Source organism: Pseudophryne corroboree, chromosome 11, assembly GCF_028390025.1.
Source record: "Pseudophryne corroboree isolate aPseCor3 chromosome 11, aPseCor3.hap2, whole genome shotgun sequence".
Classification (NCBI taxonomy): domain Eukaryota; kingdom Metazoa; phylum Chordata; class Amphibia; order Anura; family Myobatrachidae; genus Pseudophryne; species Pseudophryne corroboree.
In genome coordinates this window covers 80,260,779-80,549,136 of record NC_086454.1, presented here as the reverse complement: position 1 = coordinate 80,549,136, position 288,358 = coordinate 80,260,779, and the positions used below count along the sequence as shown (strand labels likewise).

Here is a 288,358-nt window from a genome sequence, read left to right as displayed (position 1 = left end):
AGGACACAGTCGTGAAACCCAAACCTGCGTCCCTCTAGTAGGTGAGAACTGCGTAGCCACCACAGGAGCGAAATCCTGGCTTTTGACGACAGGATTATCTTCCAGTGCAAGTGAAGGAATCACTTGTCCAACAGGTCCCACTGGAATACCCTGGCATGGAACCTGCCAAACTGTATGGCCTCGTAGGTCACCACCATCTGCCCCAACAACCGAATTCACTGATGGATCGACACACTTGATGGTTTCAATATTTGTTTTACCATTTTCTGGATTTCCAGAGCCTTTTCCACTGGAAGAAATACTCTCTGAACTTCTGTGTCCAGAATCATCCCGAGAAAAGACAATCTTGTCGTCGGTTCCAACTGTGACTTTGGATAATTTATGATCCAACCGTGTTATTGGAGTATTGACAGGGAGAGTGTGATGTTTTGTAACAACTGCTCCCTGGATCTCGCCTTTATAAGGAGATCGTCTAGATAAAGAATTATATTGACTCCTTTTTGACGCAGGAGAACCATCATCTCCGCCATCACCTTGGTGAATACCCTCGGCGCTGTGGAGAGACCGAAAGGTAACGTCTTGAATTGGTAATGGCAATCCTGAACCGCAAATCTCAGATAAGCCTGGTGAGGAGGATAAATGGGAACATGCAGGTAAGCATCTTTTATGTCTTCAGACACCATGTAGTCCCCCTCCTCCAGACTGGAAATCACTGCCCTCAGTGATTCCATTTTGAACTTGAATCGTTTCAAGTAGAGATTCAGATTTTTCAGGTTTAGGATCGGTCTGACCGAGCCGTCCGGCTTCGGAACTACAAAAAGGCTTGAATAAAACCCCTCCCCTTGTTGTGACAAAGGTACCATGACTATGACCTGATCCTGACATAATTTTTGGATTGCCGCCGTTACTGCTTCCCTTTCTGGAAGAGAAGCTGGCAAGGTCGATTTGAAAAATCGACATGGGGGAACGTCTTGAAACTCCAGCTTGTATCCCTGGGACACTATTTGCAACACCCAGGGATCCAGGCCAGACAAAATCCAACCTTGGCTGAACAGTTTGAGACATGCCCCCACCCGAGCGGCCTCCCGCAAGGGAGCCCCAGCGTCATGCTGAAGATTTGGCAGAAGTAGGGGTAGACTTCTGCTCCTGGGAACCTGAAGCTGCTGTGGACTTCTCTCCCTTTCCCCTTCCCCTACCCGTAAAGAAGGGGGAACCTCTCACCTTTTTGTATTTATTGGGCTGAAAGGACTGCATGTGCGGGTGATATGTCTTTTTTGCCGGTGCAGGCGCAGAGGGCAAAAATGTCGACTTACCTGCGGTAGCCGCCGAGACTAACGCATCCAGTCCATCGCCAAATAAGGCCTCACCTTTATATGGGAGAGCCTCCATATTTCTTTTGGAATCTGTATCCGCGTTCCACTGGCGAATCCAAAATGCCCGCCGAGCCGATACTGCCATGGTAGAGGCTTGTGAACTCAAGAGTCCAATATCTTTCATCGCTTCTAGCATGTATGCGGCAGCGTCTTTGATATTCCCTAACTTAAGGAGACTCTCATCTTTATCAATCGTGTAAATTTCTGATGACACGCTTTCTGACCATTTTTTAATAGCGCGACTCACCCACGCGCAAGCAATTGTGGGCCTGAGCAGCGTACCATTGGCAACATTAATGGATTTCAATGTAGTTTCCATCTTTCGGTCTGCCGGCTCTTTTAGTGAAGCCGTGCCAGGTGCAGGGAGAATTACCTTCTTTGTCAACCTGGACAGTGCACTGTCTAACACAGGTGGTGACTCCCATTTTTTCCTGTCCTCCACCGGGAAAGGATAAGCTATCTGAATTCTCTTGGGAATACAAAATTTATTTTCGGGATTCACCCACATCCCTTCAAAGAGTGTATTAAGCTTGTGGGAAGGAGGGAAAGTGACCTTAGATTTCTTTTCTTTATAGAAATAAGTCTTCTCCTGAGGTACAGGAGTGGCTTCCGTGACTTCCAGAACTTCCCTTAAAGCCACAATCATATATTGTATATTTTTTGCCAATTTATGATCTATTTCTCTGGAGTCACTATCGTCGACACAAGAATCAGTGTCCGTGTCGGTATCAGTATTCAAAATATTTGAAAATGGTCTCTTATGTGACCCAGAGGGGTCGCCTGCGGATGGAAGAACAGAACCCTGAAAAATCACATCCTCCACAGATTTTCTCCAGCACCCAGCATGAGATTCAGACTTATCTAATCTCCTATTGATATGATGCATACTATCACGTATTTCTTTCACCCATGCAGGCTCTTGGTGTGCCGGCAGCGCCACCACATTACACTTCTTTGTCCCTAAAATGGTTTCCTCCGGGGAGGAACTCCCTGCCTCTGACATGTCTTACACACGTGTACAACACACACACAGACAAACAGGGACTTATAGGGGACAGACCCACAGTAAAATCTGTCAGAGGGACACAGCTTAGGAGCAGCCAGCGCACAACCCCAGCGCCAGTATCTAATGCCTGTGAACACAGAATGCCCACTGACATGCAGCGCTTTTTACACAGTTAAACACACTTGTAAAGCACCAAATTCGCTTGTGCCCCCCCTGTTTTGCACCCTGATACTTGAAGTCAGAAGTGAAGGAGGACCAGCGATGTCTCTGCAGCCTGAGGAGAGAGAAAATGGCACTGAGCAGTGTGCTGGCTGCCTGAGGAAGAAGCTCCGCCCTTTTTACCTCAGAAACTTTTCATAATATTTATACTGGCGGGGGTAGGGCTGTGACTGGGCATCTTATGCCCCCTTTTTGCCAGTTTATAGAGGTGTTTTTTGCTGCCCAGGGTTCCCCGCCCGCGCCCTGCACCCTGCAGTGCCTGTGTGTGTGGGCAGCAATGGCGCGCTGCGCTCCCGCCAGCCGCGCTGTACCTCAGCCGTCACTTTTCTTGATAGAAGATCTGTCTTCTTCTACTCACCTGTCTTCTGACTTCTGGCTCTGTGAGGGGGGTGACGGCGTGCTGTGGGAGTGAGCATCTAGACACGGCTAGCGTTCAGTACCCTTCAGGAGCTAATGGTGTCCTGTCAGTCAGAAGCAGAGCCATGAAACTCTTCAGGAAGTTGGTTACTACTTCTGCCCCCTCAGTCCCACAAAGCAGGGAGTCTGTTGCCAGCAGTTCTCCCTGAAAATAAAAATCTAACATAAGTCTTTTCAGAGAAACTCAGTAGAGCTCCTCAGAGTGCATCCAGTCTGCCTGGGCACATTTCTAAAACTGAGGTCTGGAGGAGGGGCATAGAGGGAGGAGCCAGTTTACACCCATTAAAAAGTCTTAAGAGTGCCCATGGCTCCTGCGGAACCGTCTATACCCCATGGTCATGAAGTGGACCCCAGCATCCTCTAGGACGTATGAGAAATAATAAAATCAGGCAATGGTTGAAACACAAATAGTCGACACAATTTTTTTTGTATTTTTTGCATGTTTTTCCAACTTTTGCTTGCCTTACTGTCCACATGGGCAGTAACTTTGCCTAAAGTATGGTGAGCATAGCAAGCCTGCGAGTACACGTTTCCACTAATTGTGCTTGCATATGGTTAAACATACAAACTGACACCCAAAAAACTAAAAACGTATGTCGATTTTTTTTTGTGTCGACCTCTTGACCCTATCGATCTACAGTTACCATGCATGTTACCTAATGCATGTTACCATATTGGGTTGACCTAATGACTGTCTATCTAGACAGTGTAGATCAGAGGTTCTCAAACTCGGTCCTCGGGGGCACACACAGTGCATGTTTTGCAGGTAACCCAGCAGGTGCACAGGTGTATTAATTACTCACTGACACATTTTAAAAGGTCCACAGGTGGAGCTAATTATTTCACTTGCGATTCTGTGAGGAGACCTGCAAAACATGCACTGTGTGTGCCCCCGAGGACCGAGTTTGAGAACCTCTGGTGTAGATCTTCTATATCCCACCCACCATCTGGACAATATCATATTCTATATATAAATAGAAAATAAACTGTATTCCATGCTCTTTTAGATTATGTACTAAATTTTTAAGGGAATTCACCATGCCTGTTTTGTTAACTGTTAAATCTAGGTTTTTTGCCTCACCCTGTATTTATATTGGTAGCATTAGCCAGATGCCTATCAGCCTCTCATCATCGTCATCATTATCATCATCATCATCTACTTCTTATTTCCTTTTCATCTTATGCAAACCATAAAGGTTACTTCTTCTACACATCATGTATATACGTAACAATTATAATTTCTCTTACGTCCTAGAGGATGCTGGGGTCCACATTAGTACCACAGGGGTTATAGATAGGTCCACTAGAAGCCATTGGCACTTTAAGAGTTTAACAGTTTGGGCTGGATCCTCCCTCTATGCCCCTCCTACCAGACTCAGTTTAGAAAATGTGCCCGGAGGAGCCGGTCACAGCTAGGGGAGCTCCATAGGAGTTTTCTAGTTTTATTGTTTTATTTAGAGGTAGGCACAGGGAGGCTGCTGGCAACAGCCTCCCTGCTTCGTGGGACTTAGGGGAGGGGGGAGTAGTGTCCAACCCTGTGAGGTTAATGGCCACTATCTCCGCTGACAGGACACTGAGCTCCTGAGGGTGATGATCGTTAGCCGCCCCAGGCGACTGCTTACTCCCACAGCATGCCGCCACCCCCTAACAGAGCCAGAAGATTCCAGTGGCGAGTGAGTCACCAGCGCCCCAGCAAGCGGGGAGCCGGTGTGAAGATGGTGGCAACAGGGTGCGAGCGCAGTACTAACTGCGCTCCGGAGGCTCAACGGTACACTGTGCGGTACTATGAGGGCACCCTGAGCCAGCGCCTATACCCTAAACTGGTCACCAAGGCTGTCAGGGACCTCGGAAATGCTGCCAGCATCATTCCTCAGGCCAGTATAAAGATGTGAAGCGCGGGAAGCAGCACCATGTTCGAGTGGTGGAGCTTCTCCTCAGAGCAGACCCAGCAGCTTTCAGTGCCATTTTCCTGCCTGCAGATCCAATTACAGAGACGCTGACAGGGAGTGCTGTCCCTCCAGGCACCTCCAGCTATCCTGTGCAGTACCAGGGGGTTGTAAAAGGGGGGGGGGGGGGGGGGGCTGTGTAATTACTGTGTAGTCTATTAAGGTACACAGTCAGCGCCAGGTACTGGTATTATATCCACCTAGGGAAGTGCTCTGTGTGTGCTGGATCCAAGCTCTGTGTTTCTCTGTGGCATAGTTGGGGGAAAACTGTGTCTGACATTTACCGGTGTGTGTGGGTGTATGTTTTCTCACACAGCCATGTCAAGGGATTCGGTGTCTTATGCTGCAGAGGACATTTCCTCTCCAGATGAATCAATTCCATGTACACAGGAATGTAATGTCTTATCTCAGATTCCCATTACTGAGCCGGAATGGCTAACTTCTATTAAGGGAATGATCTCTCAGATATCTACTAGGGTAGCTCATACTGAGACTGAAACTCAAGTTTTAAAGAATTCTATGGCTGTTTAGTCAGGTTCTGTTCCTATTTCTTCCAAATCCTCTAATATATACCCACAGAAACGTGCTCTTGCCCAGATTATGCAAGATGACACGGATACCGACTCTGACACAGTAGACGGTGATGGGGATGTGCTGAGGGCGGCAGCATCCCTGGCAAAGGAGGTGCAGCTCATGATTGATGCCATGAGAGAGGTGTTAAACATTGCGGACACACCACCTGAGCAGGTTGAGGAGGCTTACTTCACAGATAAGAAAGCCTCGCTAACCTTCCCTGCATCAAAAGAATTAAACATTTTATTTGAAAAAGCCTGGGAAACCCCAGAGAAAAAAATCCAGATCCCCAAAAGGCTTCTGGTTGCTTTTCCCTTCCCTGAGGAGGACAGGAAAAAATGGGAAAACCCACCCATAGTTGACGCATCTGTGTCCAGACTGTCAAAAAAGGTGGTTTTACCTGTCCCTGGATCTACCGCGTTAAAAGAACCGGCTGATCGTAAGATTGACACTACGCTTAAATCCATATACACTGCTTCAGGAGTGACATTAAGGCCTACTATTGCCTGTGCATGGATCTCAAAAGGTACTAAAGTGGTCGGGCACGTTACTAGAAGACTTAGATACAATGGATAGAAGTGACATTGAACTGTTTTTCCGTAACATACAGGATTCTGCGGGGTTCATGGTGGAATCCATGAAGGACCTGGGTACACTGAATGCACGTATGTCTTCCATGTCTGTCTCAGCTCGCAGGGGACTCTGGCTATGCCAATGGTCGGCAGATGCGGAATCCAGGAGAAGTGTGGAGAACCTACCATACACAGGTCAGGCTCTGTTTGGGGAAGCGTTGGATGCGTGGATTTCCATGGCAACCGCGGGTAAATCACCGTTTCTTCTCTCAGCTACGCCTTCTACAAAGAAACCCTTTTCTTCATCAGCATCGCAGTCCTTTCGGACCGCTAAGACAAAAAAGTCCAAGCCCCCTACCACTTTCTTTAGAGGTGGGCGTGCAAAATCCAAAAAGCCTGCTGGTTCCTCAAAATCCTCAGCATGACGGTGGACTGCACAGCCTGGAGGATGGTCTGGTGGGTGTGAGGCTCTGACGTTTCGGCCACATCTGGATGTCGTCCGGCCTGGACCCCTGGGTACAGGATATTGTGTCTGAGGGGTACAGACTGGAGTTTCAAGAACTCCCGCTTCACCAATTCTTCAAATCAGGCTTGCTAGCGTTTCTGGCAGACAGGGCTGTCCTACAGGAAGCCATTCAAAAATTGGAAAGGTCAGAGATCATCGTTACAGTTCCACTGCATATGCAAAACAAGGGTTACTATTCAAACCTATTCGTGGTACTGAAACCGGATGGTTCGGTCAGACCGATTTTGAACTTGAAATCGTTAAACCCTTATCTGAGGGAGTTCAAATTCAAAATGGAGTCTCTGAGAGTGGTGATCTCAGGTCTAGAGGAGGGGGAGTTTCTGGTATCCCCGGATATCAAGGATGCGTACCTCCACATTCCGATTTGGCCACCACACCAGGCTTATCTCAGGTTTGCACTGTTAGACAGTCACTATCAGTTTCAGGCACTGCCATTCGGTCTCTCCACGGCACCGAGGGTGTTCACCAAGGTGATGGCAGAGATGATAGTTCTCCTCCGCAGACAGGGAGTAAACATAATTCCATATCTGGACGATCTGCTGATAAAGGAGTCGACCAGGGAGGCCTTGTTGCAGTCCATTGCTCTCACGACTCGTCTGCTCAGGGAACATGATTGGATCCTGAGCCTGCCGAAGTCACATTTGGAGACGACAAAGAGATTGTCTTTCCTGGGGTTGATCCTCGACACGGAAGTGCAGATGGTGTTTCTACCGGAGGAAAAAGCGTTGGTGATTTAAACAATTGTCCCGGATGTCCTGACGCCAGCCCGGGTATCGGTTCATCAGTGCATTCGCCTTCTGGGGAAGATGGTTGCCTCCTACGAGGCTCTGCAGCACAGAAGATTTTATGTTCGATCCTTCCAACTGGATCTCCTAGACAAGTGGTCGGGGGCTCATCTCATATGCACCTGAGGATATGTCTGTCGCCGAAAGCAAGGATTTCTCTCCTCTGGTGGCTGCAAATGTCTCACCTTCTGGAGGGCCGCAGGTTCGGGATTCAGACTGGGTCCTTCTAACCACGGACGCAAGTCTCAGGGGTTGGGGTGCAGTCATTCAAGGGGAAACCTTTCAAGGAAGGTGGTCAAGCCTGGAATCCAGTCTTCAAATAAACATTCTGGAATTAAGAGCCATGTATAACGGTCTTCTCCAAGCGGCACATCTTCTGCGAGATCGTGCCATTCAAGTACAGTCGGACAATGTAACGACGGTGGTCTACATAAACCAACAGGGCGGAACGAAGAGCAGAGCTGCAATGTCAGAGGTAAAAAGGATCCTCCTCTGGGCAGAAAGGCACGCATTGGAACTGTCAGCAATCTTCATTCCAGGAGTAGACAACTGGGAAGCGGACTTCCTCAGCAGATACGATCTCCATCCAGGAGAGTGGGGCCTCCATCCGGAGGTGTTCACGGAGGTGACAAATCTTTGGGGTGTTCCTCAAATAGACATGATGGCCTCACGTCTCAACAAGAAGCTTTGGAGGTATTGTTCCAGGACCGGAAGACCCGCAAGCAGTGGCGGTGGACGTCCGTGGGTGTTCCAGTCAGTGTACGTGTTTCCTCCACTTCCACTCATTCCAAGGGTTCTAAAAACCATAAAGATAACAAGAGTTCAGGCAATCCTCATTGCTCCGGACTTACCAAGAAGGGCTTGGTACGCGGATCTTCTGGAGTTACTGCTGGAAGATCCGAGGCCTCTTCCTCTTCGAGAGGACCTTCTGCAACAGGGGCCGTTCTCCTATCAAGACTTACCACGGCTACGTTTGATGGCATGGAGGTTGAGCACCAGATATTAGCTCGGAAGGGCATTCCGAACAAGGTTATTCCTACCCTTATACAGGCTAGGAAAGGAGTAACGTCTAAAAATTACCATCACATTTGGAAAAAGTATGTATCTTGGTGTGAATCCAAGAAGTTTCCTACGGTGGCGTTTCAACTGGGCTGGTTTCTCCTCTTCCTACAAGCAGGTGTGGATATGGGCCTGAGATTGGGTTCCGTAAAGGTCCAGATTTCGGCCTTATCCATTTTCTTCCAGAAACAGCTGGCTTCCCTCCCTGAGGTTCAGACTTTCTTGAAAGGGGTTCTGTACATCCAACCTCCCTTTGTGCCGCCTACAGCACCCTGGGATCTTAACATGGTGTTGCAGTTCCTCCAATCGGATTGGTTCAAGCCTCTACAGGAGGTTGAGGTCAAGTTTCTCACGTGGAAGGCTGTCACTTTGTTGGCCTTAGCTTCTGCTAGACGGGTGTTGGAGTTGGGTGCTTTGTCTTGTAAATGCCCCAACTTGATCTTCCATGAGTATAGAGCTGAGCTCCGGACATGTCAGCAGTTCCTTCCAAAGGCTGCGTCGGCTTTTCATATCAATCAACCTATTGTGGTGCCAGCTGCTACTAACTCCTCAATTCCATCGAAGTCCTTGGATGTTGTAAGGGCTCTGAAAATTTATGTGAAGAGGACTGCTCATCACAGAAAATCGGACTCTCTGTTTGTCCTGTATGATCCCAAGAAACTTGAGTGTCCTGCTTCTAAGCAGACGATCTCTCACTGGATCAGATGCACTATCCAGCATGCATATTCTACGGCAGGATTGGCGTGTCCAAAATCTGTTAAGGCCCACTCTACTCGTAAAGTGGGTTCTTCCTGGGCGGCTGCCCGGGGTGTCTCGGCTTTACAGCTTTGCCGAGCGGCTACTTGGTCTGGGTCGAACACGTTTGCTAAATTCTACAAGTTCGATACTTTGGCCTCTGAGGACCTAAAATTTGGTCAATCAGTTCTCCAGGACCCCCTGTGCTCTCCCTCCCGATATGGGAGCTTTGGTACATCCCCATGGTACTAATGTGGACCCCAGCATCCTCTAGGACGTAAGAGAAAATAGGATTTTAATTACCTACCCGTAAATCCTTTTCTCATAGTCCGTAGAGGATGCTGGGCGCCCACCCAGCGCTTCGTGATCCTGCAGTGGTTATTCAGTTCAGTACTGCTTGGTTCTTGGTTAAGTACTGTTTTGTTACTTGGTTAAGTAATTTGCTCAGCCGTTGCTGAATTTTCAATCTGGTTAGCTTGGTTTGCTTTGTATGTGTGAGCTGGTATGAATCTCACCACTATCTGTGTAAAATGCTACTCTCTAAGTTGTCCGTCTCCTCAGGCACAGTTTCTAGACTGAGTCTGGTAGGAGCGGTATTGAGGGAGAAGCCGACCCACACTGTTAAACTCTTAAAGTGCCAGTGGCTCCTAGTGGACCCGTCTATACCCCTATGGTACTAATGTGGACCCCAGCATCCTCTACAGACTACGAGAAAAGGATTTACTGGTAGGTAATTAAAATCCTTTTGTCGTATCTTATAAAAGTAAATTCTTATATTTTGCCCACATCTAAACCAGCAATTACAAAGTAAGAGAAACAGACCAAACAAATTGCCAGTATGACTAAAATCTGAGGGTGAGCACTACAAAAGAAAAATATCTGGCATTTTCACATTTTCAGACACACTCTTCCTTTGTAGTTACCCGTAAGTCAAGGCAACTTCCTTCTTAAATTTTCCTTACTTTGTAATTAATCGTTTAGATATTGGAAAATCATTTAATACATAACGAGGGACCAGTATTGGCAGAAGTGAGGCTTTGTGCCCAACTTCACTCACAGTTTCCGCATAATTTCAGAAATGAAAATTTGATAAAATCATGGACTCTAACTGACCTGGGTATAAGAATGGACATCGATTTCCAGCGATCCACACCCCCTGAGGAAGTCTCCTGGGTCAGGTGAAACATGTTGAAGCACTTACTGCTGGTACTTACCACTGGACACCATCCTGGATAAATACTATAGTGGACTATCTGGGGACTAAGAAAACTCAAGTTTCGCTGTTTTGTTGAGGCAATTTACTATGTCTTTTATGAAACGCCCCCCTTCCTGAATTCTGGCATTGGTATGCTGAACGCTGGGATCCAGGCCGCCGGTCACCCATACCCACCCGTCTCTCCCACCCATCTTTTTTCTGTCCCGTGCCTCCCTCCTCTACCTGTTGCTTTCCCCTTTACTTCTTTCCCGCCCCCACCCCCCACCCCCCACCTCCTTTTCTCTTCCCCTCTTTTTGTCTCTAACCTTTTTCTCTCCTCCTCTTTACTTTGTCCGGCTTTTTCATTCTCTTACCCTGTTTTCTCTATCTCCCTCTTTACTACCTTTTCCATTCTTTTATTTCTTCCATCAATATACTTGTAGATTTCCTGTAACTGTGTGTTTTAGTCTCTTCATTTCTTTCTTGCTAAGTTTGCTTTCTCTGTTTAGGTTCCACCTATTTTACTTTCTTTTTTTAATTAACCCTTTACACCATCACCCCCTTCTCCTCCCCATCCCCCCTTCTTTTTATCTACCACCATCACTGTGTTATTACTTTTTTTCTGGGGAGGAATTCATCATGTGTCATGCAGGCCCAGCACTAATGATGGAGGCATGGAAGTTTGTCTAGTGACAGAAGCTCACTGCTGTATCTATGGTGCTTGGGTGGGGGAGTAGGGGTGGACTGGACATTAGGGTTTATTTGCAGGTGGCCAGTTGTATGTTATAGAGATGAGCGGGTTCGGTTTCTCTGAATCCGAACCCGCACGAACTTCATGTTTTTTTTCACGGGTCCGAGCGACTCGGATCTTCCCGCCTTGCTCGGTTAACCCGAACGCGCCCGAACGTCATCATGACGCTGTCGGATTCTCGCGAGACTCGGATTCTATATAAGGAGCCGCGCGTCGCCGCCATTTTCACACGTGCATTGAGATTGATAGGGAGAGGACGTGGCTGGCGTCCTCTCCATTTAGATTAGAAGAGAGAGAGAGAGAGAGAGAGATTGACCTGATTTACTGGAGCTTAGGAGTACTGTAGAAGTGTAGAGAGTGCAGAGTTTACTAGTGACTGACCACAGTGACCACCAGACAGTGCAGTTTTATTTAATATATCCGTTCTCTGCCTGAAAAAAACGATACACACAGTGACTCAGTCACATACCATATCTGTGTGCACTGCTCAGCCCAGTGTGCTGCATCATCTATGTATATATATCTGACTGTGCTCAGCTCACACAGCTTATAATTGTGGGGGAGACTGGGGAGCACTGCAGTGCCAGTTAATAGTTATAGGTTATAGCAGGAGCCAGGAGTACATATTATATTAAAATTAAACAGTGCACACTTTTGTTGCAGGAGTGCCACTGCCAGTGTGACTGACCAGTGACCTGACCACACTGACCACCAGTATAGTTAGTAGTATACTATATTGTGTGATTGCCTGAAAAATTTAAACACTCGTCGTGTGACTTCACTTGTGTGGTGTTTTTTTTTTTATTCTATAAAAAACTCATTCTGCTGACAGACAGTGTCCAGCAGGTCCGTCATTATATAATATATACCTGTCCGGCTGCAGTAGTGATATATATATATTTTTTATATCATTATTTATCATCCAGTCGCAGCAGACACAGTACGGTAGTTCACGGCTGTAGCTACCTCTGTGTCGGCACTCGGCAGTCCGTCCATAATTGTATACCACCTACCCGAGGTTTTTTTTTCTTTCTTCTTTATACATACATACTACTACATCTCTTTATCAACCAGTCTATATTAGCAGCAGACACAGTACGGTAGTTCACGGCTGTAGCTACCTCTGTGTCGGCACTCGGCAGTCCGTCCATAATTGTATACCACCTACCCGTGGTTTTTTTTTCTTTCTTCTTTATACATACATACTACTACATCTCTTTATCAACCAGTCTATATTAGCAGCAGACACAGTACAGTACGGTAGTTCACGGCTGTAGCTACCTCTGTGTCGGCACTCGGCAGTCCGTCCATAATTGTATACCACCTACCCGTGGTTTTTTTTTCTTTCTTCTTTATACATACATACTACTACATCTCTTTATCAACCAGTCTATATTAGCAGCAGACACAGTACGGTAGTTCACGGCTGTAGCTACCTCTGTGTCGGCACTCGGCAGTCCGTCCATAATTGTATACCACCTACCCGTGGTTTTTTTTTCTTTCTTCTTTATACATACATACTACTACATCTCTTTATCAACCAGTCTATATTAGCAGCAGACACAGTACAGTACGGTAGTTCACGGCTGTAGCTACCTCTGTGTCGGCACTCGGCAGTCCGTCCATAATTGTATACCACCTACCCGTGGTTTTTTTTTCTTTCTTCTTTATACATACATACTACTACATCTCTTTATCAACCAGTCTATATTAGCAGCAGACACAGTACAGTACGGTAGTTCACGGCTGTAGCTACCTCTGTGTCGGCACTCGGCAGTCCGTCCATAATTGTATACTAGTATCCATCCATCTCCATTGTTTACCTGAGGTGCCTTTTAGTTGTGCCTATTAAAATATGGAGAACAAAAATGTTGAGGTTCCAAAATTAGGGAAAGATCAAGATCCACTTCCACCTCGTGCTGAAGCTGCTGCCACTAGTCATGGCCGAGACGATGAAATGCCAGCAACGTCGTCTGCCAAGGCCGATGCCCAATGTCATAGTACAGAGCATGTCAAATCCAAAACACCAAATATCAGTAAAAAAAGGACTCCAAAACCTAAAATAAAATTGTCGGAGGAGAAGCGTAAACTTGCCAATATGCCATTTACCACACGGAGTGGCAAGGAACGGCTGAGGCCCTGGCCTATGTTCATGGCTAGTGGTTCAGCTTCACATGAGGATGGAGGCACTCAGCCTCTCGCTAGAAAAATGAAAAGACTCAAGCTGGCAAAAGCAGTAGCACCGCAAAGAACTGTGCGTTCTTCGAAATCCCAAATCCACAAGGAGAGTCCAATTGTGTCGGTTGCGATGCCTGACCTTCCCAACACTGGACGTGAAGAGCATGCGCCTTCCACCATTTGCACGCCCCCTGCAAGTGCTGGAAGGAGCACCCGCAGTCCAGTTCCTGATAGTCAGATTGAAGATGTCAGTGTTGAAGTACACCAGGATGAGGAGGATATGGGTGTTGCTGGCGCTGGGGAGGAAATTGACCAGGAGGATTCTGATGGTGAGGTGGTTTGTTTAAGTCAGGCACCCGGGGAGACACCTGTTGTCCGTGGGAGGAATATGGCCGTTGACATGCCTGGTGAAAATACCAAAAAAATCAGCTCTTCGGTGTGGAACTATTTCAACAGAAATGCGGACAACAGGTGTCAAGCCGTGTGTTCCCTTTGTCAAGCTGTAATAAGTAGGGGTAAGGACGTTAACCACCTCGGAACATCCTCCCTTATACGTCACCTGCAGCGCATTCATAATAAGTCAGTGACAAGTTCAAAAACTTTGGGTGACAGCGGAAGCAGTCCACTGACCAGTAAATCCCTTCCTCTTGTAACCAAGCTCACGCAAACCACCCCACCAACTCCCTCAGTGTCAATTTCCTCCTTCCCCAGGAATGCCAATAGTCCTGCAGGCCATGTCACTGGCAATTCTGATGAGTCCTCTCCTGCCTGGGATTCCTCCGATGCATCCTTGCGTGTAACGCCTACTGCTGCTGGCGCTGCTGTTGTTGCTGCTGGGAGTCGATGGTCATCCCAGAGGGGAAGTCGTAAGACCACTTTTACTACTTCCACCAAGCAATTGACTGTCCAACAGTCCTTTGCGAGGAAGATGAAATATCACAGCAGTCATCCTACTGCAAAGCGGATAACTGAGGCCTTGGCATCCTGGGTGGTGAGAACCGTGGTTCCGGTATCCATCATTACTGCAGAGCCAACTAGAGACTTGTTGGATGTACTGTGTCCCCGGTACCAAATACCATCTAGGTTCCATTTCTCTAGGCAGGCGATACCGAAAATTTACACAGACCTCAGAAAAAGAGTCACCAGTGTCCTAAAAAATGCAGCTGTACCCAATGTCCACTTAACCACGGACATGTGGACAAGTGGAGCAGGGCAGGGTCAGGACTATATGACTGTGACAGCCCACTGGGTAGATGTATGGACTCCCGCCGCAAGAACAGCAGCGGCGGCACCAGTAGCAGCATCTCGCAAACGCCAACTCTTTCCTAGGCAGGCTACGCTTTGTATCACCGGTTTCCAGAATACGCACACAGCTGAAAACCTCTTACGGCAACTGAGGAAGATTATCGCGGAATGGCTTACCCCAATTGGACTCTCCTGTGGATTTGTGGCATCGGACAACGCCAGCAATATTGTGTGTGCATTAAATATGGGCAAATTCCAGCACGTCCCATGTTTTGCACATACCTTGAATTTGGTGGTGCAGAATTATTTAAAAAACGACAGGGGCGTGCAAGAGATGCTGTCGGTGGCCAGAAGAATTGCGGGACACTTTCGGCGTACAGGCACCACGTACAGAAGACTGGAGCACCACCAAAAACTACTGAACCTGCCCTGCCATCATCTGAAGCAAGAAGTGGTAACGAGGTGGAATTCAACCCTCTATATGCTTCAGAGGTTGGAGGAGCAGCAAAAGGCCATTCAAGCCTATACAATTGAGCACGATATAGGAGGTGGAATGCACCTGTCTCAAGCGCAGTGGAGAATGATTTCAACGTTGTGCAAGGTTCTGCTGCCCTTTGAACTTGCCACACGTGAAGTCAGTTCAGACACTGCCAGCCTGAGTCAGGTCATTCCCCTCATCAGGCTTTTGCAGAAGAAGCTGGAGACATTGAAGGAGGAGCTAACACGGAGCGATTCCGCTAGGCATGTGGGACTTGTGGATGGAGCCCTTAATTCGCTTAACAAGGATTCACGGGTGGTCAATCTGTTGAAATCAGAGCACTACATTTTGGCCACCGTGCTCGATCCTAGATTTAAAGCCTACCTTGGATCTCTCTTTCCGGCAGACACAAGTCTGCTGGGGTTGAAAGACCTGCTGGTGAGAAAATTGTCAAGTCAAGCGGAACGCGACCTGTCAACATCTCCTCCTTCACATTCTCCCGCAACTGGGGGTGCGAGGAAAAGGCTCAGAATTCCGAGCCCACCCGCTGGCGGTGATGCAGGGCAGTCTGGAGCGACTGCTGATGCTGACATCTGGTCCGGACTGAAGGACCTGACAACGATTACGGACATGTCGTCTACTGTCACTGCATATGATTCTCTCACCATTGAAAGAATGGTGGAGGATTATATGAGTGACCGCATCCAAGTAGGCACGTCACACAGTCCATACTTATACTGGCAGGAAAATGAGGCAATTTGGAGGCCATTGCACAAACTGGCTTTATTCTACCTAAGTTGCCCTCCCACAAGTGTGTACTCCGAAAGAGTGTTTAGTGCTGCCGCTCACCTTGTCAGCAATCGGCGTACGAGGTTACATCCAGAAAATGTGGAGAAGATGATGTTCATTAAAATGAATTATAATCAATTCCTCCGCGGAGACATTGACCAGCAGCAATTGCCTCCACAAAGTACACAGGGAGCTGAGATGGTGGATTCCAGTGGGGACGAATTGATAATCTGTGAGGAGGGGGATGTACACGGTGATATATCGGAGGATGATGATGAGGTGGACATCTTGCCTCTGTAGAGCCAGTTTGTGCAAGGAGAGATTAATTGCTTCTTTTTTGGGGGGGGTCCAAACCAACCCGTCATATCAGTCACAGTCGTGTGGCAGACCCTGTCACTGAAATGATGGGTTGGTTAAAGTGTGCATGTCCTGTTTTGTTTATACAACATAAGGGTGGGTGGGAGGGCCCAAGGACAATTCCATCTTGCACCTCTTTTTTCTTTTATTTTTCTTTGCGTCATGTGCTGTTTGGGGAGGGTTTTTTGGAAGGGCCATCCTGCGTGACACTGCAGTGCCACTCCTAGATGGGCCCGGTGTTTGTGTCGGCCACTAGGGTCGCTAATCTTACTCACACAGCTACCTCATTGCGCCTCTTATTTTCTTTGCGTCATGTGCTGTTTGGGGAGGGTTTTTTGGAAGGGACATCCTGCGTGACACTGCAGTGACACTCCTAAATGGGCCCGGTGTTTGTGTCGGCCACTAGGGTCGCTTATCTTACTCACACAGTCAGCTACCTCATTGCGCCTCTTTTTTTCTTTGCGTCATGTGCTGTTTGGGGAGGGTTTTTTGGAAGGGCCATCCTGCGTGACACTGCAGTGCCACTCCTAGATGGGCCCGGTGTTTGTGTTGGCCACTAGGGTCGCTTATCTTACTCACACAGTCAGCTACCTCATTGCGCCTCTTATTTTCTTTGCGTCATGTGCTGTTTAGGGAGGGTTTTTTGGAAGGGACATCCTGCGTGACACTGCAGTGACACTCCTAAATGGGCCCGGTGTTTGTGTCGGCCACTAGGGTCGCTAATCTTACTCACACAGCTACCTCATTGCGCCTCTTATTTTCTTTGCGTCATGTGCTGTTTGGGGAGGGTTTTTTGGAAGGGACATCCTGCATGACACTGCAGTGACACTCCTAAATGGGCCCGGTGTTTGTGTCGGCCACTAGGGTCGCTAATCTTACTCACACAGCTACCTCATTGCGCCTCTTTTTTTCTTTGCGTCATGTGCTGTTTGGGGAGGGTTTTTTGGAAGGGACATCCTGCGTGACACTGCAGTGCCACTCCTAGATGGGCCCGGTGTTTGTGTCGGCCACTAGGGTCGCTAATCTTACTCACACAGCTACCTCATTGCGCCTCTTATTTTCTTTGCGTCATGTGCTGTTTGGGGAGGGTTTTTTGGAAGGGACATCCTGCGTGACACTGCAGTGACACTCCTAAATGGGCCCGGTGTTTGTGTCGGCCACTAGGGTCGCTTATCTTACTCACACAGTCAGCTACCTCATTGCGCCTCTTTTTTTCTTTGCGTCATGTGCTGTTTGGGGAGGGTTTTTTGGAAGGGCCATCCTGCGTGACACTGCAGTGCCACTCCTAGATGGGCCCGGTGTTTGTGTCGGCCACTAGGGTCGCTTATCTTACTCACACAGTCAGCTACCTCATTGCGCCTCTTTTTTTCTTTGCGTCATGTGCTGTTTGGGGAGGGTTTTTTGGAAGGGACATCCTGCGTGACACTGCAGTGCCACTCCTAGATGGGCCAGGTGTTTGTGTCGGCCACTAGGGTCGCTTAGCTTAGTCATCCAGCGACCTCGGTGCAAATTTTAGGACTAAAAATAATATTGTGAGGTGTGAGGTATTCAGAATAGACTGAAAATGAGTGGAAATTATGGTTTTTGAGGTTAATAATAATATGGGATCAAAATGACCCCCAAATTCTATGATTTAAGCTGTTTTTTAGGGTTTTTTGAAAAAAACACCCGAATCCAAAACACACCCGAATCCGACAAAAAAAATTCGGTGAGGTTTTGCCAAAACGCGGTCGAACCCAAAACACGGCCGCGGAACCGAACCCAAAACCAAAACACAAAACCCGAAAAATTTCAGGCGCTCATCTCTAGTATGTTATCACACTATTGAACCCTGTTTATTTAAGATACATGGGAAGTGATAAACTAGTGATATGTGCAATGCGATAAAGGCACCAGCCAATCAGCTCCAATATGTAAATTAACAGTCAGAATCTGATTGGCTGGTGCCTTTATCACCTTGCACATATCACTGGTTTATCACTTTCTTATGCCTTCTCCAGGTTAATACATCTGCCCCCATGGATTGCTATGAGTATTGGATGAGACCCATGTTGCTGTCTTGTGGATCACACAGGAAATTACGTTCCGATTTATTCAATGTAAGGTACAAGGCTACTCATTGTCATTTCAACATACTGCCCTATTTTGTATATTCTCTCTGTTCAGAGGTTACTTTGGTCTTACTACAGATGAGAAGTCCATCTAAAGACTACACCTTTACAGCTTGATCTGGTGAGCACATGATTGATCACCTTTTGGTACACACAAAAACCAAATACTATTATTTATTATTTAATTGTATTACCTGTAATACACCATGGGTGGAGCCCTTCTTGTTCTTCTTTTGCAGTTTCCTAGATTGTCTATACTGAACAGGTGTATTTAAAGTAGGGGAATGTAGTTATGTGATTGGCAGACCGACAGCTACATACCGCACCCCTGTAAATCCCGACAGTCGGCACGTCGACTAGCAGAACTAGGAGGCAGCCAATAACTCTTATTGGTAACATACACACTTTTTTTTTCTTAATCTGTGTAATCAAGATTATACACACACTAAGCACTGATTCCTCTCGATTCCTCTCCCCTTTTGTCAATTCCATATTTAAAACACGGGAAGAAATAACTCTGTACATATTATATTGCAGAGAAAGTAAAAAAGAGCCTTTGCAGGCTACAGCGTGGCTGTCCATCTCAACTTGTACACCCAATGCCACCTATTTAAAAACAGTCCAGGCGATAAGGACCATACAGCTCAGCATACGGAAACACCTTTAGTAAGCTGGATATGATTTATAAAAATAAAGCCAAGGCATGCTCTGTGTGCAGAGAACAGCTTGCCGCTAAGGCCTCTGGGGGTCTGTTTTAGTCTGGTAGAAGAAAATGTGAAAATCCCTCACTCTTCCGCAATGACTTTGCAACTAAAGTGACCATTTTGGCCTATTCCACGGGTGCCCCTCCTTTGTTTACATTTGTGGTACATCTGATGTCCCATTTATTCACCGCTGTGTGAAGTGAGCGGCCCCCCGTCCATCCCCTCGCTCAGCACACATCGCACTGTGCTGAGCGGGGGGAGAGATGTGTGCTGAGCGGTCTGTGTTAAGATCGCTCAGCACACATCTTTCCAGTCAGTACCCCCCTTAAGCCACAAACTTGGCACTGTAAAGTAGATCTGTGCACAGTCCAGAAAGTCACCGCGATAGCACCCACAGAGAGAGAGACAGACAGAACGATGCTTATTAGATTGTAGGAACAAAAATGTAATTCCTCCCCTATTTGTTTATCTAGTGATATGAAAAGATGAAACCTGGCAGTCCCTGTTCTGTTTCTATGTACTGTAAGCTCGTCATATAGTTTCGTATACTGACTGTCCAGCGCTGCAGTTTCATTGCACATATTAATAAATGATGATAGTTTATTGGGGTGTAGTAGGGTATGCCGGTGGCCGGGCTCCCGGCGACCAGCATACCGGCACCGGAATCCCGACCGCCGGCACACCGACAGCTAAGCGAGCGCAAATGAGCCCCTTGCGGGAACGGTGGCGCGTTACGCGCGCCACGTTATCTATTCTCCCAGAGGGGTCGTGGACCCCCAAGAGGGAGAAAAAGTGTCGGTATGCCGGGTGTCGGGATTCCGACTCCGGTATACTGTGCGCTGGGATCCCGACAGCCGGCAAACTGAAGACCACCCGTTTATGGATTTTGTTTTTTAACTGCACACCTATATACCACAACTGCTCACTAATTTCCAGGGACAAACATACATTTTAAAACTTTATCTCTGGCACCGTTCCTGTTGTTCTTTATACTGGTTACAGTTTCACCTAACCATTCAACGCCAGGAATACATTAGACGATATATTGGCCAATATATCATTCCAACGCCAGGCTGGAACGATATATCGGCCATATCACTCAGTGTGTGGTATCCGGACTCCAGGTCGACAACAAAAAGGTCGACACACCTTAGGTCGATGCCAATTGGTCGACACACCTTAGGTCGACATGGACAAAAGGTCGACATGGAAAAAGGTCGACATGAGTTTTTCACAATTTTTTTCTTTTTTGGAACCTTTTCATACTTAACGATCCACGTGGACTACGATTGGCACGGTAATCTGTGCCGAGCGAAGGCACCATGCGAGGGGACGCGGTGCACTAATTGGGGTTCCCAGTCACTCTACGAAGAAAACGACACCAAAAAAACTCATGTCGACCTTTTTCCATGTCGACCTTGTTCCTGTCGACCCTTTGTCCATGGCGACCTTTTGCCCATGTCGACATAAGATGTGTCGACCTAAGGTGTGTCGACATTTTTGTTGTCGACCTGGAGTCCCAGACCCCAGTGTGTACCCCAGCCGTGTTGTCCCATCTGATGTGCTGCAGGTCAGATGGTCTGACCCCCTTGAAGACAGCATGCAGGTGAACGTATGCCGAATGCATGGATGCCGGCAACGGCACTCTAAGCAGTGTCGAGATTCCGGCGTCTGTATTTCGACTGCTGGGATCCTGACCGATCCAGTTTTAAGACATTGCATTTACTCTTGTGGCTTGTCCTTTATATTGCCAGCTTACCGTATGCTCTATCTCCCCACTGTACAGTGCTGTGTAATCTTGTGCTACCATATAAACAAACAGTAACAGAATGAGGATTTAGAGTCCTTTCAATTGGGTACTTTCTCTAACGACTATAGCCCTTCATTGCGTAACCCCCACTACATTCATCAGATGCATACCTACAATCCTTTTTTTTAAAAATAGTGGGAGCAAATATCAACAACAGTTAAGGGGTATATTCAATAAGAGTCGGGCCCATTCCAACATGCAGTTGTCGGAATGGACCCGACAACCCCAATTTAAAAGAGCGCCCAAATCCGACTGTCGAAATTTGGCCGCTCCAGTATCCTGCTGCTGCCAGCAGTGGGGGGAGCTGCCCCCGGCGCCGCTGACAGCAGCAGGGGCAGCTGTCAGAGGCGCCGGGGGATGAGAGCTGTCAGCGGCGCTGGCCGCCTGGAAGCAGAGATGTCTTCGGCGCCGGGAGCAGGTGACGTCTGTGGTGCCGGGGGGGGGGGGGGGGGGAGCGGGGGGGAATTTGGGAGAGCAGCGGAGGAGACTTTTTTTAAAGTCGGATTGAGATTGTCGGAAACGGGGCTAAAACCTGTCGGGTTTCCCGACTTGTCGGAATAAATGGGGCTGTAATGAATAGGTCTGAACCCCTTCCGACCTAAAACTGTCGGAAACTGCCGTCTTTCCGACAAGACGGCAGCTTCCGACAGTTATTGAATATACTTCTATATCTTTGAAATAACTTTACAAGGAAGGATTAAGTTACAGAAGGAGAAAAAGCTTTCCTTACACAGGATCCAATGAAAAGACAACATTCACAATTTGGATTGATTATTGTGGATCAGGGTTTGTCAACTCCAGTCCTCAGGGACCCCTAACAGTGAATGTTTTCCAGATGTCCCAGTTGGCGCACAGGTGTATTCATTACTGGCTGATACATTTCCAGATATTCACAGGAAGTTCTAATTATGTCACTTGTGATTAGGGATGTGCACCTGAAATTTTTCGGGTTTTGGGTTCGGTTCCGTGGCCGTGTTTTGGGTTCGAACGAGTTTTGGCAAAACCTCACCGAATTTTTTTTGTCGGATTCGGGTGTGTTTTGGATTCAGGTGTTTTTTACAAAAAACCCTAAAAAACAGCTTAAATCATAGAATTTGGGGGTCATTTTGATCCCATAGTATTATTAACCTCAATAACCATAATTTCCACTCATTTTCAGTCTATTCTGAACACCTCACAATATTATTTTTAGTCCTAAAATTTGCACCGAGGTCGCTGGATGGCTAAGCTAAGCGACACAAGTGGCCGACACAAACACCTGGCCCATCTAGGAGTGGCACTGCAGTGTCAGGCAGGATGGCCCTTCCAAAAAATACTCCCCAAACAGCACATGACGCAAAGAAGAAAAAAAAGAAAAAAAAGAGGCGCAATGAGGTAGCTGTGTGAGTAAGATAAGCGACCCAAGTGGCCGACACAAACACCTGGCCCATCTAGGAGTGGCACTGCAGTGTCAGGCAGGATGGCCCTTCCAAAAACTACTCCCCAAACAGCACATGGCGCAAAGAAGAAAAAAAAGAGGCGCAATGAGGTAGCTGTGTGAGTAAGATAAGCAACCAAAGTGGCCGACACAAACACCTGGCCCATCTAGGAGTGGCACTGCAGTGTCACGCAGGATGGCCCTTCCAAAAACTACTCCCCAAACAGCACATGACGCAAAGAAGAAAAAAAAGAGGCGCAATGAGGTAGCTGTGCGAGTAAGATAAGCGACCCAAGTGGCCGACACAAACACCTGGCCCATCTAGGAGTGGCACTGCAGTGTCAGGCAGGATGGCCCTTCTAAAAAATACTCCCCAAACAACACATGACGCAAAGAAAAATGAAAGAAAAAAGAGGTGCAAGATGGAATTGTCCTTGGGCCCTCCCACCCACCCTTATGTTGTATAAACAGGACATGCACACTTTAACCAACCCATCATTTCAGCGACAGGGTCTGCCACACGACTGTGACTGAAATGACTGGTTGGTTTGGGCCCCCACCAAAAAAGAAGCAATCAATCTCTCCTTGCACAAACTGGCTCTACAGAGGCAAGATGTCCACCTCATCATCATCGTCCGATTCATCACCCCTTTCACTGTGTACATCCCCCTCCTCACAGATTATTAATTCGTCCCCACTGGAATCCACCATCTCAGATCCCCGTGTACTTTCTGGAGGCAATTGCTGCTGGTGAATGTCTCCATGGAGTAATTGATTAGAATTCATTTTAATGAACATCATCTTCTCCACATTTTCTGGAAGTAACCTCGTATGCCGATTGCTGACAAGGTGAGCGGCGGCACTAAACACTCTTTCGGAGTACACACTGGAGGGAGGGCAACTTAGGTAGAATAAAGCCAGTTTGTGCAAGGGCTCCAAATTGCCTCTTTTCCCTGCCAGTATACGTACGGACTGTCTGACGTGCCTACTTGGATGCGGTCACTCATATAATCCTCCACCATTCTTTCAATGGTGAGAGAATCATATGCATGACAGTAGACGACATGTCAGTAATCGTTGGCAGGTCCTTCAGTCCGGACCAGATGTCAGCATCAGCAGTCGCTCCAGACTGCCCTGCATCACTGCCAGCGGGTGGGCTCGGAATTCGTAGCCTTTTCCTCGCACCCCCAGTTGCGGGAGAATGTGAAGGAGGAGATGTTGACAGGTCGCGTTCCGCTTGACTTGACAATTTTCTCACCAGCAGGTCTTTGAACCCCTGCAGACTTGTGTCTGCCGGAAAGAGAGATCCAACGTAGGTTTTAAATCTAGGATCGAGCACGGTGGCCAAAATGTAGTGCTCTGATTTCAACAGATTGACCACACGTGAATCCTGGTTAAGCGAATGAAGGGCTCCATCCACAAGTCCCACATGCCTAGCGGAATCGCTCTGTTTTAGCTCCTCCTTCAATGCCTCCAGCTTCTTCTGCAAAAGCCTGATGAGGGGAATGACCTGACTCAGGCTGGCAGTGTCTGAACTGACTTCACGTGTGGCAGCTGCACAACGTTGAAATCATTCTCCACTGCGCTTGAGACAGGTGCATTCCACTTCCTTTGCCTATATCGTGGCCAGATGTATAGGCTTGAATGGCCTTTTGCTGCTCCTCCATCCTCTGAAGCATATAGAGGGTTGAATTCCACCTCGTTACCACCTCTTGCTTCAGATGATGGCAGGGCAGGTTCAGGTTTTTTTGGTGGTGCTCCAGTCTTCTGTACGCGGTGCCTGCACGCCGAAAGTGGCCCGCAATTCTTCTGGCCACCGACAGCATCTCTTGCACGCCCCTGTCGTTTTTTAAATAATTCTGCACCACCAAGTTCAAGGTATGTGCAAAACATGGGACGTGCTGGAATTTGCCCAGATGTAATGCGCACACAATATTGCTGCCGTTGTCCGATGTCACAAATCCCCAGGAGAGTCCAATTGGGGTAAGCCATTCTGCGATGATCTTCCTCAGTTGCCGTAAGAGGTTTTCAGCTGTGTGCGTATTCTGGAAAGCGGTGATACAAAGAGTAGCCTGCCTAGGAACGAGTTGGCGTTTGCGAGATCCTGCTACTGGTGCCGCCGCTGCTGTTCTTGCAGCGGGAGGCAATACATCTACCCAGTGGGCTGTCACAGTCATGTAGTCCTGAGTCTGCCCTGCTCCACTTGTCCACATGTCCGTGGTTAAGTGGACATTGGGTACAACTGCATTTTTTACGACACTGGTGAGTCTTTTTCTGACGTCCGTGTACATTCTCGGTATCGCCTGCCTAGAGAAGTGGAACCTAGATGGTATTTGGTAACGGGGGCACACTGCCTCAATAAATTGTCTCGTTCCCTGTGAACTAACGGCGGATACCGGACGCACGTCTAACACCAACATAGTTGTCAAGGCCTCAGTTATCCGCTTTGCAGCAGGATGACTGCTGTGATATTTCATCTTCCTCGCAAAGGACTGTTGGACAGTCAATTGCTTACTGAAAGTAGTACAAGTGGTCTTCGGACTTCCCCTCTGGGATGACGATCGACTCCCAGCAGCAGCGCCAGCAGCAGTAGGCATTACACTCAAGGATGCATCGGAGGAATCCCAGGCAGGAGAGGACTCGTCAGACTTGCCAGTGACATGGCCTGCAGGACTATTGGCTTTCCTGGGTAAGGAGGAAATTGACACTGAGGGAGTTGGTGGTGTGGTTTGCGCGAGCTTGGTTACAAGAGGAAGGGATTTACTGGTCAGTGGACTACTTCCGCTGTCGCCCAAAGTTTTTGAACTTGTCACTGACTTATTATGAATGCGCTGCAGGTGACGTATAAGGGAGGATGTTCCGAGGTGGTTAACGTCCTTACCCCTACTTATTACAGCTTGACAAAGGCAACACACGGCTTGACACCTGTTGTCCGCATTTCTGTTGAAATAGTTCCACACTGAAGAGCTGATTTTTTTTGTATTTTCACCAGGCATGTCAATGGCCATATTCCTCCCACGGACAACAGGTGTCTCCCCGGGTGCCTGACTTAAACAAACCACCTCACCATCAGAATCCTCCTTGTCAATTTCCTCCCCAGCCCAAGCAACACCCATATCCTCATCCTGGTGTACTTCAACACTGACATCTTAAATTTCACTATCAGGAACTGGACTGCGGGTGCTCCTTTCAACACTTGCAGGGGGCGTGAAAATGGTGGAAGGCGCAAGCTCTTCCCGTCCAGTGTTGGGAAGGTCAGGCATCGCAACCGACACAATTGGACTCTCCTTTGGGATTTGTGATTTCGAAGAACGCACAGTTGTTTGCTGTGCTTTTGCCGCAAGTCTTTTCTTTTTTCTAGCGAGAGGATGAGTGCTTCCATCCTCATGTGAAGCTGAACCACTAGCCATGAACATAGGCCAGGGCCTCAGCCGTTCCTTGCCACTCCGTGTCGTAAATGGCATATTGGCAAGTTTACGCTTCTCCTCAGACGCTTTTAATTTTGATTTTTGGGTCATTTTTTTACTGATCTTTTGTGTTTTGGATTTTACATGCTCTGTACTATGACATTGGGCATCGGCCTTGGCAGACGACGTTGATGGCATTTCATCGTCTCGGCCATGACTAGTGGCAGCAGCTTCAGCACGAGGTGGAAGTGGATCTTGATCTTTCCCTATTTTTTTAACCTCCACATTTTTGTTCTCCATATTTTGCGCACAACTAAAAGCCACCACAGGTATACAATGTAGATGGATGGATAGTATAGTATTACTTATACTTATGGACGACGAGTGACGACACAGAGGTAGGTACAGCCGTGGCCTACCGTACTGCTGCTTAGTGCTTATATATATGATATTATACTGTATAACGGACCTGGTGGACACTGTCAGCAGACTGCTAAACAAACTAGTATGAAGAAAGAAAAAAAAAACACCACAGGTATACAATGTAGATGGATGGATAGTATAGTATTACTTATGGACGACGAGTGACGACACAGAGGTAGGTACAGCCGTGGCCTACCGTACTGCTGCTTAGTGCTTATATATACGATATACTGTATAACGGACCTGGTGGACACTGTCAGCAGACTGCTAAACAAACTAGTATGACTATGAAGAAAGAAAGAAAAAACACCACAGGTATACAATGTAGATGGATGGATAGTATAATATTACTTATACTTATGGACGACGAGTGCACTGACAACACAGAGGTAGGTACAGCCGTGGCCTACCGTACTGCTGCTTAGTGCTTAATTATATATATAATATACTGTATAACGGACCTGGTGGACACTGTCAGCAGACTGCTAAACAAACTAGCATGAAGAAAGAAAAAAAAAAACACCACAGTGTTTTTCAGGCAGACAAACGTATACTGGACTGGTGGTCACTGTCAGCAAAACTGTGCACTGTACTCCTGCTATAACTGCTCCCCAGTCCCCACAATTAGGCAGTGTGAGCAGTGCACTCAGCACAGATATATCATGCAGCAGTGCAGCACACTGAGTGAGCACAGATATGGTGGAGCGTTTTCTTTCAGGCAGAGAAACAACGGATTAAACTCAAAACCCCGCACTGTACTCCCTAACAGCTGCTCCCCATCCCCAATCCTCCCCACAATTAAAACTAAGTCACTCAGTTTTTTTCTTTTCTTCTAATACAACGGAGAGGACGCCAGCCACGTCCTCTCCCTATCAATCTCAATGCACGTGTGAAAAATGGCGGCGACGCGCAGCTCCTTATATAGAATCCGAGTCTCGCGAGAATCCGACAGCGGGATGATGACGTTCGGGCGCGCTCGGGTTAACCGAGCAAGGCGGGAGGATCCGAGTCGCTCGGACCCGTGTAAAAAAAAGGTGAAGTTCGGGCGGGTTCGGATTCCGAGGAACCGAACCTGCTCATCACTACTTGTGATACTGAGGTCTGAAAACATGCACTGCTATGGGTCCCTGAGGACTGGAGATGGAAAACACTGTTGTAAACTATGGGGTTTATTTATGAAGTGTCAAGTTTGCTTCCAATCATGTTTATGCCCAAAATTTTAAATGGCAATGAGTTCGGGTATGGTGTAGTTTAAAAAGCTAAAAATAATGACTATCAAGTTCCATAAAAGTGGTGTTACAGCTTCTCAACCCTATCTTATTCCATCTGTCTCGTCTTCCCCATCCTTTCCATTGTCTATCACTACTCCTCTTTTCATACCTTCACTGGGGAGGCATTCAATTTGTCGGTTGTGTCCACCTCCTGCTCGGAGTACTGCTCTTTCTTAAAAGTTTAGATTGCATGAGGTAGACCATGGGTTATTTTGCTCATCCAGCTTAGAACCTCCTTATCATATTCTGAAAACATAAAGGGTAGTTTGAGGGGGTCTGGGACTCAAGGTCGACAGCAATTAGGTTGACACCAATTGGTCGACACACATTAGGTCGACACATGAAATAGGTTGACATGGACAAAAGGTCGACATGGAATAAGGTTGACATGAGTTTGTCAATTTATTTTGGTGTCATTTTCTCCGTAATGTGACCGGGAACCCCAATTAGTGCACCGTGTCCCCTCGCATGGCGAGCGAAGCACAGGTTACCGTTCCCAATTGTAGTCCACGTGGATCGTAAAGTATGGAGAAAAAAAAGGTGATCAACGCATGTCGACCTTTTTCATGCCGACCTTTTGTCTATGTCAACCTATTTCAGGTGTCGACCTTATTGGCGTCGACCTTTTGTCCGGATACCGTTTGAGGACCATACGGGCTCATCACACCAGGGCATAGGGGGCTGGTAATATAATAAGAATTTACTTACCGATAATTCTATTTCTCGTAGTCCGTAGTGGATGCTGGGAACTCCGTAAGGACCATGGGGAATAGCGGCTCCGCAGGAGACTGGGCACAAAAGTAAAGCTTTAGGACTACCTGGTGTGCACTGGCTCCTCCCCCTATGACCCTCCTCCAAGCCTCAGTTAGGATACTGTGCCCGGACGAGCGTACACAATAAGGAAGGATTTTGAATCCCGGGTAAGACTCATACCAGCCAAACCAATCACACCGTACAACCTGTGATCTGAACCCAGTTAACAGCATGATAACAGAGGAGCCTCTGAAAAGATGGCTCACAACAATAATAACCCGATTTTTGTAACAATAACTATGTACAAATATTGCAGACAATCCGCACTTGGGATGGGCGCCCAGCATCCACTACGGACTACGAGAAATAGAATTATCGGTAAGTAAATTCTTATTTTCTGACGTCCTAGTGGATGCTGGGAACTCCGTAAGGACCATGGGGATTATACCAAAGCTCCCAAACGGGCGGGAGAGTGCGGATGACTCTGCAGCACCGAATGAGAGAACTCCAGGTCCTCCTCAGCCAGGGTATCAAATTTGTAGAATTTAGCAAACGTGTTTGCCCCTGACCAAGTAGCTGCTCGGCAAAGTTGTAACGCCGAGACCCCTCGGGCAGCCGCCCAAGATGAGCCCACCTTCCTTGTGGAATGGGCTTTTACAGATTTTGGCTGTGGCAGGCCTGCCACAGAATGTGCAAGCTGAATTGTACTACAAATCCAACGAGCAATAGTCTGCTTAGAAGCAGGAGCACCCAGCTTGTTGGGTGCATACAGGATAACAGCGAGTCAGATTTCCTGACTCCAGCCGTCCTGGAAACATATATTTTCAAGGCCCTGACTACGTCCAACAACTTGGAGTCCTCCAAGTCACTAGTAGCCGTAGGTACCACAATAGGTTGGTTCAGATGAAACACTGAAACCACCTTAGGGAGAAAATGAGGACGAGTCCTCAATTCCGCCCTGTCTGAATGGAAGATCAGATAAGGGCTTTTACAGGATAAAGCCCCCAATTCTGACACGTGCCTGGCCGAGGCCAGGGCCAACAACATGACCACTTTCCATGTGAGATATTTTAACTCCACAGATTCAAGTGGTTCAAACCAATGTGACTTTAGGAACCCCAAAACTACATTGAGATCCCAAAGTGCCACTGGAGGCACAAAAGGAGGCTGTATATGCAGTACCCCTTTTACAGACGTCTGAACTTCAGGTAGTGAAGCTAGTTCTTTCTGGAAGAAAATTGACAGGGCCGAAATTTGAACCTTAATGGACCCCAATTTTAGGCCCATAGACACTCCTGTTTACAGGAAATGCAGGAATCGACCTAGTTGAAATTCCTCCATCGGGGCCTTACTGGCCTCGCACCACGCAACATATTTTCGCCAAATGCGGTGATAATGCTTTGCGGTTACATCCTTCCTGGCTTGACCAGGGTAGGGATGACTTCCTCCGGAATGCCTTTTTCCTTCAGGATCCGGCGTTCAACCGCCCTGCCGTCAAACGCAGCCGTGGTAAATCTTGGAATAGACAGGGTCCTTGCTGGAGCAGGTCCCTTCTTAGAGGTAGAGGCCACGGGTCCTCCGTGAGCATCTCTTGAAGTTCCGGGTACCAAGTCATTCTTGGCCAATCCGGAGCCACGAGTATAGTTCTTACTCCCCTCCGTCTTATAATTCTCAGTACTTTTGGTATGAGAGGAAGAGGAGGGAACACATACACTGACTGGTACACCCACGGTGTTACCAGAGCGTCCACAGCTATTGCCTGAGGGTCCCTTGACCTGGCGCAATACCTGTCCAATTTTTTGTTTAGGCGGGACGCCATCATGTCCACCTTTGGTTTTTCCCAATGGTTTACAATCATGTGGAAGACTTCTGGGTGAAGTCCCCACTCTCCCGGGTGGAGGTCGTGCCTGCTGAGGAAGTCTGCTTCCCAGTTGTCCACTCCCGGAATGAACACTGCTGACAGTGCTATCACATGATTTTCCGCCCAGCGAAAAATCCTTGCAGCTTCTGCCATTGCCCTCCTGCTTCTTGTGCCGCCCTGTCTGTTTACGTGGGCGACTGCCGTGATATTGTCCGACTGGATCAGCACCGGCTGACCTTGAAGCAGAGGTCTTGCTTGGCTTAGGGCATTGTAAATGGCCCTTAGCTCCAAAATATTTCTGTGAAGTGATGTCTCCAGGCTTGACCACAAGCCCTGGAAATTTTTTCCCTGTGTGACTGCTCCCCAGCCTCTCAGGCTGGCATCCGTGGTCACCAGGACCCAGTCCTGAATGCCGAATCTGCGGCCCTCTAGAAGATGAGCACTCTGCAACCACCACAGGAGAGACACCCTTGTCTTTGGTGACAGGGTTATCCGCTGATGCATCTGAAGATGCGATCCGGACCATTTGTCCAGCAGGTCCCACTGGAAAGTTCTTGCGTGGAATCTGCCGAATGGAATTGCTTCGTAGGAAGCCACCATTTTTCCCAGGACCCTTGTGCACTGATGCACTGACACTTGGCCTGGTTTTAGGAGGTTTCTGACTAGTTTGGATAACTCCCTGGCTTTCTCCTCCGGGAGAAAACACCTTTTTCCGGACTGTGTCCAGGATCATCCCTAGGAATAGAAGGCGTGTCGTCGGGATCAGCTGCGATTTTGGAATATTGAGAATCCAACCGTGCTGCCGCAGCACTATCTGAGATAGTGCTACCCCGACTTCCAACTGTTCCCTGGATCTTGCCCTTATCAGGAGATCGTCCAAGTAAGGGATAACTAAAACTCCCTTCTTTCGAAGGAGTATCATCATTTCGGCCATTACCTTGGTAAAGACCCGGGGTGCCGTGGACAATCCAATCGGCAGCGTCTGAAACTGATAGTGACAGTTCTGTACCACAAACCTGAGGTACCCTTGGAGAAGGGTAAATTGGGACATGTAGGTAAGCATCTTTGATGTCCAGAGAGACCATATAGTCCCCTTCTTCCAGGTTTGCAATCACTGCTCTGAGTGACTCCATCTTGAATTTGAACCTTTGTATGTAAGTGTTCAAGGATTTTAGATTTAAAATTGGTCTCACCGAGCCGTCCGGCTTCGGTACCACAAATAGTGTGGAATAGTACCCCTTTCCCTGTTGCAGGAGGGGTACCTTGATTATCACCTGCTGGGAATACAGCCTGTGAATGGCTTGCAATACTGTCTCCCTGTCTGAGGGAGACGTCGGTAAAGCAGACTTTATGAAACGGCGAGGGGGAGACGTCTCGAATTTCTTGAGACGGGCCCCCACCGTGCCTGAGACCGCTTGTAAAGCCCCAGCGTCATGCTGAGGACTTTGCGGAGGCGGGAGAGGGCTTTTGTTCCTGGGAATTGGCTGTTTCCAGTGGCCACCAGGTCTGTTAGACCTACCCCAAATAACTCCTCCCTTTTATAAGGCGATACTTCCATATTTTGGAATCATCATCACCTGACCACTGTCTTGTCCATAACCCTCTTCTGGCAGAAATGGACAGCGCACTTACTCTTGATGCCAGTCGGCAAATATCCCTCTGTGCATCACGCATATATAGAAATGCATCTTTTAAATGCTCTATAGTTAGTAATATACTGTCCCTATCTAGGGTATCAATATTATCAGTCAGGGAATCCGACCAAGCCACCCCAGCACTGCACATCCAGGCTGAGGCGATTGCTGGTCGCAGTATCACACCCGTGTGAGTGTATATACATTTTAGGATATTTTACTGCTTTCTGTCAGCAGGTTCCTTAAGGGCGGCCGTATCCGGGGACGGTAGTGCCACCTGTTTAGACAAGCGTGTGAGCGCTTTATTCACCCTAAGGGGTGTTTCCCAACGTGCCCTATCCTCTGGCGGGAAGGGGTATGATGCCAATAACTTTTTAGGAATTAACAGTTTTTATCGGGGGAAACCCACGCATCATCACACACTTCATTTAATTCCTCAGATGCAGGAAAAACTACAGGCAGTTTTTTCTCACCCAACCTAATACCCTTTTTAGTGGTACTGGTATTATCAGAAATGTGTAAAAACATTTTCCATAGCCTCAATCATGTAACGTGTGGCCCTACTGGAAGTCACATTCGTCTCTTAATCGTCGACACTGGAGTCAGTATCCGTGTCGGCGTCTGTATCTGCCATCTGCGGTAACGGGCGTTTTAGAGCCCCAGATGGCTTTTGAGACACCTGGACAGGCACAGGCTGAGTCGCCGGCTGTCTCATGTCATCAATCTTTTGTAAAGAGCTGACACGGTCACATAATTCCTTCCATAAGCTCATCCACTCAGGTGTCTACTCCCTAGGGGGTGACATCTCTGTTACAGGCAATTGCTCCGCCTCCACCTCATTTTCCTCCTCATACATGTCGACACAACGTACCGACACACAGCACACACCCAGGGAATGCTCTGATAGAGGACAGGACCCCACTAGCCCTTTGGGGAGACAGAGGGAGAGTATGCCAGCACACACCAGAGCGCTATATATATATATATATATATATATATATACAGGGATAACCTTATATAAGTGTTTTTCCCCTTATAGCTGCTGTATTGTTATACTGCGCCTAATTAGTGCCCCTCTCTCTTTTTTAACCCCTTTCTGTAGTGTAGTAACTGCAGGGGAGAGCCAGGGAGCTTCCCTCCAACGGAGCTGTGAGAGAAAATGGCGCCAGTGTGCTGAGGAGATAGGCTCCGCCCCCTTCTCGGCGGCCTTTTCTCCCGTTTTTCTGTGGAATCTGGCAGGGGTTAAAATTCATCCATATAGCCCTGGGGGCTATATGTGATGTATTTTCGCCAGCCAAGGTGTTTTTATTGCTGCTCAGGGCGCCCCCCCCTAGCGCCCTGCACCCTCAGTGACCGAAGTGTGAAGTGTGCTGAGGAGCAATGGCGCACAGCTGCAGTGCTGTGCGCTACCTTGGTGAAGACAGGATGTCTTCTGCCGCCGATTTTTCCGGACCTCTTCTTGCTTCTGGCTCTGTAAGGGGGCTGGCGGCGCGGCTCTGGGACCGAGCTCCGAGGCTGGGCCTGTGTTCGGTCCCTCTGGAGCTAATGGTGTCCAGTAGCCTAAGAAGCCCAATCCACTCTGCACGCAGGTGAGTTCGCTTCTTCTCCCCTTAGTCCCTCGATGCAGTGAGCCTGTTGCCAGCAGGTCTCACTGAAAATAAAAAACCTAAAACTAAACTTTCACTAAGAAGCTCAGGAGAGCCCCTAGTGTGCACCCTTCTCGGCCGGGCACAAAAATCTAACTGAGGCTTGGAGGAGGGTCATAGGGGGAGGAGCCAGTGCACACCAGGTAGTCCTAAAGCTTTACTTTTGTGCCCAGTCTCCTGCGGAGCCGCTATTCCCCATGGTCCTTACGGAGTTCCCAGCATCCACTAGGACGTCAGAGAAAGCATTTTTTTACCCTAATCAATAGTGGCAGTGATGCCTTTCAGCCAATGGCATGCACGCCACTGCGCATGTCATAGACACGCAGTCTTGTAGGATTATATAGTAGATTTTAAATCAATCCCACCTCATACAGAATAAAAAATAAGATTTTAAACCTACCGGTAAATCTTTTTGGGGATAGACGGGCTCCGCAGGAGACATGGGCACTTTAAGAAAGACTTTAGGTATGGTTGTGCACTGGCACCTCCCTCTATGCCCCTCCTCCAGACCTCAGTTAGAGAAACTGTGCCCAGAAGAGACGGACAGTACGAGGAAAGGATTTTTGTTAAACCAAGGGCAAGATTCATTCCAGCACACACCATTCACACCGTATAACTTGTGATAAACTAACCAGTTAACAGTATGAAAAAACAACATAGCATCATTCGGAGACCGATGAAAACTATAACATAACGCTTATGTAAGCAAAACTATATACAAGTCTTGCAGAAGTAGTCCGCACTTGGGACGGGCGCCAAGCATCCTCTACGGACTACGAGAAAAAGATTTACCGGTAGGTTTAAAATCTTATTTTCTCTTACGTGCTGGGGACTCCGTAAGGACCATGGGGATTATACCAAAGCTCCCAAACGGGCGGGAGAGTGCGGATGACTCTGCAGCACTGATTGAGCAAACAGGAGGTCCTCCTCAGCCAGGGTATCAAACTTATAGAACTTTGCAAAGGTGTTTGAACCCGACCAAGTAGCAGCTCGGCACAGCTGTAGTGCCGAGACCCCTCGGGCAGCCGCCCAAGACGAGCCCACCTTCCTAGTGGAATGGGCCTTGACCGATTTTGGTAACGGCAATCCAGCCGTCGCATGTGCCTGCTGAATCGTGTTACAGATCCAGCGAGCAATAGTCTGCTTTGAAGCAGGAGCGCCAACCTTGTTGGCTCCATACAGGACAAACAGTGCTTCTGTTTTTCTGACTCTAGCTGTTCTGGCCACGTAAATTTTCAAAGCCCTGACCACATCAAGGGACTCGGAATCCTCCAAGTCTCGTGTAGCCACAGGCACCACAATATGCAGCACTCCCTTCACAAAAGTCTGTACTTCTGGGAGAGAAGCCAATTCTTTTTGAAAGAAAATGGATAAGGCCGAAATCTGAACCTTAATGGAGCCTAATTTTAGGCCCAAATTCACTCCAGTCTGTAGGAAGTGAAGGAAACGGCCCAGATGGAATTCTTCCATAGGAGCATTCCTGGTCTCACACCAAGAAACATTTTCGCCACATACGGTGATAATGTTTAGCTGTCACGTCCTTCCTAGCCTTTATCAGCGTAGGAATGACCTCATCTGAATGCCCTTTTCCGCTAGGATCCGGCCATCAAACGCAGCCACGGTAAGTCTTGGAACAGACAGGGCCCCTGTTGCAACAGGTCCTGTCTTAGAGGAAGAGGCCACGGATCTTCTGTGAGCATCTCCTGCAGATCTGGATACCAGGCCCTTCGTGGCTAATCTGGAACAATGAGAATTGTCTGTACTCCTCTTTTTCTTATTATTCTCAACACCTTTGGGATGAGAGGAAGAGGAGGAAACACATAGACCGACTGGAACACCCACGGTGTCACTAGGGCGTCCACAGCTACCGCCTGAGTGTCTCTTGACCTGGCGCAATACCTCTGCAGCTTTTTGTTGAGGCGGGACGCCATCATGTCTATCTGGGGCAGTCCCCACTGACTTGCAATCTGTGCGAAGACTTCCTGATGAAGTTCCCACTCTCCTGGATGCAGGTCGTGTCTGCTGAGGAAGTCTGCTTCCCAGTTGTCCACTCCCGGAATGAACACTGCTGACAGTGCGCTTACATGATTTTCCGCCCAGCGAAGAATACTGGTGGCTTCCGCCATTGCCACTCTGCTCCTTGTGCCGTCCTGGCGGTTTACATGAGCCACTGCGGTGATGTTGTCTGACTGGATCAGAACTGGTAAGGCACGAAGCAAGGTCTCCGCTTGACGAAGGGCGTTGTATATGGCCCTCAGCTCCAGGACGTTGATGTGAAGACAAGTTTCTTGACTTGACCAAAGACCCTGGAAGTTTCTTCCTTGTGTGACTGCTCCCCACCCTCGGAGGCTCGCGTCCGTGGTCACCAGAACCCAGTCCTGAATGCCGAACCTGCGGTCCTCTAGAAGGTGAGCACTCCGCAGCCACCACAAGAGAGATACCCTGGCCCTGGGGGACAGTGTGATCAACCGATGAATCTGTAGATGTGACCCGGACCACTTGTCCAGTAGGTCCCATTGGAAGGTCCTCGCATGGAACCTGCCGAACGGAATGGCCTCGTAAGATGCCACCATCTTTCCCAGGACTCGAGTGCAGTGATGCACTGACACCTGTTTTGGTTTCAATAGGTTCCTGACCAGAGTCATGAGTTCTTGAGCCTTTTCCATTGGAAGATCAACCCTTTTCTGGTCCGTATCCAGAATCATGCCCAAGAAGGTCAGACGAGTCGTAGGAACCAGCTGCGACTTCGGGATATTGAGAATCCAGCCGTGTTACTGTAACACGCTCAGCGAAAGTGACACGCTGCTCAGCAACTGCTCTCTTGATCTCGCTTTTATGAGGAGTGTGAGGATACGGATTCTCTGATCACTCAGGTAAACAGTTTAGTAAAGTGGCAAATGCCTTTTATTGTAAAAATACACACACAGTACACAAAACAGTAACTATTACATGCCAGGATGGTATCTTACTTACTAAGTCCCCACAGTAGTTTAGAATTACAGTCTCCTGATGTCACATACCAGCAGTAGTTCTGTGTCCCCTGGTCTGGGATACCAGCTCACACAGTGCCCTTTGCCACTGACGGCACCGCAATGCCTAGTCAGTGTCTCCACTACAGAGGTACATCCACTTCTCTGTCCTTCTGTGTAGATCCTCCCCCTCAGTGCACGTCCAGTAGCCTCTTGAAACCAGCGGATCCCAACAATGCTTCTAGGCCTCAGCACACTGGCAGCACTACCTTACCAGTAGCTATCAGAAGCCAAACACATCACTCCTCTCAGGCCAGGAACTTCCGTGCACTCTCTGTTTCAATAGCCTCTGTTATCCTCAAACCTTTCTATGTCCTACCATAAGGCGACACCTTCTGGCTCTGTATTGGGTGGGTTACATTAAAGGGGCTGACTACAGAACACTTTCAGATAGACCTACTTTAACATGCCCAGGCATGTCCTCTAGCACACAATAGATGTTAATTAAATGAACCTTAATTAATCTGATTGTGTGGCCTGGAATCCATTGTCTGGGGAAGAATGAGGGGGGTGTATGGACTGACATCTGAGACTGGCTGTATCTCCAACAGCAAACAAACAGGTTATCAAAGCAGTCACATTGGGGGGGACACACATTATTTTACAAACTATAATACAATAACCAGTACATTCATATATATACATCTTCATATGCATTCTGTACAAAATATCAGGCTAGACATATTATTCCCTGATAAGCACAAACACATATAACAGGGGGATAATGTTTCACAATAATATGTGATGTCCAGTTCTATTGTGAATCCAGGCAGCATGCTGTATAGGTGATACCCAAGTTCTGTCCTGTCTCTTTACACTAACGCACTGAATCCAGAAACAGGCTGGCAAAAAGTACTCCTCATGAGCCAGCTGGGCTGCGTCCGTTACAGACCTCCCCTACTTTTTCCAGCCGCTGCGATTCAGTGACAAGAGTAACCCATTTGGGATGGGCAGACATCACATCTGGACCGCCTGGGTCAAACAAGTGTGGGCTTACGTTTCCATCTGGCGGTAGAGGGTCTGGGCTCAGCAGTTCACAGTTTTTAAGACCCCCTCCAGTATCCCAGGCACTGTGTTTAAACAGCCTGATTGGTGGTGGGTAACCCCTATCATCAGAGGTGCTTCCCTCGCCACCCTTCTTTTTGGGTGACAACACTCCCTTTATCTTTGGTGCATCAGAGAGGAGAGTGAGCTGCATCAACAAAATCTGGTCTCTGGGGTCCTCACTCTCCCTCCCCAACACTATATTCCCTGGGAACTCCACCTCCATCACCTCTGGTGCATCTGGACAGTGGTTTGCCTCCCCCTCCCCCATTTTGAGTGACGTTACTCCCTCTACTTCTGAGGTATCACAGGGTAGCACAATCTGCATCACCAGCCTTGCATCAGGAAACCTGTCAGGGATAGTCAGTGGCTGGGGCCCTTCTTCTGTACTTAACCACTGGGATGAATTTGGCTGCAGGGGAGCAGCGAGTATCTGTAATTCTTCTCCACGTGCTCCCCCCTCAAAAGCCTCTACCCCCTCCCTTGGGTCTGAAATGTCTTCTACACCCTCAATTGATAATTTCTGGGCCTCCACTAGCATAGTAAACTGGGCAGCTGGTTCAGGTGCCACTGGCAGACTAGACCTCACCTGCAGCAGTGAGTCCTCGACCCTTATCAGGTCCTTGGTGCCGTTGACACCAACATCTTCTTGGAACTGGCATTCATTCACCATTTCCTCATCTTCCATCTCTGAAAATGGAAAGCTTGGAAGCTGCACTTCTCCCAGGTCTATTGCTGTATCAAGCAGATCATGACTCTGGGTCTTGTCCTCTGTGTGTGGTGCATTGAGCCCTCCCACAGCTGACTGGTTAGTCCTTTGTATAGGAATGCTATAACTCAGCTGTTCCTGATATATTCCTTGCATAGGGTAGCACAGGGTAGCATTCACTGCACTTACCCGCACTGTATGGTCCAGACTCCATGTACGCCTTTCTGGGGATAACTGGCTCCTGGAGTGATCCAACACACGTTGCTCCCTGGTCTGTTCGTGTTCACGCCACCTTAGAGTGGATTCCATCAGCCGACTGCTCGAGCACTCCATCCTCTGACCCAGTCGATGGCTTGGCAAATCTCCTCCATGCAAAATTTCAGACACCAGGTTGCATTGCTGGCCCATTTCCTGGGGCACATCCTGATGGGACAGGGGAGTCTGTAGAGTATTGGACACTGTAGGACTGTTGTCTGGTAATCCCAGCATCTCCTTTATTACCCGCATCCGATCCTCGGGTGTCGCGCCATCTCCCAGCGCTTCTAGACGGGCCTGTAATACCTCCGGTGTCCTTTCAAATGTTTCTCCAACCTTCCCCTCTCCAAGGGCTTTCAGACGGGGTTGTACTAACCCTCGGGATCCCACCTCCGATCCTCCGCTCTTCCTGCGGTTACTGGCATCGAATGTCCCGGCTGTAGGTCTCAACCACTCCGTCACTTGTTCCTCCTCATCGGACTCCTCAGAATCCTCCTCCTCATCACAAGGGTGTTCTTGATCCTATTTCAGCAATTTCGCAATTAGGGATTCCTTTCCATCTGTTGCGGTCACCTTAATACCTCGTGCTCGACAGACCATATGCAGGAATCTCTTGTTGAGGTTTATGTACACTTCTGTTTCTGCCTCCATGCTGCTGACTTTCCAAACGTGCCACCAACTTTTCAGCAAGATACCTGGCTACTGTGTGCCAAACTGTTTACAAGGCTCTTAGGTGTACTCCGCCGACACCTCTCGCAGCCTTACCCAGGGTAAACCGGGACTGAGTGATCCCACTGCTGCCACCAATTGTGAGGATACGGATTCTCTGATCACTCAGGTAAACAGTTTAGTAAAGTGGCAAATGCCTTTTATTGTAAAAATACACACACAGTACACAAAACACTAACTATTACATGCCAGGATGGTATCTTACTTACTAAGTCCCCACAGTAGTTTAGAATAGAGATGAGCGGATTCGGTTTTACTCGGTTCTCAAAACCGAATCTTATTGGCTATCCAAAACACGTGACATCCGTGAGCCAATAAGATTCGGTTTTGAGAACCGAGTAAAACCGAATCCGCTCATCTCTAGTTTAGAATTACAGTCTCCTGATGTCACATACCAGCAGTAGTTCTGTGTTCCCTGGTCTGGGATACCAGCTCACACAGTGCCCTTTGCCACTGACGGCACCGCAATGCCTAGTCAGTGTCTCCACTACAGAGGTACATCCACTTCTCTGTCCTTCTGTGTAGATCCTCCCCCTCAGTGCACGTCCAGTAGCCTCTTGAAACCAGCGGATCCCAACAATGCTTCTAGGCCTCAGCACACTGGCAGCACTACCTTACCAGTAGCTTTCAGAAGCCAAACACATCATTCCTCTCAGGCCAGGAACTTCCGTGCACTCTCTGTTTCAATAGCCTCTGTTATCCTCAAACCTTTCTATGTCCTACCATAAGGCGACACCTTCTGGCTCTGTATTGGGTGGGTTACATTAAAGGGGCTGACTACAGAACACTTTCAGATAGACCTACTTTAACATGCCCAGGCATGTCCTCTAGCACACAATAGATGTTAATTAAATGAACCTTAATTAATCTGATTGTGTGGCCTGGAATCCATTGTCTGGGGAAGAATGAGGGGGGTGTATGGACTGACATCTGAGACTGGCTGTATCTCCAACAGCAAACAAACAGGTTATCAAAGCAGTCACATTGGGGGGGGGACATTATTTTACAAACTATAATACAATAACCAGTACATTCATATATATACATCTTCATATGCATTCTGTACAAAATATCAGGCTAGACATATTATTCCCTGATAAGCACAAACACATATAACAGGGGGATAATGTTTCACAATAATATGTGATGTCCAGTTCTATTGTGAATCCAGGCAGCATGCTGTATAGGTGATACCCAAGTTCTGTCCTGTCTCTTTACACTAACGCACTGAATCCAGAAACATGCTGGCAAAAAGTACTCCTCATGAGCCAGCTGGGCTGCGTCCGTTACAAGGAGATCGTCCAAGTACGGGATAATTGTGACCCCCTGCTTGCGCAGGAGCACCATCATTTCCGCCATTACCTTGGTGAAAATCCTCGGTGCCGTGGAAAGCCCAAACGGCAACGTCTGAAATTGGTAATGACAATCCTGTACCGCAAATCTCAGGTACGCCTGATGAGGTGGATATATTGGAACATGAAGGTATGCATCCTTTATGTCTAGGGATACCATAAAATCCCCCCCTTCCAGGCTGGCGATGAACGCTCTGAGTGATTCCATCTTGAACTTGAACCTTTTCAAGTATAGGGTCAGGGATTTTAAATTTAAAATGGGTCTGACCGAACCGTCCGGTTTCGGGACTACAAACAGGGTTGAGTAATATCCCCTCCCTTGTTGCAGTAGGGGAACCTTGACCACCACCTGTTGAAGATCCAATTTGTGAATTGCATTTAACACTAACTCCCTTTCTGAAGGAGAAGCTGGCAGGGCCGATTTGAAAAACCGGCGAGGAGGCACCTCTTCGAATTCCAGCTTGTAACCCTGAGAAACAATTTCTCTTGCCCAGGGATCCACCTGTGAGTGAACCCAGATGTGGCTGAAAAGTCGAAGACGTGCCTCCACTGGGGCGAACTCCCGTAGCGGAGCCCCAGCGTCATGCGGTGGATTTTGTAGAGGCTGGGGAGGACTTCTGTTCCTGGGAACTAGCTGTGTTTTGCAGCTTCTTTCCTCTGCCCTTACCTCTGGCAAGAAAGGACGCACCTCGTTCTTTCTTGTTTCTCTGTGACCGAAAGGACTGCATCTGATAATGTGGCGCTTTCTTAGGCTGTGAGGGAATATAAGGCAAAAAATTGGATTTACCAGCTGTAGCTGTGGAGACCAGGTCTGAGAGACCTTCTCCAAACAATTCCTCACCCTTGTAAGGTAAAACCTCCATATGCCTTTTTGAGTCGGCATCACCTGTCCATTGCCGGGTCCATAGCTAGCAGAAATCGACATAACGTTGATTCTAGAACCCAATAGACCAATGTCTCTCTGAGCATCTCTCATATATAAGACAGCATCTTTTATATGTCCTAGGGTCAATAAGATGGTATCCTTATCCAGGGTTTCAATTTCCGCTGATAAGGTATCCGTCCATGCTGCTACAGCGCTACACACCCAGGCCGATGCAATAGCCGGTCTGAGTAAGGTACCCGAATGCGTGTAAATGGACTTCAAGGTAACCTCCTGCTTGCGATCAGCAGGATCCCTGAGGGTAGCCGTATCCTGGGATGGCAGCGCTACCTTCTTGGATAAGCGTGTCAATGCTTTGTCCACCCTAGGGGAGGATTCCCACCGTATCCTGTCCTTTGGCGGGAAAGGATACGCCATAAGAATCCTTTTGGGAATCTGCAGATTTTGTCTGGAGATTCCCAAGCTTTTTCACATAACTCGTTCAGCTCATGTGAGGGAGGAAAGGTTACCTCAGGTTTCTTTTCCTTATACATGTGTACCCTCGTGTCAGGGACTGGGGGTTCCTCTGTGATATGCAAAACATCTTTTATTGCAATAATCATATATCGAATACATTTAGCCAATTTTGGCTGTAACTTTGCATCATCGTAGTCGACACTGGAGTCAGAATCCGTGTCGGTATCTGTGTCTACTATTTGGGATAGTGGGCGCTTTTGAGACCCCGAAGGACCCTGCGACATAGAGACAGACATGGGTTGATTCCCTGGCTGTTCCCTAACTTCCGCTTTGTCTAATCTTTCGTGCAATAAATTTACATTAGCACTTAAAACATTCCACAAATCCATCCAGTCAGGTGTCGGCGTTGTCAACGGAGACACCACATTCATTTTCTCCTCCTCCTCCCCCCCCCCCCCCCCGGAAAGCCTTCTACCTCAGACATGTCGACACACGCATACCGACACACCACACACTCAGGGAATCCTCTTATCTGAAGACAATTCCCCCACAAGGCCCTTTGGAGAGACAGAGAGAGAGTATGCCAGCACACACCCAGCGCTATATGACCCAGGAAAAAATAAGAATTTACTCAACGGTAATTCTATTTCTCGTAGTCCGTAGTGGATGCTGGGTACTCCGTAAGGACCATGGGGAATAGACGGGCTCCGCAGGAGACTGGGCACTCTTTAAAGAAAGATTAGGTACTACATCTGGTGTGCACTGGCTCCTCCCTCTATGCCCCTCCTCCAGACCTCAGTTAGGGAAACTGTGCCTGGAAGAGCGGACATTACTAGGAAAGGATTTGGAATCCAGGGTAAGACTCATACCAGCCACACCCATCACACCGTACAACTTGTGATAACTATAACCAGTTAACAGTATGAACAAAAACTGAGCCTCATTCAACAGATGGCTCAGAACAATAACCCTATAGTTAAGCAATAACTATATACAAGTATTGCAGAAGTCCACACTTGGGACGGGCTCCCAGCATCCACTACGGACTACGAGAAATAGAATTACCGGTGAGTAAATTCTTATTTTCTCTGACGTCCTAGTGGATGCTGGGTACTCCGTAAGGACCATGGGGATTATACCAAAGCTCCCAAACGGGCGGGAGAGTGCGGATGACTCTGCAGCACCGAATGAGCAAACTCAAGGTCCTCCTCAGCCAGGATATCAAACTTGTAGAATTTTGCAAACGTGTTTGATCCCAACCAGGTAGCAGCTCGGCAAAGTTGTAAAGCCGAGACCACTCGGGCAGCCGCCCAAGAAGAGCCCACCTTCCTCGTGGAATGGGCTTTTACCGATTTAGGATGCGGCAGTCCAGCCGCAGAATGTGCAAGTTGAATCGTGCTACAGATCCAGCGAGCAATAGTCTGCTTAGAAGCAGGAGCACCCAGCTTGTAGGGTGCATGCAGGATAAACAGCGAGTCAGTTTTTCTGACTCTAGCCATCCTGGAAACATAGATTTTTAGGGCCCGGACTACGTCCAGCAACTTGGAATCCTCCAAGTCCCGAGTAGCCGCAGGCACCACAATAGGTTGGTTCAAATGAAATGCTGATACCACCTTAGGGAGAAATTGGGGACGAGTCCTCAATTCTGCCCTGTCCATATGGAAGATCAGATAAGGGCTTTTACATGACAAAGCCGCCAATTCTGACACACACCTAGCCGAAGCCAAGGCCAAAAGCATAACCACTTTCCACGTGAGATACTTCAACTCCACGGTCAGAAGTGGCTCAAACCAATGTGATTTTAGGAAATCCAACACTATGTTGAGATCCCACGGTGCCACTGGAGGCACAAAAGGGGGCTGAATATGCAGCACTCCCTTAACAAACGTCTGAACTTCAGGCAGTGAAGCCAGTTCTTTTTGAAAGAAAATAGACAGGGCCGAAATCTGGACTTTTATGGATCCCAATTTTAGGCCCATAGTCACTCCTGACTGTAGGAAGTGCAGAAATCGACCCAGCTGAAATTCCTCTGTTGGGGCCTTCTTAGCCTCACACCAAGCAACATATTTTCGCCATATGCGGTGATAATGTTTTGCTGTCACATCCTTCCTAGCTTTTATCAGCGTAGGAATGACTTCAACCGGAATGCCCTTTTCCATCAGGATCCGGCGTTCAACCGCCATGCCGTCAAACGCAGCCGCGGTAAGTCTTGGAACAGACAGGGCCCCTGCTGTAGCAGGTCCTGTCGGAGCGGCAGAGGCCAAGGGTCCTCTGAGATCATTTCTTGTAGTTCCGGGTACCAAGTTCTTCTTGGCCAATCCGGAACGATGAGTATAGTTCTTACTCCTCTCTTTCTTATTATCCTCAGTACCTTTGGTATGAGAGGAAGAGGAGGGAACACATAAACCGACTGGTACACCCACGGTGTCACTAGAGCGTCCACAGCTATCGCCTGAGGGTCCCTTGACCTGGCGCAATATCTTTTTAGCTTTTTGTTGAGGCGGGACGCCATCATGTCCACCTGTGGCCTTTCCCAACGATTTACAATCAGCTGGAAGACTTCTGCATGAAGTCCCCACTCTCCCGGGTGGAGGTCGTGCCTGCTGAGGAAGTCTGCTTCCCAGTTGTCCACTCCCGGAATGAACACTGCTGACAGTGCTATCACGTGATTTTCCGCCCATCGGAGAATCCTTGTGGCTTCTTCCATCGCCATCCTGCTTCTTTTGCCGCCCTGTCTGTTTACATGGGCGACCGCCGTGATGTTGTCTGACTGAATCAGCACCGGCTGGTTTTGAAGCAGGGGTTTTGCTCGACTTTTAGGGCATTGTAAATGGCCCTCAGTTCCAGAATATTTATGTGTAGGGAAGTCTCCTGACTCGACCATTGTCCTTGGAAGTTTCTTCCCTGAGTGACTGCCCCCCAACCTCGAAGGCTTGCATCCGTGGTCACCAGGACCCTGTCCTGAATGCCGAATCTGCGGCCCTCGAGAAGATGAGCACTCTGCAGCCACCACAACAGAGACACCCTGGCCCTTGGGGACAGGGTGATCAACCGATGCATCTGAAGATGCGATCCGGACCACTTGTCTAACAGATCCCACTGAAAGATCCTTGCATGGAACCTGCCGAAGGGAATTGCTTCGCAAGAAGCTACCATCTTTCCCAGGACTCGCGTGCAGTGATGCACCGACACCTGTTTTGGTTTCAGGAGGTCTCTGACCAGAGATGACAACTCCTTGGCCTTCTCCTCCGGGAGAAACACCTTTTTCTGTTCTGTGTCCAGAATCATACCCAAGAACAGCAGACGCGTCGTTGGAACCAGCTGCGACTTTGGGATATTCAGAATCCAGCCGTGCTGTTGTAGCACTTCCTGAGATAGTGCTACTCCGACCAACAACTGCTCCATGGACCTCGCCTTTATAAGGAGATCGTCCAAGTATGGGATAATTATAACTCCCTTCCTTCGAAGGAGTATCATCATTTCGGCCATTACCTTGGTAAATACCCTCGGTGCCGTGGACAGACCAAACGGCAACGTCTGGAATTGGTAATGGCAGTCCTGTACCACAAATCGGAGGTACTCCTGGTGAGGTGGGTAAATGGGGACATGTAGGTAAGCATCCTTGATGTCCAGTGATACCATAAAATCCCCCTCTTCCAGGCTTGCAATAACCGCCCTGAGTGATTCCATTTTGAACTTGAACTTCCTTATATAAGTGTTCAAGGATTTCAATTTAGAATGGGTCTCACCGAACCGTCTGGTTTCGGTACCACAAACATTGTGGAATAGTAACCCCGTCCCTGTTGAAGGAGGGGAACTTTGATTATCACCTGCTGGAGGTACAGCTTGTGAATTGCCGCCAGTACTACCTCCCTTTCCTTGGGAGTGGCTAGCAAGGCTGATTTGAGGTAACGGCGAGGGGGAGACGTCTCGAACTCCAGCTTGTATCCCTGAGATACCACTTGTAGAACCCAGAGATCCACCTGTGAGCGAACCCACTGGTCGCTGAAGTTCCGGAGACGGGCCCCCACCGCACCTGGCTCCACCTGTGGAGCCCCAGCGTCATGCGGTGGACTTAGTGGAAGCAGGGGAGGATTTTTGTTCCTGGGAACTGGCTGTCTGGTGCAGCTTTTTCCCTCTACCCCTGCCTCTGGGCAGAAAGGACGCGCCTCTGACCGCTTGCCTTTCTGGGGCCGAAAGGACTGTACTTGATAATACGGTGCTTTCTTAGGCTGTGAGGGAACCTGGGGTAAAAAAGTCGACTTCCCAGCTGTTGCTGTGGACACGAGGTCCGAGAGACCGTCCCCAAATAATTCCTCACCCTTATAAGGCAAAACTTCCATGTGCCTTTTAGAATCAGCATCACCTGTCCACTGCCGAGTCTATAATACTCTCCTGGCAGAAATGGACATTGCATTAATTCTAGATGCCAGCCGGCAAATGTCCCTCTGTGCATCCCTCATATATAAGACTATGTCTTTAATATGCTCTATGGTTAGCAAAATAGTATCCCTGTCAAGGGAATCAATGTTATCTGACAGGGAATCAGACCATGCTGCTGCAGCACTACACATCCATGCCGAAGCAATAGCAGGTCGCAGTAAAGTACCCGAGTGTGTATACACAGACTTCAGGATAGCCTCCTGCTTTCTATCTGCAGGCTCCTTTAAGGCGGCCGTATCCTGAGACGGCAGTGCCACCTTTTTTGATAAGCGTGTGAGCGCCTTGTCCACCCTAGGGGATGTCTCCCAGCGTAACCTATCCGTTGGCGGGAAAGGGTACGCCATTAGTAACCGCTTAGAAATCACTAATTTCTTATCCGGGGAACACCACGCTTCTTCACATAATTCATTTAACTCATCAGATGGGGGAAAAGTTACTGGCTGCTTTTTCTCCCCAAACATAATACCCTTTTTTGTGGTAACCGGGTTAATGTCAGAAATGTGCAACACATTTTTCATTGCCGTAATCATGCATCGGATGGCCCTTGTGGATTGTACATTTGTCTCATCCTCGTCGACACTGGAGTCAGACTCCGTGTCGACATCTGTGTCTGCCATCTGAGGTAGCGGGCGTTTTTGAGCCCCTGATGGCCTCTGAGACGCTTGGGCAGGCGCGGGCTGAGACGCCGGCTGTCCCAAAGCTGTTACGTCATCGAACCTTTTATGCAAGGGGTTGACACTGTCTGTTAATACCTTCCACATATCCATCCACTCTGGTGTCGGCCCCGCAGGGGGCGACATCACAACTAACGGCTCCTGCTCCGCCTCCACCTAAGCGTCCTCATCAAACATGTCGACACAGCCGTACCGACAAACCGCACACACACACAGGGAATGCTCTGACTGAGGACAGGACCCCACAAAGTCCTTTGGGGAGAGAGAGTATGCCAGCACACACCAGAGCGCTATATAACAGAGGGATTTACACTATACTAAGTGAATTTTTCCCCCAATAGCAGCTTATTATCACAATTCTGCGCCTAAATTTATGTGCCCCCCCTCTCTTTTTTACCCTTTCCGTAGTGTATACTGCAGGGGAGAGCCTGGGGAGTGTCCCTCCAGCGGAGCTGTGAAGAAAAAATGGCGCTGGCTGTGCTCAGCAAGATAGCCCCGCCCCTTCAGCGGCGGGCTTCTCCCGCTTTTTTAATAAAAATTATGGCGGGGGATTGGGCACATATACAGTTTAAAACTGTATTATGTGCTTTTTGCCAAGAAGGTATACTAATTGCAGCCCAGGGCGCCCCCCTCCCCCCAGCGCCCTGCACCCACCAGTGACCGGAACGTGTGGTGTGCTGTGGGAGCAATGGCACACAGCTGCAGTGCTGTGCGCTACCTTATTGAAGACCGGAGTCTTCAGCCGCCGATTTTCTCCCGGAATCTTCCGTCTTCTGGCTCTGCAAGGGGGACGGCGGCGCGGCTCCGGGAACGGACGATCGAGGTCGGGCCCTGTGTTCAATCCCTCTGGAGCTAATGGTGTCCAGTAGCCTTAGAAGCAGAAGCTAGCTGCAAGCAGGTAGGTTTGCTTCTCTCCCCTAAGTCCCACATAGCAGTGAGTCTGTTGCCAGCAGATCTCACTGAAAATAAAAAACCTAACAAATACTTTCTTTATAGTGAACTCAGGAGAGCCCACTAAGTGCATCCAGCTCTGGCCGGGCACAGATTCTAACGGAGGTCTGGAGGAGGGGCATAGAGGGAGGAGCCAGTGCACACCAGATGTAGTACCTAATCTTTCTTTAAAGAGTGCCCAGTCTCCTGCGGAGCCCGTCTATTCCCCATGGTCCTTACGGAGTACCCAGCATCCACTAGGACGTCAGAGAAAACACAATATGTTTACCTAGAAAGCGCTGTAATCTCTATATTGCGCCAAATATGTGCCCCCCCCCCCCCCCCCCTTCTTTAAAACCCTCTTTCACCGCGGATAAGCAGGGGAGAGTCCGGGGAGCTTCCTCTCAGCGCTGTGCTGTGAAGAAAATGTCGCTGGTGAGTGCTGAGGAAGAAGCCCCGCCCCCTCAGCGGCGGGCTTCTGTCCCGCTCAAATATGTAAAAAACCTGGCTGGGGCTCTTTATATATACAGTGCCCAGCTGTATATATATACTTTAGCCAGAAAACGAGGTTTATTGCTGCCCAGGGCGCCCCCCCCCCCCCCCCCCCTGCACCCTTACAGTGTCTGCCTGTGTGTACTGTGTGGGAGCAATGTCGCACAGCTTTACTGCTGTGCGTTACCTCAGTGAAGATCTGAAGTCTTCTGCTGCCTCTGAAGTCTTCTTACTTCTCATACTCACCCGGCTTCTATCTTCCGGCTCTGCGAGGAGGACGGCAGCGCGGCTCTGGGACGGACGGCGAGGGTGAGACCTGCGTACCGATCCCTCTGGAGCTAATGGTGTCCAGTAGCCTAAGAAGCAGAGCCTTGAAACTCACAGAAGTAGGTCTGCTTCTCTCTGCTCAGTCCCACGATGCAGCAGGCTGTTGCCAGCTGGCTGTTGCCAGCAGGCTCCCTGAAATAAAAAACCTAACAAAATACTATCTTTCAGGAAACTCAGGAGAGCTCCCTGTAATACACCCAGTCTCCTCTGGGCACAGTAGTAAACTGAGGTCTGGAGGAGGGGCAGAGGGAGGAGCCAGTGCACACCGATACCTAAAGTCTTTCTTAAAGTGCCCATCTCTCCTGCGGAGCCCGTCTATCCCCATGGTCCTTACGGAGTCCCCAGCATCCTCTAGGACGTAAGAGAAACAGGTAATGAGATTTGTATGGATGGTGTAATGGTTAGCATTACTGCCTCACAGCACTGAGGTCATGGGTTAGATTCCCACCATGGCTCTACGTGTGCAGAGTTTGTATATTCTCCCCGTACTTGCCTGGGTTTCCTCCGGGTACTCCGGTTTCCTCCCACAATCCAAAAATATACTGGAAGGTTAATTGGTTTCCAACAAAATTAACCCTGGTGTGAATGTGTCTGTGTGTACATGTGATAGGGAATATAGAGTGTAAGCTGCACTGGGACAGGGACTGGTGTGAATGGGCAAATATTCTCTGTAAAGCACTGCGGAATGTGTGCGCGCTATATAAATAACTGGTAGTAATAATAATAATAATAATAATAATAATAATAATAATAATAATAATAGCTAGTATACATAGCCAAAATATAATACAATGACTGGGTGCCCTGCTAAAATTACAAATAATAACATTATGTAACCAAAACATAATTATTATTCAACGTTAATGATCAGAATGAAGATACGTTATATTAGAGTGGATTCAAATTATTAAAACGACTAAAAACACAGATCTTTGTACAAACAGGGAAGGACACAGACATTCTTGGAAAAAAAATAAAAAATAAAGTATATTTAGCTTTCGATAAGTATTCATGAAAAATGTATGGCTTCAAATTTTCAGTCACATTCAATTAGTTCCACATCGTTTAACATTTTGCTCTTTCAGTATTCAGGATTCTAAAATCAACTTAGTGAAATATGCAGATAGTACACATTGTAAGAGCACAGCCATCCGAAAACCATTGCACTGGTGTCTCCGAAAATTCTGTGCAATATAATATTCCAGCTGTGGCAATACACTATGCCGAATCATTAGGATGCATACACACAGTTTGAGGTTTACAAATGCCTTCTATCTACGCTATTTAAAACACACAACTGAATAAACTGCTGGAATGTCTAGGTGACTCCTGAATTTCAGGGAGTTTGTTCACAGAGGAAACTAGCCAGTGAAGTAGGTTGTATATACATTTGCATCATCACAGCCCCCAGCCATGCTGCATATGCCTCAAATAGCACCACTGTACAGCATTAAGGCTTGATGAGGATTTTACAGTGGGAAGTAAACAGGAAATTTTCGTTTTCATGTGGAAGCACTACTTATAATGTGCTGCTGTTGATAAAAACTTTGTTTTCAACTACGCAGCAGATGCACTGAAAAGGAAATAAAATCATATAAATAAAAAAAACTTACAGCATAATAAGTTAAATGCATTTAAAACACACATACAATAGTCCGATTTATTAAAATGTTTATTTATTTCACCCTTCCTTACCTTGGATTAGAATTGCATCTTCGACACCAGCGCATACGTAGCCTACAATAATGGATTTTACATATCTTCTCACCTACAAGTTCATCTAAACTAGACAGTATAGGTCACCAGTAGATGATATAGGATTCACAATAGCCAGATCTAGATGTCAAAAATCAGACACAGACAGCACATCTTCTCTCTGGATGAAAATGGAATCCATTCACTCACACCCGCGTAGTTAATTAAAATTAGACCGTTTATCAGAGCATTAATGTTTTCCCAATTATTCTTCCTTTATCTTGCTTCTCAGACTGACTTAATTTTTATGTATGCAATTTACAAGTGATATAGGAGAGACATAAATTGTGCTACAACCATGGCATAATTAAATTCACTCTGGCTGGGTGACCTGATATTTACCTGCAAGCAACCAACGCAGTATTTTATCACAAAATGTTTTATTGTACTCCTAGTTGCGTGGAAAATAAGATTTAATAATTAAAAGGACATTGAAAAGGACATTGAATATCTTTATTAAGAAATAATGTTGCACACTGCGGTAGAGGTAGATTGTAAGAATACCAGTAAGTTTTTGTATTTTTAAAAAAATATATAATAATAATAAGAATAATATTATTATTATTATTGTGTTTATATATAAATGTGTGTTTAGGTTTGTTTGTTTTTTCTCTTTTTTTGTACCAAGTGTAGCCTATGGAGCAATGACTGCTAGATATGTGTTAAAATTTGAAATTGGTTAATACTATTTTATAGGAAAAATTGCAAACATAGTTTGGTAGGCATTGTCTAAAAAATTCTTGAGTCAAAAATTTCATACATCAATAGCTGTTAGCATTCTAAAACAATTCTATTTACCACTGTATATACAAGTTCTTCATTAAAAAGGCCACGTATGATTTACAATTATGCAGTGAAATATATTTTTCTTTGTCCACAAATTTTTAGACTTTACGCAAGATCTGTCCCACACCTCACTCAAGATTCCCTTATGAGACAATATATATACAGAAACCAGGTGGCCAGCAGTGTCATAAGTAGTGACACTGTTGGGTTCCTGAGCCGCAGCTGCTATGTTTAGATTATACTAGACCATGTCTTCATACAACAGGTTCTCCTTAAATCTGGTGTAAGTGTTGGTAGAATCCGCAAAATTAAAATCACCTTTGTCTTTTTCACTGTAAGTGGTCATGAAAATTACGTTATGAAAACAGAGATTTTTAAAAAATAAATAAATAAATACAAACATAACATTTTTATTATTCATCTCCATTGAAATATGGGACCCACTTTTTTAATGAAATAGAAAACGTAAAAATAAATACGAATTCTAATAACAATTTATAATGTTATGCACATCCTTAAGCTACTGTAAAGGATATGTTGAGTACCAGAGATTTCCAAAAAGATAGGAATAATGTGTTCTCTGAAAATAAAAAAAATATAAGGTCGTAAAATAATAAAAGGAATGAAAACCTGCAAATTTTCTTACAAAAAGTTTTATTAAAATACTGACATTATTAATGTAGACCTTGTTATCTGTATACAGAAAACAAAAATCAGTACTTAGGCAAAACATTTCCATCCCCAATATACAGTAAAGAAAAATTCTTATGTGTACATGGCAGAAGTTATTAAAATAAACAACCTACTTTAACATTCAAAAAATTAGTTTACACAATCCACTGCTGCTTTACTACATATTACAGTTGAAACAAAAAAACGCTATACAAAATAATAAAAAATCTAAATAACCGTTTTCCCAACCACATAAAAATCTGTTCATAGCTCTTTCAAACACTAAATTTTGGGCAATTATACCCGTTTTGAGGTAATAAATATAGTATAGTTTGTGATGGTGCAAATACTATGATAAAGTAAAAGTCAAGTGAATGGAATAACAAAAAAAAAAAAAAAGTCACAGTTGCCTTTCATCTCATTACAATTCATCATGGTTCCTGGTGAGGTCTTCTCCGTAGTTTGTGGCCTGGCTACCCACAAACATGTTCCAATTCTCTAAAATCTCATCTTTGGTCAACAGTTTATCCTAGATGGAAAAAGGTTGATATTAAAGATTAAATTTGAAGAAAAGCAAACCCCGATACACACAAGAAGCATTTTATTACAGTTTTATGGTGTTAATTTAAACCTTAACTGTGACGGACCGAGAACTGGTCCATGATTACACCAAAGCATGAAGAGGAATAATAGCATATATTAAAGCATCAGTGATTAGAAGCCTTAAAAATTCCATAACTGCAACAAAAGGTTTTACACCCATTACAAGTATATTTTTGCTCTAGTTTAGTAGATAACTCCATCGAATACAGGATTGTTGCTAATGTGGTTTTGGCGGCTCTCCAGACAGCCTCTGTCCAGTGAAGCACTCTCCTAATAAAAGCTAGCTTCATTGAAAAGCACACCGATATTATCTACCAATAAGAAATTTGCATTCTCACGAACAGGAAGTTAATGGAGAGGAAACAAACAAGCAGCAAGAGCAAACAATCTGGACTTTTCATAGCACCCTGAGGACATGCTGAATCAGGAACTGGGGGGGAAGGGGCAGTGCATCTCCCATATAAGTAAATATGTGTAATATACCGTTAAATGGTACCGTTTTCTTTTTTTGCGCTCTCTCTCTCTTTTCTTTTTTTTAACTTTATTGGTTAACATAGAACAAACAGAAGACATATCCAATACCTTTCCATACTTGTCAGATGCTTTGATAATAATCTGTTTACACTGTACAAGTACACTGTAATAAAATGGTTATGGATCAATGTGTCAATATGGATTAGGTCATCAGTCAATAGGTCAACCACTGTTGGTCTACATATTAAAAGGTAGATATGCCATTTTTAAACTTTTTTGGTGTCCTTTTTTTGCATCCCCTTGCATGGCTCTCGAAAGGTTACTATTCCACTACCGCTGCGTTCGGCACAGGTTACTATTCCCAATCGTAGTCCACGTAGATGTAAGGTACTGTATGTAAAAGTAAAAAAATTCCAATAAAATAGCTCTTCTTTTAATTCTGCAATAAACCCACTTCATCCCAAATTGCTCATTCATAAGCATCCCATTGCTGTATCTCTCACTTTTGATGTTCCAGGACTCCTGCTGATGCAGATTGCCGACACAGCCTGCAGGCATTGGAGAAGCAACACTGAGATCTTCTATCTCCTGCAGTTTATATTCAAAGACCAGGCTGTGAGCTCCAGGGCTTCTTAACAACCGACCTCTGGCCATGGGATCTTTGTATGTCTACTAAATGCATATATGAATAAAATTCCTATGTAGGTGCAACAGAGACTAACTTCAGCTTGTGACTTCTTGATTGCCTCCATTCCCCTACTCCCCATTTAACACTGCCCTAATCAGTGGAATTCCCACAATTTTCCATTAACCAGCACTAGCGTTTGCCAGCTTTGGCTTGTGGAATTATAGAGAGGAGAGCTGCAGTGTGCACATCCAACCAGGCCCAGGCTAGTTGGCACCAAGACTGGCTTTCGCTGTTGAAACTTGGAGAATCACAACTGCCAGCTGGGACCTCTAACTCACCAGGGAAAAATGTACACAGAGACAGTACACTGGATGTAGAGAAAGGAAAAAACACATATAATAGGTCTTTTGGTATATAGATGTTACAGCAGTGGTTCCCAAACTTTTTTGGAATCATGGAGTACTAGAGTATCAGAAATTTTTTTCACGGCAACCCTAAGCAAGACGTTTCTTACAAAGAAAATCAGAAAAAAATATTAAATTAAGTAATTTGTATTACAGGTTGAGTATCCCTTATCCAAAATGCTTGGGACCAGAGGTATTTTGGATATCGTATTTTTCCGTATTTTGGAATAATTGCATACCATAATGAGATATCATGGTGATGGGACCTAAATCTAAGCACAGAATGCATTTATGTTTCATATACACCTTATACACACAGCCTGAAGGTAATTTTAGCCAATATTTTTTATAACTTTGTGCATTAAACAAAGTGTGTGTACATTCACACAATTCATTTATGTTTCATATACACCTTATACTCACAGCCTAAAGGTCATTTAATACAATATTTTAATACAATATTTTTAATAACTTTGTGTATTAAACAAAGTTTGTGTACATTGAGCCATCAAAAAACAAAGGTTTCACTCTCACTCAAAAAAGTCCGTATTTCGGAATATTCGGATATGGGATACTCAACCTGTACTTAATTACTAAAAGCATGACCACTTTCCAATTGAGAAATTTCAACTCAACCTTTCGCAAAGGTTCAAACCAGTGAGACATAAGAAATTGTAACACCACGTCAAGATCCCACGGTGCCACGGGTGGCACAAACTGAGGATGGATATGCAGCACTCCCTTCACGAAAGTCTGAACTTCAGGAAGGACGGCCAATTCTTTTTGAAAGAAAATAGATAAAGCCGAAATCTGCACTTTGATGGAAACCAATTTCAGGCCTGCATCCACGCCTGCCTGCAAAAAATGGAGGAAACGACCCAGCTGAAACTCCTCCGCAGGAGCTTTCTTGGCTTCACACCACGACACATATTTTCTCCAAATATGGTGATAATGCTTCGCCGTGACCTCCTTTCTAGCCTTAAGGAGAGTGGGGATGACTTCCCCAGTAATACCCTTTCGAGTTAGGATTTGGCATTCAACCTCCACGCCGTCAAACGCAGCCGCGGTAAGTCTTGAAATACGCATGGCCCCTGTAGTAACAGGTCCTCTCTGAGAGGAAGCGGCCAAGGATCTTCTATGACCAATTCCTGAAGATCCGGATACCAAGCCCTCTGTGGCCAATCTGGAACGACAAGAACTGCCGGAACACTTGTTCGTCTTATGATCCTCAACACTTTTAGAATGAGAGGAAGTGGAGGGAACACATATACCGACTGAAACACCCACGGAGTTACCAGGGCGTCCACTGCACTGGCTTGGGGGTCCCTTGACCTGGAACAATACCTCGGAAGCTTCTTGTTGAGGTGAGACGCCATCATGTCTATTTAAGGAATTCCCCAACGCCTTGTCACTTCTGCAAATACCTCTTGATGAAGAGCCCACTCTCCTGGATGGAGATCGTGTCTGCTGAGGAAGTCTGCTTCCCAGTTGTCCACGCCCGGAAGGCAGACTGCTGACAGAGCGCTCACGTGCTTTTCCGCCCAGCGGAGAACTTTTGTGGCCTCCGCTATCGCCGCTCTTTGTTCCGCCCTGGCGGTTTACGCACGCTACCGCTGTTACGTTGTCTGACTGAATCAGGACAGGAAGACCTCGAAGAAGGTGTTCCGCTTGCAGAAGGTCGTTTTAAATGGCTCCTAACTCCAGAACGTTTATGTGGAGACAAGTTTCCTGGCTTGACCATTTTCCCTGGAAACTTCTTCCTTGTGTGACTGCTCCCCAGCCTCGGAGACTTGCATCCGTGGTCAGCAGGATCCAATCCTGGATTCCGAACCTGCGTCCCTCTAGAAGGTGAGAACTTTGCAGCCACCACAGGAGAGAAATTCCGGTCCTTCCGGTGCATGTGTAGGTGAGACCCGGACCATTTGTCCAGCAGGTCCCACTGAAACACCCGGGCATGAAACCTGCCAAACGGAATGGCTTCGTAAGCCGCAACCATCTTCCCTAGCACTCGAGTGCATCGATGAATCGACACTCTTGCCAGTTTCAGAATCTCCTTGACTATGCATTGGATTTCCAGAGCTTTTTCCGCTGGAAGAAACACTTTTTGCAGTTCCGTGTCCAGGATCATGGCCAAGAAAGGCAGCCGAGTTGTCGGAATCAACTGAGACTTTGGCAAATTTAGAATCCAACCATGATGCTGCAGAACTCTCAGGGAGAGTTCCACATTTCTTAGCAACTGCTCCTTCGATCTCGCCTTTATCAGGAGATCGTCCAAGTACGGGATAATTGTGACACCTTGCTTGCGTAGGAGTACCATAATTTCCGCCATCACTTTGGTGAAGACCCTCGGGGCCGTGGAAAGCCCAAACAGCAAAGTCTGAAATTGGTAATGATAATCCTGCACCGCAAATCTCAGGAAAGCTTGATGTGGAGGATATATCGGGACGTGTAAGTAGGCATCTTTTATGTCGACTGACGCCATAAAATCCCCCCCTTCTAGACTGGAGATCACAGCTCGAAGAGATTCCATCTTGCACTTGAAAGTTTTCAAATACAGATTGAGGGATTTTAGGTTCAGGATCGGTCTGACCGAGCCGTCCGGCTTTGGTACGACAAAGAGGCTCGAATAAAACCCTTCTCTCTGTTGGGACGGGGGTACCGGGACAATGACACTCTGTTGACACAGCTTTTGTATCGCAGCACTCACTACTTCCCTTTCTGGGATAGAAACTGGCAAGGCTGATTTGAAAAATCGGTGGGGGGGGGTGGGGGGGGGGGGGGACACACCACCTGAAACTCCAGTTTGTACCCTTGGGACACTATGTTTAACACCCAAGGATCTAGGTCCGAATGAAACCAGACCTGACTGAAAAGTCTGAGACGCGCCCCCACCGGCACGGACTCCCGTAGGGGAGCCCCAGCGTCATGCGGTGGACTTGGCAGAGGCCGGGGAGGACTTTTGGTCCTGGGAGCCTGACACAGCAGGCGACCTTTTTCCCCTTCCTCTACCTTTTGAAGCAAGGAAGGATGAGCCTCTTCCTTTTTTGTATTTATTAGGCCGAAAGTTGTGCAGGAACATACGGAAGAAAAGATGACTTACCCGCTGTAGCAGTAGACACCAGGTCAGTGAGGCCGTCACCAAACAAGACACTACCTTTATAAGGGAGAGCTTCCATAGCTTTCTTGGAGTCGGCATCAGCATTCCATTGATGAATCCACAGCGCTCTCCTGGCCGAGACTGCCATGGCATTGGCCCTTGATCCCAAAATGCCAATATCCCTCGCCGCATCCTTTAGGTAAGCTGCAGCGTCCCTGATATAACCGAGAGTCAACAGAATGTTATCCCTATCCAGGGTATCCATGTCAGATGCCAAATTATCAGCCCACTTAGCAATAGCACAACTCACCCATGCCGACGCCACGGCCGGTCTGAGGAGTGTACCCGTAGTGACATAAATGGCCTTTAAAGTCGATTCCTGCTTACGATCCGCAGGATCCTTGAGGGCAGCAGTGTCGGGAGACGGAAGCGCTACCTTCTTGGACAGCCGTGACAGAGCTTTGTCCACATTGGGAGATGACTCCCACTTTTCCCTGTCGTCAGAGGGGAAATGATATGCCATAAAAATTCTCTTGGGAATCTGCCACCTTTTATCAGGCGATTCCCAAGCCTTTTCACAAAGAGCGTTCAGTTCATGATAGGGGGGAAACGTCACCACGGGCTTCTTTCCCTTATACAAACAAACCCTTGTATCAGGAACAGCAGGCACTTCAGAAATATGTAAAACATCTTTAATAGCCACAATCATGTACTGAATACTCTTAACCAATTTTGGATGTAAACTGGCCTCACTATAGTCGACACTGGAGTCAGAGTCCGTGTCGGTATCCGTATCAGCTATTTGTGTAAATGAACGCTTTTGTGACCCTGAGGGGGCCTGTACCTGGGATAAGGCGTCCTCCATGGATTTTCTCCACATTTGTGTCTGAGAATCAGATTTATCCAGCCTTTTAGATAATAACGCCACATTTGCATTCAATGTACTCAACATATTCACCCAATCAGCAGTCGGCGGTGCCGACAGAGTCACTCCCAAATCGTTCTCTGCGCCCCCATTAACTTCCTCCGGGGAGGAGCACCCAGCCTCAGACATGTCAACACACCATACCGACAGACACCGGCTATAGGGGACAGACCCACAGGGAAGCCTGTTAGAGAAAACACAGAGGGAGTATACCAACTCACACCCCAGCGCCCATATAATACTGAATTATACTGTATAAATACTGTATTATAATATAATACTGAGTGCGCTGTTATATAGCACCAAATTTCTGTGCCCCCCCCCCCCCGTTTTGCTCCCTGTACTTGATCAGGAGAGTGGAGGTCCGGCCCAGCGTCTCTGCAAGTCTGTGAAGAGAGAAAATGGCGCTGGTAAGCTGTGAGGACTATGCCACGCCTCCACCTCGGCGTGCTGTAGTCCCGCTCAATTTTAAATATTTATACTGGCGGGGGCTTATATTTAGTGCCTAGGCACTTATAATATGTCTCTTTGGCAGTTATATTGCCTCAGTAACATGCTGCCCGCACCCTGTAAGTGCCGTTGGAAGTGTGTGTGGGAGCATGGCGCGCAGCGCGACCACTGCGCTCTACCTAGTTACTGAAGTCTTCTGCCATCACTGAAGTCTCTTTTCTTCTATATACACACCCGGGTTCTTTCTTCTGGCTTCTGTGAGGGGGTTGACGGCGCGGCTCCGGGAACAAGCAGCTAGGCGCACCAAGTGATCAAACCCTCTGGAGCTAATGGTGTCCAGTAGCCTAAGAAGCAGAGCCTTTAACTCAGAAGTAGGTCTGACTTCTCTCCCCTCACTCCCACGAAGCAGGGAGCCTGTAGCCAGCAGGTCTCCCTGAAAATAAAAAAACCTAACAAAGTCTTTTAAGAGAAACTCAGGAGAGCTCCCCTAGTGTGTGTCCAGTCTCTCTGGGCACAGAATCTGAGTTCTGGAGGAGGGGCATAGAGGGAGGAGCCAGTTCACACCCATTCAAAGTCTTATAGTGTGCCCATGTCTCCTGCGGATCCCGTCTATACCCCACGGTCCTTTTTGAGTCCCCAGCATCCTCTAGGACGTAAGAGAAAATCTGAATTGGTCCTGGCTCATCAACACGGGGCACCCTTGCAAGTGCCCCAAGGCACCGCAGGATGCCACAGCACTCAGGTTGGAAACCACTGCATTAAAGTATGTCAACATTTAGAATGTTGTTTTAGTAGGCAAGTTGGATAATACAGCAATGTATGGCCAGCTTTACAGGGACTATAAAGAGAAAGAGTTTGAAATGTGATCACTGAATGTTTAAAGGTGTTTTCTAGCATCAGATACAGTATTTATCCAGACTAGATAATTGCACTCAGTGGACCATTTTCTCACAACTATTCATTAACTATTGGAAGGAACAAGCTTTAAATGTTAAATTGACAAAGCAATTCTAACCGCATACAACATGGCTTATGCAAATTATAATATACAGTAGAACACTTCAGAAATACAGACAGGACTACTTACACTTTTAAATACGGTGCAGCACAGAAGGTGTAATGGTTAGTATTACTTTCCCACCATGGTCCTAACTGTGTGCTTTTGTATATTCTCTCAGTGCTTTCATGGGTTTCCAAAAAAACTGAAACTTTGAGTCAAGATAACCTGCCTGATTAGTGATTATATATAATCTGATTTTCATGTGAAATTGATCTTGTATATCTATATACAAGGGCAGTATGGATGGTGTAATGGTTAGCATTACTGCCTCACGGCACTGAGGTCATGGGTTCAATTCCCACCACAACGCTGTGTGGAGTTTGTATATTCTCCCTGTACTTGCGTGGGTTTCCTCCGGGTACTCTGGTTTCCTACCACAATCCAAAAAATAAGATTTCTCTAACGTCCTAGTGGATGCTGGGGACTCCGTCAGGACCATGGGGAATAGCGGCTCCGCAGGAGACAGGGCACAAAAGCAAGCTTTTAGGATCACATGGTGTGTACTGGCTCCTCCCCCTATGACCCTCCCTCCAAGCCTCAGTTAGGTTTTTGTGCCCGTCCGAGAGGGTGCAATCTAGGTGGCTCTCCTAAAGAGCTGTTTAGAAAAGTTTTTTTTTAGGTTTCAATCTCAGTGATTCCTGCTGGCAACAGGATCACTGCATCGAGGGACTTAGGGGAGAGATTTCCAACTCACCTGCGTGCAGGATGGATTGGAGTCTTAGGCTACTGGACACTTAGCTCCAGAGGGAGTCGGAACACAGGTCAGCCTGGGGTTCGTCCCGGAGCCGCGCCGCCGATCCCCCTTACAGACGCTGAAGAGACGGCAGAACGGAGGTCCGGAAAACAGGCGGCAGAAGACTCCACAGTCTTCATGAAGGTAGCGCACAGCACTGCAGCTGTGCGCCATTGTTGTCACACGGCTCACTGACTCAGTCACGGAGGGTGCAGGGCGCTGCTGGGGGCGCCCTGGGCAGCAATATAATTACCTTTAGTGGCAAAATAAATACATCACATATAGCCATTAAGGCTATATGTATGTATTTTAACCCAGGCCAGTTTATTAAAAACCGGGAGAAGAAGCCCGCCGGAAAAGGGGCGGAGCTTATTCTCCTCAGCACTCAGCGCCATTTTCCTGCTCAGCTCCGCTGGTGAGGAAGGCTCCCAGGACTCTCCCCTGCACTGCACTACAGAAACAGGGTAACAAAGAGAAGGGGGGCATAAATTGGCGATATTTATATATTAAGAGCGCATATATAGTAAACAACACCTTCTAGGGTTGTTTATATACATTTATAGCGCTTTTGGTGTGTGCTGGCAAACTCTCCCTCTGTCTCCCCAAAGGGCTAGTGGGTCCTGTCCTCTATCAGAGCATTCCCTATGTGTGTGCTGTATGTCGGTACGTGTGTGTCGACATGTATGAGGAAAATATTGGTGAGGAGGCGGAGCAAATTGCCTGTAATGGTGATGTCACTCTCTAGGGAGTCGACACCGGAATGGATGGCTTATTTATGGAAATTACGTGACAATGTCAACACGCTGCAAGCCGGTTGACGACATGAGAGGGCCGGCGAACAAATTAGTATCTGTCCAGGCGTCTCAAACACCGTCAGGGGCTGTAAAATGCCCATTTACCTCAGTCGGTCGACACAGACCCAGACACGGACACTGATTTCAGTGTCGACGGTGAAGAAACAAACGTATTTTCTTTTAGGGCCACACGTTAAGGGCAATGAAGGAGGTGTTACATATTTCTGATACTCCAAGTACCACAAAAAAGGGTATTATGTGTGAGGTGAAAAAACTACCTGTAGTTTTCCTGAATCAGATAAATTAAATGAAGTGTGTGATGATGCGTGGGTTTTCCCCGATAGAAAATTATTGGCGGTATACCCTTTCCCGCCAGAAGTTAAGGCGCGGTGGGAAACACCCCTCAGGGTGGATAAGGCGCTCACACGCTTATCAGAACAAGTGGCGGTACCATCTACGGATAGGGCCGTACTTAAGGAGCCAGCTGATAGGAGGCTGAAAAATATCCTAAAAAGTATACACACACATGCTGGTGTTATACTGCGACCAGCGATCGCCTCAGCCTGGATGTGCAGAGCTGAGGTGGCTTGGTCGGATTCCCTGACTAAAAATATTGATACCTTTGACAGGGACAGTATTTTATTGACTATAGAGCATTTAAAGGATGCATTTCTATATATGCGAGATGCGCAGAGGGATATTTGCACTCTGGCATCAAGAGTAAATGCGATGTCCATATCTGCAAGAAGATGTTTATGGACACGACAGTGGTCAGGTGATGCAGATTCCAAACGGCACAAAGATGTATTGCCGTATAAAGGGGAGGAGTTATTTGGGGTCGGTCCATGGGACCTGGTGGCCAGGGCAACTGCTGGAAAATCCACCGTTTTTTACCCTAAGTCACATCTCTGCAGAAAAAGACACCGTCTTTTCAGCCTCAGTCCTTTCGTCCCTATAAGAGTCATATCTGCCCAGGGATAGAGGAAAGGGAAGAAGACTGCAGCAGGCAGCCCATTCCCAGGAACAGAAGCCCTCCACCGCTTCTACCAAGTTCTCAGCATGACGCTGGGACCGTACAGGACCCCTGGATCCTACAAGTAGTATCCAAGGGGTACAGATTGGAATGTCGAGAGGTTTCCCCCCTCGCAGGTTCCTGTAGTCTGCTGTACCAATGTCTCCCTCCGACAGGGAGGCAGTATTGAAAACAATTCACAAGCTGTATTCCCAGCAGGTGATAATAAAATTACCCCTCCGACAACAAGGAAAGGGGTATTACTCCACACTATATGGTGGTACTGAAGGCTAGGTGAGACCTATTCTAAATCTGAAAAATTTGAACACTTACAAGGGTTCAAATCCAGATAGAGTCACTCAGAGCAGTGATAGCAAAGAACAAGGGGACTATATGGTGTCCCGGGACATCAGGGATGCTTACCTCCATGTCCCAAAATTTGCCTTTTCTCACCAAGGGTACCTCAAGTTCGTGGTACAGAACTGTCACTATCAGTTTCAAGACGATGCCGTTGGATTGTCCAAGGCACCCCGGGGTCCTTACCAAGGTAATGACCGAAAGGAGGATTCGTCTTCAAAGAAAATGGACGACCTCCTGATAAGAACTAGGTCCAGAGAATAGTTGGAGGTCGGAGTAGCACTATCTCAAGTAGTTCTACGACAGCACGGGTGGATTCTAAATATTCCAAAACCGCAGTTGTTCCGACGACACGTCTGCTGGTCCTAGGGATGATTTTGGACACAGTCCAGGAAAAGGTGTTTCTCCCAGAGGAGAAAGCCAGGGAGTTATCCGAGCTAATCGGGATCCTCCTAAAACCAGGAAAAGTGTCAGTGCATCATTGCACAAGAGTCCTGGTAAAAAATGGTGGCTTATTACGAAGCGCTTCCATTCGGCAGATTTCACGCAAGAACTCTTCAGTGGGATCTGCTGGACAAATGGTCCGGATCGCATCTTCAGATGCATCAGCGGATAACCCTATATCCAAGGACAAGGGTGTCTCTCCTGTGGTGATTACAGAGTGCTCATCTTCTAGAGGGCCGCAGATTCGGCATTCAGGATTGGATGCTCGTGACCACGGAGGCCAGCCTGAGAGGCTGGGGAGCAGTCACACAAGGAGTGCGATCAAGTCTGGAGAATTCTCTCCACATAAATATACTGGAGCTAAGAGCAAATTTATAATGCTCTAAGCTTAGCAAGACCTCTGCTTCAAGGTCAGCCGGTATTGATCCAGTGGGATAACATCACGGCAGTCGCCCACGTAAACAGAAAGGGCGGCACAAGAAGCAGGAGGGCAGTGGCAAAACTGCAAGGATTTTTCGCTAGGCGGAAAATCATGTGATAGCACTGTCAGCAGTGTTCATTCCGGGAGTGGACGACTGGGAAGCAGACTTCCTCAGCAGGCACGACCTCCACCCGGGAGAGTGGGAACTTCATCGGGAAGTTTTCCGCATGATTGGGAACCGTTGGGAAAGACCAAAGGTGGACATGATGGCGTCCCGCCCGAACAAAAAATGGGACAGGTATTGCGCCAGGTCACGAGACCTTCAGGCGATAGCTGTGGACGTCCTGGTAACACCGTGGGTGTAACAGTCGGTGTATGTGTTCCCTCCTCTGCTTCTCATAACCAAGGTATTGAGAATTAAAAGACATAGAGGAGTAAGAACTATACTCGTGGCTCCGGATTGGCCAAGAGGGACTTGGTAACCGGAACTTCAAGAGATGCTCACAGAGGACTAATGGCCTCGGGAGCTAAGAAGGGATTTGCTTTCAGCAAGTACCATGTCTGTTCCAAGAGGAACCGTGGCATCGGCCTTTAAGAAAGGACCTGCTCCAGCAGGGACCTTGTCTGTTCCAAGACTTACCGCGACTGCGTTTGACGGCATGGCGGTTTGAACGCCGGATCCTAAGGGAAAAGGCATTCCGGAAGAGGTCATACCTACCCTGGTCAAAGCCAGGAAGGAGGTGACCGCACAACGTTATCACCACATGTGGTAAAAATATGTTGCGTGGGTGAGGCCAGGAAGGCCCCACGAAAAAATTTCAACTAGGTCGATTTCTGCACTTCCTGCAAACAGGAGTGTCTATGAGCCTCAAATTGGGGTCCATTAAGGTTCAAGTTTCGGCCCTATAGATTTTCTTCCAAAAAGAATTGGCTTCAGTTCCTGAAGTCCAGACGTTTGTCAAGGGAGTATTGCATATACAGCCCTTGTGTGCCTCCAGTGGCACCGTGGGATCTCAACGTAGTGTTGGGATTCCTCAAATCATATTGGTTTGAACCACTCAAATCTGTGGATTTGAAATATCTCACATGGAAAGTGACCATGCTGTTGGCCCTGGCCTCGGCCAGGCGATTGTCAAAATTGGCGGCTTTGTCTTACAAAAGCCCATAATTGATTTTCCATTCGGACAGGGCAGAACTGCGGACTCGTCCCCAGTTTCTTCCTAAGGTGGTGTCAGCGTTTCACCTGAAACAACCTATTGTGGTGCCTGCGGCTACTAGGGACTTGGAGGACTCAAAGTTGCTAGACGTTGTCAGGGCCCTGAAAATATATATATATATATATATATATATATATATATATATATATATATATATATATAATTCCAGGACGGCTGGAGTCAGAAAGTCTGACTTGCTGTTTATATTGTAGGCACCCAAAAAGCTGGGTGCTCCTGCTTCTAAGCAGACTATTGCTCGTTGGATTTGTAGTACAATTCAGCTTGCACATTCTGTGGCAGGCCTGCCACAGCCAAAATATGTAAATGCCCATTCCACAAGGAAGGTGGGCTCATCTTGGGCGGCTGCCCGAGGGGTCTCGGCTTTACAACTTTGCCGAGCAGCTACTTGGTCAGGGGCAAACACGTTTGCTAAATTCTACAAATTTGATACCCTGGCTGAGGAGGACCTGGAGTTCTCTCATTCGGTGCTGCAGAGTCATCCGCACTCTCCCGCCCGTTTGGGAGCTTTGGTATAATCCCCATGGTCCTGACGGAGTCCCCAGCATCCACTAGGACGTTAGAGAAAATAAGATTTTACTTACCGATAAATCTATTTCTCATAGTCCGTAGTGGATGCTGGGCGCCCATCCCAAGTGCGGATTGTCTGCATTACTTGTACATAGTTATTGTTACAAAAAAATCGGGTTATTATTGTTGTGAGCCATCTTTTTTAGAGGCTACTTCATTGTTATCATACTGTTAACTGGGTTCAAATCACAAGTTGTACGGTGTGATTGGTGTGGCTGGTATGAGTCTTACCCGGGATTCAAGATCCTTCCTTATTGTGTACGCTCGTCCGGGCACAGTACCTAACTGAGGCTTGGAGGAGGGTCATAGGGGGAGGAGCCAGTACACACCATGTGATCCTAAAAGCTTGCTTTTGTGCCCTGTCTCCTGCGGAGCCGCTATTCCCCATGGTCCTGACGGAGTCCCCAGCATCCACTACGGACTATGAGAAATAGATTTATCGGTAAGTAAAATCTTATTTTTACTCACCGGTAAATCTATTTCTCGTAGTCCGTAGTGGATGCTGGGGACTCCGTAAGGACCATGGGGAATAGACGGGCTCCGCAGGAGACTGGGCACTCTATAAGAAAGATTTGGTACTATCTGGTGTGCACTGGCTCCTCCCTCTATGCCCCTTCTCCAGACCTCAGTTAGGATACTGTGCCCGGAAGAGCTGACACAATAAGGAAGGATTTTGAATCCCGGGTAAGACTCATACCAGCCACACCAATCACACCGTATAACTCGTGATACTATACCCAGTTAACAGTATGAAATATAACTGAGCCTCTCAACAGATGGCTCAACAATAACCCTTTAGGTTAGGCAATAACTATATACAAGTATTGCAGACAATCCGCACTTGGGATGGGCGCCCAGCATCCACTACGGACTACGAGAAATAGATTTACCGGTGAGTAAAATCTTATTCTCTGACGTCCTAGTGGATGCTGGGGACTCCGTAAGGACCATGGGGATTATACCAAAGCTCCCAAACGGGCAGAAGAGTGCGGATGACTCTGCAGCACCGAATGAGAGAACTCAAGGTCCTCCTCAGCCAGGGTATCAAATTTGTAGAATTTAGCAAACGTGTTTGCCCCTGACCAAGTTGCAGCTCGGCAAAGTTGTAAAGCCGAGACCCCTCGGGCAGCCGTCTAAGATGAGCCCACTTTCCTCGTGGAATGGGCTTTCACTGATTTAGGATGCGGCAATCCAGCCGCAGAATGCGCCAGCTGAATTGTGCTACAAATCCAGAGAGCAATAGTCTGCTTAGAAGCAGGAGCACCTATCTTGTTGGGTGCATACAGGACAAAAAGCGAGTCAGTCTTCCTGGCTCCAGCCGTCCTGGAAACAAAGTTTCAAGGCCCTGACTACATCCAGTAACTTGGAATCCTCCAAGTCCCTAGTAGCCGCAGGCACCACAATAGGTTGGTTCAAGTGAAAAGCAGATACCACCTTAGGGAGAAACTGGGGACGAGTCCTCAATTCTGCCCTATCCATATGAAAAATCAGATAAGGGCTTTTACAAGACAAAGCCGCCAATTCTGACACACGCCTGGCCGAAGCCAAGGCCAATAACATGACCACTTTCCACGTGAGATATTTCAGATCCACAGTTTTAAGTGGTTCAAACCAATGTGATTTTAGGAAACTCAACACCACATTGAGATCCCAAGGTGCCACGGGAGGCACAAAAGGGGGCTGAATATGAAGCACTCCCTTTACAAAAGTCTGAACTTCAGGCAGTGAAGCCAGTTCTTTCTGGAAGAAAATCGACAGGGCCGAAATCTGGACCTTAATGGAACCCAATTTTAGGCCCATAGTCACTCCCGACTGTAGGAAGTGTAGAAAGCGACCCAGCTGAAATTCCTCTGTTGGTGCCTTCCTGGCCTCACACCACGCAACATATTTTCGCCAAATACTGTGATAATGGTTCGCGGTTACTTCTTTCCTGGCTTTTATCAGCGTAGGAATGACTTCCTCTGGAATGCCCTTTTCCTTTAGGATCCGGAATTCAACCGCCATGCCGTCAAACGCAGCCGCGGTAAGTCTTGGAACAGACAGGGCCCCTGCTGCAGCAGATCCTGTCTGAGCGGTAGAGGCCATGGGTCCTCTGATATCATTTCTTGAAGTTCTGGGTACCAAGCCCTTCTTGGCAAATACGGAACCACGAGTATCGTTCTTACTCCTCGCCTTCTTATTATTCTCAGTACCTTTGGTATGAGAGGCAGAGGAGGGAACACATAAACCGACTGGTACACCCACGGTGTCACTAGAGCGTCCACAGCTATCGCCTGAGGGTCCCTTGACCTGGCGCAATATCTCTTTAGCTTTTTGTTGAGGCGGGACGCCATCATGTCCACCTGTGGCCTTTCCCAACGGTTTACCAACAGTAGGAAGACTTCTGGATGAAGTCCCCACTCTCCCGGGTGTAGGTCGTGTCTGCTGAGGAAGTCTGCTTCCCAGTTGTCCACTCCCGGAATGAACACTGCTGACAGTGCTAGTACGTGATTTTCCGCCCATCGGAGAATCCTTGTGGCTTCTGCCATTGCCATCCTGCTTCTTGTGCCGCCCTGTCGGTTCACATGGGCGACTGCCGTGATGTTGTCTGACTGGATCAGTACCGGCTGGTTTTGAAGCAGGGGTCTTGCCTGACTTAGGGCATTGTAAATGGCCCTCAGTTCCAGAATATTTATGTGTAGGGAAGTCTCCTGACTTGACCATAGTCCTTGGAAGTTTCTTCCCTGTGTGACTGCTCCCCAGCCTCGAAGGCTGGCATCCGTGGTCACCAGGACCCAGTCCTGTATGCCGAATCTGCGGCCCTCTAGAAGATGAGCACTCTGCAGCCACCACAGTAGAGACACCCTGGTCCTTGGAGACAGGGTTATCAGTTGATGCATCTGAAGATGCGATCCCGACCACTTGTCCAAGAGGTCCCACTGGAAGGTCCTCGCATGGAACCTGCCGAATGGAATTGCTTCGTATGAAGCCACCATTTTTCCCAGGACTCGTGTGCAGTGATGCACCGATACCCGTTTTGGTTTTAGGAGGTCTCTGACTAGAGATGACAGCTCCTTAGCTTTCTCCTGCGGGAGAAACACTTTTTTCAGTTCTGTGTCCAAAATCATCCCCAGGAACAGTAAGCGAGTGGAAGGAACCAGTTGTGACTTTGGAATGTTTAGAATCCAGCCATGCTGTTGTAGCACTTCCCGAGATAGTGCTACTCCGACCAGTAACTGCTCCCTGGATCTCACCTTTATAAGGAGATCGTCCAAGTACGGGATAATTAAAACTCCCTTTTTTCGAAGGAGTATCATTATTTCTGCCATTACTTTGGTAAACACCCTCGGTGCCGTGGACAGTCCAAACGGTAGTGTCCGGAATTGGTAATGGCAATCCTGTACCACAAATCTGAGGTACTCCTGGTGAGGAAGGTAAATAGGGACATGCAGGTAAGCATCCTTGATGTCCAGGGATACCATGTAATCCCCCTCGTCCAGGCTTGCAATAACCGCCCTGAGCGATTCCATCTTGAACTTGAATTTTGTTATGTAAGTGTTCAAGGATTTCAAATTTAAAATGGGTCTCACCGAACCGTCTGGTTTCGGTACCACAAACAGTGTGGAATAGTAGCCCCGGCCTTGTTGAAGTAGGGGTACCTTGACTATCACCTGCTGGGAATACAGCTTGTGAATGGCCTCTAGCACAGCCTCCCTGCCCGATGGAGTCGTTGGTAAGGCTGATTTGAGGAAACGGCGGGGGGGGAGGCGCCTCGAATTCCAGCTTGTACCCCTGAGATACTACTTGAAGGATCCAGGGATCAACCCGTGAGCGAGCCCACTGATCGCTGAAATTCTTGAGGCGGCCCCCCACCGTACCTGGCTCCGCCTGTGGAGCCCCACCGTCATGCGGTGGATTTGGAAGAAGCGGGGGAGGACTTTTGGTCCTGGGAACCTGCTGTGTGTTGCAGCTTTTTCCCCCTTCCTCTGCCTCTAGACAGAAAGGACCCGCCTTTTCCCCGCCTATTTTTCTGGGGTCGAAAGGACTGTACTTGGTAATACGGTGCTTTCTTAGGCTGTGAGGGGACATGGGGCAAAAATGCAGACTTCCCAGCTGTTGCTGTGGAAACAAGGTCTGAGAGACCGTCCCCGAATAACTCCTCACCCTTATAAGGCAAAACTTCCATGTGCCTTTTAGAATCTGCATCTCCTGTCCACTGCCGAGTCCATAAGCCTCTCCTAGCAGAAATGGACAAAGCACTTATTCTAGATGCCAGCCGGCAGATCTCCCTCTGTGCATCTCTCATGTATAAGACCAAGTCTTTTATATGCTCTGTGGTTAGCAATATAGTGTCTCTGTCTAGGGTGTCAATATTTTCCGACAGGGAATCTGACCAAGCAGCAGCAGCACTGCACATCCAGGCTGAAGCAATAGCTGGTCTCAGTATAACACCAGTGTGTGTGTATATAGATTTTAGGATAGCCTCCTGCTTTCTATCAGCAGGTTCCTTTAGGGCGGCCGTATCCGTGTGAGCGCTTTATCCACCCTAGGGGGAGTTTCCCAACGTGACCTATCCTCTGGCGAGAAAGGGAACGCCATTAGTAATTTTTTTGAAATCACCAATTTTTTATCGGGGAAAGCCCACGCTTCTTCACACACCTCATTCAATTCCTCAGATGGGGGAAAAACTATTGGTAGTTTTTTCTCCCCAAACAGAATACCCTTTTTTGAGGTACCTGGGTTTATATCAGCAAGGTGTAACACCTCTTTCATTGCCTCAATCATGCCACAAATGGCCCTAGTGGACATTAAATTTGACTCATCGTCGTCGACACTTGCATCAGTATCCGTGTCGACATCTGTGTCTGCCATCTGAGGTAGTGGTCGTTTCAGGGCCCCTGACGGCCTTTGAATCGTCTGGGCAGGCACGAGCTGAGAAGCTGGCTGTCCCGCATTTGGCATGTCGTCAAATTTTTTATGTAAGGAGTCGACACTTGCACGTAATTCCTTCCATAAATCCATCCACTCAGGTGTCTGCCCCGCAGGGGGTGACATCACATTTATAGGCATCTGCTCCGCCTCCACATAAGTCTCCTCATCAAACATGTCGACACAGCCGTACCGACACACCGCACACACACAGGGAATGCTCTTAAAGGAGACAGGACCCCACAAAAGCCCTTTGGGGAGACAGAGAGAGAGTATGCCAGCACACACCAGAGCGCTATAATAATACAGGGACTAACTGAATTATGACCCTTTATAGCTGCTTATTGTATTAAACTGCGCCCAAATTTAGTGCCCCCCTCTCTTTTTTACCCTTTCTGTAGTGTAGACTGCAGGGGAGAGTCAGGGAGCTTCCTTCCAGCGGAACTGTGAGGGAATAATGGCGCCAGTGTGCTGAGGGAGATGGCTCCGCCCCTTTTTCGGTGGCCTTTTCTCCCGCTTTTTTATGTATTCTGGCAGGGGTAATTACCACATATATAGCCTCTGGGGCTATATATTGTGGATATTTTGCCAGCCAAGGTGATATTATTGCTGCTCAGGGCGCCCCCCCCCAGCGCCCTGCACCCTCAGTGACCGGAGTGTGAAGTGTGTATGAGGAGCAATGGCGCACAGCTGCAGTGCTGTGCGCTACCTTGGTGAAGACTGAAGTCTTCTGCCGCCGATTTTCCGGACCATCTTCATGCTTCTGGCTCTGTAAGGGGGACGGCGGCGCGGCTCCGGGAACGAACACCAAGGACGAGTCCTGCGGTCGATCCCTCTGGAGCTAATGGTGTCCAGTAGCCTAAGAAGCCCAAGCTAGCTGCAAGCAGGTAGGTTCGCTTCTTCTCCCCATAGTCCCTCGTTGCAGTGAGCCTGTTGCCAGCAGGTCTCACTGTAAAATAAAAAACCTAATTTAAACTTTCTTTCTAGAAGCTCAGGAGAGCTCCTAGTGTGCAACCAGCTCGGGCCGGGCACAGAAATCTAACTGAGGTCTGGAGGAGGGGCATAGAGGGAGGAGCCAGTGCACACCAGATAGTACCAAATCTTTCTTATAGAGTGCCCAGTCTCCTGCGGAGCCCGTCTATTCCCCATGGTCCTTACGGAGTCCCCAGCATCCACTAGGACGCCAGAGAAATATACTGGTAGGTTAATTGGCTCCCAACAAAATGAACCCTAGTGTGAATGTGTGTGCATTGCATGTACATATGGTATGGAATATAGAATAACACTAAAAAGACGGTTATTGAGTTGGGCGCACTCACTTGTATACAAGATAACTATTATAAACCTTATAAGTGTGCAGATGCATTTCTTTTGTTTCTTTTGAGGGAATATAGAATGTAAGCTCCACTGGGGCAGGGACTGATGTGAATGCCAAATATTCTCTGTAAAACTTTGCGGAATATGTTTGCGCTATATAAATAACTGGTAATAAAAAAAAATACTAAACACTTCTAAGTTTTAACCCCTAGGGATCATTGGAAGAGCGCACACTTATCACACTTATGTAGAGATTGCCGGTCACCTTCATTACTTTTGCTAGCTGTATTTGCTGGTAATTAAATAACGCACCATGTAACTGCTGAAGTGAGCATATATGAATGCTGCGTTAATGACTGTGAGATTAGCAACCACCCTATATAGTTCTTGGTTTCACTACCATGATCCTCAGAGGAGTACGCCACTGCCAGTTTGAAAAGCCGTATTTTATATGGCACTAGAAAATAAGATACACCCAGACAAATACACACGCATGCGTGAAATTGCAGTCTGCAATAGATATAGCTACTGCAGGACATTCTCTAGCAGAGTCCATTACAAATAGAATATTCTTCCTAAACAGGAAGAGCAAGAACGGAACAAAGCAAGGCAGTGAAAAGTTCAGTCGACTAAAGAAGGCAAATACCTTGTTCAAGTCTGATTCATAGAGCAGATGTCTGGCTTCTGCCTGTGCGTGATCATAATCCTGAGGAAGAATCCAGTGGCGGATTTCATCTTTGTCCATTTTGCCATCCTTGTTAAGGTCACGGAAATCTGAAAACTGTTCCCTTTCCGTGGCTACCCAGTCAGGTTCTGGGACCCCCTCCTCATGGGAAAACATGTCCTCTGCAGAGAAAAAGGCCACATTTTCATTTAATGAATCATTTTCAAAAAGTTTGATTTCTTGGTTTTCTTTTAAAAACATCTGATTTCATTTTGAAACAATGAAGTTACATAAATAGGAGAAGGAGGTGGAAACTCCAATCATACAGCAATACTCAGAGATCGGCAGATAGAAAAACATACAGCTCACATACATTTAGCACTTAACATAAGAGTATATCTGGTACAGAATACAAAAGACAATCTCAATGTGGGGATGGGGATCTGTAGGAGTTGATAGAGGAGAAATTATATGTAAGTTCTACATTTGGGACTGAGATACAGACTCATTTTGCGAAGTCCTCTTTAAAAAAAAAAAAAAAAAAACCCAAAAACCAGAAATCATAGATATGGCGTGAGAGTTCAAAGAGGCTCTAGAATGTGATCCAGGGGCTATGTACAGTAGTCATTATGTCGACATAAGTCAACATGGCATTTACGTATAACTCCAGCTGTATTACCATATGAAAGCATATGCTTTCAAATACCGAACCTGAATCAGGTGCAATACTTGACAGAACATAGAAGATTCCAAAGAAGCCATCTAGGTCCATAGATACTTCTGCCTAGAAGGAATATTCTTAAGCTATCTGTTAGCATAATGTTTGGTACTTGTCAGAAGATGATTTTGCTGTTCTTGATACCGGGGCAGGTGGAAAATTCTGTAGCGTAAAGTTTAAGTATTTCCATCATTGCTTTATATCCTTCAAATTAAAATGTTACATTAATTTCCTTTGAATGAGGGAGATAATGGTTACAAAGCACGTAATATAAAGCGCTAAGGTCTGTACTCTGTATAAGAAAAAGATTGAATTATTTTTGGCCACTCCTCCTCTACTTGGGGTAGGGTATTCTATCGCTGCCAAAACCCTTTATCCATTGGAATCTAGGAATGTCGGTCCAGTGGAGTGGTAACTGTTCTACGCAACGTCTACGTTTGCCTATATGCTTTGAATCTAATTCCTTTTGATGCCTCTTCAGGGCCGAATTTAAAATTTTTGAAAAATATATAATTTAAATAATTTTTACACATGTATTTTATTGAAAAAAGATCATAAATTTCAAGTTGAGAAAAAAATGTTTTATATATTGACAATTTAGTTATAAATATATATTCAAACTTCAAAAAGTTTTGCAATGAAAAATAATCGTTAAGTAAACGTATACATATGTGCCAGTATCCCTTAAAGGCAATGTTAATGCTTGCACTTGCAGGACGTGGATGACGACACAAATGTAAGTGTACAGAAAGAGTTTTTAAAACCTCTCAAGCAACCAGTTAGTTCAAAGTTCTTAATTTCCAAGATCTTGCAATTGCTGCAGTGGGGTTTGAGAATCCGAATGCCTTAGAGACTTCAGCAACGGGAAGCAGTTAGCTTCCAGACAGACAGGATTCTGGCGGTCGATATGCTAATGCCGAGATCCCAAAGTAGGAGGCAATGCCGGCGTCGCGATACAGACGGTGCGCGAGATGCTGGCATCACATTAATGACAGCCGGCATCCCGATAGTCCGGACGGCGGGACGCGCTGGCGTCCTGCCACGGCTGGGGGGGGGGTAGGGGTTAGGTTTAGGCAGAAGAAGAGGGGTTAGGCACACAGAAGGGGAGTTTGGGGTTAGGCATCAAGTGGGGAGGGGTTAGGTTTAGGCAGCGAGGAAGGGAGGATTAGAATTAGTCACAAAGCGGGGAGGGTAAGGCACCACCGGGGAGGGTAAGGCACTCACAAACTCACAAGGAAGGGTGAGGGTAGGGTTCCTGGGCTTACTGGGGTGCTGTCGCGATTTTGATGGACGGGATGTCACTGTCGTTATTCTAACCGCCGGCATCCCGTCCATCGGCAAATCATACTGATCCCTTCAGCAACAACTATACTCCTTTACACTGCCCTCTGCTATATTGCCATTAAGGAACCATAGGGGAGACAGTTGAAGTGGTTAATTTAAGGTGGTGTGCCAGAGAACAAAGGTTACAGGGGGCTACCTGAAGCTGACAATACATAGAACTACTAGCAGTCACCTAGTCCATCTTCTCCTTATTTTATTTTACATTTTATGGTCCTTTTTCTCTTTATTTCATTTTACATTTTACCTGCACGTATAAGTATAAGTGAAGGTAAAATGTAAAATAAAATAAAATAAAATAAAGAGAAAAAGGACTATAAAAGGACTAAAAAAAATCAGTTGAGGAAGAGAAGTAGTGGAGAAGTTGTTTTTACAGTCCACCAACCCCTACATGTGCAAAATAAGCCACTCATCTGTATCCCCTTACTGGAGGAGGAAAAAATAAGATTTTACTCACCGATAAATCTATTTCTCGTAGTCCGTAGTGGATGCTGGGACTCCGTAAGGACCATGGGGAATAGCGGCTCCGCAGGAGACAGGGCACAAGAATAAAAGCTTTAGGATCAGGTGGTGTGCACTGGCTCCTCCCCCTATGACCCTCCTCCAAGCCTCAGTTAGGATACTGTGCCCGGACGAGCGTACATAATAAGGAAGGATATTGAATCCCGGGTAAGACTCATACCAGCCACACCAATCACACCGTACAACTCGTGATCTGAACCCAGTTAACAGTATGATAAACGAAAGGAGCCTCTGAAAAGATGGCTCACAACAATAATAACCCGAATTTTTGTAACAATAACTATATACAAGTATTGCAGACAATCCGCACTTGGGATGGGCGCCCAGCATCCACTACGGACTACGAGAAATAGATTTATCGGTGAGTAAAATCTTATTTTCTCTGACGTCCTAGTGGATGCTGGGACTCCGTAAGGACCATGGGGATTATACCAAAGCTCCCAAACGGGCGGGAGAGTGCGGATGACTCTGCAGCACCGAATGAGAGAACTCCAGGTCCTCCTCAGCCAGGGTATCAAATTTGTAGAATTTAGCAAACGTGTTTGCCCCTGACCAAGTAGCTGCTCGGCAAAGTTGTAAAGCCGAGACCCCTCGGGCAGCCGCCCAAGATGAGCCCACTTTCCTTGTGGAATGGGCTTTTACAGATTTTGGCTGTGGCAGGCCTGCCACAGAATGTGCAAGCTGAATTGTACTACAAATCCAACGAGCAATCGTCTGCTTAGAAGCAGGAGCACCCAGCTTGTTGGGTGCATACAGGATAAACAGCGAGTCAGATTTTCTGACTCCAGCCGTCCTGGAAACATATATTTTCAGGGCCCTGACAACGTCAAGCAACTTGGAGTCCTCCAAGTCCCTAGTAGCCGCAGGTACCACAATAGGTTGGTTCATGTGAAATGCAGAAACCACCTTAGGGAGAAATTGAGGACGAGTCCTCAATTCTGCCCTGTCAGAATGAAAAATTAAGTAAGGGCTTTTATATGATAAAGCCGCCAATTCTGACACACGCCTGGCTGAAGCCAGGGCTAACAGCATCGACACCTTCCATGTGAGATATTTTAAGTCCACAGTGGTGAGTGGTTCAAACCAATGTGACTTTAGGAAACTCAAAACAACATTGAGATCCCAAGGTGCCACTGGAGGCACAAAAGGAGGCTGTATATGCAGTACCCCTTTTACAAATGTCTGAACTTCAGGCACGGAAGCCAGTTCTTTCTGGAAGAAAATCGACAGGGCCGAAATTTGAACCTTAATGGACCCTAATTTTAGGCCCATAGACAGTCCTGTTTGCAGGAAATGGAGGAAACGACCCAGTTGAAATTCCTCTGTAGGGGCCTTCTTGGCCTCACACCACGCAACATATTTTCGCCAAATGCGGTGATAATGTTTTGCGGTTACATCCTTCCTGGCTTTGATCAGGGTAGGGATGACTTCATCTGGAATGCCTTTTTCCTTCAGGATCCGGCGTTCAACCGCCATGCCGTCAAACGCAGCCGCGGTAAGTCTTGGAACAGACAAGGCCCCTGCTGGAGCAGGTCCTTTCTTAGAGGTAGAGGCCACGGGTCTTCCGTGAGCATCTCTTGAAGTTCCGGGTACCAAGTCCTTCTTGGCCAATCCGGAACCACGAGTATAGTTCTTACTCCTCTCCTTCTTATGATTCTCAGTACTTTTGGTATGAGAGGCAGAGGAGGGAACACATACACTGACTGGTACACCCACGGTGTTACCAGAGCGTCCACCGCTATTGCCTGAGGGTCCCTTGACCTGGCGCAATACCTGTCTAGTTTTTTGTTTAGACGGGACGCCATCATGAACACTGCTGACAGTGCTATCACATGATTTTCCGCCCAGCGAAGAATCCTTGCAGCTTCTGCCATTGCCCTCCTGCTTCTCGTGCCGCCCTGTCTGTTTACGTGGGCGACTGACGTGATGTTGTCCGATTGGATCAATACCGCCTGACCCTGAAGCAGGGGTTTCGCTTGACTTAGGGCATTGTAAATGGCCCTTAGTTCCAGAATGTTTATATGAAGAGATGTTTCCATGCTTGACCACAAGCCCTGGAAATTTCTTCCCTGTGTGACTGCTCCCCAGCCTCTCAGGCTGGCATCCGTGGTCACCAGGATCCAATCCTGAATGCCAAATCTGCGGCCCTCTAGTAGATGAGCACTCTGCAGCCACCACAGAAGAGACACCCTTGTCCTTGGCGACAGGGTTATCCGCTGATGCATCTGAAGATGCGATCCGGACCATTTGTCCAGTAGATCCCACTGAAACGTTCTTGCATGGAATCTTCCGAATGTAATCGCTTCGTAAGAAGCCACCATTTTTCCCAGGACCCTCGTGCACTGACACCTGGCCTGGTTTTAGGAGGTTCCTGACTAGCTCGGATAACTCCCTGGCCTTCTCCTCCGGGAGAAACACCTTCTTCTGGACTGTGTCCAGAATCATTCCTAGGAACAGTAGACGTGTCGTTGGAATCAGCTGCGATTTTGGAATATTTAGGATCCACCCGTGCTGACGTAACACTACCTGAGATAGTGCTACTCCGACTTCTAACTGTTTCCTGGACCTTGCCCTTATCAGGAGATCGTCCAAGTAAGGGATAATTAAGATGCCTTTTCTTAGAAGAAGAATCATCATTTCGGCCATTACCTTGGTAAAGACCCGAGGTGCCGTGGACAACCCAAACGGCAGCGTCTGAAACTGATAATGACAGTTTTGTACTACAAACCTGAGGTACCCTTGGTGAGAAGGGTAGATTGGGACGTGGAGATAAGCATCTTTGATGTCCAGAGACACCATATAGTCCCCTTCTTCCAGGTTCGCTATCACTGCTCTGAGTGACTCCATCTTGAATTTGAACCTTTTTATGTAAGTGTTCAAGGATTTCAGATTTAAAATTGGTCTCACCGAGCCGTCCGGCTTCGGTACCACAAACAGCGTGGAATAATACCCCTTTCCTTGTTGTAGGAGGGGTACCTTGATTATCACCTGCTGGGAATACAGCTTGTGAATGGCTTCCAAAACTGCCTCCCTGTCGGAGGGAGACTTTGGTAGAGCAGACTTCAGGAACCGGCGAGGGGGAAACGCCTCGAATTCCAGTTTGTACCCCTGCGATACTACCTGTAGAATCCAGGGGTCCACTTGCGAGTGAGCCCACTGCGCGTTGAAATTCTTGAGACGGGCCCCCACCGTCTCTGAGTCTGCTTGTAAAGCCCCAGCGTCATGCTGAAGACTTGGCAGAAGCAGGGGAGGGCTTCTGCTCCTGGGAAGCGGCTGCATGGTGCAGTCTTTTTCCTCTTCCTCTGCCCCGGGGCAGAAATGAGTGGCCTTTTGCTCGCTTGTACTTATGGGAACGAAAGGACTGAGTTTGAAAAGACGGTGTCTTGTTCTGCTGATGTGAGGTGACCTGGGGTAAAAAGGTGGACTTTCCAGCCGTTGCCGTGGCCACCAGGTCCGATAGACCAGCCCCAAATAACTCCTCCCCTTTATACGGCAATACTTCCATATGTCGTTTGGAATCCGCATCCCCTGACCACTGTCGCGTCCATAATGCTCTTCTGGCAGAAATGGACATAGCACTTACTCTTGATGCCAGGGTGCAAATATCCCTCTGTGCATCACGCATATATAGTAATGCATCCTTCAAATGCTCTATAGTTAACAATATATTGTCCCTGTCCAGGGTATCAATATTTTCAGTCAGGGAATCCGACCACGCGACTCCAGCACTGCACATCCAGGCTGAAGCGATAGCTGGTCGCAGTATAACACCAGTATGTGTGTATATACTTTTTAGGATATTTTCCAGCCTTCTATCAGCTGGTTCTTTGAGGGTGGCCGTATCAGGAGACGGTAACGCTACTTGTTTAGATAAACGTGTGAGCGCTTTATCTACCCTAGGTGGTGTTTCCCAACGCGCCCTAACCTCTGGCGGGAAAGGGTATAGTGCCAATAATTTATTAGAAATTAGCAGTTTTTTGTCGGGGGAAACCCACGCTTTATCACACACCTCATTTAATTCATCTGACTCAGGGAAAAACTATTGGTAGTTTTTTCACACCCCACATAATACCCTTCTTTGTGGTACTTGTAGTGTCAGAAATGTTCAATGCCTCCTTCATTGCCGTGATCATGTAACGTGTAGTCCTACTGGACATTACGTTTGTCTCCTCACCGTCGACACTAGACTCAGTATCTGTGTCTGGGTCTGTGTCGACCCACTGAGGTAACGGGCGTTTTAGGGCCCCTGACGGTGTCTGAGACGCCTGGACAGGCACTAATTGATTTGCCGGCTGTCTCATGTCGTCAACAGTTTTTTGCAAAGTGCTGACATTGTCACGTAATTCTTTAAATACGATCATCCAGTCAGGTGTCGACTCCCTAGGGGGTGACATCACTAACCCAGGCAATTGCTCCGCCTCCACATCATTTTCCTCCTCATACATGTCGACACACACGTACCGACACACAGCACACACACCGGGAATGCTCTGATAGAGGACAGGACCCCACCAGCCCTTTGGAGAGACAGAGGGAGAGTTTGCCAGCACACACCAAGCGCTATATATATATATATATACAGGGATAACCTTATATAAGTGTTACTCCCTTTTATAGCTGCTGTTTTTATTATTAGCTGCCAATAGTGCCCCCCCCTTCTCTTTTTTACCCTGATTCTGTAGCAGGTCTGCAGGGGAGAGTCAGGGAGCCGTCCTTCCAGCGAAGCTGTGAGGGAAAATGGCGCTTGTGTGCTGAGGAGATAGGCTCCGCCCCTTCACGACGTCCTTATCTCCCGCTCTTCTGGAAAAATGGCAGGGGTTAAATACATCCATATAGCCCAGGAGCTATATGTGATGTATTTCTTTTTGCCAACCTAAGGTATATCTGTTATATTGCGTCTCAGGGCGCTCCCCCCCCAGCGCCCTGCACCCTCAGTGACCGGAGTGTGAAGTGTGCTGAGAGCAATGGCGCACAGCTGCAGTGCTGTGCGCTACCTTAGTTGAAGACAGGACCGTCTTCTGCCGCCGATTTCACCGGACCTCTTCGCTCTTCTGGCTCTGTAAGGGGGCCGGCGGCGCGGCTCCGGGACCCATCCAGGCTGAACCTGTGATCGTCCCTCTGGAGCTAATGTCCAGTAGCCTAAGAAGCCCAATCCACTCTGCACGCAGGTGAGTTCGCTTCTTCTCCCCTTAGTCCCACGATGCAGTGAGCCTGTTGCCAGCAGGACTCACTGAAAATAAAAAACCTAAAATAAACTTTTATTCTAAGCAGCTCAGGAGAGCCACCTAGCCTGCACCCTTCTCGTTCGGGCACAAAAATCTAACTGAGGCTTGGAGGAGGGTCATAGGGGGAGGAGCCAGTGCACACCACCTGATCCTAAAGCTTTTATTCTTGTGCCCTGTCTCCTGCGGAGCCGCTATTCCCCATGGTCCTTACGGAGTCCCAGCATCCACTAGGACGTCAGAGAAAAATATTTTTGCAAACGTTTCATGAAAGTTCCAGTTCGCCGTTTGATAAATATCCCACAGAATCCAATTCTCAAGAAACCTGTACGTGTTGAATATGGTGTATAAACTACATTTATAGTGCCCAAAAATAGGACTGACCCGGGAAAACTGAAGACACCATGGAGAGATGTAGAAGCTCTGTGAAGCGAGTGATGGAAAGAGACTGTTGGAGAGCACAGAGGGAGTGCAGAAAGATCGCCTTGAGTATGTAATGTGTCTTATGGTATTCATATACTCAATGATTGATGGCAAGTTCGGTAGATTTAAAAGTGTAGGTGCCTGATAAAAATTTTTAAAAAATAGGATTTTAATTACCTACCGGTAATATCCTTTTCTCGTAGTCCGTAGGGGATACTGGGAATCCATTTAGTACCATGGGGTATAGACAGGTCCACTAGAAGCCTTGGGCATTTTAAGAATTTGATAGTGTGCGCTGGCTCCTTCCTCTATGCCTCTCCTACCAGACTCAGTCTAGGTAACTGTGCCCGAGGAGACGGACATACTTTGACAGAAGGATAGAAAAGGAAAGTGGTGAGATTACGAACCAGCACACACAGAACAAGAGGAAAGCCATGCTAACCAAACTTGAACAGGAACAGCAACAGCTGAACAAACCAGAATACTTAACCAAGTAACAGTGCAGGAAGAACGAAGCACCGGGTGGGCACCCCTAGTATCCCCTACAGACTACGAGAAAAGGATTTACCGGTAGGTACAGTGGGGCAGAAAAGTATTTGGACAGCCATCGATTGTGCAAGCTGACCCACTTACAAAGATGAGAGAGGTCTGTAATTTCCATCATATGTACACTTCTGTGAGAGACAGAATCTGAAAAAAAAAAACCTAGGAACTCACATTGTATGAGTTTTAAACAATTTATTTGTATATTCTTGCGGAAAATAAATATTTGGACAACTCAATACTTTGTATTATAACCTCGGTTGGCAATTACAGAGGTCAAACGTTTCCTGTAGTTAATAAAAAGCCAAAAAACACCTGGCGCTGTGATTAACTACAGAAGAATGCAGCGATCCCAAAGGGTCTTTGGTTTTAACCCTTAATATAGAGCTCCAAAAAAACAAAACAAAACTGGGACTGCGCAATTCACTCTGATATGGATATTTATTATCACATAAAATTAATCTCTAAAAATACATACAAACACAAATACTAGATGCCGGCCAGCATCACATAAAAATTTTTTATAATATAAAAAAACAATTATTATATTACTAATGGGTCTAATAATAGAGGATATATTTCTTGATTCCAGTATATATGCCTAATACACTTTGTATCCTGAATTTATACGCTTTAAATGAACCATTAATATCTTTCTCTTGCAATATTTGTTATATCACTTCCAATAGATTTAAACCAAAATAGCTTGTCCAGCGCTTTTTTGGTTGGTGACATGCAACTATGCAGAGTATTTCTCCTTTTAGGTAATGATATTTTATCTCAGCATATATTCATATAATAGCTCAGTCCAGATCAGAAAGTCTCTCTCCTCAATTAAAAGACATCCACACTCAATTGTGCACTTGAGAACCGCATTATCCGCATTTCGGGCTTCTGCCGTTTAGCTAGGCAGATCATACATGATTAAAAGCCTCTTATAAAGCAATTATAGCATTCCACTTGTTCAGGGTATAATACTATGCCTGTGCAGTGTTCTTGGATAAACCCCTCCCGGCTGGTTAGTGCCTTATCTGGAGTGTCCGGGTTCTCTCTGCGGCGTGTTTCTCCTTCCAACCTCAGTGGGGTTTGCTTGTGCCTGCGGCCGGCCGGCCCGTCGATGTCTCCGCTACTAACTCCTGTAATGACAGACGCGTTTCCCCGCCTTCTATTGCATTGGCGGCTTCCTCTTTATTTGGTTACGTGTGACGTGGAGTCACTGTATTCAAATATTCCACATGAAAAGGGGATTTTGGCAGTGGAAAGTTATCTGAGACAGGGAAATACCTCGGACCCTCTACGTGTCTTCTTATTAGATGCTATCAAGTTTATTTTGAGAGACAATTATTTTATGTTTGATGCACATTATTATTTACAGACACGGGGTGCGGCCATGGGGGCCAGATTCGCTCCGAGTTTCGCCAACCTATATATGGGTACCTTTGAGGAGGAACATGTGTGGGGAGGCGAACTCGGGGCGGATCTGGTATACTATGGTCAGTATATAGATGATTTATTTATAATTTGGGGGGGACTTTAGAAGCACTTCAGAAGTTCACTAATGGTTTAAATAATAACAACTTTGGTTTAAAATTCACATCAAGTTATAGCACTAATAAGTTATGTTTCCTAGATATAGAGCTATCAGTAGAGGATGAAGGGTTAATAACAACAACATATATTAAACCAGTAGATAATAGTCGATATCTGGATTACAAGAGTGCACATAAACGTAGTTGGAAAGATAATATCCCTAGGGGCCAGTTTGGTCAGGCTACGTCGTAATTGTAGTTCGCTTCCTATGTTTCATACACAGGCAAGGACACTGTTGGGAGTCCTTTCAGGAACAGGGATATCCACAGGGCATTCTGGAGAAAGCTTACCGTGAGGTGGAGGTTATGGATAGGGAAACTTTATTAAGACCCAAGTATATTAATAATAAAAATAAAAATGAGATGGTAAGTGAGGGGAAGAGAAGTGAAGTTTTTGTCACAAAGTATAACTGTTGTGCGTATAAGATTAGTCAGATAATTAAGAAGAATACATCTCTGTTACTTTTAGATGAAGTGTTAAAAACATGTATAGACCCTAGAGGTCACACTGTCTTCAGGAAAGCAGACAATCTAAGGAAGAAATTGGTGCCAAGTCATTTTCAGAAAGAAAAAGGGGGTAAAGGGGTTATACCTAGTACATGGCTGCCCGTGAGACCGATAGGATTTCATAAATGTGGGAAAATGGATCGTCTTTCATGTGGTAATATTCCAAGAAAGAGTATGACTTTTCGGTCATTTATCACTGGTGAGGTGTTTCCTATTAAAGAATTTATAAATTGCATGTCTACCTACATCATTTATCTCATTACATGTAAGTGTGGGAAACAGTATGTGGGACGAACCACGAGAACTCTACATATTCGCTATATGGAGCATCGGAGGAACATAATTAAAGGGGCGAAACACCCATTTTCTGATCATGTAATTCATTGTCAAAAAGCGAATGTGAATAACATTATAATGGTTGGAATAGAGCTAATAAACTCCACCAACCGAGGGGGGGATAGATTCAGTAGGCTTCGAAGACGAGAGGCCTACTGGATCTATAGATTAGATACATTGGTACCATCGGGTCTTAATGACATGGTGGAACTAAATGGGGTATAGATGGGTCTTTATGTTATAGAAAGTGGTGTGGAGGGTTCTCGTGGTTTTCTTTCTTTCTCTCTCTATATATAATGTAGAACATCTGTTCCATAGTAAGAGGTGGTAGGGAGTATTTGTATCCAAAAAACAGTGGGATATACTTGTATATTTAATGTGTTAAAATAAGTGAAGTAAGATAGAAATTTACACATAGGATTGACTACCTAAACGGGCAAAAATAAGAATTTACTCACCGGTAATTCTGTTTCTCGTAGTCCGTAGTGGATGCTGGGAACTCCGTAAGGACCATGGGGAATAGCGGGCTCCGAAGGAGGCTGGGCACTCTAGAAAGATCTTAGACTACCTGGTGTGCACTGGCTCCTCCCACTATGACCCTCCTCCAAGCCTCAGTTAGGTACTGTGCCCGGACGAGCGTACACAATAAGGAAGGATTTTGAATCCCGGGTAAGACTCATACCAGCCACACCAATCACACCGAACAACTCGTGATATGAAACACAGTTAACAGTATGAAACGATAGAGCCTCTCAACAGATGGCTCAACAATAACCCGATTTAGTTAACAATAACTATGTACAAGTATTGCAGATAGACCGCACTTGGGATGGGCGCCCAGCATCCACTACGGACTACGAGAAACAGAATTACCGGTGAGTAAATTCTTATTTTCTCTAACGTCCTAGTGGATGCTGGGAACTCCGTAAGGACCATGGGGATTATACCAAAGCTCCCAAACGGGCGGGAGAGTGCGGATGACTCTGCAGCACCGAATGAGAGAACTCCAGGTCCTCCTCAGCCAGGGTATCAAATTTATAGAATTTTGCAAACGTGTTTGCCCCTGACCAAGTAGCTGCTCGGCAAAGTTGTAAAGCCGAGACCCCTCGGGCAGCCGCCCAAGATGAGCCCACCTTCCTTGTGGAATGGGCATTGACAGATTTAGGCTGTGGCAGGCCTGCCACAGTATGTGCAAGCTGAATTGTACTACAAATCCAACGAGCAATAGTCTGCTTAGAAGCAGGAGCACCCAGCTTGTTGGGTGCATATAGGATAAACAGCGAGTCAGATTTTCTGACTCCAGCCGTCCTGGAAACATATTTTCAGGGCCCTGACAACGTCTAGCAACTTGGAGTCCTCCAAATCCTTAGTAGCCGCAGGCACCACAATAGGCTGGTTCAGGTGAAACGCTGACACCACCTTAGGGAGAAACTGGGGACGAGTCCTCAATTCTGCCCTATCCATATGAAAAATCAGATAAGGGCTTTTACATGATAAAGCCGCCAATTCTGACACTCGCCTGGCTGATGCCAGGGCCAATAACATGACCACTTTCCACGTGAGATATTTCAGATCCACGGTTTTTAGTGGCTCAAACCAATGTGATTTCAAGAAATTCAACATCACGTTGAGATCCCACGGTGCCACAGGAGGCACAAATGGGGGCTGAATATGCAGCACTCCTTTCACAAATGTCTGAACTTCAGGTACTGAAGCTAGTTCCTTTTGAAAGAAAATCGACAGAGCCGAGATCTGTACTTTAATGGAGCCTAGTTTTAGGCCCATATTCACTCCTGCTTGCAGGAAATGCAGAAATCGACCCAGTTGAAATTCCTCTGTTGGGGCCTTTTTGGCCTCGCACCATGCAACATATTTCCGCCATATGCGGTGATAATGTTTTGCCGTAACATCTTTCCTGGCTTTAATAAGCGTAGGAATGACTTCCTCCGGAATGCCCTTTTCCTTCAGGATCCGGCGTTCAACCGCCATGCCGTCAAACGCAGCCGCGGTAAGTCTTGGAACAGACAGGGGCCCTGCTGTAGCAGGTCCTGTCTGAGCGGCAGGGACCAAGGGTCCTCTGAGATCATCTCTTGAAGTTCCGGGTACCACGCTCTTCTTGGCCAATCCGGAACCACGAGAATTGTGTTTACTCCTCGCTTTCTTATTATTCTCAGTACCTTTGGTATGAGAGGTAGAGGAGGGAACACATACACTGACCGGTACACCCACGGTGTCACTAGGGCGTCCACCGCTATCGCCTGAGGGTCTCTTGACCTGGCGCAATACTTCTCTAGTTTTTTGTTTATGCGGGACGCCATCATGTCCACCTGTGGACGACCCCATTGATTTACAATCATTTGGAAGACTTCTGGATGAAGTCCCCACTCTCCCGGGTGGAGGTCGTGCCTGCTGAGAAAGTCTGCTTCCCAGTTGTCCACTCCCGGGATGAACACTGCTGACAGTGCTAGTACATGATTCTCCGCCCATCGGAGAATTTTTGTGGCTTCTGCCATCGCCGTCCTGCTTCTTGTGCCGCCCTGTCGATTCACATGGGCGACTGCCGTGATGTTGTCTGACTGGATCAGCACCGGCTGGTGTAGGAGCAGGGATTTTGCTTGACTTAGGGCATTGTAAATGGCCCTTAGTTCCAGAATATTTATGTGAAGGGCAGTCTCCTGACTTGACCATAGTCCCTGGAAATTTCTTCCCTTTGTGACTGCCCCCCAGCCTCGTAGGCTGGCATCCGTGGTCACCAGGACCCAGTCCTGTATGCCGAATCTGCGGCCCTCCAGAAGATGAGCACTGTTCAGCCACCACAGAAGAGACACCCTGGTTCGTGGAGACAGGGTTATTAAACGATGCATCTGAAGATGCGATCCGGACCACTTGTCCAACAGGTTCCACTGAAAGATTCTGGCATGGAACCTGCCGAATGGAATTGCTTCGTAAGAAGCTACCATCTTTCCCAGGACCCGCGTGCAGTGATGCACCGATACCTGTTTTGGTTTTAGGAGGTCTCTGACTAGAGAAGACAACTCCCTGGCTTTCTCCTCCGGGAGAAACACTTTTTTCTGGGCCGTGTCCAGAATCATTCCCAGGAACATTAGACGTGTCGTGGGGACCAGCTGTGACTTTGGGATATTCAGAATCCAACCGTGCTGGCTCAGCACTTCCTGAGATAGTGCTACTCCCACTAACAACTGTTATTTGGATCGTGCCTTTATTAGGAGATCGTCCAAGTATGGGATAATTAAAACTCCCTTTTTTCGAAGGAGTATCATCATTTCCGCCATAACCTTGGTAAATACCCTCGGTGCCGTGGAGAGTCCAAACGGCAGCGTCTGGAATTGGTAATGGCAATCCTGTACCACAAATCTGAGGTACTCCTGGTGAGAATTGTAAATGGGGACATGCAGGTAAGCATCCTTGATGTCCAGGGATACCATGTAATCCCCCTCATCCAGGCTTGCAATAACCGCCCTGAGCGATTCCATCTTGAACTTGAATTTTTTTATGTATGTGTTCAAGGACTTCAAATTTAGAATGGGTCTCACCGAACCGTCCGGTTTCGGTACCACAAATAGTGTGGAATAGTAACCCCGGCCTTGTTGAAGTAGGGGTACCTTGATTATCACCTGCTGGGAATACAGCTTGTGAATTGCCGCTAGCACTGCCTCCCTGTCTGAGGGAGCAATCGGCAAGGCGGATTTTAGGAAACGGCGGGGTGGAATCGCCTCGAATTCCAGCCTGTATCCCTGAGATACTATTTGAAGGATCCAGGGATCCACCTGTGAGCGAACCCACTGATCGCTGAAATTCCTGAGGCGGGCCCCCACCGTACCTGGCTCCGCTTGTGAAGCCCCACCGTCATGCGGCGGACTTGGAAGAGGAAGCGGGGGAGGACTTTTGTTCCTGGGAACCTGCTGTTTGCTGCAGCCTTTTTCCCCTGCCTCTGCCTCTTGACAGAAAAGACCCTCCTTTTCCCCGCTTGTTTTTCTGGGATCGAAAGGACTGAACCTGATAAAATGGCGCCTTCTTAGGCTGTGAGGGGACATGGGGTAAAAATGCTGACTTCCCAGACGTTGCTGTGGAAACTAGGTCGGAGAGACCATCCCCAAATAATTCCTCCTCTTTATAAGGCAAAACTTCCATGTGCCTTTTGGAATCTGCATCTCCAGTCCACTGGCGAGTCCATAAGCATCTCCTAGCAGAGATAGATAGTGCACTTACTTTAGATGCCAGCCGGCAGATTTCCCTCTGTGCATCTCTCATGTATAAGACTGAGTCTTTTATATGGTCAATTGTTAACAGGATCGTGTCTCTGTCTAGTGTGTCAATATTTTCTGACAGGTTATCTGACCATGCAGCGGCAGCACTGCACATCCAAGCTGACGCAATTGCTGGTCTGAGTATAATGCCTGAGTGTGTATATACAGACTTCAGGATCGCCTCCTGCCTTCTATCAGCAGGTTCCTTAAGGGCGGCCGTATCCTGGGACGGTAGTGCCACCTTTTTTGACAAACGTGTGAGCGCTTTATCCACCCTCGGGGGTGTTTCCCAACGTAACCTATCCTCTGGCGGGAAAGGGAACGCCATTAGTAATTTCTTAGGAATCACCAATTTCTTATCAGGGGAAGCCCACGCTTCTTCACACACTTCATTTAATTCATCTGACGGGGGAAAAACTACAGGTAGTTTTTTCTCCCCAAACATAATACCCTTTTTTGTGGTACCTGGATATAAATCAGAAATATTTAACACCTCTTTCATTGCCTCAATCATGCAGCGAATGGCCTTAACGGGCATTAAATTTGACTCATCGTCGTCGACACTGGCGTCAGTATCCGTGTCGACATCTACTTGTGCCACCTGAGATAACGGGCGTTTTAGAGCCCCTGATGACTTTTGAGACCCTTGGACAGGCACGAGCTGAAGACTCGGCTGTCCCACAGTCGGCATGTCGTCAAATTTTTTATGTAAGGAGTCTATACGTGCACTCATTTCTTGCCATAATACCATCCACTCAGGTGTCTGCCCCGCAGGGGGTGACATCTCTGCTAAAGGCATCTGCTCCCCCTCCACATCATTATCCTCCTCAAACATGTCGACACAGCCGTACCGACACACTCCACACACACAGGGAATGCTCAAATAGAGGACAGGACCCACAAAAGCCCTTTGGGGGGACAGAGTAAGAGTATGCCAGCACACACCAGAGCGCTATATATATACAGGGACTAACTGAGTTATGTCCCTAATAGCTGCTTATACTGTATACAGTGCCAATTTAGTGCCCCCCCTCTCTTTTCCCTCTTACTGTACTGTAGAAATGCAGGGAAGAGCCAGGGAGCTTCCTTCCAGCCGAGCTGTGAGGGAAAAATGGCGCCAGTGTGCTGAGGAGATAGGCTCCGCCCCTTTTTCGCGGCCTATTCTCCCGCTTTTTTGGGGGGGGATTCTGGCAGGGGTATTTACCTCATATATAGCCCCAGGGGCTATATATTGAGGTATTTTAGCCAGCCAAGGTGTTTTTATTGCTGCCTCAGGGCGCCCCCCCCCCCAACGCCCTGCACCCTCAGTGACCGGAGTGTGAAGTGTGTATGAGGAGCAATGGCGCACAGCTGCAGTGCTGTGCGCTACCTTGGTGAAGACAGGATGTCTTCATGCCGCCGATTTTCCGGACCATCTTCCTGCTTCTGGCTCTGTAAGGGGGACGGCGGCGCGGCTCCGGGACCGAACATCAAGGCTGGGCCTGCGGTCGATCCCTCTGGAGCTAATGGTGTCCAGTAGCCTAAGAAGCCCAATCCGGCTGCAAGCAGGCGAGTTCGCTTCTTCTCCCCTTAGTCCCTCGCTGCAGTGAGCCTGTTGCCAGCAGGTCTCACTGAAAAAAACAAATTCTAAGACTATAACTTTCTAAGAGCTCAGGAGAGCCCCTAGTGTGCATCCAACCTCGGCCGGGCACGAAATCTAACTGAGGCTTGGAGGAGGGTCATAGTGGGAGGAGCCAGTGCACACCAGGTAGTCTAAGATCTTTCTAGAGTGCCCAGCCTCCTTCGGAGCCCGCTATTCCCCATGGTCCTTACGGAGTTCCCAGCATCCACTAGGACGTTAGAGAAATGCCTATTATTGTATAAGCAGAGAAATATACAATCGCATATATATACAGACAATACCAAAGTAGTGTAGTTGTTGAATATAATGTTACTATGCACTACCAATGGGTGGTGAAAATGGAAAATCCAAAATAAATTAATTCTTGAGCGATACCAATGATGAATTTAAGATATGAAAAGTTATTGTTTAGTAATAAACTATCGACAATCGATTATTTATATTTAATTATTTTTATGTTTGAATTAATTGTATGCTCCAAAAATAGTAATAATATAAATGGGATCATAGGTATGACCTTATATTATATTATATAACACATATATGAACCATTATTAAGATTTGGAATATAAAGAAATTAAGATACGCACTGGAAGTCAAAATGATAACGAGGCGTGATCCGCAGCGATAACACGCACGCGCGATTGGCGCGGGTGAGTATTTAAACCAGATGAATGAAGGAGTGAGTATCTGACACTGAGGAAGCCGCCGATGCAATAGAAGGCGGGGAAACGCGTCTGTCATTACAGGAATTAGTAGCGGAGACATCGACGGGCCGGCCGGCCGCAGGCACAAGCAAACCCCACTGAGGTTGGGACGAGAAACACGCCGCAGAGAGAACCCGGAGGCTCCAGATAAGGCTCTAACCAGCCGGGAGGGGTTTATCCAAGAACACTGCACAGGCATAGTATTATACCCTGAACAAGTGGAATGCTATAATTGCTTTATAAGAGGCTTTTAATCATGTATGATCTGCCTAGCTAAACGGCAGAAGCCCAAAATGCGGATAATGCGGTTCTAAGTGCACAATTGAGTGTGGATGTCTTTTAATTGAGGAGAGAGACTTTCTGATCTGGACTGAGCTATTATATGAATATATGCTGAGATAAAATATCATTACCTAAAAGGAGAAATACTCTGCATAGTTGCATGTCACCAACCAAAAAAGCGCTGGACAATCTATTTTGGTTTAAATCTATTGGAAGTGATATAACAAATATTGCAAGAGAAAGATATTAATGGTTCATTTAAAGTGTATAAATTCAGGATACAAAGTGTATTAGGCATATATACTGGAATCAAGAAATATATCCTCTATTATTAGACCCATTAGTAATATAATAATTTTTTTTTATATTATAAAAAAATTTTATGTGATGCTGGCCGGCATCTAGTATTATATGTGTTTGTATGTATTTTTAGAGATTCATTTTATGTGATAATAAATATCCATATCAGAGTGAATTGCGCAGTCCCAGTTTTGTTTTGTTTCCTGTAGTTCTTGACCAGGTTTGCACACACTGTAGCAGGTATTTTGGCTCACTCTTCCATGCAGATCTTCTCTGGATCTGTCATGTTTTGGGGCTTGCCGACCATCGTGAGCATAGTGAGCCGTCGGGATGGTGGAGGAGGTCATGTGACTGTCGGTCAGCTGACCGCCGGTCACATGAATACCACCCAAACTTTAGACGGGCCTGGACATGTGCTGGCTTAAGCAGGGAGACCTTTTGGGCGCTGCAGGATTTCAATCCATGACGACGTAGTGTGTTACTAATGGTAACCTTTGTGACTGTGGTCCCAGCTCTCTTGAGGTCATTGACAAGGTCCCCCCCGTGTAGTTCTGGGCTGATTCCTTACCGTTCTCAAGATAATTGATACCCCACGAGGTGAGATCTTGCATGGAGCCCCAGGTCGATGGAGATTGTCAGTGATCTCGTATTTATTCCATTTCTTAATAATTGCGCCAACAGTTGATCTCTTCTCACCAAACTGCTTGCCTATTGTCGAGTAGCTCATCCCAGCCTTGTGCAGCTCTACAATTTTGTCCCTGGTGTCCTTAGACAGCTCTCTGGACTTGGCCATGGTGGAGAGGTAGCAGTCTGACTGTTTGAGGGTGTGGACAGGTGTCTTTATACAGATAACCAGTTCAAACAGGTGCCATTAATACAGGTAACGAGTGGAGGATAGAACAGCTTCTTAAAGAAGTAACAGGTCTGTGAGAGCCAGAAATCGTGCTGCTTGGTAGGTGTCCAAATATTTATTTTCCACAAGAATATACAAGTAAATTGTTTAAAAATCATACAATGTGATTTCCTGGTTTTTTTTCCTCCAGATTCTGTCTCTCACAGTTGAAGTGTAGCTATGATGGAAATTACAGACCTCTCATCTTTTTAAGTGGGTTAACTTGCACAATCGGTGGCTGTCCAAACTTTTTTGACCCTCTGTAATTAAAATCCTATTTTCTCTTACGTCCTAGGGGATACTGGGAATACATTTAGTACCATGGGGATATACCAAAGCTCCCAAACTGGGTGGGAGAGTGCTGAGGTTATTGCAGAACTGATTGGCCTCTGAGGATCTTTAGTTTGGTCAAAGTATCGAACTTATAAAACTTGGCAAACGTGTTCAAACCTGACCAAGTAGCTGCTCGGCAGAGCTGTAAAGCCGGGAAACCCCAGGCAGCCGCCCAAGAAGAACCCACTGACCTAGTAGAGTGGGCCTCAACAGATTTTGGAACCGGCAAGCCTGCCGTGGAATAAGCATGCTGGATAGTAAGCCTGAACCAGCGTGCAATTGACTGCTTTGAAGCAGGACACCCAATTTTATTGGGATCATAGAGAAGGAACAGCGAGTCAGATTTCCTGTGACAAGCTGTTCTCTGTCTTTACATACACCTTCAAAGCCCTTACAACATCCAAAGACTTTAAAAGTAGCAGAGGTGTCCGTAACAACCGGAACCACACTAGGTTGGTTGATGTGAAACGCAGACACCACCTTAGGAAGAAATTGCTGACGAGTTCTGAGTTCAGCTCTGTCCTCCTGGAAAATTAAATAGGGGCTCTTGTGAGACAACGCCCCTAGCTCCGACATACATCTTGCTGAAGCCAAGCCTAACAGTGTGACGGTCTTCCACGTAAGGTACTTTACGTCAACCTCCTGTAATGGTTCAAATCAGTCCGATTTGAGGAACTGCAGCACCAAATTGAGATCCCAAGGTGCCGTGGGAGGCACAAAGGGAAGTTGGATGTGCAGAACACCCTTCAAGAACGTCTGGACCTCAGGGAGAGAAGCCAATAGTTTCGGAAAGAAAAAAGACATGGCCGAAATCTGGACCTTTATGGAGCCTAGACGTAGGCCCACATTCACTCCCAACTGCAGAAAAAGCAGGAAACGTCCCAGATGAAATTCCACTGCAGAATATCGTCTGCTCTCACACCAAGAGACATATTTCCTCCATATACGGTGGTAATGTTTAGACGTTACCCCCTTCCTGGCTTGGATCATAGTCGGCATGACCTTGTCAGGAATCCCTCTCCTGGATAGAATCAGTTGTTCAACTTACATGCCGTTAAACGTAGCCGCGGTAAGTCATGATAGATGAACGGGCCCTGTTGCAGAAGATCCTTGCGAAGAGGTATAGGCCACGGCTCTTCGAGCAGCATCTCGAGAAGATCTGCATACCAGGCCCTTCGTGGCCAGTCCGGAGAAATGAGGATTGATTGAACCTTTTCCCTTTTTATTCATTTTAGAATTCTTGGGATGAGAGGAAGTGGAGAAAACCACTGGTAGACCCACGGAGTTGTCAGAGCGTCTACAGCCACTGGTTGTGGGTCCCTCGACCTGGATCAATACCGCTTGAGCTTCTTGTAGAGTCGAGGCCATCATGTCGATTTGTGGATATCCCTACCGACGTGACAACTGCAGGAACACCTCTTTCCCCCGGGTGCAGGTCGTGTCTGCTGAGGAAGCCTGCTTCCGAGCTGTCTACTCCCGGAATTAAGACCGCCGACAATGCCACGGTGTGTTTTTCCGCTCAGAGGAGAATTCTTGACACCTTTGACATTACTGCTCTGCTTTTTGTTCCGCCCTGGCGGTTTATGTACGTTACCGCCGTCACATTGTCCGACTGGACTTGAATGGCCCGATTCTGAAGTAGAGATAAGGCCTGCAGAAGGGCGTTGTAGATAGCCCTGAGTTCCAGGATATTTATTGGAAGGATGACTTCCTGACTTGACCATCTTCCCTGAAACTGCACCCCCTCGGTGACTGCTCCCCAACCTCTGAGGCTTGCATCTGTGGTTAGCAGAATCCAATTCTGAATCCCGAACTTCCGACCCTCGACAAGATGAGAAGTCTGTAGCCACCACAGAAGGGAGATCCTGGTTCTTGGCGACAGACGAATCCTCTGGTGCATGTGAAGACTATTTGTCCAATAGATCTAGTTGGAAGGGCCTCGCATGAAACCTTCCGTACTGAAGCACCTTGTAAGAGGCCACCATTTTCCCCAGAAGGGAAATGCATAGATGCACTGAGATACGGGTTGGCTTCAGGACAGCCCTAACCATCGACTGGAGTAACATAGCCTTTTCCAAGGGAAGGAACACTCTCCGTGTCCAGTATCATTCCCAGGAAAGGAAGCCTCTGTGTCTGTTCCAGGTGAGATTTTGGTAGGTTCAGAATCCACCCATGATCCAGGAGTAGACTGGTCGAGAGGCCAATGCTGTCCAACAACCGCTCCCTGGACGGTGCCTTTATCAGAAGATCGTCCAGGTACGGAATTATGTTCACTCCCTGTTTGCGGAGTAGAAACATCATCTCTGCCATCACTTTGGTAAACACTCCTGGTGCCGTGGAGAGACCAAATGGCAGGGCCTGGAACTGGTAGTGACAGTTCTGCAGTGCAAATCGTAGATAAGCCTGATGAGGCGGCTAGATCGGAATGTGAAGGTATGCATCCTTGATATCCAGAGACACTAGGAATTCCCCCAACCTCCAAACCAGAGATCACCGTTCTCAGAGACTCCATCTTGAATTTGAACACTCGTAAGTACTGGTTCAACGACTTGAGGTTCAGAATCGGCCTCACCGAACCGTCCGGATTCGGTACTACAAACAAGTTGGAATAGTATCCCTTGTTTTGCAGATGAGGTGGAACTGGAACAATGACCTGGGTCTTTACCAGTTTTGAATGGCGTTCTGTAAAGTTATACTTGCCTCTTGTGAAACTGGTAAGCCTGATTAGAAGAATCTGTGAGGTGGGAGCTCTTGGAACTCTAGTCTGTAGCCCTGGGAAATAAAATCTATGACCCAGGGATCCTGGCACGATGTTGTCCAGGTGTGACTGAAGAATTTTAGTCGGGCTCCCACCTGACGGTCTACCAGGCATCTCGGTCCACCGTCATGCTGAAGGTTTTGAGGAAGCAGAGCTTGAGCCCTGTACCTGTGAACCGGCAGTTGCTGGTTTGCGTGGTTTACCTCTAGCGTTTCTGGTGGCGGTAGAAGAACCCCCCTGGGCTTGCCCCTAAACTTGGCCGTCCAATAGGATTGTAAATTGGGTCCTGAGTAGGCCCTTCCTAGCTGGGAGAGCTGCAGAAGGAAGGTATGTGGACTTACCTGCAGGTATGTCCTAGCTGGGAGAGCTGCAGAAGGAAGGTATGTGGACTTACCCGCAGTAGCTTTGGAAATCCATTTGTCTAGTTCATCTCCAAATAAGGACTCTCCTGTGAAGGGTAGGCCTTTCACGCCTTTCCTGGAGTCCGCGTCAGCAGTCCACTGGCGTAGACATATGCCCCTGCGTGCTGACACTGCCATAGCAGTGGTGCATGCATTAAGCAAGCCTATTGCTTTTATGGCTTCCACCATAAAGTTCAGAGTCCTGTATATGTTGCAGCAGTAAAATAATCTCCCCTTCAGGCAAGGTATCTAACCCCTCAATTAGGTTACCTGACCATTTGGCAATGGCTCTTGTAATCCACCCACATGCTATAGTGGGTCTCTGGGCCACCCCAACAGCTGTATACAAGGATTTGAGTGTGGTTTCAATTTTTAAGACCAGCCGCCTCTTTTAGGGAGGCTGCACCCATGACAGGCAATACAATTTTTCGTGACAGCCTGGATACTGATGCATCCACTATCGGTGGATTTTCCAATTTTTTCCTATCCTAAGGAGGACCTTTTAGGGATTTGAAATGTCCTATCAGGATTAGTGATGAGCGGGTTCGGTTCCTCGGAATCCGAACCCCCCCCCGAACTTCACCCATTTTACACGGGTCCGAGGCAGACTCGGATCCTCCAGCCTTGCTCGGTTAACCCGAGCGCGCCCGAACGTCATCATCCCGCTGTCGGATTCTTGCGAGATTCGTATTCTATATAAGGAGCCGCGCGTCGCCGCCATTTTCACTCGTGCATTGGAGATGATAGGGAGAGGATGTGTGTAGCATTCTCTCAGTTGTGCTCAGTGTGCTGCAAATATCTGTGCTCAGTGTGCTGCAAATATCTGTGCTCAGTGTGCTTGCAAATATCTGTGCTCAGTGTGCTGAAAATATCTACGTTCGCTGCCTGAAAAACGCTCCATATCTGTGCTGCATTGTAGTATATAGTAGGAGGACAGTGCAGAATTTTGCTGACCAGTGACCACCAGTATTATATCAGTACGGTACAGTAGTCCACTGCTCTACCTACCTCTGTGTCGTCAAGTATACTATCCATCCATACCTGTGGTGCATTTAAGTTTTGCGCAGTAGTAGGAGAACAGTGCATAAATTTGCTGACCACCAGTATATAATATATTGCAGTACGGTACAGTAGTCCACTGCTCTACCTACCTCTGTGTCGTCAAGTATACTATCCATCCATACCTGTGGTGCATTTTAGTTGTAGTGCGCAGAAGTAGGACGACAGTGCATAATTTTGCTGACCACCAGTATATAATATATAGCAGTACGGTACAGTAGTCCACTGCTCTACCTACCTCTGTGTCGTCAAGTATACTATCCATCCATACCTGTGGTGCATTTTAGTTGTAGTGCGCAGTAGTAGGAGGACAGTGCATAATTTTGCTGACCACCAGTATATAATATATAGCAGTACAGTACAGTAGTCCACTGCTCTACCTACCTCTGTGTCGTCAAGTATGCTATCCATCCATAACTGTGGTGCATTTTAGTTATTGTGCGCAGTAGTAGGAGGACAGTGCATAATTTTGCTGACCACCAGTATATAATATATAGCAGTACGGTACAGTAGGCCATTGCTATTGATATACTACTGGCATATAATTCCACACATTAAAAAATGGAGAACAAAAATGTTGAGGGTAAAATAGGGAAAGATCAAGATCCACTTCCACCTCGTGCTGAAGCTGCTGCCACTAGTCATGGCCGAGATGATGAAATGCCATCAATGTCGTCTGCCAAGGCCGATGCCCAATGTCATAGTAGAGAGCATGTAAAATCCAGAAAACAAAAGTTCAGTAAAATGACCCAAAAATCTAAATTAAAAGCGTCTGAGGAGAAGCGTAAACTTGCCAATATGCCATTTACGACACGGAGTGGCAAGGAACGGCTGAGACCCTGGCCTATGTTCATGGCTAGTGGTTCAGATTCACATGAGGATGGAAGCACTCATCCTCTCGCTAGAAAAATGAAAAGACTTAAGCAGGCAAAAGCACAACAAAAGAACTGTGCGTTTTTCTAAATCACAAATCCCCAAGGAGAGTCCAATTGTGTCGGTTGCGATGCCTGACCTTCCCAACACTGGACGGGAAGAGGTGGCGCCTTCCACCATTTGCACGCCCCCTGCAAGTGCTGGAAGGAGCACCCGCAGTCCAGTTCCTGATAATCAAATTGAAGATGTCAGTGTTGAAGTACACCAGGATGAGGATATGGGTGTTGCTGGCACTAAGGAGGAAATCGACAAGGAGGATTCTGATGGTGAGGTGGTTTGTTTAAGTCAGGCACCCGGGGAGACACCTGTTGTCCGTGGGACGAATATGGCCATTGACATGCCTGGTCAAATTACAAAAAAAAAAAAATCACCTCTTCGGTGTGGAATTATTTCAACAGAAATGCGGACAACTGGTGTCAAGCCGTGTGTTGCCTTTGTCAAGCTGTAATAAGTAGGGGTAAGGACGTTAACAACCTAGGAACATCCTCCCTTATACGTCACCTGGAGCGCATTCATCAGAAGTCATTGACAAGTTCAAAAACTTTGGGTGACAGCGGAAGCAGTACACTGCCAACTAAATGCCTTCCTCTTGTAACCAAGCTCCTGCAAACCACACCACCAACTCCCTCAGTGTCAATTTCCTCCTTAGACAGGAAAGCCAATAGTCCTGCAGGCCATGTCACTGTCAAGTCTGACGAGTCCTCTCCTGCCTGGGATTCCTCCGATGCATCCTTGAGTGTAACGCCTACTGCTGCTGGCGCTGCTGTTGTTGCTGCTGGGAGTCGATCGTCATCCCAGAGGGGAAGTCGGAAGACCGCTTGTACTACTTCCAGTAAGCAATTGACTGTCCAACAGTCCTTTGCGAGGAAGATGAAATATCACAGCAGTCACCCTGCTGCAAAGCGGGTAACTCAGGCCTTGGCAGCCTGGGTGGTGAGAAACGTGTTTCCGGTATCCACCGTTAATTCACAGGAAACTAGAGATTTGCTTGAGGTACTGTGTCCCCGGTACCAAATACCATCTAGGTTCCCTTTCTCTAGGCAGGCGATACCGAGAATGTACAAAGACCTCAGAAAAAGAGTCACCAGTGTCCTAAAAAATGCAGTTGTACCCAATGTCCACTTAACCACGGACATGTGGACAAGTGGAGCAGGGCAGACTAAGGACTATATGACTGTGACAGCCCACTGGGTAGCTGTATTGCCTCCCGCAGCAAGAACAGCAGCAGCATCTCGCAAACGCCAACTCGTTCCTAGGCAGGCTACGCTTTGTATCACCGCTTTCCATAAGAGGCACACAGCTGACAACCTCTTACGGAAACTGAGGAACATCATCGCAGAATGGCTTACCCCAGTTGGACTCTCCTGGGGATTTGTGACATCGAACAACGCCACCAATATTGTGCGTGCATTACAGGTGGGCAAATTCCAGCATGTCCCATGTTTTGCACATACATTGAATTTGGTGGTGCAGAATTATTTAAAAAACGACAGGGGCGTGCAAGAGATGCTGTCGGTGGCCCGAAGAATTGCGGGCCACTTTCGGCATTCAGCCACCGCGTGCCGAAGACTGGAGCACCAGCAAACACTCCTGAACCTGCCCCGCCATCATCTGAAGCAAGAGGTGGTAACGAGGTGGCATTCAACCCTCTATATGCTTCAGAGGATGGAGGAGCAGCAAAAGGCCATTCAAGCCTATACAGCTACCTACGATATAGGCAAAGGAGGGGGAATGCACCTGACTCAAGCGCAGTGGAGAATGATTTCAACGTTATGCAAGGTTCTGCAACCCTTTGAACTTGCCACACGTGAAGTCAGTTCAGACACTGCCAGCCTGAGTCAGGTCATTCCCCTCATCAGGCTTTTGCAGAAGAAGCTGGAGAGATTGAAGGAGGAGCTAAAACAGCGATTCCGCTAGGCATGTGGGATTTGTGGATGGAGCCGTTAATTCGCTTAACCAGGATTCATAGGTGGTCAATCTGTTGAAATCAGAGCACTACATTTTGGCCACCGTGCTCGATCCTAGATTTAAAACCTACGTTGGATCTCTCTTTCCGGCAGACACAAGTCTGCAGAGGTTCAAAGACCTGCTGGTGAGAAAATTGTCAAGTCAAGCGGAACGTGACCCGTCAAAGCTCCTCCTTCACATTCTCCCGCAACTGGGGCTGCGAGGAAAAGGCTAAGAATTCCGAGCCCACCCGCTGGCGGTGATGCAGGGCAGTCTGGAGCGAGTGCTGACATCTGGTCCGGACTGAAGGACCTGCCAATGATTACTGACATGTCGTCTACTGTCACTGCATATGATTCTGTCACCATTGAAAGAAAGGTGGAGGATTATATGAGTGACCGCATCCAAGTAGGCACGTCAGACAGTCCGTACGTATACTGGCAGGAAAAAGAGGCAATGTGGAGGCCCTTGCACAAACTGGCTTTATTTTACCTAAGTTGCCCCCCCTCCAGTGTGTACTCCGAAAGAGTGTTCAGTGCAGCCGCTCACCTTGTCAGCAATCGGCGTACGAGGTTACTTCCAGAAAATGTGGAGAAGATGATGTTCATCAAAATGAATTATAATCAATTCCTCCGTGGAGACATTCACCAGCAACTGCCTTCAGAAAGTACACAGGGACCTGAGATGGTGGATTCCAGTGGGGACGAATTAATAATCTGTGAGGGAGGGATGTACACAGTGAAAGGGGTGAGGAATCGGACGATGAGGAGGAGGTGGACATCTTGCCTCTGTAGAGCCAGTTTGTGCAAGTAGAGATTGATTGCTTCTTTTTTGGTGGGGGCCCAAACCAACCAGTCATTTCAGTCACAGTCGTGTGGCAGACCCTGTCGCTGAAATTATGGGTTTGTTAAAGTGTGCATGTCCTGTTTATACAACATAAGGGTGGGTGGGAGGGCCCAAGGACAATTCCATCTTGCACCTCTTTTTTTCTTTAATTTATCTTTGCATCATGTGCTGTTTGGGGACCACTTTTTAAATCTGCCATCCTGTCTGACACTGCAGTGCCACTCCTAGATGGGCCAGGTGTTTGTGTCGGCCACTTGGGTCGCTTAGCTTAGTCATTCAGCGGCCTCGGTGCAAATTTTAGGACTAAAACTAATATTGTGAGGTATTCAGAATAGACTGGAAATGAGTGGAAATTATGGTTATTGAGGTTAATAATACAATGGGATCAAAATGACCCCCAAATTCTATGATTTAAGCTGTTTTTGAGGGTTTTTTGTAAAAAAAAAAACACCCAAATCCAAAACACACCCGAATCAGATGAAAAATTTTCAGGGAGGTTTTGCCAAAACGCGTCCGAATCCAAAACACGGCCGCGGAACCGAATCCAAAACCAAAACATAAAACCCGAAAAATGTCCGGTGCACATTACTAATCAGGATTAACCCACGGTTTTTCAAACAGGGTATATAGTTCCTTTGATACAGAAAAAGTGGCTGAAGATTCCTTTTTTATATTAAAATAAGATTCCTCACTCTCCGCTGTCACCTTATCAGGGATATGCAGAACTTCTCTGATAGCCTCTATGAGTGCCTCTATTCCATATGACAGAGTACCCTCCCCCACCTCTGAGTCCATCTCCTCCTTCTCTATGTCTGACTCCTCATCATCAGAGCCAGACTACAGGATATGGGCCAAAGTATGTTTTTGCAGACAAATGGCAGGGGACAGAGACGCTGGTTTGGGTACATAGTCTCTTTTCATAAACTCAGTTATCGATTGTCTTAAGTATTGCGTCTCTTTCTCACTGTGGGACAATTTAGGAGAAATGTTGGAAATCATTCCCCTAATGGAGTCCAGCCACGCTGGTTCTGCCCCGCTAGCCTGGGAAGGGACACTACACTGAGTACACAATATTGAACCCTCTGGAGAAGAGGAACACTGTACCTTATATGAAACACACTCTTTGCCTGACATACTGTAACAGTGACAGCACACAGACACAGGAAAAGGTTTAACCCACAAAGAGCCCTTTCAGGGAGACACAGAGTATGGAGCCAGCACACGGTGCCCTTACCGCTAATGCCAAGCTTAGCTGGGTCGCAGACTAAGTACCTAGATTAGGGGACTTAGTACACTAATAACAGCTCCCCCCCCTGCTATGACCCCCTGGTACCGCTGAGGTAATCTGGAGTCTCTCCGGAGGAGCTGCGCGTCTCTGTCAGTCAGTGTCAGCTGCAGAGGGAAAATGGCGCTGGTGAGCTGTTGGATCCGCTCATAGTGAAGCCCCGCCCCTTCAATGGAGCGCGGTCTTCCTGCTCTTTTTTATACTGGCTGTTTGTGTCTGAGTGCATTAAATGGAGACAGACTCCTTTTATGGGTTTGTTGCCAGTCTGGGTACTGTGTCCGCTGTTCAGCGTCTGTGTCCTTACACAGCAGGAGACGCAGTCCGCCCCGTTCAGAAGCCGTGCGTACCCTCATGCCGTCATAATGGCTGGTGACCCGCTAACGGGGACGCAGGCTTAGTACTCACCACTCTTCTTTCTTCTGGCTCTGTATGCTCACCGTGGTGGGGCTTGCGAATAGTTCCCTCAGGAGCTAGTATCCTGTCAGCGGGGAATGGGACCATTAACCCTGAGAGAGGTTGGGTCATTCCCCCCTTTAAGTCCCACGAAACAGGCAGGCTGGTGCCATCCAGTCCTGCCTGAAAACAACAAACACCGAAAATAAATGCAGAAAACTCTTCAGGAGCTTCCAGAGACGTGACCGGCTCCTCCAGGCACATTTTCTAATCTGAGTCTGGTAGGAGGGGCATAGAGGGAGGAGCCAGCGCGCACTATCAAATTCTTAAAGTGCCCAAGACTCCTAGTGGACCTGTCTATACCCCATGGTACTAAATGGATTCCCAGTATCCCCTAGGACGTAAGTGAAAAAATGTCTAGAGAATCTTGATGAGGACCAGAAGCTAAACCCTCTCTTGGGCAGGTACACCATCAGCCTGTGAGTACAGTCACTGGTCTACTAGAAAAGTCTAAGAGGCAACAATGGAGAACCACTTTAGAGAAAATCAGATAGTGATAAGAACTGCAGTTTATTAACTTCTCTGCTGTATAATAAAAATGAGCTTGCTGAAGCCTTTGAAGATACTGTACATGTTGCGGGAAGCAAATTAATTCTGGCAAGTGATAACGCATTGAACACCGCCCTCAGCTCTAGGATGTTTATTGAGAGGAGAGATTCTTCCTTGGTCCACCGACCCTGAAAAGAGTGTTACTCCAACACAGCTCCCCATCCCCTCAGACTGGCGTCTGTCGTCAGGAGGACCCAGTCGGGGATCCAGAAGGGACGGCCCCTGCTCAATTGCTGGTGCTGTAGCCAACAGGTCACCGACAAACGAACCTCTGGAGTCAACAAGATCATTTGGGATCTGATCCGATGAGCCAGGCCATCCGACTTGGCAAGAATTAATCGTTGCAGAGGGCAAGAATGAAATTGAGCGTACTTCACCATGTCGAACGCCGACACCATCAGGCCAAGTACTTGAATCGCCGAGTGTATCGACATTCTTGGGTGACGGATGAAGTGTCTTATCCTGTCCTAGATTTTCAGGACCTTGTCTGGAGATGGGAACAGTCTCTGACTGTGTGTGTCCAGAAGCGCCCCTAGGTGCACATGCTCTGAGCTGGGACCAGCAAGGACTTCTTCCATTGATCAGCCATCAGTGGGCTTGCAAGCAACTCACCGTCAATTGTAGATGACTGAGGAGGACATTGTGGGAACTCACCAAAATCAGCAGGTCGTCCAAGTATGGCAGGATTCTGACACCCTGGTGACGGAGGTGCCCAGTCATCACAGCCATAACCTTGGTGAAGATCCGAGGAGCCATGGCCAGTCCGAACGGCAGACACTGGAATTGGTAGTGACTGTCGCCAATAGCAAACCGCAGAACCTGCTGATGCGATATGTCAATAGGAATATGCAGATAAGCATCCTGTATATCCAGGGATACCACGTAATCTCCAGGATCCATAGCTAGCACGATTGAGCGCAACGTTTCCATACGAAACTTGGCTACCCTCACAAAGTATAGGCCGAAAAGACCCATTGGGTTTCTGTACTAGGAATAGGGTCGAATAATAGCCTCTGCCACGCTGGGACTGAGGTACCGGCACAACCACTCCTGTACTCAAGAGGGAACCTACCACCTGTGCCTTCAATGGATCCAACGGGAGTACCGTAGTGCAGAACTGGTGAGGGGCACATCTCTTGAAGGAGACAGCGTACCCGTGAGAGACAACTTCCAGTACTCAAGCATCTGAAGTGGTCTATAACCAGACCTGGGCGACCTGTACAAGTCGGCCTCCCACCCTGGGATCCCCCAGGGGGAGGCCCACCCAGTCATGCAGCAGGCTTATTTTGAAGCAGGCTGCCGGGCTGCCCAGGGCTGTTTTGTCTTGGGCTTGGTGGTCTTGGGAGCACGAGATTGTCTCAGGTAAGTCTGACCCTTGGCTTTCCCTTGAAGTCGAAAGGAACGAAAAGTGGTAGTCTTCGCCTTCTGTGTAGGAGGATGAAAAGCAGTCTTAGCAGCTGCTAATTCAGACACTATTTTATTTAGGTCCTCTCCAAATAAAATGTCCCCAGTGAAGGGGAGTATCTCCAAGGTCTTCTTGGAGTCTAAATCCACTTTCCACGACCTTAACCACAGTATGCGGCGAGCCAGGACAGACGTGAATGATGCTTTCGCTGCAAATACCCCCGCCTCAGAGGACGCCTCCTGAATGTAATAGGTGGCAGTGCATATGCGAGACAGGTATTGTCTGGCATTGTCAGAAATATCCTCGGGCAGCTCTTCCTCTAACGACTGAACCCACGCCTCAATACCTTTTTGCGGACCAAGAGGCAGCTTGCGTGGGTCTATGAATGGCCCCTGTGAGGGAATATATAGATTTCAGGCATCCCACCACACATCTGTCAGTTCCTTAAGTAAGGCGACAGTGGTGACAGGCAAAGTAGACAACACCACAAGACGGGTGACGTGAGAATCCACCGGCGGCGGATTCTCCCATTTATTACATAACTCTGCAGTGAGAGGATATCGAACCAAAGCCCGGGAGTGACCTGAAATAGATTTCTGTATAACCAAAGACTGATTTTACTGCTGCGGTTGGCTAGACAAACTGTCCTCCCAAGGCGGATTTACCATAGGGACAATTTGTGGTGGCAGTGGCACCAGAGGTCCCATAGGGAGGGCTAAAAGGTCCACCAGAGTCCCCAGGAAGGTAGTGAACATAGCCCAGGGTGGCTCCATTGTAATCACAGGAGCTGCAGGCTGACTGGGTGGCGTATGACATTTAGTACACAGACCATCACACAATACTTCCCCCTCAGGTAAACCTCTGGAGCATACCTTGCAAATTACAGGAGCCTCCAGAGTTTTGCTGCCCAAAGTATACAACCTGCGGACAAAGGGGGTCATTCCGATTTGAACGTAGCTGTGCTAAAGTTAGCACAGCTACGATCATGAACTCAGACATGCGGGGGGACACCCAGCACAGGGCTAGTCCGCCCCGCATGTCAGTGCCGCCTACCCCCCGCAGAAGTGCAAAGGCATCGCATAGCGGCGATGCCTTTGCACTTCAAGAGTAGCTCCCGGCAAGCACAGCTTTAGTGTGCTGGCCGGGAGCTACTCTTCGCTCCCCGGCCCGCAGTGGCTGTGTGTGACGTCATGCAGCCGCTGCGGGCCACTCCCCGCACGGTCCGGCCACGCCTGCGTTGCCAGACCGTGCCCACGAAACGGTGGCCGAACGCCACCGTTTCGCCCCCTCACGCCCATCGACCGCATCTGCCTGTCAATCAGGCAGAGGCGTTCGTAGCGCAGCGATGGGCGGGCATGCGCCAGCGCACTGCGGCGCATGCGCATTTCTGACCCGATCGCTATGCTGTGAAAAACTGCAGCGTGCGATCGGGTCAGAATGACCCCCAAAGTACACAAACTTGTGAACTAAATCCCGGTTGTACGTGACTAACACAATAAAATATCCATATAACGATAAGTACTGTTGACACTATATTAGAGGAACCGGACGCACCTAGTCCCTTCGGGTACAGAATATAGTGATACTTTTAGATAGGATACACATGAGAGTGAAACCATACAGCAGATACAGGCACACGCAGAGATTATTATAAGCACAATAAAACTGCACTGGACTAGTGCATATACGCCGGTACTATGGAGCCTTATCAATAGGGGCATTAGTACAACCGACCTGTACTCCTATGACCTGGCAGATATAGTGGGGTCCCTGCTCGGTGACCGTGTCCACGCCAGCATGGCAGTCTGTCTCCCTAGACTGTGATCAGGAACGCGATGTAGTGGAGAGTCCGGCCAGGGGGACCCTTTTACTTCCTCCCTTTGTAGCAGCCACATGAACCAGGAGAGCGTCTGCGACTGTGTGCCTAAGCCGGAGAGTCTCTGCTGCAAGTACCCGGGAAATAAGCCGCGGGAGTATGCCACGCCACTTGGGAGGTGACGGAGACGCAGCACTGAATGTCACCCTGACATATCAGTGCTGCGGCACTTGAAGTCTTAGCTTTTTCAGGGCTGCCCAGTGCAGCCCGCCTATTAGGTGGCCTGCTGCTGCAGGCACCACTCGAAACGGAGTTCTCAGTGCCTGGAGGCCGGGTTATAGAGGAGGCCCCAATGCATCCTGGGACAGTCAAAGCTTGCCTGATGGTGCCTCTGGATCAAGATCCCGCTCTACACCCCGATGTTTCCCTGTGGAAACCAATGTACCCTACTGCTGAAAGTGTTCCAGTGCACGAGAGGAGAGAGAGATGGAGCTTTCTAGTGCTGTGCACCTGGTGCAGAGGGAGCGTTCTATGGCAGAAAGGAGTTCTGCAAACTGACAAGCTGAGAGAGAATGCAAGCTACAAATGGCACCACGACAAGAAAGTGATTGCTTGCGATACCATGAGACCAGGGAGGTCACTGTTAAACCTTGCCTGAAACAAGTCCCTAGTATGACTGACTATGGGAATTTGGACAGTACTGCAAATACCCAGCGGAGGTCGGGCACCTCTTACAATGACAGTGAAGGTGCCGACATGCTTAGTTATTTACAGTGTGTGCTTAAATATGTGAAGACATATCCAGATATAGCAACCCTTATGCAGCTGGTGCAACAGTTCCATGCCAAATGCCAAGCAGCTCTTGAACGTGAGGCTGCCAGGGAGGAAAGGCAGGCTGACCGCCTATACCAGCTAAAGCTGGCCAGGCTCAAAAGCCAGTTCGCAGGCAGAGACTCTCCTGTTAGCAAGCCCTGGTCAGAAGATTCCCCTGTGTTGCAACTGGACGGAGGCAGCCAAGCAAATGCCAGCTGTGTTTTGGAGAATCAGCTGGCTTTGAACAGTACAACAGATACCAGACTTAGGTCTGACAACTCTGCCAGCCCCAGGGAGACAGCAGAACATGAGTCGGCCAGGGAGGCTGCAGAGCGGTAATACAATACTGTACATCGCCAGAGAACCAAAGTTGGGACGATGACCCAACATGGATGAACTAGTTACCATGATGAGTATGGAGGAATTAACTAAAGAGTGTCAGCTGCCAGGCCTGGCGTGCAGTGATGATACCCCGTTCTGGCAAGATCAGTGTCGCCGTGTGGAAGCAGAGCGACAAACCTTACTGCAGCTTCTTTCAGCAGCTGAAGAAGCAACATCCCAGCCTGCCAAGGTGACCAAGGAGGAAAGTGTACCCCCACAAGCTACAGTCAGTGTGGACTATTTTCTCCTGAGGAAGCAGCTGATTTCACAGGCGGAGAAACGCGTTGAGAGGTCCACAGCATATGGACCTGGCTGTATTTCTGGACATATATACCAAACGGACCTGAGGTGTGGCGGGATTCAAAGAAGGAGTTGGCTGTGGAGACTCTGATCCAGTATACAATCAGCTGGTTGGTGAGAATTCCTATTAAATAAGCCCGCTCAGTAACCAGTGTCCAGGACAGATCATGAGAGCCCTAGCTAGAGGGCAGTATATAAATATGGTTGCATGCCCATGTTGATTGTGGTGGATTATAGTGACTTATTTACCAAACGTGGATTAACCTAGGTTATGAACATTGCTGCTACACTAATCAACTAACCCAAATATCTGGATGCACATGTGCTTAAAGTCTTTTCATCTGTTTATATGGACACAACTGTGACTGAACATCGGATGTCACATATTGTGGACGATTATAGTCCAGTTGCATTTTATACTGCAAAGCAATTGAGGGTTAAGTTATAGCCATAAGGGGCCCCTCAGTTAAATTATATGCATGTTATCAATTGATTAACATACCAGTGATGCATCATTGATAGGTCTTAATTGTAATGAAGGGTATGTTGTGAAGTTGGGTATTGATGGGTTAATGAGTATTATTAATTAATTTAAGGGAATTTTAATACTGGCCGGGTCTATGTGTGTGTGTTATATGTATGTCATTTGTCTTAATATTGTGTGAATAAAAAAACACAAAGTGATTCCGGTTATGCAGCGCTTTATTTAATATTTATTATAGTGTGGACTATGCTACTGAGATGTTGTCTCCCGTGGCGCAGATTACCCTGCTAGGAGCAGCTAAGGGTGCGAGCAGCATACTACCACAAGACGTGCAGAGTTTGCTGCTAGAAGAGGCTGACGGTAAAAAGGACAGAATTATTGAGGAGACTTTGTCCAGGAGAGAGGTGGGAGTGTCTGCAGATATTCGCACAGATGGGTTCATATATACCGACCGCGGACATGTGATCTCCTGTTATGTTCCTGAAACTGTTATTCCTGCTATTTCTGTTTATATTGAACCTTGTGACTCTGCTCCAGACATATGTGATACTGCTGGATCTTGCACAGAAAAACGTAGTGCCCTGTGAACATTTAGCATTTTCTACTGTGACAGAGACTTGTGATAACACCAGTGATATGAAATGTGTTGCTGCAGGAACTAACCCTTCTTTTCCTCAGGTGACACCTGCTGATTGGCATCTGGTTACAAATGTATGTGATTTTAGGGTGATGCAAACCTGTGTGTTCTGGAAAACAATTCTTTGGTGTTACACAGGGCCGAATCTATTCTGTCAGAAAGTGCATGTCCTGATATAGAGTTGTGTGGGGTGCAGTTAGCAGATTATGTTCCACCTGTATCACTAGTTGGGTTGAATGCTGTATGCAACAATGTGTCCCGTGCCACCCTGATTAATGTGATAGGATCTAGCCCTGTCCTTCCACAGGCATCTTACCACAAAGTGGGGATAGGGGACCCTGTCCCCATATGCGTGTTACCCAACTTGCCTAAGAGTGAGGTACTTGAAACTGGTTTGGGGCGAACGCACCCCATCTGCATGAATGATGGTGATGTCATTACAGATGCAATGATATGCGATAACCCTATTTTTTCCAGCATCTGTGATAATAATGAGCTGTCTGGTGTCAGTTCAATAAATAATCAAGGGTCAGAGATTGGTTGGAGCACCAAGTGCCTCAATGATGGTGACCAGCAGGAGCCAGGTAATAGGTGGATCGTTATGTCCACTCAGCTTGAAGTTTCTGTGGGGAAACATGCTCCTGATGATAATACTGTGTTGAATAGTGGTATCATTAATAGTTCTGAAAATGTCTGTGGTATCAGAGATGATAAGTTGACAGGATTCCCTACAGGTCGAGAAGGTGGCTCCCAATAAACCAACCCCCTCCTCCCCCCTTCCTCCCAGCAGACTCAGGCCCTGTTCTGAGGGAGGGAGGGCTGCCTACTGCTTTGTTCCCTCATGCTGATCAACTTATCAGAGGTAAGGAATCCCAAGCAGGACAACCTGCTGACCCTGACCTAGCATCTGTAAGGACAAAGATCAGTCAGTCAGGCTGGGGAGATAAATCAGGAAGAATTTCTCTTAGAAAGGGACATTGGGATCATCACCTAAATGTCCTAGGTATACGCTAAATGATGTCCAGTGAAATCTGTCAAGGGTGTCCCGTAGAGCAAGGCGCCCCCACCTCAGGGCCCGTGTGGGTGAGGGGCAGGTAACCACATCAGGAAAGGGCACAAGGTGAGATGGTGTGGGAAAAGAACATAGTCACCTGTCACACACTCAGTATTAATCATGAGAGTACCGCCGTTCGTAATGTACTCAACCATGTAGAGTTAAAAGGTACCAGGGGTTCATGTGAACAAAAGGTGTAAAAATGTATCTGAGGCAAGTCAGCCTCCGACCACCCACCTCTGCTCTGGCTCTGAGCAGCTAGCAGAGGGTCGCGTCCTTAAAAGAGAGTCTCTGGAGACCAGGGAAACCTCATAAAATGGTGCCGGATGCTGCAGCTTTACAATTTTGCAATTCAGCATAGAAAGGGTGCGCAGTACTGAAATGCTGATGGGCTTTCACGCCAAAATGAGCAAGTGGTCAGTGCCGCACAGGTAAGACTGTGACGTGTGTCACTAGTGCCCTTATGCTTCAGTTTACAGGCGGGAATGTGACAAAATGGGACATTTCCTTGCATCCAGCAATGTAAGACTTATACGTAATGTCTAAATGTCTAATGTAATGGAGTCTGTGACACAACATGGATGCCAGCCTGTCCTCTAAGTGAACTCATAGCTACACAGATATGGGAGTAGAGGACACTTGATGTATAGTGGGGAGTCAGAGGTTAGTTTATAGCCCTTACCTTATCTAAGAAGCTATAAACTATAGTTAGAAGAAACATTACCAAAAAGCCAGGCCAGGTCAAGAAACCAGACCTCTTGAAACTTAAAAATAGACAGCTGTTGAAAAAGTAAATCTGGTTTCTCACTGCCCAGGTACACAGCATTGAGAGAGTTAAGGAAAGGGAGGGGGCTATATCTGCCCCTTTCACACATACTGTGTTGTTCATTCTGATGGAAATGTCTGCCAGTGCCTGAATGGATGTCCACTTTCTTGTGAGGTTTCCTCCCACAGGACTTAATGCACTACGTAAGAGTAATTAGGTTCTGATTTTCTTTATTCCCTTTTTATTGAGATTGCTAGTAACCTGTATATCTTTTCTAAAACTCCTTATATTCGTTGTAATCTTTTTACCCTTGTAAATCCAAAGATATTTCTTAATTATAATAAAAATATAATTTTAGTTCTGACTGCGGTGTTCTTGAACCTAAACCAAACAAAGTCCATGTTACCTATTTTTTTCATGAGATATTGAGATTTGTGGTTACAGGTATAGCTAAAGATGCCTGCAACGTCCGTAGTACGTTCAAAAGTCTTTGCTGGTGGCGGCGTTGATTTGCACGGCACTGGCGCAACTCTCAGATTGGTGTATCCGGAGAGTGGGGCGGCCGGGGTCCGTAACATGAAGCAGAGCAAGCAACCGCGCCCAAAGTGTAGCGAGTGAAGTGAGCCCGCGAGGTGACACATTTTAAAAAAATAGGGGTAATTTTTTTTTTTTTAAACACCCCAATTTTTTTTGTCGACCTTTTGACCCTGTCGACCTTTTACTGTTGACCTAATGACCGTCTATCTTTTTAATGTCTATCTTCTGTATCAGAGCCATCAAAATACCCAAGAGTCTGAAAATAGTTACGTATTGCCCAAAGCAGGAAACAACAATATTTTAATGAAAACAAACATGTTTGTGAAAATAGAATGGCATGTTCTCCTTCTGACGTGGTTACGAATGCTATTGTAATGCTGTCAGACAGAATGTTTTATACTTCACGACAATAAAATAATCAATGTAGACAACTAACTTGTAATTCTACATAAGCAGAGCCTGAGCTTTCAATTTAGAAAACTCATTTGCATGCATGCTAAACATTCAATCTCACAGACTAAGTACAGCTTACACACACACATACACACACAAAAAAATCACACAAGAAATCTACAACATTAATAAGGCCAAATTGTCGTTATGCAGAATACAAGATTTGGAATGAGACTCAGACAAGAAAAAAAGGTTTCATTATGTCAATTTTGATTTGGCCACAAAAACTGTGTAAACCTCAAATAACAATGTCATTTTTTTTCTCTCTACCGCTGTGAAAACAACATTCTTGATCAACACCTAAATTAAATTACTTTACCTCTCTCCATTACTCAAACCACTCTGGGAACACATCCTGTTATTACCAGGTGGGGTGCTGACTTCTACAGTACTGTGACATTGTATGTAAAACAATATATACAATTTGTACCACTTTATGCCTGCTAGCATAACAGCAGGGCAGTAGGTAAGCACCGACTGAGAACAGAACTTTGACCAAAGAAACATTTTAATTGCCAAAAGCCCATTAAACATCTTGGGAGACAGTTTCCCTGCTCTTATAGTCAGATGTGTTTCTGCTTCATTTCATCATACACAAAGGGACACAATTATAGGTCTAATTTAAGCACACCTGCATTATTTCAAATCTGATGTATATATATAAATTTAAATATATATATATATATATATATATATATATAAGAAAAATCTAAGTTTCATGTCTCGCAGTGTGAGCAGTCAAATCTAGGTCGCAGCTCAAAACTTTTCAGTTGTAATGTACCACAGCTGCCTAAATATAATTGTAACTAAGGAAGGTCTACAAATATAAGGAGCAAATTTCTCAACCCGCTGCGCTTGCGCACAACACAAAGGCTGCCGTTGCAGCAATCAGGTGTGAATTAGGCCCTATACTGTATACAATATAGTGCGGTGCGCGGTCCTGCGGGTCGTATCCAATGTTCTAAGTCGGATGAACATGCAGCTCAATTTTAGCTAGATGGTACAATATGCAGTAGATAGTGTACTAAGTGGATGTTTATGTACGATATTGTATCCTATTTGCGTCATCACAATTAGCGTCATCTTATACTAAATCTATTGTGCTAAATCTTATGCTATATCTTACCGTGTGTTTGGACTGTTTCGTTTTGTTTAGGAGTGTCCTGGCCAACTTGTGGCTCTCCAGCTGTTGCAAAACTACACATCCCAGCATGCCCTGGACCAGTTGTAGCATATCCTAGTAGCAAAACTGTGGCAGGGCATTCTGGGAATTGTAGTTTCACAACAGTTGGAGAGCCACAGGTTGGCCAGGCCTGCTTTAGGAGCTCAGGGAATTTCAAGGGAAATAGTGTAGGATATTTTAACACTAGGTGATTCGTCGCGCCCTACGGGCGCTCTTCACACCGTCGTTTGGGGCTACGCCCCGTTAAGCCCTGCACACCTTTGGACATACGCAGGCCGGTAGATAACAGAATCAGAAACGCAGGGCAGTATAGAGGGCATACAGAAATGGGGTCCGGTTGAGAAAAGATAGAGAGGCGTAGGGGGGGAAGGGAATGTACAGAAACGCGGTGCGATCGGTAAGGATAGGGAGAGGCAGGGTGGTAGGGAGAGGATAAAGAGAGGGAAGGTGTTAGACAGAAAATAACGTTGCAAGAGGCTACTACCCGTTAACCCCTGCACGGGCTTCAGCTGTGCTATAATTGTTATTATGTGGGGTAAATATTGCAAGGGGGAAGGGCGTGCGATTGTCAAGGGGGCGTAGCCCTTTGTGAAGGCGTGAATAGTGGCCGCAGGGCACAATGAATAGCAGTGTAGTATATACTGCTAGTGTATGCAGCGCAGCTTATACACACAGTGGCCACAGGTAATGGAGCCGCGTATACACACAGTGGCCAGAGGTAGCAGGGCAGCTTATACACACAATACCCACAGATAGCAGAGCCGCTTATACACACACAATACCCACAGGTAGCAGAGCCGCTTATACACACAATACCCACAGGTAGCAGAGCCACTTGTACACACAGTGCCCACAGGTAGCAGAGCCGCTTATACACACAATACCCACAGGTAGCAGAGCCGCTTATACACACAGTGCCCACAGGTACTGTAGCAGAGCCACTTGTACACATAGTGCCCACAGGTAGCAGAGCCGCTTATACACACAATACCCACAGGTAGCAGAGCCGCTTATACACACAGTGCCCACAGGTACTGTAGCAGAGCCGCTTATACACACAGTGCCCACAGGTAGCAGAGACGCTTATACACACAGTGCCCACAGGTAGCAAAGCAGTTTATACACACAATGACCACAGGTAGCAGTGGTGCTTGTACACACAGTGCCCACAGGTAGCAGAGCCGCTTATACACACAATGACCACAGGTAGCAGGGCCACTTATACACACAATGGCCACAGGTAGCAGTGTCGCTTATACACACAATGGCCACAGGTAGCAGTGTCGCTTATACACACAATGGCCACTGGTAGCAGAGCCGCTTATATACACAGTGGCCACAGGTAGCAGAGTTGGTTGTAGACACAATGGGCACAGGTAGCAGAGTTGGTTGTAGACACAATGGTCACAGGTAGTAGCTGCGTGTATACACACAATGGCCACAGGTAGTAGCTGCGTTTATACGTACAGTGCCCACAGATAGCAGTGTCGCTTAGACACATAATGGCCACAGTATTATTATTTTTTATTAATCCAATGTCCACTGGTAGCAAGTATACTCACAGAAGTTCAGTGTGTGTGTGTGTGTGTGTGTGTGGGGGGGGGGGGGGGGGGGGGTTTGGAAAGGGGGTGGGGTCAGTGAGGTGGAGGTGCCTATCTGTGGTGCTGATAACCCCGATTCAGGGAATAACTTGTAGCGGCTGCGGATGGTGTCCGAGGTGCTACGTGTGGTGGAGGGGTGGGTGCGGGAGGGGGTCCAGAGGTGTTGCGGGTGGTGGAGGGGTGGGTGCAATGGCACGGATGGCGGAAAGGGTGCAGAGGTGCTGTGGGTGGGGGAGGGGTAGGTGTGGAGGGGGCGTGGATGGGGGAGGGGGTCTAGAGGTGCTGCTGGTGGGGGAGGTGTGGGTGCGGAAGGGGAGTGTAGATGCTGTTGGTGGGGGAGGAGTGGGTGCGAGGGGCTGTGGATAAAGGAGGGGGTCTGGAGGTGGTGTGCGTGGGGGATGGGCGATGTAGTGGGGGTTTGTTTGGGGAGGTGGGGTTGCAGGGGCGGTGAGGTTGGGTGATAGGTTCTAGAAGTGCTGCGGGTGGAGGAGGGGTGGCTGCAGGGGAGCCGAGGATGGGGTCCGGAGGTGTTGTGGGAGGTGGTCCAGAGGTACTGCGGGTGGGGGAGGTGTGGTAGGTCCACGAATGGGGGAAGGTGTCTATATATGATGTGGGTGGGGGAGGGGGCCAGAGGTGCTGTGGTTAGGGGAGTGGCGGCTGCGGGGGTGTAGTGGGGGGGCCGGATGCGCTGCGGGCAGGGGAGGTGGATGCTGCGGGTGTGGGTGCTACGGGTGGGGGAGGGGGAGGATGCTGTAGGTGGACGGATGCTATTGGTGACGCAGGTGGGGGAGGGGTGGAGGGTGCGGGGTGTAGAGGTGGGTAATGGGGTGCTGCGGGTGGGGGAGGGGTGGGGGGAGTTGCGGGGGTGCCGCGGGTGGGGGAGGGGCAGGTGGGGTGGAGGGTGCGGGGGTGTTATGGGGAGGAGAGGTGGGTATGGGGGTGGGGGTTGCAGCGGTTTGAGAGTGCGACGGGTGGGGGAAGGGAATGGGAGTGCCACAGGTGGGGGAGGGGCACGTGCCGTGGGTGGGGGACGGATGTGGTGGGTGCTGCGAGTGCAGCGGGTGGGGAAGGGGCGGGGGGTGCAGCGGGTGGGGGAGGGGCGGGGTGTGCTGCAGGTGTGGGTGCTATGGGTGTGGGAGGGAGTGCAGTGGGTGAGGGAGGCGCGTGTGCTGCGGGTGGGGGAGGGGCTGGAGTGTCGCGGGTGGGGGAGGGGCAGGGGGTGCTGCAGGTGTGGGTGCATTGGGTGGGGGAGGGAGTGCCGTGGGTGGGGGAGGGGCGGGAGTGTTGCAGGTGGGGGAGGGGCGGGGGGTGCTGCAGGTGTGGGTGCATCGGATTGGGGAGAGGGCGGGAGTGGCATGGGTGGGGGAGGGGCATGTGCAGCGGGTGGGGGAGGGGGCGTGAGTGCAGTGGGTGGGGGAGGGGGCAGGGGGTGCTGCAGGTGTGGGTGCTACGGGTGGGGGAGGGGGCGGGAGTGCCATGGGTGGGGGAGGGGCATGTGCTGTGGATGGGGGAGGAGTGAGAGTGTCACAGGTAGGGGAAGTGCGGGGGGTGCTGGTGTGGGTGCAACGGGTGGGGGAGGGGGCGGGAGTCCCGCGGTTGGGGGAGGGGAGTGTACCGCAGGTGGGGGGAGGGGCGGGAGTGCCGCGGGTGGGCTGCAGATGTGGGTGCCGCGGGTAAGGGAGAGTCAGGAGTGCCGCGGGTGGGGGAGGGGTGCTGCATATGTGGGTGCTATGGGTGGGGGAGGGGGCGGGAGTGCCGTGGGTGGGGGAGGGGTGGGGGGTGCTGCAGATGTGGGAGCTATGGGTGGGGGAGGGGGCAGGAGTGCCGCGGGTGGGGGAGGGGTGGGGTGTGCTGCATATGTGGGTGCTATGGGTGGGGGAGGGGGCGGGAGTGCTGCAGGTGGGGGAGGTGCGGGAGTGCCGCGGGTGCTGCAGGTGTGCGTGCCGCGGGTGGGGGACGGATGATGTGAAGGCTGTGGGTGCCGCGGGTGCGGCAATCAGAGCTCGTCCATGGTATTTCTCCTCCGGACTGTGCAGCAGCAGCAAGACTCACCGGATGCAGTGTCACCAGGGTGCAGGCAGTGTACAGGGAGGAGGGAAAGAGGGGACTGGGCGGAGATGGGGAGGGGACTGGGCGGGGATGGGTGGACCAAGGGAGGGGACTGTTCCTGGCCTGCATCCAGCCACCCAGATCTGTGCCTGTGACTCCACCCAGCGTTAGAGGGCCAGGCACAGAATAACAAGGCTATTATATAGGAGATAGCCAAAATCTTACCGTGTGTACCCAGCCTTATACGACTACAGTAACTTGGCAACTACATTCATTAGACATACAATGTAGCGAGCAGAGAGCTACTCTTTGGGGCAAATTCAGACCTGATCTCTGCTGTGCGTTTTCACACAGTGAGCGATCAGGTCTGAACTGCGCATCTCTGCCTAGCAATCGCCTCTGCGTGATTGACAGGCAGAGGCATTCGCTGGGCGGGAGGGGGCGGGCCGGCAGCGTTGGGCCGCTGTTTTGGGGGCGCGGTCCAGGGAACGCAGGTGTGCCTGACTGTGCGGGGGGCGGGCTGCGGCGGATGCATGATGTCACACGCAGCCGCTGCGAACCCAGAAAGCGACGGGTAGCTCCCTGCCAGCGCGTAGGAGCGGCGCTGGTAGGGAGCTACTCTTCAGGTACAAAAGCATCGCCATCGTCGATGCTTTTGTACCTGTGCAGCGGGGGGGGCAGACATGCAGGGTGGACTAGCCCTGTGCTGGGCGTCCCCCCGCATGTCAGGGTGGCTGATCATATTTTGCACTGCTACGATCTGCCATCACATGACTTAAGAGATTCATGACTGACTGGTTTGGAGCACAGAATTCAGGAGAACCTCCTGAAGATATGATTGTCGGCTTCAGATTTATAAAAATAGGCTCAAAACTAAAAAAAAAAAAAGAAGGACAAATCTACATGGTATTGCACCTTTAAGTGAATGTTGTATTTTATTTTTGGGTCAGATACAGCTTTTATTTTTTTGTGACATATTGGTGGGCAATTCATTTGTTTTCTAGGCAGCAATAACCAACGGGTGCCTGATGGAGTAATTCAGTTGTTGTGGGTGTCCATTAATTATTGCACTTGTTACACGTAAAAGCACTGGTTGTAGCCAGGTAAAGCAGCTAAACCTATCTAAAGTCCTGGTAAAGCACCTAAACCACAGACTTTTCACACATTCTGCTCAACAGCTCAAGAGGCTGTAAGCAGAAATGAGGGCGCCCAATGTCCTGATGCCTGATCAGAACAACAATTGAATTGCTCCATTAGGCACCCGAGAAACAAATTAATCGTCCCATTGTGACAATTAATTTTAACTCTAAAATGTTAAAAACAAGCAACAAAAATTAGGGAAAAATAACTCTAAAACATTTTACAATTTCTACAAAGGTAACTTTCACAAAAGTTGGTGCAACAACATTGATTGAACCGTAGTGACAGAACATAAAAAGGTGCATATTACAGAAGATCTAACAAAGTTATGATCTATTCAACCGTTATTGGAGGCGCTTATATTAGCACTGTACACATGGGCAATATTCAATTGCTTATTGTGCCCGATCTCACATCTTAAGTGATAGGAGATCACGGGGACGATATTAAATTGTCTCTTTTTCACCCTGATCATGCCCATAGAGGCTGCGTTTAGCTGCGTAAAATAGCTAAACTCGATCACAGTGCTGGGCGCAACTGCGAAAAACACCATTTGAGTGCCCAAACGAGTCACTCTACGGGCATTTCCACTCGCCACCCCTGTGAGGTGCGAGCTGAAATGCAGACACCAGCAGCCATCATGCTCGAACGTAGCTATAATTGAATAGCTCTGTTTGGGCACCATCTAGTGGCTGTCGGCGTGATAACATTTGAATTCCGCCCGAAGAGTGCGGGAGAAGAGAAAGAATAGAGAGCACAAATTTGTTCGGCACAGTTGAGACTATTATACAATTTCTATATATAGTATAAAAAGTATGTTTATTACATTTGTATAAAATATTCTATAGCATACATGGAATACTAAAATTAGGCAAACTATTTTAAAAACATAAAAGAGTAATCAAAGTGGTTTTTTTTTCCAAAGGGCTAAATATAGCAATTAAAAAATTATTTATTCTGTAACCACTAGGGAGGCCAATCCCGGGATCAGGATCGGCAGGATCCCGGGATTTGGGCCTAAAAATGCCGGGATTGGAGCCTCCAATCCCGGGATTCAAGGGATTACAGTGCGCATGTGCGGGAGGGTGGGTGTAAGTAATGACACTTACTATTAGGCGGGAGGCCGCGGCAGCCATGGACAATCTGAACGCGGTAGCACTTCAAACGTAGCGCCGGCCGCCAGCCAACCAGAGCTGGCGGCTCGGCAGCCAATCAGGGAAGCTGCCGCAGCAGCGGCAGCCAATCAGGAGCCACTGCTGCGACCGCTTCCCTGATTGGCTGCCGGTCCGCCAGCTCTGGTTGGCTGGCGGCCGGCGCTTCATTTGAAATGCTCCCGCGTTCAGTGAGTCCATGGCTGCCGCGGCCGCCCGCCTAATAGTTATTGTCATTACTTACACCCACCCTCCCTCTCGCGCCGCTACCAACCCTTCCGCGCCGCTACCTACATCCTCCCTCCCGCACCACTACCTACACCCACCCTCCCGCACTGCTACCTACCCGCTCCCTACCTCCCGCACCGCTACCTACACCCTCCCTACCTCCCGCACCACTACCTACACCCTCCCTACCTCCCGCACCACTACCTACACCCTCCCTCCAGCGCTGCTCCCTACAACCTTCACTGGTCCCTACTGTAATCCCGGGCTCCCGGGATTGACCGTTTTTCAATCCCGAAACCCGGGATTGAAAAAACGGCCCGGGATTGGCCTCCCTAGTAACCACCCAGTTATTATTTTACAATGACTAAATATCTGTTCGTTTTACTTGGTCATCAATGTCTTAAACTAGGTGCACACCTATAAAATTATCGGGTCAATCCTCAGATATTGGTTGATTGGTCTGATAATTGTATAAGTGAATATGCAGGGCTTAAAACGTTCCTGCAAACGGTCAGATCAGGAGGTCGCATTTTACGAACAGTTTAATATAAGATGACTGACCTCCTGTTACATTGAAGAACGTATACAGAATTGAAGCATTTATTTTATCTGCCGAGTGACCGCTTAGTGTGTACCGGTCTTTAGTTTCCAATAATAAGCTGTAAATAATTCTATCATCCAAAACTGATGTTACAAATAATCTATAATGACTACTTTGTGACTCTTGTATCTTACATCACAAATATAGCCACTTTAGTAATTGTTTACAACCCGTGCACTAAGCAGTTCACCTATATCTATAAAACAGGGATATTATTTACCTATTGTATTAGAGATCATTACTGATATATTTGTTATAGCTAGGGAAATTGTTCCCCAACATATATATCAAATTTTGTTTCTCAATTTGCTATTTGCACCGAGACGATGGAGTCACAAGGGGTGTGCTGCCCGCACCCGGGAGTCACCCGCCGAGGTCTTGCTCAGTGACAGAAGCAGCACTGTTACATTATGTGCAGCACTTGGCTCCTGACACTGTGTCGGAGCCGGCACTGTAGTCACGGCACTCCCCGGGAGGGTCAGCCCCACCTCCCGAATTGACAAAAAAAAACCAGGGGATCGGGAAGTGATGCCCGGCCCCTTTCGGCAAAGCCATGCCCATTTTCCATGAGGGCTCGTCCCCTTTTTTCCGGCGCCGCACCGGGTGCACTCATAGTAAGTGACGCCTCTGCACGGAGAGATATATGAATTCAATATTGAAAACAGGAGGGCTTGTTTCATGTTGTTTATAAAATTTATTTTTATCCCGCTGCATTTTAATATAAATTAGACAGTCATGAATTTCTCATATACATAGTACAAAAACCTGTATTAGAATATGTAAGATATAAAAGACTTAAAAGTCAGTCAATATAGATTATATAAAACCTTAATTTTGGATGGATAACTGAATCATGTACTGCTAATTATTGGTAACTACCAGAAAATATTTTGTCAAATTGTAAAATAACTGGTGTTTACATCCAAAATCATTCACTATATTTATCCTGGTATGGTTGTGTCTGTACATAGCAATCATTCTTTGAGAAATATACTTCTAGGGCAGAGGTTCTCAAACTCGGTCCTCAGGAACCCACACAGTGCATGTTTTGCAGGTGCACAGGTGTATTAATTACTCACTGACACATTTTAAAAGGTCCACAGGTGGAGCTAATTATTTCACTTGCGATTCTGTGAGGAGACCTGCAAAACATGCACTGTGTGGGGTCCCGAGGACCGAGTTTGAGAACCTGTGTTCTAGGGAATACACACAAATATATATATATGTATGATGCATGCATCGGCGGCACTCTCGGCGCATAAAAGGAGGCAGACACAACCAAGTTGTGTCTACCTCCTTCTTTTGTGCACCGAGAGTGCAGCCGAAGCATGCATCTTATCTAAGGAACCGGCTTATCCCGTTTCCCTCGGAGGGCACCGGCCATTAAAGCACTTTCACCCCACAGGACAACGGAGTGCCGTAAACAGCTTACAAAATAAATAAATAAATATATATATATATATATATATATATATATATATATATATATATATATATATATATATATATATATATATATATATATATATACACATATACATACATACATATACAGACAGAATCATCCGGCACTAGTATTTAATACTTGCTCCGGTGCCCTCCATAAGGAAATGATCCTAGAGTACAAAGCAGCAGAATGGCGGCACTCAGAGTCTTCTTACTCACGTAGATAGCTGAAAAAATAAGAATTTACTTACCGATAATTCTATTTCTCGTAGTCCGTAGTGGATGCTGGGGACTCCGTCAGGACCATGGGGAATAGCGGCTCCGCAGGAGACAGGGCACAAAAATAAAGCTTTAGGATTAGGTGGTGTGTACTGGCTCCTCCCCCTATGACCCTCCTCCAAGCCTCAGTTAGGATACTGTGCCCGGACGAGCGTACACAATAAGGAAGGATATTGAATCCCGGGTAAGACTCATACCAGCCACACCAATCACACCGTATAACTTGTGATCTGAACCCAGTTAACAGTATGACAAACGTAGGAGCCTCTGAACAGACGGCTCACAACAATAACAACCCGAATTTGTATGTAACAATAACTATGTACAAGTATTGCAGACAATCCGCACTTGGGATGGGCGCCCAGCATCCACTACGGACTACGAGAAATAGAATTATCGGTAAGTAAATTCTTATTTTCTCTAACGTCCTAAGTGGATGCTGGGGACTCCGTCAGGACCATGGGGATTATACCAAAGCTCCCAAACGGGCGGGAGAGTGCGGATGACTCTGCAGCACCGAATGAGAGAACTCAAGGTCCTCCTCAGCCAGGGTATCAAATTTGTAGAATTTTGCAAATGTGTTTGCCCCTGACCAAGTAGCAGCTCGGCAGAGTTGTAATGCCGAGACCCCCCGGGCAGCCGCCCAGGATGAGCCCACTTTCCTTGTGGAATGGGCCTTGACAGATTTAGGTTGTGGCAAGCCTGCCACAGAATGTGCAAGTTGAATTGTGCTACAAATCCAACGAGCAATCGTCTGCTTAGAAGCAGGAGCACCCATCTTGTTGGGTGCATACAATATAAACAGTGAGTCAGACTTTCTGACTCCCGCCGTTCTTGAAATATATATTTTCAATGCCCGGACCACGTCCAACAACTTGGAATCTTCCAAATCGTTAGTAGCCGCAGGCACCACAATAGGCTGGTTCAGGTGAAACGCTGACACCACCTTAGGCAGAAAATTAGCACGTGTCCGCAGTTCTGCCCTGTCCGTATGGAAAATCAGATATGGGCTCTTATATGATAAAGCCTCCAATTCTGATACTCTCCTGGCTGAAGCCAGGGCCAGTAGCATGGTTACTTTCCATGTAAGATACTTCAACTCCACCGATTTGAGCGGCTCAAACCAATGGGATTTGAGAAAATCCAAGACTACATTAAGATCCCACGGTGCCACTGGGGGCACAACCGGGGGCTGTATATGTAGTACTCCTTTTACAAAAATCTGGACTTCAGGAACTGAAGCCAATTCGTTCTGGAAGAAAATCGACAGGGCCGAAATTTGAACCTTAATGGACCCCAATTTGAGGCCCATAGACAATCCTGTTTGCAGGAAATGTAGGAATCGACCCAGTTGAAATTCCTCCGTGGGGGCCTTCCTGGCCTCACACCACGCAACATATTTTCTCCTAATGCGGTGATAATGTTGTGCAGTCACCTCCTTCCTGGCTTTTACCAGTGTAGGAATGACCTCTTCCGGAATGCCTTTTTCCCTTAGAATTCGGCGTTCAACCGCCATGCCGTCAAACGCAGCCGCGGTAAGTCTTGGAATAGACACGGTCCCTGCTGAAGCAGGTCCGGTCTTAGAGGTAGAGGCCACGGATCCTCCGTGAGCATCTCTTGAAGTTCCGGGTACCAAGTTCTTCTTGGCCAATCCGGAGCCACTAGTATCGTTCTTACTCCCTTTTGCCGTATAATTCTCAGTACCTTTGGTATGAGAGGCAGAGGAGGGAACACATACACTGACTGGAACACCCACGGTGTTACCAGAGCGTCCACAGCTATTGCCTGAGGGTCTCTTGACCTGGCGCAATACCTGTCCAGTTTTTTGTTGAGGCGGGACGCCATCATATCCACCATTGGTTTTTCCCAACAGTTCACAATCATGTGGAAGACTTCTGGATGAAGTCCCCACTCTCCCGGGTGTAGATCGTGTCTGCTGAGGAAGTCTGCTTCCCAGTTGTCCACTCCCGGAATGAATACTGCTGACAGTGCTATCACATGATCTTCCGCCCAGCGAAGAATCCTTGCAGCTTCTGCCATTGCTGTCCTGCTTCTTGTGCCGCCCTGTCTGTTTACGTGGGCGACTGCCGTGATGTTGTCCGACTGGATCAACACCGGCTGACCCTGAAGCAGGGGTTTTGCCAGACTTAGAGCATTGTAAATCGCTCTTAGCTCCAGTATATTTATGTGAAGAGACATCTCCAGGCTTGACCATACTCCCTGGAAGTTTCTTCCCTGTGTGACCGCTCCCCAGCCTCTCAGACTGGCATCCGTGGTCACCAGGACCCAGTCCTGTATGCCGAATCTGCGGCCCTCTAACAGATGAGCACTCTGCAACCACCACAGAAGAGACACCCTTGTCCGTGGCGATAAGGTTATCCGCTGATGCATCTGCAGATGCGATCCGGACCATTTGTCCAGCAGATCCCACTGAAAAGTTCGTGCGTGGAATCTGCCGAATGGAATCGCTTCGTAAGAAGCCACCATCTTTCCCAGGACTCTTGTGCATTGATGCACAGACACTTTCCCTGGTTTTAGGAGGTTCCTGACAAGTTCGGATAACTCCCTGGCTTTCTCCTCCGGAAGAAACACCTTTTTCTGAACCGTGTCCAGAATCATTCCCAGGAACAGCAGACGTGTCGTCGGGGTCAACTGAGATTTTGGAAAATTCAGAATCCACCCGTGTTGTTGCAGCACTAGTTGGGTTAGTGCTACTCCGTCCTCCAGCTGTTCTCTGGACCTTGCCCTTATCAGGAGATCGTCCAAGTAAGGGATAATTAATACGCCTCTTCTTCGCAGAAGAATCATCATTTCGGCCATTACCTTGGTAAAGACCCGAGGTGCCGTGGACAATCCAAACGGCAGCGTCTGAAACTGATAATGACAGTTTTGCACCACGAACCTGAGGTACCCTTGATGTGAAGGGCAAATTGGGACATGTAGGTAAGCATCCTTTATGTCCAGGGACACCATAAAGTCCCCTTCTTCCAGATTCGCTATCACTGCTCTGAGTAACTCCATCTTGAACTTGAATTTTTGTATGTACAGGTTCAAAGATTTCAGATTTAGAATAGGTCTTACCGAGCCGTCCGGCTTCGGTACCACAAATAGCGTGGAGTAATACCCCTTTCCCTGTTGTAGGAGGGGTACCTTGACTATCACCTGCTGAGAAAACAGCTTGTGAATGGCTTCCAATACCGTCGCCCTGTCTGAGGGAGACGTTGGCAAAGCAGACTTTAGGAACCGGCGAGGGGGAGACTTCTCGAATTCCAACCTGTAACCCTGAGATACTACCTGCAGAATCCAGGGGTCCACCTGTGAGCAAGCCCACTGTGCGCTGAAATTCTTGAGTCGACCCCCCACCGCTCCTGAGTCCGCTTGTAATGCCCCAGCGTCATGCTGAGGGCTTTGCAGAACCCTGGGAGGGCTTCTGTTCCTGGGCAGGGGCCGCTTGCTGCCCTCTCTTACCCCTTCCTCTGCCCCGAGGCAGATATGACTGTCCTTTTGTCCGCTTGTTCTTATAGGACCGAAAGGACTGCGGCTGAAAAGACGGTGTCTTTTTCTGTTGGGAGGGGGTCTGAGGTAAAAAGGTGGATTTTCCGGCAGTTGCCGTGGCCACCAGATCCGATAGACCGACGCCAAATAATTCCTCCCCTTTATACGGCAATACTTCCATATGTCGTTTGGAATCCGCATCACCTGACCACTGTCGCGTCCATAAACTCCTTCTGGCAGATATGGACATCGCATTTACTCTCGATGCCAGAGTGCAAATATCTCTCTGAGCATCTCGCATATAAAGGAAAGCATCCTTTAATTGCTCTATAGTCAATAAAATACTGTCCCTATCCAGGGTATCAATATTTTCAGTCAGGGAATCCAACCAGACGACCCCAGCACTGCACATCCAGGCTGAGGCGATGGCTGGTCGCAGTATAACACCAGTATGTGTGTATATACTTTTTAGGGTAGTTTCCATTCTCCTATCAGCTGGATCCCTGAGGGCGGCCGTATCGAGACGGTAACGCCACTTGTTTTGATAAGCGTGTGAGCGCCTAATCCACCCTAGGGGGTGTTTCCCAGCGCGCCCTAACCTCTGGCGGGAAAGGGTATAATGCTAATAACTTTTTTGAAATTAGCATTTTTCTATCTGGGTTAACCCACGCTTCATCACATACATCATTTAATTCCTCTGATTCAGGAAAAACTACAGGTAGTTTTTTCACCCCCCACATAATACCCCTTTTTGTGGTACTTGCAGTATCAGAGATATGCAAAGCCTCCTTCATTGCCGTGATCATATAACGTGTGGCCCTACTTGAAAATACGTTTGTTTCATCACCGTCGACACTAGATTCAGTGTCTGTGTCTGGGTCTGTGTCGACCGACTGAGGTAAAGGGCGCTTTACAGCCCCTGACGGTGTCTGAGACGCCTGGGCAGGTACTAACTGGTTTGCCGGCCGTCTCATGTCGTCAACTGATTTTGTAATGTGCTGACATTATCACGTAATTCCATAAACAAAGCCATCCATTCCGGTGTCGACTCCCTGGGGGGTGACATCACCATTATCGGCAATTGCTCTGCCTCCACACCAACATCGTCCTCATACATGTCGACACACACGTACCGACACACAGCAGACACACAGGGAATGCTCTTATCGAAGAAAGGACCCCACTAGCCCTTTGGGGAGACAGAGGGAGAGTTTGCCAGCACACACCCAAGCGCTATAATATATATGGGAACAACCTTATATAAGTGTTGTTCTTTATAGCAGCTTAAATATATCAAAATATCGCCAAAAAAATGCCCCCCCTCTCTGTTTTACCCTGTTTCTGTAGTGCAGTGCAGGGGAGAGTCCTGGGAGCCTTCCTCACAGCGGAGCTGAGCAGGAAAATGGCGCTGTGTGCTGAGGAGAATAAGCTCCGCCCCCTATTTCGGCGGGCTTTTCTCCCGTAGTTTTAGATAACTGGCATGGGTTAAATACATACATATAGCCTCAATGGCTATATGTGATGTATTCTTTTGCCATAAAGGTATTAAATATTGCTGCCCAGGGCGCCCCCAGCAGCGCCCTGCACCCTCCGTGACCGCTTGGTGTGAAGTGTTTGACAACAATGGCGCACAGCTGCAGTGCTGTGCGCTACCTTCATGAAGACTGAAGAGCCTTCTGCCGCCTGTTTCCGGACCTTCAATCTTCAGCATCTGTAAGGGGGGTCGGCGGCGCGGCTCCGGGACGAACCCCAGGGTGAGACCTGTGTTCCGACTCCCTCTGGAGCTAATGGTGTCCAGTAGCCTAAGAATCCAATCCATCCTGCACGCAGGTGAGTTGAAATTCTCTCCCCTAAGTCCCTCGATGCAGTGAGCCTGTTGCCAGCAGGACTCACTGAAAATAAAAAACCTAAAAACTTTTTCTAAGCAGCTCTTTAGGAGAGCCACCTAGATTGCACCCTGCTCGGACGGGCACAAAAACCTAACTGGGGCTTGGAGGAGGGTCATAGGGGGAGGAGCCAGTACACACCACCTAATCCTAAAGCTTTATTTTTGTGCCCTGTCTCCTGCGGAGCCGCTATTCCCCATGGTCCTGACGGAGTCCCCAGCATCCACTTAGGACGTTAGAGAAACTTTTATTAAGGCATCAACGTTTCGGGTAAGCACCCGTCGTCAGGATAGCATAACAATAATTACCACATCTTACCACATTTATATACCTAGGCATACCTCATTAGACCTCCTGACCGGTTCCAGCTGGGCGCCGCAGTATCAGATGCCGGCCTCCGTGTGAGTGTACAGCGCGAACGCTGCTCCATCACGCTCTGTGACGTCATCAGTGTGCGTCCACCCAGTCCGTCCGGCCCGGCGTCATCGGGTTATCACCATGGTAACTGGATACATAAACAAACATAGAAACAAAGTGAGACAAGTAACATTAATGATTAAAAACACAAATAAAAATATGTTACAAGCAGTAACCAAGAGTGATGATGAGCTACTTCATTGCTTTGATGAGGATATTAAGTATCGTTACCACTGAACATAAATGCTCTACGTAGTGCTTAATGTAATTTAGTGTGACCCACTCATTTAATGGGGGAATTATTCAGCATTATATCTAAACTTAATGGTAACGAAAATAAATAATCAAAGAATCCTTGGGATGGATAAACGACTGCTGGGTTACATGAAACACTTTAGGCCTAGGGTGTCATTGAGTCCCCTAGGGGCTATAGTATCCAATTGGAAAATCCATCTGCTTTCCAATTGGAGTAGCGCTTTTCCTCGGTTGCCACCCCTAATGGTGGCTGGTACATGATCAATCAATTTTGATCGCAGACTGGCTATACTATGTTTAGCCTGTGCGAAATGTCGCGCTACAGGTTGGTCACTGTCTCCTGACTGAATGGCTGCCCTGATGGCGGATCTGTGTCCTGCCATCCGTTCCCTAAACTGTCGTTCGGTTTTGCCGATGTAACTCAGTCCACAAGGACAAGTTAAGATATATATGACAAATTTAGTAGTGCACGTCAGTGCATGTCTGATTGTATATTTTTTTCCCGAGTGAGGATGGTTGAACGTACTACCTGGAATTAGGGACCTGCAGGTGGTACACCCTAGGCAGCGATAACATCCTGCCCTCTGTGTCAAAAAATGTGTTTGTGTTTTCTTCTTTAAAGTGGTGACATCTCTTTTAACTAAGCGGTCACCCAAATTACGGCCCCTAGTATAACAAGAAAGAAGGCGTGAATCTTTAAGTGAGATCAGGTTTTTATCCGTGTTGATTATGGGCCAGAACTTTTTAGCTACTTTGTTAGTGAGTTGGCTTCTGGTATTGTATCTATTTACCCAGGGCACAAAAGGAGTTCCTGACGATGTTTCTCTAGTAGTACTAAGTACTACATCCCTAGGGGTAGCTAATACTTTGTCCCTGGTTTTCTCCAATTCTATGCGGGGGTACCCTCTCTCAGCAAATTTATCCACCATCTCAGACATGGCTTTTACTGTTTCCACTGGGTCACTGGTAATTCTTCTCACTCGCAGCATCTGCGAGAAAGGGAGACCTTTTCGAAGTGCTTGTGGGTGAAAGCTGTCATGTTTGAGAATGGTATTCCTGTCCGTTTCCTTCACGTACATTGCTGTAGTTATTCTCCCAGATTGGAGTGAAATCTTAACATCAAGGAAATTAATGGCTATTGGTGAAATATTGTATGTAAATTGGACTGCATGTCCTGTCCTGTTATGGGTAGTTAATAAGGTAATTAACGATGATTCATCTCCCACCCAGATTAGCAGGAGGTCATCGATAAACCTTACATAAAGTGGCAGGTAGATCATAACATCAGGTTTAGACAATAGTAGCTGTTTTTCAACCATAATCATAAAGGCGTTGGCGTACGATGGGGCCACATTCGACCCCATCGCACACCCCGCCAGTTGTACATAAAAATGTGCATCATACATGAAATAATTTCTAGTAAGAACTAGATTAAGGAGTTGTAGAAATAAATGTACCGGGGGCCCTTTGTAATGTGGATTGTCGGTAATCAACAATTCCACTGCTCTTAACCCGTCAGTATGAGGAATACATGTATACAGACTATTGACGTCTGCACTACATAGTAGTGTGCCTGGGGGGAGTGGTCCCAAGCTCTGGATTTTTAACAATAAATCTGTCGTATCTTTAAGGTAAGTGCTCGAGTTCTGAACACATGGATTTAATAGTGAATCTAAATACACGGATATTGGTTGGTAGAGAGAGCCCCGGGCAGATATGATAGGTCTGCCCGGGGGCTTCTTCAACCCTTTGTGTATTTTAGGTACTGTGTAATAAATAGGTACCACTGGGAATTCTACTGTGAGTGCTTTGGCTACTTCAGGAATAATATGTAATTGTGTGACCGCTGTTGATAGAATTGAATCTATTTCTAATTTATAACTCATCGTTGGGTCACTAGATAATAACTCATAAGTGTTAGTATCAGATAGTTGTCGTAGACATTCAGCATCGTAATCATCAAGGGATTGTACCACAACCGCTCCACCCTTGTCAGCTTTACGTATGACAATGTCAGTACGTTTGCTTAACTTGCTGACTGTCTCTAGTTCTTCTTTGGACATGTTGTTTTTAAATGGTTTTTCATGTTGGGATACTGTGCCTAGTTGATCCATCAATCTGGTAAATGTCCTAATTGATGGGTTGGCACTAATTGGATCAAATGTGGATCTAGGTTGTAGCTTCTTTAAGTTCCTAGGTAATGCTGCTTCTGTAGAGTTATTGGTCGATAGTTGTGTTTCCTTGAAGTGTTCCTTAAGTCTCAAAGTCCGATTGAGCTTATAAGTATCCACTTTCCACTGGAAGCTGTCAAACTTAGTAGTGGGGATGTAGGAAAGGCCTTTAGAAAGGACATCATATTCTTGGTCTGTTAATGGAGTCGTAGATAAATTAAACACCTTGTCTATTTTCTGCGCGGCGGTCTGCCTCTTCCTCTGCCTCGCGTTTTGTCTCCCCCTCCGCGTTTTTCTTTTACCGGGCCTGTCTTGGTTACCTGAGTGGCAACCCCTAAAGGGTGGTATTGGCCCGTGGAGGTGGATGGTTGAGGCTCAGTTTCACTTGCTGATGTACTTGTATCTTCCCGTTGCGGTCGATCAAAGTATTGGCGTCGATATCTTGGTAAGGTATTCCCTCGTGGCTTGTTGCTCATGGTGTTTAGCCAAGAATACACCTGGTGTCTTTGGTAATCTACTTGGACTCTAGATACAATACCAGAAGCCAACTCACTAACAAAGTAGCTAAAAAGTTCTGGCCCATAATCAACACGGATAAAAACCTGATCTCACTTAAAGATTCACGCCTTCTTTCTTGTTATACTAGGGGCCGTAATTTGGGTGACCGCTTAGTTAAAAGAGATGTCACCACTTTAAAGAAGAAAACACAAACACATTTTTTGACACAGAGGGCAGGATGTTATCGCTGCCTAGGGTGTACCACCTGCAGGTCCCTAATTCCAGGTAGTACGTTCAACCATCCTCACTCGGGAAAAAAATATACAATCAGACATGCACTGACGTGCACTACTAAATTTGTCATATATATCTTAACTTGTCCTTGTGGACTGAGTTACATCGGCAAAACCGAACGACAGTTTAGGGAACGGATGGCAGGACACAGATCCGCCATCAGGGCAGCCATTCAGTCAGGAGACAGTGACCAACCTGTAGCGCGACATTTCGCACAGGCTAAACATAGTATAGCCAGTCTGCGATCAAAATTGATTGATCATGTACCAGCCACCATTAGGGGTGGCAACCGAGGAAAAGCGCTACTCCAATTGGAAAGCAGATGGATTTTCCAATTGGATACTATAGCCCCTAGGGGACTCAATGACACCCTAGGCCTAAAGTGTTTCATGTAACCCAGCAGTCGTTTATCCATCCCAAGGATTCTTTGATTATTTATTTTCGTTACCATTAAGTTTAGATATAATGCTGAATAATTCCCCCATTAAATGAGTGGGTCACACTAAATTACATTAAGCACTACGTAGAGCATTTATGTTCAGTGGTAACGATACTTAATATCCTCATCAAAGCAATGAAGTAGCTCATCATCACTCTTGGTTACTGCTTGTAACATATTTTTATTTGTGTTTTTAATCATTAATGTTACTTGTCTCACTTTGTTTCTATGTTTGTTTATGTATCCAGTTACCATGGTGATAACCCGATGACGCCGGGCCGGACGGACTGGGTGGACGCACACTGATGACGTCACAGAGCGTGATGGAGCAGCGTTCGCGCTGTACACTCACACGGAGGCCGGCATCTGATACTGCGGCGCCCAGCTGGAACCGGTCAGGAGGTCTAATGAGGTATGCCTAGGTATATAAATGTGGTAAGATGTGGTAATTATTGTTATGCTATCCTGACGACGGGTGCTTACCCGAAACGTTGATGCCTTAATAAAAGTTTTTCAGCTATCTACGTGAGTAAGAAGACTCTGAGTGCCGCCATTCTGCTGCTTTTTATATATATATATATATATATATATATATATATATATATATATATATATATATATATATATATATATATATATATAGTCGTCTGAATTCAAACAGCAGCGGCACTCATGGGATTTGTAGATAAATAGAAGTGTATTTCACATCAAATCCAAAACCGACGTTTCGGGGCTCACACGCCCCTTTGTCAAGGTGAGTAACATACAGACATTAAACAAGTGATTACCTTATATGCTGTGAAGAAGCCCGCCAGTGCATCCCACTTGGATCAGCGCCAAGGACTTCCGCTCAGTCGCCGGTCCCTCTCCAATGACGTCACCCGCCCTGCGCCGCCTGGTCATCTTGGCAACCGCGACGCTGGCTGGCCCAGTCACCTTAGTGAAGTTCTTCCGATCCTCCTCACTTTCTAATACACCCACAGTGTTGGTGCCATTACGTCACCTATAGCAACAGAGACCCTCCACCTCATGAAAAAAGAACATGTCTTAGGAGACATCAAACTCTACTATATTAGTATACTTTACTGGGCTAATTAGAAATCTGTGACGGCTGAGGTAGAGACAGGTCACAGGTAATTGCTGCCCTCCAGAACTCCTTTATAAAAACAATTAAACAACCACTGCTTTCAGCACCAATATGCCCTATACTACGGTGAAAATGCCCCACATGGAGCGCTATATAAATGAATAAAAACTATATTAAATTCCTACCATGGTGTTTTAATCCAATCCAACTCATGTTGCAAAAGCAAGTAAAAACTCCACACCTGCACCCTGCTCAATACATATATGCATATGTGTATATTTCTAAAAAAACAACGGTGCTTACTGGATGTATTGACATGGCCTATAATTTACAGACATTATCTAAAAAAACACGTGTAAAAAATAAAATTAAAATACAAAATTTATAAAAAATTAATAATTTTTTTAATAAAAATTAGTGAAAATTTCCCACCCCCTATTGCCGGCATAAAGTGCTGGTGCTTACTGGTACTTTACTACCCTCTCCATTTTAGAAGGCAGTGACCAATGGTTCTGGACTAAAATGGCAAGCAGTACAATCATTATCCAAACATTACCTATTAACGTCCATATCGACTTTATGAACTATGGGGGGTAATTCCAAGTTGATCGCAGCAGGAAATTTTTTAGCAGTTGGGCAAAACCATGTGCACTGCAGGGGAGGCAGATATAACATGTGCAGAGAGAGTTAGATTTGGGTGGGTTATTTTGTTTCTGTGCAGGGTAAATACTGGCTGCTTTATTTTAAACACTGCAATTTAGATTGCAGATTGAACACACCACACCCAAATCTAACTCTCTCTGCACATGTTATATCTGTCCCCCCCTGCAGTGCACATGGTTTTGCCCAACTGCTAAAAAATTTCCTGCTGCAATCAACTTAGGTTTCCTCACATAGGGGGTAATTCCAAGTCAAAAAAACTCTAGTATACTCAATATGGGATCCTATATATTGTGGAATACATGCTTCCCAGGACCTGTGTCCACCTCTTCCTTCTCAAAAACTATAGCCAATCCCCCTGGAACCAATATAACACAAGGCTATCTTCAAGAGTCTCTGCCTTGTCCATAATGCCCATCCTTATTCAAATTGGTCTAAAGTCCAATATATAACTACAAAAAGACATTCCATGAGAATTTTTCATTCAATCCTAGAGGATTAATGGTGTCCAGATCGTAAATCCACCTTGTTTCCAACTGTAGGAGCTTGCGATCTCTGTCTCCTCCTCTGATGCTCTTGGGTACATGATCTATAATTTGATGTCTGAGATCATTCAGCGTATGCCCTGCCAGTGCAAAACGCCTGGCTACCGGTTGTTCTGCTTGTTTCCTTAATAGAGCCTGTTTAATTGAAGACCTATGCAAGGCCATTCTTTCCCTCATTGTACGAATAGATTTGCCCACATAATAAGGTACACTATATGCGTCAATGTACATGTCAATACATGACGAATTTGATAGGTTTTATCTTTATGTGGATTTTTAAACGTTGAACCAATGATCATACTAGTGCATGTGGTGCACTTGAGGCATCTATAACAAACCGGTTGCTTACTCAAAAAGGAAGATGATGTTTTACCTGTTGTAGCCTGAAACCCTGTAATATCTGTGTGGACTATAACATCTTTGATATTGCGGCCTCAAGAAAAACACATCATAGGACGTTTGTCCCTAAACCCCTGTACTGAACTGTCTGTTGCCACAATGGGCCACAAAGCCCTTGTTGCCCTTTGGATAACTGGGCTGGCAATATTAAATTTGTTAACAAATGGAATCATTTGTTTATTATCCTTAATGGATGGTTTCAGCAGAGTCTCTCTCGGAATTGCCATCATTTCTGCCTTCTGTAGTTTCAATTTTCGTGGATCGTATCCTCTGGCCATAAATTTGGAAACCATATTATCCAGTTCTTGATCTAAAGTGGAGCAATCACTTATGATTCTGGAGGCTCTGATCATCTGCGATCGAGGGAGTCGTTCTTTCAAAGGTTTGGGGTGATGGCTATTGGCCCGAAGGAGTACATTTTTATCCGTAGGTTCAGAATAAAGGCTCGTATTGAGCCTCCCGCCTACCAGTGAGACCTGAACATCTAAATAATTTAAAGAGGTCTCACTGACTTGATAGGTATATTTAATGGGCGATGATCTAGCATTTGTTTTTTTGCATCAACTGTATAAATGCTTCCTTCCCCCCTGTCCACAACAAAAATAAATCGTCAATGTACCTCGTAAACAACACTATATGTTGTGCAACAGATCTGTCGCTGAAGAATACTGACTCCTCCTCCTGGAACATATACACATTAGCGAACGATGGGGAGACGTTACTCCTCATCGCACACCCTGTCTAATGGTCCCTATCCCTATCTGGTCACTCGTCCCTATCCTTTTTACTGTCCCCAAGATTCATAAAAATGCGACCTCGCCGCCAGGGAGGCCCATAATCTCGGCTAGGGAATCCATCTTCCAGCCAGTTTCCATGTTTTTGGATGAAATTCTCCAACCACTAATAGTGAAACAAGATCGCTTCATTAAAGATACGACCAGCTTCTTGGAACGACTTATTCCACTAGTCGACTTACCTGCCAACACTTTGATTTGTGTAATAGACGTTAATAGTCTTTACACAAGTATACCACATGAGGCCGGTTTGCAAGCAATGAGAAGTTTTCTAGTGAGGGAAAAGATGGATGTAGTGGATTTGGATGTTTTCATGGAATTGCTTTCCATGACATTGAAGAAGAATTTTTTCTTATTCAATGGCAATTTTTTCCACCAGAAGACAGGGTGTGCGATGGGGAGTAACGTCTCCCCATCGTTCGCTAATGTGTATATGTTCCAGGAGGAGGAGGAGTCAGTATTCTTCAGCGACAGATCTGTTGCACAACATATAGTGTTGTTTATGAGGTACATTGACGATTTATTTTTGTTGTGGACAGGGGGGAAGGAAGCATTTATACAGTTGATGCAAAAAAACAAATGCTAGATCATCGCCCATTAAATATACCTATCAAGTCAGTGAGACCTCTTTAAATTATTTAGATGTTCAGGTCTCACTGGTAGGCTCAATACGAGCCTTGATTCTAAACCTACGGATAAAAATGTACTCCTTCGGGCCAATAGCCATCACCCCAAACCTTTGAAAGAAGGACTCCCTCGATCGCAGATGATCAGAGCCTCCAGAATCATTAGTGATCACTCCACTTTAGATCAAGAACTGGATAATATGGTTTCCAAATTTATGGCCAGAGGATACGATCCACGAAAATTGAAACTACAGAAGGCAGAAAATAAGAATTTACTTACCGATAATTCTATTTCTCGGAGTCCGTAGTGGATGCTGGGGTTCCTGAAAGGACCATGGGGAATAGCGGCTCCGCAGGAGACAGGGCACAAAAAAGTAAAGCTTTACTAGGTCAGGTGGTGTGCACTGGCTCCTCCCCCTATGACCCTCCTCCAGACTCCAGTTAGGTACTGTGCCCGGACGAGCATACACAATAAGGGAGGCATTTTGAATCCCGGGTAAGACTCATACCAGCCACACCAATCACACCGTACAACTTGTGATCTAAACCCAGTTAACAGTATGACAACAGAAAGGGCCTCTTAAAGATGGCTCCTTAACAATAACCCGAATTAGTTAACAATAACTATGTACAAGTATTGCAGATAATCCGCACTTGGGATGGGCGCCCAGCATCCACTACGGACTCCGAGAAATAGAATTATCGGTAAGTAAATTCTTATTTTCTCTATCGTCCTAAGTGGATGCTGGGGTTCCTGAAAGGACCATGGGGATTATACCAAAGCTCCCAAACGGGCGGGAGAGTGCGGATGACTCTGCAGCACCGAATGAGAGAACTCCAGGTCCTCCTTTGCCAGGGTATCAAATTTGTAAAATTTTACAAACGTGTTCTCCCCCGACCACGTAGCTGCTCGGCAGAGTTGTAATGCCGAGACCCCTCGGGCAGCCGCCCAAGATGAGCCCACCTTCCTTGTGGAGTGGGCTTTTACAGTTTTAGGCTGTGGCAGGCCTGCCACAGAATGTGCAAGTTGAATTGTGTTACAAATCCAACGAGCAATCGACTGCTTAGAAGCAGGTGCGCCCAACTTGTTGGGTGCATACAATATAAACAGCGAGTCAGATTTTCTGACTCCAGCCGTCCTTGCAATGTATATTTTTAAGGCTCTGACAACGTCCAACAACTTGGAGTCCTCCAAGTCGCTAGTGGCCGCAGGCACCACAATAGGTTGGTTCAGATGAAATGCTGATACCACTTTAGGGAGAAAATGCGGACGAGTCCACAGTTCTGCCCTATCCGAATGGAAGATTAGATAAGGACTTTTATAAGATAAAGCCGCCAATTCAGATACTCTCCTGGCAGAGGCCAGGGCTAGTAACATAGTCACTTTCAATGTGAGATATTTCAAATCCACCTTTTTCAATGGTTCAAACCAATGGGATTTGAGGAAATCTAAAACTACATTTAGATCCCACGGTGCCACCGGAGGCACCACAGGAGGCTGTATATGCAGTACTCCCTTGACAAAAGTCTGGACCTCAGGGACAGAGGCCAATTCTTTTTGGAAGAATATTGACAGGGCCGAAATTTGAACCTTAATGGATCCCAATTTGAGACCCATAGATAATCCTGATTGCAGGAAATGTAGGAAACGACCCAGTTGGAATTCCTCCGTCGGAACCCTCCGATCCTCGCACCACGCTACATATTTTCGCCAAATGCGGTGATAATGTTTCACGGTGACTTCCTTCCGTGCCTTAATCAAGGTAGGAATGACTTCTTCTGGAATGCCTTTCCCTTTTAGGATCTGGCGTTCAACCGCCATGCCGTCAAACGCAGCCGCGGTAAGTCTTGAAAAAGACAGGGACCCTGCTGTAGCAGGTCCCTTCTCAGAGGTAGAGGCCACGGTTCGTCCGTGAGCATCTCTTGAAGTTCCGGATACCAAGTCCTTCTCGGCCAATCCGGAACCACTAGTATTGTTCTTACTCTTCTTTGCCGTATGATCTTCAATACCTTTGGTATGAGCGGCAGAGGAGGAAACACATACACTGACTGGTACACCCAAGGAGTTACCAGTGCGTCCACAGCTATTGCCTGTGGATCTCTTGACCTGGCGCAATATTTGTCCAGTTTCTTGTTGAGGCGAGACGCCATCATGTCTACAATTTGTCTTTCCCAACGGTCTATTAACATGTTGAAGACTTCTGGATGTAGACCCCACTCTCCCGGATGAAGATCGTGTCTGCTGAGGAAGTCTGCTTCCCAGTTGTCCACGCCCGGGATGAACACTGCTGACAGTGCTATCACGTGATTCTCCGCCCAGCGAAGAATCTTGGCAGCTTCTGCCATTGCACTCCTGCTTCTTGTGCCGCCCTGCCTGTTTACATGGGCGACCGCCGTGATGTTGTCCGACTGAATCAACACCGGCTTTCCTTGCAGGAGAAGTTCCGCCTGGCTTAGAGCATTGTAGATTGCTCTTAGTTCCAGAATGTTTATGTGAAGAGACTTTTCCAGACTCGTCCATACTCCCTGGAAGTTTCTTCCTTGTGTGACTGCTCCCCAGCCTCTCAGGCTGGCGTCCGTGGTCACCAGGATCCAATCCTGAATGCCGAATCTGCGGCCTTCTAATAGGTGAGCCTTCTGCAACCACCACAGAAGTGACACCCTTGTCTTTGGTGACAGGGTTATTCGCAGGTGCATCTGCAGATGCGACCCTGACCATTTGTCCAACAGATCCCTTTGGAATATTCTTGCATGGAATCTGCCGAATGGAATTGCTTCGTAAGAAGCCACCATTTTTCCCAGGACTCTTGTGCATTGATGTAATGACACTTTCCCTGGTTTTAGGAGGTTCCTGACCAGATCGGATAACTCCTTGGCTTTTTCCTCTGGAAGGAAAACCTTTTTCTGAACCGTGTCCAGAATCATTCCTAGGAACAGCAGACGAGTTGTCGGGATTAAATGGGATTTTGGAATATTCAGAATCCACCCGTGTTGTCTTAGCACCTCTTGAGATAGTGCTAAAGCTGTCTCCAGCTGTTCTCTGGACCTTGCCCTTATTAGGAGATCGTCCAAGTATGGGATAACTAATACGCCTTTTCTTCGAAGAAGAATCATCATCTCGGCCATTACCTTGGTAAAGACCCGAGGCGCCGTGGACAATCCGAACGGCAGCGTCTGAAACTGATAGTGACAGTTTTGAACAATGAACCTGAGGTACCCCTGGTGTGCGGGGTAAATCGGAACGTGTAGATACGCATCCTTGATGTCCAAGGATACCATAAAGTCCCCTTCTTCCAGGTTCGCTATCACTGCTCTGAGTGACTCCATCTTGAACTTGAACTTTTTTATGTAGAGGTTCAAGGACTTCAGATTTAGAATAGGCCTTACCGAGCCATCCGGCTTCGGTACCACAAATAGAGTGGGATAATACCCCTTTCCTTGTTGTAATAGGGGTACTTTGACTATCACCTGCTGAGCGTACAGCTTGTGAATGGCTTCCAACACCCTCTCCCTTTCGGAAGAGACGGTTGGTAAGGCAGACTTCAGGAAACGATGAGGAGGATCCGTCTCTAATTCCAACCTGTACCCCTGAGATATTATCTGCAGGATCCAGGGGTCTACCTGCGAGTGAGCCCACTGCGCGCTGTAATTTTTGAGACGGCCCCCCACTGTCCCCGAGTCCGCTTGAGAGGCCCCAGCGTCATGCTGAGGTTTTTGCAGGAGCCGGGGAGGGCTTCTGTTCCTGGGAAGGAGCTGCCTGTTGGTGTCTCTTCCCTCTTCCTCTGCCTCGTGGCAGGTACGACAAGCCCTTTGCTCTCTTATTTTTGTAGGAGCGAAAAGGCTGCGGTTGAAAGGTCGGTGCCTTTCTCTGTTGGGGAGTGACTTGAGGTAAAAAAGTGGATTTCCCGGCAGTAGCCGTGGCCACCAAGTCTGATAGACCAACTCCAAATAACTCCTCCCCTTTATACGGCAAAACCTCCATGTGACGTTTTGAATCCGCATCGCCTGTCCACTGTCGTGTCCATAAGGCTCTTCTGGCTGAAATGGACATAGCACTCACCCGAGATGCCAGTGTGCAAATATCCCTCTGTGCATCACGCATATAGATAAATGCATCCTTTATTTGTTCTAACGACAGTAAAACATTGTCCCTATCTAGGGTATCAATATTTTCAATCAGGGATTCTGACCAAACTACTCCAGCACTGCACATCCAGGCAGTTGCTATAGCTGGTCGTAGTATAACACCTGCATGTGTGTATATATTCTTTTGAATAACTTCCATCTTTCTATCTGATGGATCCTTAAGTGCGGCCGTCTCAGGAGAGGGTAACGCCACTTGTTTGGATAAGCGTGTGAGCGCCTTGTCCACCTTAGGGGGTGTTTCCCAGCGCGCCCTAACCTCTGGCGGGAAAGGGTATAATGCCAATAACTTTTTTGAAATTATCAACTTTTTATCAGGAGCAACCCACGCTTCATCACACACGTCATTTAATTCTTCTGATTCAGGAAAAACTGTTTGTAGTTTTTTCACACCATACATAATACCCTGTTTTACGGTATCTGTAGTATCAGCTAAATGTAACGTCTCCTTCATTGCCAAAATCATATAACGTGTGGCCCTACTGGAAAATACGTTTGAATTTCTACCGTCGTCACTGGAATCAGTGCCCGTGTCTGGGTCTGTGTCGACCGACTGAGGCAAAGGGCGTTTTACAGCCCCTGACGGTGTTTGAGGCGCCTGGACAGGCATTAATTGATTGTCCGGCCGCCTCATGTCCTCAACTGACTGTTTAAGGGAAGATAAACCATCACGTAATTCCACAAATAAAGGCATCCATTCTGGTGTCGACCCCCTGGGGGGTGACATCTGCATATTTGGCAATTGCTCCGCCTCCACACCAATATCGTCCTCATACATGTCGACACCACGTACCGACACACACCGCAAACTCACAGGGAATGCTCTAATGAAGACAGGACCCACTAGCCCTTTTGGGGAGACAGAGGGAGAGTCTGCCAGCACACACCACAAAGCGCTATATATACAAGGGATATCCTTATATTAAGTGCTCCCTTATAGCTGCTTTAATATATATATATATAGCCATTAATGTGCCCCCCCTCTCTGTTTTACCCTGTTTCTGTAGTGCAGTGCAGGGGAGAGACCTGGGAGCCGTTCTGACCAGCGGAGCTGTGACAGAAAATGGCGCCGTGTGCTGAGGAGATAGGCCCCGCCCCTTTTTCGGCGGGTTCTTCTCCCGCTATTTTTCCAGTCAGGCAGGGGTTAAATATCTCCATATAGCCCCTATGGGCTATATGTGAGGTATTTTTAGCCTTGTATAAGGTTTATATTTGCCTCTCAGAGCGCCCCCCCCCAGCGCTCTGCACCCTCAGTGACTGCCCAGTGAAGTGTGCTGAGAGGAAAATGGCGCACAGCTGCAGTGCTGTGCGCTACCTTATGAAGACTGAGGAGTCTTCAGCCGCCGGTTTCCGGACCTCTTCACGCTTCAGCATCTGCAAGGGGGTCGGCGGCGCGGCTCCGGGACCGGACTCCACGGCTGGGCCTGTGTTCGATCCCTCTGGAGCTAATGGTGTCCAGTAGCCAAGCAGCAAATCCACTCTGCATGCAGGTGAGTTTACTACTTTCCCCCTAAGTCCCACGTTGCAGTGATCCTGTTGCCAGCAGGACTCACTGTAAAGAAAAAAACCTAAACTAAACTTTCTCTAAGCAGCTCTTTAGGAGAGCCACCTAGATTGCACCCTTCTCGTTCGGGCACAAAATCTAACTGGAGTCTGGAGGAGGGTCATAGGGGGAGGAGCCAGTGCACACCACCTGACCTAGTAAAGCTTTACTTTTTTGTGCCCTGTCTCCTGCGGAGCCGCTATTCCCCATGGTCCTTTCAGGAACCCCAGCATCCACTTAGGACGATAGAGAAATTATGGCGATTCCGAGAGAGACTCTGCTGAAACCATCCATTAAGGATAATAAACAAATTATTCCATTTGTTAACAAATTTAATATTGCCAGCCCAGTTATCCAAAGGGCAACAGGGGCTTTGTGGCCCATTGTGGCAACAGACAGTTCAGTACAGGGGTTTAGGGACAAACGTCCTATGATGTGTTTTTCTAGAGGCCGCAATATCAAAGATGTTATAGTCCACACAGATATTACAGGGTTTCAGGCTACAACAGGTAAAACATCATCTTCCTTTTTGAGTAAGCAACCGGGTTGTTATAGATGCCTCAAGTGCACCACATGCACTAGTATGATCATTGGTTCAACGTTTAAAAATCCACATAAAGATAAAACCTATCAAATTCGTCATGTATTGACATGTACATTGACGCATATAGTGTACCTTATCTCCTGTCCATGTGGACTTCATTATGTGGGCAAATCTATTTGTACAATGAGGGAAAGAATGGCCTTGCATAGGTCTTCTATTAAACAGGCCCTATTAGGGAAACAAGCAGAACAACCGGTAGCCAGGCATTTTGCACTGGCAGGGCATACGCTGAATGATCTCAGACATCAAATTATAGATCATGTACACAAGAGCATCAGAGGAGGAGACAGAGATCGCAAGCTCCTACAGTTGGAAACAAGGTGGATTTACGAGCTGGACACCATTAATCCTCTAGGATTGAATGAAAAATTCTCATGGAATGTCTTTTTGTAGTTATATATTGAACTTTAGACCAATTTGAATAAGGATGGGCATTATGGAGAAGGCAGAGACTCTTGAAGATAGCCTTGTGTTATATTGGTTCCTGGGGGATTGGCTATAGTTTTTGAGAAGGAAGAGGAGGACACAGGTCCTGGGAAGCATGTATTCCACAATATATAGGATCCCATATTGAGTATACTAAAGTTTTTTGACTTAGGTTTCCTCACATAGTTCATAAAGTCGATATGGACGTTAATAGGTAATGTTTGGATAATGATTGTACTGCTTGCCATTTTAGTCCAGAACCATTGGTCACTGCCTTCTAAAATGGGGAGGGTAGTAAAGTACCAGTAAGCACCAGCACTTTATGCCGGCAATAGGGGGTGGGAAATTTTCACTAATTTTTATAAAAAAATTTTATTAATTTTTCATTAATTTTGTATTTTAATTTAATTTTTTACACGTGTTTTTTTAGATAATGTCTATAAATTATAGGCCATGTCAATACATCCAGTAAGCACCGTTGTTTTTTAGAAATATACACATATGCATATATGTATTGAGCAGGGTGTAGGTGTGGAGTTTTTACTTGCTTTTGCAACATGAGTCGGATTGGATTAAAACACCATGGTAGGAATTTAATATAGTTTTTATTCATTTATATAGCGCTCCATGTGGGGCATTTTCACCGTAGTATAGGGCATATTGGTGCTGAAAGCAGTGGTTGTTTAATTGTTTTTATAAAGGAGTTCTGGAGGGCAGCAATTACCTGGGTCCCGTCTCTACCTCAGCCTTCACAGAGTTCTAATTAGCCCAGTAAAGTATACTAATGTAGTAGAGTTTGATGTCTCCTAAGACATGTTCTTTTTTCATGAGGTGGAGGGTCTCTGTTGCTATAGGTGACGTAATGGCACCAACACTGTGGGTGTATTAGAAAGTGAGGAGGATCGAAAGAATTCACTAAGGTGACGGGGCCAGCCAGCGTCGCGGTTGCCAAGACGACCAGGTGGCGCGGGGTGGTTGACGCATTGGAGAGGGACCAGCGACGGAGCGGAAGTCCGTGGCGCTGATCCAAGCGGGATGCACTGGCGGGCTTCTTCTCAGCATATAAGGTAATCACTTGTTTAATGTCTGTATGTTACTCACCTTGACAAAGGGGCGTGTGAGCCCCGAAACGTCGGTTTTGGATTTGATGTGAAATACACTTCTATATCTACAAACCCCATGAGTGCCGCTGCTGTTTGAATTTAGACGACTACACCATTTGTTCCAGAGGGCACCGGAGTATGGTCGTTACATGAGGGGCAGAGTGCCGGTCCAGAGTGCGTGTGTGTGTGTGTGTGTGTGTGTGTGTGTGTGTTTATATATATATATATATATATATATACACACACACATACACACATACATATACATATATATATACATACATACACACACATACATACATGCACACATACATGCACACACACATACATACTGCACACCCTAAATGCACAGAGATATATATGTATGCATATTCAAAAACACACACATTGTGTGTGTGTGTGTGTGTTTCATGATGGCTGCCTCGGAGCTATACAGCTCAGCAAAAATACCTGTTTCCCCGTGTTTTCCCCTGTCCTTGTCCATCCCACCGGTGACAAAATACAGCAGGGAAGCCCTCCTAAATTGGAGCGCTCCCGCGGTGCTTACCCGGTCCTGAGTCGAGCCGTTGCCCTGCTTCGTCCTTTGCAGGCCGCGTCATCCTCACCATCCTGGTCCCCAGCCAACCCGGCTTCCGGCAATCCCCCATGCGCCCCCCAGATGAAGAGCTGCTGGGGCAGCGGTGCAGGAAAGGCCCCCGGGAGATGTGCCAGGACTCGGTCAAGCGCAAACACGGCTAAGGCCCCACCTAACCGCGGCTATTCACAGGGAAATCGCGGACAGAGCCAGGGTGAGTCCCGGCACAGTGCCGGCCTAGCAACAGCCACCCATAGCAGCAGTGCCACCCCCGGCAAGATCAAGGCCCTCTACCCAAGCCACAGCGCCCCCAGTCTGCCTGTTCAAGGCCCCTGCGAGTCCAGGCCTAGCACCAGCCCCACAGTTGCTGCGGAAGCAGCGCTACCTCCAGAAGTGACGCCCCGACCTCCAGCAGTTCCAGCAATGGCCAACTCAGTCTAGGCCGCTGCATACCACTGCATCCCAGCCCGGCTGCGGCCCCCCATTGCAACATCCCCAGACCCTCTATCACTATCATTACTGCCCCCAGTAGCCCGAGAAGCAGCTCCTGCAGGGGTAACCACAGGGGCAGCATGGGAAGAGGCCCCCGTGGAAGGCTCCAACGTGGCTGCGGCATCCCGGCTCCACGCCGCATTGCCTGCAGCCCCTAGGAAAGCCATCCCAACATGCCCAACATACTAAGTGCCCTGTGGGACAGGACAGGGACCCCCAAACATTAAGATCTGACGCAGTCCACACACGTGGCTCTGACGCGGCCCACTCACGCGGCCGTGCCACGATGACCAACGACCTGGTCAATGGAGGCCCTCATGTCGGCCCTAGTAGAAGAACCTGGGCTCAGAGGAGAGGCTGTCGCGCAGGCGCCCTAGTCAGGTGGCGGCGGCGAGGGCACTGGTCTGCACTCTCCGTGATCCTGTTTTCGAACTGTCCCTCCTTCTGGGCAGCGCAGGGTCAGGCATTACAGGCTCATTTGTCCTCTGATTTACGAAGACGTGGCTTGACGACCATATTGCGGACAACCCGATGTCTCTGCCAGGCCTTGGTCCCTTCAGGGCCGATCGCTCCAAGGTTCTCTCAGGAAAAAACGAAGGGTGGTGGCATCTGCTTCTACATCAACAACAGATGGTGCACCAATGTCACGATCTTAGGTAAATCATGTAGCCCTCACCTGGAGTTGCTAAGTATCAACTTCAACAGAACTAACCTGAGCAAGGCGCTACCTAAGTACAAACAACAAGTCACATGCCCCACTAGGGAAGGGCACACACTTGATCACTGCTACACTACCCTCAAGTCTGATTTCCGGTCTATCCCGCATGCTGCACTCAGCCTATCTGACCACTGCCTCGTCCACCTACTCCCTACCTATACACAGAAGCTGAGAGCAGTTAAGCCTGTCGTCAAGACTGTTGAGAAATGGACCAACAAGGCCAAGATGAAGCTCCAGGCTTGCTTCGACTGCACGGAATGGAGGGGGGAGGGTCTTCATAGCCTCTGCAATCGGCCTGAACGACCTGACAGACACAGTCACATCCTATATCAGCTACTGCGAGGACATGTGTGTACCTGCCAAGACTTACCGCATTTACAACAACAACAAACAAGCCCTGGTTCAACGCCCAGCTCAGGCAACTTCATCGGGCCACAGAGGAGGCCTATAGCAGCGGCAACAGAGCACTATACAACCGAACTAGGAACTCTCTGACTAAAGAAATCAGACTATAAAAAAACCGGTTCTCGGACAAGCAGACAAACTCTCTCTCCACCAATAACCCCGTATCTGTATGAAAAGGAATGCAATCCATAACCAACTACAAGAAAACAGCGAAGCCCACCACCATGCACCAAGACCTAGCAGACGAGCTGAACCATTTTTATTGCAGGTCCGAAAAATAAATCCCCTGCGACCCAATCAGCTCTACGGTGCCCCAAACACAGATGGCCAACTCCAGGCACTGCAAGTCGCCCAAGAAGAGGTGGAGGCACTCTTCAAAAGGGCCAAATCCAGGAAAGCACCGAGTCCTGACGGAGTGTCACCATCTGCCCTGAGAGCATGTGCGAGTCAGCTCGCCCCAATATTCACCAAGATCTTCAACAAATCGCTGGAGCTACAGAAAGTCCCTTCCTGCCTCAAAAGGTCCACTATTGTCCTGGTCCCCAAGAAACCCTCTATCGCGAACCTGAATGATTACAGGCCGATAACACTGACGTCTCTGGTCATGAAAACGTTCGAGCATCTGGTTTTGAATCACCTGAAAACTGTGACTGGCCCCAACTGGACCTCCTACAGTTCGCCTATCGATCGAAGCGGTGTGTCGAGGATGCAGTCAACCTGGGCCTGCACTACATTCTACAGCACCTAGACATTCCTGGTACCTACGCAAGGGTCCTGTTTGTTGATTTCAGCCCGGCCTTCAATACAATCGTCCCCAGCATCCTCCAACCCAAATTACTTCGCCTAAAGGTCCCAGAAGCTACCTGTTCCTGGATAGTAGACTTCCTGACAGATCGGACACAGGTGGTGAAAGCGGGGGAATTCACCTCTCAAGCGCGGTCCAATTGTAAAAGGGCCCCTCAGGTCTGTGTCCTCTCACCCCTGCTCTTCTCCCTGTACACAAATGACTGCACCTCAGGGGCGCTATCAGTAAAGATCCTCAAATTCGCTGACGACACTACAGTCATCGGCCTCATCAAGGACGTGGACGAATCGGCCTATAGACGGGAAATGGACCGGTTGGTCCAGTGCTGCAGCCACAATAACCTTGAGCTCAACCCCCTCAAAACTGTTGAGATGACAGTGGACTTCAGGAAGAAGACGGCTAGTGCACCTCTGCTAACGATTGCCAACAGTGTGGTATCGCTAGTGGACGCCTTCAAGTTCCTGGGTACCACAATCTCCCGGGATCTTAAATGGGGGTCCAACGCTGACGCCACTGTCAGGAAAGCGCATCAGAGGCTATTCTTCCTCAGGCAACTATAGAAGTTCAACATCACACAGAAGCTTCTGCTCCTCTTCTACTCCGCGACTGTGGCGTTGGTACTGTGTTCCTCGATACTGGCATGGTACGGCTTCGCCAGCGCTAGGGTCAGATGCAGGCTCCAAAAGGTGGTCAGAACCGCAGAGAAGATCATCGGGGCCTTTCCTCAGTCCAGGACCTGTATCTGTCAAGGGCTAAAATGCGGGTAACGAAGATAGTAAAGCACCAGCTACACTGTGGCCACAACATGTTTAACTTGCTTCCTTCAGGCAGGCGTTACAGGGCCGTCCCCCCACCAGAAGCCTCAAAAGTTTCTTTCCCAAAGCGGTCCGCCTGCTGAACTCCTGAACATTGACTAACTAGACATACATGTAACACACAGGTGTCCCTATGGTATACCTAACTGTATGACTGTACTTGTCTCCCCCCCTTCCACCGGCTTATCGGTTACTTACTTGGCTGCTGTATAGCAAACCGAAGACAAATCCCTAGTATACGCAAGCATACCTGGCCAATAAAGCCAATTAAGGTTGATTGCATCAAACAACTTGCTTGAGTGCCGCCAAATCTCTGGACCATATTGGGTGGGAGTTGCCCACTCACGGTGGGCACCACAGCACATATACATTAATATCCCTTGAGGAGTTCCGGGTGAACCCACGCAAGTACGGGGAGAATATACAAACTTCACACAGCTAGAGCCATGGTGGGAATCGAACCCATGACCTCAGTGCTGTGAGGCAGCAATGCTAACCATTACACCATCCGTACTGCTCTTGTATATAGAAATACAAGTTCTATTTCATATGAAAATCAGATTATATATAATCACTAATCAGGCAGTTTATCTTGACTCAAAGTTTCAGTTTACACATCAAACGGCGCACCAAGACAAATACGACATGCTATGCTTACAGTATATCAGTCGCCGGTCGTGTTACTTGCAACCTTTCGGTGTTAGGTAACTGATTTTTGATCTATAAGATAAATATTTGTTTGACTAAAGTGAACTTATACTGGACTGTGATCATCCCAATAATAGATGGCACTAGTGTCTTTATAATTAGTTCTGCTGAGCAATAACAGACATCCATGAGAGAGAAGCCACGGCAAATGTTAGTGTATAATAAATGGGATGAAAAAATAAGATTTTAAACCTACCAGTAAATCTTTTTCTCCTAGTCTGTAGAGGATGCTGGGGACTCCGTAAGGACCATGGGGTATAGATGGGCTACGCAGGAGACATGGGCACTATAAAGAACTTTAGAATGGGTGTGCACTGGCTCCTCCCTCTATGCCCCTCCTCCAGACCTCAGTTAGAGAAACTGTGCCCAAAGGAGACTGACAGTACGAGGAAAGGATTTTTGTTAATCTAAGGGCAAGATTCATACCAGCCCACACCATCAACACCGTATAACATGGAATATACGAACCAGTTAACAGTATGAAACAAAACAGCATCAGCCCGAGACTGATCAAAACTGTAACATAACCCTTATGTAAGCAAAAAATAAGAATTTACTCACCGGTAATTCTATTTCTCGTAGTCCGTAGTGGATGCTGGGAACTCCGTAAGGACCATGGGGAATAGACGGGCTCCGCAGGAGACTGGGCACTCTAAGAAAGAATTAGGACTACTGGTGTGCACTGGCTCCTCCCTCTATGCCCCTCCTCCAGACCTCAGTTAGGGAAACTGTGCCCGGAAGAGCTGACACAACAAGGAAAGGATTTGGAATCCCAGGTAAGACTCATACCAGCCACACCAATCACACCGTACAACTCGTGATACTATACCCAGTTAACAGTATGAATAACAACTGAGCCTCACTAAACAGATGGCTCATAACAATAACCCTTTAGTTAGGCAATAACTATATACAAGTATTGCAGACAATCCGCACTTGGGATGGGTGCCCAGCATCCACTACGGACTACGAGAAATAGAATTACCGGTGAGTAAATTCTTATTTTCTCTGACGTCCTAGTGGATGCTGGGAACTCCGTAAGGACCATGGGTATTATACCAAAGCTCCCAAACGGGCGGGAGAGTGCGGATGACTCTGTAGCACCGAATGAGCAAACTCAAGGTCCTCCTCAGCCAGGGTATCAAACTTGTAGAATTTTGCAAACGTGTTTGATCCCGACCAGGTAGCAGCTCGGCAAAGTTGTAAAGCCGAGACCCCTCGGGGCAGCCGCCCAAGAAGAGCCCACCTGCCTCGTGGAATGGGCTTTTACTGATTTAGGATGCGGCAGTCCAGCCGCAGAATGTGCAAGTTGAATCGTGGAGCAGATCCAGCGAGCAATAGTCTGCTTAGAAGCAGGAGCACCCAGCTTGTTGGGTGCATGCAGGATAAACAGCGAGTCAGTCTTTCTGACTCTAGCCGTCCTGGAAACATAGATTTTCAGGGCCCGGACTACGTCCAGCAACTTGGAAGCCTCCAAGTCCCGAGTAGCCGCAGGCACCACAATAGGTTGGTTCAAATGAAACGCTGATACCACCTTAGGGAGGAATTGGGGACGAGTCTTCAATTCTGCTCTGTCCATATGGAAGATCAGATAGGGGCTTTTACAGGACAAAGCCGCCAATTCTGACACCCGCCTAGCCGAAGCCAAGGCCAAAAGCATGACCACTTTCCACGTGAGATATTTTAATTCCACGGTCTGAAGTGGCTCAAACCAATGTGATTTTAGGAAATCCAACACAACGTTGAGATCCCAAGGTGCCACTGGGGGCACAAAAGGAGGCTGAATATGCAGCACTCCCTTAACAAACGTCTGAACTTCAGGCAGTGAAGCCAGTTCTTTTTGAAAGAAAATAGACAGGGCCGAAATCTGGACTTTAATGGATCCCAATTTTAGGCCCGTAGTCACTCCTGACTGTAGGAAGTGCAGAAATCGACCCAGCTGAAATTCTTCTGTGGGGGCCTTCATAGCCTCACACCAAGCAACATATTTTCGCCATATGCGGTGATAATGTTTTGCTGTCACATCTTTCCTAGCTTTTATCAGCGTAGGAATTACTTCAACCGGAATGCCCTTTTCCATCAGGATCTGGCGTTCAACCGCCATGCCGTCAAACGCAGCCGCGGTAAGTCTTGGAACAGACAGGGCCCCTGCTGTAGCAGGTCCTGTCTGAGAGGTAGAGGCCAAGGGTCCTCTGAGATCATTTCTTGTAGTTCCGGGTACCAAGTCCTTCTTGGCCAATCCGGAACGATGAGTATAGTTCTTACTCCTCTCTTTCTTATTATCCTCAGCACCTTTGGTATGAGAGGAAGAGGAGGGAACACATAAACCGACTGGTACACCCACGGTGTCACTAGAGCGTCCACAGCTATTGCCTGAGGGTCCCTTGACCTGGCGCAATATCTTTTTAGCTTTTTGTTGAGGCGGGACGCCATTATGTCCACCTGGTCGTGCCTGCTGAGGAAGTCTGCTTCCCAGTTGTCCACTCCCGGAATGAACACTGCTGACAGTGCTATCATGTGATTTTCCGCCCATCGGAGAAACCTTGTGGCTTCTGCCATCGCCATCCTGCTTCTTGTGCCGCCCTGTCGGTTTACATGGGCAACCGCCGTGATGTTGTCTGACTGAATCAGCACCGGCTGGTTTTGAAGCAGGGGTCTTGCCTGACTTAGGGCATTGAAAATGGCCCTTAGTTCCAGAATATTTATGTGTAGGGAAGCCTCCTGACTCGACCATTGTCCTTGGAAGTTTCTTCCCCGAGTGACTGCCCCCCAACCTCGGAGGCTTGCATCCGTGGTCACCAGGACCCAGTCCTGTATGCCGACTCTGCGGCCCTCTAGAAGATGAGCACTCTGCAGCCACCACAGCAGAGACACCCTGGCCCTCGGGGACAGGGTGATCAGCCGATGCATCTGAAGATGCGATCCGGACCACTTGTCTAACAGATCCCACTGAAAGATCCTTGCATGGAACCTGCCGAATGGAATTGCCTCGTAAGAAGCTACCATCTTTCCCAGGACTCGCGTGCAGTGATGCACCGACACCTGTTTTGGTTTCAGGAGGTCTCTGACCAGAGATGACAACTCCTTGGCCTTCTCCTCCGGGAGAAACACCTTCTTCTGTTCTGTGTCCAGAATCATACCCAGGAACAGCAGACGCGTCGTAGGAACCAGCTGCGACTTTGGAATATTCAGAACCAGCCGTGCTGTTGTAGCACTTCCTGAGATAGTGCTACTCCGACCAACAACTGCTCCCTGGACCTCACCTTTATAAGGAGATCGTCCAAGTATGGGATAATTATAACTCCCTTCTTTCGAAGGAGTATCATCATTTCGGCCATTACCTTGGTAAATACCCTCGGTGCCGTGGACAGACCAAACGGCAACGTCTGGAATTGGTAATGGCAGTCTTGTACCACAAAACGGAGGTACACCTGGTGAGGTGGGTAAATGGGGACATGCAGGTAAGCATCCTTGATGTCCAGTGATACCATGTAATCTCCTTCTTCCAGGCTTGCAATAACCGCCCTGAGCGATTTCATTTTGAACTTGAACCTCCTTATATAAGTGTTCAAGGATTTCAAATTTAGAATGGGTCTCACTGAACCGTCTGGTTTCGGTACCACAAACATTGTGCAATAGTAACCCCGTCCCTGTTGAAGGAGGGGAACTTTTATTATCACCTGCTGGTGGTACAGCTTGTGAATTGCCACCAGCACTACCTCCCTGTCCGGGGGAGTAGCTGGCAAGGCTGATTTGAGGTAACGGCGAGGGGGAGACGCCGCGAATTCCAGCTTGTATCCCTGAGATACCATTTGTAGAACCCAGGGATCCACCTGTGAGCGAACCCACCGGTCGCTGAAGTTCCGGAGACGGGCCCCCACCGCACCTGGCTCCACCAGTGGAGCCCCAGCGTCATGCGGTGGATTTAGTGGAAGCAGGGGAGGATTTTTGTTCTTGGGAACTGGCTGTATGGTGCAGCTTTTTCCCTCTACCCCTGCCTCTGGGCAGAAAGGACGCGCCTTTAACCCGCTTGCCTTTCTGGGGCCGAAAGGACTGTACCTGATAATACGGTGCTTTCTTAGGCTGTGAGGGAACCTGAGGTAAAAATGTCAACTTCCCAGCTGTTGCTGTGGAAACGAGGTCCAAGAGACCATCCCCAAACAATTCCTCACCCTTGTAAGGCAAAACCTCCATGTGCCTTTTAGAATCCGCATCACCTGTCCACTGCCGAGTCCATAATACTCTCCTGGCAGAAATGGACATTGCATTAATTCTAGATGCCAGCCGGCAAATATCCCTCTGTGCATCTCTCATATATAAGACTACGTCTTTAATATGCTCTATGGTTAGCAATATAGTGTCCCTGTCAAGGGAATCAATGTTATCAGACAGGGAATCAGACCACGCTGCTGCAGCACTGCACATCCATGCTGAAGCAATAGCAGGTCTCAGTATAGTACCTGAGTGTGTATATACAGACTTCAGAATAGCCTCCTGCTTTCTATCCGCAGGCTCCTTTAAGGCGGCCGTATCCTGAGACGGTAGTACCACCTTTTTTGACAAGCGTGTGAGCGCTTTATTCACCCTCGGGGATGTCTCCCAACGTACCCTGTCCTCTGGCGGGAAAGGGTACGCCGTCAGTAACTTTTTAGAAATCACTAGTTTTTTATCAGGCGAAGCCCACGCTTCTTCACACACCTCATTCAACTCATCTGATGGGAGAAAAACCACTGGTTGATTTTTCTCCCCAAACATAATACCCTTTTTAGTGGTACCTGGGTTAATGTCAGAAATGTGCAACACATTTTTCATTGCCGTAATCATGCAACGGATGGCCCTAGTGGAATGTACATTAGTCTCGTCGTCGTCGACACTGGAGTCAGACTCCGTGTCGACATCTGTGTCTGCCATCTGAGGTAGCGGGCGTTTTTGAGCCCCTGATGGCCTTTGAGACGCCTGGGCAGGCACTGGCTGAGAAGCCGGCTGTCCCACAGCTGTTATGTCATCGAACCTTTTATATAAGGAGTTGACACTGTCGTGTAAAACCTTCCACATATCCATCCACTCTGGTGTCGACCCCGCAGGGGGTGACATCACATTTATCGGCACCTGCCCCGCCTCCACATAAGCCTCCTCATCAAACATGTCGACACAGCCATACCGACACACCGCACACACACAGGGAATGCTCTGACTGAGGACAGGACCCCACAAAGTCCTTTGGGGAGACAGAGAGAGAGTATGCCAGCACACACCACAGCGCTATATAAACAGGGATTTTCACTACACAAAGTGATTTTCCCTATAGTAGCTATGCAATACAGTTTGCGCCTAAATTTAGTGCCCCCCCTCTCTTTTTTCCCTTTGAGCCTGGAAACTGCAGGGGAGAGCCTGGGGAGCTGTCTTCCAGCGGAGCTGTGAAGAGAAAATGGCGCCAGTGTGCTGAGGGAGATAGCCCCGCCCCCTTTTCGGCAGGCTTCTCCCGCTCTTTTATTAATATTATGGCAGGGGATTTTTACACATATATAGTTTATTAGACTATATTATGTGTTGTTTTGCCAATTTAAGGTACTCTAATTGCAGCCCAGGGCGCCCCCCCCCCCCCCAGCGCCCTGCACCCATCAGTGACCGGAGTATGTGGTGTGCATAGGGAGCAATGGCGCACAGCTGCAGTGCTGTGCGCTAGCTTAATGAAGACCGGAGTCTTCAGCCGCCGATTTCCAGGACGTTCTTCTTGCTTCTGGCTCTGCAAGGGGGACGGCGGCGCGGCTCCGGGACTGGACGACCGAGGCTGGGCCTGTATTCGATCCCTCTGGAGCTAATGGTGTCCAGTAGCCTAGAAGCCCAAGCTAGCTGCAAGCAGGTAGGTTCGCTTCTATCCCCTAAGTCCCTCGTAGCAGTGAGTCTGTTGCCAGCAGATCTCACTGAAAATAAAAAACCTAATAAATACTTTCTTTACTAGAAGCTCAGGAGAGCCCCTAGTGTGCAACCAGCTCGAGCCGGGCACAGATTCTAACTGAGGTCTGGAGGAGGGGCATAGAGGGAGGAGCCAGTGCACACCAGTAGTCCTAATTCTTTCTTAGAGTGCCCAGTCTCCTGCGGAGCCCGTCTATTCCCCATGATCCTTACGGAGTTCCCAGCATCCACTAGGACGTCAGAGAAACTATATACAAGTCTTGCAGAATATAGTCCGCACTGGGACGGACGCCCAGCATCCTCTACGGACTAGGAGAAAAAGATTTACCGGTAGGTTTAAAATCTTATTTTCTCTTACGTCCTAGAGGATGCTGGGGACTCCGTAAGGACCATGGGGTTTATACCAAAGCTCCAGACTGGGCGGGAGAGTGCGGATGACTGCAGCACCGATTGAGCAAACATAAGGTCCTCATCAGCCAGGGTATCAAACTTGTAGAATTTGGCAAAAGTGTTTGAACCCGACCAAGTCGCCGCTCGGCAAAGTTGTAATGCCGAGACGCCTCGGGCAGCCGCCCAAGAAGAGCCCACCTTCCTAGTGGAATGGGCCTTAACCGAATTTGGTAACGGCAATCCAGCCGTAGAATGAGCCTGCTGAATCGTGTTACAGATCCAGCGAGCAATAGTCTGCTTAGAAGCAGGAGCGCCAATCTTGTTGGCTGCATACAGGACAAACAGAGCCTATGTTTTCCTATATAAATTTTCAAGGCCCTGACTACATCAAGGGACTTGGAATCCTCCAAGTCCCCTGTAGCCACAGGCACCACAATAGGTTGGTTCATATGAAACGAAGAAACCACCTTAGGCAAAAATTGAGGACGAGTCCTCAATTCTGCTCTATCCACATGGAAAATCAGATAGGGGCTCTTGTGAGACAAGGCCGCCAATTCGGACACCCGCCTTGCAGATGCCAAGGCCAACAACATGACCACTTTCCAAGTAAGAAATTTTAATTCCACCGTTTGAAGAGGTTCAAACCAGTGAGACTTTAAGAACTGTAGCACCACGTTAAGGTCCCATGGTGCCACTGGAGGCACAAAAGGAGGCTGTATGTGCAGCACTCCCTTTACAAAAGTCTGGACTTCCGGGAGAGAAGCCAATTCTTTCTGAAAGAAAATTGATAGGGACGAAATCTGTACCTTAATGGAGCCTAATTTCAGGCCCATATCCACTCCTGTCTGCAGAAAGTGGAGAAAACGGCCCAGATGGAAATCTTCTGCAGCAGCATTCTTGGCCTCACACCAAGATACATACTTTCTCCAGATACGGTGATAATGCTTCGCCGTCACCTCCTTCCTAGCCCTTATCAGAGTAGGGATGACTTCTTCCGGAATGCCTTTTCCAGCTAGGATTCGGTGTTCAACCGCCATGCCGTCAAACGTAACCGCGGTAAGTCTTGGAACACGCAGGGCCCCTGTTGCAACAGGTCCTCTCTGAGAGGAAGAGGCCACGGATCGTCTGCGAGCATTTCCTGAAGATCTGAATACCAGGCCCTTCGAGGCCAATCGGGAACAATGAGTATTGTCCGCACTCTTTTTCGTCTTTTGATTCTCAAGATCTTTGAGATGAGTGGAAGAGGAGGAAACACATAGACCGACCGAAACACCCACGGTGTCACTAGGGCATCCACCGCTACTGCCTGAGGGTCCCTTGACCTGGCACAATACCTCGGAAGCTTCTTGTTGAGGCGTGATGCCATCATGTCTATTTGAGGAAGTCCCCAACGACTTGTTATCTCTGCAAAAACTTCTTGATGAAGTCCTTACTCTCCTGGATGGAGATCGTGTCTGCTGAGGAAGTCTGCTTCCCAGTTGTCCACTCCCGGAATGAAGACTGCTGTCAAAGTGCTTACATGATTTTCCGCCAAGCGAAGAATCCTGGTGGCTTCCGCCATTGCCACTCTGCTCCTTGTTCCGCCTTGTCGGTTTACATGAGCCACGGCTGTGACGTTGTCCGACTGAATCAGAACCGGTAGGCCGCGAAGAAGATTCTCCGCTTGACGCAGGCCGTTGTATATGGCCCTCAATTCCAGTACGTTGATGTGTAGACAAGCCTCCTGGCTTGACCATAGTCCCTGAAAATTTTTTCCTTGCGTGACTGCTCCCCATCCTCGGAGGCTCGCGTCCGTGGTCACCAGAACCCAGTCCTGAATGCCGAACCTGCGACCCTCTAGAAGGTGAGCACTCTGCAGTCACCACAGGAGAGACACCCTGGCCCTTGGGGACAGGCTGATTTTTTGATGAATGTGAAGATGGGACCCGGACCATTTGTCCAAAAGATCCCACTGAAAAGTCCTCGCATGAAACCTGCCGAAGAGGATGGCCTCGTAGGACGCCACCATTTTCCCCGGTACTCGAGTGCATTGATGAACGGACACCCTTTTCGGTTTCAACCGAGTCGTTGGAACCAACTGTGACTTCGGCAGATTGAGAATCCAGCCATGTTGCTGCAGCACTCTCAGGGAGAGCGACACGCTTTTCAGCAACTGTTCTCTCGATCTCGCTTTTATCAGGAGATCGTCCAAGTACGGGATAATTGTGACTCCCTGCCGGCGCAGGAGCACCATCATTTCCGCCATCACCTTGGTGAAAATCCTCGGGGCCATGGAAAGCCCAAACGGCAACGTCTGAAACTGGTAATGACATTCCTGTACAGCGAATCTCAGGTACGCCTGATGAAGGGGATATATGGGGACATGAAGGTATGCATCCTTTAATGTCTAGTGACACCATAAAATCCCCCCCTTCCAGGCTGGAGATAACTGCCCGGAGCGATTCCATCTTGAATTTGTACTTTTTCAAGTACAGGTTTAGGGATTTTAAATTTAAAATGGGCCTGACCGAGCCATCCGGTTTCGGGACCACAAACAGGGTTGAATAGTACCCCTGCCCCTGTTGAAGCAGGGGAACCTTGACAACCACTTGTTGTTGACACCGTTTTTGAATAGCAGCTGAAACTATTTCCCTTTCTGGGGAAGAAGCTGGTAAGGAGGCACGTCTTCGAATTCCAGTTTGTAACCTTGGGACACAATTTCCATTGCCCAAGGATCCACCTCTGACCGAACCCAGGCGTGGCTGAAGAGTCGAAGACGTGCCCCCACCGGCGCAGACTCCCTTAGTGGAGCCCCAGCATCGTGCGGTGGATTTCGTAGAAGCCGGGGAGGACTTTGGATCCTGGGAACTAGCTGTAGCAGGCTGCTTTTTCCCTCTTCCCTTACCTCTGGCGAGGAAGGAAGAGCCCCGACCTCTTCTGGAATTATGCGACCGAAAGGACTGCATCTGATATTGCAGCGTTTTCTTTTGCTGTGGGGAAACATAAGGTAAAAAGGTAGATTTGCCCGCGGTAGCTGTGGAAACCAGGTCCGCGAGACCCTCCCCAAATAAATCCTCAACTTTGTAAGGCAAAACCTCCATATGCTTCTTTGAGTCGGCATCACCCGACCATTGGCGGGTCCACAGGGCTCGCCTAGCAGAAATCGCCATGGCGTTTGCGCTCGAACCTAGCAGACCAACGTCTCTCTGAGCGTCTCTCATATATAAGACTGTGTCTTTAATGTGACCTAAGGTCAATAAAATGGTATCCCTATCCAGGGTATCAATGTCAGCTGACAAGGTATCCGTCCAAGCCGCAACAATGCTACAAACCCAAGCCGACGCTATTGCCGGTCTGAACAAGGCACCCGTATGTGTATAAATCGATTTTAAGGTAGTTTCCTGTCTGCGATCAGCAGGATCCTTGAGGGCGGCCGTGTCTGGAGACGGCAGCGTCACCTTTTTGGACAAGCGCGTTAACGCCTTGTCCACCCTGGGTGAGGATTCCCACCGTAACCTGTCCTGCGCAGGGAAAGGATATGCCATAAGAATTCTTTTGGGAATTTGCAGTTTCTTGTCTGGAGTTTCCCAAGCCTTTTCAAATAACGCGTTCAGCTCATGAGATGGGGGAAAGGTTACCTCAGGTTTCTTTTCCTTAAACATGTGTACCCTCGTGTCAGGGACAGAGGGGTCATCAGTGATATGCAAAACATCCTTTATTGTAATAATCATATAATGAATACTTTTGGCCACCCTTGGGTGTAACCTCGCATCATCGTAGTCGACACTGGAATCAGAATCCGTGTCGGTATCAGTGTCTGCTACTTGGGACAGGGGACGTTTCGGAGACCCTGAAAGGCCCTGTTCTATCCCTGGACTCTGCTTTGTCCAACCTCTGATGTAATAAAGACACATTTGCATTTAAAAAATTCAGCATATCCATCCAATCATGTGTCGGCGTTGCCGACGGAGACACCACAATCATCTGCTCCACCTCCTCCTTGGATGAGCCTTCCGCTTCAGACATGCCGACACACACGTACCGACACCCCCACACACTCAGGGATATATCTGTATGGAGACAGTTCCCCAAAAAGGCCCTTTGGAGAGACAGAGAGAGAGTATGCCAGCACACACCCAGCGCTAACTGAGACTGGAAAACAAATTCCCAGACAAAACAGCGCTTTTATATAAATATATAATTATACACTCACTGCGCCAATAAAAAGTGCCCCCCCCCCCCCTCTTTTTTGCCCTCTGTCACAGTGTTCAGCAGGGGAGAGTCCGGGGAGCCAGATTCTCTGCAGTGTGCTGTGGAGAAAATGGCGCTGGTTAGTGCTGTAGGATCAAGCTCCACCCCCTCAGCGGCGGGCTTCGGTGCCGCTCAAATTTTCTATACTGGCGGGGGATTCTATAATATAGTGCCTACGCAGCCTCTATATATATATTATTAGCCAGTCCCAAGAGGTTTATAATTGCTGCCCAGGGCGCCCCCCTGGCGCCCTGCACCCTTCAGTGCCCGCTGTGTGTGTTGTGTGTGGGAGCAATGGCGCGCAGCGTTACCTCAGAGAAGATCTGAAGTCTTCAGCAGCCTTTGAAGTCTTCTTTCTTCTTATACTCACCCGGCTTCTATCTTCCGGCTCTGTGAGGAGGACGGCGGCGCGGCTCCGGGATGAACGGCGAGGGTGAGACCTGCGTTCCGACCCTCTGGAGCTAATGGTGTCCAGTAGCCTAAGAAGCAGAGCCTATCATTTAAGTAGGTCTGCTTCTCTCTCCTCAGTCCCACGATGCAGGGAGCCTGTTGCCAGCAGTGCTCCCTGAAAATAAAAAACCTAACAAAATTCTTTTTCAGAGAAACTCAGGAGAACTCCCCTGTAGTGCACCCAGTCTCCTCTGGGCACAGGATCTAACTGAGGTCTGGAGGAGGGGCATAGATGGAGGAGCCACTGCACACCCATTCTAAAGTTCTTTATAGTGCCCATGTCTCCTGCGGAGCCCGTCTATACCCCATGGTCCTTACGGAGTCCCGAGCATCCTCTAGGACGTAAGAGAAATATTAATAAACAATAATAAATAGGACAATAGATTGGTGTGGGATAATTACTTCCTTTTTACTATTAGAAATTAGTGCATATTGACAGGAGACAGATTCAGGTCTTTGCTTCTAACTGATCTTGTCAGGACAGTATTTTACATTATCAGAATGCTGGAAATACAATACAGCACCAGCCCAGAGTACATACACCCCTTGCCCAGCCTCTGGTCAGAATCTGTTTTTTACCACAATCAATCATCGTCACATCCCACTCCTACTGGGTTATTTTGTTTCTGTGCAGGGTAAATACTGGCTGCTTTACTTTAATACTGCAATTTAGATTTCAATTTGAACACACCCCACCCAAATATAACTCTCTCTGCACATGTTATATCTGCCCCCCTGCAGTGCACATGGTTTTGCCCAACTGCTAACAAATTTGCTGCTGCGATCAACTCTGAATTACCCACCTTGTTTCCTACACCCAGTATGTTCATTAACAAACTTAAACTTGAATTTAAGGCCCATCTTACCAATATATTCATCTTCATCCACAAAGCCATCTCCATTCTTGTCAATGTCTTCCAGGGTCTCCTGCAAAAGAAAGTTTATTTTGAATAAAAGGTTTATTTATATGGCAACATATTTGAGGCATGGCTGTCAGAGGACAGCAAATGGTAATAAAAAAAAAAAAAAAAAAAAAGATGGTTGTAGAGGTAGGAGGTGACCCAGGAGAGGCACAGCCATGAAGGCCATTGGAGTGAAGAAGACATTTTAAATCAGTAGTTTTGAAAACAGCAGAGTTCCAAGAAGATAAGTATGATGGATAACAGAGAATTAGGGGTTAATTTAATGCCCCTTATATGCATGTTTAATTAAGCATTTAGGGACTAAAAAACTGTGCTGCAAATTTGCAGAGGTCTGCGATCAGATAGTCACTGCCCAGGGAGAGTGAAAACCCTCCCCATGCAAGTGTGCGAATGCATGTGTACGCCGTGCGAAAATTCTGCAGACATCTGCAAATCTGTTCGTTTTCCAGTCTATGCGTAGCCCAGGAATTACTCCTACAGTGTGATACAAACAGGCTGATAGGGGCCGGAGCGGACGTCACAAACCTGCCCTGAAAACGCTTGGGAACACCTGCGTTTTTCCTGACACTCCCTGAAAACGGGCAGTTACCACCCACAAACATCCTCTTCCTGTCAATCACCTTGCGTACGCTGTGCGATCAATATTTTAGCACCATCCTGTCGCTGTTTGGTGATGCGCGTGTGCATTGCGGTGCATACGCAGTCATTTGATTATCGCCCATGGAGCGATTTCGCACAGCAGCGATTAGGTTTGAATCGGGCCCTTAGATTGGTATTGCCATTTTACATTTCATGCTTAAACACTCCGAGAAGCTTGCAAGCCACTGCTGAGCAAATTTACCTCTTAGAAAAGACAAAACGGTTAGTAACGGTAGTGAATAAAGGAGACAGAAACCTGATCGCAATAAGTGAAGAAAGGATAGAGATGGAGAATAGGTAAAGGTGGGCAGGCAAGGCAGGAAGAGTGTAAAACTCGTCACCAACACAATAAAGAGAGGTGGTAGTTTTGGCAGAGTGGTAGGATCCAAGTAAAAGCGTTTGGAACCTGCCAGACGGAACAGAAGGGTATACTGCCCATGTAACAGACAGTCCTGATCATTCTTTTATAATGAAATCCAGAATTACAACCCCCAAAACCCCTTAAAATAATTTGCTTGTGTGTGACTTGTGGCAAAAGTCAACTCACGGGTCTGCAAGGTCCTGGTTCCAATTGACAGGAAAAAACAGACACCCAACCGACTTTTCAAACATTTGAATCTCCCCCAATGTATCTTTATTACGCTGTTCGTTCTTTTCTCTATGGGGTACATGATTAGTTTTCTAAAGGCAAGTTTAGCTTTGTCAATGGAACCTATCGTTCTAACTTATCCAGGCAGGAATACCTTGCTAGTTTTTGCTCACCCCCCACAGCGGTGCAAGCTTATAACGAGTGAGGTCCCCTCCTGCAATAAACGCACCATTTTTCTAGTCAATAATCAAGGTGAGGGGCGGGATGTAATGCCGACCGAAGTCAGACTTTTTTTTTATTTTAAAGGGGCGTGCGAGATGCTAGCCAAAGTCGGACTTTTTTTTTTTTTTTTTTTTAAAGGGGCGTGTGAGATGCTGGCCGAATTTAGATATGTTTTGCCTTGTAAGTGATTGCCCCTTTAAAAAAAAACATCCGTGTTCGGCCTGCATCCCGCACAGCCGCCAAACTTGGGCGGCATTACAACCCCCCCAGAAAAAATCCCCCCCAAAAAAACCCTCTTGCTGCTATTAATACCTCTTTCTATACAACTAAATGTTGTACTGTCTGCATACCTCCATCCCATCTGACATAATAACTGCTTTTCTCTTGTGGTTTTCATTAAACCTACATTAATTTTACATTCTGCAAAATATTGATACAAATCAATTTAACATTGCACAGTTTGGTCCACCCTTCTTTTTTCACTAAATCACTGATTTACAACTTGGGATGTATAAACCCTATTACACATCTATGCGTATTCTGCAAAAAAGAATACAACTCCCTTCTATTTAACACCTGAGTACATTATTTATGAAAACATTAAACACAAAGCACCATGGACTGACACCCACGGTGTTCCACTGGTTACCAGCTGTATCGGCAATGAGAGCAGGGGCACTGAGCGATAAGGGAAAAATTAAATGCCAGTGATGTTAAATAACTATATTCTCCACAGTGCACTGCAGAGATCTCACTCCGAAAAAGTTGGGCGTATGAAATTTGGCTTATAGAGACGTCTAGTAAACACATGACGCAGTACGTAATTGTAACAGATGCAGGGGGAGATGTTTCAAATATCCCGAAGAGCAAAAGTGGAGAAGCATCCAATCAGCTTTTACCTATCACTTATCCGCAACAGTCTATAAAATGACAGTTGGAAGCCAACTGACTTTTTCACTTTAAAAGGTTGCTACATTTCTCTCAATGGGGCAATCCTATTCCCTGCAAAGACATTGCGGATGCCAATAAGTGCGACGCTATGCCAAAAACTTACGGTACCACCAACTTGCAAGTCAGTACCAGCACTTTGCACCCTTCATGGGGAATAAGAATGATGTCTATGAGTGAAGATAGCTGGAGGCTGGCAAATCATAATAATAAACCATATAAAATACACTCTATCACTTGCAATATTCCCAAGACAACACTGACCTGAAAATGTGCTGACGTGGGCAGAACTGGAGTAAGGATTCTATTCTTACCAATATAACGATGTCCTTCATATGCTCAAATTCTTCTGGGTGCAGAAAAGCGGTGAACTCCTCGCGACTTGCTTCTAGATCTCCGTTAAGATCGGCTCTCCTAAACCTCCTTTCGTCACGGGGCAGCATCTTCTTAAAGCTAAACTGTTCTGCTGCATCTTGGAATTCTTCAGGGTTTGCTGCAACGAAACAAAGATAAAAGGATGATAAAACAAAACAAAGATAAAACATAGATGAAACAAAGATAAAAGGTTTCATGGCAGTAACCGGTCTTCATTACCCAGCTGAGTTATTAAATATAGCTCACAGACTGCAGGACTATACATAAACTAAGGCTAAACTTATATATGGGCAACCGCTATACGGGGCAGTTGTTCTCAGTCAGTAGTTGTGTAGCAGTAAACACATCATACCCAATAATAAATAGGATTTTACTCACCGGTAAATCTATTTCTCGTAGTCCGTAGTGGATGCTGGGACTCCGTAAGGACCATGGGGAATAGCGGCTCCGCAGGAGACTGGGCACAACTAAAGAAAGCTTTAGGACTACCTGGTGTGCACTGGCTCCTCCCACTGTGACCCTCCTCCAGACCTCAGTTAGGATACTGTGCCCGGAAGAGCTGACACAATAAGGAAGGATTTTGAATCCCGGGTAAGACTCATACCAGCCACACCAATCACACCGTATAACTCGTGATACAGGTTGAGTATCCCTTATCCAAAATGCTTGGGACCAGAGGTATTTTGGATATTGGATTTTTCTGTATTTTGGAATAATTGTATACCATAATGAGATATCATGGTGATGGGACCTAAATCTAAGCACAGAATGCATTTATGTTACATATACACCTTATACACACAGCCTGAAGTTAATTTTAGCCAATATTATTAATAATTTTGTGAATTGAACAAAGTGTGTGTACATTCACACAATTCATTTATGTTTCATATACACCTTATACACACAGCCTGAAGGTCATTTAATACTATATTTTTATAACTTTGTGTATTAAACAAAGTTTGTGTACATTGAGCCATCAAAAAACAAAGGTTTCACTATCTCCGTCTTACTCAAAAAAGTCCGTATTTCGGAATATTTGGATATGGGATACTCAACCTGTACTATACCCAGTTAACAGTATGAAATATAACTGAGCCTCTCAACAGATGGCTCAACAATAACCCTTTAGTTAAACAATAACTATATACAAGTATTGCAGACAATCCGCACTTGGGATGGGCGCCCAGCATCCACTACGGACTACGAGAAATAGATTTACCGGTGAGTAAAATATTATTTTCTCTGACGTCCTAAGTGGATGCTGGGACTCCGTAAGGACCATGGGGATTATACCAAAGCTCCCAAACGGGCGGGAGAGTGCGGATGACTCTGCAGCACCGAATGGGCAAACTCTAGGTCCTCCTCAGCCAGGGTGTCAAACTTGTAGAATTTAGCAAATGTGTTTGACCCCCGACCAAGTAGCTGCTCGGCAAAGTTGTAAAGCCGAGACCCCTCGGGCAGCCGCCCAAGAAGAGCCCACCTTCCTTGTGGAATGGGCTTTCACTGATTTAGGATGCGGCAGTCCAGCCGCAGAATGTGCAAGCTGAATCGTACTACAGATCCAGCGAGCAATAGTCTGCTTTGAAGCAGGAGCACCCAGTTTGTTGGGTGCATACAGGATAAATAGCGAGTCAGTTTTCCTGACACTAGCCGTCCTGGAAACATAAATTTTCAGGGCCCTGACTACGTCCAACAACTTGGAAGCCTCCAAGTCTTTAGCAGCCGCACGGTTTTAAGTGGCTCAAACCAATGTGACTTTAAGAAATCCAACACCACGTTGAGATCCCAAGGTGCCACTGGAGGCACAAAAGGGGGCAGAATATGCAGCACTCCCTTAACAAAAGTCTGAACTTCAGGTAGTGAAGCCAGTTCTCTCTGGAAGAAAATCGATAGAGCCGAAATCTGGACCTTAATGGAACCCAATTTTAGGCCCATAGTCACCCCTGACTGTAGGAAGTGCAGAAAACGGCCCAGCTGAAATTCCTCCGTTGGGGCCTTCCTGGCCTCACACCACGCAACATATTTTCGCCAAATGCGGTGATAATGGTTTGCGGTCACTTCTTTCCTAGCTTTAATCAGCGTAGGAATGACTTCCTCCGGAATGCCCTTTTCCTTCAGGATCCGGTGTTCAACCGCCATGCCGTCAAACGCAGCCGCGGTAAGTCTTGGAACAGACAGGGCCCCTGCTGCAGCAGGTCCTGTCTGAGCGGCAGAGGCCATGGGTCCTCTGAGATCATTTCTTGAAGTTCCGGGTACCAAGCTCTTCTTGGCCAATCCGGAACAATGAGTATAGTTCTTACTCCTCTTCTCCTTATTATCCTCAGTACCTTGGGTATGAGGAAGAGGAGGGAACACATAAACCGACCGGTACACCCACGGTGTCACTAGAGCGTCCACAGCTATCGCCTGAGGGTTTCTTGACCTGGCGCAATATCTTTCTAGCTTTTTGTTTAGGCGGGACGCCATCATGTCCACCTGTGGCCTTTCCCAACGGTTTACAATCAGTTGGAAGACTTCTGGATGAAGTCCCCACTCTCCCGGGTGGAGGTCGTGCCTGCTGAGGAAGTCTGCTTCCCAGTTGTCCACTCCCGGAATGAACACTGCTGACAGTGCTAACACGTGATTTTCCGCCCATCGGAGAATCCTTGTGGCTTCTGCCATCGCCGTCCTGCTTCTTGTGCCGCCCTGTCGGTTTACATGGGCGACTGCCGTGATGTTGTCTGACTGGATCAGTACCGGCTGGTTTTGAAGCAGGGGTTTTGCCTGACTTAGGGCATTGAAAATGGCCCTCAGTTCCAGAATATTTATGTGTAGGGAAGTCTCCTGACTTGACCATAGTCCTTGGAAGTTTCTTCCCTGTGTGACTGCCCCCCAGCCTCGAAGGCTGGCATCCGTGGTCACCAGGACCAAGTCCTGTATGCCGAACCTGCGGCCCTCTTGAAGATGAGCACTTTGCAGCCACCACAGCAGAGACACCCTGGTCCTTGGAGACAGGGTTATCAGCCGATGCATCTGAAGATGCGATCCGGACCACTTGTCCAACAGGTCCCACTGAAAAGTCCTTGCATGGAACCTGCCGAATGGAATTGCTTCGTAGGAAGCTACCATTTTTCCCAGGACTCGCGTGCAGTGATGCACCGACCCCTGTTTTGGTTTTAGGAGGCCTCTGACTAGAGATGACAGCTCCTTGGCCTTCTCCTCCGGGAGAAACACATTTTTCTGTTCTGTGTCCAGAACCATCCCCAGGAACAGTAGACGTGTCGTAGGGACCAGCTGTGACTTTGGAATATTTAGAATCCAACCGTGCTGTTGTAGCACCTCCCAAGATAGTGCTACCCCGACCAACAACTGCTCCCTGGACCTCGCCTTTATCAGGAGATCGTCCAAGTACGGGATAATTAAAACTCCCTTTTTTCGAAGGAGTATCATCATTTCGGCCATTACCTTGGTAAATACCCTCGGTGCCGTGGACAGACCAAACGGCAACGACTGGAATTGGTAATGACAATCCTGTACCACAAATCTGAGGCACTCCTGGTGAGGATGGTAAATGGGGACATGCAGGTAAGCATCCTTGATGTCCCGTGATACCATGTAATCCCCCTCGTCCAGGCTTGCAATAACCGCCCTGAGCGATTCCATCTTGAACTTGAATTTTTTTATATATGTGTTCAAGGATTTCAAATTTAAAATGGGTCTCACCGAACCGTCCGGTTTCGGTACCACAAACATTGTGGAATAGTAACCCCGTCCTTGACTATCACCTGCTGGGAATACAGCTTGTGAATTGCCTCTAGCACTGCCTCCCTGCCTGAGGGAGTTGTTGGCAAGGCAGATTGAGGAAACGGCGGGGGGGAGACGTCTCGAATTCCAGCTTGTACCCCTGAGATACTACTTGAAGGATCCAGGGATCCACCCGTGAGCGAGCCCACTGATTGCTGAAGTTTTTGAGATGGGCCCCCACCGTACCTGGCTCCGCCTGTGGAGCCCCAGCGTCATGCGGTGGACTTGGAGGAAGCGGGGGAGGACTTTTGCTCCTGGGAACTGGCTGTATGCTGCAGCTTTTTCCCTCTACCTCTGCCTCTGGGCAGAAAGGACGCGCCTTTAACCCGCTTGCCCTTATGGGGCCGAAAGGACTGTACCTGATAATACGGTGCTTTCTTTGGCTGTGAGGGAACATGGGGTAAAAATGCTGACTTCCCAGCTGTTGCTGTGGAAACGAGGTCCGAGAGACCATCCCCGAACAACTCCTCACCCTTATAAGGCAAAACTTCCATGTGCCTTTTAGAATCTGCATCACCTGTCCACTGCCGAGTCCATAACCCTCTCCTGGCAGAAATGGACATTGCACTTATTTTAGATGCCAGCCGGCAAATATCCCTCTGTGCATCTCTCATGTATAAGACTGCGTCTTTAATATGCTCCACGGTTAGCAATATAGTGTCCCTGTCTAGGGTATCAATATTTTCCGACAGGGAATCTGACCACGCAGCTGCAGCACTGCACATCCATGCTGAAGCAATAGCTGGTCTCAGTATAATACCTGTGTGTGTATATACAGACTTCAGGATAGCCTCCTGCTTTCTATCAGCAGGCTCCTTTAGGGCGGCCGTATCCGGAGACGGTAGTGCCACCTTTTTTGACAAGCGTGTGAGCGCTTTATCCACCCTAGGGGATGTTTCCCAACGTGACCTATCCTCTGGCGGGAAAGGGTACGTCATTAGTAACCTTTTAGAAATTACCAGTTTCTTATCGGGGGAAGCCCACGCTTCTTCACACACTTCATTTAATTCCTCAGATGGAGGAAAAACTACTGGTAGTTTTCTCTCTCCAAACATAATACCCTTTTTTGTGGTTCCTGGGGTAACATCAGAAATGTGCAACACATCTTTCATTGCCTCAATCATGTAACGTGTGGCCCTATTGGAAGTTACATTAGTCTCATCGTCGTCGACACTGGAGTCAGTATCCGTGTCGACATCTGTGTCTGCCATCTGAGGTAGCGGGCGTTTTAGAGCCCCTGATGGCTTTTGAGACGCCTGGGCAGGCACAGGCTGAGAAGCCGGCTGTCCCATATTTGGTATGTCGTCAAACCTTTTATATAAGGAGTCGACACTGTCGCGTAATTCCTTCCACATAACCATCCACTCAGGTGTCGACCCCGCAGGGGGTGACATCACATTTATCGGCATCTGCTCCGCCTCCACATAAGCCTCCTCCTCAAACATGTCGACACAGCCGTACCGACACACCGCACACACACAGGGAATGCTCTGACAGAGGACAGGACCCCACAAAGCCCTTTGGGGTGACAGAGAGAGAGTATGCCAGCACACACCAGAGCGCTATATAACACAGGGGTGAACACTATAACCGAGTGATTTTCCCTTATAGCTGCTTATATATATACTGCTGCGCCTAAATTTAGTGCCCCCCCCTCTCTTTTTTACCCTTTGTAGCCTTGAAACTGCAGTGGAGAGCCTGGGAGCGATCCTTCCAGCGGAGCTGCGAGGGAAAAATGGCGCCAGTGTGCTGAGGGAGATAGCCCCGTCCCTTTTTCGGCGGACTTTCTCCCGCTTTTTTATGGATCCTGGCAGGGGTATTTTTCACATATATAGCCTCTAGGACTATATATTGTGATTATTTTGCCAGCCAAGGTGTTAATATTGCTGCTCAGGGCGCCCTGCACCCATCAGTGACCGGAGTGTGAGGTGTGCATGAGGAGCAATGGCGGGCAGCTGCAGTGCTGTGCGCTACCTTGTTGAAGACCGAAGTCTTCTGCCGCCGATTTTCAGGTCCAACTTCATGCTTCTGGCTCTGTAAGGGGGACGGCGGCGTGGCTCCGGGACCGGACGATCGAGGTCGGGCCCTGTGTTCGATCCCTCTGGAGCTAATGGTGTCCAGTAGCCTAAGAAGCCCAAACTAGCTGCAAGCAGGTAGGTTCGCTTCTTCTCCCCTTAGTCCCTCGTAGCAGTGAGTCTGTTGCCAGCAGATCTCACTGTAAAATAAAAAACCCAAAATATACTTTCTTTTCTAGGAGCTCAGGAGAGCCCCTAGTGTGCATCCAGCTCAGCCGGGCACAAGATTCTAACTGAGGTCTGGAGGAGGGTCATAGTGGGAGGAGCCAGTGCACACCAGGTAGTCCTAAAGCTTTCTTTAGTTGTGCCCAGTCTCCTGCGGAGCCGCTATTCCCCATGGTCCTTACGGAGTCCCAGTATCCACTTAGGACGTCAGAGAAATTATTTGCTGCTAAACAGGTATCCAGGTGGATAGCTCTTCTATATAATATACAGAGCACATTGAGAAAAATAGCATCATACAGATAGAGCCTCGCTCATCTAGGCTTCTCTGCTGCACCTAGGTGCACCAAGAATTTCATCTATTGTCCTCAGTTGCAATACAATGCAGAGAATACAGTAGAGGATTAAGTCATTACAGCAGGGGATTAAGTCCGACTGCCCTGGCTCAGATTATCCTATTAAAGGGATAGATGAGGAGGGCTCCATCTGTACTGCATAATTCACAGACTTCTGCAAGCAAATAATTTTCTCTATGAAGGCTCATTCATATGATCAGATTTTCTGAATGCATTATTTCCAGAGCACACATATAGTGTGGGGGCTTTATGGAGGATATTCAGTCATTCACATCAATCCCTGCCCTATTGGAGGTTACAGTATATGTTCTATGTCACACACAAATATACCCAGAGGAAACCCACGCAAGCAAAGGGATAATATACAAACTCCATACAGAGCCGTGGTGGGAACTAAACGCAAGATCTCAGTGCTGTGAGGGAGTAATGCTAACCAATACACCATCCATGCTGATGAAATGTGATGCAAGAAAACCTGCAAGCATACAACACTGGGGCGCATCCAAATGCAGTTTATATGGGCTGTGGGATTATCAGAGGGTCAAAGAAAGCAAAATGCTGGACAATGGTAGCGTTTTTATTTTACACAGATATGCAGATTGCGTGTGGCCACCTGACTGATACAGAAATAGGGAACACTTCCTGTAATTTTATCAGAGTGGTTTTCTAGCCAGGGCTGGTGCTAGGGTGTTCCGCACCCCCCTGCGAACTATAAATTTGCACCTTCCTACAAATAGGACCTCTTAACATGTCTCCTTATAATGGGGGTAATTCAGAGTTGATCGCAGCAGCAAATTTGTTAGCAGTTGGGCAAAACCATGTGCACTGCAGGTGGGGCAGATGTAACATGTGCAAAGAGAGTTAGATTTGGGTGGGTTATTTGGTTTCTGTGCAGGGTAAATACTGGCTGCTTTATTTTTACACTGCAATTAAGATTTCAGTTTGAACACACCCCACCCAAATCTAATTCTCTCTGCACGTTATATCTGCCCCCCCCCCCCCCCTCCCCGCAGTGCACATGGTTTTGCCCGACTGCTAATAAATTTGCTGCTGCGATCAACTCTGAATTAGGCCCAATGTTTCATATTCTGAAATGTGCACGGGTGAGAGAAAGGGTGGACTAGACAGACAGAAAGGCTTTCCTCGGCCACAAGACTAAGGCTAGCTACACTCGCAAGATGCAGGGGACGAAGGAGAGGTCTAACATGCCATGCTGCATTTGTCAGCTTGGCATAGTTAGCTATATCTTCTGGTTGACCCTGCATCAGAAGAGGACGCCTGCGCCCATGGGAATGCACAAATCAGGCATACACACTTAACAATATGCTATATTTGTCATTCTGATTTGCCCCAGTAACGGAAATCTGCCAGATATCGTTGTAGTGTGTACCCACCCTTAGGGTCACGCCCTTTCACCCCAGGGTTGGTCAAAGCTTCATTCTGGGGAATGAATAGTTTGACTCTCCCCACAAAGAGCAACACAGAATACTTGGGGAGAGGGAAGCCATAAAAGTCTTACCCAAACCCCACATAAAGGGAAGATTAAAAATATAAAATTAAATACTGGGGGTAGTTTAAATCACACACCATTAGGATAACTATATATTTTTTTTCCTTCAAATGTTTTTTCTTTTATAATACTTACTACAGGTTGAGTATCCCTTTTCCGGAATGCTCAGGACCAGGAGCATTCTGGATATAGGATTTTTCCGGATAACAGAATACCTGTTATTCGGATGGATCCTGGGGGTCCACGGTGGGTCCGGCGCATCGGCAGGGGTCCGGCGCATCAGTATGTGTGTGTGTGTGTGTGGTCCAGCATGTCTGCTACGTGTCCGCAGCAGGTCCGGCCAGTTGTGATGTTGAGGGAATGGCTGCAAAGCCACTCCCCCATCTGTCGGTGATTGGGCGCGGACGACAGTGACGTAATGACGCTGGCCGTGTCAGGACGTCATTAAAGGGCCGAAATATTCTGGTTTTCGGAATATATACGTTTTCGGGTATCCGGATAGCAGATACCCGACCTATATATGCTAATCACTATTCATTGATTCCTATATGTCAACTACGCAGAAAAAGAGCGCAAACATTACATCATTTACAATCATAATGCAACTTATTTTGGTCATAATTCATTCTGGGGCCGCCACTAGAGGGCAGCAATTCAATTGTTCTGCTGCTCTGGGCCCTGCGGCCGCGGAGCTCACATTTTTTCTCGCAGCCTCCTGAGGTGCGAGGAAAAAAATATGTGTTGAAACTCGGCACTTTGGGCGTCTAAACAGGAGTTTGGATGACCAAAGCAGGGAGTTTAGATGGGTTTAGCTGTTGTAAGTGGATAAACCAGGTATGTTTGGGCGTGACATGCGTCATCTGCATGGGTGCCCAAACACAACTGAATTGTGACAATTGTTTGGGCGTCTAAAAAGTCCTGTTTAGACGGGATATTTAGACGCCTAAAACAATTGAATTGGTCCCTATGATTGTAAATTATATAATGTTTGCACTCTTTCTCTGCGTAGTTGACATATAGGAATCAATAAATAGTGATTAAAATATGAACTTTATGAATAGTGAATAGTGATTAAAATATAACTTTATGATATATAAGAAAGCTAACCCAGAGTACAAAATAAGGTCACGGATCAGCCGGATATGATCGGAAAGTGCAAACAAACGTACTGATCGCCGGCCCAATGTGTTGTGCCCAAGGTCACAACTGGGCGGGTACATGTTGTGATGTCAGTCACAATCTGCGGAATGCCCGTACTCAGAGCATGCTGTAAACGATGTCATTCACACACATACTGGGGCTACACACTTATCGACGCACCCACAATATATCGGCTGCTCAATTGAATGGCTGATATATCGGCCAGTGTCCACCAAGCATAAGATTCATTAATAAATTAGTGTAGGAGAGGAGCCTGGTGGCCAGTGAGCACAGATCGGAGGAGGCATCCATGAATGACAGAAGTGACAGTGCAGTTAACAGTGGACAGTAGGATTCCGACATAGCGGGGAAGGCCACCCTGCTTACTGCATCGTGTCGGCTCTGTTCCTAGCACAACAACATTCTCTGAAACGGACTATCTGGACAAGCCCTTCGTAAACGTACACAATTTTGGTGGATATGTACTAAGAAGTGAAAAGAGTGGAGAAGTGATCCAGTGGAGGAGTCAATGCTGATTGGTTGCTATGGGCAACCTATCCACTGGCTCACTTCTCCATTCTTTTCACTGCTTAGTACATCTCTCCCATAGTAACATACCCCAGAACTTACCAGTCACTTAAGCCAGATATCCTTTACAGAAAGTTGTGTTTATTTCCACACGTGAAAAACACAGAAAAAAAACTCTGAAGGGCGACTGAACACCTACTATACAAACAAAAAAGGCTGTTTTACCTAAGTAGTATCCATACGTGGCTTGCTTATACTCTTCCCACGAAATCTGGTTATCTTTATTGACATCATAGTCCTTCCAAACCCTCGCCACATTTTCATACACGTATCTCTTCTGGACCCGTTTAATCCACGCGGTCAACTCCTCTGTATTAATAAATCCATCATGGTCACTGTCTATTCTATTGACTATTTTTCTGTGAATAAAAAAAAGAACAGTATTTATATGAATATTTGTTTTATGGGCATGCATGGTTTTGTGTCATAGAATTCACTCTGAGTCTTAGAAGATGTCCATTAAAGGCAATGCAGCGGTCATACAGACAGCACACTGCAAAAATGAAAATAAGACAGTCGTCCGTCTTTAGATTGCATCTACCCTCTTGAAACTTTAATATATTGTTTACATTTTTTTTCCTGTGCATTTCTGCAACAAATATAAGTAACACAGAAAATGTACCATTTGATTTCCTTAAATATCAACTTCAAGGGCCGGATGCAATGCTGTCCGAGATGGCTGGAGGTGTGGATTGCCGTCTTAGTTGGGACCTTTTTTTTAAAGCGGCAATGAAAGCCAGCAACCAGCACCTCCAGCTAACGAGGACGGTATTACATCCGACCCTTAGTATCAGACACAACCCAACCAAGTCAAAGGATTAACCAAATGGCTACAGTAAATAAATCTAGCTTAATCCACTACATAACACCAAAATTATACGAATATAGTAAAACTGGAAACGCAAATCATTCCTCTCTCAATCATAAATCTAGTTGGCTTAAAAGTCTTTCTAGCAGAGTATGGTACAACTCTTTACTGGTAGCCCCTTTACTATTAGCAACGGGATCCGGTTGGGATCCTGGCAGTCAAAATACCAACGCCATAATCCCGAGACCACTCGGAATGCCTTGCGCCAGGATCCCCACATTCATCACTATTCCGAACGCTGGGATCTCAAATGATTGCGGGAGGTGGGGGGGGGGGGGGGGGGGGGGGGTTTGGGAAGAGGGTTAGGCTGCAAGTATTGAAGGATTAGGGTTAGGCTGCGGGAGAGGTAGGGTTAGGTTTAGGTTGTGGGGAGGATAGGTAAGGGTTAGTTAGGCACCACCAGGGAGGGTTAGCGTTAGGCTGCAGGGTTAGTGGGGGGGATGGGGGGGATGGAGAGGGTTAGGGTTAGGCTGCGGGAAAGGTGGGTTAGGGTTAATCTTCAGGATGCTGCTGTCGGTATTTTGACAGCCGGCATCTCTATACCAATGCTTAGCAACTCTTTTGTAAACATTTGGGTGTGGATCATTAGGTCGACAATGTTTAGGTCGACAACTATAGGTCGACATTCACTAGGTTGACAGGGTTGGAAGGTCGACAGGGTTTCTAGGTCAACATGTGCTAGGTCGACAGGTCAAAAGGTCGACATGAGGTTTTTTTTGTGTCGTTGTCTTCGTAGAGTGACCGGGAACCCCAAGTAGTGCACCGTGTCCCCTCGCATGGCTCGCTTCGCAGATTACCGTTCCAATCGTAGTCCACGTGGATTGTTAAGTATGAAAAAGTTCAAAAACAAAGAGTGAAAAACTCATGTCGACCTTTTGACCTAGCACATGTCGACCTAGAAACCCGGTCGACCTTCCGACCCTGTTGTCCTAGACAGTGTCGATCTTCAGACCGGATCCCAAACATTTACAGAGAGCTAAAAAGTCTGCTGGTGTGCCAAAATTTCTATTATCAACAGGACCTCATCAATGTAAGAAATGCACCTGGACTTGCGCTCCATAAACCTTATAGAATAGTTATCCCCTAAAATACACCATTGTTGAACATATATGGCTACATTTACTAGGTTATGCTTTTCAAAGCCGCCACACTTTGGGTGGAGTCAGGCGCTGAATTAAAAGGGGTCATTATATTAAATGGTGTGTTTTGAATTTTTTATCATTATTGACCCTTAAAATACAGCAGCCAAAACTGCCAATGATGCTGCGGCTTTAAAAAATGCTTAGTAAATTTAATAGTGTTCACGCTAGGCTGTTTTAGTAGGCCCAATTTTTAAAAGGGCAAAATGCGCCCTGCCACTTTAGCGGCGCCCTGATAAAACAGCCTGCCATGCCACCGCCACGTGATGCGCGCGGCATCTATTCATAGGAAAGGAAGTACTTGGGGGAAGCCCAACACGCCTCCATCCCTGATGGAGACAGCTAGGGCACACCACAATCAGTGATGTGGAAGGACAGGCCCGCCCCCAACCGTGATGACGGCAGGGCCGCGTCCCGTCCCCTTTTTACGCACACACGTGCACAGAGTGCCTCCGCAGCCCATAGTGCGATTTCAGATTTAACTTAATTGTATTGCCTTGTCCACTGTTAGTTTAAGCTTCCCTAAGTCTACTTAGACGGCAAGTTCTTCTATAATGGATCGAGAAAACCAAAAATATTTTATTTTATATTTGTTTTGAACAAGATGTTTATTGATATTAAAATGATAAAAAAGCGGTCTATATCGATATTGTTTTTCAGGAGCTAAAACACACATTTACTAACATTTAATCAGTTTTCATCTACTTGAAAATGGATACTACTTAAAAATACAAAAACAAAACAATAAAAATGTACCTTTATTAAATATACTCCTACGCAGTCTTCACACTACGCTGTTTTAGCAGAGCGCTGCACCCTGCCCGATTACTAAATGTCAAAATGCGCCCTGCCCTTTTAGCGGCATCCTGCTAAAACAGCCTGCCTGATGCCATGCTGACACCGCATGAATATATGCCCAGCACCTCTGTAATTGCTGGACATGCCCCCAAGATGTAGCGCCGACAGCTGGGCACGGGAGGCAATCACGAGACTGCCTATCCGGACCCCGGCAGTCATAACCCCCGCAAGGGGCTTTCTAGCGCTCACCCCGCTGCTGGCATACCGCTGTCGGGATTACGACAACCGCTGGTAAAAAGTATGTATTCCCCGGGCACAGTGACGCTGACAGGGCCGCGCCGCCCCAAATAGTGATGCTGTCGGAGATGCATCCCCTTTTCAAACGCGTGTGCGTTGAAGGCAATACTGTCCTCGCACCTCTACACCCTGCCCGCATCCTAGTGGGAACAATACCTACATTTTCCGAATTTAAAAAAGAATCCCTGCACCAGAATTTTATATCAATACAACCGTGTCCTGCATATTTTGTAATATTTCGGAGGGAGTGCTTTGGTGTGGTGCTCTTAGGCTGTAGGTCAGATCATTCTAAATAGTAGTATTTTCATGAGTAAAGACATATTGATGGAGAACAAATATAATTTCAGAAGACACATACAAATCTTTGTGTGTACAAATAAAACCTATGAGCTTTTCATTGGTTTATGTTAAAAGCAATGTAATTACATAAAAAAAAATAAAAAAAACTCAAGGGAGAGAATACATAAAATAAAATGGATACAAAAGGTTTTATGCTGCTGTGTATATATCAGACAGACAACTTCTAGGACAATGAATGGTATCTAGTCGAAGAAGTTGCACCAGAATATTGCTGTGTTCTGAATGTCGACATGGGAGTTAGGTCGACGTGGTTTTTAAGGTTAGGTTCAGGCAAAAACCCTGCTCTTCCCATTATACAACTCTCAGTCTCTGGCTTCCTGCTGCCTCCTCACATCATGTCAGTGCCCCTGTGAAATTATCCATTTTTTCAGTTTATTATATAGCGCAGCACATTATGTATCTCCTGATATACTCTGTGCTGCTGGGGGACCTTGCTACTTCCACTATATAACTCTGTGTGTGGGTTTGTGCTACCTGCATTCCCCTCCTCACATCATGTCACTGGCCCTGTCACATGCAGCCCTGTCATCACTGACATATCATGCATGTCCTGATATAGTCTGTGCTGCTGTCCTCCCCTAGGGGTGCTAGTGGTGTGTTACCTCCACAGTGTTTATTCCCAGAGTGTAAGTCAATTGTGTAGCAAGTTTGGTGTAAATTGCTCCAGGCATTTCAGAATTATGCTGTCTGCTGAAAAACTCTGTGCTGCTGCCTCACCCCTAGAGGGGCTAGGGGTGTCTTACCCCCACAGTGTTTGTTCCCAGCCTGTAAGTCATGTGTGTACCAAGTTTGTTGTAAATAGGTCCAGGCATTCGGGAGTTATGCTGCCTCCTGAAATACTCTGTGCTGCTGTCCCACCGCTAAGGGTGTCTAACCCCCACAGAGTTTGTTCCCAGAGTGTAAGTCATATGTGTACCAAGTTTGTTGTAAATTGCTGCAGACATTCCAGTTATGCTGTGTGCTGAAATACTCAGTGCTGCTGGGTCACCCCTAGGGGTGCTAGGGGTGTCTAACCCCCACATAGTTTGTTCCCATATTGTAAGTCAGATGTTTACCAAATTTGGTGTAAATTGCTCCAGCCATTCCACAGTTATGCTGTCTGCTGACATACTCTGTTCTGCTGTCCCTCCTCTACGGGTGCTAGGGGTGTCTAACCCCCACAGTGCTTGTTCCCAGTGTAAAGGCCCATACACATTAGACGATGTCGCTCTGTGAGCGACATCGTCTAACGTCTCCACCTCCCGGGCCGGCCGGTCGGCGGCCGCCTGTACGCACTGAGCGATATGACCGCTCATATCGCTCAGTGACGTCACGCCCCCGCCAGCCCTGCATGAAGGTCGTGGACGACAGTCCACATCCTTCATGCATGCCCTACCGACAGCGACGATCGTTGCCGACCCGCGGGGCCGCGCATCGGTCGTCGCTGGCGGCATACACACTTAACGATATAATGAGCGACGTCGCTCAAGGAGGGGGAAAATGAGCGACGTCGCTCATTATATCGTTAAGTGTGTATGGACCTTAAGTCATATGTGTACCAAGTTTGTTGTAAATTGGTCCAGGCATTCGGTAGTTATGCTGTCTCCTGAAATACTCTGTGCTGCTGTACACCCCCTAGGGTCGCTAGGGGTGTCTAACCCCCACAGACTTTGTTCCCAGATTGTAAGCCAGATGTGTACCAAGTTTGGTATAAATTGCTCCAGGCCTTTCACAGTTATGCTGTCTCCTGAAATACTCTGTGCTGCTGTACACCCCCCTAGGGTCGCTAGGGGTGTCTGACCCCCACAGTGTTTGTTCCCATAGTGTAAGTCAGATGTGCACCAAGTTTGGTATAAATTGCACCAGCCCTTCCACAGATGTGCTGTCTGTTGACATACTCTGTGCTGCTGTCTGACCCCCCACAGTGTTTGTTCCCAGAGTGTAAGTCATATGTGTACCAAGTTTGCTGTAGATTGCTGCAAGCATTTCAAAGTTATGCTGTCTGCTGAAATACTCAGTGCTGCTGCCTCACCCCTAGGGGTGTCTCCCCCCACAGTGTTTGTTCCTAGATTGTAAGACATATGTGTACCAATTTCTGAGTACACTGCTCCAGCAATTCCGGAGTTATGCTGTCTCCCGATATGCTCTGTGCTGTTGTCTCCCCCCCTAGGGGTGCTAGAGATTTCTAATTTTTTTTTAGTTGCCTCCGTCGCGTTTTAGTACGCCTGTATGTCAAATTTCACGATCTTCGCTTGTAAACTGTGGATTTGTATAGAAATACAGACAGCAGGACAAATTTTCACTTTTATATAGTAGATATATACACATATATACACACACATGGGGATCCACTGCACTCACTATTCCCAGGAGAGGGGTGCACTCACATACTCCCCCACCCCTAGGTTGGGGTGCGATGGGCTGTGAGCACCTAACTCAAATAAACATATACAGAGAACCCTGCACTCTCCTTAGCAGCTTCATTCGCCTTAATGCTGTTGATTAAACAATGGGGTAACTGAAAAATCTATGTGAAAGCTTATGTGATAGCGTAGGACTTGTGGTGAAATGGGGTCCCGTGGAGTGGGCCGCAAGCTTACATGCATTGTGCAATTCATAAACCAAAAATTGTTTATTCAGATATATACTAAAGCATTAAGGTGAATGAACCTGCTAAGGAGAGTGCAGGGTTCTATCTATCTATCTATCTATCTATATCTATTTAGAAATTCTGGTGTTGACATTTTAACTATTTCAACATTGATTGCTGATATAACGTCCGTGTCGACATTAAGAACCTTTCGACCTTCTTAATATTGACTAGTCATGCCACATCCCAATAAATGGCTAGCGATCCTCTATAGTGTTGCAAATACCATCCCCATCTCCCCAAGGGGGAGATATATTTAGCCTTAGGGAGTAATAAAATGGAGAGAGATAAGATACCAAACAATCAGCTCCTTACTGCCATGTTACAGGCTGTTCTTGAAAAATGACAGGAGCTGACTGGCTGGTACTTTGGAGGAGATGTATTATAGCGGCATGGATCTTGCACTTTCTGCTTCCTCTCTTTACTGAGGCAAAGCAGGAAGCAGTACCTACGAGATGTATTAACATCTCGTCTGCCAAAGGGGCGCGACCCCCTTCTGGTGATCCCTGCCAGCCCCCACAGTCTCCTCTCCAAGCCGGCTCCAGTGGGCATGCGCGAGATCTCCCGTGCACAGCCTGTAGTCCGCAAGCCGCTACAGCCAGGGACAGAGCTGCGGTGTATAGGCAACGTCAGCCGCAGCTGTCAAAATCAATAGCTGCAGCTGTAGAAAGGTCAGTGCCACAAACTGTTCCTACAGTTGCCTAAACATCGGCACGCTATCTTGAGATAGTGAGGCGATAATGATGGGGCACATAGCATCCCATCATAGGCATATGTCACCCACCACCGACATAACACATACGAGGAAGCGGCATCTGCGACACATAATGGTTGCAGATACCACTATACACAGTGACTGCTGTTCATACATCTACACCTTTATCTCTCTCCAATTTATCACTCTCCACAGCTTAGTACATCTGCCTCTTAAGTTTCTTCAATTCTTCCAATGAATGGAGTTCATTGATGTACTGCCAACACTCACAGTTTCACAAGTTTATGTGCCACGTTATCAGCATAGCTGAGACACTCCTCCGTCATCCTCACTCATGAGGAACTAGCTGCACATGCAGGAGGGTCTAACCTTAACCTACGTTTACTTATTACACAGATCATTATCTAGCATGCACAAACTATTTCAGATTTACAAATCACAACATACAATTTATTTATTTTTCTACTACATACAGGCTCCTTATGTTAACTGGCCACTGAGCACACATTCACACATTGGGGGTCATTCCGAGTTGTTCGCTCGTTATTTTTTTCTCGCAACAGAGCGATTAGTCACTAATGCGCATGCGCAATGTCCGCAGTGCGACTGCGCCAAGTAAATTTGCTATGCAGTAAGGTATTTTACTCACGGCATTACGAGGTTTTTTCTTCGTGCTGGTGATCGTAATGTGATTGACAGGAAGTGGGTGTTTCTGGGCGGAAACTGGCCGTTTTATGGGTGTGTGCGAAAATACGCTACCGTTTCTGGGAAAAACGCGGGAGTGGCTGGAGAAACGGAGGAGTGTCTGGGCGAACGCTGGGTGTGTTTGTGACGTCAAACCAGGAACGAAACTGACTGAACTGATCGCAGATGCCGAGTAAGTCTGGAGCTACTCAGAAACTGCTAAGAAGTGTCTACTCGCAATTCTGCTAATCTTTCGTTCGCAATTTTGATAAGCTAAGATTCACTCCCAGTAGGCGGCGGCTTAACGTGTGCAAAGCTGCTAAAAGCAGCTTGCGAGCAAACAACTCGGAATGACCCCCATTATATGATCACGCACCCCTCAGAAACCTTGTGGAGTCTCACCCCAGCTTGTCTTTGCTTTCTTCTGGCGTGAGCTGGTCAAAAGTCTTGGCCTCATCTTTTCCCAGAAAAGCTTCATGGTCTTGTTGGAAACTCTGGTTCTCCTCATGGACCTGACTGTTGAGCTCGGGGTCCAGGCGGATCCTCTCTTTGCGGAAGGTGGGTTTAGTGAATATTTCTCCAGCACAAAGCAGCAATAAGTACAAGAATCTATGAAGCTCCATCGCCCGCCCCCTCAGAGCAGCAGAGGAACTGTAAAAGCAGAGACCGGCCATTAGAGCGCACTAACACTTATACATACTTCTTCTTGTGCACTCACTCTTATACATACTTCCTCTCGTGCACTCACACTGATACATCCTTCCTGCCGTGTACTCACGCTTATATATATTTCCTCCCGTGCACTCACTCAAATACATACTTCCTCCTGTGCACTCACTGTTATACATACTTCCTCCCGTGTACTCACACATACACATACCTCCTTTCATAAACTCACACATCCATTTCTTCCCACTAACTTGCATGCACACAATACCTCCCGGTTGTCAGCATACACAGCACTCTTATGGTAGGTTATCACTACACCGATATCGGCATGATAGGTCGTTTCCCCGGGTTGCAAGTGATATCTGCCAGTCGGGTTTACCGTATGGCCAACCCAGAGTGCGATGATGGCATTGTACATTGTGCAAGTGTGTACGCAGTGCACAATGCTAGGTCCCGTCAGGTGTCAGATCGGCCACGGACACATCACTCTGATGTGTACCCGGTCAAAGTGTCTCTAGTGTTCATTCTGGCAACCTGCACCTGTCACAAGCCATGCAGTTCCTCTATCCCTGCTGGGGTGTCGTTCTCTGCTCTTATAGCACACTCTAGTCTGTATCTCAACACTGATCTGCAGACCAGAGTGTGCTAGAAGCACCAGAGCACAGTGACACCGCAGGTAGCAAAGAGGAACTGTACAGCTTGTGACAGGTGCAGGATACTACCGTGAACACTGTGTCTACATATTGATAAAGACTGTTATCAGACAGAGTTATCTTTGAACTCTGAATTACACCACCTATACTTTTAGGGTGACATCAGAAACATACACTAAACACGCCTCCTCTTCCTTACAGTCTCAAATTTATACTACCAAACTGTTCAAATGCTTTACTCTGTTTGTCTACTCATGCACTCAAGTTCACACCCACATTTACATGCCAGCACTCCCTCATGCAGATGTCCTCTGTCTCCACCCACCCCAACATCTCAATATGAACTCATTTTTAGTTAAACCATGCTCTCACATTATATGCTGGGAGGATGCTGGACCCCACGTGGGACTGGAAGGATGCGGACGCTGGACCCACACGGGGACCGGCGTCAGCTACCTCCCAGTCCCACACGGGTACCAGCGTCGGCGTCCACCCAGTCCCACGCGGGGACCAGCGTCGGCATCCACCCAGTCCCACGCGGGGACCAGCCTCAGCGGAAACCCAGTCTCAGCCGGGGACCAGCCTCAGCGGGCACCCAGTCTCAGCCGGGGACCAGCCTCAGCGGGCACCCAGTCTCAGCCGGGGACCAGCCTCAGCGGGCACCCAGTCTCAGCCGGGGACCAGCCTCAGCGGGCACCCAGGCAGGGACCAGCCTCAGCGGGCACCCAGGCCCACGCAGGGACCAGCCTCAGCGGGCACCCAGGCCCACGCAGGGACCAGCCTCAGCGGGCACCCAGGCCCACGCAGGGACCAGCCTCAGCGGGCACCCAGGCCCACGCAGGGACCAGCCTCAGCGGGCACCCAGGCCCACGCAGGGACCAGCCTCAGCGTGCACCCAGTCCCACGCAGGGACCAGCGTCAGCGTGCACCCAGTCCTGGCCAAGGACCAGCGCCAGCATTTACCCAGTCCTGGCCAAGGACCAGCGTCAGCATCCACCCAGGGACCAGCACCAGCATCCACCCAGTCCCACCCAGGCACCAGTGTCAGCAATCACTCAGCGAACAGCTTCAGCATCAATCCAGTCCCAGTTGGGAACAAACTCTCCAGACTCGGTCAGTTTGTAACAACCAGACCACCACACACCCCTCAGGTGCACCCTTAGGTGCAAGCAACCTTCCCCAGACACCCCTTTCCCCTCCAGGCACATTCAGGTGTGTCCGCCATCTTTCCCAGATACCCTCATGTGCAGATCACCCACCAACACTCTCAGGTGCAGACCCTACCCAGACAACATCAGATGCAGACCCCCCCACCAACACCCCTAAGGTGAAGACCTCCCACCAACACCCTCAGGTGCAGACCCCCCACCAACACCCTCAGGTGCAGACCCCACACCAACACCCTCAGGTGCAGACCCCACACCAACACCCTCAGGTGCAGACCCCACACCAACACCCTCAGGTGCAGACCCCACACCAACACCCTCAAGGTGCAGACCTCCCACCAACACCCCTCAGATGCAGACCCCACCACACCCCAGTCCCCCTCAGGTGCAGACCCCCAGGCCTGTGTAAGCATACACTCTCACTAGGACCCTGTTAGGATGAAGCTGCATGCACACAGCCTCACTCAGCAGCCGGTATGTAAGGACACTCAGACCCCTGCATCCTCTCTCAGGACAGCAGCAGTCACAGCCACGCACTCTCAGGAAACTACACAGTCTCCAATCTGCTGATCTGCCACCACAATTTCCCGGCCACACGCCCTCCAGCAAATAAACTTACATCCACCTTAGTACTCTGAGCTGGGAGACCTGCACCTACTTGATCCGAACAGGGATGAGACCCCGCTCCCAGCCAGTCCGGTGTGACAACACGTCCCGCAACCTTCCATGTTACACAGATTGTGATTGGCCAGAATGGAGTCAATGACTGGGAGGGACCAGTGCGCCACGTTGCATGCTGCAGCAGCCCCGGGTTACCAAGTTACTACTACTACTATCTATTGCAGGCTGCAGCACAGAGCACACTGCTTCCCCCTGCCAGCCTGTACAGCACTGTCCCATCACTGCGTGCCATGCTGTTTATAATAAATATCCCAGGACTGGAGAGACCTCATAATGAAGAGACTAGCTGGTACACAGTATACATGATTGCACAGTACACAGCCAGGGCTGGAGTAATTTCACAGAATTTATACAGGCAGGGTTGGAGTAAGGCTTGTGGGGCCCCTGGGCAACCAACTTTAGGGCCCCCTACCAATAAAATTATCAGTATGATCTACTGCCAGTTTTATAATAAAGTGCAATGTGTACATACTCCCAGTACCACGTGTGCTGACCACACAGTAGTGCCCTCAGTTCACATTAGGGGTATCCGGTCTTTAGGTCGACCTCGCTTAGGTTGACAGTCATTAGGTAGACCACTACTGGTTGACATGGTCAGTAGGTTGACACATGATAAGGTCAACATGAGTTTTTGTTTTTTTTTTTATTCAATTTTTTAAAACTTTTTTTTACTTTACTATCCACGTGGACTACGATTGGGAATAGTAACCTGTGCCGAGCGCAGCGACAGCAGAGCGAGACACCTTGCCCGAAGCATGGCGTCCTTTTCAGTGTTGACCTCATGACCGCGTTGACCTATTCCATGTGTCGACCTAGTCACTTTTGACCAATAGTGGTCGACCTAATGACTGTTGACGAAGTTAGGGTCGACCCAATGAGTCACACCCCACATTAGGCTATGCCACAGTGTCCACTGTACACACACTGGTGTTGTAGCCACATGTGGGGTACCCCGTGTGTAAGTAACCCCTGGCTGCCCTATTGTTAATCCAGCACTGTATGCAGCTTTAAAATAATAGAAGAATTATGAAAAATACCATGTGTAGTCAGTATTTACACTTAGAAATAGTTCATTGACTTTTAAGAGAATTGATGGAAAATAAACATGCCAGTGTGGTCCAGACTATATACATCAGCTCAATATATAGATAGTGGTAAGTGTCCTGCCCCCCATCGTCTGAGAAGCAGTATATCACAATTTTACTAATACAGACACAAGCCTTTAGACCAGGCATTCCCAACCACGGTCCTCAAGGCACACCAACAGTGCAGATTTTAGTGATATCCAGGCTTCAGCGCAGGTGACTTAATTAGTAGCTCAGTTTTTTTTATTTAACCATCTGTGCTGCAGCCTGGATATCTCTAAAACCTGAACTGTTGGTGTGCCTTGAGGACCTTGGTTGGGAATGCCTGCTTTAGACCACAGGTTCTCAAACTCGGTCCTCAGGACCCCACACGGTGCATGTTTTGCAGGTCTCCTCACAGAATCACAAGTGAAATAATTAGCTCCACCTGTGGACCTTTTAATATGTGTCAGTGATTAATTAATACACCTGTGCACCTGCTGGGTTACCTGCAAAATATGCACTGTGTCGGGTCCTGAGGACCGAGTTTGAGAACCACTGCTTTAGACAATTCAGATGCTCAGATGTGAATCAGTTTATTTAGCAGTAACAATGAATTAATGTTGTTTAAGTGAATAATACACCAACAAGATCAATATGTCTCTAGTTACACCGACACAATCAATATGTGTCCAGTAATGCATACTAGCTCTGTATTAATCATTTATGAAGCACAAAAACTTAAACTGGACATACACTATACAATTATCTGGCAGATAATCTGTGGTTGGAATGAAAACTTGGTAATGTATGAGAGCAACTGACAATCAACCATTTGCTCCCAAACACTGGAAAATGGACAAAACCTGTCATTTATACAAATTGGTTAAATCACGGACAGGTTTTGTCCATTTTCCAGTTTGGTAGCAAATGGTCGATTGTCAGTTGCTTTCATCCATTACCAGGTTTTCATTCCAACCACAGATTATCTGACAAATAATTGTATAGCGTATGATGGAGGCAATTCAATAGCTTGATTTGTTAAAGCAGAATAAATAATGGGTGCCCACTGTTGCAATTCAATTGTTTTAGGTGCCCCTTAACTATTGCGCCCAATTAGTGTTTAGCCGTGTAAAGCTGCAAAACTCGAATAAACTAATGGGCGCAGTGGGGAAAACTGATGTTTGGGTGCCCAGTTGACTTCTCGAACATTTCAGCTCACCACCTTCGGGAGGTACAAGCCGAGATGTGACTGCCGTGGGTAATGGGAGTCTGATTGGAGTAACAATTGTATAGCTCCAATAGACGTCCATTACTTTAGACCACAGTTTCTCAAACTCGGTCCTCGGGACCCCACATGGTGCATGTTTTGCAGGTCTCCTCTCAGAATCGCAAGTGAAATAATTAGCTCCACCTGTGGACCTTTTAAAATGAGCCAGTGAATAATTAATACACCTGTGCACCTGCTGGGTGACCGAGTTTGAGAACCTGTGCTTTAGACAATTTAACAAACAATTGAATTTCCCCTATGTATTTTTGTGCTAATGCATCTATTCGCCCGTCAGGTACATACATGAGGCTACGCCACCATTCTTCTCACCAATGTGCATTTGGACAATAATATGCAAGCTTGTGTCTGTTTTAGTAATGTGCATGCCAAAAAAGGCAAATATGTAAACTCCCCACATTATACTTGACCTACAATCATAATTAAATACCATTTCCCCCCTACCACTGCCCATTTGTATGCCCTATATTATTTTGTGAGAGCAAAGCTGGGTACACACTGAGACCATGTGTACCGGGACGATATGGCAGCTGAATGGATGACATATTGGATACTGGGTACACATCAGAACAATTTAATGAAGGGCAGAACGATCACTGTTCCATTCTGCATTAGCATACCCCATGTTGCTAACGTTATCGTCCGGTTGGCCGTGCAGCAGGGCCAACCAGGTGACATCGCTAACGACCGAGAGCACCCGCATATCGGGCATACACACTGAGCGATATGCCCGATATGTTGTTCCAATTCAGCTGGAAACGACATATTGGGACGATATTATCCCCATTAGGCTCGCAACGCCCTCCCCCAGCGCCGTGTCACCGCCCCAATATAGGCAAACTGCGCTGTGGGCCGCAACAGCAGCGGACTCAGAATGAGGCCCATATTATGGAGAGGGTCCTAGCCAGGGTTTGAATAATACTGATATAGGAGTTTGAACAATAGCAATTTTAATTTTTCTGCATTAATTTCTACCTCATTGAGAACACTGTGGCATTTTTATTTATATCAATGTATGTGTTTTTATGTTTTAGTGTAATAAATTGCATCATTTACTTTATTACAAACCGTCCTTAAGTGTTATTGTGTAAGTCAGTGCTGGTAGATACTTGTGGGCAGGTGCATTGTCGTGATGGAGAAGGAAACCACAAGCGCGAGTTCTTGGACGGCCCCTGGAAATGGCTTCCAGCACTTGTGCAGTGCTGGTGTACTGCTGCACAAGTGGTACGGTAGCTACATGACCAGTCTTGACCACAAAAATAGCCACTATCTGCTTGGCCATCAGCACTTCTGTGGCGGCGCACCTCCAACTGGGGTCTGTTGGGCTGACTGTTGTTTGGTCTCAGGGTCGAAACTGTAGATCCAGGATTCATCACCACTTATCTCCCAGACAGAGTTTACGCGACCGCCATCAAACCTGGCCAACATGTTGTTGCACCAAGGTACCTGAGCCTCTTTCTGCTCTCGAGTCAGCTGTTGTGGCAAAACCTTGCTCAGGGCAAACTTTCCATGGAGTATCAAGCGGATGGATCCCCATGCGATGCCTATCTCCTTCTCTAACTGGGCCATAATCACTCAGGCATCCAACTCAAGTATGGCCCGCATGGCAGCAACATTGTCCTCGGTGATGGCGGCCACAGGTCGGCCACAGTGCTCCTCATATTCCAGGGACCGTCATCAAACTTCTGCAAACTACTCAAACACAGTGGTTCGGGATGGTGCTTACTCCCCAAATGCAGCTCCTGCTGTCACAGACCACGTAGTCGTAGAAGATCATGCCTCTCCAGTGGTCTCTGGTGAGCTCCATAACGAGTTTGTGAAGGAAGTGAACATGCTGAGTTCTCTGGTGTGCAATGCTGGTTATATACGGTTCCGTGCCTTGACATTTCACAAGAACTTTAGTCAGAGATTACAGTCACAACCAGTCAGATTGTGTCTACTCTACCTATGCACTGCACATCCGGAACCTTATTGCACACCCCTTGTGGTACTACACTCATGGACTGCCAGTTCGTGCTGGCATTTCGAGTGCCACAAGAGCCCCTCGTACACTTATGAGGGGGCTCTGCGTGGCCAACATTTACGTCAACATGCCCTTCATGTACTTTAAGTGACACACCCTTATTCTATTTCTCCGGTCATTAGTGTACAGAGGTGTCTTTTCTCATACTCTTCCACTATCTCAAAAAACACGGGTAAATGCACGGGGGCGCGCAATTACCCATGTTTTTTGCTAGTAGAAACGGCTCCCTCTGCAAAAACCCTGATCAAGTGATCCGGGAATCCTACCCGGGTAGCTTACCAGGTTGAACACGAGTTCAACCTGGTAAGCTGTGCAGTGTAAACGGAAGCCGTGTTGATGCGACACGGCTCCCGTTCACAGTGTGTGGAAGGACGGTGCTGGGAGATCATGTGATCTCCCAGCGCCGCCTCTGCCGCATCACCAGCAGCGTCACCAACCCGGCAATATGCCGGGTTAGTGATTGCAGCGGGAAAGGGGGCTCTGATGCGGGTCGCAGCCGAGTAGCAACCGTGTCAGGCTCCCGGCTGCGACCTGCATCACTAGTGGAAAAGGGGTATCACTGTTACTTCAGTAGCCTCCCTCAGTGCACCAGGTCGCATGCCAATAGGCAGTGCCGAGTCTTTCTCGCTCAAAATGTCTCTCTTATTCACAATAATAAAACAACTGGGAGTAACACAACTACGGAGGAGATTTATCAAATCTTGGAGAGATATAAAGTGTTGAGATAAAGTACCAACCAATCAGCTTCTAATGCACGGTACACATTTAAACGAATGGCAATCATGCCTATAGTCGCAGCGATTTCCCTTCGCCCTGTACCATCACAGATTGCTTGTGCACACTGAGCGATCTAATGAATGATGACAAAATCTCTAGTTTAGTCCTTCATTAATATGCACAGCCGCACAAACGATAATGTTTGATTGACCATGCAGCCCGGTCAATCAAACAATCTCATATGTCGTCCGTGGGAGCGTGCAACGTTAGACGATCTTCACGATTTGTCATTCTAATATTACAAATCGTGAAGATATAATTTATTTATTTCTCTTACGTCCTAGAGGATGCTGGGGACTCCGTAAGGACCATGGGGTATAGACGGGCTCCGCAGGAGATATGGGCACCTAAAAGAACTTTCTAGTATGGTGTGCACTGGCTCCTCCCTCTATGCCCCTCCTCCAGACCTCAGTTAGATCCTGTGCCCAGAGGAGATAGGGTGCATTACAGGGAGCTCTCCTGAGTTTTCTGTGAAAAGAATTTTGTTAGGTTTTTTATTTTCAGGGAGCTCTGCTGGCAACAGACTCCCTGCATCGTGGGACTGAGGGGAGAGAAGCAGACCCACTTCTTAAGAGTTTAAGGACTCTGCTTCTTAGGCTACTGGACACCATTAGCTCCAGAGGGAGTCGGAACACAGGAACCCTGGGGTTCGTCCCGGAGCCGCGCCGCCATCTTCCTCACAGATGCCGGAAAAAAGAAGCCGGGTGAGTATTAGAAATGAAAGTAGACGTCAGGCGGCGGAAGACTTCAGATCTTCCTGAGGTAAGCGCACAGCAGTAAGCTGCGCGCCATTGCTCCCACATAACACACACACACATGGCACTGATGGGTGCAGGGCGCAGGGGGGCGCCCTGGGCAGCAATAAACCTCGTTTTGGCACAAAAGGATATTATTAGGCTGCTGAGGCAGTAAATAAACGATTCCCCGCCATTATTTTCAGAAACAGAACGGGACCAAAACCCGCCGCTGGAGGGGGCGGAGCTTGATCCCTCAGCACTAACCAGCGCCATTTTCTCCACAGAAGCTGCAGAGAACGCTGGCTCCCCGGACTCTTCCCTGCTGAAGAGCTCAGAGGGCTGAAAAAAGAGAGGGGGGCACATAATTGGCGCAGTGAGTGGGGGAAATCAATTTATATATATATAAAAGCGCTATCTGGGTTTTTATTTTCCTGGGTCAGTTTGGCGCTGGTGTGTGCTGGCATACTCTCTCTCTGTCTCTCCAAGGGGCCTTCTTTAGGGAATTGTCCCCTTATAGTTATAACCCAGTGTGTGTGGGGTGTCGGTACGTGTGGGTCGGCATGTCTGAAGCGGAAGGCTTATCCAAAGAGGAGGTGGAACAGATGAGTGGTGTGTCACAGTCGGCGGTGCATACTCAGGATTGGATGAATATGTGGCATATGTTAAATGCAAGTGTAGCTTCACTACATAAAAGGCTGGACAAAGCAGAGTCCAGGGTGTCGACAGGTGTTCAATCTACGGATGGCACCGACTCACAGGACCCGTCGGGGTCTCAGAAACATTTCTTCTCACAAATAGGGGACACAGATACCGACACGGACTCTGATTCCAGTGTCGACTATGATGAAGCAAGATTGCATCCCAGGGTGACAAAAAGTATTCAGTGCAGGATTATTGCAATAAAAGATGTTTTACATATCACTGATGAGCCCTCGGTGCCCGACACGAGGATAAACATGTTTAAGGGAAGGAAACAAGTTATGAATTTTCCTCCTTCCCATGAACTAAATGAGTTATGTGAAAAAGCTTGGGAAACTCCAGATAAGAAGCTGCAGATTCCCAAAATGGTTCTTATGGCATACCCTTTCCCTACACAGGACAGGGTACGTTGGGAATCCTCTCTCACAGTGGACAAAGCCTTAACACGCCTTTCCAAGAGACGCTACCGTCCCCTGACACAGCGGCCCTCAAGGACCCTGCGGACCGCAGGCAGGAGACTACATTAAAGTCTATTTACACACATACTGGTACTTTGCTTAGACCGGCAATTGCGTCGGCATGGGTATGTAGTGCAGTAGCAGTGTGGACAGATACCCTGTCAGCTGACCTGGATACCCTTGATAGGGATACAATTATGTTAACATTAGCTCATATTAACGACGCAGTCTTATATATGAGGGACGCTCAAAGAGACATTGGATTACTGGGTTCGAGAGCCAATGCTATGGCTATTTCGGCAAGAAGAGCCTTATGGATCCGCCAATGGACGGGGGATGCAGTATCAAAAAGGCATATGGAGGTTTTACCTTACAAATGTGATGAATTGTTTGGGGACGGCCTCGCGGACCTGGTCTCCACAGCTACCGCGGGTAAGTCTACCTTTTTACCTTTGGTTCCCCAACAGCTAAAGAAACCTCCACAATATCAGATGCAGTCCTTTCGGTCGCATAGATCCTCGCCAGGGGTAAGGGTAGAGGCAAGAGGACACCTGCTGCAGCTAGTTCCCAAGAGCAGAAGTCCTCCCCGGCTTCCGCTAAGTCCACCGCATGACGCTGGGGCTCCCCTGCGGGAGTCCGCACAGGTGAGGGCACACCTTCGACTATTCAGCCAAGTCTGGGTTCAGTCAGACGTGGACCCTTGGGTGATAGAAATAGTCTCCCAGGGTTACAAGCTGGAATTCGAAGAGGTGCCCCACGTCGATTTTTCAAGTCGGCCTTACCAGCTTCTACCCCTGAACGGGAAGTAGTGCTGGCTGCAATTCAAACGCTGTGTCAACAGCGAGTGATTATCAGGGTTCCCCTGAGCCAACAGGGAAAAGGGTATTATTCAACCCTATTTGTGGTCCCGAAGCCGGATGGTTCGGTCAGGCCCATTTCTCTGACGTCCTAAGTGGATGCTGGGACTCCGTAAGGACCATGGGGAATAGCGGCTCCGCAGGAGACTGGGCACAACTAAAGAAAGCTTTAGGACTACCTGGTGTGCACTGGCTCCTCCCACTATGACCCTCCTCCAGACCTCAGTTAGAATCTTGTGCCCGGCTGAGCTGGATGCACACTAGGGGCTCTCCTGAGCTCCTAGAAAGAAAGTATATTTAGGTTTTTTATTTTACAGTGAGATCTGCTGGCAACAGACTCACTGCAGCGAGGGACTAAGGGGAGAAGAAGCGAACCTACCTAACTGGTGGTAGTTTGGGCTTCTTAGGCTACTGGATACCATTAGCTCCAGAGGGATCGACCGCAGGACCCGACCTTGGTGTTCGGTCCCGGAGCCGCGCCGCCGGCCCCCTTACAGAGCCAGAAGCAAGAAGTGTTCCGGAAAATCGGCGGCAGAAGACTTCTGTCTTCAACAAGGTAGCGCACAGCACTGCAGCTGTGCGCCATTGTTCCTCATGCACACCTCACACTCCGGTCACTGATGGGTGCAGGGCGCTGGGGGGGGGGCGCCCTGAGGGCAATATAAGACACCTTGGCTGGCAAATCATCACAATATATAGTCCCAGGGCTATATATGTGATAAATTACCCCTGCCAGAATCCATGAAAAAAGCGGGAGAAAAGTCCGCCGAAAAAGGGGCGGGGCTATCTCCCTCAGCACACTGGCGCCATTTTTTCTTCACAGTGCAGCTGGAAGACAGCTCCCCAGGCTCTCCCCTGTAGTTTTCAGGCTCAAAGGGTTAAAAAGAGAGGGGGGGCACTAAATTTAGGCGCAATATGTGTATACAAGCAGCTATTGGAGGAAAAATCACTCAGTTATAGTGTTAATCCCTGCATTATATAGCGCTCTGGTGTGTGCTGGCATACTCTCTCTCTGTCTCCCCAAAGGACTTTGTGGGGTCCTGTCCTCAGTCAGAGCATTCCCTGTGTGTGTGCGGTGTGTCGGTACGGCTGTGTCGACATGTTGGATGAGGAAGGTTACGTGGAGGCGGAGCAGAGGCCGATAAATGGGATGTCGCCCCCTGTGGGGCCGACACCAGAGTGGATGGATAGGTGGAAGGTATTAACCGACAATGTCAACTCCTTACATAAAAGGCTGGATGACGTAACAGCTGTGGGACAGCCGGCTTCTCAGCCCGCGCCTGCCCAGGCGTCTCAAAGGCCATCAGGGGCTCAAAAAACGCCCGTTACCTCAGATGGCAGACACAGATGTTGACACAGAGTCTGACTCCAGTGTCGACGAGGTTGAGATATATACACAATCCACTAGGAACATCCGTTACATGATCTCGGCAATGAAAAATGTGTTACACATTTCTGACATGAACCCAAGTACCACATAAAAGGGGTTTTATTTTTGGGGAGAAAAAGCAGCCAGTGTTTTGTTCCCCCATCAGATGAGTGAATGAAGTGTGTAAAGAAGCGTGGGTTCCCCCGATAAGAAACTGGTAATTTCTAAAAGTTACTGATGGCGTACCCTTTCCCGCCAGAGGATAGGTCACGTTGGGAGATATCCCCTAGGGTGGATAAGGCGCTCACACGTTTGTCAAAAAAGGTGGCACTGCCGTCTTAGGATACGGCCACCTTGAAGGTGCCTGCTGATAAAAAGCAGGAGGCTATCCTGAAGTCTGTATATACACACTCAGGTACTATACTGAGACCTGCAATTGCCTCAGCATAAATAGTGCTGCTGCAGCGTGGTCTGATACCCTGTCAGATAATATTAATACCCTAGACAGGGATAATATTTTGCTAACATAGAGCATATTAAAGACGTCGTCTTATATATGAAGGATGCACAGAGGGATATTTGCCGGCTGGCATCCAGAATTAAGGCAATGTCCATTCTGCCAGGAGGGTATTAGAGACCCGGCAGTGGACAGGTGATGCTGCCTTTAAAAGGCACATGGAGATTCTGCCTTATAAGGGTGAGCAATTGTTTGGGGATGGTCTCTGGGACCTCGTATCCACAGCAACAGCTGGGAAGAAAACATTTTTACCTCAGGTTTCCTCACAGCCTAAGAAAGCACCGTATTTTCAGGTACAGTCCTTTCGGCTTCAGAAAAGCAAGCGGGTCAAAGGCGCTTCCCTTCTGCACAGAGACAAGGTAAGAAGGAAAAAAGCTGCACCAGACAGCCAGTTCCCAGGATCAAAAATCTTCCCCCGCTTCCTCTGAGTCCACCGCATGACGCTGGGGCTCCACAGGTGGAGACAGGTGCGGTGGGGGCGCGTCTCGGGAACTTCAGGGACCAGTGGGCTTGCCCACAGGTGGATCCCTAGGTTCTGCAAGTAGTATCACAGGGATACAGGCTGGAGTTCGAGGCGACTCCCCCTCGCCGTTACCTCACATCAGCCTTGCCGGCTGCCCTCGGAGAAAGGGAGGTAGTACTGGCGGCAATTCACAAGCTGTACTTCCAGCAGGTGAAATCAAGGTACCCCTCCTTCAACAAGGCCGGGGTTACTATTCCAAAATGTTTGTGGTACCGAAACCAGACGGTTCGGTGAGACCCATTCTAAAATTGAAATCCTTGAACACTTATATACGAAGGTTCAAGTTCAAAAGGGAATCGCTCAGGGCGATTATTGCAAGCCTGGAGAATTTCATGGTATCACTGGACATCAAGGATGCTTACCTGCATGTCCCTATTTACCCTCTTCACCAGGAGTACCTCAAAATTGTGGTACAGGATTGTCATTACCAATTCCAGACGTTGCCGTTGGTCTGTCCCCGGCACCGAGGGTATTTACCAAGGTAATGGCCGAAATAATTATCCCGTACTTGGACGATCTCCTTATAAAGGCGAGGTCCAGGGAGCAGTTGTTCGTCGGAGTAGCACTATCTCGGTAAGTGCTACAACAGCACGGCTGGATTCTGATTCCAAAGTCGCAGCTGGTTCCTACGACGCGTCTTCTGTTCCTGGGTATGGTTCTGGACACAGAACAGGATAAAAAGGGTTTCTCCCGGAGGAGAAGTCCAAGGAGTTGTCGTCTCTAGACAGAGACCTCCTAATACAAATATAGGTGTCGGTGCATCAATGCACGCGAGCCCTGGGAAAGATGGTAGCTTCTTACGAAGAAATTCCATTCGCCAGGTCCCCTGCAAAGATCTTCCAGTGGGATCTGTTGGACAAGTGGTCCGGGTCGCATCTTCAGATGCATCGGCGGCTAACCCTGTCTCCAAGGGCCAGGGTGTCGCTGTTGTGGTGGCTGCAGAGTGCTCATCTTCTAGGGGGCCGCAGATTCGGCATACAGGACTGGGTCCTGGTGACCACGGATGCCAGCCTTCGAGGCTGGGGGGCAGTCACACAGGGAAGAAACTTCCAAGGACTATGGAAAAGTCAGGAGACTTCCCTACACATGAATATTCTGGAACTAAGGGCCATTTACAATGCCCTAAGTCAGGCTAGACCCCTGCTTCAACACCGGCCGGTGCTGATCCAGTCAGACAACGTCACGGCGGTCGCTCATGTAAACCAACAGGGCGGCACAAGAAGCAGGATGGCGATGGCAGAAGCCACAAGGATTCTCCGATGGGCGGAAAATCATGTGTTAGCACTGTCAGCAGTGTTCATTCCCGGAGTGGACAACTGAGAAGCAGACTTTCTCAGCAGACACGACCTCCACCCGGGAGAGTGGGGACTTCATCCAGAAGTCTTCCAAATGATTGTACACCGTTGGGAAAGGCCACAGGTGGACATGATGGCGTCCCGCCTCAACAAAAAGCTACAAAGATATTGCGCCAGGTCAAGGGACCCTCAGGCGATAGCTGTGGACGCTCTGGTAACACCGTGGGTGTACCAGTCGGTGTATGTGTTCCCTTCTCTGCCTCTCTTACCCAGGGTAATGAGAATAATAAGAAGGAGAGGAGTAAGAACTATACTCATTGTTCCGGATTGGCCAAGAAGAGCTTGGTACCCAGAACTCCAAGAAATGATCTCAGAGGACCCATGGCCTCTGCCGCTCAGACAGGACCTGCTGCAGCAGGGGGCCTGTCTGTTCCAAGACGTACCGCGGCTGCGTTTGACGGCATGGCGGTTGAACGCCGGATCCTGAAGGAAAAGGGCATTCCGGAGGAAGTTATCCCTATGCTAATTAAAGCTAGGAAAGAAGTGAACGCAAACCATTATCACCGCATATGGCGGAAATATGTTGCGTGCTGTGAGGCCAGGAAGGCCCCAAAGGAGGAATTTCAGCTAGGTCGATTTCTGCACTTCCTACTTGGAAAGTGGTCATGCTGTTGGCCTTGGCGCCCGCAAGGCGGGTGTCTGAATTAGCGTATTTGTCTCACAAGAGCCCTATTTGATCTTCCATGTAGATAGAGCGGAGTTGAGAACTCGTCAGCATTTTCTACCAAAGGTGGTTTCATTGTTTCACATGAACCAACCTATTGTGGTGCCAATGGCTACTGAAGCCTTGGCGGAATCGAAGTCTCTTGATGCGGTCAGAGCTTTGAAAATCTATGTCGACAGAACGGCTCAGATTAGGAAAACGGAGGCTCTGTTTGTCCTGTATGCTCCCAACAAGATTGGGGCTCCTGCTTCCAAGCAGACTATTGCACGCTGGATCTGTAATACGATTCAGCATGCTCATTCTACGGCGGGATTGCCATTACCGAAATCGGTGAAGGCCCATTCTACGAGAAAGGTGGGCTCATCTTGGGTGGCTGCCAGAGGGGTCTCGGAGTTACAGCTTTGCTGAGCGGCTACTTGGTCGGGTTCAAACACTTTTGCAAAGTTCTACAAGTTTGATACCCTGGCTGAGGAGGACCTCATGTTTGGTCAATCGGTGCTGCAGAGTCATCCGCACTCTCCCGCCCATTGTGGGGCTTTGGTATAAACCCCATGGACGTATTAGAAAATAGGATTTTAATACCTACCGGTAAATCCTTTTCTCCTAGTCCGTAGAGGATGCTGGGCCCCCGTCCCAGTACTTGCTTAATACTTATTGCTTGTTTTACACAAAGGTTGTGTTTTGGTTATGGTCAGCCTGTTGCTGATTTTGTTCATGCTGTTGACTGGAATTCTGTTTAATGCCAGGTTGTACGGCATGTTTGGTGGTGTGAGCTGGTACGTATCTCACCCTTAGTTTAACAATAAATCCTTTCCCTCGAAATGTCCGTCTCCCTGGGCACAGTTCCTATAACTGGTGTCTGGAGGAGGGGCATAGAGGGAGGAGCCAGTTCACACCCATTCAAAGTCTTAAAGTTCCCATGTCTCTTGCGGATCCCGTCTATACCCCATGGTTCTTGAAGCGTCCCCAGCATCCTCTACGGACTAGGAGAAAAGGATTTACCGGTAGGTATTAAAATCCTATTATTTATTTATTAACAGTTACTTATATAGCGCAGCAAATTCCGTTGCGCTTTACAATTGGAAATAACAATAACAAACTGGGTGATAACAAACAGTCATAGAGGTAGGCCCTGCTCGCAAGCTTACAATCTATAGGGAAATAGGCATGGATACACAAGGAAAGGTGCTATCTATTGCATAGTTGTTCACCAGATTGCAAAGGTTCTTGGAGGGCTGTATGATATGGTCATACAGCAATGATGAACCGGGTTCAAGAGGAAGAGAAAGTGAAGAATGAGAAGACATGAGGATATGTGTGGACTGTACATTGTGGATGCAATTTGATAGGAAGGCTTATGAAAGTTATGTGGGCGGTTCTGGAATTTGATATGCTTGCCTAAAGAGGTGAGTTTTCAGGGAACGCTTAAAGGTTTGGAGACTAGAGGAGAGTCTTATTGTGCGTGGTAGGGCATTCCACAGAGTGGGTGCATCATTCTAATGTGTACCTGGTCTTAATGTCATTTTCCTAGCACAGCCTGTATAATAAAAAAAGCTGAGTGATTGGTACTTTATCTCACTCCACTTTATTTCTCTCCAACATTTGATAAATCTCCCCCTACATTACTAGCATACACTGATCAATTGATGTGCAACATTTACACATCTGTGTGCGACTGAGTCTGAAACCGTGTAAAAAGGGATCCTCACACCAAGTTCCATTGTGCTTTATCTGCATGTTTCCAAGTTTGTAAAATCAAGGGGTAATTCAGATTTGATCGCTGCTGTGCGTTTTGCACAGCGGGCGATCAGATCCCAACTGTGCATGTGTATGCACCGCAATGCGTAGGCGCAATAGATGTCTGCAAAGTGGATCGCCGGTCAGCGACGGGTTTGTGCGAAGGATTCACACTGCCGTTTGCAAAGAAAAATTTACAGGAAGAGGCCATTTGTGGGTGGCAACTGACCGTTTTTAGGGAGTGTCTGGAAAAACGCAGGCGGGACAATCGTTTGAAGGGAGGGTGTCTGACGTCAAATCCGGGCCTGAACAGGCCGATCGCAGCGGCTGAGTAAGTCCTGGGCTGCACAGAGACTGCACAAAGGGGGTCATTCTGACCCGATCGCACACTGCAGTTTATCGCAGCGGTGTGATCGGGTCAGAACTACGCATACGCCGGCGCATGCCAGACGGCTGATTGACAGGTAGAGGCAGTCGCTGTGCGGGAAGGGTGTAACGGCGGCGTTTGGCCGCCGTTTCGTGGGCGTGGTCCGGCCAACGCAGGCGTGGCCAGACCGAACGGGGGCGGGCCGCAGCGGCTGCGTGACGTCACATGCAGCTGCTGCGGACCAGGGAGCGATGAGTAGCTCCCGGCCAGCACGCCAAAGCTGCGCTGGTCGGGAGCTATTCTTGAAGTGCAAAGGCATCGCCGCTGTGCGATGCCTTTGCACTTCTGCGGGGGGGGGGCGGCACTGACATGCGGGGCGGGATAGCCTTGTGCTGGGCGTCCCCCCGCATGTCAATGTGCATGATCGTAGCTGTGCTAAATTTAGCACAGCTACGATCATCTCGGAATGACCCCCAAAATCAGTTTGTGCAGCTCTGCTACACATGCGTTCGCACACTTGCATAGTGAAAATACACTTACCCTGTAGGCGGCGACTATCTGAACGCGGGACAGCAAAAATCGCTGCCTAGCATTCAGATCTGAATTACCCCACAAGTCCTTTGCCATTAAAGACACAGCCCAGCATCTCTGGTACACTATGGGGGTCATTCCGAGTTGTTCGCTCGGTAAATTTTTTCGCATCGCAGCGATTTTCCGCTTAGTGCGCATGCGCAATGTCCGCACTGCGACTGCGCCAAGTAAATTTGCTATGCAGTTAGGAATTTTACTCACGGTTTTTTCTTCGTTCCGGTGATCGTAATGTGATTGGCAGGAAGTGGGTGTTTCTGGGCGGAAACTGGCCGTTTTATGGGTGTGTGCGAAAAAACGCTACCGTTTCTGGGAAAAACGCGGGAGTGGCTGGAGAAACGGAGGAGTGTCTGGGCGAACGCTGGGTGTGTTTATGACGTCAAACCAGGAACGACAAGCACTGAACTGATCGCAGATGCCGAGTAAGTCTCGAGCTACTCAGAAACTGCACAGAGATGTCTTTTCGCTATATTGCGAATCTTTCGTTCGCAATTTTAAGAAGCTAAGATTCACTCCCAGTAGGCGGCGGCTTAGCGTGTGTAAAGCTGCTAAAAGCAGCTTGCGAGCGAACAACTCGGAATGACCCCCTATGAGTGTAACAGTGAGTGCAACTAAGATGCAAAATGTAAAGAAAAATATGGTACACTACTGATATCGGAGCATCTCAGTTGTGCCGGAAGTCTTGTGCCATATGGCATACCAACAATAAGTAAGTGAGGCAGACGCGTCACAAGTGGGAAATAAACCGCACCCGGGAGTCACGCCCCCAGAGTGATGTAACTGGAGGGCTTCCTGTGTCAAAGCTATTTTAAATAAAAAATGTTATCCAAAATTAAAATCCATTCCCGTATTTTTAGGTCCCCTACTGAGATAATGACATAAATATTATATATATTATTTATAAATATATATATATATATATATATATATATATATATATATATATATATATATTTAAAGATAATATATATAATATATATGTCATTATCTCAGTAGGGGAACAAAAAATGTGGGATACTGAATTTTGGATAAGGGATACTTAACCTATATTGTATTTTAATACTACAATATCACTTGAAATTATTTTTTATCTCAGTACTTGTAATTTCCTACTGAATTCTTCATTGTTGTATTTGGAAGGCAACACAATACATACACGCTTATCAGACAGGTTTCAGCTTGTGTATTTCATAACCCATAATGTCATATTTTCTTGTTAAGCAAAAAAAGACAAAGTGTAAAGCATAGTGGATGTTGCAACTCTATTACTGAGCATTCATTAGTTCCTCTTCTAAGGCCTCATATCCTGTTCCAAGTTATAGGCAATTACCTTGTAATATCCCGGCAGTGACTGGGTAAGACCGTGAGTGCCTGCTCTAATAGGGGCGGATACAGGCTGCTGGGCGCAAATTGTTTTTGCAGATGTATCTTGTGTTTGCGCACTGCGCATGTTGTGGATCCAAGCATACAAAACTCGGTCGCATCTTTATTTGAGACATAATAAACGGGGTGCTCACATGTACGTTAAAGTAAAGCAAGGGTGTATAGACGAAATTGTGTCAATACTGGGTTGTGCATTATCTGTTTTACAGATATATATTTTGCACCAAGGAAAGGGCACAATGCGTTCGACTGTTCATCAGTCGCATAATGTCTATATTAAATCTTTAGTAATTCCCTCATTACTACAGCAAGTTTCAGCATCTACTCACGGCAGAAAGGATTTTGCTTGCTGTGCACCTGGATTTATGCAACTGCAGCCAGATCCCGTGGTGAATGGGTTTATGGCGTAAGATGGAGCAATATGGAGCAATACATTATGATGATGTTTGTGGAGTAGTAGCACCTAGGAGGGAGCGCCTGCCATAGGCATAAATGTTGATGGTTGACGTAGTGGTGCACTAATGGTGGACTGTGCAGAACCACCGGTGGTGCTACTGCGTTCAGGAGCACAGAACATGGGCATCCCAGTGCTTGCACATTCCAGCACACAGTAGTACACAAGAGGAAGGCTAAAGCTAGCATTAGCATATTATCTCACATCTCTGGCAATGGGCGCAGCAGCGGACGTCCATCTCTGAATCCGGCCCTTCGTGTTGTGTGCAGGAAAGTAGATTCAAATAATGTTCTTCCCTCAGAGGAACATATTGCTGTGGGAACCACGAATGGCCCCGATATGCTGTCTGCCCCATCTCCACTACCCACATCTCTTTGCTCTAAGATATGTGTGGTAAGAGAGCACATTACTGTAGCTGCAGTCAGGTAGGTGGGGAGGCCCGTGTGCAGGCTCCATCAGGGCCCCCTCCTCTCTAGCTGGCGGCAGCACTGTGACTCTGGGCATTAGGGTCCCTAGGAGACCCTAGCACTGTCCCAGAGTCTAGAGCGCATATGCAGATCTCCGGGAAAATGGCACGGCAGTCATTTTCCAAGTGTTTCTTTTTTACTGCACATGCGTGAAACACTGGGAAAATGGTGCCACGCCATTTTCCCAGTGACTTCTGCAGCGCCACTGCTTCACCGCGGGACTCGAGTGGGTAAGTATTATAAATAAAGGGTGCAGGGTGTGCGGTGTGGGCCCCTCTTGGACCCCTGGGGCCCTCGTGCACACTGTATCCATTATAAATACGCCAGTGTCTGTGAGATAAAACATACAGCAAAGCTTCAGTAAATGGTGCGACTTACATGCTGTAAATCATAGTCTGCCCGGCATAATTAGCATTTTATATGTTGGTATTAATGTCATGATTCAGAGATGTACACTCATGCATTCTAATATGGGGTATACACTGAGCGATTTTTGCCTATTTTCTAAGCGAGCTGACTAGATCGCTTAGAAATTAAGCAAGGATCACTCACTGTGTACCCCCCATAGCGATGCGCGGTCCTGCGCATCGCCATCACCCGCTCACTTCTTTAGCACATGCAGGCAGGATCTAGTTAGATCGCCTAGCATGTGCATAAAGAACACTGGTTAGCACAGATCGCTAAGCAAACTATGTGTATAGAGGCAGAGTCGGACTGGCCCTCCGGGAAACAGGAAAAACCACCGGTAGGCCCCACTATCCTAGTGCACTTGAATTATGCATTACACATATGTTACATTATACTTCATAAGAACATGGTTTATTATATATTTACCAAGGGGCACAGAACAGGTACTGGTAATGGTCAGCCAAAGCTCTGTGGTGGCAGGCCACACCCTTAAGCATGGGCCCCTACAACAGCATTCCCCCGGTGGGCCCTTCATTCCCCAGTCCGACGCTGTATAGAGGTGTATAGCGATGCGTGCTGAGTGATCTGTGCTAACCTAGATCGCTTAGCACATCACACAAGTTGCACCCCCCATTAGCTGCAATAGCATATTTAGCGACTGTACGAAAATATGCAAATGCTACCTTACGGTCGTGCAGCATGGCCGCAGAGGGTAAGATGCCATAGACATTATAGCTGCATACGGGATCACAGTCGTAAGTTTAAGCACGCCCCTGAAACAGTTGTAACACAGCTGCATTTTTATCGCCACACCCCCGTTACCTCCCCCAAACACCCCTTCATTGTCAATTACTAATACCCCTTTCACACAGAAAGGCAAATTCCTGGGTAATTTGCCAATAAGCATGGTTCCTTTTCTGTGAGAAAGGGTCAACCCAGGTTGAAATTCCCGGGACTTCGACCAGTGTCGGACTGGGGCATGTAGGGCCCAACGGGGGAATGCAGTGGTAGGGGGCTATGTTAGGGGTGTGGCCAGTCTGCAGAGGGGGTGTAGTCTGCTACCTCATTGGTTTGACTAAGCATTAGAGAGTGCAACGTCTGGGCCCCTTCATAAATATATACAGTGAATTTAGCTGCTGCATGCATGATACTGTACCAGACTAATAACAGATTAATAACAGCAATGCACTGTAGAACGTACACCATAGCCCAGTATAAGGTAACATATGTATAATGGTATCCATTCAGATGGTCGACCATGTTATGGTCGACAGTCATTAGGTCGACCACTACTGGTCGACATTGACATGGTCGACATGGACACATGGTCGACACATGAAAATGGTCGACACATAAAAAGGTCGACATGAGTTTTTTTACTTTTTTTTCTTTTGGGGAACTTTTCCATACTTTCCGATCCACGTGGACTACGATTGGAACGGTAATCTGTGCCGAGCGAAGCGGTAGCACTAATTGGGGTTCCCAGTCACATTCCGCAAAAAACGACACAAAAACAAACAAACTCATGTCGACCTTTTCATGTGTCGACCTTTCATGTGTCGACCATGTGTCCATGTCGACCATGTCAATGTCGACCAATAGTGGTCGACCTAATGACTGTCGACCATAACATGGTCGACCATTCATACCGGAACCATGTATAATGTATAATTCAAGTGCACAGTCTGGAACTTGATCCTTGGAGCAGGAGGTGGGGCCCCAAGTCAGAAGGGCCCACCGGTGGTTTCCCCTGTACCCCTGTGGGCCATTCCAAGCCTGCTTCGACCCAGGAATTTACCAGAGTTGGGGACCTGGGAATTTCGACCCAGGTTTACCCTTTCAGGCAGACGAAATACCCTTTTTGATCTGCAAATTACCAGGTACAAATTCTTGACCCGGTAATTTGCTTGTCTGTGTGAAAGGGGGGTCAAGCAGGAACCGGCAACACTATCCAGCACTGAAATGGCAGGTAAAAGCCGTGATTTTTAGACATTCTCTCTGCGACCACTGTGCCCCTTAAGGGGGGTACTCACGGAGCGATATTCTAAGCAATCTGACTAGATTGCTTAGAATTTCAGCATTATCGCTCCGTGTGTTCCCCCTACAGCGATAGCGATGTGCAGCCCCGCACATCGCTATCGCTGGTGCTAGATTGGCCTGCATGCAGGCCAATCTAGCGGGTCGCTCACTTCACCCGCTGGGTGAAATGTGCGGCCCCCCGTCTCCCCCCGCACGCTCAGCACACATCTCTCCTGCATCGGCCCGTCTATATGGGCCTTTAGACTCCTGCGCTGCCGATAATCGCTCATCTACAAGTGCACATCAATTAATCAGGCCCTGAATACATTCATAGCACAATGGTGGAGCACATTTGTGAGATGGAATTACTAGAAAAGCAAAGTGTTCTACTGTAATAGTCCAGAAAGCGGAGAAACTCAGAGGCAGAAAACATTGAGAAGACTTTCATTCAGTGTGGCATATTACGTGAAGCAGTCATAAGAATTGACACAGAAATATTCTCACTTGGCAATTTGCTATATCATCACTTATTCTACCCCAAACACAAGTCTTCTCTGGCATTACTGGTGGGGACAGAAAATTAAGCAAAGTGTAAAAATGCAGATAATGAGGAGGCCGCAAATTCACAGGAAGAAGACGTAATTTACTGGGAAAATACACGGACAGTATGATAATTGCTGTAGGACAGTTGTTAAGTTTTAACTGCAAATTAATGGGGGGAAAAATAAATACATTTTTAAGTGAGTACAATTAGGAAGGATTTTAGGAAGGGAAAACAATGGCCTTAGGTCAATTCAATTTGCAGCTTCGTCAGTACTCTAGAAATAAGTATTGCTCAGCTCCAGGCAAAGATAGGCTGCTGTTGTCCAATTGCTGTGGTACTACAAGTATTATCATGCCCTGCAAGTCTAAAGTCTCAGGTAATGTTTTATGTTGTTAACGCACACAGTAAAACCTCCATGGTTTCGGGTTTTTTGCATGCTTTATGTAATATTGAAGGGAAATGTGAAAATGATCTATAGATGTTCTGCAGGCTGGCTTGAGGTGCGAGGTTGGGGTGGTATTTACTTTACCAGCTGTTGGGATTTCGGCGCACAGTATACCGGCGCCGGAATCCTGACACCCAGCATACCGACACCTTTTCACCCTCTTTGGGGTTCAAGACCTCCCTGGAGGGAGAATAGACCTAAAATAATAAATAAAAAAAATAAAAATAAATATATATATAAATATATGTTAAGTCTTAGACCTCAGATCTTTGCACCATGTAAATGAGGCCCAGCCCAGTGTATAGTATATGGGCCCTCATTCCGAGTTGATCGCTCGCTAGCTGCTTTTAGCAGCATTGCACACGCTAGGCCGCCGCCCTCTGGGAGTGTATCTTAGCTTAGCAGAATTGCGAACGAAAGATTAGCAGTTCTGCTATTAGATATTTCCCTGCAGTTTCTGAGCAGCTCCAGACCTACTCCTAGATTGCGATCACCACAGTCCGTTTAGTTCCTGGTTTGACGTCACAAACACGCCCTGCGTTCGGCCAGCCACTCTCCCGTTTCTCCAGCCACGCCTGCGTTTTTGCCTGGCACGCCTGCGTTTTTTACCACACTCCCGGAAAACGCTCAGTTACCTCCCAGAAACACCCACTCCCTGTCAATCACTCACTGATCAGCAGAGCGACTGAAAAGCGTCGCTCGGACCTGTGTAAAATTGCAAAGTTTTGTGTAAAATTACTTAGCGCGTGCGCACTGTGGCCCATACGCATGCGCAGAACTGCCGGTTTTTAGCCTGATCACAATTCTGCAAAAAACGGCAGCGAGCGAACAACTCGGAATGACCCCCATGGTCTGTTAATTACTGCAAACCCACCTTCTTGTTTTTAACTGACAGGATAAAATGTAATGTTATTGCATGCCATACCTCAGCTATTAGCAGGTTCTATGTATTCTGACAGGAGGCTGCATGATTCAGGCAGAATGACAATAACTAATTCTGACACCACTGATAGAATCAAGTAGACTGATTGTCGAGGATTCTGTACAATTATTCCAGCCGAGTTTAGCCCTTTTTATAAACAGTCTGTTTCCAACCACAGGACACTTACTGGGTGTGTGCAAGTCAGTGCCGTAACTAGACATTATAGCGCTGTGTGCGAGAAACAGCATCGGCGCCCCCCCATATTTAAAGTGGGTCCAGTGCGTGCCTACGGCGCGCAACAAAAATATTGGTGCATGGCCACAAAATAATATCAATTATATTACGCTCTAGTCTACATTAATCATATTAAGCAGCGCTTATACACATTACGCCAGGTAGATCCCCATTTTACACATTACTCCAGGTAGAGCCGTTGTCACATATTATGGCAGGTAGAGTCCCCTTTTACACATTACGACAGGTAGAGCTCCCTTTTACTCATTACGGCAGATAGAGCCCCCTTTTACACATTATGGCAGGTTAAGTCCCCTTTTACACATTATGGCAGGTAGAGCCCCCTTTTACATATTACGGCAGGTAGAGTCCCCTTTTACACATTACAGCAGGTAGAGCTCCCTTTTACACATTATGGCAGGTAGCGTCCCCTTTTACACATTATGGCAGCAGAGTCCCCCTTTTTACACATTAAGGCAGGCAGAGTCCCCCTTTTAACACATTAGGCAGGGAGAGTCCCCATTTTACACATTACGGCAGCAGAGTCCCCCTTTTACACAATATGGTAGCAGAGTCACCCTTTTACACATTAAGGCAGGCAGAGTCCCCCTTTTAACACATTAGGCAGGGAGGCCCCCTTTTTACACATTAGGCAGGCAGAATCCCCCTTTTTACACCTTAAGGCAGCAGAGTCCCCTTTTTACACATTACAGCAGCTAGAGTTATCATTTACATATTACACCAGAGGCCCTTATATGCAAATTGCTAGACAGAGCCCCTTTTACAATGCCGGGGAGGATGGGGGGAGAAAGGGAGAGAGAAAGGAAGAGAGTGTGTTGGGTGGGTGTGAGTTATACTTACGTTTGGCTGCATCCTCCAGCCGGCTGTCTCTGTCCTCCTCTCCTGCCCTAACGCTTTGCTCTTCGCAGGGCACTGTGGGTGGGTTGGGGCCAGAAGACACTGGCTGGGGGGACAAAGAGGGAGCTGGGAGGCATGGGGGTGGAGCCGGAGACACAAGCTGCAGTGCTGCCCAGTTACCTATGTGAGAAGAGATAGTCAGGGTGCCAATGCAGCTGAGTTCAATGTCAGCCAGGGATGCGGGAGCGCGAATGGACCCAACAGTGGGGCGGCGGTGATGGTGTGGCCAAGCGGGTGTTGCCGGTGGTCCTGCGCCCACCGTGCATCTGTGCTGTATGCCAGGCACCACTGGCACACACTTAGTTACGGCCCTGGTGCAAGTCACACAGTGTCCCATTCTTACGGGGCAGATTCAGTTAGCCGTCAGCTTGTAGCAGCAACCTGGGGCTATTCATCTGCAGCCTGCGGAGGGCCCACAGGCTGCCATTACCACAGATCCTGTTTGCACCCTCCTGAACAGTATACCATTGTAAGTAGAGCTTTCGCCTCTTACCATGGCTGCAATGAGCGCGTTAACCCACGGCTCTGAGCATTTAACCTGGAATCAATGGATTAATGCATGTTAGCTGCGGACTTACTACGGAAGGAAATGGGCTTCTAATTGAATAGCTGCAGGCATTAAAGTCCAAGGCTATCTGCCTGTGGTGAGCACCGCGGCTAATTAAATCTGCCCCTTAGGGGGAGAAGTGTCAAAAGTTTGAAAAAGGACAGGTGGAGAATTTCAACATAGCAACCGATAAGTATCAAACTATAATTGTATAGAATAGAATTGAAGGTTTTATACATCTCCAGCTCAGTATGTCCATGACACTGTAGTCAACGCGGCCCATGCTACAGTCTTACCAGGCATCATCCTGGAGCATATTATTGTATGGGGGAGTTAAAGTGACATCCAATTACATCACAGTCTGTGTAAGGGGATCAGCACACTGTCCTCCCCACCTGTCATTCCCATTGGTGGCTCCACTCACCATTCTGCATCCTTCTACTGTCAAACATTCATGTGGCATGGAGGAGCAACTGTGCTAAGCACAGTGGGGGGAGATTTATCTAACCTTCTCAAGAGGGCCAGTGGAGGTGTTGCCAATAGCAACCAATCAGATTTGAGCTATCATTTATCTTGTACATTCTATAAAATGAAAGCTAGAATCTGATTGGTTGCTATGGCAACATCTCTGTCCTCTTGAGAATGTTTGATAAATCTCCCCCAGAGACACTGGGTAGGATGTACTAACCATTTGCAGTACATCCCGCCACGCATCGCATTGATACTAATCGCATATATACTAATATATGCAATTAGTATTGCAAAGAACAGCTCTTCCAATAAGAGCTGCCATTTGCGATGCCGGGACTTCCGTATTTCTGCCCTAGGAGTCCATCTGTGTATGTGCAGAGGAACTTGGCGGGCGCTGAGGGTGCTGGGATGGATACTATTGGATCCCTCTCATGAAGGATGCGGAAAGATGCCCATAAGCTTTTATAAGGTAATGCCAGCAAAGGCTGGAATTACCCTCCGCACCAAAGCCCTGGCGTCCAGGGCTTAGTACATATGGAAAATACAGCCAGAGTCTGAAAACAGGCTTTTGGACAAATTTGTACTTTAGTACATCTTGCCCAGTGCCATATCATGTGCCCACGTGAAGACTCCACTGCCCACATGCTCTAGGGATGAGATGTATCAAATCCTGGAGAGAGAGATAAAGTACCACTCATATAGCTCATCAACGGTCACCTTACAGGCTGTGTTTGAAAAATGACAGGAGCTGATTGGTTGGTACTATGGGGGGAATTCAAATGCACGCAGGAAATTTAAAAAAAAAACAGCTATGGTATTTTGGTTATTCAATTAGAACCAAGGAAATTGGACGCAGGAATTTCAATAGATATCACCACAAGTCTGGTTTTTCCTAAAATTGTTAATTTTTGGAAAAATCACCAGGACTTGCTCTGGGACCCCGGTGGCACCATCCCCCTCCTACCCACGGATTAATTAATCAATTGGAAGTTTCCAATTAGCCTAATCAATCTGTAATTACTCACTTTCCGAAGTGGTGTCTTCTTCTTCCAGCGTTGGGAGCCAGTCCTGTACAGCAGTGGTGAGTATGTAGTGTGTGTGGAATGTGTGTGCATGAGTTATGTGTGTGTGCATGCACATGAGTGTCCCCCGGTGACTGTGCGGCAGGGGGCTGCAGTGTTATTCCGCCAACCCCCCCGGAGTCAAAAAACCCTGAGCTGAAAACCCTGCAACCATTTTTTCAAATTGGATACCGTGGGTATCGGGAGCATGCACGCCAGCGGTAATCCAAAATTGGGTGCAATATACGCAAGGTTTTATTCCTCGCTAAACCTGGCACCCAATTGAATTCCCCCTTTATCTCTCTTCACTTTTTCTCGCTCTAAGGTTTGTTAAATCAATGTTGTACAGAGTGCAAGAATGTCTCAGGCCAGTATTGACTGTGAAATCCCTATTAGTGTTGCTGTCCACTCAAGTCAGAATGACTTGTCTTCACTAATATGGTGCATTTAAATTGTCTGTGACGGTCACCTCCATACACACATCATCCATTGATACCTGCCTACCTGCTTTAAATACGGCTGCTTGCATGACCGTCAGGACTGAGCCATCATATACATGGGAAGTTGTACAGTACATAATAATCTGATCATTCTTGGGAAGCTGTATTAACCTGGAGAAGGGATATAGAAGTGATAAAGCAGTGACATGTGCAAGGTTATAATGCATCAGCCAGTCTGCTCCTAACTGTCATATTTCAAATCCGTAATGATTCCCTTTTGCGTTATCACTTTGCAGTTATCACTTCTTTATCACTTCTGTATCCCTTGTCCAGGTTAATACATCTGCCCCAGAGGTCCGTTATCTCCTTTCATAATGACTTTTACACATTCGTGATTGTTACAAGATGCCTTTCTGCTTTGGATTAAATTGTATTTTGAGTTTAGTGACTGCTGAATACAGTAGCATTGTGAGTTCGATAAAGCATAGGTCCCGTTGACAGGGGTATTTAAACTGTGTCACAGCAATAATTATGCTCCATGTACAGTTTGCTGTTCAGAATAGCCATTTGGCTTATGAGATAGAATGGAAATAAGGATGGGGGATTTTTAGTGAGAGCCTGACCATGCAAGAAAACAGCAATGTCAAGCACGCTTAGATCAATGTGGGAGATGGGCCGCTTTCGGGATCTTCTCTTCATACTATAAATAATTATTTAAGTAACAAGAAAAGGCCACAAATATATTAGATTTTTATGTTGAAATTAACATAAAGTGATCTGTAGACATCTGCTAAGCAAGCTAGACCAAGGGTATGTTCTGTGTGCTCTGCATCACTGCTTAAAAATAACAAGCAACGCTCCGCATTGCAAGAGCGCTGCTAAACGACATAATTTGCACTGTGGAGACTGCGAGTGGCTCAGCTATTAAACAGACTGACAAATAGATACAGATGTAGGCTGCTCAGGTACCTATGAGGATGTCTCCGTGTATGCAGAGATGCGAGCTCTATTAATTAGATAATTATAGATATGTCATCCATTGGGAACGTAGACGCAGATTGGAGCTCGAGCATTGCACACCGCTCTGTATTTTATTTTATAGAAACAGATCTGCAAATTGCATCCTACGATTGTAAAATCCCCATTTAGCATGCTTCAGTATACAGAAATGTATAGAGAAACTATAATTATTATATTATATTGTGTATACATACATGCAAGTTCTGGTATAGGTATATATATATATATATATATATATATATATATATATAATTTATTTTTTTTTAATTTAGAAAAAAAATCACATATATTTTAATTTCTATATATTTACTTTCTGTCTGAATTTAAATGTGAGTGTCGGCTGCCTGTTTGCTAGCACTGACCTGAGACAAAAGACCCATCATCAGGCCCAGGGTTTGCATGAAAATGTGACCCACTGTACCTTCTGATCCATCTGATGGTAGCAGGATGGGGGAAGACTTTACTATTTGTTTTACTGTTTTCAGTGCTGGGGTTCCACCTGCCAATTTACTGTGCATCTAGTAAGAGATACCTGCTGCAGCTGCCTGTCTAAAGTGTAGCATTATGCTGCCAAATAAAGCAGCATAGAAAAGAGTGAAGATGGCATGAATGATCTACGTACAGTACCTTATATGTGTTTGTCTTCTTATCCTCACCAAATGGTACATTGGTGCCGAAGGCCAGGTCTGAAGGTCACAGTATCAATTATTATCATTATTAGCTGTGCTATTAATGCTACTATTATATCATATCAAAACATTTAGATCAAACTCCCAACTAAGTCATTTGATTTATCAGTTTAGCATCTTACAGAGCAATTACCATGAAGATATATATCTAGTATTTGGACCTGACATTTGTGGGCTATTGTGGCCACCGTTGGAGTTTTTTCTTACCTCTATTCCTCCACCTTCCTATCTTGCTCTATTCCTCCTGTCTCCCTCTCCCCCTATCTCTCCCTCCTGTGTCTCTCTCCCCCTGTATTCCTCCCATGTGTGTCCTTCTTCTCTCCATCCCTCTTGTGTCTCTATCCCTCCTACCCCTATTCTTTTCATGTCTCTCTCACCCACACTCCCCCTGCTCTTCCCATGTCTCTCCCTCCTTCCTTCCATGTTCCTCTCTCACCCCCTCCTGTTATTCCTCTTGTGTCTTTATCCCTTCTATCCATATTTTTCCTAGTGTCAATCCCTCTATTCCTCCCATGTCTCTATTCTTACCCTCTGTCTCACACTATTCCTTCTATATCTCTACCCCTTTTCCTTTTGTGTCTCCCCTCTTACCCCTATTCCTACTGTGACTCTCACTCCTCTTTGCACTATTCCTTCCATGTCCCAGCCTCCCCCTAACCTTCATGTTTCTCTCTCACCCCCACTCGCTTTATTCCACTCCCCACTCCCCTTATTCCACTGGTGTCTCTCCCTTGTCAAAAGGCTGACATGAGGTTTTGACTGTTTTGGGTGTCATATTCACCGTAAAGTGACGGGGAACCCAAATAAGTGCACCGTGTCCCCTCGCATGACTCGCTTCGCTTGCCATGCTTCGGGCAATCATAGTCCACGTGGATCCACATATGAAAAAATCCAAAAAATGAAAAGGGAAAAAAAAGGGAAATACTCACGTCGACCTTTGGTGGTCGACCCAATGAGTGTCAACATAAGTTGTGTCGACCTAATGACCATAACCCGTCTTATCTTATCCCTCTCCAGTAAATCAGGGGCATTTTATCAAGGATCGCATATTCAATGCAATCTGGGCAGGATCTTACTGCCCAGGATCACACTGCAATATGTGATCCTATCGGGTGGATTTATCAATCGGCACGAGCAGGGACAGGTTCTCCGACAGGAGCCCGTCCCTGCGATGCGCCGAGTGTGGTGTCTGGGCCTCTGCACATGCGTGCTCAGTTCACCACCATGCACAGGGGCCATTTCCGGCGGAGGGTTCCTGGGGAACTCTGCCGGAACCACATACAGTGAAGTGTAACCCATAGGCTAGAATGGGCTACCGCTGTTAGAAGATTGCGATAGCCAATATTGGGAATGCCTCGCATTCCCAATATTTATACATCAGGCAGCAATGCATCCCCCTTAGACAGTGGCGTAAGTTCATCCCAGTTGCCCGGAGGCAAGATAAATATTGGTGCCCCCCCCCTCATATTTAGCTAAACATATGTATGTATGTATGTATGTATGTATGTATGTGTGCGTATATCTATCTATCTATCTATCTATCTATTTATTTGTGCGTGTGTGTATGTATGGAGTGTTCTGAAAAAAATTGATATACTGTATGTATACATTTCATTGTCTCTTATTTTAAATCACACATTTCTTAGCAGTCATGCCCAGGATTAGAACCCATGACCTGTTACATTTTACTGGTGGAGCTATTTGCTCCTGTACAGGAAACATGAGAATTCTTACTATATGAAGATATGTCTAATTGTCTGAGAAGTAACATCATATAGTTAGAATTCTCTTATTTCCTATACAGGAGCAAACAGCTTCATCAGTAAGGTGTCTGCTCTGCTTCCAGTGTAATAGATTGTGGTTTCTAATCCTGGGTATAACACTTCTAAAACGTGTATTTACAGTGTAATAAAATGGGTGTGATTTGTAAGGTGCAGGGACCAGTGATGAAGTCTGTCACTGAAGAGATAGCGGCAGCTATCAATTAACTTAATTCAGTGGTGTCACAGAATGGGAGGAGAGGTGCCCCCCTTCAGAGCAGGAGCCCGGCGGCAGATGACTCCGTTGCCTCCCAGCGTTATGCCTCTGCCCTTAGAAATCTATGGTATCAGAGTGATGCATTAGTATTTGCGGCTAACCCCTGCAAACAGGTGTTTTCGGGAACATAGCTGCAAATACTGTTCAATAAATGGGCCCAAAGAGCTCTACCACATCAAATGCAGCAGCTGACAGGGAGGAAATTCTCACTATATATTTTTACAGCAAACACTATATTAGAAATAGGCCCCTATATATAAGTCAGGATCACATTGTGTAGTGTGCTGACTTGCAAGGAGGGAATTCACAGCATTAGGAGGCCCTGCTCTTCAGTCCCCTCCCTATCTGTAGGACAATACCAGGGCTGGCCATTATGTGAACTTGGTAACCTAGCCCCGCTGTACCCTGTAGGGCTAGGTTGCATGGGGCAGATTGGGGGAGGCGTGGCATGAGCACTCAGCTCAGGGGTGAAGGGGACCTTCTTCCTCTGCGGGGTGGAGGACTAGATGTATCCTGTCAGGCAGTCAGTGAGAGCTGTGAGGGGAGGGAGGGTGCATGGCCTCAGGGCCGTCTTAACAGCAGTGTGGGCCCCTGGGCACAACAATGCACTGGGGCCCCTACCTATCCTCCAGCGGTAGGGGCTGGGGGTGCTATCAGCGGCAGCTTTGATGTCCCGTGGGAGGTAGGGGGTGTTCTATCTTCAGCACAGCATGTAGGACCTGGAGCAGTAATTTCTGCTAATTAATCCTTTACTGAACAGATGCGGCGGAGGGAACACTAAACTGTATAAGGGGGCATTGGGCTGAATGAAGGGGCCCTGGTACATGACTTCCAGGGTTGTAGGGGGTTTTTAATACGCAGGGGAGGGGTGGATAGTGGAGTGGGCTTAATATTCACCATTTTCCAGTGGGAGAGCAGCTTGCTTGACTGCAGATATCTCCAGTTCCTGGAAATAGATTTCTTAGCTTTGAATGGGATAAAAACACTAGAGAGACCTACCTTTCAGGAGGTTCTGGGGACTTGGGGATCAGAGTTCAGGAGTCAGAGCAATCCACCGGCGAAAATATAAAACTGTATACCTGGTGTGTAGAGCTGAAGCAGGAGCCAGCTGCTGGAAGGCTGATATCTCTGGTTCTGGGCATAGTAGAGACAAGCGTCCAGTGTTCACCAAAAGGGGAGAGTCCCAGCTTTTGGAGTATAGCCTCAGAAAAACTATAAGTCAAACAGAATCCGAGATATCTGGCTGGGAAGAGCAATTAACAGGCTTGGATGGGGACCACTGCTTTGAAGTCGGATATCTCTGGTTCCCCTGGCCCGATTTTCAAAAATCTGGTACCCCTGGAAAGAGGGGACCCTCAGCTATCAGCCTAGGGCCCTTATACTCCTGGGGCCCTTGGGCAAGTGCCCATTGAGCCCATACGAAAAGACGGCCCTGCATGGCCTCCCTCCAGCTCTCACTTATCATTTCCTTTCCCTGTTATCACAAGGTGGGCCATGTGTAAAGTGTCCAGGGCACCTGCGCTTGACTGACACTATACAGTATTATATAACAGATTTACTGGGTATAAAACTAGTCATTATTGAATTTTACGAATACTACAGTTATAACTTTGCTTTATTTTAGTCCCCAATGCTCTGTGTTTTATAGATAAACTAGGATGGTGACCCAGCCTTGGTAGTATCACTTCATTAATAACATTACTAGAGGTGCTAAGTACTCTGAATACAGGGTGATTCAAAAGTCGCAGTACACCTTTTTGTTTCAAATGGGAAAACTGAATACTCCTGTAAGGTGTGGGTGAGGTGGGCTATCTTTTAGGGTATGTACCGAACATGGGAGCCATCTTGAATCTAAGTCAGTTTTCCCATTTTCTGTACAGTTTTTGAAACAAAAGGGTGTACTGCGACTTTTGAATCACCCTGTAGAAAGGTATTATGGGCCTTATTCAGGTTTGTTAGCAAACCAAAAGAGTAAGCGACTGGGCAAAACCATGTTGCACAGGTGGGGCAGATGTAACATGTGCAGAGAGAGTTAGATTTGGGAGTGGTGTGTTCAAACCAAGGGGGTAATTCAGACCTGATTGCTAGGCTGCGTTTTCTCACAGCCTGCGATCAGGTCCAAACTGCGCATGCGCAGGCGCGATGAGCCGCAGCAACGGGGATCGGTGCATAGTGACAGGATGGTGCAAAAAAAGTGATTGCACGGATGATTGGAAGGAGATTAACAGGAAGAGGCTGTCTGTGGGTGGCAACTGACCGTTTTCAGGGAGTGTCTGGAAAAACGCAGGCGTGTCCAATCGTTGGAAGGGAGGGTGACTGCCATAAATTCTGGACCCGGACAGGTTGAAGTGATCGCAGCTCGCAGGAGCTGCGCTGACCGGGAGCTGCTCTTCAAGTCCAAAAGCATTGCCGCTGTGCAATGCTTTTGTAATTTTGCGACGGGGCAGGGCCTGACATGCGGGGTGGACTAGCGCTGTGTTGGGCGTCCCCCCGCATGTCAGGGAAGCTGATCGTAGATGTGCTAAATTTAGCACATCTACGATCAGGTCTGAATTACCCCCATGGTTTTGCTTAACTGTTAACAAATTTGCTGCTACAATCAGGTCTGAATTACCCCCCATGTCTCTTGTTCCATGTTAAACGTATTCTATATATAGTATGATTTTTGGCTAGATTAACTAATGATAGCTAGTTTTCAATATCTAATTCTTTTACATCTACATAGATTTTTTTAAATCACTTAAATAAAATGTTCTTATTACTTTAACTACTTTGCATATATATATATATATATTAGTAAGGAAAACATGAAAAATAGCATTTACTGACATGCCTGGGGGCATTGCATTGTTTAATTTGTTGGTTTATGACCCTTTAATAATGAATGTGAATGCGTTCTCCTGCTCCTTCGTGACGGCTCGGAAGTCATTGAACTGATTATTGGCTGAAGTTCCGAACTTGCAGCTGACTCTATACATAGTTATATGATTAGTAGACAGAACTGATTAGGAGAAGAGGGGGAAGTACTGTGCGTCCACCAAATAAATGGGAAGCTCAACAAAATAAAGTACTCACCCATGAAAATATTTACTATTTTAATATTTTGTGACAATTTAACATTATTATTTAAACACAGATAAATAACTCTGTTCTCCTTCTAACTCCAAGTAACTTGAGGACATCTTGTATTAAAGAGAAACAACAGTTGAAAAAAATAACTTCCGTTCTATAATACTGTATATCCTGCAGGAGGAATATTTCGATATTTTCATTTAAAAAAAATAGTTTTATTAAAACATAAGCAATATTTTACATGTGGTGGTGTATATAGAGAGACTGTATCTATTTTTCTTGTACCCATATATACTGTATATTACTTGTATTTATTTGTTGTTGTTTTAATACACAGCCACATGTGATATTTTGATTTCTTTTTTTCACTGTAACTCCAATTACCCACAGTTAATGCAAAATCCACAAAAAGTAGCCTACGGGAGCCACTATAACACATGAGATCGGGGACTTATCCTCGATACTGTGTGTTTTCGTGCGATCGTGGGTCCATTTTCAGGTGATTGAAACAGACCCTAATTGGATACTGCGATAATGATCATCGCTGGAAAATCGTGATATCCGGCCATTTCAATCCACCGAAAACGGGTCACACCTAATTGGATACCCCCCCCCCCCCCTTCATTTTGCTATTATTACTATTATAAGTTCCATTTCTACTCGAGAATTAGTCCCATTTATGAGCAGATGTATTCAACTATCTGTCTGTCAGAGGCAAACCTACCATTGGCGCAGCCGGTGCATTGCACCAGGGCCCCTGAGGGCCAAGAGGCCCACTGCAGCCAAGACCAGCAATTAGTTATCCCCTGCCCCTTTCAGGGACAGAGCAGAGGCCGTTGTGCACCTGCCCCCACCAAGGTACATGCCCCGTTCTCCACACCACACAGGACATTATGCTTGTACCCCTGTCACCCTCTGTTTTTCCCTTTCACCCCCTGCATTCTGCTATCGCCCTCTGCCTCCCCTTGCCTTCCATTGTTTCCCTCTGCCTCCCCTTGCTTTCCGTTGTCACCCTCTGGCTCTCCCTGCCTTACACTGTCTGCCTCTGCCTCTCATAGTCATCCACTGCTGTGTGGCATATTGTGAACTTGGGTTTGGGTGGAGAAGAGGGGCCCAAACTATATTTTTGCACCCGGGCCCACCACTCCCATGTTCTGCCACTGCTGTCTGCCTTCATACATCTAGTGCTGTCCCCAATTTTCCCCCTTTGTTTTTCAGCTATTTTCAGCCTTCCTTTAACAGGTGACTATCCCGATTGTACTGGTACGAGATTTGTGGCAAATAAGACTTAACATTTTATATTTAGCTGTATTGTGTATGTTTTGTATGTATTGTGTACACCATTTTTGAAATTTATTGTTGATAACGTAACTGCACACCCTACCTTGGCTTAAGAACAGTGCCAGATAAAGGTCCACATGGGCCTGGGGCCTTTTGTGTGCCACCGGCGGGTAGTACGACCAGCGCTGCATAGGTCTGACTAGTGATGAGGGAGTTGTGTCCAGTGTTGTGGGGGTATGGTCTGCACTGGGGATATAGGCGGTCATTCCGAGTTGATTGCTAGCTGCTTTCAGGCGCTGCGCAGCAGTGAGGCAAAAAATTGGCACTTCTGCGCATGCGTATGTGGCGCAATGCGCACATGCGTCGTACTATTACAAAGAAAGATGTAGTTTCACACTAGGTCTAGCAAAGCTTTTCAGTTGCACTGCTGGCCGCAGAGTGATTGACAGGAAGAGGGCGTTTCTGGGTGTCAACTGACCGTTTTCAGGGAGTGTTCAAAAAAACGCAGGCGTGCCAGGAAAAACGCAGGCGTGGCTGGTTGAACGCAGGGCGTGTACGTGATGTCAAAACAGGAACTGAACAGTCTGATCTGATCACAAGCGCTGAGTAGGTTTGAAGCTACTCTGAAACTGCACAAAATTTTTTTGTAGCCGCTCTGCGATCCTTTCGTTTGCCCTTCTGCTAAGCTAAAATACACTCCCAGTGGGTGGCGGCATAGCGTTTGCACGGCTGCTAAAAACTGCTAGCGAGCGAACAACTTGGAATGACCACACTATTACTAGTATAATGTGAGAGTATTTGATCAAAGGGAAAAAACCCTTGTTAACATGACTGGAATATGACAAAACAGCAAACGGCACTTAGTGATGATTTAAGTGTGAAACCTCTTTACTAAAGAGCATAGGTGTCACTAAGTGATATCGGGGGTAATTCCAAGCTGATCGCAGCAGGATTTTTGTTAGCAATTGGGCAAAATCATGTGCACTGCAGGGGAGGCAGATATAACATTTGCAGAGAGAGTTAGATTTGGGTGTGGTGTGTTCAATCTGCAATCTAATTTGCAGTGTAAAAATAAAGCAGCCAATATTTACCCTGCACAGAAATAAAATAACCCACCCAAATCTAACTCTTTCTGCACATGTTATATCTGCCTCCCCTGCAGTGCACATGGTTTTGCCCAATTGCTATCAAAAATCCTGCTGCGATCAACTTGGAATTACCCCCATCATGAATGTGAATTTTCTGTATCTAAATAAAGGGAGACTTTACTTTCATAATAGCTATACTGAGATTAGTTCTCACTATGGTATGTAGAGCTAAAAAAAAAAAGCACCACTAGTGCCACAAATATACATATAGAAAAAAAATTGAAACAGGCACTAACCCAAATAAATAAATAAATAATAATAATAATAATAATAATAAATAAGGTCCTGGTGAAAATTTTTAATGTAAAGTAAAAAGACCAAAAATAGACGGAATCTGGAACAGTTGCAACTAACAAGGTGGGGGGAATGTAAAAGGGTGTAAGAATCAGAAAGTGAGAGATTTTGTCACGTAAATGATTGGCACTTAAAAAAAACCAGGAGAATTCTCCCAAAATCTCTCACTTTATGATTTTCACACCATATTACATTCCCCCCGGATTATTTATTGTGCAGGTCAGCACCATGTCAGGCACAAATAGCCCTTTCTCACACTGGGCCTAATTCAAATTTGATCGCAATCAGATCCGAACTGTGCATGCACTGCACTGCGCCAGCACGATGCACAGCTTCAACGGGCATCGGCGCCCTGCGACGAGATGGTGCAAATAATCTATTCACACAGGCGTTTGCAAGGAGATTGACAGGAAGAGGCAACTGACCGTTTTCAGGGAGTATTTGGAAAAACGCAGGCGGGCTCAAGCGTTTTCTGATAGGCTGTCTGACGTCTGCTCCGGTCCCAATCAGCCTGTTCTCATCGCACTGAAAGAGAAAGTCCTGGGCTGCACAGAGACTGCACAAAATCAGTTTGTGCAGCTCTGCTACACATGCGATCGCACACTTGCACAGTGAATAACACTCCTCCTGTAGGCGGCGACTATAGGACCGCAGGACAGCAAAAATCGCTGCCCAGCGATCAGATCTGAATGACCCCCACTGCTCTTTGCTGTTCGCAGTCTGATTGCTGGACACTTTGGGGGGAATCAAATTGCCGGTGAGAAATTTCAAAAAGCCAGGGTTTTTCCCACAGCCATGGGATTTTGGTATTCAATTTCAGGATAGAAAATGGGATAGAAAATGGGATGCAGAGACTTAATTTTAGGAAATATTATGTGTATAAGTGGCACCACTACTGGGAGCATTATGTATAAGTGGCACCACTACTGGGGGCATTATATGTATAAGCGGTGCAGCTACTGGAGTCATTATGTATAAGTGGTGTCAGTACTGGGGATATTATGTATAATTAGTTTTACTACTGTGGGCATTATGTGTATAAGTAACACTACTACTGGAGGCATTAAGTGTATAAGCACTAGCACTTACTACTTGGCGCATTATGTGAATACACGGCGCCATTACTGGGAGCATTATGTAAAAGTCGCACAACTACTGGGTGCATTATGTGTATAAGCAGTGCCAATACTAGAGGCATTATGTATAAGTGGTGCAACCACTAGGGGCATTATGTATAATTGGTGCTACTACTGGGGGCATTATGTATAATCGGTGATACTACCGAGGTATTATGTAAAAAGTGGGGCAGTACGGATGGGGTAATGGTTAGCATTACTGCCTCACAGCACTCAGGTCATGTGTTCAATTCTCACCATGGCTCTACCTGTGCGGAGTTTGTATACTCTTCCCATACTTGCATGTGTTTCCTCCGGGTACAACGGTTTCCTCCCACAATCCAAAAATATACTGGTAGGTCAATTGGATCCCAACAAAAATTAACCCTAGTATGAATGTGTGCGCGTGTTCATGTTGTAGGGAATATAGATTGTAAGCTCCACTGGGGCAGGGACCGATGTGAATGCCCAAATATTCTCTGTAAAGCACTGTGGAATATGTGTGCGTTATTTAAATAACTGGTAATAATAATAATACTGGGTGCATTAAGCGGCGCCACTACTGGAAGCATTATGTATAAGTGGTGCCACCACTGGGAGCATTATGTATAGTTTGTGCTACTACTGGGGGCATTATGTATAATCGGTGATACTGAGGCATTATGTAAAAGTGGCACTACTACATTATGCGTATAAGCGGTGCTACTTCTGTGGGCATTATGTGCAAGGGTTGTTGCTACTGTGGGCATTTATGTGTATTAGCAGCACTACTACTGTGGGCATTATGTGTATAAGCTGCACTACTGCAGGGGGCACTATGTGTATAAGTGGCACTACTACTGGGGGCATTTTATGTATAAGTGGCACTACTAATATTGGCATTATGTATATAAGTGGCACTACTGCTGGGGGCATTATGTGTATAAGTGGCACCACTTCTGGGGACATGTGTATAAGCAGCACTAGTACGTGCAGTGTAATGTGAAAAATATTGTGTTACTGTGTGCTGTAATTTGAAATGGGCAGGGGTGTAGTGAGGGTGGCTCCGCCACCTACTCATCCCCTCCTTCTGCCCGCTATACCACGGGCTGCTGTAAAGGCAGCCGCAGAGCAGGAGGAAGAGAAGCAGAGGGGTACATAGCCACACTGACTTGGATTTGGAGACTAGGTAGGGTACAGGGCAGGCCAGAGGCAACAGCAGGAGACACTGACAGCCAGCACATGCCTGAGCTCTGCTGCCCACTTTATATCTGTATATCTGTATGTCTCATTGTCTGCTTGTAGCTGTGCAGCAGGGCAACGTCTGTCCTGCTACACCACTCTCTGCCCTGGCTGCTGCAGCACCTTTCTCTGTCCCAGCTTCTGCAGTACCTCTCTCTGTCCTAACTGCTGCAGCACCTTTTTCTGCCCCAGCTGCTGCAACATCTCTCTCTGCCCCAGCTGCTGCAGCACCTCTCTCTGCCTCAGCTGCTGAAGCACCTCTCTCTGCCTCGGCAAAGTCCTAGGGGGCATTACTACTGGGGGCAAACTACTGGAGGACATTATTACTGGGGGGCATCCACTGGGGGCAAACTGCTGGGGGACATTATTACTGGGGGGCATCTACTGGCGGCAAACTACTGGGGGGCACCTACTGGGGACAAACTGCTGGGGGACATTATTACTGGGTGGCATCTACTGGGGGCAAATACTGGGGGACATTATTACTGGGGGCCAACTACAAAGGTGCTAACTACTGGGGGCATACTACAGGAGGGCATTACTACTGGCGGCTTAACTACAGGGGCATTACTACTTGGGGGCTAAACTACAGGGGGCATAACTGCAGGGGCCAAACTACTTGGGGATAACTACAGGGGCCAAACTACTGGGGGCAATACTACTGGAGGCTAAACTATAAGGGGGGCATAACTACAGGGGCTAAACTAAAATGGGGCAAACTACAGGGGGGCATTACTACTGGTGGCTAAACTAGTGGGGGCATTACCACTGGGAGGCTAAACTAAAGGGGGGAGGTAAACTACTGGGGTCATAAATGCAGGGGCATTACCACTGGGGCAGTGGCGGATTTAGCGGGGGGCGATTAGGGCAAACGCCCCCCTACATATACCGGCAGCGGGATGGAGGCCGGGTCCCGCCGCGGTATTGGGAATGGGTTGGAGTCTGACGAGCGGTGCAGCGCGGCGGCGGAGGAGGAGAGAGAGGAGCGTCCTGACGCACGTACAGCGGCCTCTGTTCTGAGCACGCCCCCTCCTCCCTGTACGCGCGTCAGGACGCTCTCTCTCTGTCTTCGTTCCCTGCCTCGCTGCACCGCTCTCCACCCGTTCCCAATACCGCGGCGGGACCTGGCCAGGCCTCTACCTATGAGGAGGTGTGTAGAGGTGTGTGTGTGTGTGTGTGTGTGTGTGTGTGTGTGTGTGTGTGTGTGTGTGTGTAGAGGTGTGTGTGTGTGTGTGTGTGTGTGTGTGTGTGTGTGTGTGTGTGTGTAGAGGTGTGTGTGTGTGTGTGTGTGTGTGTGTGTGTGTGTGTGTGTGTGTGTGTGTGTGTAGAGGTGTGTGTGTGTAGAAGTGTGTGTGTGTTTCTCTCTTCTCCCTGCATTATTTTTCCTCATTCAGTGTGCATTTTGCATCATTCGTCTCATACAGTGTGCTATAACGTTAATTTTGCCTCATACAGTGTGCTATAACGTTAATTTTGCCTCATTCAGTGTGCTATAATGTGAATTTTGCCTCAGTCAGTGTGCTACAAGGTGAATTTTGGATCATTCAGTGTGCTACAATTTGATTTTTGCCTCATTCAGTGTGTGCTACAGTGTGAGTTTCGGATCATTCAGTGTGCTATAATGTGAATTTTGCCTCATTCCACGTGCTATAATGTGAATTTTGGCTCATTCCGCGTGCTATAATGTGAATTTCGGCTCATTCTGCGTGCTATAAGGTGAATTTCGGATCATTCACTGTGCTACAATGTGAATTTCGGCTCATTCAGTGTGCTATAAGGTGAATTTCGGATCATTCAGTGTGCTACAATGTGAATTTCGGCTCATTCAGTGTGCTATAATGTGAATTTCGGCTCAGTCAGTGTGCTACAATGTGAATTTTGGCTCATTCAGTGTGCTACAATGTGAATTTCGGCTCATTCAGTGTGCTACAATGTGAATTTTGGCTCATTCAGTGTGCTACAAGGTGAATTTCGGCTCATTCAGTGTGCTACAAGGTGAATTTCGGCTCATTCAGTGTGCTACAAGGTGAATTTCGGCTCATTCAGTGTGCTACAATGTGAGTTTCGGCTCATTCAGTGTGCTACAAGGTGAATTTCGGCTCATTCAGTGTGCTACAAGGTGAATTTCGGCTCATTCAGTGTGCTACAAGGTGAATTTCGGCTCATTCAGTGTGCTACAAGGTGAATTTCGGCTCATTCAGTGTGCTACAATGTGAATTTCGGCTCATTCAGTGTGCTACAATGTGAATTTTGGCTCATTCAGTGTGCTACAAGGTGAATTTCGGCTCATTCAGTGTGCTACAAGGTGAATTTCGGCTCATTCAGTGTGCTACAATGTGAGTTTCGGCTCATTCAGTGTGCTACAATGTGAATTTCGGCTCATTCTGTGTGCTATAATGTGAATTTCGGCTCATTCTGTGTACTATAATGTGAATTTCGGTTCATTCTGTGTGCTATAATGTGAATTTCGGCTCATTCTGTGTGCTGTAGAAACAGAATTTGTCGGCAGATAAGAACCACTTGGCCCATCTAGTCTGCCCCCTTTTTTTTTTTTTTTTTTTACATTATTTTTATCTCTAACCTTATCTGATCCTTGTTTCTTTGTAAGGATATCCTTATGTCTATCCCATGCATGTTTAAATTGCCCTACTGTCTTAGCCTCTACCACCTCTGATGGAAGGAATGGCGATTCGCCAGTCTGTATCACCAGTGCGCAGGGTTCTCTCCACTAACTGGCAACATTTTATTAGTAATGGCAGCAATAGGAAATTTTAGAAGCGAACGGGAAGGGCATTACTAATTGGGAGGGGCTATGATTAGGGGGAGGAGTCATAATTCTTAAACCGCCCCCCCTAAAAGTTAAGTCTAGATCCGCCACTGCACTGGGGGCATAATGACTGGGGGCATTACTACATGCAACATTGCTATTGGGGGCAATACGGGCATTGCATAAGGGACACCACTACTATGGGATCTATATAAGGGGCACTACCAGTACAGTGGACATTGCATAATGAGCGCTACAACTGTGGGCATTGTATAAGAAGCGCCACCTCACATGCACCGAAGCCGCACGCAAATGTACTTGCCCCTTCCATGGTGCCCCCCCCTATCATTTTCTTCTGGATCCGCCCCTGTGACCAGGCACCTTCCTCGTGAGACCACACCCATTTTTCGATGCACACTGAAGGTGCGTTGTCCTTTTATAAAGTATGGGAGGGTGCAAATTTGTAATTTGCAGGGGGGAGCCGAACACCCTAGCACCGGCCCTGGTCCTATATTTATTTATATGTTTTACATTTCTTGCAATATTGCAGAGGAGGAGGAGGCAACAATATTATGAGACGGACTAGAGGAGGGCTAAAGCTTAGGGCAGCTTCAAGAATGTTGCAGTATGCATGGGAAACAAAGGAGAGGGTGAAGTTTTTGATTTAGATAGAAAGTGCTTTGTAGTAGGGTAGAGCCTTATTAGACAGATGTTTAGCTCAGTGTAATACCTGAGGAGATTTGGGTCATCTGGATGAAGAAACAACTGGACACACAGCATAAGAAGAAGGGAGAGAGGACAGGTGAAGGAAAGTAGATTTGGGTGGCATCTTAATAGAGGTAGAGGTGGAGGTCAAAGCATCATATAAGTTTTTGCTGAGAGAACTAAGGTAGTGAAGAGCTAAGAATAGTAAGACTGAGGAGGAGGAGGAGGAAGAGGAGGAGGAGGAGGAGGACGGGAGTCGGAAGTAGAGACACTGATGGAGAGAACTAAAAAGTAGGAGGTAAACCAGCAGCAAACAGTGTCACCAAGGCCAAATGTGTGAACGGTGTCAAGAAGAGAGTGACTGACATGTAATAAATATAGTAATAATGTATAGCTAGAAGGAGATGCAATTTATATCATGCAGGTAAGAGTGTGAATGTCTATAATGTGGATATAACAGATAGATATATAACAAATGTAAAAAAGGATGCAACAAACACTCCTAGCAGTGAGTACGGCCTCACTGCTGTCACACTTGCTTCAGTAGCCTTGACATGTTTCAAGTGTTTAGCTCTTCCTCCGAAGGCAATGGCCGTCAGTGGAGCAGTGCTTATAGGACACTAGGAGTGTTTGTTAGACACTGGGGGCAATATCTGGATTACCCTCATTGCAAACCAATGCTATATAGGTTGATCAAAGTCCAAGAAGGACAGTGCAAAGTCCGTAACACGTACAAAGACACGCGCTTTCCCCAGCAGCAACTACAATGGTTATTGCACTATGGGGTAAATGTAAGAATAATAATTAATAATAATAATTTTATTTATATAACGCTCTTTCTCCAACAGCACTCAAGGCGCTTTACAGATATCAAAAACAATGCACATGATACAGAGGATTTGAGTAATACAGCAATACCGACATAAAAGAAACCTTAAGCACACAGAAAGCATAATGCATGAATTGGTGGAGGTATTTTGGGTAATAACTTCCAAGGGTTGTGTATTGCACCCTCACAAGGTACGAGGTGCGGCAGCCATCATGGGCGCACAGTGTCGGATTACCCAGAGGGAATAGTCTACCCCTAGAAGAGATAACACAAAATGGGGGTGATTTCAGAGACCTACAGTTCATAGTAGGGTTCCATCAAAACCATCAGGCCTATGTATTTTTCATCCCATCCACAAGTGTACCATATGGGGCAGCCATATTGGGTGCACTTTGAAGGTTACACTGTGGGAGGTGAGCCATACAAGGGCCAAGTTCATATAACGCTTATGTAGCAGTATGATGTACCCTGTATGTAGGGTCCAATGGCAGGGTGTGCAATCAGTGGAGGTAAACATTACAGGAAAAACACACGGTGGGTTGGAAGAGAGAAAGAGAAAAATAAATAAATAATGGGGGGGGGAATAAACAATAGCAGGTAACTAGTGGCAGGAGTAAAATTGGGTGGGTAGGAGAATGTGGGGGGGGGCACACTCAGAAGCAATGGGGATGTCCCTGCTGAGCCTGGTCCTGGTGCTGCGCCCCCACGGTTCATCTTGAGAAAAGGAGGGACAGGAGTAAATTTTGATATCAGTTGAAGATGTAACTAATGACATACAGGTATAACACTGCTATTGATTTTAGCTGCCACTTGATAACTAGCCACTTCATATACTGGGCACTGCAGCGTCCTATAGGACTGGCGTCCTGATCTATACTGAATAAATAAGTCTACAGACACATGTTCGTCCTGATTACAACCCCTCGCCCACACAGCAACCCTCCACCTCCAGCAAAAGGTGTTAATCAAATCTAACAAAATGTAAGGTCAGTAAAGCCCCACTCAATCACTATAAGTTTTTTTCAGATTACAGATATTAATCCACTTAGAACAGCTTTCTAAACATTTCACCATACAATGTAATGTGCAATAGTCTGCAGTATTTACCGAATAAAACTTTAGTAAGAAATTTGCAATAGTCTGCAGTGTTTACCGAATAAAACGTTAGCAAGAAATTTGCAATAGTCTGCAGTGTTTACCGAATAAAACTTTAGCAAGAAATTTGCAATAGTCTGCAGTATTTACCGAATAAAACGTTAGCAAGAAATTTGCAATAGTCTGCAGTATTTACCAAACAAAACTTTAGCAAGAAATTTGCAATAGTCTGCAGTATTTACCGAATAAAACTTTAGCAAGAAATTTGCAATAGTCTGCAGTATTTACCGAATAAAACTTTAGCAAGAAATTTGCAATAGTCTGCAGTATTTACCTGTTGACGAAAAGGAGAGACAGGAGTAAATTTTGATATCAGTTGAAGATGTAACTAATGACATACAGGTATAACACTGCTATTGATTTTAGCTGCCACTTGATAACTAGCCACTTCATATACTAGGCACTGCAGCGTCCTATAGGACTGGCGTCCTGATCTAGGCTCGATATGGGGGAGAAGCGGTATCAGCGCCGTTATGTGCGCAGATATTGCTTCTCCCCGCATGTATGACCGCGGGGAAGTCTGCTCAGTGACAGGGGTGCATCCATATCATGCTGTTATCTGTAAGATAGTAAATCTGATATGCGAGGGCAATATATAGTAACATATTAACATAGTATCTAAGGTTGAAAAAAGACAATTATCCATCGAGTTCAACCTATCTGTGGTCTCCTATGCAGAACTATTTGGTCTAAAATTTTGACTGATGCTGATGTTTGCCGTTGCATTGTATCCCTCTTTTTATAACTATAATGCGTGACTATGCACCATAACCCTGGATATCCTTATCCATTAGGAATCTATCTAACCCATTCTCTAAGGTGTTGACTGAGTCCGCCATTACAACTCCTTCAGGCAGGGAATTCCAAACACGTATTGTCCTTACCGTGAAAAAGCCTTTACGCCGTATTGTGCGGAATCTCCTCTCCTCTAACCTGAGCGAGTGTCCACGAGTCCTCTGTGTTGATCTAACCAAAAACAGGTCCTGCGCAAGCTCTGTGTATTGTCCCTTTATATATTTGTAGATGTTGATCATGTCCCCTCTTAGTCTCCTCTTTTCCAGTGTAAACATGCCTAGTCTTGCAAGCCTTTCCTCGTATTCCAGGGTCTCCATGCCCTTAATAAGTTTGTTCGCCCGCTTCTGAACCTTTTCTAGCTCCAGGATATCCTTTTTGTAATATGGTGCCCAGAATTGTACACAGTATTCAAGGTGTGGCCTCACTAGTGATTTATATAACGGGAGTATAACACTCTCGTCCCTTGCATCAATTCCCCGTTTTATGCATGCTAATATCTTATTAGCCTTTTTTGCTGCAAATCTGCTTTGGGTACTGCTCCTTAGTTTGCTATCTATGAGGACACCTAAGTCCTTTTCCAGTACAGAATCCCCTAATTTTACCCCATTTAGTATGTAGGTGTTATTTTTGTTCTTGTAACCACAGTGCATTACCTTACACTTGTCTGTATTGAAGAGCATTCTCCATTTGGCCGCCCATGCTTCTAATTTAATTAAGTCGTTCTGAAGCGACTCAGCATCCTCCTCTGTATTTATAACCTTACACAATTTGGTATCATCTGCAAAAATTGACACCATGCTCTCTATACCTTCTCTTAGGTTGTTAATGAAAATATTGAACAATAGCGGACCTAATACTGAGCCTTGTGGCACACCACTTAGCACTTCAGTCCAATTTGAAAAAGATCCATTAACCACATCGCGCTGCTCCCTATTATCTAACCAATTTTTGACCCAAGTGCATATTGTGCTTCCTAGATCTATTTCATGTAGCTTGTAGATAAGTTGCATGTGTGGTACAGTGTCGAAAACTTTGGCAAAGTCTAAAAAGATTACATCCACCTCTTTTCCCTGATCGAGGTTTGCACTTACTGCTTCATAAAAGCCAAGTAAGTTGGATTGACAGGATCTGTCCTTCACAAATCCATGTTGATTCTTTTTAATTACCTTTTAAGGACCTTCTGAATACTATCCCTTAGAATACCTTCCAATACTTTCCCCACTATAGATGTAAGACTAACTGGCCTATAATTACCTGGTTCAGCTTTACTTCCATTTTTTAATATAGGCACTACTTCCGCTATACGCCAGTCTTTGGGAATCATACCTGATATTACTGAATCCTTAAAGATCAAAAATAGCGGTTTTGCAAGTTCAGAGTGAAGCTCCATTAGAACCCTTGGGTGAATTCCATCGGGACCCGTTGACTTATCAATCTTTAAATGTTTTAATCGGTCACAGACTACCTCCTCGCTTAAATAAGTACCAATCAGTGGGATATTCTCATTATTGAGATTGTGTGTTAGTCTCTGAATTGGGTCCTCTCTAGTAAATACTGTTGAAAAAAACTAATTTAGTGTGTCCGCTATGTCACTATAATTTTTGCTTAAGACTCCCAACTTGTCTTTTAAAGGGCCTATGCTCTCCATCTTTAATCTCTTGCTATTAATGTATTTAAATAATTTTTTGGGATTCGTTTTGCTTTCCTTTGCTACTAGTTTTTCAGTTTCTACTTTATTTCCTTTTTGCATATTTTGTTACAGTCCTTATAGTGCTGAAATGACTCCTCTTTCCTGTCAGATTTGTATTTTTTAAATGCTCGCCTTTTCTTGCCCATAAGTTCCTTAATCTTTTTGTTAAGCCACATTGGTTTATGATTTTTATTTCTTTTTTTGCTGCTCGTAGGAATAAATTTGAGAGTATTTTTAGCTAGCAGGGATTTTAGTACATCCCATTTCGCCGTAGTATTTTTTCCTAGACACAAGCCTTCCCATTCAATATCCCTGAAAAATACCCTCATCATTTCAAAGTTGGCTTTGCTAAAGTTTAGAGTCCTAGTTGAGCCAGTATAGGACTGTTTATGAAAACTGATATTGAATGTGACCATATTGTGGTCGCTGTTTCCTATGGGTTCCCCTACTATAATACCTGATACCAATTCCCAATTTTTTGTTAATACCAGGTCTAAGATTGCATTGTACATGGTAGGTTCCTTAATTAGTTGAACTAAGTAGTTATCATTTAGTGTGTTTAAAAACATATTACCCCTAGCAGTATCACATGAATCGTTTTTCCAGTTTATCTCTGGATAGTTAAAATCTCCCATCACTGCTATAACACCTACTCCTGCTGCTCTTTCAATTTGCTTCAGTAACAATTCCTCATCAGATACATTAATACCAGGCGGCGTATAGCATACACCCAATACTAACTTTTTTATTCCTTTCTTCCCGCATGCAATTTCTACCCATTATGTCTCGACAGTGTCTACAGTCCCCCCCTGAATATCTTCCCGTATATCAGGTTTTAAAAATGGCTTTACGTAAAGACACACCCCTCCACCCCTTTTATTTAGTCTGTCTCTCCTAAACAGTGTATAGCCCTCTAGACTGACTGTCCAATCATGTGACTCGTCCCACCAAGTTTAAATAATGCCTATAATTATACTGTTTGCTTGCTGCAAGTATTTCTAGTTCGCCCTTTTTACCAGAAAGGCTTCTAGCGCTCACATACATGCAACTAAAATAAGTTAGGCACATCTTTCACCTTATGTAGCAACGATGACCCGTAATAATTATTAGTTAGTGCTTTGGTAAAACCTCTTTTAGTACCCATGTTAGTAACCTTACCGGCTGCTTTTACCCTCCCCCCAACTTCTCCCCCATTTCGTTTACTACCGCCATCCCCACTATTCTCACTGCATGACCCGTAGTTTCTAGCTAAACCCTCCCCCAGGCTCCTAGTTTAAAATCTCTGCCAACCTTCTAACCATCCTTCCCCCCAGCACTGTCGCCCCCTCCTCATTCAGATGCAATCCATCATGACAAAAGAAGTCCGCCCAGTGTTCCAGGAACACAACTGGACTCGTCCAGTCGTGCAAATTTGTTCGGGTTTGATAGTTCAGAGATGTCGAGCCTCCCCCTCTTTTTCTTCCTTCTAACTGTGACCCAGCTAGCTAGCTGATCATCCTCTTCTACCAGTGACCCCTCCCACAACTCCTACACCATTCTATCTAAGCTTCGCTCGAGATTGTGAATCTCCCTAAGTCGCGTAACGGTTTACTCTAGATCAGTTACCTGGGCTTACAGGGCAACCGTTCGCACACACCTCGTGCAGATGTAATCACACTGGGCCGGTAGCTCCAGGTGTGCATACATCATGCACAACATGCACTGAGTGAGGTCCCCAATCACAGCCCCTCCCATATTGTTTGTAAGGTCTAACTCCCTGTTACTCTCAAAGAAAAAGAAGAAGCAAAAAGAAAAAGTAGAAGCAAAACAATCATGGCAAAAACACTTACTTATACAATAATTAAGTTGTGCTTATACTTATCTATCTTTGGGGGTAATTCCAAGTTGATCGCAGCAGGATTTTTGTTAGCAGTTGGGCAAAACCATGTGCACTGCAGGGGAGGCAGATATAACATGTGCAGAAAGAGTTAAATTTGGGTGGGTTATTTTGTTTCTGTGCAGGGTAAATTCTGGCTGCTTTATTTTTACACTGCAAATTAGATTGCAGATTGAACACACCCGACCCAAATCTAACTTTCGCTGCACATGTTAAATCTGCCTCCCCTGCAGTGCAAATGGTTTTGCCCAACTGCTAACAAAAATCCTGCTGCAATCAACTTGTTATTACCCCCTTTGTGCGGTCCTTGATCCTTTGCTTTTATGCAGCCGTAGTCCCCGGTACATCCAGTGGCAGGAGCTATAATGGCAGCAGTCTCCGTCCCCTTCTGTCCTCTCCTCTGATGACTGCAGCAGCCGACTTCCTCGTCCCCTTATGCAGCTCAGTAGAGGGTACTGACCCCACAGGCTGGTTGTGGTGAAAACAATATGCAGCAGCGTCCCTGGAGGTTTCCCTGTCTGTCACTTCCGGTTTCACGTCCTGCACAGCACAGCGCCTCCGCCTCAGCACAGTGCCTCAGTCTGTATAGTATATATGTATGTTTCACTGACCGTTCCGACACTTGCAGCTATCAATTTCGCCAGCTGCAGGTGTCATTGCCCATACACTACAGCCAGGGAAAGCACAGTCCCTGGCTGCCCTGGGCTGTGCCTATGGCTTTCCTTCCCATAGGTGCTGTGTGTACACATTATTACCATGTGGGGTGTGCATATGTAACTATTATAGAGGTGTTCTAGTAAAATATAAATAAAACTTTTAATACAGTAGTATACAGGTGATTGTGTAAGTATATAGATGCAGGAGAGCTGTGCCTCCGGGTATGTGCCTCCTTTTCTGCGGGTAGCTGCAGAGTGCTGTCCCATTATCATTCCGTCTATTGCTGGCTGGAAAGTTGTGCACTGGTTTCTGTGCTGTTTCTTTACATTACATAAAATTGTTGAAGTGTACGTATATCATTTTAGAGAATAGTGCGTACATTTATTTATTATTGTTTAGTTTTTGTCAGGTGTCAGCAAAGGTGTAACTAGGGGTTTTGGAGCCCAGGGCAATATCAATAATGCCCCCCCCCCCCCCCCCCCAAAAAAAAAAATAGAAAAAAAACAATAAAAAATAAAAATAAAAATAATAATAATACAAAATGAAAGTATGTGCGCACGCCAATGGTGCACGCTGAAACAAAAAAAGGCCAGAAAGGGGCTTGGACACTGAAAATGGGATGTGCCAACATGACACGCCAGCTGTTTCAGGTAATACTGGGAACATTGGCCCTCATTCCGAGTTGTTCGCTCGCAAGCTGCTTTTAGCAGCATTGCACACGCTAAGCCGCCGCCTACTGGGAGTGAATCTTAGCTTCTCAAAATTGCGAACGAAAGATTCGCAATATTGCGAAAAGACTTCTCTGTGCAGTTTCTGAGTAGCTCGAGACTTACTCTTCCAGTGCGATCAGTTCAGTGCTTGTCGTTCCTGGTTTGACGTCACAAACACACCCAGCGTTCGCCCAGACACTCCTCCGTTTATCCAGCCACTCCCGCGTTTTTCCCAGAAACTGTAGCGTTTTTTCAAACACTCCCATAAAACGGCCAGTTTCTGCCCAGAAACACCCACTTCTGTCAATCACATTACGATCACCAGAACGAAGAAAAAATCTCGTAATGCCGTGAGTAAAATACCAAACTTCATAGCAAATTTACTTGGCGCAGTCGTAGTGCGAACATTGCGCATGCGCAATAAGCGGAAAGTCGCTGCGATGCGAAGAAAATTACCGAGCGAACAACTCGGAATGACCACCATTCTTTTCAATTCCACATGCACTTTACCATCATCATCTCCTGCACAAATAGGTGTCAGTGTATATAAAGATGTCAGGGTGTGTATGTATAGATGTAGGTGCAGTGGTCAAAGTGTAATTTTTGAAGGAGGTATGAAGAAGTAAAGGTTGCAATTATGCGTGCGACAAAGGCGCATGCTCTGGAAAAGGGGGCGTGGTCACTCAAAAGGGGCGTGTCCTTCAGTGAAGTAGGACCTCTTATACTATCTAGTAGTGGTGCCCCTTTCACATTATAACACACGGTAGGAGCCGAAGTTCACATTATAGAGTGAGGGGATCCTACTCCCTTAATTAAAAAAGCCTGTGGGGCACTGTGGTGAAGGGATCCTACCCCCTTAATTGACTAATTGCAGAGTTTAGCAGCGGAAGGGTTGCAGCGATTTCTCACCCCAAGCTGTGGCCCTTCTGCCACCTCCGACACTCCACGTCTTCGGCGCCACCCAGATGCAGAGCACCGTACCGGGGATGTACCCTTTTCAGTGTGTTCTGCTGCGCTCCGAAGGGGGATCTTCTCTCCTGCTGCAGGATCCCGATCTGCTCCGTCCTCCCCGCTGTTCCTTGCCGGTGTTCTCATCGCTGGTCAGTCTCCTCCCTTGCTGCAGTGTCCCGGTCCACCGAAGGTTGGATGTCCTTCCCCAGTCCTGCGGCTTGCTGGGCATCTTCTCCACTCAGTGCAGGTGGCTCTGGTCGCTCCGGTGACAGGTGCAGGCGTGAGTCATCCAGGGCCTCCGGCCTCCTTCCTACGTTCTGCTGCTGTCTGCTAATTAAAAAATAATAATATATACTTCCGGGTCTGTGGAGAAGTACCTCCACTTCGACATATTATATATATATATATATATATATATATATATATAGAGAGAGAGAGAGAGAGGGAGAGAAGGGGTGGCACTTCTTCACACACACACACACACACACACACACACACACTGTTGACATATAGGTAATTGTCCGCACTCAATATAATATTAGGGCAATGGATGTTGTCTGAATCAAAATATAATTCATTATAAATAGGCGATGTAACCATAGTGAACAGTATACTGGATATATATAGTAAGGAATAGATATGAAATAAGTTTGAATGTATGAGGTAATGTGTAGCTGATTTAAGAAATTAGGTTTGTATATGTGTTTATATATTTATACTGTATATATATTTGTGTTTTCCAGTAAGATCAAGAGTCATTGTAGAGAAAAGGTATTAGGCCATAAATGATAATAGGTATGTGACAGAGCTCTGTTGGTCATTGGAATTCACAGGTGTGCTTACAGTAGATCAGAATCAAGATTTGCAATACCTTTAGCAATTATAAAACTGGTTTGTCTATTGTCCAGTAGAGGTTAAAGCTAGGGACCATAAATTAACTACTATGAAAAGAGATCACATCCATTGATAAAACATGGTGTAACCCACCCCAGGAAAACTTGTCAATACAACAGAACTTTGGATGAAAAGACATTCCAGATTTTACAATACTATACTTGCTTAAGGCAGTGTGGACACCACACTTTTATGACACCATGCCTCTGTGAACAGGACACGACAGCCCAGTTCAATGTTTGTTTTATTACACCTTGGAATCTGACAAACCTATAATTATCTATTCCATTGGAAACTATGAGAATATGATAGTTTGAATTGGTAAAATATGGGATAAAAGCAGCAGACTTTTTAGTTAGAAGGAGAAGGAGAAAGAGAGAAGGAAGGAAGTCAGTCAGGAGGAGGAGAAGTCATGGAGAAGATGCAGAAGGAATTATTCTTGGGATGGCAATCTTTAACTTGCAAGTATACACTTTATGTTAGCAATTGAAACTGTTTGTGAAACTTATGTCATGTTGTTTTATGTTATATAACGAAGGAAGCATTAGATAAATAATTAGTATATATATCACTACTGTGTATATCTTATTCTGTACGATTTGATCTGCCTGTAAATAAATAATCATATAAAAAGAGCGGTAATATTCAAGCTTGAACTCTCTTTAAGGAATCATAACTTCATAATTTCATAAGTCATATATATAAGGACTGCATATATTTTTCAGCCACTTAGTAAGCCTGACATAATATATTTGCAGATATATATGATAACGCATATTAATTAAAATATATCCATATATTAATAATCATATATGATATATTAAATATTAATATTCATAAATATGATTCCATAAATCAATAACACACACACACACGCACGCACGCACGCACGCACACACACACATAGACATAGAACGCATACACTTACTTATACACACACATAGAACACATACATGGAACACATACACAAACACAGGAAATACACAGTTATACACAAACACACTGAACACATATACACACAGATAGAAAATATACTTACACTGTCAGTGTCACCACCACTATGTCCTCCTCCAGCAGTCCTAGGGGCTCCAGTCCTGTACAGTCAGCGGCAGCGCAGGGCAGGCGGGAAGGGAGGGAAGGACGCGCAGTGTGACGTGCTGACGTCACACCACAAGGAAATAATGGCGGGTGGGCTGGGCTGTGCGGCCAGCCACCCACAACGGTCTCTGAGTCAGAGTCCGGCGGCGCAGCAGGAGGGCGTGACCCGGGCAGCGATCCAATCATTGCTATCAGTGTACAACAGCAGCACACAGACAGCGATGATTGGATCACAGGGGAGACGTGGGGGGGGGGGGGGGTGCCGGACCATTGAGCAATAGTAGCTGCTGCGAGTGGGCATGATGCCCTGGCCACCGGAGGCGCCCCCCTCTGCTGGGCCTGCTCGACACCTTTAGTTAAATTTCTGGTCGTCTCTCAGCACACCATCACCTAGCCCCTGCGTCGTCACTCAGCACACCATCACCTCCCCTTGCGTTGTCACTCAGCACACCATCACCTCCCCCTGCGTCATCACTCAGAACACTATCACCTCCCCCTGCGTCGTCATTCAGCACACCATCACCTCCCCCTGTGTCGTCATTCAGCACACCATCACCTCCCCCTGCGTCGTCATTCAGCACACCATCACCTTCCCCTGCATCGTCATTCAGCACACCATCACCTCCCCCTGCGTCATCATTCAGCACACCATCACCTCCCCCTGTGTCGTCATTCAGCACACCATCACCTCCCCCTGTGTCGTCATTCAGCACACCATCACCTCCCCCTGCGTCGTCATTCAGCACACCATCACCTTCCCCTGCGTCGTCATTCAGCACACCATCACCTCCCCCTGCGTCGTCATTCAGCACACCATCACCTTCCCCTGCGTCGTCACTCAGCACACCATCACCTTCCCCTGCGTCGTCATTCAGCACACCATCACCTCCCGCTGCGTCGTCATTCAGCACACCATCACCTCCCCCTGCGTCGTCATTCAGCACACCATCACCTCCCCCTGCATCGTCATTCAGCACACCATCACCTCCCCCTGCGTTGTCATTCCGCACACCATCACCTCCCCCTGTGTCGTCACTCAGCACACCATCACCTCCCCCTGCGTCGTCATTCAGCACACCATCACCTCCCCCTGCATCGTCATTCAGCACACCATCACCTCCCCCTGCGTTGTCATTCTGCACACCATCACCTCCCCCTGTATCGTCACTCAGCACACCATCACCTCCCCCTGCGTCGTCATTCAGCACACCATCACCTCCCCCTGCATTGTCATTCAGCACACCATCACCTCCCCCTGCATTGTCATTCAGCACACCATCACCTCCCCCTGCGTCGTCATTCAGCACACCATCACCTCCCCCTGCGTCGTCATTCAGCACACCATCACCTCCCCCTGCATTGTCATTCAGCACCCCATCACCTCCCTCTGCGTCGTCATTCAGCACACCATCACCTCCCGCTGCGTCGTCATTCAGCACACCATCACCTCCCCCTGCGTCGTCATTCAGCACACCATCACCTCCCCCTGCATCGTCATTCAGCACACCATCACCTCCCCCTGCGTTGTCATTCCGCACACCATCACCTCCCCCTGTGTCGTCACTCAGCACACCATCACCTCCCCCTGCATCGTCATTCAGCACACCATCACCTCCCCCTGCGTTGTCATTCCGCACACCATCACCTCCCCCTGTGTCGTCACTCAGCACACCATCACCTCCCCCTGCGTCGTCATTCAGCACACCATCACCTCCCCCTGCATTGTCATTCAGCACACCATCACCTCCCCCTGCATTGTCATTCAGCACACCATCACCTCCCCCTGCGTCGTCATTCAGCACACCATCACCTCCCCCTGCGTCGTCATTCAGCACACCATCACCTCCCCCTGCATTGTCATTCAGCACCCCATCACCTCCCTCTGCGTCGTCATTCAGCACACCATCACCTCCCCCTGCATTGTCATTCAGCACCCCATCACCTCCCTCTGCGTCGTCATTCAGCACATGCCATCGCACTCTGTGTATCTGTGTGTGTCCCATGCTGCTGTCAGGGAGACTGCGATGTTGAATGGTGATACTCACACTGCTGGCAGGGAGGGCGCATGGTGACACACTGCTGGCAGGGAGGGCGCATTGTGACACACTGCTGATGGGGGGGCATGGAGACACACTGCTGATGGGGGGAGGGGGACATGGAGACACACACACACTGCTGATGGGGGGCATGGAGACACACTGCTGATGGGGGGAGGGGGACATGGAGACACACACACACTGCTGATGGGGGGCATGGAGAAACACTGCTGATGGGGGGAGGGGGACATGGAGACACAAACTGCTGATGAGGGCACATGGAGACACTCAGGGACACACAGACAGACAGACAGACAGAGGTGCTCTCCCCTTTGATCATTTGTAGCCTCCAGCAGCTCCTCCCTCCTCTTCCACGCTGCCAGCCAGGGCCCAGGAGAAGAGCAGCAGAGCTGCAGAAGATCGCGATGTAGCCCCACCCCCTAATCGGGTCAGATGAGCATGTGCTGGGCTCCACCAATCTTGGCTCAGCACATGCACCTCTGACCCCCACTGTCAGGTTACTATTTGCTGCTGCTCCTCACACACAGCAGGCAGGCACACGGCGGCAGCAGCAGCACATTAATGGAGGCGGGGGCTGGCGAGCAGGTACGATGCCCTGGCCGGCGGCGCCCCCTTCTGCAGGGCCTGCCACAGCACCCAGGGCACGTGCCCTGCTTGACCCCGCTTAGTTACGCCTCTGGGTGTCAGCATTCTATGTAGTACCTTGTGCTTGGCCAGCTTTTTATTCACTTCTTATTCCAGCTCCAGCTTCTTATTCACTTCTTATTCCAGCTCCAGCTTCTTATTCACTTCTTATTCCAGCTCCAGCTTCTTATTCACTTCTTTTTCCAGCTACAGCTTCTTATTCACTTCTTATTCCAGCTCCAGCTTCTTATTCACTTCTTATTCCAGCTACAGCTTCTTATTCACAACATGTTGTATTAAAACAGTTAAATCAAGTTGGATCAGTCAGTTAACACTGACAATGCATATCCCTTACACAAGCTTCCATTGTATTTTTCCTGTGCCAACACGGTTTTGGGCATACAATAGACTGCCAAAGTGGACACAAACCATATTTTACCATCTTGAGTAAGTAGCTGTAGTTTTGCAAGGGTTAAATAGATTTGGGCAACAAATGTAACACTTTAAACCAACAGAGTGGTGACATTTAATTTAGCACTTTTTTAACACTTAAATTATTATTATGTTTTTTTTTTTTTTACTAATACTACACCTTTCACCTCTGTAACACTGTTAATACGTAGCTTTTTGCTCCTTTCTCATTAACACTCACTAACACCCTAACTATTCAGTGGTGTGACTGGCTCTCGCTGTCTTGTTGGGGTCCCAGAATCAAACTGAGTGTTAGGGATCCACCAGAGACGAGGTCACCTAGACGCTGTTTGGCGGGCTAGTAGTATCTTTTGGCCAAAAAGTATACCAAGAACCTCGAATTTGCTCTATGTTAGATTGCAGAGCTTATTATAATTATCCTGACTAGCAGTACTTGGTATTGTGGAGTGGGCATCGGCACCACTATAGAATAATTCAGGCTGATCTCCCAGTTATTGGAAAATCTGCCCAATAATTGCATTGTGTGTACTTATCTTAAGATTATACATTTCCCTATAGTGTATAGTGTACCATATTTCCAATCTTCTTTTTCCTTTTTCCCCCCCAGTATTATACACTTAAAGCTCAATGCCAAAACCTAGATCTTTAGAAAGGACCTAACTACCAGAACGCTAAGTCCCAGTATATAAAGAGAGCTCCTGTATTCACAACTTTTTCTATACCCTGACAGTTTGCTATCAATAAAATAAAACACAACTCAGTTTTATGGTTTAATTGCGTTTATTTTTATTTGATGTTATTGCATGCAGGAGACTGTGGGGGGTATTTAATAAACAATTATCTCATAAACACTGGAAATTGTAGAGATGTTTGTTTAAAAAAAGAGATAAATATCTATTCTCCGTACCCTCCCACACCTGAAGAAGACATATTTATCTCTTAATTTAAACTAACATCTCCAGAAAACATAAATGTCAAATTTTCCAGCTTTTATGAAATAATTGCTTATTAAATATCCCCGTGAGCTTTCATCTTCTCACTATTACATACATGGTAGGGACAGGACCATGCGGCAATGTATCGTCAGGTCCAGGCAGAGAAGTGGGGGCAGGTCCATGCTGCTCGATGGTGGCCGGTCCATCCTGCATAGTGGTGGCAGGTCCACGCTGCAATATGGTGGCAGGTTCATGCTGCACGGAGGAGGCAGGTTCATGCTGCACGGAGGAGGCAGGTTCATGCTGCACGGAGGAGGCAGGTTCATGCTGCATGGAGGATAAATAGAGCAAAAATACCAGCGCTATGAGTTGTTTTGACCAAAGTATTGATAGGAAACAGTTGGATCAGTTAATCAGTATCTTTATTTTACTTACTGAGTATAAAATAATATTATTAAAACATTACTAAAAACCGTAATAGAGACTAAAATAGTCAATACAGCATATAAATAAAAAATGAGGAAAACATTAGTTAATCCTGTATGGCTCTGGAGTAATCAAAATATTAGGTTTTGCTGATAGGAACAGTACCTGCATGGTGGTGGCAGGTCCACGCTGCAATATGGTGTCAGGTTCATGCTGCACGGTGGTGGCAGGTTCATGATGCACGGAGATGGCAGGTTCATGCTGCACGGAGGAGGCAGATTCATGCTGCACATTGGTGGCAGGTCCATGCTGCACGGAGGTGGCAGGTTCATGCTGCACAGCGGTGGCAGGTTCTTGCTGCACGGCAGTGGCTGGTTCATGCTGCACTGTGGTGGCAGGTTCATGTGGCGCTGTGGTGTCAGGAGCAGGCGGCGATGGTGTGCCATGTCCAATTTACGCAATTGTTCCAGCTTCATGCTGCACGGTGGTGGCAGGAAAATGCTGCCCGGTGGTTTCTGGTCGATGCTGCGCGGTGGTGGCATGGCTACAGGAGGCAACATTGTCGCTTCTCACTGCAGATATGGCAGTAAACTGCCTGCAGGAGAGCTTATGTAGCTACAGGGGCCATGAGCCAGTGACATCACAATTGTGCTGACATCACAATGAAGTGTAGATCACATGCAAGAGAACAAGGTCATTGTCCATTAACTAACAATATTGCCTGGGGCTGTAGGCTTAAATGAATTGATCAATACATGAACTAAAACGCCACTGTTTGTTAGAAAATATAGTGAGTGCAGAGCCCCTGGGATTTCTATTTAAACACTGTGGTCACATACTGTGTAGCATCCCAAATATAGAAATACAGTAGGTGAGTGCCGTGGAATAGTGCTTTCTGTTTATTAGATTCATTTTTAAATTCATCTTTTTGTGATCACATTTCCTCATGCACCCTGTTTAGTTTAGCTTTATTCTGCCCCCCTTTGCTGCTCCATATGTACAACACACACACACACACACACACACACACACACACACACACACACACACACACACACGAGCCGCAGCAGCACAATGTAATTGGTGGAGACGTCGCTGCATCTGTCCATCTCCTTCACATTGGCTGGCCGCGATCGCTCCCTCCCTGCTCCTGGCGGGATTCTACATGCCGTAATGTGTAAAATGGTCTCTGGCCCCATTTTAAATAGGGAGGGCACCGATGCCGTTTCTTGAACACTTTAAATATGGGGGTTGGGGCAACAATGCCGTTTCGTGAACACAGCGCTAAAATGTCTACTTACGGTACTGCCGGGGACTATATATATATATATATATATATATATATACATATATATGCATAGTTACATACATATGTTATACAAAGCACAGTATTCACACATAAATATATATGAAACTTGATCAATATATATATTTATGCTAGTGCTTGCATGCTGTGTCTTTTCTGGGGGCACTATCTGAGGCTCGGTGATCAGTCACTCGGCTGTCTGGGCAGCCCTCATGGAGATGAGTTCACACTCGGCTGCATAAGATTGAGGTGGTGAGGTCGGCACATAGGACATCATGCGGTGTGCTGTCACGCGGGGCGCTGAGACACTATGCAGTACAGGGGGGCTGGTGCAGCTGCAGCCTACCGTGCGGCCATGTATCTGGTGGTGTTTGAAGTTAAACTGCCGCTGGGCTTTAAGTGGGCGGAGCCTTGGGTGGCCACTGGCAGGAATGCTGTAGTGTAGCAGGTGTTTTTTTTCCTGTTTACAGCAGTGGGCCTATTTTGATGGTGGGCCTGGAGCTGCAGCTCCATCAACCCCAGTGTTAATCCCGCCCTGCTGTTAAAAAAGTGCCAGGGCACTCCCTTTCTCCTTCAAATTATTTGAAATACTGGTGACATATTTCTAAGTATCACAGTGCTTTTAAGCGAAATATACAACTGGTCGGATTAGATTTAGGTCCTAATCCACAGGTTCTCAAACTCGGTCCCCAGGACCTCACACGGTTCACATTTTCCATGTCACCCGGCAGGTGCACTGTGTATCAGCAACTGTCACATTTTAAAAATCTACAGGTGACCTGCAAAACATGAACCGCGTGGGGTCCTCCTGACTGAGGACCGAGTTTGAGAACCTGTGGATTAGGATGATCATTAAATGGACCCCTAAAACTGATGTTGAATCATATGTACCTACTCTCCCGAAATTAAGGTTATTATCTTTTTATTTTCAGGTTCCTGGACAGGAAACCATGGACGTGGTTTACAACTAGTGATGTGCACCGGAAATTTATCGGGTTTTGTTTTTTGGTTTTGGGTTCGGTTCCGCGTCCGTGTTTTGGATTCGGACGCGTTTTGGCAAAACCACACCGAATTTTTTTTGTCAGATTTGGGTGTGTTTTGGATTCGGGTGTTTTTTTCAAAACACCCTAAAAAACAGCTTACATCATAGAATTTGGGGGTCATTTTGATCCCATAGTATTATTAACCTCAATAACCATAATTTCCACTCATTTCCAGTCTATTCTGAACACCTCACAATATTATTTTTAGTCCTAAAATTTGCACCGAGGTCGCTGGATGGCAAAGCTAAGCGACACAGGTGGCCGACACAAACACCTGGCCCATCTAGGAGTGGCACTGCAGTGTCAGGCAGGATGGCACTTCAAAAAATTGTCCCCAAACAGCACATAATGCAAAGAAAAAAAGAAGTGCACCAAGGTCGCTGTGTGACTAAGCTAAGCGACCCAAGTGGCCGACACAAACACCTGGCCCATCTAGGAGTGGCACTGCAGTGTCAGGCAGGATGGCACTTCCAAAAAATTGTCCCCAAACAGCACATGATGCAAAGAAAAATGAAAGAAAAAAGAGGTGCAAGATGGAATTGTCCTTGGGCCCTCCCACCCACCCTTATGTTGTATAAACAGGACATGCACACTTTAACGAACCCATCATTTCAGCAACAGGGTCTGCCACACGACTGTGACTGAAATGACTGGTTGGTTTGGGCCCCCACCAAAAAAGAAGCAATCAATCTCTCCTTGCACAAACTGGCTCTACAGAGGCAAGATGTCCACCTCATCATCATCCTCCGATTCCTCACCCCTTTCACTGTGTACATCCCCCTCCTCACAGATTATTAATTCGTCCCCACTGGAATCCACCATCTCAGGTCCCCGTGTACTTTCTGGAGGCAATTGCTGCTGGTGAATGTCTCCCGAGGAATTGATTATAATTCATTTTGATAAACATCATCTTCTCCACATTTTCTGGAAGTAACCTCGTACGCCGATTGCTGACAAGGTGAGTGGCTGCACTAAACACTCTTTCGGAGTATACACTGGAGGGAGGGCAATTTAGGTAGAATAAAGCCAGTTTGTGCAAGGGCCTCCAAATTGCCTCTTTTTCCTGCCAGTATACGTACGGACTGTCTGATGTGCCTACTTGGATGCGGTCACTCATATAATCCTCCACCATTCTTTCCATGGTAAGAGAATCATATGCAGTGACAGTAGACGACATGTCAGTAATCATTGGCAGGTCCTTCAGTCCGGACCAGATGTCAGCACTCGCTCCAGACTGCCCTGCATCACCGCCAGCGGGTGGGCTAGGAATTCTTAGTCCTTTCCTCGCACCCCCAGTTGCGGGAGAATGTGAAAGAGGAGATGTTGACGGGTCACGTTCCGCTTGACTTGACAATTTTCTCACCAGCAGGTCTTTGAACCTCTGCAGACTTATGTCTGCTGGAAAGAGAGATACAACGTAGGTTTTAAATCTAGGATCGAGCACGGTGGCCAAAATGTAGTGCTCTGATTGACCACCCGTGAATCCTGGTTAAGCAAATTAAGGGCTCCATCCACAAGTCCCACATGCCTAGCGGTATCGCTCTGTTTTAGCTCCTCCTTCAATGTCTCCAGCTTCTTCTGCAAAAGCCTGATGAGGGGAATGACCTGACTAAGGCTGGCAGTGTCTGAACTGACTTCACGTGTGGCAAGTTCAAAGGGTTGCAGAACCTTGCACAACATTGAAATCATTCTCCAGTGCGCTTGAGTCAGGTGCATTCCCCCTCCTTTGCCTATATCGTGGGCAGATGTATAGGCTTGAATGGCCTTTTGCTGCTCCTCCATCCTCTGAAGCATATAGAGGGTTGAATTTCACCTCGTTACCACCTATTGCTTTAGATGATGGCAGGGCAGGTTCAGGAATATTTGGTGGTGCTCCAGTCTTCTGTACGCGGTGCCTGAATGCCGAAAGTGGCCCGCAATTCTTCGGGCCACCGACAGCATCTCTTGCACGCCCCTGTCGTTTTTTAAATAATTCTGCACCACTAAATTCAATGTATGTGCAAAACATGTGATGTGCAGGAATTTGCCCAGATGTAATGCACGCACAATATTGCTGGAGTTGTCCGATGTCACAAATCCCCAGGAGAGTCCAATTGGGGTAAGCCATTCTGCGATGATCTTCCTCAGTTGCCGTAAGAGGTTGTCAGCTGTGTGCCTATTCTGGAAAGCAGTGATACAAAGCGTAGCCTGCCTAGGAACGAGTTGGCGTTTGCGAGATGCTGCTACTGGTGCCGCCGCTGCTGTTCTTGCTGCGGGAGGCAATACATCTACCCAGTGGGCTGTCACAGTCATATAGTCCTGAGTCTGCCCTGCTCCACTTGTCCACATGTCCGTGGTTAAGTGGACATTGGGTACAACTGCATTTTTTAGGACACTGGTGAGTCTTTTTCTGAGGTCTGTGTACATTTTCGGTATCGCCTGCCTAGAGAAATGGAACCTAGATGGTATTTGGTACCGGGGACACAGTACCTCAATCAAGTCTATAGTTGCCTCTGAATTAACGATGGATACCGGAAACACGTTTCTCACCACCCAGGCTGCCAAGGCCTGAGTTATCTGCTTTGCAGCAGGATGACTGCTGTAATATTTCCTCTTCCTCGCAAAGGACTGTTGGACAGTCAATTGCTTACTGGAAGTAGTACAAGTGGTCTTCCGACTTCCCCTCTGGGATGACGATCGACTCCCAGCAGCAACAACAGCAGCGCCAGCAGCAGTATGCGTTACACTCAAGGATGCATCGGAGGAATCCCAGGCAGGAGAGGACTCGTCAGACTTGACAGTGACATGACCTGCAGGACTATTGGCTTTCCTGGGTAAGGAGGAAATTGACACTGAGGGAGTTGGTGGTGTGGTTTGCAGGAGCTTGGTAACAAGAGGAAGGGATTTAGTGGTCAGTGGACTGCTTCCGCTGTCACCCAAAGTTTTTGAACTTGTCACTGACTTATGATGAATGCGCTGCAGGTGACGTATAAGGGAGGATGTTCCGAGGTGGTTAACGTCCTTACCCCTACTTATTACAGCTTAACAAAGGCAACACACGGCTTGACACCTGTTGTCCGCATTTGTGTTGAAATAATTCCACACGAAGAGCTGATTTTTTTTTGTAGTTTGACCAGGCATGTCAATGACCATATTCCTCCCACGGACAACAGGTGTCTCCCCGGGTGCCTGACTTAAACAAACCACCTAACCATCAGAATCCTCCTTGTCAATTTCCTCCCCAGCGCCAGCAACACCCATATCCTCATCCTGGTGTACTTCAACAGTGACATCTTCAATTTGACTATCAGGAACTGGACTGCGGGTGCTCCTTCCAGCACTTGCAGGGAGCGTGCAAATGGTGGAAGGCGCAAGCTCTTCCCGTTGAGTGTTGGGATGGTCAGGCATCGCAACCGACACAATTGGACTCTCCTTGGGGATTTGTGATTTCGAAGAACGCACAGTTCTTTGCTGTACTTTTGCCAGCTTAAGTCTTTTCTTTTTTCTAGCGAGAGGATGAGTGCTTCCATCCTCATGTGAAGCTGAACCACTAGCCATGAACATAGGCCAGGGCCTCAGCCGTTCCTTGCCACTCCGTGTCGTAAATGGCATATTGGCAAGTTTACGCTTCTCCTCAGACGCTTTTAATTTAGATTTTTGGGTAATTTTACTGAACTTTTGTGTTTTGGATTTTACATGCTCTCTACTATGACATTGGGCATCGGCCTTGGCAGACGACGTTGATGGCATTTCATCGTCTCGGCCATGACTAGTGGCAGCAGCTTCAGCACGAGGTGGAAGTGGATCTTGATCTTTCCCTATTTTAACCTCCACATTTTTGTTCTCCATATTTTAATGTGTGGAATTATATGCCAGTATCAATAGCAATGGCCTACTACTATATATACTGCGCACAACTAAAATGCACCACAGGTATAGAATGTAGATGGATAGTATACTTAATGGATGACGAGTGACGACACAGAGGTAGGTACAGTAGTGGCCTACCATACTGCTATATATATAGTATACTGGTGGACACTGTCAGCAAACTGCAAAACTAAAATGCACCACAGGTATAGAATGTAGATGGATAGTATACTTAATGGATGACGACACAGAGGTAGGTACAGCAGTGGCCTACCGTACTGCTATATATAGTATACTGGTGGACACTCAGCAAACTGCAAAACTAAAATGCACCACAGGTATAGAATGCAGATGGATAGTATACTTAATGGATGACGACACAGAGGTAGGTACAGCAGTGGCCTACCGTACTGCTATAAGTATATATAGTATACTGGTGGACACTGTCAGCAAACTGCAAAAGAAAAATGCACCACAGGTATAGAATGTAGATGGATAGTATACTTAATGGATGACGACACAGAGGTAAGTACAGCAGTGGCCTACCGTACTGCTATAAGTATATATAGTATACTGGTGGACACTGTCAGCAAACTGCAAAAGTAAAATGCACCACAGGTATAGAAAGTAGATGGATAGTATACTTAATGGATGACGAGTGACGACACAGAGGCAGGTACAGCAGTGGCCTACCGTACTGCTATATATAGTATACTGGTGGACACTGTCAGCAAACTGCAAAAGTAAAATGCACCACAGGTATAGAATGTAGATGGATAGTATACTTAATGGATGACGAGTGATGACACAGAGGTAGGTACAGCAGTGGCCTACCGTACTGCTATATATAGTATACTGGTGGACACTGTCAGCAAACTGCAGAACTAAAATGCACCACAGGTATAGAATGTAGATGGATAGTATACTTAATGGATGACGACACAGAGGTAGGTACAGCAGTGCACTCTGCACTGTACTCCTCCTATATAATATTAATTATACTGGTGGTCCCCAGTCCCCACAATAAAGCAGCACACTGAGCACAGATATGGAGTGTTTTTCAGGCAGACAACGTATACTGGTGGTCACTGTCAGCAAAACTCTGCACTGTACTCCTGCTATAGCTGCTCCCCAGTCCCCACAATTAAGCAGTGTGAGCACTCAGCACCAGAGGCGTATCTAGCACGGGGCGAGCAGGGCACGTGCCCTGGGCGCTGTGGAAGCCCCAACAGAGGGGGCGCCACCGGCACGGCCCGCTCACCCCATGCAACAGGGATTCCGCCGACGCTACCTGCGGCGCTCTCCCTGTCTTCCCGGCTGCTGTGCCTGTCACACTGGACAGGCAGCGGCAGCCAGGAGCCTCCGCTCATCTCCCCCGGCCCTCCCCCTCTCTCCGTCTCCCTACACATTGTACTGTGCGCGATCGCGCGTGCGCGCGACCGCGACGGTACGCGCGCGCGCGCCTGCGCGGCTTCAGTGAGCGGGTTTAACAGCCAGGTGAGCGGAGTGGACTTTAGTTTTTTTTCTGTCGGGAGAGGGGGTTGCGGGACAGTGTGTGTGTGTGTGAGTGTGTGTTAATTGTGTGAGTGTGTTAATTGTGTGTGTGTGGGACAGTGTGAGTGTGTTAATTGTGTGAGTGTGTTAATTGTGCGTGTGTGGGACAGTGTGAGTGTGTTAATTGTGTGAGTGTGTTAATTGTGCGTGTGTGGGACAGTGTGTGTGTGTTAATTGTGTGTGTGTGTGGGACAGTGTGCGTGTGTGTGTTAATTGTATGTGTGTGTGTGACAGTGTGCGTGTGTGTTAATTGTGTGTGTGACAGTGTGTGTTAATTGTGTGTGTGGGACAGTGTGCGTGTGTGACAGTGTGCGTGTGTGTGGGACAGTGCGTGTGTGTGTGTGTGTGTGAAACAGTGTGCGTGTTAATTGTGTGTGTGCGTGTGTGGGACAGTGTGCGTGTGTTAACTGTCCCGGCGGTGATTGGTGTCTGCAGTGTGCGCCCCCGTCCTCCTCCGCTGCTGCTGACAGGAGCGGTGTTGTGCGGCTCTCCCCCTGCTCCGCCGGCTCCGTCCTCCCGTCGTGGCCCTGCAGTGTGTGCCGGTCTCCCCAGCAGCAGCAGCAGGTTAGTCTCTCTCTCCTACCCCCCCCCTCTCTCTCTCTCTCTCTCTCTCTCTCACTCTCTCACTCTCTCTCTCTCTCTCTCTCTCTCTCTCTCTCTCTCATTCTCTCCTCCTGTGGATTGAAGTTTGTAAGTATCATTTTCATTTTTACAGGTGCCCCTATTGGATTTTACTGGACAAGTGGACGTGACCGGCGTGGGATGTAGGTAAGTAATCTGTCTCTCATTTTTACAGGTACCCCTATTGTATTCTACTGGACAAGTGGACGTGACCGGCGTGGGATGTAGGTAAGTAATCTGTCTCTCATTTTTACAGGTGCCCCTATTGGATTCTACTGGACAAGTGGACGTGACCGGCGTGGGATGTAGGTAAGTAATGTGTCTCTCATTTTTATAGGTACCCCTATTGGATTCTACTGGACAAGTGGACGTGACCGGCGTGGGATGTAGGTAAGTAATCTGTCTCTCATTTTTACAGGTACCCCTATTGGATTCTACTGACAAGTGGACGTGACCGGCGTGGGATGTAGGTAAGTAATCTGTCTCTCATTTTTACAGGTACCCCTATTGGATTCTACTGACAAGTGGACGTGACCGGCGTGGGATGTAGGTAAGTAATCTGTCTCTCATTTTTACAGGTGCCCCTATTGGATTCTACTGACAAGTGGACGTGACCGGCGTGGGATGTAGGTAAGTAATCTGTCTCTCATTTTTACAGGTACCCCTATTGGATTCTACTGGACAAGTGGACATGACCGGCGTGGGATGTAGGTAAGTAATCTGTCTCTCATTTTTACAGATTCCCCTATTGGATTCTACTGACAAGTGGACGTGACCGGCGTGGGATGTAGGTAAGTAATCTCTCTCTCATTTTTACAGGTACCCCTATTGGATTCTACTGACAAGTGGACGTGACCGGCGTGGGATGTAGGTAAGTAATCTCTCTCTCATTTTTACAGGTACCCCTATTGGATTCTACTGGACAAGTGGACGTGACCGGCGTGGGATGTAGGTAAGTAATGTGTCTCTCATTTTTACAGCTACCCCTATTGGATTCTACTGGACAAGTGGACGTGACCGGCGTGGGATATAGGTAAGTATGTGTGAGTGTGTCAGTGTGTTTTAATAAATTTTTACTGTCACGGTGTGTGAGTTGTGTTTTTATTTGGGTATTTTTTCTGTTGTAGAACTACAGGTACCGGCGGGCCCGTTATTTCCCTGCATGTTGGTACTTGAGGTTCTCCAAGTACCAGCAAGCGGGGGAGGCTTTCTGGGCCTTGTAGTTCCACAACAAAAAACAATATTCTTTTTTACTTACATGGCTATCAGCCTCCCATCCACAGCCCACGGATGGGGGGACAGCCTCGGGCTTCACCCCTGGCCCTTGGGTGCCTGGAGGGGGGGTGACCCCTTGATTTAAGGGGTCCCCACTCCTCCAGGGAACCCCGGCCAGTGGTGACTAGTTGGGGGGGTAATGCCATGGCCGCAGGGACCTACATAAATGTGTCCCCCGGCTGTGGCATTATGTCCCTGGCTAGTGGAGCCCGGTGCTGGTTTTAAAAATACGGGGGGACCCCTACATCTTTTGTCCCCCGTATTTTTGGGACCAGGACCGGACTAAGAGCCCGATGCTGGTTGTCTAAATACGGGGAACCCCTGTCCAATTTTTTCCCAGTATTTAAACAACCAGGACCGGCTCAAAGAGCCCGAGGCTGGTTATACTTAGGAGGGGGGACCTCACGCAGTTTTTTTTGGACATTTTTAACCCATTCAGACCCTTCTCCATTAAGTTAATGGAAGCCCTGGACAACAAAATTGCATTCATGTCCTCCTCCCACTCCCTTCCCAGTCCCAAACACTAATTATTATTTTTTTCTATAAAATTGTACAATATATCACAAGTATGATGAGCAGGCATGCAGCGGGCATTGGCGGCTTTGGACTGAGTTGCAAATTAGTGGCGGAGGGCTGGGTCAGTTGATGGTGGGCCAGTTTGTAAGCCATTGGTGGTGGCAGTGGGCATCGGCTCAGAGGCAGTGGCGGGCATTGGCTCGGTGGCGGTAGGGCTCATTGGCAGGATTCGGCAGACATTATGCTGTAGTGCCTCACCGCACGCCACTGACCTCACCGCACGCCACTGGTGTGTGGGACAGTGTGCGTGTGTGTTAATTGTGTGTGTGGGACAGTGTGCGTGTGTGTTAATTGTGTGTGTGGGACAGTGTGAGTGTGTGTGTGTGGAACAGTGTCAGTGTGTGTAAATTTTTGCAGTCCAGTGTGTGTGTGTGGGGGAGAGGAAAGTATGAGAATGTGTGTGTGTGTGTGTGTGTGTGTGTGTGTGTGTGTAGTCTGAGTGGGTGTGTGTAGGATTTGGGGGTGGCCAGTCTGTGTGTGTGTGTAATCAGTGTGTGTGGGATGTACTAATGGCCATTTACCGAAGAGAGATATGTATTAAACCACGGGCACTGAGATGCCCTTCTCACTCACTATCCAGCTGGGTGGGCGAGCCGGGCGGGTGGAAAGCCAGCAGCAGGGGCAGTATGCCGGATATCAGCAGCCGAGGGTGGGGGCTGTAATGCACGTGCGGAGCCCAAAGCCGGAGATCAGCAGCACGTTGACCGGCAATAAGCAGCTTCTGCTTCCGCGTTCAACATGCTGCTGATGTCCGGCTTTGGGCTACGCAGGGTTCGGGGGATGGGTGTCCTCTGCCGGTGTACTGCAGCTCCGGGGGTGCGGGCTCCGGAGGCTTTCAGCACTGTTGAATATCCAGCTACCTCAAGTATGTACAGCCCGCACCCTCTGCTGCTGATATCCGGCATGCTGCTGCTGGTTGTCCCCCCGCCCGGCTCGGCCACACAGCTGTATGGTGAGAAGGGCATCTCAGTTCCTGAGGTTTAACACATATGCCTCAGAAAATGGCCTCTGCGGTAATCGATACTAATGCTTACCGTGACAGTAACAGCGGGGAGGAAGGTGCACATCGGAATCCTGCAGCATGAAACAAGAACCCCTTCAGAGCGCAGCAGACCACACTGAAAAGGGTGCATACCCGGTGCGGTGCTCTGCATCCCGGGTCGTGCCGAAGATGTGGAGTGTCGGAGGTGGCAGAAGCGCCGCAGCTTGGGGTGAGAAACCGCTGCAGCCCTTCCGCTGCTAAACTCTGCAATTAGTCTATTAAGGGGGTGGGCTCCCTCATCATAGTGCCCCACAGGCCATGTTAATTCTGGGGGTAGGATCCCCTAACTCTATAATGGGAATTTTGGCTCATATCATGTGCTGTAACGTGAATTTTGGCTCATACCGTGTGCTATAATGTGAATTTCGGCTCATACTATGAGGGGTAATGTGAATTTTGACTCATTCCGTGTGCTGTAATGTGAATTACGGCTCATACCGTGTGCTGTAATGTGAATTTCGGCTCATACCATGTGGGGTAATGTGAATTTTGGCTCATACCATGTGGAGTAATGTGAACTTTGGCTCATACCATGTGGGGTAATGTGAATTTCGGCTCATACTGTGTGCCATAATGTGAATTTCAGCTCATGCCGTGTGGGGCAATGTGAATTTCGGCTCATACTGTGTGCTATAATGTGAATTTCGGCTCATACCGTGTGCTATAATGTGAAAGGGGCACCAGTACTAGATAGTACAAGGGGTCCTAATACACTGAAGGACACGCCCCTTTTGAGTGACCGCGCCCCTTTTCCGGAGCGCGCGCGCCTTCGGCGCGCTCATAATTGCTATATAAACTCTTTCATTCCACCTTCAAAATTCTACTTCGACCACTGCACCTACATACACATACATACACACCCTGACATCTTTATATGCAGTGACACCGGTGGCGTCTGCACATACTTTCCTTTTGTATTTTTTTTTTTTATTATTAGCATTTTATTAATTTATTCTTTTTATTAGAATTTATTTTATTTTTTTTGGGTGGGGGGGGGGGGGGGGGCGCCATTATTGATCTTGCCCTGGGCTCCAAAAACCCTAGTTACGCCTCTGCTCAGCACAGATATATTGCTAAACACTCTTTCGGAGTACACACTGGAGGGAGGGCAACTTAGGTAGAATAAAGCCAGTTTCTGCAAGGGCCTCCAAATTGCCTCTTTTTCCTGCCAGTATACGTACGGACTGTCTGATGTGCCTACTTGGATGCGGTCACTCATATAATCCTCCACCATTCTTTCAATGGTGAGAGAATCATATGCAGTGACAGTAGACGACATGTCAGTAATCGTTGGCAGGTCCTTCAGTCCGGACCAGATGTCAGCACTCGCTCCAGACTGCCCTGCATCACCGCCAGCGGGTGGGCTCGGAATTCTTAGCCTTTTCATCGCACCCCCTGTTGCGGGAGAATGTGAAGGAGGGGATGGTGACGGGTCACGTTCCGCTTGACTTGACAATTTTCTCACCAGCAGGTCTTTGAACCCCTGCAGACTTGTGTCTGCCGGAAAGAGAGATACAACGTAGGTTTTAAATCTAGGATCGAGCACGGTGGCCAAAATGTAGTGCTCTTATTTCAACAGATTGACCACCCGTGAATCCTGGTTAAGCGAATTAAGGGCTCCATCCACAAGTACCACATGCCTAGCGGAATCGCTCTGTTTTAGCTCCTCCTTCAATGTCTCCAGCTTCTTCTGCAAAAGCCTGATGAGGGGAATGACCTGACTCAGGCTGGCAGTGTCTGAACTGACTTCACGTGTGGCAAGTTCAAAGGGTTGCAGAACCTTGCACAACGTTGAAATCATTCTCCACTGCGCTTTAGACAGGTGCATTCCACCTCCACTGCCTATATCGTGGCCAAATGTATAGGCTTGAATGGCCTTTTGCTGCTCCTCCATCCTCTGAAGCATATAGAGGGTTGAATTCCACCTCGTTACCACCTCTTGCTTCAGATGATGGCAGGGCAGGTTCAGGTATTTTTGGTGGTGCTCCAGTCTTCTGTACGCGGTGCCTGAACGCCAAAAGTGGCCCGCAATTCTTCTGGCCACCGACAGCATCTCTTGCATGACCCTGTCGTTTTTTAAATAATTCTGCACAACCAAATTCAAGGTATGTGCAAAACATGGGACGTGCATGAATTTGCCCAGATGTAATGCACGCACAATATTGCTGGCGTTGTCCGATGTCACAAATCCCCAGGAGAGTCCAATTGGGGTAAGCCATTCTGCGATGATCTTCCTCAGTTGCCATAAGAGGTTTTCAGCTGTGTGCGTATTCTGGAAAGCGGTCATACAAAGCGTAGCCTGCCTAGGAACAAGTTGGCGTTTGCGAGATGCTGCTACTGGTGCGGCCGCTGCTGTTCTTGCAGCGGGAGGCAATACATCTACCCAGTGGGCTGTCACAGTCATATAGCCCTGAGTCTGCCCTGCTCCACTTGTCCACATGTCCGTGGTTAAGTGGACATTGGGTACAACTGCATTTTTTAGGACACTGGTGAGTCTTTTTCTGAGTCTGTGTACATTTTCGGTATCGCCTGCCTAGAGAAATGGAACCTAGATGGTATTTGGTACGGGGACACAGTACCTCAATCAAGTCTATAGTTGGCTCTGAATTAACGATGGATACCGGAACCACGTTTCTCACCGCCCAGGCTGCCAAGGCCTCAGTTATCCGCTTTGCAGCAGGATGACTGCTGTGATATTTCATCTTCCTCGCAAAGGACTGTTGGACAGTCAATTGCTTACTGGAAGAAGTACAAGTGGTCTTCCGACTTCCCCTCTGGGATGACGATCGACTCCCAGCAGCAACAACAGCAGCGCCAGCAGCAATAGGCGTTACACTCAAGGATGCATCGGAGGAATCCCAGGCAGGAGAGGACTCGTCAGACTTGACAGTGACATGGCCTGCAGGACTATTGGCTTTCCTGGGTAAGGAGGAAATTGACACTGAGGGAGTTGGTGGTGTGGTTTGCAGGAGCTTGGTTACAAGAGGAAGGGATTTACTGGTCAGTGGACTGCTTCCGCTGTCGCCCAAAGTTTTTTAACTTGTCACTGACTTATGATGAATGCGCTGCAGGTGACGTATAAGGGAGGATGTTCCGAGGTGGTTAACGTCCTTACCCCTATTTATTACAGCTTGACAAAGGCAACACACGGCTTGACACCTGTTGTCCGCATTTGTGTTTAAATAATTCCACACTGAAGAGCTGATTTTTTTTGTATTTTGACCAGGCATGTCAAGGGCCATATTCATCCCACGGACAACAGGTGTCTCCCCGGATGCCTGAGTTAAACAAACCACCTCACCATCAGAATCCTCCTTGTCAATTTCCTCCCCAGCGCCAGCAACACCCATATCCTCATCCTGGTGTACTTCAACACTGACATCTTCAATTTGACTATCAGGAACTGGACTGCGGGTGCTCCTTCCAGCACTTGCAAGGGGCGTGCAAATGGTGGAAGGCGCAAGCTCTTCCCATCCAGTGTTGGGAAGGTCAGGCATCGCAACCAACACAATTGGACTCTCCTTGGGGATTTGTGATTTCGAAGAACGCACAGTTCTTTGCTGTGCTTTTGCCAGCTTAAGTCTTTTCTTTTTTCTAGCGAGAGGATGAGTGCTTCCATCCTCATGTGAAGCTGAACCACTAGCCATGAACATAGGCCAGGGCCTCAGCCGTTCCTTGCCACTCCGTGTCGTAAATGGCATATTGGCAAGTTTATGCTTCTCCTCAGACGCTTTTAATTTTGATTTTTGGGTAATTTTACTGAACTTTTGTGTTTTGGATTTTACATGCTCTGTACTATGACATTGGGCATCGGCCTTGGCAGACGACGTTGATGGCATTTCATCGTCTCAGCCCCATGACTAGTGGCAGCAGCTTCAGCACGAGGTGGAAGTGGATCTTGATCTTTCCCTATTTTTTTAACCTCCACATTTTTGTTCTCCATATTTTAATGTGTGGAATTATATGCCAGTATCAATAGCAATGGCCTACTACTATATATACTGCGCACAACTAAAAGGCACCACAGGTATACAATGTAGATGGATGGATAGTATACTTCATGGATGACGAGTGACGACACAGAGGTAGCTACAGCAGTGGCCTACCGTACTGCTATATAAAGTATAATGGACCTGGTGGACACTGTCAGCAAACTGCTAAACTAGTCTAAAAAACAAAGCCACCAGAGGTACACAATGTAGATGGATGGATAGTATACTTAATGGATGACGAGTGACGACACAGAGGTAGGTACAGCAGTGGACTACCGTAGTGCTATATACAGTATAATGGACCTGGTGGACACTGTCAGCAGACTGCTAAACTACTAGTATAAAAAAAGCCACCACAGGTATACAATGTAGATGGATGGATAGTACACTTTATGGATGACGAGTGACGACACAGAGGTAGGTACAGCAGTGGCCTACCGTACTGCTATATACAGTATAATGGACCTGGTGGACACTGTCAGCAGACTGCTAAACTACTAGTATAAAAAAAAGGAACCACAGGTATACAATGTAGATGGATGGATAGTATACTTTATGGATGACGAGTGACGACACAGAGGTAGGTACAGCAGTGGCCTACCGTACTGCTATATACAGTATAATGGACCTGGTGGGCAGTGGAAACTGTCAGCAGACTGCTAAAATAGTACTACTAATATAAAAAAAGCCACCACAGGTATACAATGTAGATGGATGGATAGTATACTTTATGGATGACGAGTGACGACACAGAGGTAGGTACAGCAGTGGCCTACCGTACTGCTATACACAGTATAATGGACCTGGTGGACACTGTCAGCAGACTGCTAAACTACTAGTATAAAAAAAAGCCACCACAGGTATACAATGTAGATGGATGGATAGTATACTTTATGGATGACGAGTGACGACACAGAGGTAGGTACAGCAGTGGCCTACCGTACTGCTATATACAGTATAATGGACCTGGTGGACACTGTCAGCAGACTGCTAAACTACTAGTATAAAAAAAAGCCACCACAGGTATACAATGTAGATGGATGGATAGTATACTTTATGGATGACGAGTGACGACACAGAGGTAGGTACAGCAGTGGCCTACCGGACTACTATATACAGTATAATGGACCTGGTGTACACAGCAGACTGCTAAACTAGTACTACAAGTATAAAAAAAAGCCACCACAGGTAAACAATGTAGATGGATGGATAGAATACTTTATGGATGACGAGTGACGACACAGAGGTAGGTACAGCAGTGGCCTACCGTACTGCTATATACAGTATAATGGACCTGGTGGACACTGTCAGCAGACTGCTAAACTAGTACTACTAGTATAAAAAAAAAGCCACCACAGGTATACAATGTAGATGGATGGATAGTATACTTTATGGATAACGAGTGACGACACAGAGGTAGGTACAGCAGTGGCCTACCGTACTGCTATATACAGTATAATGGACCTGGTGGACACTGTCAGCAGACTGCTAAACTAGTACTACTAGTATAAAAAAAAAGCCACCACAGGTATACAATGTAGATGGATGGATAGTATACTTTATGGATGACGAGTGACGACACAGAGGTAGGTACAGCAGTGGCCTACCGTACTGCTATTTACAGTATAATGGACCTGGTGGACACTGTCAGCAGACTGCTAAACTAGTACTACTAGTATAAAAAAAATCCACCACAGGTATACAATGTAGATGGATGGATAGTATACTTTATGGATGACGAGTGACGACACAGAGGTAGGTACAGCAGTGGCCTACCGTACTGCTATATACAGTATAATGAACCTGGTGGACACTGTCAGCAGACTGCTAAACTAGTACTACTAGTATAAAAAAAAAGTCACCACAGGTATACAATGTAGATGGATGGATAGTATACTTTATGGATGACGAGTGACGACACAGAGGTAGGTACAGCAGTGGCCTACCGTACTGCTATATACAGTATAATGGACCTGGTGGACACTGTCAGCAGACTGCTAAACTAGTACTACTAGCATAAAAAAAAAGCCACCACAGGTATACAATGTAGATGGATGGGTAATATACTTTATGGATGACGAGTGACGACACAGAGGTAGGTACAGCAGTGGCCTACCGTACTGCTATATACAGTATAATTGACCTGGTGGACACTGTCAGCAGACTGCTAAACTACTAGTATAAAAAAAAAGCCACAGGAGTGTTTTTCAGGCAGACAACCGTATACTGGTGGTCACTGTCAGCAAAACTGTGCACTGTACTCCTGCTATAGCTGCTCCCCAGTCCCCACAATTAAGCAGTGTGAGCACTCAGCACAGATATATCATGCAGCACACTGAGCACAGATATGGTATGGAGCGTTTTTATCAGGCAGAGAACGTATAAAAAACTGGTGGTCACTTAAGTTATCAGCAAAACTCTGCACTGTACTCCTCCTAACAGCTGCTCCCCAATCCTCCCTACAATAGTAAAATAATTTAACAAGCAAAGCTATCAGATCAACTGTCTCGCGGAGAGGACGCCAGCCACGTCCTCTCCCTATCAATCTCAATGCACGTGTGAAAATGGCGGCGGCGCGCGGCTGCTTATATAGAATCCGAATCTCGCGAGAATCCGACAGCAGGATGATGACGTTCGGGCGCGCTCGGGTTAACCGAGCCATACGGGAGAATCGGAGTATGGCTCGGACCTGTGTAAAAAGGGTGAAGTTCGGGGGGGTTCGGTTTCTCTGAAACTGAACCCGCTCATCACAACACTGAGCACAGATATGGTATGGAGCGTTTTTTTCAGGCAGAGAACGGATAAAAACTGGTGGTCACTTATCAGCAAAACTCTGCACTGTACTCCTAACATCTGCTCCCCAATCCTCCCCACAATTAAGCAATAAACCAATCAACTTCTACAATAAACGAGAGGGGACGCCAGCCACGTCCTCTCCCTATCATCTCCAATGCACGAGTGAAAATGGCAGCGACGCGCGGCTGCTTATATAGAATCCGAATCTCGCGAGAATCCGACTGCGGGATGATGACGTTCGGGCGCGCTCGGGTTAGCCGAGCAAGGCGGGAAGGTTCGAACCTGCCTCGGACCCGTGTAAAAATGGTGAAGTTCGGGGGGGTTCGGTTTCCGAGAAACCGAACCCGCTCATCACTAGTTACAACCTATGGCAGATTCTACCTCTGTGTCATAGGGATTATGGCCTGAAAAACTGAAATATGCGCATGCACCAGGTCGCAATCCCGCACATGCGCACAAATCAACAAGCAGGCTCCTTTCTAGAAGCAAGATTGGGCCACCGCTATTGCAGGGGAGTGGATTCCCATTGGAAGTACCCTCTGTGCTAATTGCAGTCCAGATTGCCAGTCTCAGCGGGAGAGAACATGTCCTCCTGTGCCGATCCAGCTGTGATTAGCCACTGTCATGGTGGATTTTTCCAGGAAAGAGGGGGGGGGGGGGGGGGGGGGGGCTGCAGCCCCTAGATGAAATCTGTCATTGGTTACAACCATTGTAGTTTTTATAATTTAGACAGTTAGCTAAGCACTCTAATAAATAGCCCCCTCATGCCCCTTTATATGCATCAGAGCCCCCTCATGCCCCTTTATATGCATCAGAGCCCCCTCATGACGCTTTATATGAGTCATTGCACTCTATTGCCTCTATATATGCCTCAGAACCCATCATGTGCTTATGTGCCAAACAAGAGTCCTCTCATACCCTATATATACCTTAGAACCCCGCATGTCCCAGTATATGCCTCTGATCCCCATTATGCCCTTATGTGTCAGCCCAGAGCACCGTCATTCCTCTTTATATCCATTAGATCCCATTCATGATTCCTTCTATAACTCAGACTCCATTCATGCCCCTTTATGGCCTCAGAGCCCATTCATGCCTGCTTACATCCCTCAGAGCCCATTCATACCTGCTTACATCCCTCACAGTCCATTCATGCCTGCTTACATCCCTCACAGTCCATTCATGCCTGCTTACATCCCTCACAGTCCATTCCTGCCTGCTTACATCCATCACAGCCCATAAATGCCTGCTTACATCCCTCAGAGCCCATTCATGCCTGCTTACATCCCTCAGAGCCCATTCATGCCTGCTTACATCCCTCACAGTCCATTCATGCCTGCTTACATCCCTCAGAGCTCATCCATACCTGCTTACATCCCTCACAGCACATTCATGCCTGCTTACATCCCTCAGAGCTCATCCATGCCTGCTTACATCCCTCACAGCACATTCATGCCTGCTTACATCCCTCACAGCACATTCATGCCTGCTTATATCCCTCACAGTCCATCCATGCCTGCTTACATCCCTCATAGTCCATTCATGCCTGCTTACATCCCTCACAGCCCATTCATGTCTGCTTACATCCCTCACAGTCCATTCATGCCTGCTTACATCCCTCACAGCCCATTCATGCCTGCTTACATCCATCACAGTTCATTCATGCCTGCTTACATCCCTCAGAGCCCATTCATGCCTACTTACATTCCTCACAGTCCATTCATGCCTGCTTACATCCCTCACAGCCCATTCATGCCTGCTTACATCCATCACAGTTCATTCATGCCTGCTTACATCCCTCAGAGCCCATTCATGCCTACTTACATTCCGCACAGTCCATTAATGCCTGCTTACATCCCTCAGAGCCCATTCATGCCTGCTTACATCCCTCACAGCCCATTCATGCCTGCTTACATCCCTCACAGCACATTCATGCCTGCTTACATCCCTCAGAGCTCATCCATGCCTGCTTACATCCCCCAGAGCCCATACATGCCCCATTTTATGCATCAGAGTCACCTCATATTCTTTGTATGCCTAATAGTTAATTCCTGTACACTTTATAGGCCTCAGAGCTCATTCATGCCTCTTGTATGCCTCAGAGCCCATTCCTGCCCTTATATGCTTCAGAGATCATTTTGCCCATTTTATATGCATTGCAGACCATTTATACTACTTTATAGATCGTAAAGCCCATTCGTGCCACCTTACATGTTTCAGTGTCCATTCATATCCTCTTTATATGTCTCAGTGTCCAAACATACCCTCTTTATATTCCTCAGTGTCCATTCATGCCCCTTATATGCTTCAGAGCTCATTCATGCCCCTTCATATTCTTCAGAGATCATTCATGCCCCATTATAGGCATCAGAGCCCATTCATACCCCCCTATATACCTCAAAGCCCATTCATTCCCCCGGTATATGCCTCAGAGCCCATTCATAACCCCTTATATGCCTTAGAGTCCATTCATGCCCCCTTAAAAGCCTCAGCATCCATTCATGCCCCCTTATAAGCTTCAGAGTCCTTTTATGCCATTATATTTCTAAGAACCCCCACCCTCCATGTCTGCTATCCCAGCCTCAGATGATCCATGTAATTACTAGCGATGAGCGGGTTCGGTTTCAGAGAAACCGAACCCCCCCGAACGTCACCTTTTTTACACGGGTCCGAGCCATACTCGGATTCTCCCGTATGGCTCGGTTAACCCGAGCGCGCCCGAACGTCATCATCCCGCTGTCGGATTCTCGCGAGATTCGGATTCTATATAAGCAGCCGCGCGTCGCCGCCATTTTCACACGTGCATTGAGATTGATAGGGAGAGGACGTGGCTGGCGTCCTCTCCGCGAGACAGTTGATCTGATAGCTTTGCTTGCTAAATTATTTTACTATTGTGGGGAGGATTGGGGAGCAGCTGTTAGGAGGAGTACAGTGCAGAGTTTTGCTGATAACTTAAGTGACCACCAGTTTTTTATCCGTTCTCTGCCTGATAAAAACGCTCCATACCATATCTGTGCTCAGTGTGCTGCATGATATATCTGTGCTGAGTGCTCACACTGCTTAATTGTGGGGACTGGGGAGCAGCTATAGCAGGAGTACAGTGCACAGTTTTGCTGACAGTGACCACTGGTATACGGTTGTCTGCCTGAAAAACACTCCTGTGGCTTTTTTTTTATACTAGTAGTTTAGCAGTCTGCTGACAGTGTCCACCAGGTCCATTATACTGTATATAGCAGTACGGTAGGCCACTGCTGTACCTACCTCTGTGTCATCACTCGTCATCCATAAAGTATACTATCCATCCATCTACATTGTATACCTGTGGTGGCTTTTTTTTTATACTAGTAGTACTAGTTTAGCAGTCTGCTGACAGTGTCCACCAGGTCCATTATACTGTATATATCAGTACGGTAGGCCACTGCTGTACCTTCCTCTGTGTCGTCACTCGTCATCCATAAAGTATACTATCCATCCATCTACATTGTATACCTGTGGTGGCTTTTTTATATACTAGTAGTTTAGCAGTCTGTTGACAGTGTCCACCAGGTCCATTATACTGTATATATCAGTATGGTAGGCCACTGCTGTACCTACCTCTGTGTCATCACTCATCATCCATAAAGTGTACTATCCATCCATCTACATTTTTATACCTGTGGTGGCTTTTTTTTATACTAGTAGTTTAGCAGTCTGCTGACAGTGTCCACCAGGTCCATTATACTGTATATATCAGTACGGTAGGCCACTGCTATACCTACCTCTGTGTCGTCACTCGTCATCCATAAAGTATACTATCCATCCATCTACATTCTATACCTGTGGTGGCTTTTTTTTTTATACTAGTAGTTTAGCAGTCTGCTGACAGTGTCCACCAGGTCCATTATACTGTATATATCAGTACGGTAGGCCACTGCTGTACCTACCTCTGTGTCGTCACTCGTCATCCATAAAGTGTACTATCCATCCATCTACATTGTATACCTGTGGTGGCTTTTTTTATACTAGTAGTTTAGCAGTCTGCTGACAGTGTCCACAAGGTCCATTATACTGTATATAGCAGTACGGTAGGCCACTGCTATACCTACCTCTGTGTCGTCACTCGTCATCCATAAAGTATACTATCCATCCATCTACATTGTATACCTGTGGTGGCTTTTTTTTTTATACTAGTAGTTTAGCAGTCTGCTGACAGTGTCCACCAGGTCCATTATACTGTATATATCAGTACGGTAGGCCACTGCTGTACCTACCTCTGTGTCGTCACTCGTCATCCATAAAGTGTACTATCCATCCATCTACATTGTATACCTGTGGTGGCTTTTTTTATACTAGTAGTTTAGCAGTCTGCTGACAGTGTCCACCAGGTCCATTATACTGTATATAGCAGTACGGTAGGCCACTGCTGTACCTATCTCTGTGTCGTCACTCGTCATCCATTAAGTATACTATCCATCCATCTACATTGTATACCTGTGGTGCCTTTTAGCTGTGCGCATTAAAAATATGTAGAACAAAAATGTGGAGGTTAAAAAAATAGGGAAAGATCAAGATCCACTTCCACCTCGTGCTGAAGCTGCTGCCACTAGTCATGGCAGAGACAATGAAATTCCATCAACGTGGTCTGCCAAGGCCGATGCCCAATGTCATAGTAGAGAGCATGTAAAATCCAAAACACAAAAGTTCAGTAAAATGACCCAAAAATCAAAATTAAAAGCGTCTGAGGAGAAGCGTAAACTTGCCAGTATGCCATTTACGACACGGAGTGGCAAGGAACGGCTGAGGCCCTGGCCTATGTTCATTGCTAGTGGTTCAGCTTCACATGAGGATGGAAGCACTCATCCTCTCGCTAGAAAAAAGGAAAGACTTAAGCTGGCAAAAGCACAGCAAAGAACTGTGCGTTCTTCGAAATCACAAATCCCCAAGGAGAGTCCAATTGTGTCGGTTGCGATGCCTGACCTTCCCAACACTGGATGGGAAGAACTTGCGCCTTCCACCATTTGCACGCCCCTTGCAAGTGCTGGAAGGAGCACCCGCAGTCCAGTTCCTGATAGTCAAATTGAAGATGTCAGTGTTGAAGTACACTAGGATGATGATATGGGTGTTGCTGGCGCTGGGGAGGAAATTGACAAGGAGGATTCTGATGGTGAGGTGGTTTGTTTAAGTCAGGCACCCGGGGAGACACCTGTTGTCTGTGGGACGAATATGGCCCTTGACATGCCTGGTCAAAATACAAAAAAAATCAGCTCTTCAGTGTGAAATTATTTCAACACAAATGCGGACAACAGGTGTCAAGCCGTGTGTTGCCTTTGTCAAGCTGTAATAAGTAGGGGTAAGGACGTTAACCACCTCGGAACATCCTCCCTTATACCTCACCTGCAGCGCATTCATCATAAGTCAGTGACAAGTTAAAAAACTTTGGGCGACAGCGGAAGCAGTCCACTGACCAGTAAATCCATTCCTCTTGTAACCAAGCTCCTGCAAACCACACTACCAACTCCCTCAGTGTCAATTTCCTCCTTACCCAGGAAAGCCAATAGTCCTGCAGGCCTTGTCACTGGCAAGTCTGACGAGTCCTCTCCTGCCTGGGATTCCTCCGATGCATCCTTGAGTGTAACGCCTACTGCTGCTGGCGCTGCTGTTGTTGCTGCTGGGAGTCGATCGTCATCCCAGAGGGGAAGTCGGAAGACCACTTGTACTACTTCCAGTAAGCAATTGACTGTCCAACAGTCCTTTGCGAGGAAGATGAAATATCACAGCAGTCATCCTGCTGCAAAGCGGATAACTGAGGCCTTGGCAGCCTGGGCGGTGAGAAACGTGGTTCCGGTATCCATCGTTAATTCAGAGCCAACTATAGACTTGATTGAGGTACTGTGTCCCCGGTACCAAATACCATCTAGGTTCCATTTCTCTAAGCAGGCGATACCGAAAATGTACACATACCTCAGAAAAAGACTCACCAGTGTCCTAAAAAATGCAGTTGTACCCAATGTCCACTTAACCACGGACATGTGGACAAGTGGAGCAGGGCAGACTCAGGACTATATGACTGTGATAGCCCACTGGGTAGATGTATTGCCTCCCGCTGCAAGAACAGCAGCAGCATCTCGCAAACGCCAACTCGTTCCTAGGCAGGCTACGCTTTGTATCACCGCTTTCCAGAATACGCACACAGCTGAAAACCTCTTACGGCAACTGAGGAAGATCATCGCAGAATGGCTTACCCCAATTGGACTCTCCTGGGGATTTGTGACATCAGACAACGCCAGCAATATTGTGCGTGCATTACATCTGGGCAAATTCCAGCACGTCCCATGTTTTGCACATACCTTGAATTTGGTTGTGCAGAATTATTTAAAAAACGACAGGGGCGTGCAAGAGATGCTGTCGGTGGCCAGAAGAATTGCGGGCCACTTTCGGCATTCAGGCACCGCGTACAGAAGACTGGAGCACCACCAAAAATACCTGAACCTGCCCTGCCATCATCTGAAGCAAGAGGTGGTAACGAGGTGGAATTCAACCCTCTATATGCTTCAGAGGATGGAGGACCAGCAAAAGGCCATTCAAGCCTATACATCTGGTCACGATATAGGCAAAGGAGGTGGAATGCACCTGTCTCAAGCGCAGTGGAGAATGATTTTAACGTCGTGCAAGGTTCTGCAACCCTTTGAACTTGCCACACGTGAAGTCAGTTCAGACACTGCCAGCCTGAGTCAGGTCATTCCCCTCATCAGGCTTTTGCAGAAGAAGCTGGAGACATTGAAGGAGGAGCTAAAACAGAGCGATTCCGCTAGGCATGTAGGACTTGTGGATGGAGCCCTTCATTCGCTTAACCAGGATTCACGGGTGGTCAATCTGTTGAAATCAGAGCACTACATTTTGGCCACCGTGCTCGATCCTAGATTTAAAACCTACGTTGTATCTCTCTTTCCAGCAGACACAAGTCTGCAGGGGTTCAAAGACCTGCTGGTGAGAAAATTGTCAAGTCAAGCGGAACGTGACCCGTCAACAGCTCCTCCTTCACATTCTCCCGCAACTGGGGGTGCAAGGAAAAGGCTAAGAATTCCGAGCCCACCCGCTGGCGGTGATGCAGGGCAGTCTGGAGCGAGTGCTGACATCTGGTCCGGACTGAAGGACCTGCCAACGATTACTAACATGTCGTCTACTGTCACTGCATATGATTCTCTCACCATTGAAAGAATGGTGGAGGATTATATGAGTGACCGCATCCAAGTAGGCACGTCAGACAGTCCGTACGTATACTGGCAGGAAAAAGAGGCAATTTGGAGGCCCTTGCAGAATCTGGCTTTATTCTACCTAAGTTGCCCTCCCTCCAGTGTGTACTCCGAAAGAGTGTTTAGTGCAGCCGCTCACCTTGTCAGCAATCGGCGTACGAGGTTACTTCCAGAAAATGTGGAGAAGATGATGTTAATTAAAATTAATTATAATCAATTCCTCCGTGGAGACATTCACCAGCAGCAATTGCCTCCAGAAAGTACACGGGGACCTGAGATGGTGGATTCCAGTGGGGACGAATTAATAATCTGTGAGGAGGGGGATGTACACAGTGAAAGGGGTGATGAATCGGACGATGGTGATGAGGTGGACTTCTTGCCTCTGTAGAGCCAGTTTGTGCAAGGAGAGATTGATTGCTTCTTTTTTGGTGGGGGCCCAAACCAACCAGTCATTTCAGTCACAGTCGTGTGGCAGACCCTCTCGCTGAATTGATGGGTTCGTTAAAGTGTGCATGTCCTGTTTATACAACATAAGGGTGGGTGGGAGGGCCCAAGGACAATTCCATCTTGCACCTCTTTTTTCTTTCATTTTTCTTTGCATCATGTGCTGTTTGGGGACAATTTTTTGGAAGTGCCATCCTGTCTGACACTGCAGTGCCACTCCTAGATGGGCCAGGTGTTTGTGTCGGCCACTTGGGTCGCTGAGCTTAGTCACACAGCTACCTCATTGCGCCTCTTTTTTTCTTTGCATCATGTGCTGTTTGGGGACTATTTTTTTGAAGTGCCAACCTGTCTGACACTGCAGTGCCACTCCTAGATGGGCCAGGTGTTTGTGTCGGCCACTTGGGTCACTTAGCTTAGCCATCCAGCGACCTCGGTGCAAATTTTAGGACTAAAAATAATATTGTGAGGTGTGAGGTGTTCAGAATAGACTGAAAATGAGTGGAAATTATGGTTATTGAGGTTAATAATACTTTGGGATCAAAATGACCCCCAAATTCTATGATTTAAGCTGTTTTTGAGGTTTTTTTTTATAAAAACACCCGAATCCAAAACACACCCGAATCCGACAAAAAAATTTCGGTGAGGTTTTGCCAAAACGCGTCCGAATCAAAAACACGGCCGCGGAACCAAAACCAAAACCAAAACACAAAACCCGAAAATTTCCGGTGCACATCACTAGTAATTACACATAGGAGGATAGCCTAGCGCAGGAACAGGATGACAGTTGTAAGCTGTGACACGCCCCCAAAATGGTCGCAACTCGCCAGTGTTTTAGTGGCCCATCACTGCTCACAAACGCTCCCTGCCTGTCACTCACTTAGCAAATAAATCCTCAGTGTGATCACCATGGCAAGACCATCATATCACATGCGCAGTGCAGCTAAGATGCCCGCACAGTGGCACCTATCTGGGGGGTATATTTACTAACATTCGTAATTTTCCGAAAGAGGTCAAAGAGGTCAATCACAAATGACATCGAAAGTGAAAATTGCAACTTTTTGAATTTATTGCGACTAATTTACTAAGCTGCCGTATTTTGCATTTTCGGGTTTTCCGATGTCGATGTCATTCGTTTTTTTTGGCAGTGTTTTACGTGAGTGAATTGTAAAACACTGCCGACTTTAATACAATGAATCTCGGCCGGATCTGAGAGAACCGTGCTGGGCTTCATTGTGCACCTTGTTAAAAAAAAAAAAATAGTTTAAATGTTTAAAAAAATTGCGTGGGGTCCCCCCTCCTAAGCATAACCAGCCTCGGGCTCTTTGAGCCGATCCTGGTTGCAAAAATATGGGGGAAAAATGGACAGGGGTTCCCCCATATTTAAGCAACCACCATCGGGCTCTGCGCCTGGTCCTGGTTCCAAAAATACGGGGGACAAAAAGCGTAGGGGTCCCCCGTATTTTAGAAACCAGCACCGGGCTCCACTAGCTGGACAGATAATGCCACAGCCGGGGGTCACTTTTATACAGTGCCCTGCGGCCGTGGCATCAAATATCCAGCTAGTCACCCCTGGCCGGGGTACTCTGGGGGAGTGGGAACCCCTTCAATCAAGGGGTCCCCCCCCCCAGCCACCCAAGGGCCAGGGGTGAAGCCCGAGGCTGTCCCCCCCATCCAATGGGCTGTGGATGGGGGGCTGATAGCCTTTGATTGAAGTTATGAATATTGTTTTTAGTAGCAGTACTACAAGGCCCAGCAAGCCTCCCCCGCAAGCTGGTACTTGGAGAACCACAAGTACCAGCCTGCGGCGGAAAAACAGGCCCGCTGGTACCTGTAGTACTACTACTAAAAAAATACCCCAATAAAGACAGAAGACACACACCGTGACCGTATAACTTTAATACATACATACATACCAACATACATACATACTTACCTTATGTTCACACGAGGGTCAGTCCTCTTCTCCAGTAGAATCCATGGGGTACCTGTTGAAAAAATTATACTCACAAAATCCAGTGTAGATCGGTCCTCTTCTGCTGGAAATCCATTTGTAATCCACGTACTTGAGAAAATAAAAAAACGAATACCCGACCACGCACTGAAAGGGGCCCCATGTTTTCACATGGGACCCCTTTCCCCGAATGCTAGAAACCCACTTTGACTTCTGTCTAAGTGGGTTTCTTCAGCCAATCAGGGAGCGCCACGTTGTGGCACCCTCCTGATCGGCTGTGTGCTCCTGTACTGACTGACAGGCGGCACACGGCAGTGTTACAATGTAGCGCCTATGCGCTACATTGTAACCAATGGTGGGAACTTTTTGCTCAGCGGTTGACCGAAAGTGACCTCACCGCTGAGTCAAAAATTCCCACCATTGGTTACAATGTAGCGCATAGGCGCTACATTGTAACACTGCCGTGTGCCACCTGTCAGTCAGTACAGGAGCACACAGCCGATCAGGAGGGTGCCACAACGTGGCGCTCCCTAATTGGCTGAAGAAACCCACTTAGACAGAAGTCAAAGTGGGTTTCTGGCATTCGGGGAAAGGGGTCCCATGTGAAAACATGGGGCCCCTTTCAGTGCGTGGTCGGGTATTCGTTTTTTTATTTTCTCAAGTACGTGGATTACAAATGGATTTCCAGCAGAAGAGGACCGATCTACACTGGATTTTGTGAGTATAATTTTTTCAACAGGTACCCCATGGATTCTACTGGAGAAGAGGACCGACCCTCGTGTGAACATAAGGTAAGTATGTATGTATGTTGGTATGTATGTATGTATTAAAGTTATACGGTCACGGTGTGTGTCTTCTGTCTTTATTGGGGTATTTTTTTAGTAGTAGTACTACAGGTACCAGCGGGCCCGTTTTTCCGCCGCAGGCTGGTACTTGTGGTTCTCCAAGTACCAGCTTGCGGGGGAGGCTTGCTGGGCCTTGTAGTACTGCTACTAAAAACAATATTCATAACTTCAAACAAAGGCTATCAGCCCCCCATCCGCAGCCCATTGGATGGGGGGGGACAGCCTCGGGCTTCACCCCTGGCCCTTGGGTGGCTGGGGGGGGACCCCTTGATTGAAGGGGTTCCCACTCCCCCAGGATACCCCGGCCAGGGGTGACTAGCTGGATATTTGATGCCACGGCCGCAGGGCACTGTATAAAAGTGACCCCCGGCTGTGGCATTATCTGTCCAGCTAGTGGAGCCCGGTGCTGGTTTCAAAAATACGGGGGACCCCTACGCTTTTTGTCCCCCGTATTTTTGGAACCAGGACCAGGCGCAGAGCCCGATGCTGGTTGCTTAAATATGGGGGAACCCCTGTCCATTTTTTTCCCATATTTCTGCAACCAGGATCGGCTCAAAGAGCCTGAGGCTGGTTATGCTTAGGAGGGGGGACCCCACGCAATTTTTTTGGGTAAAATTAACACTTTCCCACCCCTTCCCACTGATATACATGCACGGATCTCATGGATCCGTGCATGTCTATCCAATCACGGCTCAAAAAAGCAGGTCTGGGTTTTTTTAGCACTTTTTTACGATTTGTAATTTTTCACGGCAGTGTTTGGCTATTTTGAGATTTGCACTTTTTAGTAAATGACCGAGTTCTGCTAATTTGCTGGCGTATTTGACCAATGGTGTATTCATTCGGATTTTTTTTTCAGGACTTTCCAAAAAATCCGAATGCCCTCATCACTGCCGTGATTTGAGTTCAGTAAATGACCGAGATGACACTTTGAAGAAAAAACGGCATCTCAGTCAAAATCGGGACCTTAGTAAATATACCCCTATGTATCAAAACAGATTGTTTAAGGGGTTATACACAATGAATAGGGTTCTTCAAGGTCCATGTTTGCTATAACATTCAGAAGACTTTTATGTAATGGATTTTTTTTATTAAACAGAGCGGTGGTGATAACAGTGCACTGGCTCTCCCAGCATCTCAGCTATATTCTGGGATGTGGCATGGTACACTTGAGGACAAATTCTGCAGAAGAACTGTGCAACATTCCATGCACCAATGTGGAATGATTTGAATATTCTGCAAATGTTTAGCTGACACCCAGTTCTTGCTGCACCTTCTTTTGCTCCATCTGCTGGCTAAATATTGTCATTAAATGAAATTGCTGAAGCCAGTCCCAGGAGCACATTTATTAAGCGACAAAATAATGATTGCGAATTTCCTATTTAGTCTTGAATTTTCAGATGTATTTAACTTAATATTTGAGGACAGATTCAATCAGCAGTGGTAATTTACCTAGTGGGAAAAATGGTGATGTCTCTAGAATTTACCCCCAATGGTATTCAATTATAGCCCAATTTTCTTGAGCTGTAAATTTGCCACTGATGCACATTAACTAGAGATGAGCGGATTCGGTTTTACTCGGTTTTACTCGGTTCTCAAAACGACATCTTATTGGCTCACGGATGTCACGTGTTTTGGATAGCCAATAAGATTCGGTTTTGAGAACCGAGTAAAACCGAATCCGCTCATCTCTAACATTAACCCATAGGTACCATGAGTAGTACCCAGAGCTATGGGTTAACGTGTTGATGGCAGCCTAAATAAGGGCACTTACTTCAGATTTTTGCTTGAGCCTACCTCAGGATTGAACAGAAATCCACGTTAAGTGCAGCCTTCAAGCTTATTTCAGGCTGTAATTGAATAGCCCCGGCAGACCAATTACCTTGCGGTTAATTACCGAGGTTAATTGAATCCGGCCCTTTGTTGTAATTGTGTTATTTCTTGCATCACTTTATCCAGCTGTAAATTAGCCTTAGAATGTGTAGATGTGCCGAATGTGCCCAGACCCTTTAGACAGTGCACATGTTCCTATGCCCACCTTCAAGCATTGCCTGTATTTGACCCTGCTGCCACCTGATGATTTGCTCGGCATTTATCAATTTATCTGGCTTTTCTCTTTTTTTGTTTAACAGTTGTGGCTGATGACTACTCATTAGCAGCTTTAGTTTCACGCTTAAGACCAGGCAGCAACCCCATAGCGGTTCTATGGTAAAAGCCGTTTTCTAAAGATAAAAAGCAGGCTTTTGCTTCTAATCTACTGGGAACACTATCAGGAATCATGGTAGCAATATTTTTTTTAAATAGACAAATAATTGGAGATTCACAGAACCGACGCTTCAATTAGGCAGCTTTAGGCAGCTGCCTACGGGCGTCTGCGCATGAAGGGTGGCTCTGCATACCCCCCAAAAAATGAAGTGAGTCACCCGCACTCTAGTCACCAACAGCAGCTGTTCCCTCCTCCCCCTGCTGCGTCGCTCGCTCACCCCTCCACACCTCAAACGGGGTGGCACCTTCACCCAGTGCAGAAGAAAAGGCTTCCCCCAACACTGGCTGACCTATCCCCAGTGCGTCCTGGCGGCGATGTGGGCTGATTATCCAGTAGATCCGCACGCTGCTCTCTCCCTGCATGGTGCTTGTAGGAGAGGCGATGCGGACATGCTGCCCGAACAAGAGCACCTCTACCAAGCCCTGATGCCGGCACCAGGAAACAGAATGAGGTGAGTGAGCGGGGAGATGGGAGAGCAGAGAGCAGAAGGGGAGGGAGAAGGAGGCTGGCTGTTCGGTTGGTTCTAAATCGGAGTGGTAAAAAGGGCCTTCTGACGTCACTAGGGTAGGAGACAGGTCACCAGGGGGAGGAGCTACAGCCGAACAGGGTACCTGAAAAGTACCCTCGCGGGCTTGCTTCGCTTGCCACGCTTCGGGCTCGGTGGCTCGCTCCGCTTCGCTCGCCACCTGATTACTGAAGGTAATAGTTCGTGCCGTGGATAGTAGAGGAAATATCCCGCAGGCCTAGCTCCTCCCCCTTGTGTCATGGCTCCTCCCCCTGGCGTAAAAAGGTCCCTTAGGCCACTTGGATCTTGCATCTACCCTGGTTGTTCCACTAGGAGGCTTACCCTGTGTCCGGCTCTGTCCTATCTCTCGCTGTCCTGACAGAGGCCCACGTTTCACCAGCCTAACCCTCTCCTCCACTCCCACAGCCTTTCCCCAACCTCCCCCCATTGCCTAACCCTAACCTCCCCTCCCCATAGCCTAACCCTAACCTCCCCTTCTACAGCCTAACCCTAATCTCCCCTCCTGCAGCCTTACCCTAACCTTCCCTCCTGCAGACTTACCCTAACCTCAGCCTCCTACAACCTTACCCTAACCTCTCTAACCTCCCCTCCTGCAGCCTTACCCTAACCTTCCCTCCTGCAGACTTACCCTAACCTCAGCCTCCTGCAGCCTTACCCTAACCTCTTTAACCTCCCCTCCTGCAGCCTTACCCTAACCTCCCCTCCTGCAACCTTTCCCTAACCTCACCCTCCTGCAGCCTTGCCCTAACTGTCCATCCCTGCTGCCTAACCCTAACCTTCCCTCCCTGCTGCCTAACCCTAACCTCCCTTCCCACAGCATAACCCTAACCTCCCCTTCCAGCAGCCTAACCCTAACCTCCCTTCCCCGCAACCTGTGTCATAAGTATCTTCTTTATATTATTTTAATAATTAATCACAGGGGAGGCACTGCCTCCCCTGCCTACACGTCCCTGCAATGCATACCCCTTACACAAGATTCCATTGTATGTTTTCTGTGCCAACATGGTTTTGGGCATGCAATAGACTGCCAAAGTGGGCACAAACCATATTTTACCATCTTGAGTAAGTAGCTATAGTTTTGCAAGGGTTAAATAGATTTGGGCAACACATTTAACACTTTAAACCAACAGAGTGGTGACATTTAATTTAGCACTTTTTTAACACTTAAATTATTATTATGTTTTTTTTTTTTATTAATACTACACCTTTCACCTGTGTAACACTTTTAATACGTAGCTTTTTGCTCCTTTCTCATTAACACTCACTAACACCCTAACTATTCAGTGGTGTGCTGCCCTGGGGTGACTGGCTCTCGCTGTCTTGTTGGGGTCCCAGAATCAAACTGAGTGTTAGGGATCCACCAGAGACGAGGTCACCTAGACGCTGTTTGGTGGGCTAGTAGTATCTTTTGGCCAAAAAGTATACCAAGAACCTAGAATTTGCTCTATGTTAGATTGCAGAGTTTATTATAATTATTCTGACTAGCAGTACTTGGTATTGTGGAGTGGGCATCGGCACCACTATAGAATAGTTCAGGCTGATATCCCAGTTATTGGAAAATCTGCCCAATAATTGCATTGTGTGTACTAAGTTTAAGATTATACATTTCCCTATAGTGTATAGTGTACCATATTTCCACTCTTATTTTTCCTTTTCCCCCCCAGTATTATAAACTTAAAACTAAAAGCCAAAACCTAGATCTATAGAAAGGATCTAACTACCAGAACGCTAAGTCCCAGTATATAAAGAGAGCTCCTGTATTCACAACTTTTTCAATACCCTGACAGTTTGCTATCAATAAAATAAAACACAACTTAGTTTTATGGTTTAATTGCGTTTATTTTTATTTGATTTTATTGCATGCAGGAGACTGTGGGGGGTATTTAATAAACAATTATCTCATAAACACTGGAAATTGTAGAGATGTTTGTTTAAAAAAAGAGATAAATATCTATTCTCCGTACCCTCCCACACCTGAAGAAGACATATTTATCTCTTAATTTAAACTAACATCTCCAGAAAACATAAATGTCAAATTTTCCAGCTTTTATGAGATAATTGCTTATTAAATATCCCTGTGAGCTTTCATCTTCTCACTATTACATACATGGTAGGGACAGGACCATGCGGCAATGTATCGTCAGGTCCAGGCAGAGAAGTGGGGGCAGGTCCACGCTGCTCGATGGTGGCCGGTCCATCCTGCATGGTGGTGGCAGGTCCACGCTGCAATATGGTGGCAGGTTCATGCTGCACGGTGGTGGCAGGTTCATGCTGCACGGTGGTGGCAGGTTCATGCTGCACGGAGGAGGCAGGTTCATGCTGCACGGAGGAGGCAGGTTCATGCTGCACGGAGGAGGCAGGTTCATGCTGCACGGAGGATAAATAGAGCAAAAATACCAGCGCTATGAGTTGTTTTGACCAAAGTATTGATAGGAAACAGTTGGATCAGTTAATCAGTATCTTTATTTTACTTACTGGGTATAAAATAATATTATTAAAACATTACTAAAAACCGTAATAGAGACTAAAATAGTCAATACAGCATATAAATAAAAAATGAGGAAAACATTAGTTAATCCTGTATGGCTCTGGAGTAATCAAAATATTAGGTTTTGCTGATAGGAACAGTACCTGCATGGTGGTGGCAGGTCCACGCTGCAATATGGTGTCAGGTTCATGCTGCACGGTGGTGGCAGGTTCATGCTGCACGGAGGAGGCAGGTTCATGCTGCACGGAGGAGGCAGATTCATGCTGCACATTGGTGGCAGGTCCATGCTGCACGGAGGTGGCAGGTTCATGCTGCACAGCGGTTGCAGGTTCTTGTTGCACGGCAGTGGCTGGTTCATGCTGCACGGTGGTGGCAGGTTCATGTGGCGCTGTGGTGTCAGGAGCAGGCGGCGATGGTGTGCCATGTCCAATTTACGCAATTGTTCCAGCTTCATGCTGGATGGTGGTGGCAGGAGAATGCTGCCCGGTGGTTTCTGGTCGATGCTGCGCGGTGGTGGCATGGCTAAAGGAGGCAACATTGTCGCTTCTCACTGCAGATATGGCAGTAAACTGCCTGGAGGAGAGCTTATGTAGCTACAGGGGCCATGAGCCAGTGACATCACAATTGTGCTGACATCACAATGAAGTGTAGATCACATGCAAGAGGACAAGGTCATTGTCCATTAACTAACAGTATTGCCTGGGGCTGTAGGCTTAAATGAATTGATCAATACATGAACTAAAACGCCACTGTTTGTTAGAAAAATAGTGAGTGCAGAGCCCCTGGGATTTCTATTTAAACACTGTGGTCACATACTGTGTAGTACCCCAAATATAGGAATACAGTAGGTGAGTGCCGTGGAATAGTGCTTTCTGTTTATTAGATTCATTTTTAAATTCATCTTTTTGTGATCACATTTCCTCATGCACCCTGTATAGCTTTGTTCCGCCACCCTTTGCTGCTCCATATGTACAACACACACACACACACACACACATACACACACACGAGCCGCAGCAGCACAATGTAATTGGTGGAGACGTCGCTGCATCTGTCCATCTCCTTCACATTGGCTGGCCGCGATCGCTCCCTCCCTGCTCCTGGCGGGACTCTACATGCCGTAATGTGTAAAATGGGCTCTGGCCCCATTTTAAATAGGGGGGGGGGGGCACCGATGCCGTTTCTTGAACACAGCGCTAAAATGTCTACTTACGGTACTGCCGGGGACTATATATATATACATATATATGCATAGTTGCATACATATGTTATACAAAGCACAGTATTCACACATATAAATATATATGAAACTTGCTCAATATATATATTTATGCTAGTGCTTGCATGCTATGCCTTTTGTGGGTGCACTATCTGAGGCTCGGTGATCAGTCACTCGGCTGTCTGGGCAGCCCTCATGGAGATGAGTTCACACTCGGCTGCATAAGATTGAGGTGGTGAGGTCGGCACATAGGACATCATGCGGTGTGCTGTCACATGGGGCGCTGAGACACTATGCAGTACAGGGGGGCTGGTGCAGCTGCAGCCATGTATCTGGTGGTGTTTGAAGTTAAACTGCCGCTGGGGTTTAAGTGGGCGGAGCCTTGGGTGGCCACTGGCAGGAATGCTGTAGTGTAGCAGGTGTTTTTTTCCCTGTTTACAGCAGTGGGCCTATTTTGATGGTGGGCCTGGAGCTGCAGCTCCATCAACCCCAGTGTTAATCCCGCCCTGCTGTTAAAAAAGTGCCCAGGGCACTCCCTTTCTCCTTCAAATTATTGTAAATACCGGTGACATATTTCTAAGTATCACAGTGCTTTTAAGCGAAATATACAACTGGTCGGATTAGATTTAGGTCCTAATCCACAGGTTCTCAAACTCGGTCCCCAGGACCCCACATGGTTCACATTTTCCATGTCACCCGGCAGGTGCACTGTGTATCAGCAACTGTCACATTTTAAAAATCTACAGGTGACCTGCAAAACATGAACCGCGTGGGGTCCTGAGTGACTGAGGACCGAGTTTGAGAACCTGTGGATTAGGATGATCATTAAATGGACCCCTAAAACTGATGTTGAATCATATGTACCTACTCTCCCGAAATTAAGGTTATTATCTTTTTATTTTCAGGTTCCTGGACAGGAAACCATGGATGTCGGATACAACCTATGGCAGCTCCTACCTCTGTGTCATAGGGGGTATGGCCTGAAAAACTGAAATATGCGCATGCACCAGGTCGCAATCCCGCACATGCGCACAAATCAACAAGCAGGCTCCTTTCTAGAAGCAAGATTAGGCCACCGCTATTGCAGGGGAGTGGATTCCCATTGGAAGTACCCTCTGTGCTAATTGCAGTCCAGATTGCCAGTCTCAGCGGGAGAGAACATGTCCTCCTGTGCCTATCCAGCTGTGATTAGCCACTTTATATGCATCAGAGCCCCCTCATGATGCTTTATATGCATCAGAGCCCCCTCATGACGCTTTATATTAGTCATTACACTCTATTGCCTCTATATATGCCTCAGAACCCATCATGTGCTTATGTGCCAAACAAGAGTCCTCTCATACCCTATATATACCTTAGAACCCCGCATGTCCCAGTATATGCCTCTGATCCCCATTATGCCCTTATGTGTCAGCCCAGAGCACCGTCATTCCTCTTTATATCCATTAGATCCCATTCATGATTCCTTCTATAACTCAGACTCCATTCATGCCCCTTTATGGCCTCAGGGCCCATTCATGCCTGCTTACATCCCTCAGAGCCCATTCATACCTGCTTACATCCCTCACAGTCCATTCATGCCTGCTTACATCCCTCAGAGCCCATTCATACCTGCTTACATTCCTCAGAGCCCATTCATGCCTGCTTACATCCCTCAGAGCTCATCCATGTCTGCTTACATCCCTCAGAGCCCATTCATGCCTGCTTACATCCCTCACAGTCCATTCATGCCTGCTTACATCCCGCAGAACTCATCCATGCCTGCTTACATCCCTCAGAGCCCATTCATGCCTGCTTACTTCCCTCACAGTCCATTCATGCCTGCTTACATCCCTCAGAGCCCATTCATGCCTGCTTACATCCCTCATAGACCATTCATGCCTGCTTAGATCCCTCACAGTCCATTCATGCCTGCTTACATCCCTCAGAGCTCATCCATGCCTGCTTACATCCCTCACAGCCCAGTCATGCCTGCTTACATCCCTCACAGCCCATTCATGCCTGCTTACATCCCTCACAGTCCATTCATGCCTGCTTACATCCCTCAGAGCCCATTCATGCCTACTTACATCCCTCACAGTCCATTCATGCCTGCTTACATCCCTCAGAGCTCATCCATGCCTGCTTACATCCCTCACAGCCCATTCATGCCTGCTTACATCCCTCACAGCACATCCATGCCTGTTTACATCCCTCAGAGCCCATTCATGCCCCATTTTATGCATCAGAGTCACCTCATGTTCCTTGTATGCCTAATAGTTAATTCCTGTACACTTTATAGGCCTCAAAGCTCATTCATGCCTCTTGTATGCCTCAGAGCCCATTCCTGCCCTTTATATGCTTCAGAGATCATTTTGCCCATTTTATATGCCTTGCAGACCATTTACACTACTTTATAGATCGTAAAGCCCATTCGTGCCACCTTATATGCCTCAGTGTCCATTCATATCCTCTTTATGGGGTATATTTACTAAAATTCGTATTTTCCCGACTGAGGTTAAAGATCTAACACAAATGACATCGAAAGTGTAAATTTGCAACTTTTTGAATTTATTACGACTAATTTACTAAGCTGTCGTATTTTTCAATTTCGTGTTTTGCCATGTCGATGTAATTCGTAGTTTTGTAAGGTAGATTTACTGGTTTTGCGGCCGTGTTATGAGATTTTTTTACGACTGCGTCACATTTTAGTCACGGCAGTGTTTGTCCGTTCACGGCCGCGTTTCTTTCCTACGTTTCATTTTTGTCACTCGTCCGTGATTGGTTTGATTCGTGATGGAGGAGTGTCTGTGCACATTACTATAAAAACGCCCCAAATCGTCCGCACCTCATGGGTTTAGCTAGTGGAGAGGAGAGAGGAAGGTGTGTTAGGAGTTGGTGAGTTTTGTGGAGTTTTTAGAGGATTTGTAGCGGACTTTTGCGATTGTTGAGTGCTGTACTTTGTGTGTAAGTAGTCTTGTCATACTTGTTGTGTAGTTTTTTCAAAGTTTGTCTACTTTTTTGTACCTGTTTTTTTTTTCCAAGTCTATTGTCATTGTGAGTGTGAGTGTGAGTGTGAGTGTGAGTGTGAGTGTGAGTGTGAGTGTGAGTGTGAGTGTGAGTGTGTGTGTGTGTGTGTGTGTGTGTTTGTGTTTGTGTTTGTGTGTGTGTGTTGGGTGTGTGGTGTGTAGTGGTAGTGGAGGAGTGTGTTTTCTGTTTTTTTTCTCTGTGTTATTTGTAGTTTGTCCTGATTATGTACCAGTCAGAGGTCAGTGTGTTGGAGGAGGTGAGTGAGAGGGAGGAGGTGAGTGAGGTGGAGAAGGTTAGTGAGAGGGAGGAGGAGAGTGAGGTGGAGGAGGAGAGTGAGAGGGAGGAGGTGAGTGAGAGGGAGGAGGTGAGTGAGGTGGAGGAGGTTAGTGAGGAGGAGGGGGTGGCTGCTGCTGCGTTCTCCAGTGATAGTGATGGTGTTGTGGCTCCGCAGCCACGCACCACTACAAAGACTGGGCGCAATGTGAAATTCAGCTATTCAGAAAATATGGCTTTGGTGCGGGAGCTGATGAGGCATCATCGGCAGTTGTTTGGCCATGATGCTGCCAAGGTGTCCACACGTAGGAAGTCTGTTCTGTGGGGGAAGGTCATTGCAGCTGTGAATAGTGAGGGTGTGGTGAGGCGGACCGAGGACACGTGTCGCAAGCGCTTTTATGACATAAAGCGCCGTGTCAAGGCAAAGATGGCTAAGGAGGCTAAATCAGCCCGCCAAACCGGGGGTGGACACTCCTTCCGTGCTTCTTATCGGGATTGGGAGGAGCCTGTGCGTTCACTTATTCCACCCGAAGTGGTTGGTGCGACTCATGTCCGGGATTCTGACCGGCCAAGGCAGGATGGTGAGTTGTTTTTATTAATTTAAAAGTGTTAACATCTGTGTGTTATCCTTTGTTGTTTGTAATTTCATCCAGCTAATTGTGATTGTCAGTTTGTTAATTGTTACAATGTGTTGGTAATGTCGTGCAGGCCTGGGCAACCTGTGGCTCTACAGGTGTTGGCAAACTACAAGTCCCATCATGCATTGCCTCAGTTTTGTTATTAGTGAATGCTACATCTGTTGCAGTGCATGCTGGTATGTGTAGTTTTACTACATCTTGAGAGGCCCAGGTTGTCCATGACTGATGTAGTGTTAATATTAATATTTAAAAAATGTTGTTTTTTTGGTTTGTTGTTTTAATCTGGTTGCCTTGGCCTTTCCCTTCCATTTGATATCAGTACTAAATCTTTCCAGGTGTCTTTAAAAGAAGTGTGTTGAATATGTTGTTTGTATAGTTTTTTAAAAAATAGATTTCTTTGGATTTATGTTTATTGTGTGTTGTCCTTTGTTTTTTTTGTTTTTTTTATTGCATATTTTTTAATTTTTAAACATTTTTCTGCAGATATTTGAGCCTAGTGTTGTATTTGTTGAATGAAAATTGGTACCTTAGCGTGCAATATTGTGGTTGTGTCAAACTATGTTTTTAAAGAAAAACAAAAACATTATAATATTGTGCATTATTTGGCTTTGTGTATGGATTAATTAGTGAAATTGAATCTTATTTAAAGTATACACACCCAATGAAGTCACCCAGAAAAGCTTAAGCATCGATTAGTTTACTTATCATCAGGTTCCAGATGTTTACATCACAATAAGGAATTTCAGAAAACAATGAGAAATAAAAGTATGTTCATAAGGTAATTCTTCATATTTCTATAGTACGCCAGAGAAGCAGCACAGCCAGGCCACAGCCAACACTGCCAAGTGATGCAGATGGTGGGAATGCAGGTAAGAATTCACTGTAATCACATATTCACTGTAAGCACAAAATATTAATGTTTCTCTTATCACATAGGTTCTTCTTCTGCAAACCCCCCTCCACTAAGGCGCCCATCACAGGGCTCGGTGAGTGTGCCTAGGAGGCCAACCAAGAGACATCGTCTTGAGGTTGAGTCTGCTGCTCCATCATCACCACCCCAATGGCGCATCTCCGTAGTGTTGTTACTGCCACCACAAGCAATTTTGGCGAGTCCACAAAGCGAGGATCCACAATCACCTCAGCTGTCTGGTGAGTAAACATAAAAGATAATTGTCACAAAAATTTAAAACAGTGTGGTCTATGAATTAACCTGGATAAGGCATAATGATTTTAAAAACCACTGATATGTGCAAGGTGATCAAGGCAGAAAAAAAAAAAATAACAGTAAAAATTCTGAACGTCCCTGTTTGGCTTGTGCCTTTATCACCTTGCACATATCACTGGTTTTTCAAATCCTTAGGTCTTCTCCAGGTTAATTCATCTGCACCACTGTTTGTGTACTTGCAAAATTATTATATTTGTGTAAATTCTTATTCCAGGCAATAATCACAAACAACAAGCACATGGTATTTTTGCAATTTTTGTGGTTACATTTTCAGATGTGATGTTGCCCATAGCAACCATTTAATTTTCCTGAAATTTAAACAAGAAACAGCAACATAAATGTAATCTATAAGCCAATTGTTTGCCATGGCCAACATCACCATTTCTAAACATAGGCCACCTTAAGACATTTATTTACATGGTTATTTTATTTTTTTTAAATGTGTGCTTTATTTATTTGGAGTAATTTTCACACACAACACTGACTGCCTTGATCAATTTATGAGTGTGTACCAAAACATATTTAATGTATTGTGTGTGTTTAACAAAAGGAAGGGTCATACACAATCTGGAAATGCATTAATTTAAAATGGCGAAAGTTCTTCGTGTTTGCAAATTCTTTATGGCTTAGAGTCTGACAATTCCCTAATTCATTTTTCAATTGAGTATGGAAAGTTAGAAGGCACATATGTTTTTCAAAAGGTAAGATTCCTAGGTAATTTTAGCCCACAATCTCTGTTACATTTTCAACATGAATATTATTAAGTAAGCCATGTTTTGGTCAAGCAAAGAAATATTATAAAAACTAAATAGTAGTGATGAGCGGGTTCGGTTTTACTCGGTTTTACTCGGTTCTCAAAACGGCATCTTATTGGCTCACGGATGTCACGTGTTTTGGATAGCCAATAAGGTTCTGTTTTGAGAACCGAGTAAAACCGAACCCGCTCATCACTACTAAATAGTGGCTGTTATCAACCCCATACAGAACCACCCATTATGGTCGAGGACGCACAGCAGGAAAGTGACCAGCAGCCTACCTACACACTACACCTAAAATAATGAAGGATGCATCAAATGGTTGTAACAAAATAAAGTTTTTGGAATTGTTACCCAAAAAATGCCTGTGTCCAAGCAAATCATTTAAAAACACGCAATATGTGTATGGTTTAATGTGCTAATGAGTGACACTGTAAGTTATTCAAATTACAGTATAACTGTAAAGAACAGTATAAATAACAAACACTAACGCAACACAAAAAACATTCACACCTACAATACATTTTTTAAAAGTGGTTAGGCAAGGTTATTTAAAACTAAATAACACTTACCGTTAAAATAATGCTGAATAACTTCTTGCCTTACCTGCCTCCCTACATCTGTACTCACACTGTCACCAGATGTTTCTAATGCTAGCCATGCATCAGACCAACTTTTCTCCAACACTCCAAACTTCCAACCATCCAACTTGTCTGTTCAACTAAAACAGTGCCCCACACATCTCACCAACTTTTTACCAGTGCTCCACACATCTAACCAACTTTTCATCAGACCAACCAACCTTCCAACTTCTGTCCAACTTGTGATGTCACCGAAGTAGGCGGACAGTGCCTGCCTACAGTTCTTCAGTTTTGTTGTTTTTTCATTTCAAAACATGCAGAAGTGTCTTTTTTTCAGTGAAACTGGGCTTTTCTTTCACCACCATACATTTATTAGATTTACTAATTTTTATACTGAACTATGGATACCAGCATGGATGGGCTGCCAAGGCAAATATATATATATATACACACACACACACACACACACACACACACACACACACACACACACACACACACACACACACACGAGATGTAGATATTCGGCACTCCCAATGTAGTAAAATGTACAGCTTGCCTGGTGCCCTCCTGAGCTTCAAAAAGCAAACACATCACAAACGATAGGCGGCACTCTAGGACTTTTCAAAAATCAAGAACATACGTGACCCTGTTCTGACAGCTTAACGTTTCGGTTTCGGTCATTTTCAATCCGCCACAGTTTGCTGGCGGAATCTAATAAAAATTTTTAAAAACATGGTTTTTTTTGGTGTTTTTTTTTGGGTAATAGCATATCTATTTATATTAGAAGGGATTAGGTAATTGGTTTGTCTTTTTTGGAGGCACAAGTATTATTTATATATTTTTTAAAAGATTATTATTATTTTTTTTTTTTTTTTAAATGGAATGGGAAAAACCCGAAAAAAAAATTGCGTGGGGTCCCCCCTCCAAAGCATAACCAGCCTCGGGCTCTTCGAGCTGGTCCTGGTTCTAAAAATCCGGGGGAAAAACGGACAGGGGATCCCCCGTATTTTTAAAACCAGCACCGGGCTCTGCGCCTGGTGCTGGTGCAAAAAATACGGGGGGACAAAAAGAGTAGGGGTCCCCCGTATTTTTTACACCAGCATCGGGCTCCACTAGCTGGACAGATAATGCCACAGCCGGGGGTCACTTTTATACAGTGCCCTGCGGCCGTGGCATTAAATATCCAACTAGTCACCCCTGGCCGGGGTACCCTGGGGGAGTGGGGACCCCTTCAATCAAGGGGTCCCCCCCCCCCCAGCCACCCAAGGGCCAGGGGTGAAGCCCGAGGCTGTCCCCCCCATCCAAAGTCTGCGGATGGGGGGCTGATAGCCTTGAGAAAATGGAAAGAATATTGTTTTTTCCAGTAGTACTACTAGTCCCAGCAAGCCTCCCCCGCAAGCTGGTACTTGGAGAACCACAAGTACCAGCATGCGGGAGAAAAACGGGCCCGCTGGTACCTGTAGTTCTAATGGAAAAAAAATACCCAAATAAAAACAGGAGACACACACCGTGACAGTAAAACTTTATTTCACACATGTCGACACACACATACTTACCTATGTTGACACGAAGCAGTCGGTCCTCTTCTCCAAGTAGAATCCACGGGTACCTGAAAATAAAAGAATTATACTCACCTGATCCAGGGTCCGGATTATAATCCACGTACTTGGCAAAACAACAAACCGAACACCCGGACCAAACGGACTGAAAGGGGTCCCATGTTTACACATGGGACCCCTTTCCACGAATGCAGAGACACCCCCGTGACAGCTGTCACAGAAGTGTCTCTTCAGCCAATCAGGAAGCGCCACTCCGTGGCACTCACCTGATTGGCTCTGTGCGCGTCTGAAGTGACAGAACCGCATCGCACAGCTCCCTCCATTAGTTTCAATGGTGGGAACTTTCCGGTCAGCGGTGGGGTTACCCGCGGTTAGTGTGTGTCAGTGTGTATATATGTGTGTGTGTGTCTGTCTGTCTGTTGTCGGGCTGGGGGGGGTGAATTAGTGGTGCGGGAGCCGGTGCGCTGGCTGAGGGAGGCTGGTGGCGGGGGTGAATTAGCGGTGCGGGAGCCGGTGCGCTGGCTGAGGGAGGCTGGCGGCGCGCGGGTGAATTAGCGGTGCGGTAGCCGGTGCGCTGGCTGAGGGAGGCTGGCGGCCGGGGGTGGTGTGGTGGTGTGAATTAGCGGTGTGGGAGCCGGTGCGCTGGCTGAGGGAGGCTGGCGGCCGGGGGGGTGGGGGGGTGAATTAGCGGTGCGGGAGCCGGTGCGCTGGCTGAGGGAGGCTGGCGGCCGGGGGGGGGGGAATTACCGGTGCGCTGGCTGAGGGAGGCTGGCGGCCGAGGGTGGGGGGGAATTACCGGTGCGCTGGCTGAGGGAGGCTGGCGGCCGGGGGGGGGGGGGGGGGAATTACCGGTGCGCTGGCTGAGGGAGGCTGGCGGCCGGGGGGGTGTGATTTACCGGTGAGCTGGCTGAGGGAGGCTGGCGGCCGGGGGGAGCGGGGGGGGGTGAATTACCGGTGCGCTGGCTGAGGGAGGCTGGCGGCCAGGGGGGGGGGGGAATTACCGGTGCGCTGGCTGAGGGAGGCTGGCGGCCGGGGGGGGGAGGGGGGGATTACCGGTGCGCTGGCTGAGGGAGGCTGGCGGCCGGAGGGAGGCTGGCGGCCGGGGGGGGGGGGTGAATTACCGGTGCGCTGGCTGAGGGAGGCTGGCGGCCGGGGGGGCGGGGGGTGAATTACCGGTGCACTGGCTGAGGGAGGCTGGCGGCCGGGCGGGCGGGGGGGTGAATTACCGGTGCGCTGGCTGAGGGAGGCTGGCGGCCGGGTGGGGGGGGGGAATTACCGGTGCGCCTGCTGAGGGAGGCTGGCGGCCGGGGGGGGGGGAATTACCGGTGCGCTGGCTGAGGGAGGCTGGCGGCCAGGGGGGGGGGTGAATTACCGGTGCGCTGGCTGAGGGAGGCTGGCGGCCGGGGGGGGGGGGGGCGGGGGGTGAATTACCGGTGCGCTGGCTGAAGGAGGCTGGCGGCCGGGGGGGGGGGGGGAATCACCGGTGCGCTGGCAGAGGGAGGCTGGCGGCTGGAGGGAGGCTGGCGGCCGGGGGTGTGTGTGAATTACCGGTGCGCTGGCTGAGGGAGGCTGGCGGCCGGGGGGGGGGGGTGAATTACCGGTGCGCTGGCTGAGGGAGGCTGGCGGCCGGGTGGGGGGGGGAATTACCGGTGCGCTGGCTGAGGGAGGCTGGCGGCCGGGGGGGGGGGGGGAATTACCGGTGCGCTGGCTGAGGGAGGCTGGCGGCCGGGTGGGGGGGGGAATTACCGGTGCGCTGGCTGAGGGAGGCTGGCGGCCGGGGGGGGGGGGGGGAATTACCGGTGCGCTGGCTGAGGGAGGCTGGCGGCCGGGGGGGGGGGTGAATTACCGATGCGCTGGCTGAGGGAGGCTGGCGGCCGGGGGGGGGGGGAATTACCGGTGCGCTGGCTGAGGGAGGCTGGCGGCCGGGGGGGGGGAATTACCGGTGCGCTGGCTGAGGGAGGCTGGCGGCCGGGGGGGGAATTACCGGAGCGCTGGCTGAGGGAGGCTGGCGGCCGGGGGGGGGGGGGGGGAAATACCGGTGCGCTGGCTGAGGGAGGCTGGCGGCCGGAGGGAGGCTGGCGGCCGGGGGGGGGGGGTGAATTACCGGTGCGCTGGCTGAGGGAGGCTGGCGGCCGGGGGGGGGGGGCGGGGGGTGAATTACCAGTGCGCTGGCTGAGGGAGGCTGGCGGCCGGGGGGGGGGGGGAATTACCGGTGCGCTGGCTGAGGGAGGCTGGTGGCCGGGGGGGGGGAATCACCGGTGCGCTGGCTGAGGGAGGCTGGCGGCCGGAGGGAGGCTGGCGGCCGGGTGTGTGTGTGTGAATTACCGGTGCGCTGGCTGAGGGAGGCTGGCGGCCGGGGGGGGCGGGGGGTGAATTACCGGTGCGCTGGCTGAGGGAGGCTGGCGGCTGGGGGGGGGGGGGGATTACCGGTGCGCTGGCTGAGGGAGGCTGGCGGCCGGGGGGGGGGGGTGAATTACCGGTGCGCTGGCTGAGGGAGGCTGGCGGCCGGGGGGGCGGGGGGTGAATTACCGATGCGCTGGCTGAGGGAGGCTGGCGGCCGGGGGGGGGAATTACCGGTGCGCTGGCTGAGGGAGGCTGGCGGCCGGGGGGGGGGAATTACCGGTGCGCTGGCTGAGGGAGGCTGGCGGCCGGGGGGGGAATTACCGAAGCGCTGGCTGAGGGAGGCTGGCGGCCGGGGGGGGGGGGAAATACCGGTGCGCTGGCTGAGGGAGGCTGGCGGCCGGAGGGAGGCTGGCGGCCGGGGGGGGGGGGGTGAATTACCGGTGCGCTGGCTGAGGGAGGCTGGCGGCCGGGGGGGGGGGGGCGGGGGGTGAATTACCAGTGCGCTGGCTGAGGGAGGCTGGCGGCCGGGGGGGGAATTACCGGTGCGCTGGCTGAGGGAGGCTGGTGGCCGGGGGGGGGGGAATTACCGGTGCGCTGGCTGAGGGAGGCTGGCGGCCGGGGGGGAATTACCGGAGCGCTGGCTGAGGGAGGCTGGCGGCCGGGGGGGGGGGGGAAATACCGGTGCGCTGGCTGAGGGAGGCTGGCGGCCGGAGGGGGGCTGGCGGCCGGGGGGGGGGGGTGAATTACCGGTGCGCTGGCTGAGGGAGGCTGGCGGCCGGGGGGGGGGGGCGGGGGGTGAATTACCAGTGCGCTGGCTGAGGGAGGCTGGCGGCCGGGGGGGGGAATTACCGGTGCGCTGGCTGAGGGAGGCTGGCGGCCGGGGGGGGAATTACCGGTGCGCTGGCTGAGGGAGGCTGGTGGCCGGGGGGGGGAATCACCGGTGCGCTGGCTGAGGGAGGCTGGCGGCCGGAGGGAGGCTGGCGGCCGGGGTGTGTGTGTGTGAATTACCGGTGCGCTGGCTGAGGGAGGCTGGCGGCCGGGGGGGGCGGGGGGTGAATTACCGGTGCACTGGCTGAGGGAGGCTGGCGGCCGGGGGGGGGGAATTACCGGTGCGCTGGCTGAGGGAGGCTGGCGGCCGGGGGGGGGGAATTACCGGTGCGCTGGCTGAGGGAGGCTGGCGGCCGGGGGGGGAATTACCGGTGCGCTGGCTGAGGGAGGCTGGGCGGCCGGGGGGGGGGGGGGCGGGGGGGTGAATTACCGGTGCGCTGGCTGAGGGAGGCTGGCGGCCGGGGAGGGGGGGGGGGGGAATTACCGGTGCGCTGGCTGAGGGAGGCTGGTGGCCGGGGGGGGGGGGGGAATCACCGGTGCGCTGGCTGAGGGAGGCTGGCGGCCGGAGGGAGGCTGGCGGCCCGGGTGTGTGTGTGAATTACCGGTGCGCTGGCTGAGGGAGGCTGGCGGCCGGGGGGGCGGGGGGTGAATTACCGGTGCGCTGGCTGAGGGAGGCTGGCGGCCGGGGGGGGGGGGGGATTACCGGTGCGCTGGCTGAGGGAGGCTGGCGGCCGGGGGGGGGGGGGAATTACCGGTGCGCTGGCTGAGGGAGGCTGGCGGCCGGGGGGGGGAATTACCGGTGCGCTGGCTGAGGGAGGCTGGCGGCCGGGGGGGGAATTACCGGTGCGCTGGCTGAGGGAGGCTGGCGGCCGGGGGGGGGGGTGTGAATTACCGGTGCGCTGGCTGAGGGAGGCTGGCGGCCGGGGGGGGGGGAATTACCGGTGCGCTGGCTGAGGGAGGCTGGCGGCCGGGGGGGGGGAATTATCGGTGCGCTGGCTGAGGGAGGCTGGCGGCCGGGGGGGGGGTGCATTACTGGTGCGCTGGCTGAGGGAGGCTGGCGGCCGGGGGGGGGGGGTGAACTACCGGTGCGCTGGCTGAGGGAGGCTGGCGGGCCGGGGGGGGGGGGGAATTACCGGTGCGCTGGCTGAGGGAGGCTGGTGGCCGGGGGGGGGGGGGGGAATCACCGGTGCGCTGGCTGAGGGAGGCTGGCGGCCGGAGGGAGGCTGGCGGCCGGGGGTGTGTGTGAATTACCGGTGCGCTGGCTGAGGGAGGCTGGCGGCCGGGGGGGGGGGCGGGGGGTGAATTACCGGTGCGCTGGCTGAGGGAGGCTGGCGGCCGGGGGGGGAATTACCGGAGCGCTGGCTGAGGGAGGCTGGCGGCCGGGGGGGGGGGGGAAATACCGGTGCGCTGGCTGAGGGAGGCTGGTGGCTGGGGGGGGGGGGGGGGAATCACCGGTGCGCTGGCTGAGGGAGGCTGGCGGCCGGGGGGGGAGGCGGGGGGTAAATTACCGGTGCGCTGGCTGAGGGAGGCTGGCGGCCGGGGGGGGGGGGGGGGAATTACCGGTGCGCTGGCTGAGGGAGGCTGGCGGCCGGGGGGGGAGGGATTACCGGTGCGCTGGCTGAGGGAGGCTGGCGGCCGGGGGGGGGGGGGGGGATTACCGGTGCGCTGGCTGAGGGAGGCTGGCGGCCGGGGGGGGGGGGGGGGGAGATTACCGGTGCGCCGGCTGAGGGAGGCTGGCGGCCGGGGGGGGATGGTGAATTGCCGGTGTGCTGGCTGAGGGAGGCTGGCGGCCGGGGGGGGGGGGGGAATTACCGGTGCGCTGGCTGAGGGAGGCTGGCGGCCGGGGGGGGGGGGGGGAATTACCGGTGCGCTGGCTGAGGGAGGCTGGCGGCCGGGGGGGGGGGGGGAATTACCGGTGCGCCGGCTGAGGGAGGCTAGCGGCCGGGGGGGGGGGAATTACCGGTGCGCTGGCTGAGGGAGGCTGGCAGCCGGGGGGGGGAATTACCGGTGCGCTGGCTGAGGGAGGCTGGCGGCCGGGGGGGGGGGGGGAATTACCGGTGCGCTGGCTGAGGGAGGCTGGCGGCCGGGGGGGGGAATTGCCGGTGCGCTGGCTGAGGGAGGCTGGCGGCCGGGGGGGGGGGGAATTACCGGTGCGCTGGCTGAGGGAGGCTGACGGCCGGGGATCGAATTACCGCTGCGAGCAGGGCTGAGGGAGGGCTGGCGGGATGGATGGGGCGGCCAGCGGAGGAAAGGGACTGGCGGGCGGAGGGGGGTTAATTTGCGGTGCGGGAGGCTGGCGGTGCGGGAGGCTGGCGGTGCAGTGTGGCTGTGCGGTGGCCTGGTCACTGCGGCTGGGGCGGTGAGGTGGCCGGAGGGGTATGGAGCACAGAGGGTCACCTGCAGCACGAGACAAAAGTAGGCGGACACTAGCAGCCAGTGTCCGCCTACTTATCGTTCAGTTGGGGGGGAAGGTTTTCCCCTACACCTGAACGATTGGTTGGGAAAATCAAACAGGTTTGATTTTCCCAACTAGTTGGTCAGACCGTTTCTGACCGTTTTTTAGCGTGTGGGAGCAAACGGCTGATAATCGTTTGCTCCCACACACTGCCAGATTATCTTTCCAACCAGCCAACTAGTTGGCTGTTTGGAAAGATATCGTCCTGGTGTATGGCTAGCTTAACTCACCTACTTGCTGGCTGTTTTCTTCATCACCAACATGTGGCAGATGTTGGCTCAAACACTGATTATGAAGAAAACAGCAGCAGAACACAATCCTAGTCACCTTTGAGGGACTATACAACAAAAGCCCAGCAGATTTATCCAGACACTGAAACCTAGATTTCAGCACCCCAAAACATCTTTCTATCACATTCCGCGTAGACTTATGTGCATGATTGTAATTGTGTTCAGCAGGAGAATCAGGTTGGGACAATGGAGTTAGGAGCCAAGAGTAGCAGCCATAACCACCATCACCTGAAATACAGATATAGCCAACATTAGGACATGTGTATTATGAAAAAACACATACAAAAAACAGGAGTTTGAAGTTAACACACATACACACAACACACTTGGAACATACCCAGCAGCCAGCCATCAGGCATTTGTCCATCCTCAAACTTATCGAAGAGTGATGACTGACTGAGGATGAAGGAGTCATGGCAGCCGCCAGGGTAACCTGCAACCACACTCATAATTTTGAGATATGCATCACAAACCACCTGGACATTAGTGGATTGGCGAAAATGTCTATTGGTGAAAACATATTGCCTGCCCCTAAGTGGTCTTAGCTCAACGTGTGTGCAATCTATGGCACCCAGCACATTGGGCATGCCAGCAAGCTCATAGAAAGCTACCCTGACTGCATGCCACTGCGACTCCTGGGTAGGGAAGCAGATAGAGGCATCTATATGGGGTTCCAAGATATCCAAAACCTGAGTGGACATTACAAAATATAAGGTGAGTGTCATGATCTGTAATCAATACAATACTGTGTTATAAGACATAACAGAAGCAACACTTAGACATAGACGTGTATGTATGTTTCAACTCACCTGATTTAAATATTTGGAAAAGGTGGGCTGGGAGATACCAATTACGTCGCCTGTCACAGCCTGGAAGCTCCCAGTAGCCATAAAGTGCAACACAGCCAGGAGTTTGTGCAGGCCTGAGACAGAGCAAGAGCGTGCTGTCTCAGGGTCTAGGTCCAGTTTGACAAGGTCATACAGACGGAAAATGTTGTTTCTATTTAGCCGAAACATCTGTATGACCCTATCATCAGACAATGCATTTAAGTTTAAACAACCCCTAAAAAAACGAAGCCTGCGCAGCCTCCGCGGCACCTGTACAACCTGCTGACCATGTTCACTTACCTGGCCCTGATTTCTTGTAGACTCATGGAGCAGTCTCAGGTATCCCCCAGCAAACAGAAAATCTGTAGTACACACAGCAGCAGCCATTTCAGAGTGAGAGTTGCTCAAAATGTGCATGGGATCCTTTTATAGGGCCAAACATTCAGGTGTGACTAATGGATAATTGAATACACATGTAAACACGCTTATCAAAAGCAGGTCTACTTTTTTTTTAGGACTTTTTTACGATTTGTATTTTTTCACGACCGCAAATGCATTTTCACGGTACACATTACAAATACGAATGGTTAGTAAATGACTGTGAACCATACCTAAACAGCCGCGTTTGACCGAAGGTGTATTCATTCGTATTTTTTACTAGAACTTCCCAAAAAATACGAATGCTCTCATCACTGCCGTAATTTGAGTTTAGTAAATTCCCGAGATGACACTTTGAAGAAAAAACACCATCTCGGTCAAAATCGGGATCTTAGTAAATATACCCCCCTATATGTCTCGGTGTCCATACATACCCTCTTTATATTCCTCAGTGTCCATTCATGCCCCTTATATGCCTCAGAGCTCATTCATACCACTTCATATTCTCCAGAGATCATTCATGCCCCCTTATATGCATCAGAGCCCATTCATACCCCCTTATATACCTCAAAGCTCATTCATTCCCCCGGTATATGCCTCAGAGTCCATTCATAACCCCTTATATGCCTTAGAGTCCATTCATGTCCCCTTATAAGCCTCAGCATCCATTCATGCCCCCTTATAAGCTTCAGAGTCCTTTTATGCCCTTATATTCATCAGAACCCCCACCCTCCATGTCTGCTATCCCAGCCTCAGATGATCCATGTAATTACACATAGGAGGATAGCCTAGCGCAGGAACAGGATGACAGTCATAAGCTGTGACACGCCCCCAAAATGGTCGCAACTCGCCAGCGTTTGAGTGGCTCATCACTGCTCACAAACGCTCCCTACCTGTCACTCACTTAGCAAATAAATCCTCAGTGTGATCACCATGGCAAGACCATCATATCACATGCGCAGTGCAGCTAAGATGCCCGCACAGTGGCACCTATCTATGTATCAAAACAGATAGTTTAAGGGGCTATACACAATGAATAGGGTTCTTCAAGGTCCAGGTTTGCTATAACATTCAGAAGACTTTTATGTAATGGATTTTTTTTTTATTAAACAGAGCGGTGGTGATAACAGTGCACTGGCTCTCCCAGCATCTCAGCTATATTCTGGGATGTGGCATGGAACACTTGAGGACAAATTCTGCAGAAGAACTGTGCAACCAGAGCCGGCGCAACCCGCTCAGCAAGGTCCGCAAAGCAGGGAGGCGCCAGGATGGGGAGGCGCTCTCCCCGCTCTGCTGCCTTGCTGATGCGCCGTGTTGCTTCTGGCTGCCGCAGCACCTGTCACACTGTGAGAAGCAGCGGTGCCGCAAGTGAGAACAGAAGCTCTGCTGTCACTGTGACAGCGTGAGCTCCTAGTGTGAGTCAGCTCCCCCTCCCTCTCCTCCTTGCTCCTCCCCGCTGCCCATGT

General features: G+C 47.6%; 1 protein-coding gene across 5 annotated transcripts; it reads right to left on the bottom strand.

Annotated features, from left to right (window-relative positions):
• Positions 1-51,742: 51,742 nt before the first annotated feature.
• RCN1 (reticulocalbin 1) lies at positions 51,743-181,098 on the bottom strand. Of its 5 annotated transcripts, none has more exons than XM_063944461.1 (7): positions 180,831-181,098; positions 178,126-178,374; positions 170,399-170,592; positions 160,556-160,734; positions 157,787-157,847; positions 71,856-72,055; positions 51,743-52,306 (listed from the first exon to the last, which is right to left on the bottom strand). In XM_063944461.1, the coding sequence occupies exons 2-7, from the start codon at positions 178,344-178,346 to the stop codon at positions 52,199-52,201; spliced, it is 963 nt and encodes a 320-aa protein (XP_063800531.1). In that variant the 5' UTR covers positions 178,347-178,374; positions 180,831-181,098; the 3' UTR covers positions 51,743-52,198. The 5 variants fall into 5 exon arrangements, with proteins under 5 accessions (XP_063800531.1, XP_063800532.1, XP_063800533.1 ...); XM_063944462.1 differs by having other exon boundaries at positions 180,870-181,098; XM_063944463.1 differs by lacking the exon at positions 180,831-181,098 and adding an exon at positions 180,749-180,766.
• Between the last annotated feature and the right edge of the window lie 107,260 nt (positions 181,099-288,358).

Coding starts and splice junctions, on each gene's coding strand:
- RCN1 (XM_063944459.1), bottom strand. CDS start 180,713: ATGCAGGGGTCTGAGTGTCCTTACATACCGGCTGCTGA. Junction 178,375..180,675: donor CCTTACATACCGGCTGCTGA/GTGAGGCTGTGT, acceptor CTGCTTTTACAG/TTCCTCTGCTGCTCTGAGGG. Junction 52,307..71,855: donor ATGAATCAGACTTGAACAAG/GTATTTGCCTTC, acceptor TTTTCCATCTAG/GATAAACTGTTGACCAAAGA.